The sequence below is a fragment of the Canis lupus genome, chromosome 19 (assembly GCF_048164855.1).
Source record: "Canis lupus baileyi chromosome 19, mCanLup2.hap1, whole genome shotgun sequence".
NCBI lineage: Eukaryota > Metazoa > Chordata > Mammalia > Carnivora > Canidae > Canis > Canis lupus.
Window position 1 is genome coordinate 50,871,548 of NC_132856.1, and position 267,881 is coordinate 51,139,428.

Here is a 267,881-nt window from a genome sequence, read left to right on the forward strand (position 1 = left end):
CGCACTCCGGGGAGAGGGAGCGGGCGGGCGGCGCGGGCGGGAGGAGGGGCGCGGGGAGGGGCGGGCAGGGCGGGGGAGCGGCGGCCGGCGCGCACACACACACACTCACACGCACACACGCACACATGCACACACGCGCGCGCGCGGGGGCGCACACCGACACAGCCACCCCGACACGTGCTGGCCCGCGTTCCATCGCAGACACACGCTGACACACAGCGGGGTTCGGACCCCGCCACACATGTCACGTACGGAACGCATTGCCACACGTTCCACGTTCCAACAACGAAGCACACACAGACACCTACACACACGCGGCATAGACACACGCCCTGGCACACCAGCCCACGACCCACGCGTTGACAGGCACACGGGCCCACCGTCACATGATGATAACCTGTACACACGCATTCCAACAACGAACCATGTTTAGACACGTGATGCGGGCCTCGGGTGCACACACACTGATACACACCAAGACACACACACCAATGCACGCTGACACTTAACGCTGACACACTGACAGGCATGATCACACAACAACCACACTCTGATGCACTCCAGACATACAACTCCTATATATAGACACCCAAAGGCACACACAAAGCCACACCAAAACATCTTGGCAAGAGCGGCAGCACAGAGGACACAGCCCGGCACACACAGAATGACACTAATAAAAGGGAAATGTGCTAACACACTATCGTACAAGCATACACCATTAGATACCTGGATACACATGCCGAATGACACAGGGAAGGAGCACACTGACCCTGATAGAAAGAAATATAGTGTCACTGATACAAAGTGACATTGGCAGTCACAACAACATAGGGACATACATAGGACACACCTGGTGCCCAGATGTGCCCCTGGGCCTTGGGTACATGGACCAACAGTCCAGAGGATCCTTCAGCCATGCACACAGGTATGACATGTATACACCCAGGCCCCTCCCATACCCTAGCTTTATGTCACTCATGCAGATACACACACACACACACACACACACACACACACACTTCTACTTGACCCTGATCATGGACATACACAGATCTAGTAGCACCACAGAGCCCAAACCGCAGGAACAAAAATGAGCATGGAGGCCTTAGGTACATGTATACTCTTGCCCCCACCCCCTGCTGCCCATAAGACTCTAGTCTCTCATGCAGGCCCCTGACTCCTCATTTCCAGAGCAGAAAGGAATGGGGGCAGAGGTTGGTACTGAGGACCCTGGTATGGGGTCAGGGGGAGCCCTTAGGTGACCCCCAAGTGGGCGGGGAGGCAGTGCCTGCAGCCCCTGGGCAGCTCCTGCCGAGACAAAGCTCTCTCCTGCTGCCAGGTACAGTCAACACCTTCTCACCCTCCAGGGCCAAGAAGCTGTGGCAATTCTAAGCCGTGCATTGTCTGCTGGAGGGGTGTTGGTGCCCAGCTGTGTGTGTGTGTGTGCATGCATGTATGCACACATGCACTCACACACGTGCAGAACTGGCTGTGTGGGGCTGCCATGGCTGTGCCCATTGGGTCCCTGCAAGCAGACACAAGGTGGGGGGTGAGTGTGTGTGTGTGTGTGTGAGAGAGAGAGAGAGGGAGAGAGAAAGAGAGCACACCCACCAAGGTGGGGAGCTCCTGGTCACATTACATCACTGAGGCAGGGTGACTGGAACTGTGTCCTCAGATGTCTGTGTGGGACTAGGTGTTCTCTGGGGGAAAAGAGACACAGATCAGTGTACCTCCAGGAGTCTTTTTGTGTGGACCAGTGTTGTGTAGTGGTGGGTGTCGCTGTGGGCTTGGGGGGGGGTCTATGAGTCAGAGAAGGTAAGCATCTGTCAGGCCCTGGGTCAAGCACTGGGGACACAGTGAGAAAAAAGACAGAAGCCCCTGTCCTCAGAGGGCTGACATTCTAGTGGGAGTCAGGTGTAGATGGGTCTGGGTTTGACAGAAAGTACCGGTGATGTGGCTGCATGGATGAACAAGCATGCGTGTTTCAAACTGACCAGTGTGTGCAACAGCCCTGAGGGTCTTTCCGTCAGAGTGCCAGTGTGTGTGATGAGCTTGTGTATGTGTGGCAGAGATATGGGTCTGTGTGTCCCAGAGTGCAAGTGACCAAGGGGTACATAGGTAAGGGTCCCAGTGAGTCTGTGATCAGGGTCTGTGCAGCAGAAGTGTTCACGGGTGTGACTGTTACCAGGAGTGTGCTCCTGCGGGGTGGTCTCTGTGGGTCTGGGGCAGTGATGAGGATCTGAGTGTGTGTGTGTGTGTGTGTGTGTGCATGTGTCAGGGAGGGAGTCTCTGCGTGCCTGAGCAAGTGTCTGGGTACATGTGTCCATCATTCAGTGCTTCAGGGGCTCTGTCCCTAGAACCTGTGGGTCCCACAAGGCCTCCCCTGCTATGCCACAGCCGCAGCGATGCAAGGCCGTGGCAGAGGGAATCGATACGTCCTTAAAAATTCAAGGGCTTCTCGTAAACAGAAACTTTTAACACCGTTTAAAGTTTCAGGGCCGTTGCTGCTGCTCCTCGCAGCAGCACCGCTGCAGGAGGAAGGCAGGGGGGGTCGTGAGCAAGGGTTTGGAGGGAAGGGAAGGGGCCAGGCTGCAAGCTGCACAGAGAAGTGGGGGGCGGGTGGGGTGAGAGGCTGAAAGAAGGGACAGGAAAGGGATTTAGAGATGAAGGGGGACTGGGGCCTGGATGGCTCAGGGAAGAAATGGAGCGGGTTGAGATGTCTGGCACCTTTAATATAGCTGGAGGGCCTGCGGGGGATCTTGAGGGCCAAGCAGACCCTCCTGGCCTCTCTGCAAATGGCCATGAAGGGCCACGCCCCTCCGAAGTCCCCTCCCCCAACTTGGGTCCAGTCCTCCCCCACCCAATGGCCTGTCCTCCCAGCCCCATCCACCAGTCATGCCAGACCCCGGGGCTCCGTCTGCCCACTCCCTTATCACCCTCCTAGTCCTGCATCTGGCCCCAAACCTCGGCTCTGCTTGAACCAGCTTCCCATACCCACTTACACCCACACTCACACCACAATTCCATTTGCACACACATAAACCGTCCATCCTTCTTTCACATACACACTCTGCTCATACTCACACACACTCACACACAAAAAACACCTATCCTTTCATTTAGGTGTGAGCGTGCGCACACACACGTGGAAGCAACACCCATGCTTCCATTCAGGCACACACACACACACACACACACAACATCCATATACACAGGACATCTTTCTGTTGAGACACACACACACACACAGAGGACTTATCCTTTCATTCAGACAGATAGACACACACACAGGCAACACCCATCCTTCCATTCAGACACATTCACACAAAAAAAGGACGTGCATCCTTCCATTTACACATACACACAGACACACATGCACAGCATCCATATACACATACACAGGACATCCAGCCTTCCATTTACACACATACACAGACATACACAGACAACATCCAGATACACACACAACACCCCTCCTTCCATTCATAAACACACAATACCCATTCTTCCATTTACACACATTCTCAAACCACTGTGTGCATATACACACTTGTTTCCTTATATAATCACAAACTACATCCATTTATGTTCACACAAACAAAACACTTGACCCCATGTTCATGCATATATCTGCACTCAGAATTCTCCACATGCTGAGACCACCCCCCCGCCCTGTGTATACACACACACACACACACACACACACACACTCTGCTCCCCTCTCCACAGCTGCCAGCTGGGAGGATTTTTATGAGGCAAAGGGGCTGCTCTAAAAAAAGTGGGGGGGGCTGCCCTAGAGTATACCCGGGCCCCCCCACCCCCTCTCCCACAGAGCCCAGGTCTTAGGGCACACCTGGCCTTCGAGAAATCGCGGGGGAGGAGGGCGCTGCCAGGAGGCTGGGCACAGCTGGGATGCCACAGCTGGAATCCCCCGCATTCCTCCCTGCCGGGACTGCCCACCTGGCTGCAGCTGGCGGCAGGTGTGTTCTTACAATGCAGGTGTGTGGGGGGATGAGGAGGAGGGAGGATCGGGAACCAGGCCCATGGCATTACCTGGCCAGGATGCTGGGGGTTGGTAAGGGAGGGCACTGAAACATCTGGGCCCCGGCAGCCCTGTCCTGGGCCACTGAAGGTGGGGCCAGGCATTGCTGGGCTCTGGGGCAGCTGAGCAGGCCTCTCGGGGGATGTGGGTAAACATCTGGCACTCAGGATAAGTGAAGAGCCAGCCTGTGGATCCTGCCAGGATCAGGGAGACGGGTGCTCTAGGCCTGCCTGTCAGGACTAGGGATCCTCACTCTCCAAGAGAGCCTGATGCCTCCTCCCTTGCCCAGCCTGGCAGGCAGTCTGTGCCCCAGGCCTGGGGTCCTAGCTTTGTGTTTGATGCCCTCACCCCAAGCTGGGAGCCCCCTAATGGGGTCTAATCCTGAGGTGTTATGGGACCTTCTCCCAAGGCACACCTGGCCAGGCACCTGGGACTACGTCTCACACACAAGAGAATCACAAAGACACACAGGCGTCTTCATACACACAAAGATACAGACCCTCCTCCTCTGGAGGAGGTCATACTAGGCACCATAATCCCACACAGTCACAGGATCACCCAGAGATACTGTTGTGCTCCCTTCCAGAATAGCACACAGACACACAAACACACACATAGCCACATAGACACTCCCACACAGACCTTCCCAGATCCATCCACAGAATAACACCAGTAACACCCCAGTGACACACAAAGACCGGCACCGTCACATAGACCCCCATGGAGACTCCAATATACACCAACTTACAAAGACACACTCAGACATATGGAGACAGATACAGACTCCCAGATTCACACTGAGCCTAGTTACCCAGATACACACAAGGCCACCCAAAGTCGCAGGTACACAAAAATCTCATACAGGACAAATCCATTTGGTCACACATACGGATGCTCTCAAAATCATCCATAGATGGGGCACACACAAAGTCACACAAAGATACACAGATCACACACACACACACACACACACACACACGCAGACACATAGATCCACAAGATCACCTGTGATCGGAAATGGTCATACACAAGCTAGTTGGTCACACCAACACCCCAAGATACACACAAACATTCCCAAATCCCAAATGGGAATATGCAAACCAGCCCACAGCTGCACACAAGGCCAACAGGCACACATTCACATGTGCCACTGGTGGCGCGGCCTGGCCAGGGCCGAGGGGAGGCAGGCAGCAAGGCCTCCCGTGGCCAGCACTCATCTGGCAGCGAAGGGAAGGCATTGGGGAAATGTTTCATTTGCAGCCGGCAGGAGACCCACCCCACCCGCCCTGGAAACCCAGCCCGGGCTCCTGAATGGGGCCTCTGTATGCTGCCACCGCCCAGCTGACCCAGGGAGTAGGTATCAGGGGGGGTGAGGCTGGCTGCGCCATGTCCCTAGCCAAGCCTCAGGGGCCACCCAACCACACACCAGGGCCCAGGCGGGAGCCCCACAGACTGGAGGAGCCCTCCCCACACCCATCCCCGCTGCATCTGGAGGCCACTCCCCAAACCCAGCCTGCGGAAGACAGATCCGCTAGAGGTTGGTCTCCAGGTGTCCCTGCCTCAGGCCCACGTGTGTCCCCGGACTGGGCAGCCACCAGTCTCATGCCATGAGGCCCCTTGCTCCAGCATGAAGGTATGACGGCAAGGCTGTATGTGACAGCATGGCTGAGGATGTGACAGTGTAGTTGTGTGTGACAGTGTAGCTAGGCTCCCTGTGCAGCCTGGGGATGGGGGTGGGGCAGTCGTAGCCCCTTGGCTCATGTCATCACACACACTGTCACACACATAGTGTCACTGTCACACCTTCGATCACACAGCCACGCACATAGCCACACTATCTCATCCTCAGTCACACTGTCACACACAACCACACTGTCACACATGCTGTCACACATAGTTATGCTGTCACACCTTCAACCACACACAGAGCCACACTGTCACACCTTCAACCAGCGACACTGTCTGTCACACCCTCAGCCACGCTGTTACACACAGAAATACCATCACACCCTCAACAATTCTGGTCACACACGCCTTCAGCCACATGGTCTCATGTGTCCTCACAGTTAGCCTGACACGCTGACCCTCACAATGCCTCAGCGTGACGCTGACCAGCAGAGGCACCCTGACATATTCGGTCCGGGGGCCCTGGCAGCTGCGGGAGCCACGTGGCCACACGGAGTCACCGCCCCCCTTGGTCACAAGGAAGGGAAGCAGATCTGATCACTTCATCCCCAGGCTGTGGCACACAGCTGTCCCTCAGTCAATGTTTGAGCCGAACCAGTCACTCCAACAACACAACAACAATCCCCTCACTGTCATGGTGTCACAGAGCAGGCAGCCAGCAGGTATGGGCCACGGCAAAAGTGTTCAAAGACACTCTGAAGACATACACTCAAGGCTGCACCATTGCAGGTGACAGGCACACATCTCACACCGCCACACAACACCCAGAATCCCTGGACAGAGCTACAAAGAAACCGTGGATGACAGCCGCCACCACTGTTACAAGAACATCCTGTCACACAACAGTCGCTCTCCCCAGTGCCTGTCACAACATTGAGACAGCCCCTTAGCTGTCCCAACAAGCAGCCAAGCGTTCTGCATGGCCCCCACAATAGTCACTAGGATACCCCCCAGCCTCCCAAGTCGTGGAGACAGGGACAGGCCCACTCTGACACCACCCCCCCGCCGCCCGCTGCAGTCAGTGTGCAGAGAGCCAGGGGGCTAATGGACTCGCAGCTGTAGGCAGTGGGTGCCAGCCCCCCCAACTCATGAATATTCATCAGCTGGGGCTCTCTTGAACCTGTGGGGAGCCGCAGGTCCCAGGCAGCTGGGCACCCCCTTCTGTGCCAGGAGGCCTTCAGGTGAGGAGGGGCTCAGCCCAGCCCCAGCAGTCCTCAGAGCCCACCCCGGGTTCTGCACACAAACACACGCGAATCTGTGAACATGGACCCCCAGACACACAAACGACAGTCCTACAAACTTAAAACCACACCCAACAACACAGCCATCCACCACCATCACATGCAAAGACAGGCACACGATCACATGAACTCACAACCACAAACACATAATCACACCCAAACCACAGACGCAACACACACACACACACACACAACATGGAAAGAGAGGTACACAAACACTGTCACATAACCACAAACACAGATCTACCATCACACACAAACTACATAGTATCACACACAGGCATGAAAACACACACACACACACACACACACGCGCGTGTACGAATACCTCCAAACTACAAGCTACTTCCCATCAAATACCTACATAAGGGTGCAAACATGGACCCACACGTTCGCACATAGAGCTCCACCGACTCTCAAATGCAAACTCACCGACACACAACCACCCCCAAAGAGCGACTTCATGAACGTCTCTGTCTCTCTCACTTTCTCTTGCGCTCTCTCTCCTCTCTCTGTCTCTCTCTCACACACACATACACACACACACACACGCTCGCACGCTCCCACCACAATCTCACTCTGCCCATCCCTGCCGGTTTACAGAACGGGAAACTGAGGCACCGAGTCCCTGAAGGCCCGGGGAAGGACGGTCCCACCGGACTCCAGGCAGAGGCTGCGGCCGGGCGCCCCCTGCTGGCCCGGCCCCCTCAGGAGCGCGCGGGGCGGCGGCGCGCGGGGCGGGCACGCGCCTGACGTAACCATGGCATCCTCTTGGCACGCGCGGCCCGCGCGCGGGGAGGGCGGGGCGGGCGCGTTGCCATGGCGCCGACGGGCCGCGTGAATGGGGCATTGTTCGTCGCGGCGCCCGGGCCAGGCTGTCCGGGACCCACCCGGACCCACCCGGGCCGGCAGAGACCGGGGACGGGGCGGAGAAAGACAGAGATGGGGAGAGATGGGAGGCAGGGAGAGACAAGAGGTGGGGAGACGCACAGAGCTGCAGGTGGGAGAGAGGAGGCTTCGAAGACAAGGGGGAGAGACAGCTCTGGAGACGGAGATGGCAGAGACCTGCGAGATGGAGAGAAATGCACAAGCGAGGAAAGACGGACAGAGGAGGAGGCCCAAGGAGAGGCAGAGCCGGGGGTCGAGATGGAAGACGGAGGCTGGGAACAGAGCCCCGCGGTGCCCGGCCCGCGCCTGGCAACGGGAGGAGGCAGAGGAGCAGGACCCCAGACAAAGTTGGAGACGCTGAGAGGTGGGAGCAGACCCAGCCAGACGGAGGGCCAGGAGACCCAGGATGGAAATGAAGGGAGTGCTCCCAGGGTCTCGGGGCCCACCCACCTCAGTCCCTTCTCCACTCCCCTTTGCTTATTTTTCTTTCCATGCCTTGCCTCCCCCTGCTTGACACTCTCAGCACCAAACCTCTGCCCTACACATCTTCACACCCGGGTTACAAGACACCATCGATACAGAGATCCAGTCCTTGGGGACACTGTCCAGGCACTCTGAGACAACTTCAGGGACACTGTGATATCTACGGATACACATCCACAGACATCCGGAGACAGTCGTGGTTACAGTCAGGCACACCCATGACAGGGACTCCTACCCCACAGCATCACGACAGTTACAGATAGAGCCCCACAGATGCACCATCTCGGAAGGACTCTGCCAGACATGTGGTCCTGGTCACACATGGACACACATCACCACACAGGCTCACGCTCCAGGGAACAGTGTCATATGTACCCACCCCAAACACAGAATTCTCTGTCTCATCCACACATGTCTCCCTACATTCAGTGACATCTTCTCTGACCCACATGTGCCTTTCCCCTGGTCTGTTCCATTGACCGCTTCCTGCCCCCCTGGTCCAGATTGGGGGTCCCTGGGCTGCAGGGTCCACTTCTCCATGTATGACATACAGACATCTGTCATCAGTAGACTTTGGGAAGGGAAGGGAACCAAGTGAAGCCCAACCTCGCTCTGCCTCAAAGGGCTGGGTCAAGCCAGGCCAGGGTGTTCCCCTACCTCCTGGATGTCTGGGTCAATTTGGCCCAAACCTGGACCAAGGGTGTCCCCTGGTGGCCATGTGTGGTCTCTGCACCCATCACGTGGCGAGATGGTGGGAGGCCCCTTGGCCCAGCCTGAATAGAAGGGCAGAGAGGACAGGCCCAGCTTAGCAGGAGCTTGGAGAGACCCAAAGCCAAGGTCCAGAAGCGAGAACCCGGACCCAGAATTCAGACCTTGAAATTCAGATCCCAGAATTTAGAATCAGCTCTCGGAAGCCAGAATCTGAATCTAGAATCCCAGATACCAAGATCTAGAATCCAGATCCCAGAACTCCGGTTTCAGAATTTAAAATTCAAATGCCAGGACCTAGACATCCTATCTTCCAGAATCTAAAAACAACGATGTAGAATTCAGATCAAGAACCTAGAGCCCAGCGCCTTCCTCAGAGTCAGCCCCCTATCTTCTGGAAGCCTCCCACATTCGACCCCGGGGAGCAAGGGTTGGTGAGGGCAGGAACAAGCTGAAGGACAGAAGATGAGCCCTTCAGTGACCACACAGAGCCTCGCCCAGCCACTGCCCCTGTGTGTTTACATGTACACACTTCAAAAGGATCTTACAGACCCACACCCCAAAACATATAGCCTGTGACCATCACATGAACAGCGCCACACACTGCAGATGCACAAGTACAATCACACGCACGCACACATGCACACACTTACAACCCGGCAACACAACATCACCTAAAGAAACCTGGAACTGCCGTACTGTCCTCTCCCAGCACACGGACCCATGTTCCTTTCTGCACCCATGCAGTCTCAGAGCCACCCCCTCTCCCACCAAGCTCAGACACACAGCCACCATACCCAGAGACACACAAAAACCCAGGACACCCTGGGTTCTGTGCCCTGCATCCAGACACACTCACAGAATTGTGGAGGCTGGCACAGGCGTACACACATGCGCACACACGCACACATACACACACAAACTCCCCCAAGCATGGAGAAGCCCCGTGCCTTGGCAGCTATGCAGCCCCTGGGAACAGGACCCCCGGGACAGGGCTTGCCGTGCACCCCCGTGCCCACCCCAGCCCTCCCCTGCCTGGCCGGCTGGCGGGCTTTAATACAGATGCCAAACTCATAATTGTAACTGAGGGTGACAGGGTCACCTTGAGCCCCAGATGCTCGCGCGGTGACAGATGGCGTTGGCAAACCTGATTAGCGGCCCCCGTGCCAGAGCCTGTGGCACCTGCATCCCTTGCCCCTCCCCCGCTCCCCCAGCACTCATTACCCACCCATTACTGGGCCTGGGGGGCGGGGGTGGGGGCCGGCTGGCACTGCCCAGGAGGGGGCAGGGACTCCGGGGGCCCCCTGGCACCAAGGTTCCCAGCTGGCTCCCCGGCTGGCAGGAGGTGGGCACAGCTGAACGGGGGGGGGGGGGGGGCACGGGGAGAAACAGGCTCCTCGTGCCTGCCAGAGAGAGGGGTGCCCATGGTGCCAGGTCTGAGCTGCCCACTCGGACTCTGCCTGGGGTTTGGCACAGAACCCTGGAGGGAGGAGGGAGAGTGCGCCCCCTGTGGGCCTCTCATGACCCTCCCCCACCCAGGGCCCTTGGAGCGGGGCCTTGGGAGCTGGCTGCCTGGCCTGTTCCCACCCCTCTGTGCAGGCCTGTAGGGTCAGAGGTCATAGGCTCCCACGCCCTGCTGGCCCATCTGTTTCCTCGGGTCCCCTCCTTCTGCTCCCCTCACCTGGGGCCTTCCTTCCTGAGGCAGGAAGAAGGCTGAGAGGGGCCTGGCCACCCCCCACCCCGCCCCGCGCTCCGGGGGGCATTTGGAGGCAACCCTGACAGCGCCACATGTCCCTGCGTCTGTGCCAGACGGGCCCATCTGCTAGGGCCCTGCTTCCAGCCGCCCAAAGCCAGGCTGCCCTCATGTGCTGCAGACCCTGTGCCCAGCTAAGGAAGGAACACCCCTGATGCCCACACCCCAAAACAGGCACCCGCTCCCAGGGAACCCCAGTTGGAGGAACATACACACACACACATACACCACTGGGTTTGGCCAACCTTTATGGTTCCTGTTTAATGCCACACTGTGTGGAGACTTAAGGGTGCAAGGCAGGAGGGGCCGCTGAGATCACACGGGTCCTGCCCCTGATTTGGGGAGCCCACGTTTTCCCCAGCAGCTATGTGGGCCTCCCTGCCTTGGTTCCTTGGGGTCCCTAGGACGGAGATCATCACTGTGTCTCCTGGTCTGTGTGTGACGATCTGTCCTCCCTGCATCTAGGAGTGTGTCTTTCATTCTATGAGAGGGGGTCCAGCCTGGTGGTTAAAATCAGTTGCCACATTGCCTAAGATTCAAGTGCCAGATCGCTGTGTGACCTGAGCGAGTGACTTTGCCTCTTAGAGCCTCAGTTTCCTTCTCTGCGAAATGGGATGATACTAACATCTATCTCACTGAGCCACTCTGAGGGTGACATGAGATAGTGCGTGTCAGATGCTTAGTACAGGGCCTGGCAAACTGAGCGCTCCATAAGTGTGTGCTATGATTATGAGTGGTCCACCCTCACAGCTAGGCATGCGTGTGCTGTCCCCGGGAGCAGGGCAAGGACTCTGGAGCCCTGTCTGGCTGTCCCTGTGTCCCTGGTCTCTTGACCCAGTGCTCGTGATCCAGGCTGGTGTCTTTCTGGGCACATGTCCCCCCGCCCCACATCTCTCCAAGATGTGTCCATCCATCAAGCTCAGATCATGCCTTCGGGCTGCACTGACACCCTTCAACCAGCACAGTAGACATCTTCATCCTTCGACGGGAGGCTGGGCTGCTCGCCCGACACCACAGGACCACAGGTGTCCAGCGCTGGCGAGTGGGCACACAGCTGTTGCAGAGGACGAGTGGGGCAGGGTCCAAGCTGGGGATGTAGAGGGAGGAGCAGTGGCCAAAGCAGAGGTGATTGCGGAGGTGAACTGCCGTGCAGCCGGGCTGAGATAGCACCTGCGGCAGGAAGATGGGTCAAGGGCAGTGGATTATGGGACCAGAATGGTGAGAATCATCTCCCATCTACTTCCACCCTGGGGTTCAAATCCCAACTGCCATCTGCTGGCTGTGTGACTCGGAGCAAGCTACTCAACCTCTCTGGTCCTGTTTCCTCAGCTGTAAAATCATGCAAGTTCAACCAGGAAGAAGAGAAACCAATCTAGCCCTTTCAACAGAGAGGATTAATATAGGGAAGGGCTGCTTCTCCCAAGCAGGAGACAATGATGAGGTCGCCCGGGGACTGGAATCGATAGGAATCTGCTACCACCTCTAGGGATGAGGGATTGCAGGAAGGGGCGGTATTACAGGGGCCTGGGGGCATTAAACAGAAAACCCTTAGCCCCTTGCCTAGCACACAGTTAGTGTTCAATAAAAGTTCCTCCTATGATCCCTTCCAACTAAGTGGCTCTATCAACTCACCCCTAGATCATGGCCCTTCTCTGTTTAAACCCTGCATTCCTGCAGCCCTGTCCTGCCCCGATTGTCAACCCTCCTCCCCTCGGTCACCCTGCCCTAACCACCCCACTCTCTTCCTTGCTCCTCCAAGGCACCAAACTTGCAAGCCCACCTCTGACCTGTTGCCCCTGCTGAGCCCTGGACCTGGACCACTCCTCCCTCTACCTTTCCCTGAGCTCATCCCAACTCATCCTTTCTCAGAAGCACCCCCAAGGGATATGTCACCCCCTGGTGGTCTCTATCTCAGCCAGCCAATCCCTTTCTTCACGGACTCCTAGTAATTTCTAGTTCTGTCTCTTTTCTGTTGTTATCTCCTAGAATACAAGCTACTTGGAGACGGGGACTCTCTCTGCCTTGTTTATGGCCATAACCTCTGAGGCACATCAGAACAAAAGCCAACACTTGCTGAGCTCTAACACCATGCTGGGCCCGTGCTGCTCACCTTAGATGAACTCACTCCTCCCACAATGCTACAAGCTGAAACATTATGATCCTTATTTACAGATGAGGAAACGGAGGCTCAGAGCCACCCCTCACCTAAAGCCACACAGCTGCTGAAGGGGCTGCTAACCCTTAGAATGTCTTTCTGTCACCCCAGGGCATACAGCTGGACCCCAGGCCAGGGTTTCCCTCTGCTGTGTGCAGTGTGCATGGCTGTACAGGCCAATGGGGGCAGGATTCAGGGCCAGGGAACTGGTCCAAGGCCATGCAATCACCACCGCATCACCTGGACTCAGCAAAAATTTGCTGAATGAATAATAAGCCAGGAGGCCTGGGGAGCTGACGCCTTGAAGGGCATGGTTCCAAACACTGTGCATGAAATCACATCTATCGTTAAGTCTGTTTTTCAAAGATAGGAAGTGAGGCTCAGAGAAGGGAATCCATTTCCCCTGGATCACACAGAAATCATCAGGTAAGGCTGATTTTGAAGCTAGGTACACCTGGCACCAAAGCCGGGGCTCTAAACACACGCCATGAGTTCGCACGGCTCTTATGGGGCACTGACTGAATGCCCATAAACATACCTGTCTCATTTGACTGCCCAATAACCCTTAGGAGGCAGATACTATTATTTATACATTCATTTATTCATTCAAGAAACCCTGAGTGTAGGCCTAGCTCTGCTCACAGGCCTGGGGATGGATGGGGCTATAGAAGTGAATAAGGCATAAAAATCCCTGCCCTGGTGGAGAAGAGATCCTAGTGAGGGAGACATGATAAATGCAATCACAAAATCAGTTTTATATGTTAGGTGATGATGTGTTCTACAGCGAGAAATAAAGCAGAAAAGGGGAACAGGGTGAAAGGTGCTGCATTTCTAAGTGATATTTGAGTAAAAACCTTAAGGAGGTGAGAGAAGGAGCCACAGAATGCTGGGGAGTCAGAGGGAATGGTAGAGGCAAAAGGGAACAGCCAGTGCAGAGGCCCTGAGGTAAATGTGACATTGGTGTATCTGGATAAAAAGCCAGGTGTCTGGTGTGGCAGGAGTGAAATGGGTGAGGGGGAAAGGAGGAGGAGGCGAGGCCAGGGAGGTGACAAGTAGAGAGTGCAGGGCCTTGTGGGCCTCGGGAAAGACATGGCTTTCGCTGAGTGCAGTGGGCACCATGGAGGGTTCTGAGGGGAAGAGGGAGGGAATGTGACTCAGGTATTCACAGGTGCCTTCTGGCCATTAAATGGGAAAATAGACTTGGGTGAGAGACCAGGATGGAAGTAACTGTATGGTCAGGTAGGAGAAGCTTATGCCCCATTTTATAAGACAGGAAACCGAGAATAGGAGTTATTTAGATGGAAGATAGGAGACTGACCCCAGATCTGTGCAGGACCACAGTCTGGGCTCTCTGCCCATGCTGGAACTCCACCCCCCTTCCCCCACCCCTCACCTGAGTGAAGGGCACAGCCCTGCACATCTCCTGGACCACTTCCTGCAGGTCCAGCGGCAGAGACACGGTGGGTGCCACCTCCTGCCCTCGGTGCAGGCGACCTCTCCCCAGCCACCTGGTTTTCTGCAGTCCCAAGAAGGCCTTCCAGCTGCTGAGGGCAGAGGATTGTACCTGGGAGCCTGGGAGCCCTGGACCCAGAGCCTGGGTCTGATTGGTGGCAGCCCAGAGCTGAGATGGGGGACCCAGGAGTCCCAGTGTCCCAGAGCCTGCGTGCAGCTGGGCCCCACAGAGCAGGCTCAGGAGAGCGGTCAGCTGGCCGAGGAACATCCGTCCGCCTGTCATTCAGTCCGGGGCTGGGCTCAGGGTCCTGGGCAGTCAACCCTGCTGTCTGGTGAGTGGAGTCTCAGCCCTTCGGACCCACTTTTAATGACTTGCCCCCAACCTGGGCAGCTGGGGAGGCACTTCTGCAAACCCACCACAGTGGGGAGGAAAATAAACTGAGGCCTGCTGGGTTCCCACCCCTCCCCCCAGCCTGGCAGGGATCAGGGGCTGGGTCTGTGGGTGTGTGGGCTGCGGGGACCGGGAAAGGCACATCTGGAAACAGGGGCTCAGGGGCACAATGCCTGGAGGCTCCGAGGGGCTTCTTTCCAGGTCTGGGGCACCATCCATCCAGTTGGCAAGACCAGATGTTGCAGCCAGGATGGTAGGGTTTCAGCTGCAAGGGTGGGACTCTCTAGCTGTGCAACCTCTGGCAACTCCCGTAACCACTCTGGGCCTCAGCTTCCTCTTCTGTTATGGGGATATATGTGATGCGTTAACACCCCCTACCTGGTGGGGTGGCTCTGAGGGCCCCAGAGATGATTCATGTAAGCAGCTTGGAATAGAGGCTGATACCCAGTGGAACCACGAGTAAACTACCATAAACATCATTGTAGCTGTTTTTTCCTTTAGTGCATATTAGAGGCCGGGCATTCTGATCCCTGGAGACACGGGAGAGGGGGGCGGCAAGACAGACACGGGCCTCGCCGGATTTGACATCGTGGTGCCGAAAGCAGGCAAGATGATTTCAGAGCCTTCAGTGTTAAGAAGTTATTTAAGTAGTTTGTGCCCTACAGGTGTCAGGGCGGGGGCTTCTGGCCCCGGGGTGGTCAGAGAAGGCCTCCCTGAGGAGGTGACATTTTTGCAGACCCCTGAGGGTGGTGGTGGAGGTGGTGGGAACAGCCTAGTGGGGGGTGGAGGCTGGAGTGCCAGAAACACATAAAGCAGGTGGGAGCCGCATCCCAGGCTTTGGAGCCCCAGGACGCATGGGGGGGTCCGGGCCGGGCCCTGGCACCTCCGTGGGCCCCATTTCGCACCCAGGCGAGGAGCTGCCGGCCGCGGGGCCGTGAGAAGCGGCAGGCCGGGTCCTTCCCGCGCCCCGCGGAGCTGGGACGGCGACGGGACGCCCTCGCCCTCTGGCGGCGGCTCTCGGGACTGCGCGGCGGCGGCGCCCAGAACACCCGACTTCTGGACGCCCCACCTGGAGGTACTAGGGTGCTTGCCTCCCACCCGGCTACCTCCGAGACCCTGAGCGTCCCGCAACCCGCCCCCTCGCTGTCTTCTAGACCCACCTGATGGCAGGTCCTGCCAGGTGCTAAGGCCCCCAACTTTGGAGCACCGCTGACCCCTCTCTTTCTCTGACTGGCCCCCCTCCCAGATCTGATATGACAGCAAATCCGGCTGCTTCAGAATCTACCTAGCGGGGCACCTGAGTGGCTCAGTGATTGAGCGTCTTTGGCTCAGGTCGTGATCCTAGGATCCTAGGATCTTGGGATCCTGGGATCGAGTCCGGCAAGGAGCCTGCTTCTCCCTCTGCCTGTGTCTCTGCCTGTCTGTGTGTGTCTCATGAATAAATAAAATCAGAAAAGAAGGGATCCCCGGGTGGCGCAGCGGTTTGGCGCCTGCCTTTGACCCAGGGCGGGATCCTGGAGACCCGAGATCAAATCCCATGTTGGGCTCCCGATGCATGGAGCCTGCTTCTCCCTCTGCCTGTCTCTGCCTCTCTCTCTCTCTCTCTCTCTCTCTCTCTCTGTGTGTGTGTGTGTGTGTGTGACTATCATAAATAAATAAAAATTTGAAAAAAAATCAGAAAAGAAAAAAAAGAAAAGAAAAAAAGAAGAGAAAAGAAGAGAAAAGAAAAGAAAAGAAAGAAAAGAAAATCTATCTAGAATCCTTCCACTTCTCACTCCTCTCTCGATCCCTTACCCAGACACAGCCATTATGTCCCACTTGAACCAACACGGTCCCTCCACCCTGGTGTTCCAGTTCCTGCTGCCTCCTCCCAAGTCTGTTCCCTGTTCTACAGCAGCCAGAAGGCGCCCATGGACACTGGTGTCCAGGCACTTCTTTCCTCTGCTCAGAACCTTCCAGGGCTCCCACCTCATTCGCGGTAACAGCCAAGGTCCTCACTGCAGCCCACAGGTATCCACTCCTATCACCACTACCCCACTGTCTGCTTCCCCACCCTCTCCCCCTTTCTCCAGCCACCCGGAGCTGCCTCGTTGTTCTCCAGACTCACAAGGCATAATCCCATAATACTACACAGTGGTACAGGGCTAAGGAAGCCGTTTTTATGTGGAAAGATATCCAAGAAAAACTAAATTTTCCTTTCTTTTTTTTTTTTTTTTTTTTAAGATTTATTGATTTATTCAGGAGAGACACAGGCAGGGAGCCCAGTGCAAAACTCCCATCTCAGGACCCTGGGAATCATGACTTGAGCCAAAGGCAGATGCTCAACCACTGAGCCACCCAGGTGCCCCTTTAGGCTTCCACTCCTGATCTCAGCTCAGGTCTTGATCTCAGGGTCTTCAGTTCAAGACCCATGTGTGGTTCCATGCTGGGTGTGGAGTCTACTTAAAAAAAATTGTTTTAAGCATCAAAACAAAAGAAAACAAGTACCAGTGAAAGCAATCTATACCATTGGTCTTGCCCCTGCTTTTTAAGCAAACTATTTCAGGCATTTAAATAAGTACAGATATGGGGCGCCTGGGTGGCTCAGTGGTTGAGCATGGGGTGTGATCCCGGAGTCCTGGGATCGAGTCCCACATTGGGCTTCCAGAATGGAGCCTGCTTCTCCCTCTGTATATGTCTCTGCCTCTCTGTGTCTCTTATGAATAAATAGTATTCCACTGCACATGTATACCTCAAATTTATTTCTCCATCATCCATTTTTTAAAAAGATTTTATCCATTTATTCATGAGAGCCACACAGAGAGGCAGAGACACAGGCAGAGGGAGAAGCAGGCTCCATGCAGGTAGCCCGACGTGGGACTCGATCCCGGGTCTCCAGGATTATACCCTGGGCTGAAGGCGGCACTAAACCGCTGAGCCACCGGGGCTGCCCCATCACCCAATTTTTTATCATCACAATCAATACTGCAAGGAACAATCTGGATCGTGACTCTTCTCCATCTGAATGTTTGCACTTCCTCTTTCTGAGAGTTAGCTCCGAATCAGCCGTTCACATTCCTGGCTGCCGATCAGAGTTATTTCTAATCGGGTAATCCATTCCCAGACCCTGCTCTAGATCAATTACAGTGGAATCTCTGGAAATGGGATCTAGACCTTGGTGTTTTTAAAAACCACCTTGGGGCTGCTGTAAACCCCTAGGATGGTCTATACAACGGTGGCTCTCACACTTCAGCAATGCATCAGTGTCTCCTGGAAAGCTCACTGTAGATAGAGTATCTGATTTTCGGGACAGAGCCTCAGAACCTGCATTTTTTTTTAATTTTTATTTATTTATGATAGTCATAGAGAGAGAGAGAGGCGCAGAGACACAGGCAGAGGGAGAAGCAGGCTCCATGCACCGGGAGCCCGATGTGGGACTCGATCCCGGGTCTCCAGGATCGCGCCCTGGGCCAAAGGCAGGCGCCAAACCGCTGCGCCACCCAGGGATCCCAGAACCTGCATTTTTTGAACAGATTTTATTTATTTATTCATGAGAGCCACACAGAGAGGCAGAGACACAGGCAGAGGGAGAAGCAGGCTCCATGCAGGAAGCCTGACGTGGGACTTGATCCCGGGTCTCCAGGATCACGCCCTGGAATGAAGGCGGCACTAAACCACCGTGCCACTGGGCTGCCCAGAACCTGCATTTCTAACAAGTTCCCAGGTGGTGATGATGCTGAGAACCATAATCTGAGAACCACAATCTTGAGAACCAAACTTTGAGAACCATAATCTATAGAGTACCTTTATTCTTTTTTTTTTTTAAGAGAGAGAGAGAGAGGGATCCCTGGGTGGCGCAGCGGTTTGGCGCCTGCCTTTGGCCCAGGGCGCGATCCTGGAGACGCGGGATCGAATCCCACGTCAGGCTCCCGGTGCATGGAGCCTGCTTCTCCCTCTGCCTGTGTCTCTGCCTCTCTCTCTCTCTCTCTCTCTCTCTCTCTCTGTGACTATCATAAATAAATAAAATCTTTAAAAAAAAAAAAAGAGAGAGAGAGAGAGAGAGAAAGCACATGCAGAAGAGGAAAGATCAGAGGGAGAGGGAGACGCCTCGATGAGCAGGGAGCCCAATGTGGGGCTCAGTCGGAGGACCCTAAAATCATGAGCTAAGCCGAAGGCAGACACTTAACCAACTGAGCTACCCAGGTGCCCCAAGAACACTTTTATTCTTTTTTTTTTTTTTTTACTTTTATTCTTTTTTAACACCCGCATAGTATTCCATCATGTAGGTATTCAGTACTTTAAATAACCAGCCCTCTATTTGAGGGCATTTTTTTTTCCATCTTGTTACTACAAAAAAAAAAATCCACAATGGAAAATCATTCAGCTGTAAAAAATAATTAATTACATATTAATTTGCTTGGGCTGCCATAACAGAGACCCCAGACTAGGAGGCTTAACAGAAATTAATTTTCTTACAGTTCTGGAAGCTAGGAATCTGAGATCAAGGGGTCACTCTTGTTAGTGTTGTTTTTTTCTGTCTTTTTTTTTTTTTTCCTGAGGACTCTCTCCTTTGCTTGTGGAAGACCATCTTCTCCCTGTATCTTCACATGATCCTCCTCCCATGTGAGTCTGTATCCGAATTTCTTCCTTTTATAAGGACACCGGCATACTAGATTAGGGCCCACCCTACTGACCTCATTTTAATTACTTTTTTAGAGACCTTATTTCTAAATATGGCCCCATTCTGAGATACTGGGAGTTTGCACTCTAACGTATGAATTTTGAGGAGCCACAACTCAGTCCAACAAGGACTGAGATATCTTACAATATGGATGAACCTCGAAAATATGCTAAGTAAAAGAATTCAAACACAAATGGTCACAAATGACTCCATTTATATGAAATGTCCATATTTAGGCAAATCCATATAGAGACAGAAAGTAGATTACTGGTTGCCAGGAACTGATGGGAGGGGGAGAAAGAGGGTGACTGTTCATGGGTATGGAATTTCCTTTTAGGGTGATGGAAATGCTCTGAAGCTAGATAGAGGTGCTGGTTACACAACACTGTAAATGTTCTAAATGCCACTGGATTGTTCACTTTATTTTTTAAAGATTTATTTATTTGAGAGAGAGAGAGAGGAAGCATGGGGTGGGGTGCAGAAGGGGTGGGAGAGGGAGAAAGAATCCCAAGCAGACTCCCCACTGAACATAGAGCCCAACTCGTGTCTCTCTCTTTTTTTTTTAAGATTTTATTTATTTATTCATGAGAGACACAGAGAGAGGGAGAGGCAGAGACACAGGCAGAGGGAGAAGCAGGCTCCATGCAGGGAGCCTGAGGTGGGACTCAATCCAGGACTCCAGGATCACACCCTGGGCTGAAGGCAGGTGCTAAACTGCTGAGCCACCCAGGGATTCCCCCACCCACCTTTTTTTTTTTTAGATTTTATTTATTTATTCATGAGACACACACACACAGAGACAGAGAGGCAGAGACACAGGCAGAGGGAGAAACCAACTCGTGTGTCTCTCTCACAACCCTAAGATCACGAAACCAAGAATCACATGCTTAACAGACTCTGCTACTCAGGCATCCGCGGATTGTTCACTTTATTTATTTGGGGGAGGGGGGAGAATGAGTGAGAGAGGCAGAGGGAGAGAGAAAGAATCTCAAGCCAACTCCACCCTGAACACAGAGCCCGAGGTGGGAGAGGGGGCTCCATCTCACGACCCTGAGATCAGACCTCAGCCAAAACCAAGAGTCAGATGCTCACTGAACCACTCAGGCGCCCCGCGATTGTTCCCTTTAAAATGATTAATGTGGGGCTCCTGGGTGGCTCAGTGGTTGAGCATCTGCCTTTGCTTCTGATCATGATCCTAGGATCCTGACCCGATCCCACATCAGGGTCCCCCCAGGGAGCCTGCTTCTCCCTCTGCCTATGTCTCTGCCTCTCTCTGCATCTCTCATGAATAAATACAATCTTTGAAAAAAAAAGATTAATTTTATGCTGTGGAAATTTTACTTAAAATTTACCTACCCGGGGGATCCCTGGGTGGCTCAGCGGTTTAGCACCTGCCTTTGGCCCAGGGCGCGATCCTGGAGTCCCGGGATCGAGTCCCGCGTCGGGCTCCTGGCATGGAGCCTGCTTCTCCCTCCTCCTGTGTCTCTGCCTCTCTCTCTCTCTATGTCTATCATAAATAAATAAATCTTAATAAAAAAAATTTACCTACCCTCAGAAGTCTCCCCCTCTGCACCCCCCCACCCCCCACCCCCACCCCACCCCAGTTCCATTTGGCCCTGCTATGTGCAGAGCCCTGGCCAGTGGCTGAAACTTTGACATCAAAGTTCTAACTTCTAAACTGGTGTTTCTTAGAGTGGATCCCAAATTTCCTGGCCTGGTAGGAAACGGTGGCTCAGATATCCCACATCTGGCTGTGCATCAGCCCCAGTGCGGGAACTTACTTCTTTCACCTCCATTAAAATTATCTGTGTGTCTCACCCAAAAGACTGTGAGCTGTTTGAGGTCAAGGACCAGCTCTACTTCATTACCAATCTCTTCAAAGTTTCAAAAAGTAGAGGAGGTGACTGCAGAGTTAAACATGAGTGACAAGAAAGAGCCTGCCATATAAAGATCCTGGAAGAGGGATCCCTGGGTGGCGCAGCGGTTTGGCGCCTGCCTTTGGCCCAGGGCGCGATCCTGGAGACCCGGGATCGAATCCCACGTCGGGCTCCCGGTGCATGGAGCCTGCTTCTCCCTCTGCCTGTGTCTCTGCCTCATTCTCTCTCTCTCTCTCTGTGACTATCACAAATAAATAAAAATTAAAAAAAAAAAGATCCTGGAAGATAGTTTTAGGCATCATAACAGCAAAGGTAATGCAAAAGCCCTGAGGCCAGGGCAGATCAGGGACCATGTGCCTCCTTCTACCTCCTAATGGTTCTTCCTGTTTCCACATGTTGCCCCACTCAATGTCTTGTCCTCTCAGCAGCCAGAGGAGAACCATAAATCATATCCATCTCTTCTCTGCTCAAAGACGTCCCATGGCTCCCCATTGCCCTTGGAATAAAACCCAACGCCTCACCATGCCTATAAAGCATACATGGCTGGCCTCTCTGCCTATCACTCTTCAATGCACCTCCTCCCTCATCCCTTCATTCACTTAGACTTCAACCACACTGGCCATGTGTCTCTCAGCAAACTTTGGGGAAAGATTTGTATTTGGGGGGCACACCAGGGAAACCTTCCCATGGGCACATGGGGACACCAATAGGAAGGCTCACTACAGCATTATTTCTGCAATCAAAAATTGGAACCAAATGTTCATCAAAACAGCCTGCTGGGGGCGCCTGGGTGGCCAGGTGGTTGAGCATCTGTCTTCACCTCAGGGTGTGATACTGGGGTTCTAAGATCAAGTCCCGCATCAGGCTCCCTGCATGGAGAAGGCCTGCTTATCCCCCTGCTTATGTCTCTGTCTCTCTCTGTGTGTCTCTGATGAATAAATAAATAAAATCTTTTTTAAAAAGCAGCCTGCTGGAATAATTATAGCCTATTCATACCACGAACAATACTGAGCAGAGATTTTCTGAAAACTGTTTTTAACTATTTTTTTACAACAAAATGCAGTGAGAAATACACTTTTTATTGTGAACTAGAGGTACTTTCCAAAGACACCTCCACAATAGGCCCAAGCCCACATGTTCTACATACAATTCTTTGTACATGACCTGGAAAATCCTTTGCTTGCCTGACAATCTTTGACCCCTCCCCCTTGAACCTAGACAATTTTATGATTGGCTCCACCAATAGAATAGAGCAGAAATGATGTCATGTGACTCCTGAGATTCCATCATAAAAACATCATGCACTTTAGCCCCCTGCAGGTGGGACCCAGCTACCATGTTGTGAGGAAGCTCAAATTGGCTCACACCGAAAAAGCACTTGGTAGAGGATATTCGGCCAATAGCCCAGCTGAGACTTCAGCCAGCATCAATGATGAGACATGAATGAAGGGAGAGGCCTTCTGATGATTCTGGTAGCCAGGCATCAATTCATTCAACTTCAAATTCTTCCCAGCTGAGGCTGCAGAAAGCATGAAGCAGAGACAAGCCATCTCCACCATGCCCTACTCAAAATCTTTTTTTTTTTTTTTTTGCAAAATTTTGTGTAAATTCTAGTTAGCATACAGTGCAATATTGGCTCAGGAGTAGAATTCAGTGGTTCATCACTTACATACAACACCCAGAGCTCATCACAAGTGCCCTCCTTAATACCCACCACCCATCTGGCTCATCGACCCTCCATTGACCTTCAATTTGTTCTCTATAGTCAAGAGTCTCTTATGGTTTGTTTCCCTCTCTCTCTTTTCCCCCTTCCCATATGTTCATCTGTTTTGTTTCTTCAATTCCACATATGAGTGAAATCATATATTTGTCTTTCTCGAACTTATTTTGCTTAGCATAATAGCCTCTAGCTCTATCCACATCATTGCAAATGTCAAGATTTCACTCTTTTTGGTGACTAAGTAATATTCTATCGTATATACATACACCACATCTTCTTTATCCATTCATCTGTCCATGGACATTTGGGCTCTTTCCAGAGTTTGGCTATTGTTGATAACCAAAATCTTTTTTTTTTTTTTAAGATTTTATTTATTTATTCATGAGACACACACACACACACACACACACAGAGGCAGAGACATAGGCAGAGGGAGAAGCAGGCTCTCTGTGGGGAGGGCCCAATGTGGGACTCAATCCCAGAACCCCAGGATCACAACCTGAGCCAAAGGCAGACGCTCAACCACTGAGCCACCCAGGTGCCTGATAATCAAATTCTTGATTTACACACTCTATGAGCATAATCAAAGTGGTTGTTTGGGCAAGGTTTGTTGCATCATTTGCAACTGGAACACCAGTATATACGTCCATGTATATGTGATAGAAATAAAGGTTTTACCAAAAGATACTTATCCTTACTACATGTGATGCAACCTGATATATTTTTTAAAGATTTTATTTTATTTATTTATTCATGAGATAAACACAGACAGAGGCAGAGACATAGGCAGAGAGAGAAGCAGGATCCATGCCGGGAGCCCGATGCAGGACTCAATCCCGGGACCCCGGGATCATGACCTGAGCCAAAGGCAGACGCTCAACCACTGAGTCACCCAGGTGCCCCTGTCACAAGTTTTTAAATAAACAATTTTTGAAATAAAAAGTTTTCTATGAACGATTCTTCCCTTCTTGTAAACCTGAAAATAAATAAATGCTAGTTGTAACCCACCTCATTGACTTCCTGAGTCAATAATGGGTCCCATGACCCATAGTGTGAAAAACAGCTACCCAACATGTACAGTAAATCTCCAGGGATGCACGTGGAAACACCTGGAAAGTGTGAAGTTGAGGGAGAAAAGTTGCAAACCAATACTTTCCAAATACCATTAAACCGTTTAAAAATATATGTTGCAGGACGCCTGGGTGGCTCAGCGGTTGAACATCTGCCTTTGGCTCAGGGCGTGATCCCAGATCCTGGGATCGGGTCCCACATCGGGCTCCCAGCATGGAGCCTACTTCTCCCTCTGCCTGTGTCTCTGTCTCTCTCTCTGTGTCTCTCATGAATAAATAAATAAAATCTTTTAAAAAAATAAAAATATATGTTGCATATTGTTTTCAAGACTCCAGGTAAGCAGCAAATACATCAAGTTTGGTCCTGGAAGAATAAGTTAATTTCCAAATAATTGTTACTCCTGAGAAGGGTGGGGAGGGAAGGGGTGGCATTTGTACGTGGAGGCCTTACTCATCATTGGAGGCTTTCATAGTAGAGGGCAAGTCTTATTAAAAGGAGTTAAAAAAGGGGGATCCCTGGGTGGCTCAGCAGTTCAGGACCTGCCTTTGGCCCAGGGCCTGATCCTGGAGTCCCGGGGTTCGAGTCCCACATCAGGCCCCTGCATGGGGCCTGCCTCTCCCTCTGCCTGTGTCTCTGCCTCTCTCTCTCTCTCTGTGTGTGTGTCTCTCATTAATAAATAAATAAAATCTTTAACAAATAAATAAATAAAAGGAGTTTAAAAAATAAATAAAATAAAAGATCTGAAGGTGGGTACCTGAGGGGAGGGGGAGTGGAAGGATGGGTAAAATAGGTGAAGGGGGTTAAGATGTACAAACTTTATAAAATAAAGTTAGAGGGATGACAAGTAACAGCATAGGGAACATAGTCAATAATATTGTAACAACATTGTATGGTGACAGATGGTGACTACACTTATAGTGGTGAGCATTTTGCAATGTATGTAATTGTTAAATCACTACGTTGAACACCTGAAACTAATAGAATATTGTTATGTCAACTATACTTCCATTTAAAGAAACGATCTGAAGCAATCTAGTCAACGTGTTAATATCTGTTAACTCTGGGTGATGACATATGTGACTGTACTCATCTGCCCTTGCAAAATAATTCATTAACACTGTAAATGACAATGTCTAAAGCAATGCTCTAGGATACATAAGAACCTAACACAAGTGGGGGGAGGAGCTCTGGCGGGGGTGGAGGGCATGGGAGACAGGTGGTTGTACGACTGCTCACTGTAGTCTTTTTTGTTGCTTGTATTTTTATTTTTTTCACTTACAAAATATAATAAATCTACAGGGAAGTATGCAGCCCACACATACACAGCTTACAGAATAATTTTAACTCAGGCACCACCGTAGCCCAGATCAAGAAATAACATTAAATACAGTCCACTTGGAGAAGAGCAAACAGAACGGGAATGTCCAGCTCAGTGACCTGTTACCGAGTGACCCTCTTCCCCCCCGCCACATCTGGACGCGCCCTCATCCCCACCAGAAGTGTCCCATCTTGGTTTCCAGAATGATGGCTGCCTTGCTTTTACCGTTTACCCCTAAAGGTGTGCATCCATAATGACACCAGGATTTTTCTACTTTACATAAAAAGAACAATTTGTGTAAACTTTACACAATGAAAAACATTCCCTTATGCACAGGAACCACTTGGGTCCTGCTTCCTTTCTTGCAAATGATGTCCCTGAGAATCACCCATGTTGAGGTCACACCCAGCTGTAATTTCTGCCCTTGCATTCCTGTGTAGCATTCTGTTTGTTGAAACATCAAAACAGGTCTCCATTCTGCTGTGAATGGACTTGGGGTGCCAGCTGTTTCCAGTTTGGGATGGACATAAATGATATATATATGGTGCGACTATAAATTATAAACATTTTTCTCCAGGCTTCCTAGTTCACAATTCATCTGTGGGTGTGAGATAAAATATACAGAACATAAAACATATCGTTTTGGTAATTTTCAAGTGTATTGCTCAGTGCTATTAAGCACATTCACATTGTTATCCGACCATTATCACCATCCATCTCCAGAACTTTTTCATCTTCTCACACAGATACTCTGTCCCCATTAAACACTAACTCCCATTCTTTGTCTCTTCTGTCCCTGCCAACCACCATTCTACTCTCTGTCTCTATGAATTTGGCTATTCCAAAGACCTCATATAAGCAGAATCACATAAAATACGTCCTCTTGTGACTGGCTTATTTCACTCATCGTAATGTCTTCCAGGTTCATCCGTGTTGTATCATGAGACAGAACTTCCTTCCTTCCCTTTTTTTTTTTTTTTTAAGATTTTATTTATTTATTAATGAGAGACACAGAGACATAGGCAGAGGGAGAAGCAGGCTCCACGCAGGGAGCCCGATATGGGACTTGATCCCAGGACCCTGGGATCATGTCCTGAGCCAAAGGCAGGTGCTCAACCGCTGAGCCACCCAGGTGTCCCCGAATTTCCTTTCTTTTTAAGGCAGAAATCCTGTTTTCAAAAAACACTGTTTAATTGCTACCCCATGGTTAAATATTTTAAATATTTTTAAATATGAATAATTAAATTAGGGGCGCCTGGGTGGCTCAGTGGGTGAGCATCTGCCTTTGGCTCAGGTTATGATCTGGAGGTCCTGGGATTGAGCCCTGCTTTCAGGGAACCTACTTCTCCCTTGCCCTCTGCCACTCCCCCTGCTTGTGTTCTTTCACTCTCTCAAATAAATGTTTAAAAATTAAAAGGCACAAAGTAACAAGATGTTTACAATAAAATTTAAAATAAAACTTCTACAGAAATATCTTAATCATACAACTTTAAATATTTTAAAGTATAAATTTAAATATTTAAAATAATTGTCTTGGTGAGGCTTTAAATAATTCTTTAAAATGAAAATCTTGAGATCTTAAAAAAAATTTTTTTTAATATTTTATTTATTCATGAGACAGAGACGCAGAGACACAGGCAGAGGGAGAAGCAGGTTCCAGGTAGGGAGAGTGATGTGAGACTCGATCCCTGAGCCACCCAGGCGTCCCTTCAAAATCAAATTTAAAAGCACAAAATAAAGCATAAAAATAAATATCTAATGTTATGTATGAACAATATTCGAGTATTTAAAATGGAATTTAAATATTTTAACGAACATCTTAAAAAGACTCTAGTTAAAATATAAAGTAATATGTAGATTGAAATTCAAACTGAAGCAATATTTAAATTTTTAAGTAGTTTGAAATTTAGACATTTAAATTTTGAAAGAAATCAAATGCTACTTTAAATGTATAAAAGTAAAATTTGGTATAATTTTAAGAAATAGCTACTAAAATAAAATTTTAAATTTTATTTAAAATAAATAAGAGATGAGATGTATAAAAAAATGTATGTTTGAGATGTATAAAAATATATTACCCCCTTCTCTCCCCTGCCTGGGGCTGGGGCACAGGACGCCCCTCGCTCCGCCCCGGCGGCCATCGGACCTCGCGCGCAGGCAGTGCGGTGGCCAGCCCGGCCGGCCCGCGAGGACCCCGCACAGCCAAGATGGCGGCGCCCGTGCGGCGAGCGCGCTGCCTGCTAGGGCTGCCGGCGAACCTGGGCCGCGGCTCCCGTGATTACCGGGCGCCGCCGCCCCCACGCCGCTTGCCAGGGCCCTGGTGGCCAGACCCGGACGACCCGCTGACCCCGCGCTGGCAGCTGGGGCCGCGCTATGCGGCCAAGCAGTTCGCGCGGCACGGCGCCGCCTCCGGGGTGGCCCCCGGTTCTCTGTGGCCGTCGCGGGAGCAGCTGCGCGAGCTGGAAGCTGAGGAGCGCGAATGGTGCCCGAGCCTCGCGGCCATGCAGGAGTCGCTGCGGGTGCAGCAGCTGGCGGCGGAGCAGAAGCGTCAGGCCAGGTGTGTGCGGTCGGGCAGGCGCGGGGCTGTGGGCGGAGGCCCTCCTGTGTGCAAGGCTTTCCCAGGTGCTGAGCACATAGCAGAGAACAAGATAATTTCAGATGGCAACAGTGAACCATTAGGAAGATAAAATTGGGTGGAAAATATGTGTGCTGCAGAGCGACTCTGGCTTGTGAGACCTAGAAACTCTCTTAAGAACTCGATCCTTAGGGACTTGACCAGACATAGCGGTGGAGAGATCTTAGGGAGAGTGTTCCTGGTAGCAGGAACAGCTGGTGCAAAGGCCCTGAGGTAGGAATATGCTAAGGTCAGTGTGGCGGGGGACGAATGGGAAGTGATGGGGCCTGGAATCAATGCAGAGGTTGGACTTGGAGACAGGTCTTAAGCATTGGGCTTGAAAGAACTCAAGACTAGGAAAGAAAGTCGGGATGCTGCCACTTCGGGAGGGAGCAGGCCAAGTGCCCTCCTGGTTTTCATTGTTCTTGTCCTCGTAATAGCTGTAGGAGTACGAGAGCATCACCCTCATTTTAGAGATGAGAAACTGAGGCCTGGAAGTTTGGAGTCATATGTCTAGTCACCCCATCAATGAACAGTGGAGCTAGAATGTGAACCTCAGTCTCTGTCCCATCCCAGCTGGATAACCCTGCTGTGGGGCTTTAGATCTTTCAGCTTCATGTTTCTAATCCTCAAAATGGGGACTGTGACTGGCACCTACAAACTCACAGAACTGGAAGGAAAGATCCAATCCATTTCTTGCCTTTACAACTGGGCCTGGCATACAGGAGGTGCTCAGCGATGTCTGCAGGATGAGAGTGTGCTGTGGGAAAGGCCATATGGTGTGTAGCTCTGGGATGGCTCAGTAGACAGCTCAGTGAAACACTGAGTTGACTTGAGGTCTCCCCTGAGGGGTTTAGTGCTCTTGTGCTCAGGGTCATACACAAGTTAATCCACCTCTCCTGCCTGTTACTTCGCTTGTCAAGGACTTTTCCTGACAGTTTTAACGACCCCCGGAAGCCTTCCCAGTTTTTCATCTGAGTTAGAGGAATCAGAATGTGGGCAGACTAGGGGTGGGCTGTGGTTGGATGGGTGCTCCTCTTCTGGCTGGCTCTTGCTATCTTCACCACTCTACCCTCCCCTGCAGGGAGCAGCTCATTGCAGAGCGCATGGCCAAGATGCCACAGATGATTGAGAACTGGCGGCGGCAGCAGCAGGAGCGCAGGGAGAAGGAACAGGCAGACAAGGAGAGGCGGGCCCGACTGCAGGCCGAGGCCCAGGAGCGCCTGGGCTACCACGTGGACCCAAGGAGTGCCCGCTTCCAGGAGCTGCTGCAGGACCTGGAGAAGCAGCAGCGCAAACGCCTCAAGGAGGAGAAACAAAGACAGAAGAAGGAGGCACGAGCTGCGGCACTGGCCACTGCTATGGCCCAAGACTCTGCAGCACCCAGCTCCTGAGCTAGCCTTTCCCAATAAAACCTGCCACCTGATGGCCCCAGCCCTGGAGAATTCTGTGTCCTCTCTCATCATGCCCCTTCCTCAGCGCCCCAACACCTGTGGCCAGGAGCCCCCCACCCTTCTGGGCTTGGCTTCCTTGGGGACTCTAGGCCATGCTAACTGGGGCTTCAGGGGAAGAAAAGGGGTTGCGGTGGGGGAAAATAATGCAGGAGCAGATGGCAGAAGAGAAGAAGGCTTCTGTTTACCAACATTAATCTCCAGTAATTAGCCAATTACTAGGGGGGGAAGTGTAGCCAAAACAGACTGTGGTGGTGATGGCGGGGGGCAGGGAGAGGCAGCCCTTCCAAGGCTAGGCTGGGGCCCACTGCCTGGGAATGAGACAGCCTCAGAGGGGGGTGTGAGACACTGGGAGCCCCAAACTGCAGAGGCCGACGGACCACTCTGCCCCCTCTCAGCACTGCCATATCACCTGTGCCCAACTAGCCCCCAGACCCAGACGAGCTGGAACAGGAAGCCCCAGTAGGCACACACCACCGGACTGGCTTTTAAAACTTTATTCACTTCAAAACCTTTATCAGAGACACAGTTCTGTCCTAGGGTGGGGGGTGGCCTCGACCTCCAGAGCAGCTCTGTTGTTACCCCTCCCCAGGCAGAACTAAACCAGGCCGCCTCCTCCCCAGCAAAGGGATGCAGGCCAGAGCCCAAGGCCAGACTGGAGAGGGGGTCCTTGGGCCTCTGAGTGCTCACCCCAAATGGAAAGGTCAGGCCACTTCAATGGAGGATCAAAGTTTGGGGCTCCAGCTTCCCCTCACCCTGGAAGAAGGGGGGGAGGTCTCCGGGGCTCTTCAGGGGGAGGGGGAAGCAAGCAGCCGCCTCTCCATCTGGCTGCAGGGAGCTGGGACAGAGGCCAAGAGGGGCCCATCTGTCGCCTCCAGTCCTGCCAGTTTCTTAGAGCAGGCAGGGCTGGGGCGGGGGATGGGGGACAGCTGTCTGGCCTGGGTCTTCTCAGGCCAAGATGGGAATGGGGGCCACTTTAGGAGGGTGGGAAATTGGTTTTTTTTTTTAAGGTTTTTGATTTTTTTTCCACTTCTTAAATAAACATGAATATATATATATTTTTTCTTTTATAAAACTTTTGTGGAATTGAAGGGTGGGGAGATTGGGGGGGGGGGGGCGGCCTGGCCTCCCTGCATCACTCGTCATCAAAGTTCTGACTCAGGAGGAAGTTGGCAGCCAAGTTCTCGTTTTTTTCACAAGCGAAGTAGGCCTGGATCACCAGGCTCTCTGGGAAGCCCAGGGCCTTCAACTGTGGGAAGATGGGTAGGTATAAGCAGGGGCTGGGGGCCCTGCCCACCAGGGAGGACACCCCGCAGCCAGACCTCTTACCCTCTCTATAGCTTCTTTCTCCTGTGGTGTCACCTGGATGTAGTTCATCTGTGGAGCCTCCTCCCCTATGGCGCCCACCTCCCCCTCCACATCTGAGATGTCTGCCAGCTCCCCGGGGGGCTCATTCAGCATCTGGATGAACTGCTCCTGGTGCCGACTAATTTGCTGTGGGAGACAAAGGGGAGGGGACTGTGACCCACAGCCCTTGGTGCCCATCCACCCCTGCCAGGTCTGTATCCCAGCCGCTTTTTCTTTCAGCAAATATTCAGAGGGTGCCTAGTCTAACCAAACAGCAACATCATAGTGGATACAGGCCCTATCCTGGTGGAACTGAGATTCTGGCATAGGGAACACAGGCTATTATAAAGAAACAAATAGGTAATTATTTAAAATGTAAATAGTGGGCATGGCATATAGTAGGCAAAGAACTGGACTAGAAAAAACACTGCAGGCCAGGAAAAGATGGACCTGTGATCTGTAGGATAGGAAGTTTCCTCCAGATAGAACAGTAAGGGCAAAGGCCTGGAGACAGAAATGCACCTGACAAATCCCAGAAACAGAAGATCTGTGTGTCAGGAACAAAGTAAACAAGCAACAGAAGGGGAACAAAAAGGAAAGGAAGGCCAAGACCACACCTTTCTCTAGTGCCTTCTAGTATAATGGGACACCACGGTGATGGTTAAATAGAGAAAGACGAGATCCACGTACATTTTAAAAAGACTAACTCGTGGGTGTTGCGTACCTGGGGCTTCTAAAACTCTCTACAACTCTATTTTTATGTACATCTGACTTTAACTTCACAGCAAAACATGTTTTTTCAGGAATCTGGCTCCTGGTGGAAAATGGACCATGGCAGGTGTGCAGAAGCCAAGGCCTGGGTACTGGCTGCCAGGGAACCGGGTGGGAGAAGAGGTGGCAGCCACGGAGGTTGAATGCAGGGCTGGGCTGAGAGGTTCTGGCAAGATAGGTGATGGATGACCCCAGCAGGGGCATAGGGCCTGTGGCTCAAGCAACCCCAGGCTGGTCTTTGTAGGCATGGGGAGGCCTGGGAAGAGGATCAGCTCTGAAATCTTAGACCTCTAGAAAGCATTTTCACAGGTCCGTCAAGTCAGCCATGGATTTGGAGGTTTGGGTCAGTTACGTCAATCTGGGGGGAACATCATCACTCAAGATGATATGCAGGGAACACTAAAAAGAAATGAAAAATAAAGGTGTTCAGCCTGTGTGCTGTCACACCTGAGAACGTAAGGAGGAGGAGCCAACAAGAGACTGAGAAGTGAAGAACAGCGGCAGACGACAGGCCCTAAAGCAGGAGAGTCATGCCTTTACAGAGGATCTAATAAACCCTGTCACACGGAAGGGCCACTGCCCCTCTGCACAGGAACCTTCAGGGGCAGGATGATGCCTTGCTGAGCACAGGAGTCCCAGAGCCAACTGGGACACAATGATCTTGGGTAGTGCTTATGGGTAATCCCATGGAGGCTAAGACAGGGCAAAAAGACCCAGAAGGTAGAGCAAAGGACCCAGAAGCTGAAAGCAGACACACACTATGCCAACTGCCAGAATGCTCCAGACCTCTGGCAACTTCCTCTGTGAGAGATGATGACAACAGCACCCATTCCTCACAAGGTGTTTGAGAAAATTACATGAAACAGGGCAGATCATTAGATTGTATGGAGCATCAGGGAGTTGTTAGTCTGTTTTCCAAATACAGTGGGGCTCCTACATACCACGCTAGGCCAGACTAGCTCTCTGAGGCTGTGGTACCCAGAGGGGAGTAGAGGTGGTGCCCGCCCTGGCTTCCTCTACCCCCAGGGCCGCACCTGCAAAAGCTGAGGATTCTCTTGGCCCAGCTGCTGGAGCAGGGCAGGCAGTAGTGCCGGGTTCTGCTGAATCACCTGCCGCATATTCTGGAACTGGGGCTGGTCCCGCAGGAACTCCAGGGGGTTCTCTCCTGCTGGCAGGAGAAAGGTGTGTAGTCAGACACCACACTGGACTCCCAGAAGCTTGGGGGCAGGGAGTCAGATGCCTTGACAGCAGACACCCCACATGTACATCTCCCAATTCACTCACCTCCTTCTGTGGCTGGCTGCTCCGACACCTGGCTCTCCTGGACAGAACCATGTTCTGGCTCGGGACTCCCAGGAATTCCCTGTCAGGGGTCCTATTTAGTTCTAACGCATAGACTGCCCACTGCCTCCCTTCTGCATGTTCAGCCCTGGCAGAAGACAGGTGAAGCCTTGGCCCTGCCCTCCACAGGCCCACCCCACCATTCATGCCCAGGCTCTTGCAGGAAGACTTTCCCGGTGGGAATCACAACCCAAAGTCTTCTGAGGACAAAGTTTTGCCTCTCTGACCACCCATTACAGCATGTAAGCCCATGTACTCCCTTGAGGCCTCCCCAGGAGGCAGCAGCCCCACCTCACCGTGAGTAGATACTCCACGGCTCGGTGGGGGTTGTTGTAGCTGGCTCTCAGGGCGGCCACGACCCGCTCCCTCTCATAGCCCATGGACATGATCTCTGTCAGCATCGTCTCATACTCAGAACCAGTCACTGTGGAGGGAGCAGCAAGGTCTGGGTCACCAAGGAGGGAGAAGGGCAGTTCCCAGGCCCCCCACACCCACACAAGGCCCCACAGCTGGCGGGCACCCAACTGCTTCTGCCCCAGGGACCACCCACCCACCTAGTGTGGATGCCGCATCTTCCTCTCGCCCGCTGCTACCTGAAGAAGGAACAGAGCTGCAAATTCAAGAGAGAGAAATCGGACCCTGGCTTCTGGCGGCTTGCCCTCCCCCAGGTATGTGGAAACATGTATGTGTCAAAATGTGCTGGGAAGACAGGGCCCAAGCTGGGGCTTCTGCTCCCTGGCCTTACCCTGACACGGACTCCGGGGATGTCGTGGGGACTGATTCCTCCGATGGGCTCTTGTCCTCTCTGGCAGTAGGTGGGGGATGGGACATGCCTGAGGCAGGGGCCGGAGGGAAGGATGTGGAGGACTCCGGGGCAGCAGTGGGTGAGGCCTCTGGGGGTACTGAGGTGCCTGGGCTAGTTTTGGCCTGTGACACCCAGAAAAAGGAGCAGGCATCAATATCCCTATCTAGCCCCAACATCCCATCCCGTCTCAGCCCCGCCCTATTCATAGCTAATCTCTCCTGGGCACACAGGCTCTTTGTCAGATCCCCAGCTAATTCTCTCACCCTCCCAGCCAGCACACTTTACCCACCTTGGTCACCATAACGACCACGAAATTCTTCTCATCAATGCGATAGTCCCTGATGGGAACGTCATCGCTCAGGATCTTGCCAGCATAGATGAGTTTCTGTCCAGCCACAGGGAAGGCATCACGACCCTTCTCAGCTTCTATTTTCTCCTTTAGCACCTTCACCTGGAAGGAGAGGAACACTCATTGCAAACCTCAAGACTCTTTCTTGATGGGGGGACGGGCAGGGGAAGGGACTGCAGACCTCAATGGCAGAGAAGCTAAGCTTCATAGTAAAGCATGCCAGATCCCACTATTCAACGAAGTATTTACCTAACACTTATTACACGCCAGGTGCTGTTCTAGGAATTGAGCACATAACATAGAAAGGAACAAAACTCAACATAATTCCCTGCGTCTGTGAAGATAACACTAATGCGAGGAAAAGTGAAAAAAAATATAACCTCAGATAACGTAAAATGTGATGAAAAGTAAAACAAAGAGGAAACGAGATTCCTCATTCCACACTGCTGACAGTGCTGTGTTTGCCAAAAACATCTTATACGGACAGCACTAACATAAGTGTGTACATACCGCTTTTAAAGCTTCACTACTGCATGAAGTAGATATCATTACCCCAGTTTTATATTTGAGGAAACAGGCACAGGGAGATTAAGTAGCTTGCCCAAAGTCAAACAGTTGGCGTGATCAAAAAATATGAGTGTTTCCTTTTCTACAAAACGTAGAGTTCAATGTCTCCATGAGGTAGTTGTGCAAAGCGCCAAACACACATTCAATGTCTGATGCGTCCTAAACCTCTTTTCAGCTAAAAACGCAGTGCAATGTTTAGACCACGGGCTCTCACATGAGACAAAACCAAATTTGAAACCCGTCTGCCATTACTTGCTTTATGTGACCGTAGCAAAATCCTCTTATTTCTAAATTCCCACATCTGTAAAACGGAGTGAGTCAAGAGTGCTCAAATGATGTCTGTTTTGCAACTTTAGTAAGATAACACAAAATTGCTCCGCTGCTGGTAAAGAACCGCCAACACAGACCACTGAAAAGTCAGGCCGTTTATTATCATTATCATCGTCACTGGCGTCACCACTCCCAAATGTGGCCACCAACGTCCCGAGGAGACGCCTGCAAAGCTGGGAACTCGGAGGCCCGGTCCCGGAGAGCGTGGCCGGGCCGGGAATCTGAGCCTTCGGCTCCCGCGACCCGCGAGGGCGCTGACATTGGAGCCGGGCCTGATGGGTGCCCCGGGGGTGGGGCCTAGTCTGGAGACCGGCCCTTGAGCGCCATCAGCACAAGTCGCCGGGGGCTGGGCCCAGAACCACAGGGAGGTTCGGGAAAGACAGGCAGGCTGGGACGGGTGGGCAGAGCCCTGCCCGCGCTGTCCTCCCCGCCCCTCCAGTCGGGATCCCGTCCTCCCCGCCCCCACCCCATCCCCCGGCACCCGTCGTTCCCGCCCCCGGGCTCCGGTCCAGCTCCCACCGTCTCGTCAGGCTCCATGCGGATTTTGAAGGTCTGCTGCTGCAGCGTTTTGAGCGTGATGGTGACGGCCATGGCGGGGCCCGAGCGACGCGGCGGCCCCGGGATCCTCACACAACATGCAACTCACGCCGCCGCCATCTTAGCGCCCAGCCGCGCCGCGAGCCGACCGCTTCCGGGGCAGGAGGTGCGCGCGCCGACCACCAGAGCACGTGACCTCCGCCCCCCCTTAGCTTTGGTGGGCATGCGCGAGAGGCTTTTGGCCAGGCATGCGCAGAGTAAACTCGGCTTCCGGAGGCAGCTTCTCATTCAGCACGCATATACGTCACGTGGCTCCCTGAGAGTGACGCCATGCCCGCTAGCGGTGACGTCAGACGGCCACAAAATGGCTCCAACGTCCCCCACTTTCATGATCTTGAGTTTGTTGATTACATCGAACAAAATTTTTCATCTACTTGTTGTAGACACTTGTATTTCTTGTACAAAGGCTTTTTTTGTCTCCCAAATGACTTTTGTTCTAGTGTGGCTACCCTCAAAGGAACCCTTACTCGGGACTGGGAAAAAACACTCAAAAGGTCACCAACAATTAGTTTAAAAAATGAAGGATTAGTTGGCTGAAGGTGATGATGGTGCTTTGGGGGACTGGATGGTGGCAAGGCAGAGTTCTCTCCCAGTTACTGGGTGGAGGCCCTTCCATCCTGAACTGACCATTACCTGCCTCCAAAACTCTTTAGTTTCTCACTCAACGTACGCCCTGCACCAGGGAGTTACCGGACACCTCACCCATTGCCCAACTGTAACCAGGTCCTGCTGTTTTTCCCTTCACAGCAGGCAGGGCCTGGAAGTTCCCACCATAGTAGGCCAGGCTGTTGAGGGCTTCTTGTCTCTCTCCTGCAACAAGGGACATAAGCTCCAGGCCACCTGCTGGACTTCAGTGGCAGCCATAGTAGACCCCAAAAGAGATGGGCTCTAGAGAACCTAGACCTTGTTGGCCTGTCATCTCTGCACCTTCCTTGAGGCCATCTCTTTCCAAGAATTCAAGGATTACCAACATGCTAGATCTACCATATCTGAACCTATATTCTTGATTATAAAAGGAGTAACTTAATTAACCCTGACTGGTATTAAGAATACTTGTTTAAAATAGTCCAATCATCCTAGTCTTGCTCTTTTAACAGTCAAGAAGTATATACGGTTGAGTGTAAAATAGATCTCATGAAATGGTGCTATGGTGTGAGTTCATAGCCCTGCCCTACCCCTTACATTTTGGAGCTTAGCCTCATCAAACTGAATGGGGCAAACTAAAAACAAAGCTCAGTTTGGCATGAAGACTCAATGAGTAATATCTGGAGTCTTTGTAAAGGCGCTTAGAACACACTCTTCTCCCACTGGTTTGAGGTTGTGGGGGTAAACAACAGACCCTGTAGCCTTAGGGGGACATTCAACCAACACTTTAGCCACTGGAAAATGAGCCTTACTCGAGAGTCACCTCCCCCAGAAGGAGACACAGGAGGAAGACACAAAACTTAATTTAATAGAAATTTTGTTTGTAGTTCTTACATTCTCAGTGTGAGCCGAGCTGGAACCCGCTGCCCCACCCAGAAGTGGCCCAGTCCTGGGAGCAGGGAAGAAAGGGAGGTGGTAGGTGGGGATCAGAGCTCAGGCCCTAGGAGCCCTGTTCTTCCTCAGTGCTGGGGATGCCACCCTCTTCTCCTGCCCCCCCCTCTGGGATCCAGGAAGGTGAGTGGATGGAATCTTAGGCCTGGGGCTTCTCTTCCACACTCCCCCTGCCCCCTCAGGTTGGAGGAGAACTAAGGGATTGGAGGAAAGAAGGGGACAGAGGAAGGCAAAGATGTCAATCAAGAAAGATGAGGATCAGGAACAAGGACTAAAGGAGAATCAAAGACAAAACACGTTTTTTTTTTTTAAAAAAAAAAAAAAAAAAAAAAAGGGAGGAAACAAAACCAAAATCCACCCCAAATCAGAACCCGCCTGGAAAAAAATGAAAGTTCTCCAGTCTCATAGAGACATTATTTGGCGCAGCCGGCTCTGCGGCGGGAGCGCTCAGGCCTCAGTCCAGCCCTAGAGGCAGCAGTGTAGCCCCTACAGCTCGTCCTTGGCCTGGCCAGCGGCAGCATCATCCTCTTCCTCTTCCTCCTTGTCATCCTCGTCCTCCTCATCCTCGTCCTTGTCTTCCTCATCTTCCTTGTCTGCCTCCTCTTCTTCCTTGCGCTTCTTGTCCTCCTCCTCCTCCTTTAGCCTCTGCTCCTCATCCTGCTTGTCCTTCATCTGCTTCTCTGCCGCCTGCACAGAAACCACACAGCTCAGGGCCCGGCCCCCCGCCACCAGACCTGCCCACTCCCAAGCCCAGGACCAGACCCTGGTCCCACCTTCGTGACACCCCAGGTCTCATTTCCAAACTCCTCTGCATACGCCTCGTCGTTGGTGATGAGGAAGTTGTCAAAGATAGTGCCAGACTTGACCTGGAGGACAGGAGAGTGGATGGAGGGTGGTCAGGGTGGACACTAATGTCCCTGGCCTTGGACAAGCCCCACCCCCTCCATGTTCCCATGACAACTACACAATGCCCTTTGATTTCTACATCTGTAAAACAGGATCTCTCAATATCTTGTTCAAATGTTTTTCTGGTACCTACTACATGCCAGACACCATTCCAGACACAGATTGTTTACTAGTGAATAAAACTGACAAAATTTTAAAACATTTCATTTCAGAGGAACCATTTTTTTCTAGTAGTCACATTTATTATTTACTTTTTTTTTTTTTCCAGTAAGCTCTACTCCCAACGTGGGGCTTGAACTCATGCCTGTGAGATCAAGTGTTGCATGTTCTACCAACTAAGTCAGACAGATAATCTCATTAGAAAAATAGTGCCAGGGGTATCTAACCAACTTCTAACTGTTGAAGGCAGTTAAAAAGTTTGTTTGCATAAAGGAACTTAGAAAGGTATCTGGCACGTAAGCTGAACCTCAAATTGGGTGCCGTGAGAACTCCATAAAGACAGACCAGAATATTATTCAAGAAAAGCACCAGTTTTGGCTCAGAGCTGCCTGGGGTTGAACATTTATCATCCCTTTCCTCCTTAGTGACTCTCAACATTTGAAGTGCTCCATGAATCCCTTCTGTGTCTCACCTGCCAGAGATCTAAGCCCAGAACAGCAAAGTTTTCATAGGCATAGATGTTGCTATCAGGAGAGTACTCAGGGTTGTCGATCTCTGGGTGGATCCAAGTGCCCTTGTAATCTGGGTTGTCAATCTGCCGGGGCTTCCACTCGCCCTGCAGAAGGGGAAGGGAACCAGTGGTTGAGTGGAGGTCAGTGTGCTCCCCACTGTGCGCTCCCACCCTGCTCAGAGCTCCAAGCTCACCTTGTACTCAGGGTTCTGAATTACAGGTGGTTCCCACTCTCCATCCATCTCTTCATCCCAGTCCTCTGGCTTTTTAGCATCAGGGTCAGGAATGTGCTCAGGCTTGTCCCAGTCCTGAGGGAACACAAAAAGGTCAGTCAACCCAGCTGTCCTCTACACCTTCCACATGGGGAGCTTCTGCCCAAGCACCAACCTCAGGCTTGGAGTCTGTGGGGTCATCAATCTTGGCCCGCTCGTCCCAGTCTTCAGGCTTTGAAGCATCAGGATCCTTTATCTTCTTGGGAGGCAGGAAGTCCCAATCATCCTCCAAGGAGCCTGACTCCACCTGGCTGTTGTCAATCTTCACCTCATAGGTGTTATCCGGCCGCACAATCAGCGTATACAGGTGTGTGAATTCATCATCCTGAAGAGGGTGGGAGATGAATGGCCCCGCCCATCAGGCTTGGCCTCTGAGGCTTCCCTATCAGCCACTTGTCACCACCCCCAGTCACACCTTGCAACGAATGTCCTTGTTGATCAGGACGTTCTTGCCCTTGTAGTTGAAGATGACATGAACCTTCTTGGTGCCGGGGCCACAGATATCCGGGCCTAGGTAAAAAGTGGGTTTAGTTAGAGCAAGAAACTGCCCACCACTGTAAAGCTCCCAACCTTTACAAAAGAAGGCTTGGTTCTTAAATGCAGATCTGTAAAGGGTTACAGGACAAGAATCATACCCTGACTGGTTCTAAGGAGCTGAAAGTGGAGCCTTTTAAAAAGGAAAAACAGAAAGAACAAAATACCACCTCTGGAATTTAATGCCCTCACTGGAAATAGCTACAGAAAATCCCGTGAACTGCAAGTTTCAGACCAATAGTAACAATGCAATGTCCTCAGCCTTCCTCGCAAAGACAAGCCTTAACTACACAAGTATCTTCCCATGTTCTCAACACTACCTGTGGTGGCCCTTAAGGAACCCAGATTTAGGTCTCCTTCCAACTAATCAAAGGTCAGCGCCAGGGCGGGGTCCCTCACCAAACATGATGTTGTACTCAGAGTCTCCGTGCATGTCCGTCTGGTCCAAACCATCTGGAAATAGCTTCACGTAGCCGCCCCCACAGTCGATGTTTTGCTCATGTTTTACGGTGAACTGCACCACCAGTGTCTGGCCTTTGTTGCTGAAGGGCTCAAATCTGGCCGACAAAGCGTAAAAGCGGGCATCCTGGCTTGTCTGCAGCCCTAGCAGGAGACCATAGTGAGGTCATGGCTCAGCCCCAAGCTCCAAGGACCCTAAGCACTGGAGTCAAAGAAGACTGCCCCTTCCTCCTGCTCATGGGGATACCCACGCTGTGTGACATGCACGGCTTCCTCCAGGAAGTCCTCCTGAATCCCAACATCCACCCGTCCCAGGCTCTTACCTTTATCCTTCTCCTGGTCACCGTAGAACTTGCCGGAACTGAGAACAAATTTACCAAAATCTGACTTGTGTTTGGATTCGATCCAGCGGTCGGTCCACCCGTCTAGGGGATCAAAGGGGCAGGTCAGTGCGGCCGTACTGACCTCTCCCCACGAATAGCTATCTGCCAATGGCCTCAAGTTGCTGAAGACTGGAAAGGAGATATCCCCTGACTGACCCCACCCCAACCTCTAGTTTGACATCTTCGATGACTTAAGGGCTCCTCCGGCGAACCCTAACTCCCGCCGCGGGAGTCCGCTGTACCCTCGACGCTCCCCAGGGACATGGAAGGAAGGATCGCCTGCGGCTCTGGTCCCTGGAGGCCACCGTATTGGTCCTCTAAGCAGTAATTACAGGGGACAACGCAGATCTAGGCTGAGGGGCCGCCCTCGTCGTCGGGGCGGCCTCGAGACCGGACCAGGCCTTACCTCCGTCCAGAAACTGCTCCTTGAAGTAGATGGCGGGTTCGGCAGCGGCCAGGCCGACGAGGCCGAGCAGCAGCGGTACGGGTAGCAGCATGGCGGGGCGAGGGGGCGGCGGCGCGCGGGCCCTTTAAACCTCTCCTCCGGCGGCGGCTCTGCAGTAGGGACGGACGCTACCGCCGGCCGCGCGTTTTTATACCCTACCGCCCCTCAAACCAACCTGGCCCGGCCTCTTGTCCCGCCCTCCGCACCTTATCATTGGTCTGCGGCCACGACCCTGACTTTCCATTGGACCGCTGTCGTCTGAGCAAGTTAGGCTGTGCCTCGGAACGCAGGGTTCCCAGATGGCCGATTTCTATTGGCTACACAGCTGGCCAATGAAGGTCGACCACGCGTTGTGGGGGCCGCCCACCGGTGTGGTGGGGGCCTCGAGCCCCTCTGCCCAGGTCATGTGACCAGACCTCGACCCAACCCCGCCCTTGCCCGCGCGCTTAGCTCCTGGTCTGGGCGTTTAAAGAACGCGCGCCAGTGCCCGTGTCACCTCGCAGGACCTGGACCCCGCTCCAGCTCGCCCTCTTTTATCCCCTCTGCGAGGAGGTGTGGGCCAGGTTTTCCTAACCACTTTCTACTCTGCAGCTGGGGAGCCCCTATTCCCACACGCTCGCTCTCGATCTCGCCCTCCCCCGCCCCAGGCCAGGATGGGACAGAAGGCACCAGAATTCAGGGGCTGGGGCTCTGGATCTTCATTTCACTCCAGAGCCACAGCCTTGCAGGCCAGAGAGTTCAGTGCCAGCTCTCTCCTCTCTGGCCCCTAGTGGTCCCTAGTGCCCTGACAGCCTGTCAGACTGCTGTTGAGTGACTGGGACGAGTCACTTAGCCTCTGAAATCACAGGAGCCCCGAAGAGGCTAGGAGGAGCATCCTTGGCTAGGTGCCGTTCTACAGAGCCGCTTTCAAAACTGTTAGGGTTGTCCTGGGACAGAAGAAAGGAAACCTAGAAGACAAAGATGTGACTATAGGCTGTGGCTCCTAGAGTTTGGTAGCGTTGTTTGTCTGATTGCAGCCTCTCCTTTAAACCTTCCCTCAGCCGGTAAAGGGGTCGCTGCCTGTGGTCTCCCACAAACGGCCTGACTTTTGCAATTAAACGGCTAAAGAGGAGAGGAGGGGGGTTCCGTTAAAAAAGAAAAAAATGAGACAGATGGTGGGGAAGATAAGGTCCGAGGGAGATGGGCAGGACCCCTGAGTCTAGACGCTCAGAAGCCAGAGGCACGTGACTGACACCATGTCCCTCCCCCCAAGCTGCAGGAAGCAGGAAGGCGCTCTGGGGGTTTCCCAAACTCTAAGCAAACAGGCCCTGGACCTGGGAACTTGGAAGTGGACTGGGGAAGGGGGTGGAATCCTGGCAAAAAAGCAGGGAAGGCGTGCTTCCCTGATAGTGGTGGAGACTCAGAAAAGAGAAGAATGAGGAGTCTTGGAGAAGTTGGGGTTCTGCCCCAGGCAGTATCCAGTATCACTCAACCTGCATGAGGAGCCAATCTGGGGTGATCACTCCAAGCCTGCCACTGACCCTCCCACCTTCCCTCCCTTCCACCATATGTCATGCATGCATGAGCTTGGTGCTTCCTGCTTGAGGGTAGACCCTGTGACTACCTTATTCACTTCATCCCTCAGTGTCTCTTGAAGCACTTGGCACAGAACAGGCTTAAAACCTGCTGTGTGAGAGAAAGAAGGAAATTGGAGCAATTAAACAAAAAACGAGGAAAGTGCTTCAAAGCTAAGAAGGGACTTTGAGGGACACATCCTGAATTTTTGTTAGGACCTCACTATGGGGTCAGGATTGGGTGATGTTAGTAACCCCATTTTCCAGCCTCACATAATAATTATGATGGTTAAATGAGTAAAGATGTTCTGCTTACAATAGTGCTTGTCACATGGTCCATACTCAATTTAGTATTAGCAAGTACACATACATGTGTGGGCAGTATTTCGCTTAAATCTCACAATAACCTGAATTTATATCATCTCTATCCAGGCAAGGAAACAGGCACAGAAAGCTTAAGCGACTTGGCTGAGTAGCATAAATGGGATTAGAATCTACTTGCACTGTTTCCTCTAATCTCCACTGGCCACCTGTGACTATTGACCAAAGGTAGCTGGTCTCAATTGAGATGTGCCATAAGTGTAAAACACAACAGATTTTGAGAGTTACTATGAAAAAAGAACAAAGTATTCCATTAGCAATTTTTTTAATGATCTTTTACATTTTTTTTTCCATTTATTTATGATAGTCACACACAGAGAGAGAGAGAGAGGCAGAGACATAGGCAGAGGGAGAAGCAGGCTCCATGCACCGGGAGCCCGACGTGGGATTCGATCCCGGGTCTCCAGGATCGCACCCTGGGCCAAAGGCAGGTGCTAAACCGCTGCGCCACCCAGGGATCCCTCCATTAGCAATTTTATAATAAGTATTGAAATAGGGATGCCAGCAGTTGAGCATCCGCCTTCTGCTCAGGGTGTGATCCTAGAGTTCCAGGATGGGGTCCCACGTTGGGTTTCCTGCATGGAGCCTCTGCGTATGTCTCTCCCTCTGCATATGTCTCTGCCTCTCTCTCTGTGTCTCTCATGAATAAATAAAATCTTAAAAAAAAAAAGTACTGAAATGATAATTTGGACATACTAGGTTTGGCAATTTTTTTTTTTAAGATTTTATTTATTCATGATAGACATAGAGAGAGACAGAGGCAGAGACACAGGCAGACGGAGACACAGGCTCCATGTGGGGAGCCCAGTGTGGGACTCGATCCTGGGACTCCAGGACCATGCCTTGGGCCAAAGGCAGGCGCTAAACCGCTGAGCCACCCAGGGATCCCCAAATTCTTCGAATTAATTTCATCCATTTTGTTTTTCACATTGCCACTAGAACACTTGAAATTAGATTTGTGTCTTCCATTATATTTCTATAGGCCAGAACTGATTAGGGCATTCATTACTACCCTGACATTGACCTTCTCAGAAAAACATGCAGGGATTGGGGTGGGATTTAGGGTGTTTGTAGTTTCTAACACCATCTCTACCCACTGTGAGGAAGTCATATCACCCTCTAAGTCTCCATTTTCACATCTGTGAAAGAGGGATTATATTAATATCTACATCAAAGTATGGGAACATGAAATAACACACCTGAAGTACCTGGGTGGAAAATGTGAGATGTCCATACAGGTTAGCTATCTTGCCTATAACTACTATTAAATGAGTTCCTCTCCCCTTTATAAATAGGGATGGTCCCTACCTAGCCTCCCTTTAAAAACTTGAAAGTCGTTTTTTTGTTTTTTTAATTAAAAGTCGTCTTGATCTCAGCGGAATGACTATCTCTGGAGCCCACCACCTACAGCCCTCCCGCAGGCCAAGAGCGAATCCTAGGGCAGAGGGCTCTGAGGCTCAAAGAGAGAGAAGTCCAAGGTCACACCACCTGCTGGAAGTGGGGTTGTATGAAACCTAAAACAACGCTGTGATTCTGTCCTTGAGGTCTTCAGTTAGGGTTCTCTGGTCAACCAGACACCACTAGTTTAGCTGGGGCGGAGGCGGGCGCTGAGCTTCTCCTACCCTCTAAGTTTCAATCGCCACACTGAATATGGCGGCGCCCTGAGCCTGGCCACAGGTCGGCCACGCTCAAGATGGCGGCGCACCCCCGGCGCCGGTTCCGGTTCCGGTTGTTCAGGCCCCAGGCGGGATAAGGCGCACACGCTCGGAGGAGCCATGGCGGATGGGCGGGTGGCAGAGGTGCTGCTTCGGCAGCTGGAGGCGGCGGATGGCGGCTTGGACAGCGCAGAGCTGGCGGCTGAGCTGGGCGTGGACCACCAGGCGGTGGTGGGCGCCGTGAAGAGCCTGCAAGCGCTGGGCGAGGTGAGTCGGGCCCCGTGATGCTGGGCCTCCTCGCTCTTGAGCTTGCCGTCCCCTTGCCCAGAAGGCCCTGCCTGCTGAAGAATCCTTCGGTAGTCCAGCCTAGGGTGGGCAGGCAGGGAGTCTAGAACAAGTAAGAGCCCAGGAGCACTGACGTTCTGCACTCAGTAGATGTCCATTGAGATATAGTAGGCATGGGGGAAGGCACGATGGTGGACAAGGAAGACGGTGGTCACCGTCCTCACAGAGGTTAGGGTCTAACGAGGGAGATACTCAGGTGACCCTTAGAGTGATGAAGGAAATACAGGGAATCCAGAGGTGACAGCTGGCCCAGGCATGGGAATCAAGGAGAACGTCCTGGAGGAGGTGACAGCTGAGTCGGGCCTCTGCATTGAGGAAGAAAGCTTCAGGGATCAATGGCAGAAAGGGGAAACAGGTGTTGAAAGGCATTAGTAGAGGCAAAATTTGCAAGGCCTCGTAGGTCTCGATCTCATGGAAAGTCATGGCAGGAGCTGGAGCCAGTCAGATATGTGTCCTGTCTGTGTCCCTCTGGCAAAGGATTGACAGGGACAGGACTGGTGGTGAGGTAGGCACATGCCCAAGGTAGAGGGCATGGTGTCTGGTTGTAGGGAGGCAGGTGGAATGGAGAAGATTCAAGAGAGGGAATGAAAGGAGATTCATGGCAAGTCAGGGGAAGCAAGAATGAAGCGCAGCCTTTTTGACTTAGACGAGTGAAAGGTGATGGAGCCATAGAAGAATGATTATCAGAGGCCTGTGGGCGACCCAGGAGGCTGGATTCTCAAGGCTACGAATCAGAAAACCTAACTGGGCTGCATATTCATCAGCTCATGTTCCGTGCCCCATTTTGGTCTCAGCTTTATGTAGCATTTAGTCTTTGTCATTATCCCACGATGGTAGCACTGATATCTCCATTTTGCAGACAGGACATCTTCTGAGCACTGGTCAGTAACTGGATCAGTGTCACTGGAAGGAGCAGGCAAACCTGGATTTTAAATTAAGCTTTCAGGCTGCAGAGCCTGAGGTCATCAATGCAGAGAGGGGATCCTATGTGGCGTGATAGCACCTGGATTCCTGTGAAATTGACTTGGGTTGGTCACAGTAGGTTTAACAGTGGCTGTTTATTGTGGTTCAGTCTAATGACAGTGATAGTAATAATGACGATGATGGTAATAGTTGGTAGAATGCACACAGTATTTGGTAGGTACTGCTAAACATCCTACGTCTTTTCCATATGTTAATTTAATAATTATTCATGAAAGCTTCCTGGGGGTAGAGCCCATCGCAGCTTTCTCTCTGGGATAAGAAAACTTGCTCAAGGAAGTTAAGCAACTTTCCTGAGGTCATACAGGGACTGAAGAGCAGAGCTGGGAATTAGAATGAATAGGGAGCTAAGCCCTGTGGGCCCCACCCAGCCTTGCTCCTCTGTGCATGGCCTAAACCCATCCTCATCATGGAACTTTGTGTTCCTGTGTGTAATGTGGACCCGGGGGCCCTTTTCTGACACTCTGGGCACTAAGATGCAAACACATTAAAGGTGGAGATGAATCAGTTCACCTGGGATCTCAAAAATCTTTCTCAGATTCAAAAGCAATAGGAAGAACTTATTTTCTGTTAGGAACCATTCTTAGTACCTTACCTCACCCTGGGAGATGTGAGCCATCTGTGTTGTTATCCTGGTGTCACAGAAGGGAAACTGAGATTCAGCAGGGGGTGCTCACTCAGCTGGGAAGTGGTGCAGCTCAGATGTGAAGCTGGCTTCAGGTACCGTGCAACCGGAGTGCTGTAGAGAGGGCATTCCTGGCTCTGAACCCTGTCTCTGTGGGTCTTCCCTTCCCCATTTCCCTGCAGATCATTGAGGCTGAGCTGCGTTCCACCAAGCGCTGGGAGCTTACCGCCGAGGGCGAGGAGATAGCCCGGGAGGGCAGCCATGAGGCGCGGGTGTTTCACAGCATCCCCCGGGAGGGCCTGGCCCAGAGCGAGCTCATGGTAAGGTCCTAAGGGCAAGGCATGGGAAGTGACGGGTTGAGGTGGCCCTCATGCTCTGCTCACTGTGGTCTTGCTCCCCCAGCGACTTCCCAGCGGCAAGGTGGGCTTCAGCAAGGCCATGTCCAACAAGTGGATCCGCGTGGACAAGAGTGCAGCTGATGGGCCCCGGGTGTTCCGAGTGGTGAGTCCCTGCCTGCAGGGGGGCAGGCAAGCAGGTGGGCCATTGGCCCTCACAGCCTATTACACCCTTCATCACGGCAGGTGGACAGTGTGGAGGACGAGGTGCAACGGCGGCTCCAGCTGGTCCAAGGTGGGCAGGCTGAGAAGCTGGGTGAGAAGGAAAGGAGTGAGCTCAGGAAGAGGAAGCTGCTAACTGAAGTGTGAGTGGATGCCCCGCCCCCATTCCATCCCGCATCACCCAAGTGGTCCTAGGGTGTGGTGGACGGAGTCATCCTGCCCATACTGGGCCACAATGCTATCAGTGTTCCCCCAGCACTGCTTTACCATGTACTCATGCCAGGCTCATGCCACTGCAGGGCCTTTGCTCATGCCATGACTTCTGCCGAGAGCTGTCTTCCCTTAAGCCAGGCTTGGGCATCAAACCTCTGCCTGTGTCTATTTATTTATTTATTACGATTTTATTTATTTGAGAGGGAGAGCAAGTACACATGAGAGAGAGCATAAGCTGAGGGAGAGGCAGACAGAGAGGGAAAGGCTGACTCCCTGTTGAGCAGGGAGCCCAAAGTGGGGCTCGATCTCATGACTCTGGGATCATGACCTGAGTGGAAGGTGGATGCTTCACCGACTAAGCCACCCAGACATCCCTGTGTGTCACCTTAAAGAGGCCATCCTCGCACCCCTTTCTCCCTTTGAGTTCCATAAAAGCTGCTCACTTATTTTTTTAAGATTTATTTATTTCAGAGAGAGCAAGCGAGCAAACTTGAGTAGGGGAAGGGCAGAGGGAGAAGCACACTCCCCGCTGAGCAGAGAGCCTGACATAGGGCTCAATACCAGAGCACTGGGATCATGACCCAAGCCAAAGGCAGACATTCAACCAACTGAGCCACCCAGGCGCCCCAAAAGCTCCTTACTTATACTCTGCATATCGGATGCCATGTTTGTTTCCTTTATGGCTCTGATGTCAGTGTCTGAAATTGATTGAATGCTGGGACCTGGACAAGCCAGGGGCTTTGCTCTCACAGGGCTGATATACCCTTTGACTGATAACTTAGTGGCATAGCAGTTTTGAGGATACAGACTGGAGGAAGGCTGCCCTGTCCAGGTCATGGCTTTGGTCCTTATTAGTTTTGTGACCTTGGCCAAGTCACCTGATCTTTCTGGGCCTCAGTTTCCTTATCTGTAAAACGACCTCTTTTTCATAAGACAGTGGGATGATTTCAGTGGAATAGAGCCCAGCACGGAATAAACCCTCAAGAGTTTACCTGTTATTCTTAGTATGTATGTATGTATATATGTTTAGTACTTTGAACAGACCCTGGCACATAGTAGATTCTTATTAGGTACTTGTTGAATGAGTAAGTGAGCGACAGAAGGATGTAGGTGTGGGCTAAATAAGAGGATTTCAGGTGATGATGAATGTCAGGAAGAAAATAAAGCAGAGGGACTTGGTGGCTGGTATTGGGGTCGGCATCAGATATATTGCAGGAAACTTCTTGAAGGAAGTGACAGTGCCCTTCTCCTCTCTGACCACAGGACCCTGAAGACCTACTGGGTGAGCAAAGGCAGTACTTTTAGCACCAACATCTCCAAGCAGGAGACAGAGCTGAGCCCAGAGATGATCTCCAGGTAGGGGGTGGCCCCAGGAACTGGGTCAGGTCAGGGAGGGAGGGGAGCCTTCACCGGGCCCATGCACCCTGCATCCCCCAACAGCGGCTCCTGGCGGGACCGGCCCTTCAAGCCATACAACTTCTTGGCCCGTGGCGTCCTCCCAGACAGCGGCCACCTGCATCCTCTGCTCAAGGTCCGCACGCAGTTCCGGCAGATCTTTCTGGAGATGGGGTGAGCACAGGGCCAGGGGGTGGGGCCGACCCAGCCACTGGGCACAGGCAGAACAGTCAGGCTGCATCTCCCTCCAGATTCACAGAGATGCCGACTGACAACTTCATTGAGAGCTCCTTCTGGAACTTTGATGCACTTTTCCAGCCCCAGCAGCACCCGGCCCGTGATCAACACGACACCTTCTTCCTCCGAGGTGGGTGGAACTGGCCGCGCCACCAGAGGTGCCAGGCCTGGGCAGAACTTTTTGGAGAGGCTTATTCGTTTTACGGAATAAATTCTATCCTAGGTGTGGCTGACTGGGCTGGTGTGAACAGGTCCTCTTGACCTCTGTCACCTCCTCCCACATCCTGCCTGCCCACTTCATGGCCCTTGCCCGAGCTTCCAGGCAGTTCTCTGCTGAGAACCGCCTTCTCCCAGATCTTCAAGGCTGGCTCCAGCATCAAACCTTGGCTGACGGGGGTCACCTCACAGAGGCCACTTTGACATGCCCTTGTCAGGGCAGCCTGGGTGGCTCAGCGGTTTAGCTCTGCCTTCAGCCCAGGGTGTGATCCTGGAGACCCCGGATCGAGTCCCACATCAGGCTCCCTGCATGGAGCCTGCTTCTCCCTCTGCCTGTGTCTCTGCCTGCCTCTCTCTCTCTCTCTCTCTCTCTCTCTCTCTCTCTCTGTGTGTGTTTCTCATGAATAAATAAATTAAAAAATCTTTAAAAAAAAAGAAGATGACATGCCCTTGTCACCTTGAGTTCTAAAAGTCCCTCATCCCTAGTCTTGAAGCTTGTTTCCCAATTTTTTTCTTTCTTAATTTCACAATGTTTAGTTCTGTCTGAAACTGAATGATTTTCCACAGTCGTTTTCTCCCCACCCCCAACTGCATCCAGTCCCCCAATTCTCCACTGCAGGAAGGCAGGGGAGGCCAGTGGGTGCCTGTTACCTGGCTAGGAGCAACAATGGCATTGCTGTCGTCATTGTCACAGCGCCCAAAACTTAATAAGTACTCACTGTATACTCTGTTCTTTTTTTGTTTCTTTTAAGATTTTATTTATTCATGAGAGACAGAGAGAGAGGGGCAGAGACATAGGCAGAGGGACAAGCAGGCTCCCCAAAGGGAACCCAATGCGGACTCGATCCCAGGACTCCAGGATCATGCTCTGGGCTATAGGCAGACATTTAACCACTGAGCCACCCAGGTGCCTCCCATACACTCTAATCTCTGTTCTAATTCTGCAAACTGTAGGAAGTAGTGCTGTTAGCTCTCTTTTACAGTGGATGAAACTGAGGCTCAGAGTCACACAGCTTATACATAGTAGAGCTGGGATTTGATGTCAAGCTTTTCAGGTGCACCAAAATTATGTTTCTGGAAAGGGATCCTAAAAACTTGCCCATTCTAAGGGATGCCTGGGTGGCTCAGCAGTTGAGCGTCTGCCTTCAGCCCAGGGCATGATTCTGGAATCCTGGGATCAAGTCCCATATCGGGCTCCCTGCAGGGAGCCCGCTTCTCCCTCTGCCTATGTCTCTGCCTCTCTTTCTGTGTCTCTCATGAATAAATCTTAAAAAATAAAATCTTAAAAAAAAAAAAAAATTTTGCACGTTCTCACAACAAATGGTTGCTAATGCCCTCCTGTGGGCCAAGGTCTTTGTTAAACATCTAGGTTACAGCCATGAATGAAACATGAAGTCTTTGCCCTGGTGAGACCTGTGTCCTGGTGGATAGATGTATATTAAATCCTGAGTGCTAGACAAATGCAGTAATGCAAGGTGGCAGTAGACACAGTAGAAACTGGTGTGAAGGGGGAAGGGCCTGTGGATTTAAAACCAAGCCTTTGTTTAAAGGCCAAAGGAGGTGAGGGAGAAAACCTTATCTGAGAATGAAAGTTCCAGGAGAGAATGGCCAGTGCAAAGGCCCTGAGGCTGGAATGTGCCTGGTATTGCTCACAGATCAGGTGGGAGGCCCTGTGACTGGAGGGAGTGATCAGTTAGGAATGAGAGGCGACAGGACAGTGTAGCCAAAGGGAGGGCTTTGTTCCCACCCCTGGGACATGGATGGAGGGTTGTGATGGACTTGGGTGTTCCTAGGCACCCTCTGGCTGCTGTGGGTGTTAAGAGTGGGAGCGACACATGTAGCTGTTTGTCCTCTGTACAGTGGCTGTTTGAGAAATGCTCCTTGACTGACACGATTATACTCTGTCCTGCCCAGATCCAGCGGAGGCCCTGCAGCTCCCAATGGACTACGTCCATCGGGTCAAGCGGACTCACTCTCAGGGTGGCTACGGCTCACAGGGGTGAGGCAGGACCAGGACTTTTTGGGGTATCAGGGGAAAGAAGTTTGGGGGTCTGAAGGCGACAATGCGGACTTCCCATGTGTCCTTCTAAAGGTACAAATACAACTGGAAGCTGGAAGAGGCCCGGAAAAACATACTGCGCACGCACACCACGTCTGCCAGCGCCCGTGCTCTCTACCGCTTGGCCCAGAAGGTGCAGCTCAGCCTGGGCGGTGGGGGAGGCAGGGGGCTGTCCCAACGACCTTCTGACCTCCCAGGCCTGGCCTACCTGTCACCCCCAGAAGCCCTTCACACCAGCCAAGTACTTCTCCATTGATCGCGTGTTCCGAAATGAGACCCTAGACGCCACACACCTGGCTGAGTTCCACCAGATTGAGGGCGTTGTGGCCGACCATGGCCTCACCCTGGGCCACCTCATGGGCATCCTGCGGGAGTTCTTCACCAAGCTGGGTAGGCAGGCAGGCTGCGGTGGACGGTCTAGTGGAGCCACGGCAAGAGGCCCTGCTGCCAGGCTTATCCTCCACTCCTCTGCTTGCCCCCCTGCCTCCCCTGCCCAGGTATCACCCAGCTGCGCTTCAAGCCGGCCTACAACCCCTACACGGAGCCCAGCATGGAGGTGTTCAGCTACCACCAAGGTCAGGGTGGAACCTGGTAATGGGGTGGGGAGGGGTGTGTCAGCCTTCCCACAGCTCAGCCTGGGTCCCTGTCACTGCCAGGCCCACCCCCCCAGATCACTGCCAGACCCAGCATCATCCACACATCTCTGTCCTACCTTCTACCACCCCTATAGGTCTGAAGAAGTGGGTAGAAGTCGGGAATTCTGGGCTCTTCCGCCCCGAGATGCTGTTGCCCATGGGGCTCCCTGAAAATGTGTCAGTCATTGCTTGGGGCCTCTCCCTGGAGCGGTGAGTGCCCAAACTTAGAGTGTCTGGCTGCCACTCAGGTGACTTGCTGGGCACGGGGGCCTACAGACCTTCACACCATTCCATCTGTTCTTCATTTGAAAAGCCTTTAGTGAGCGTCTGCTATGTGTCATGCTAGGAGTATGACAGCACACATCTGTGCCTCTGCGAAGCTAGGGTTATAGCGCAGTGAGAAAGATGGTAATTAGCAAGATAAATAAGTAAATTGGACAAGTAAAATTTAGAGTGTGTCTGAAGCCAGTAGGTGCTATAGAAACACAGCAGGGAGGGCTGAGACAGGATTGTCCGGGAAAGCTTCCAGGAGGATGTAGCATCTGAGCAAAGACTGGAGGTAGATGAAGGGGTAAGCTGGGGGCCTATCTGGGGAAGGGTGTTCCAGGCAGCAGGAATAGCCAGTGCAAAGGCCCTGAGGCAGGAATGTGTGTGCTATATTTGGAGAACATTGAGGGGGCCAGCGTGGCTGGAGAGAGTGAATAAGTAGAATGGGAGGAGAATGAGGGTGGGGAAGTGACAGGATAGATCATTCGGGGCCTTCTGAGCCCTTTGAATAACTTGGGCTTTTAAGGAGGTGGGAACCATCAGAGATGGCTTGGTTGATCAGAGGAGACCGTGACCTGACATAGCATCAAAACTATTTTCTTCCCTCCCCACTGCAAGCCCGACAATGATCAAATATGGCATCAACAATATCCGGGAGCTTGTGGGCCACAAGGTGAACCTCCAGATGGTGTACGACAGTCCCCTGTGCCGCCTGGATGCTGAACCGGGGCCCCCACGGACACAGGGCGCTGCATGACATGGGCCACTCTGGATACCTGCCTTCCCTGGGCCCCAGCTGTCCAGCCCCCTTACATCCCTACCAGTGACCCCCTTGTATTTATAAGGCCTCCGTGAGGCCATCCCCCCACCCCTGTTCCTGGTATCTCCTCTTCCCCACCTGCCCCAAGGTCCCAGGGGCAAGGGAGCAGGTAGCAGGCTTGATCTATGAAGGTGGGAGCCCTGCAGGCCAGCTGCTGGCTAATAAAGTGGGCATTTGTCCTCATATGGTGCCTTTCCTTAGGGGTGGAGGAGTGCTAGAGCCCTGGGTGTGAGGAATGGTGGGTTGGGAGACTTGGGTCCTCGGAAGCACGTGGCTTGCCTGAGCCAGATCCACCTGGGGAAGGCTAGCTCCATTAAGCATTTACCCATCACCTGGTGGTGCCAGGCTCTCCTCTAGGTGAATAGAACAGAAGTCCCCCACCCCTGTGGAAGGGGCATATAGGAGGGGAAGGCCAAGACAAGTGCCATGATTCACCCTGGGAGCCAGGCATGGTGGGGTGACTGGGGGGCTGCTTTAGATAGGTGTTTGTACTTTTTTAAAGCGTTTCTTTAAAGCTGCCCCTTCCCCCCCCCCCCCCTTTTTTAAGCAGTTTCTGGTTCACAGCAAAATTGAGTGGAAAGTAGAGGACTTTTTCATCTACCTTCTGCCCCCACACACGCACAGCCTCCTCACTACCAACAGCCCCACCAAAGGGGTGCATTTCTTACAATGAATGAAGTACATAGACACATCCTGATCACCCACGATTCATGGTTTGTGTTGTGGTTCATGCTCCATGTTCATCCCCTGGGTTCGGACAGCATTTTCACTCCCAGAAAAGTCCTTGGTACTCCACCAATTCATCTCTCCATCCTCCCCCTAAAAAGCTGCTTTTTTTTTTTTTTTTTTTTTTTTTTTTTAATGATCTCCTAAGGATTTCACAGGAGCTCAGAGGAGGGAGATGAGTAGGATAGAGCTTCATGAACCCACATTGAACAGTGTGAGCAAGATCCCTGTGTCTGTGGAAATATTTTAAAGTAAATCTCAGTCTCCGTGTTGCTCCCCTCACGTCTTCAAGGTCAGCGCGCTCTTGGAAACGTGAACAGTTTTCTGGAACCACGAGGCCACCGTTAACAGCCAGCACAGTTGGCAGCTGAGGCTGTAGGCTTTTCTGGTCCCAGGGTGTATGGTCACCAATCTCCCAAGGGCTACCCGGTCAGCTTTTTTTTTTTTCCTTTGTTTCAAATTAAATAATTAAGACATACAGAAAAATACTCATGCAACAACAGTGCACCTCCTGAGTGCCAGTAGTATCATGAGCTAAATAAAGACTCAGCAATAGGCAAAGCTGACTCAGGTCCCTGCCCTTGGGAGCTCCCAGGGGGAAGGGAGTGCATGGGGGCCATAAACAGGTAAGTTCCAGAAATGGAAGGAGGGATAAAACCCCAGAAAAGTGAAGGTGGGTGGGTAAGAAGAGTGTATAGCATAAAATATAAAGCCTAATACATCAAGCGCCTAGGAGTCTGCCCCCAGTTTGATCAAATCTGAACGTTGACTATATTTGTTTTGGATCTTATGCATTTTAGATCTGTGACTAATGTTCTGAAGACCCTATGGGCTTGTCCTAGTTCCTTTTGCCAGCACCTTGCTAAGATTGCTCCCTCATGAATTTGGTGTTTCTCTTTCTCCTGTGTTTTTAAATTTTTGCTGCTATATATGTTCCTTTAACAAGACAGGCTTGATTTTGCTTATTTTCAGAAGTTCTACAAACCCTGCACTATAAAAAAAAACGTCCTGCATATTGTGTTGCTTTTGTTTCTTTTCAGTGTGTGTGTGCATGTGTGTGTCCTTAACAGTAAATCTTTTGAAATTTTTGATTGGAGATTGGAGTTATCTACTCCAATCTCCAAACCTGGTACTGCAGGAAGGTACATTTTGCTTACGTTGTGGCTTTGCCACAAGATACTAATGTTAGCTGCTGTTTACTAAACTCATTGTGTTCCAGTTTAGATTTTATTGCCTCAGTTACAGGCAATAAATTTTACAGGCAAAAATGGATTTTGAGACTGAGTGGAAGTTTTATGCCCTGCCCCCAGGTCTCTGGTTGGTAAGAGACCAGATTCCTTTTTTTTTTTTTTTTTAAGATTTTATTTATTTATTCATGAGAGGCAGAGGCACAGGCAGAGGGAGAAGTAGGCTTCCTGCAAGGAGCCCGATGTGGGACCGATCCCAGATCCTGGCATCACACCCTGAGCCGAATGCAGACGTTCAACCGCTGAGCCACCCAGGCATCCCAAGCGACCAGATTTCAAACCACGTTCTCCAGAATGTAGGTGTCAAGATGTGTGTGCCCTAGTCATTGTGACAGGTGACAAGAGTCCTGCACAGGCTTCCTGCTGCCTCTCCCACATAGACATTGACACGTGTCCCAGAGAGCAGCTCTACCTCCTTACCAGTGAATCGGAGCAAAAGCCAAACCCCCTTGCTTTGGCTCCCAGCCCAGTCCCTGCCCAACATTGATCCTTCACCCATAGCCTCCCCCAATCCTTGTTCTCCCTCCCTCCCAGGCCTGGCTGCTCCTCAAGTACACGGAGTTTGCACCCACCTCAGGACCTTTGCACATGCCTATTCAAATCTTTTGCCAATTTTTAAGTTGGGTTGTCTTATTGCGTTCTTTGCAGATGCTGGCTAGAAGTGCTCAGAAATATGTTTAGCAGTATTTTCTCCCACTCTGGCTCCTCGGGTGCCAATTGTTATAGTTGTCACCATTAAGGTAATATTGCTATTAGTAGTAGTAGTAAGGGACATGGGCCCAACTCCGTAAAGGCCAAACCCATCATGTTTTTAAGGAGATTCCAGTGCTAGAGTGCACAGGTAACTGATTCAAGATGATACTGCAAAAACTTTTTCACTGAGGACAATAGGTCATAATCAAGAACAGGAACGGTCAGGATTTTTCTTTGCAAAGATTTCTTGGGGCAGCGAAGATAATCTAAACCTAAGAATAAACGCAGCGGCCAATCGCTTCCCTCCACCTGAGTAGGGCCGGGAATCCTCCCACAAGGGGGACGCACGCACACAGACCACCCCCTCCTCCGGGCGGCGCTGGCTGCGCGCGCAGCCCCTGGGACAGCCCAACCGCCGGTTAACGGTCGACTCCGCCACGCGGCGCGCGCAAGTTCTCAAAAAGAGGCGGAACCAAGAGCGCGTGATGCCGCACGTGCGCGGGGGCGGGGCGAGCCAGGGGGCGGGGTCGGCGCGTGCGCAGAGGGCTCGAAGGAGAAGGCGGGAAAAGACAGAATGGAGCGACAGGGAGTACGCGGCGCTGGTTTCCCTTCGCGCGGGCGGCGGGCGGACTGACGGGGAACTGCCGCGATCTCGGACTTCCCTGGCGGACCCGAACCGGGCCGCTTGTCTCCTGCCATCAGGGCCACCCCTCGCTAGGCCGGGCCCCGATTTCCTGACTGACTGACCAGGCCCTGACTGACGGGACTGTGTGACTGACACGCTGACAGCCCAGGCCGGAAGGACAGACCCTGACGCATGGCGCGTGGCAGGCGCAGGGTAGAGAAAGACTCAGATACCCACGCGCCGCACTCTTTCCTTTCCTTCTTTTTCTCCTACCTCTTCCCCTTCCTGGAAGGACTCGAGCCGAGGCACACACCAGTTAGCCCAGCGCCACTCCCCTCACTCCATCCCCTCCAGGTCTCCCGGCCAATGTCCTCGGGCGCTCCAGGCGCAGGGCCGCCCCACGCACGCCCCCGACCTCGTGGTGCCCATCCCAGCCCCGCGAACCTCTCCTGGGGGTCCCCAGCCATCCGCAGGGGCAAACGGAGGTGCCCGGGGTCGAAGAGGCAGGAGGAGGGACCCCTTCTCGCCCTCCCTCCTCTGGCCTCTCAAGCGCTGGTTGTGCTCACAGGTGGACATGCCTCACGTAGAGTGCAAGGACCAGGAGCCACAGCTGCTGGGGGAGAGCAAGGAGCAGCCGCAGGGCGAGGAGAGCCGCGAAGAAGAAGCTGGTCGAGGGCCAGCTAGGTGAGGAAGCACTCGGGCCCACGGTGCACACAGACCCCCAGTCCTTGTTCACCCGATTCTTCCACGAGACCCTGCCAGCGTCCACTCTGCGTGCATTTGCTCCGCCAACTGGTCGGGCGTCTACCACATGCCTGGCATGGTTCCAAGTGTTGGGACGGAGTAGTGAGAGGACAAGACAGCTGGTAAACTTGGGAGCATCTAGTAGTCCGGAGATGATAATACTGTGGGGGTGGGGGGCCGAATAAGGAGAGAGTGCCAGTTTCTTTATTTTTAAAGATTTGAGGTTTATTTTTAAGGTTTTGTTTTTTTATTCACGAGAGACAGAGGCAGAGGGAGAATCAGGCTCCCTGTGGAGAGCCTGATGTGAGACTCAATCCCAGGACCACAGGATTGTGACCTGAGTCCAAGGCAGCCGCCAATCGCTGAGCCACCCAGGTGCCCCAAGAGAGTGCCAGTTTAGAGCAGAGGGTCAGGAAAGCCTTCATGGAGGAGGTGACGAGGGAACCATGAGGGTAGGCAGAACTATGCTCTAGGCAGAGGAACAGTACCTGCAGAGGCTGTGAGGAGGACTGTGTTGGAGGAGCCTAAGAGGGAGATAGGAAGAGATGCAGTCAGACAGGTTAATGGGACTTTGGGTGTTAATTACCCATGGACAGGTTTGGAATAGAGTGACATGGCAAGGACTATTGTTAATAAAGTTTTGTTGGAACACAGCCATGCTTGTCTATGGCTGCTTCTGCAGAGTCAAGTTTTTTGCAGCAGAGACAACAGAACCTTACAAAGCTGAAAATTTACTCTCTGGCCCTTTATAGAAGTTTGAAGTCCTCTGGGCTAAGGTATTAAAAGCCTCTCTCTGGCTTTCATGTAGAGTATAGATTATTGAGGGCAAGAGTAGAAGCTGGGAGACCAGTGAGGAGGCAATTGGAATCATCCAGGTGCAAGATGACTCCAGTTTGGCCTATGATGGATCTGTTGAGATCATGAGAAGTCAGATTCTGGGTATGTTTAAGAAGATAGAACTGACATAAATTGCTTATGGATTAGTTTTTGGAGTTGAAAGAGCAGCATCAAGGGTGACAAAAAATGTTTTTGTCTTGAACATGTATTTATTCAGCAAATATTTTTTGAGGATCTGCTTTGGCCAGACACTGATGCTGAGCATGCAGAAGTGAACAAATCAGAAGTTCTACTCTCTTGAAGCTTTCTTTCACTTAGCAGCAGTATGCACTTAAGGTTCCTCTGTATCTTTTCATGGCTTGATTGCTCCTTTCTTTTTAGTGCTGAATTATACATCATTGACTGGATGTCCCACAGTTTATCTATTCACCTACTTAAGGATATCTTGATTGCTTCCAAGTTTTGGGAATTCTGAATAAAGCCGCTATAAACATTCATGTGCAGGTCTTTGTGTGGAGTTAAGTTTTCAATTCCCTTTGGCTAAATTCCAAGGAGTGCTATGGCTTGACGAATATGATAAAAATATATTTTGTTTTGTAAGAGACTGCCAAACTGTCTTCCAAGGTGGCTATGCCATTTTACATTCCCATCATCAAGGAAAGGGTGTTTCTGTTGCTCCACATCCTTGCCAGCACTTGGTGTTGTCAGTTTTTGGATTTTCACCATTTAAATAAGTGTGTGGTCGTATCTCATTGTTGTGTTCATTTGCATTTTCCTAAAGAGATATGAAGTTAAACATCTTTTCATATGCTTGTCATTCATAAGTCTTTTGCGGGGAGGTGCAGATCTTTTGCCTCTTCTTTAATCAGGTCGATTGTTCCCTTATTGTTTTTAAGAGTTCTTTGTATATTTTAGATACTTGTCCTTTATCAGGCATGTGTTTCACAAAGATTTCCTCCCAGTTTGTAGCTTATCTTTTCATTCTATTAACAGTTCCTTTTGCAGAGCAGAAGTTTTTAATTTTAATGAAGTCCAACTTACCGATTTTTTTCTGCTGATATTATATCTAAAACGTTCCTCTAGATTTTTTTCCCTGTGATATCTTCCAGGAGTTTGATAGCTTTGTGTTTGACATTTAGGTATGTGCTGTATTTTGTGTGAAAATATGAGGTCCATGTCTCGTTTTTTGCTCATGGCTGTCCAGTCATTTAAGTGTCACTTGTTGAAAAGACTACTTTCTCCATTGAATTTTCTTTGGTCTTTTGTCAGAGATCTGTTGACTACATATGTGTGGCTCTATTTCTAGGCTCTCTATTCTGTTCCACTTATCTATTATCTATTCTTTTACCAGGGCCACACTATTTAGATCACTGCAGCTTAATAGTAAGTCTTGAGGCTAAGGCTCATCAGTCCTCCAACTTTGTTCTTCTACTTCAATATTGTATTGGTTATTCTGGGTCTGTTGCCCAGCTGATTTTCTAAAAAAAAAAAAAAAAAAAAAAAAAAAGAGGAAGAGAGAGAGAGAGACAATAATCATAACAATAAAATAATGTTATTTCAACTGGTGGTAATTGCTGTTAAAAAAAAAAACAGAGTAAGAAGCATCTAGAGTGATAGGGAGTTTAGAGAAAATTTCTTTTTTTTTTTTTAAGATTTTATTTATTTATTCGTGAGAGACACAGAGAGGGAGAGAGGCAGAGGGAGAAGCAGACTCCATGCACGGAGCCCAATGAGGGACTCGATCCCAGGTCTCCAGGATCAGGCCCTGGGCCGAAGGCGGCACTAAACCTCTGAGCCACCAGGGCTGCCCTAGAGAAAATTTCTAAGGAGATCACACATGAAAAGTACCAACCAGGAGGCCTCAGGGGAGGGGGACCCAGATTTTCCAGGAAGAGTGGAAGTCTCTGAGGTATGAATAAGCTTGGTATGCCCACAAAACAGTAATAAGGTCAGCATATCAAGCACTGTGATTGGCAGCAGGGGGAGGTCCTGAGTCCACCAGACACATGCTCTCATACATACCCTCCCGGTGGTTCCATCAGACCGAGAGGCAAGTACTGAACAAGTACTGACACAGAAGAATTTGGGGTGTTGGGAAAACACCCCAAGGCAGCCAGCCCTGAATGGGGTGCCAGAGACAGCAGCCTTGAAGAAGCAATGCTGAATCAAAAGGTAAGGGAGAATGGATGTTGAGTGGCCATGGGGGTGGGAGAAGGAGCTGAGAAGAAGTTATGCGAAGCCCCTGTGGTGTTCAGGGAGCTGAAGGCAGACCAGTGTGGCTGGGTATGGGTATGAGCACAAGAGGAGCACTGGATGGCTGGGCAGAGGCGAGATCATGGTCATTTTGTCAGCCGCAGACTTTATTCGGAGGATTTTTTGAAAATAGCTTGAAATATAATTCACATACTATCTAGTTCACCAACCAAAATGTACAATTATTTTTTTTAATATTTTATTTATTTATTCATGAGAGACACACAGAGAAAGAGGCAGAGACACAGGCAGAGAGAGAAGCAGGCTCCATGCAGGGAGCCCGATGTGGGACCCGATCCAGGGACTCCAGGATCATGCCCTGGGCCCAGGGCAGGTGCTCAACCACTGAGCCACCCAGGCATCCCTAAAATGTACAATTCAATTGTTTTTAGTACATGCACACAGCCATGCAGCCATCAATGCTATCGGCCTTATAACACTTTGATCTCCCTGAAAAGAAACCTTATATCTCTAACCATTATCCACCGGGTTCTGCAACTTCCTCAGACCCTAGTAACCACTACTTTCTGTCTCTATGGATTTGTTTCTGCTGGACATTTCATATAAGCAGAATCATACACTTCCATGGTCCTTTGTTTATTCATGAGAGACACAGAGACAGGCAGAGATACAGGCAGAGGCAGAAGCAGGCTCCATGCAGGGAGCCCGACACGGGACTCGATCCCAGGTCTCCAGGATCACACCCCGAGCAGAAGGCAGCACTAAACCGCTGAGCCACCTGGGCTGCCCCACTTACATGGTACTTTGTGACTGGCTTCGTCCACGGAATAATGTCTTCACAATTTATCCATGCTGTAATGTATCAGAACTCCATTTCTCTATGTGGCTGAGTAATATTCTATATTATGGACCCATCATGTTTTACTTATCCATTCATTGGTTGATGGACATTTGAGTTGTTTCTGCTTTTTGGTTCTTGTGAATAATGCTGCTGTGAATATCCATGTATGCATTTTGGTGTGGATATATATTTTCATTTCTCTTGTGTAGATACATAGGAGGGGAATCACTGTGTCAGTGAAGTGCCATGTTCTGGTTTCTGTTTTTAAAAGACACTGGCTGCTTTGTGGAGAATGGAAGGGAGGGGGCATGAGTGGATTTGGGGGATCGGGTGGGAGGTTTCTGTGGGGGTCGCATCTAGCAGGGCAGATGGAGGGAAACTCTTATGGGGGTTAGGGGGGAGTGTTTAGTGAGGCTGAGAAAGGGGATGAACTGAGGATCTCTCCCTGCTAGTGTGCTACCAAACAGTGAAAAGGCCAGTGTATCAGGCATTGTGATTGGCAGCAGGGATACCCATGCTGTGTTGTACTGGGGCCAGCTCCTCCCAGCTCCCACATCTCTTCCCAACATAGCATTTAGCGATTTTATGTTAGTAGCTTGAAATTGCCCATAGTGAGAGTCGGCACTATGGAAATTGGCAAACACTACAAATCAGGCCTTTTTTTTTCCTCCCCCACGGAGAGCCACTTGCTAAATGTTTACTAGCACACCTCTTTCTCCCCACTTTGGACTGGTTTCCAGCAGATAGTGGTTTCCGTGGCAGAGGCAAGAACACAAGTTCCATTTTGCCCTTATTGAGCTTGAGGTAACTGGGGACATGCGCATGAACACATCCAGAATACAGTTGGACTTGCTGATCTGGAACTCTGGGTGGGACAAGGGGCTGGAGATGGTACTGTAGGAGTCACTGATTCAGTGACAACTGTGGGGTGAATGAGCTCACCTGCGGAAGGAGTGAGACAAGGCCACGCTCAGGACAAGGCCCTAAGGACTCTACATATAAAGCCAGCTTCTCCTTACCTCCGGATTCCTCAGTTATAAAGCAGGCTACAAGGTGGAGTGGTTTCTAGGTGTGTGCTATCAATTGGAGACCAGAAAAAAGAAGGAAATGACTGGAGCCATTTGTTTGATAACATCTTCCTACAAATAGCATGTTTAGACCTGGACCTAAGTGGCAAAGAGACATAGACAATTGCGTATCAAAGACTTCAAGGAGTTCCACAAGAGCTTTGGGCTGAAAAAAACAGATGGATTAGAACCAGTGCAAGGGCCAATTAATAGATCCAGCAGCAGACACTCAGTGACATGATTAAAATGTGAACACATTTCAGGAAAGAAAAGCAGAGGGTGAAGAACAGGCTCGGTAGCTTTGATTCAGACCTTCCCCCTTCCTGGCTGTACTTCAGCAAAACCTCATTTTGCCCAAGCACCAGCGATTCTGTTGTGTTCCTTCTTGAATGTTTGATTAGCTTGTCTCCCCTCCTGGGACTGCCGCCTGCGGTGGTCATAAGTGGCTGGCGGATTGTTTACTTGTATATCTGTTAGAGGCCATGGAGGGAGGGCCCCACCAGCGGGGGGCTCTGGCTCATACGCCTGCCAATCACAGCTTTACCTGGAGCGAACAGATGGTCTCTTCACTTAGACCCATTTCCTCACCGTTCCCGGGCCCCCTGCCAGCGTGGGCCCTGCTCAGAAACTATGTCCTAATCCTTGCAGCTGAATTAGGGACTTCTTAGAAGGACAGACTATAATAGATGAGCCGGGTGAAGTGTTCACAGCCCCCACCCCAGATCCCCCCTGTCCGACCCCTCTGTGAGGCCATGCACACCCAGCCTGCTTTGTTGGGCCCACTTCCATTCGCTGGCCTCCATCCAGGGTTGGGCAATAGAAGCAGGCCTGGGAATGGGGGAAACCAGTGAAGAGGACACCATGCATTTTGTTTATTAAAGTTAATTGGTGAATGCAGGCCCAGGGAAGCCTATGATTCATTAGCATCCTGATGAATATGCAGCTGCTGAGTATTAAGAAAAATGAAATGGAAAGAAGTAAATCCCCAAAGGAGAGGTTGGAAAAAATCAAGAAGCTCTCTGCAGACATCTGATGCAGGCCTTTGTCCCACAACAAAATTTGAATGAGATGAATTCAAGTGATTTTTCACTATTTGCATAGCTGCCATGAAGACCATTCCAGCCTCATCCCTGGAGCCTGAGAAAGGAGCAACTTAGAATTGTTAGCAGCTCAAGCAGGTTGTGAGCAATTACATAAAAAGAAGCACCTGTTTTTATCATTGATTTTAATCTCAGACCCTTACACTGTCGGGACAAGGCAACTGTGGGGACAAGGTTTGTGAGCGGGGATGTTACACGCAGCTCTGGAAGAAGTTCGTTCCTTTAGGTATTCATTTATTTTTTAATTTGTTTTAAAGATTTTATTTATTCATGAGAGACAGAGAGAGAGGCAGAGACATAGGCAGAGAAAGAAGCAGGCTTCATGCTGGAAGCCTGTTGTGGGACTCGATCCCGGGACTCCAGGATCACGCCCTGAGCCAGAGGCAGACGCTCAACTGCTGAGCCACCCCGGTGTCTCCCTTTAGGTATTCAGTGAATATTTATGCTGCCTTTGGGTTGTGCAGACTGCCATCCGTAACTACCCCCCTCTACCCCAAGCAGGCGCCATGTCTTGGAAGGAACCAATGCGTGTAAACCTGGGCAGTGTTGTGATTAGTAAGCGCAGGTGCTGTGGGCCTGCACCAGCATACACTCCGAATGGTGAAGTTGCAGGAAGGGAAAGCCATTTCAGGCAAAGGCTGATGGGTTTGGTGAAGTTGTGGAAGGTTCCAAATTGCTCGGAGTAGGAGATGGAAAGGGAAGGTAGCAGCCAGGACCCTGGAAGGCCTTGTGCTCAGTGCTAGGGAATTTTCTCGATCCTGTGGTAGGTGGGGGCTCTCAAGCTGTCAAGCAGGAGTAGGACATCAGATTGCAATTTAGAAAGTCCCTAGAGACCAGGTGAGAAATGATAGGTGGAGAGTTAGAAATGATTAGATGGAGAGAAGATGATAGGTTTGGGAGAGATCAAGGAGGTGGAAGGGAGGATTTTTTTTGACAGGATGTGGAGTTGCAGAGAAAAGCTGACTCTAGGCTGACTTAAGTTTCTGGCACGGAAACCAGGTGGCTTTTGGTGTCATTCACAGAAGGAGAAGGAGGATGGCAATGTCGGTATGCAAATTTGTAGTTTGAGATGGCCTCTGGGACAGCCAAGTGGAGAGGGCCTGGAAAATAGATACATTGTTGGGAGCTCAGGAGACAGGTGTGGGTTGAGGATAAACCTGGGGGGTTGTAGAAGGTGGATGGTAATGAATGCCCTCGCTAGTCATCCATCCATTTATCCCACACCCCTTTATTACTCCTGTCATGAGGCATAGGTATTACGGACATGAAGATGAGTGACACACGGTCCAGTCCTCCCAGAGACTACAGGGGGAGGCTGAGGTGCAGACACTGACGCTGTAGGTACCATGTGCAAATAATGCAGCCAGGGAAGACTTTCTAGAAGAGGCAGTATATAGGAAGGGAAAAGGATTGCTGGGGCATTCTGGCTACAAGGATTCCTTTAGGGAATAACGGGTTGTCCATTGTGAGGTGGTGGGTGGGGGGTTAGCAGGAAAGGGCAGCAGGGAGGAGGCTTGGGGGTCCTGGCTTCAGAGCAAGGTTCTGAACGGATGGTGTGAAGAGAAGAGAATGAGGCCGACAACAGGGCCTGGGGACACCAAGTGTTGAGAATGGCAGGGAAGGATGGTCAGTAACACCACAGCCAGCTCAAGGGAATTACAGTATGAGGTATCTGCTGGGTGCCATTTGGGACCCTGGCAGGAGACACTTCATTTGAGAACTGGGATAGGAACTGGGGGGCTGAGAAGAGTGAGAGGTGGGAAAATATCTCAGAAAGTGTCAGCAACTCTTTCTAGAAGAGCTACATGGCTGTGAAGGGGAGGAAAGAAGGAGGCTGACTGAAGGGTGTATGAGGGGAGGGATGTATATGTGTGTTGTTTTAAAATGTAAAACTGGGGGGCAGCCTGGGTGGCTCAGTGGTTTGGCACCACCTTCAGCCCAGGGCGTGATCCTGGAGACCCCGGATCAAGTCCCACATCGGGCTCTCTGCATGGAGCCTGCTTCTCCCTCTGTCTGTGTCTCTGCCCCTCTCTCTGTGTGTCTTTCATGAATAAATAAATAAAATCTTAAAAAAAAAAAAAAAGTAAAACTGGGGATGACATGCCCCAGAAAGGGCTAGCCCAAGGGAAAGGTCAAAAGTATAAGAAGAGGGCGAGGTACAGGCGGGGAGGATTGGGAGCCCTGTAGAGGCATGGGACCTTTTTCCTGCCTGCCAAGCTGGGAATTTGGAAAGAGGAATGATGGTTGTGGATCCATTTATGAGGAACAGTAGTCAGGGGAATTGGTCTGCTCTTTCTGTATATGCTCAGGGTGAGGGGAGGCAAGTGTGGGGTCAGGGACAGGAGAATTATGAAGGTTTGGAATGGCTGATAGGCATGTGAGAGGGAGGTGACCAGAGCACAGATAGGATGCCCAGTGACCCTGAGGACTCCCCAGAGGCTAGAGAGCAAGACTCTGCAGTGACCCTGTTCACAGGTTATTTCCTCCAGTATCATTCAAACTCCTGAGTTTGAGAAAAGATACACCACTTGGTTATGGAGAGCCAGGGTAGGGTTTTGGTGTGAGTATGATACAGTGGTGAAGGGAAGAGCGGCTGATGCTCTTAGATGGAGACTGAAGTAATAGAACCCCAGTTTAGGCTGAACATGAGGGCTGTCAGTGCTTGCAATCTCAGGGAAGTGAAACACCAGGTTTTCTTGAACCTCTGCAAGTTTCATTATCATCATGAAGCATGGCTATCTTTTTAAGAGCTATCCACTTTGTGTTTTTCGCTTGCATCCAAACATTACAAAAGTCTGAGTGTTAAACTGTCAGTCTGTGGGGGTCTGGCTGGCTCAGTCAGTACAGCATGTAACTCTTGATCTTGGGGTTGTGAGTTCAAGCTTCACATTGCATTTAGAGATTATTTAAAAATAAAATCTTAAGAAAAAAAAAGGAAAAAATAAAACATCAGTGTGTCCCAGGTCTGAATTAATCTCCTTCTGCCTCACTTCCCTGTAGGAAAGCAGTAATTGCAAGCTTAAGAGGCCATAAACTCCTTAGTAAACCATTGTCCTGCAGTAAAATGTCTTTTTACAAGAATACTCAGGAAGACTTTAGTTGGTCTATTCTTTTCTAGCTGATGTAAGTCTTTGCTATAGATTATCTGCCTCAGAGAATACTTTCCCAACTTGATAAATGCATTGACCTCACGTATCTTGCCTTGGAGACTGATGGACTTGCATACTTTGTATGAAGCCAGAGGAGGGAGGGATAGATCAGATAGAAGGTGTCCTTCATTCATTCAACGAACAATAGAAAATTTACTATGTGGTGAGTGCTGTGAATTCGGAGATAAATAGGACACAGCCCTCTGGGGAGATAGGGATGTGAGCTGTGACAAGCACATACAGTGATAGGCACAGGATCGTGGACAGCTTCTCAAAGGAGGCATTGGTCTGGGCTAGGTCTCACAGGTCAAGTCAGAGAGCAGGCACAGAGCCACAGAGCCAAAAAGCAATCTGGCAAGGAATAGTTAAGGACCAGGACACAGTTGAAGTCTTGGGCCTGAGAGCTTTCGTGCTGGTGAGAGCTCTGGCCACCCAGGCTCTTGTGCTCAGGGGTTTTACTGTGCTTGTATCCTGAGCCAAAGGGAAGAACTTGGGCAGTCAGGAAACCACCAAGAAAAATAGTTTTATGGAAAAAGCATCCAAAAATCAAAATGTAATTTTCTAAGTAATCAGTGCCTGGCTTGTGTGGTCTTGGCCAACTTTATGGTTGCTTGTGAACTGGTGAGTTCAGGAACCACGCTGTTGGCACCTCTGAGTCTCAGCCATTAAGAGCTAGAAGGAGCTCAGAGGGGAAGAAACAGGACCCAGGGGCAGCAGGACATGGGTTGGGGAGTCAGGCCAGCTGGGTGCCACACCCAGCTCTGCTGGACCCCAGCCAGTGACCCTCAGAGTGACACACTGATCCTGCATCCTCAGCTACAAGGTAGGTAAAGATGATGAGTGGACCAACCCCAAAACATGGTCAAGAGGTTGCAGCAAGACAACCTGTGAAGTTAGCATGGAGCCTGACAGATGGAAAGTGTTTACAGATCAGATAAAGCAAGATACAGAAAAGAAAGAAAGAGGGATCCCTGGGTGGCGCAGCGGTTTGGCGCCTGCCTTTGGCCCAGGGCGCGATCCTGGAGACCCGGGATCGAATCCCACATCGGGCTCCCGATGCATGGAGCCTGCTTCTCCCTCTGCCTATGTCTCTGCCTCTCTCTGTGACTATCATAAATAAATAAAAATTAAAAAAAAAAAAAAGAGAGAAAGAAGGAAGGAAGGAAGGAAGAAAAAAAAAACATACCTTAAACATTTTATCTTAATTTTAAACACCAAAGGGTCTGCTAATCAGATTGCAACTTTTTCTTTGCATAAACTTCATTCATAACGCATTATGCATAATTTCTACTTCTTTGTTTTCAAATATTTTATTTATTTATTTATTTATTTATTTATTTATTTATTTATTTAAAGTAGTCTCTACACCTAATGTGTGTTTTGAACTCAAGACCCCAAGATCAAGAGTCACATGCTCTACCAACTGAGGCAGCCAGGCACCCCTCCACTTGTTTTTTTTGAAAAATTTTTAAAGTTTTTATTTATTCAGGAGAGACACAGAGAGAGAGAGAGTCAGAGACACAGGCAGAGGGAGAAGCAGGCTCCACGCAGGGAACCCAATGCAGAACTCGATCTCAGGACTCCAGGATCACACCCAGGGCCAAAGGCAGGCGCTAAACAGCTGAGCCACCCAGCGATCTCCTTCCACTTGTTTTTAAACCAGAGTGAAAACTTACAGGTCTCGACAAAGGAATCTCTATGCAGAATCCCTCTAGTTGTTTACAATCTTTGCCCCAATCTATAGTTGTTGATAAACTAAATAGTATAACTGACATTCATTTCAAGGTAGCAACTTGGTGTAATAAAAGTGACAGTGGGCTTTGGAGTCCAGCAGATCCCCCTGTTCTGGAACCTTAGGTGGATTTTGTTTGCACTCCTGGATCTGTTTCCCCAGTTGCAAAATGGGGTTGCTGTCCCTGCCTCTCAGTGTGTGAATGAAATAAGCAAGCATCACCCACAGGAGACACACAACACTGGCTCCCCTCCCACCATAGAGCTAATTCAGGTCAGCACTCTCAGGAGAGTTTGGTGTTGACCTCAGTTTCCTGTACTTTCAGAAGTCAGGTTTCTAGCCCCTCTATCGCCACCTCCAGTGCCAACCGCCAGCTGATGATGCTAGAAGGGAAGTCAGGATCCTGCTTTTCCTCTCTGGACTCAAGCATCGACATCCTGAAGAAGAGGGCCCAGGAACTGATTGAAAACATCAACGAGAGCAGGCAGAAAGACCACGCACTCATGACCAACTTCAGGGACAGCCTCAAGATCAAGGTGACAGATTCTCCCATACACTGCAAAGGCAGGGGAAGGAGTCCTGTGTAAAGGGTGAGAGGGGAAGGAATGAAGCTGCTGCTGAGTGTCTTTCAGATTCTAGGCCTGATGCTAAGCAACCTGCAAGCAGTACCTCATTTCCCCCTTACAGCAATCCTGCCCAGAGATCAGGCCCATTTTATAGATGGTAGAGTAAGGTTTGGAAATGATTTGCCCAAATGAAGGAGCCAGGAGGAGGAACGAAGGTCCATCTGCACCTGCAGCCTAGCCCTCTTATTTCATGCCAAGGCTAATGGCCAATGGAGTAGGGGCCAAGGCACAGCCTACATTGTCACACCCATTTGTCCTTCAGAAGTTGAATTGTTTTGGGGGCGCCTGGCTGGCTCACCTAGTAGAGCATGCAACTCTTGATCTCAGGGTTGTAAGTTTGAGCCTCGTGTGGGGTGTAGAGATTACTTAAAAATCTTGAAAAAAAAAAAGTGGAATGGTTTGTGATGGGAGATTAGGGTTCCCTTGACATGGCTGGGCCTTAAGAGTCTAACAAAGTCTGATGTGATGTTCAGGTCCAACACTAATGATCATCCTTGATGCTTCTTCAGAATGCACCGAGTCCTGTGAGTGGGACAGCTTGTTGGTCACATGGGAGACACATGTCATGCATCTCTCAATGACAGGCTGACTTTTTTTTCCCTTTTCCCTCCTCCCATCCCTACCAGCACATACCCTGGTACATAATAGAAAATTTAGAAAGTAGAGAAGAATATAACATAGCAGAAAAAATAGAAAACATTCCTATGATCTCACTATCCAGCAGCTACTTTGTCACATGTTTTCTTAGTTTCCATTGCATATTTTCTTCCTGTTTGAGCCTGTACCACATACATAATTTTGCATCTTCCTTTAAAAAAAACTGAATATATAGGCAGTTTCACTTCCAGTCACTGGCATTGTTCTTACCATTTTTATAAAATAAATTGCAGAAATATTAGCCACTTAAAACAAATATCTTATGATACCTCTTGTTTGATTTTCTAAGAACTTGCTTTATTCTTTAAAAGGTTTCAGACCTGACAGAGAAGCTAGAGGAGAGGATGTATCAGATTTATAATCACCATAACAAGATCATTCAAGACAAGCTCCAAGAGTTCACTCAGAAAATGGCAAAGATCAGCCATTTGGAAACAGAGCTCAAACAAGTGTGCCACACCGTAGAGACAGTGTACAAAGATCTGTGCATCCAGCCAGAGGTATGACTAAACTCATGCATGCAGGTGCCACCTGAGGAAGGTGAGGCATGGTGGCTAAGATGAAAGTAAATGTCCACACAAACCAAGGATGTTAGCACCGTGCCCAGCCTAAACCCCATAGGGGCCACTATCACTGCAAAACCCTTGATGCTCTTGACATCTCACCCGTGGTCCTGGGCTCCCTCTGAGGTGGTGTGTCTGAGCTGAGGAGCTAGATAGTTGTTATTTCCTACCACTGTGTGGTCAGCCCTGTGGTGACAGAAAGGACAAGGGCCCCTCTGTCTACAGGCCTGAGCCCTGGTCAGTGTCTGACCAGGGTTATTGGAGCAGAGCCCAAGACTCCAACCCAGGCCAGACCACTTGTGGGGAAATCCCTGCCATACGCCCAATCACCTCACAGTCCCCACATTTTTCCTGTGACGGAAATGACCTTTTGGGTGGTTACAATTAAATGTGCCCCAACACCTTGAGGTCAGACATACAGACTTTATTCTCTCTTTCACTCTCATTTTGCTCTAACATCCAGCATAAGGCACTTACCCTCGGGATGGAAGGGTCAGAGGGCACACAGTGAACTCTTGGTGTCGGGGGGATTTGCTCAGACACCAGAGGTTGCTTCCACGTCACTCTCCTTCCCTCTTCCTGCCCCCCCCCTCCATCAAGAGAAGCTTCTGTTCCAAGATAAGTGGAATCCATTCCCGTCCATGGTTAAAAGTGGGTTGAGGAACTTGGTACAGAGAGTCCCATCTTCTTTTTAAGGAACACATTTGAATGACTTCAAAGGGAAAATTTTGATAATTAAGAATCAGTGTCTCTCACTTCCCACTATAAAAATTGGCTCCATCTGCCACCTCCCTGAGTAAGCTCAGAGCACAGCATTTCCCTGGGAATGAGCTTGAGACCATCTGGGCTCCTGGGTGAAGTATGCTCACTTGCTGGCCGTGAACGCCTGGATCCCTGTGATTGCCCTTCCAAGGATCAGAGCATGAATGTCATGAGTGCCTGGACAAGATAAATACAGAGATGGTCTGAAGTCAGAACAGCTCACAACTTCCCTTTAAAGTCAATTTTCATGTCCCTCTTCCCCCTAGGCTACTACTTTGGAAGATCAGACCCACAAAGATGGCGACTGCTGACAGCTACTGGGAGAGGCCCCTCTTAGTAACAGCAACCAAGAGAAGGCTCAGAGGCCACCGTTCAGGCCACACTGAGAAAATTGTTTTTCACAGTTCTATAATGCATCTCGGGGGGAAAAAAAAGTCCTTGTGCTAGACCCAAAACTTCAGCAAGTCCAGCCCTGGCCATGGGCCCAGCTTTGGTGTTCCCCATACTTGGCAAATTCACTCCACCCCACCCTGCACAGTTGGTTAAATGTTTAATTTTCAACCCGTTCATGCTTCTTTCACACAGAGGCTGAGAAAGCTGATGAGCTCTGTGGAGATATGTCAGGCCCTTTCTTACCTAAGAGAGGGAATGGGAACACAGACATCAGATAAATTGCTTGTCCCAGCTGATCTCCCCATCCTAAAGCCACCACCCCACATACCACATCCCATGCTGTCAAGTCTGGGTAACATTTTAGAGCCATCAGTGTTCTCATTTGCTCTTCCTAAGCTTAACAGGGTGGAAGGCAAAGGTTACTGCTTCCCTTTTATGGAGAATTACATAACAATTACGTTTACTTCCTAAAGTGCAAATCTGACCCCATCCCTCCCCTGCATAAAACTCCCTAAAGGCTCTGCTTGTCCTCAGGGTCATCCCCACACCTGTAGGATCACCCCAACCCCAACCTTCCCTTTTGCTGTTTCTGGAATGTCCATCTAGAATAGCACACAGAAGCTACTTCACTGTCTTTGCCCAGGGAGCTACACTTGCCTTCAGGCCCAACCTGGTCCCACTTTCTTCTCAAGATGAGCACTTGTACCTTTATACATCTCTGCCTGGCTGATACTAGATTGTACTTTTTTTCAAATAATCTTTTTCCATGTCTCTTCCCACAGGGAAAGGTGTTCTAGGTCCAATGCGATTATATCCAGTTGCCAGATGTAGGCACTACAGCCTGACAATGATTTGTCTTTTTTCTCTTAACATAAAATGGAGTGGTGATTCCTGTGTGTAGCTGCGCTCTTGCTTCCTAGCATCCACCAGCTCACTAGGCATTGTGCCCCATTCTGGGGATGCCCGAGGAGGTCATAAAACAGTCTAGGAAGTACCCCTCCACCTGAGCACCATGGGGGAAAGGGCTGAGAGCATTTCACTTCCACAGTCCCTGTGTGAGCCACTCCAGATGAAGAACACAGGGTAGGACTTGCCCCAGGTCACCAGTGATGACAGCTGGGAGGATTCAGTCCTGCTGTCCCCACCCTTCTTCTTTAGACAGTGAGGCCACTGTGACACTCCTCCCCCCAGAGACCCAGCCCCTACCTTCATAGGTGTTCACAGCCTCCAGGTTCATGGCGTGCCGGATCACATGATACTCATCAGAAATCCCATTCCCCCCCAGTATGTCTCGGGCCTGGCGGGCGATATCCAGGGCCTTCCCACAGTTATTCCTCTTCAGCAGGGAGACCATTTCTGGAGTGGCCCTGGGAGTGGCACAGGCATGTAACAAGTATGGGCTCACACAAAGAACTGACCCCAGGCATCCCTAAGCCCCGGGCAAACCCAGCCAGGAGAGATGATTCCCCAAGTTCTAGTCCTAGCAGCAGACACTGAGCTCCCAGTAAGGGATAAGCAAGCAGTCCTGTCCCATCGAGGCCAAGAGGGAAAGAAGGCATAGGTCCCCAGGGCCCACCAGGCACAAAAGACCCTCCTCTCCTGGTCCCCAGGGACAGCCACCACCATGTCCTTGCTGCCTATGTCCTGCTCCCCCAACACACAACCCTTACTTGTCTTGATCCTTTAAGCGGCCAAGCTGTAGGCAGGCATGAAGGCCCAGTGTGATCTCAGTGAGCATGTCTGCCAGCTTCTTCTGAATCAGCTGGTTCCTGGCCAGTGGGGCACCAAACTGGATCCTAGGTGGGCAAGTTCAGGGTAAGTGTGGGGATGTTCACTCCCCAGTCCTGGAGGCCTTCCTAGGCTGACTGGGCCCTCACCGAGTTCACCCTGGCCCTGTTACTGCTCAGTGTTACCAATGTCACTGAGCACTCAGGCCCTCAGTGTTCAGAAGAACTTCCCAGGCCATTTCACCCAGTGTGGAATTTAAGTCTGGTAGACAGGGGATGAGGAGTCACTGGTAGGGGTAAGGGATGGAGCCCATGCTGCCCCCACACCTCCAAATCTCATGGCAGCCCCACATACCTATCCAGACTGTACTGCCGGGCCGTGTGCAAGCAGAATTCAGCAGCTCCAAGCACACCCCAAGCGATGCCAAACCGGGCATTGTTCAGGCAGCCAAAGGGCCCCTGTAAAGTTGAGAGAGAGGCCTCAGCCCCAGCTGGAAGCTGAGAGGCCCCATGCAGAACTAACCTACATAAAGGAAACCCCCTTCCCCAGACATGAAGTCAGTTTAAACAGAGGGATTCGGGGCAGCCGTTTCAACCACACACAGTCCTGGCACCAAAGCTCATGCATATACAGTTTTACCCAGCCCAGGATCTGAGCTAGATGCTAAGATCTAGGGGATGATGTAAGGAGACAAAGATGTACATGCATCAAAGAATTAAATTGGCTCAGGCCCGTATGTGTCCTTGGCAGAGCCAGTATGAGCAAAATGGTCACCAAAAAGGGGCAATTTCCAAACATCAGTGAGCCAAACAGGACCTCTCAGAATCATTCGTGTGTGGGCTCTGCAAGCACAGGGACTGTGTCTGTTTCCCAGCTGGGCCCCCAGCATGGTCCCTGCCCTAGAAAGTTGAACCAGCTGGTGAGTGATACCAGTTCCCAAGGTGGCTGCTGCTCACCGCCAGACCAGATACGTCAGGCAGCACATTCTCCTCCGGCACCTCCACACCGTCCATGACAATCATCCCTGTGGATGAGGCGCGCAAGGAGAACTTGCCCTCAATCTTGGGGGCTGAGAGGCCCCGCATCCCCTTCTCCAGCAAGAAGCCCCGAATGGAGCGATCTTCACACCGGGCCCATACTACAAACAGGTCGGCCACAGGTGCATTGGTGATCCTGGGGGAGGGACAGACAGTGAGGGTCTGGCCACCTCCCCCTTGCCCCTGCCCACCTGCTTGAGACACCAGGCCCCTCACCAAGTCTTGGTCCCATTGAGGGTGTAGCTCCTGTTGGATGGGTTGTGGCGGGCTCTGGTCTCCATGCTGCCAGGGTCACTCCCATGGTTGGGCTCTGTGAGCCCGAAGCAGCCCAGGAGCTCCCCTTTGGCTGCAGGAACAATACAGGGTCACAAGACTGCCTGTCCCTCACCCATCCCCTCAAAATTGTCAGCTTCTCCACTGAGCCAGGCCAAAGGCAGACCCAACTCTGCCCTCATGTCACTCTCAGGTGATGGTGGTATGTGGGAACAGCCACCCCCCCCCCCCAGGCCACAGTAACAATGCCACAATGGGGAGAGTAGGAGTCAGGAAAGAGATAATCTGTCTTGAAGGCAGTGAAAAGGAGCTAAGCAGGAGGAGGAAGAGTGGAGAAGAGTGCTCCCAGCGAGGTAGAGATGTGCAAAGGCACAGTGGTACTTTCGGAGAATTCTTGATTGCTAAGGAGGAGCAGTCAAGAGAATGGCCATAGATGAGGTGGAATGGTCAGCAGAGGCCAGGCTACTCATGTGGGGTCTTGTGGACCATCAGGAAATTAAGACTTTAAACTTTGGGCTAGGAAGGGGCAGCACAGAAAGCAACTCAGGAGTGAGATGATGGTGGTAAGAAGTGGGCAGAGTCTAGGCAGACCTAGGAGGGGACAGTCAGGATCAGATGCAGGGGTGAGGCCCATGGTCTGGCAGGGGATCTGGGTAGCCATTGGGTATCTTTCAGGTAGGGACAGAAGGTCTGCAGGCACTGGGGACAGTCCCATTCCTAAGTTCCAGACCCCTGACACGATCTTCCTTCCACCAGACTCCGTGGCAACTGCTCACCCAGCCGGGGCAGATACTTCTGCTGCTGCTCCTTGCTGCCATAGGCGTAGATGGGGTGCATGACGAGGGAAGACTGGACGCTCATTGCTGACCTATAGCCGCTATCCACTCGCTCCAGCTCTCGGGCTAGGAGCCCATAGGCCACAGATGAGACTCCAGCACAGCCATACCCTGGTGATGGGGAGGGAGAAGGAAGATGGAGAAATGGGAGACAAAGCCCTGCCCAGCTTGGACCAGTGTGATTCCTGGGGCCCAAGAGACAAAGCTACGTAGGGGTGCCCAGGGAGGGGACACCAAGCTGGCCCTAGTTTGTGGGTTTATGAATTTGTCCTCACAGCCACTCTCAGATGGAGGAATAACAGCCTCGCTTTGCAGACTGGGAAACTCAAGCTCAGGGATGAGAGGGGGCTTTCCAGGCCACAGTGGGGGCTGCAGAGTGTGGAGACAAACCTGTCCCTACCTTTGATGGTGGGGCCCAGCACACCAAGCTCCCCCATCTCTGAGATGATCTCCCGGTGAAAAACTGCAAAAGATGGATGCCCAAACTCAGGCCCAGCCCTGCCCCCCCTGGAACCCCACCCCAGGGACAGAGGGGGCCAGGGGCTCAGCTAAAGCAGGCAGAGCTGGTGCGCAGGGTGGGAGCATCCGCCCACTGGCATGAGCACCTTCGTTGCGATTAGCCAGCAGGATTCGGGGCATGAGGCGCTCCTGGCAGTAGGTGCGGAAGGTGTCCCTGATGAGGATCTCATCCGCTGTCAGCTGCTCCTCCAGTACCAGCGGGTCCCTCCAGTCAAATTCAGGACGCGAGGCTGGGACGCAGAGCAGAGAGCGGGAGGAGGCTTAACTGGGCCCGGCCACCCTACCACCGCACCCTCCTCTTCTGGAATCCTCAGCCCCGCTCCCGGCTCCACCTGGCTCCTGGTGGATGTGAGCTTATCTCCGGGAAACTCACCGCCTCGGCCCTAGCCACGCCCTGCCTCCCTCCAGGGCAGCCCTCGGATTCCGGGACAGAGCCCACCCCGGGGAGACAGACAGTTGGACAAGGGCCGCAGACACCCGACGCAAGGAGGGTCCTTACCCTTAGTCGCTCGGTTCAGTGTCTTCCCGCCCTTTTCTGCAAACACAGGATGGGAAAGTCATCCCGGAAAAGCCCCCGAACCTCCAATTCCACCCTCCCCACCCTGCCCCCGACCGGGCACTAACCAGTCTGCGCCGCCGCCGAGCCCCACCCGCGCAGGAAGCTCAGGCCTGGTCCACGGCTCAGCAGCCGCTCGGGGACTCTTCTCAGGGCCATGTGGGCAGCGGGCGGGCAAGCGGAGCAACCACGGCCAACCTGGAGGAGCAGGGGCGTCAGCGGAGTGGCTGCCACCGCCCGGCCCCCGACCCCACTCGCCCCTCTCGCAGGTGCTAACCTGGCGCCTCCAGGCTCACCGTACAGTCCACGGTGCAACTGGCAAAATCTTTTGACCTCTGGGGGTGGGAGGGGCGGATGCCGAATGGGGCTTCTCATTGGCGTGTGCTAGGACCGACTCCTCCACGGCTCTGCCTTTTAAAAGGGCCACGGCAGCCTCGCCGATGGAGACGGCAGCGCCCGGGCCAAGGCCTGTTAGCTGCTTTAAGAAGCAGAACAGGGAAGGGGCGGAAGGCGAGTGCGCCAAGCCAATTGGCCGGCTGTGTTCCCATTCGGATTGGCCCTAGCAGGGGGCTCGGCCCACTCTTGATTGGTCCGTTGCAGGGGGCGTGTGCAAGGGGGGGAATTCTGCAGTAAAATGAGGAAACTGAGGCACAAGAAAAATGAGTCCTGGAAGCCAGGAGTCCAGACCTTGATGTCTCCCCTACTGGGTGCTGTGAGGGGCCGGGAGGTAGGGGGCAGGCGGGCTCCTGGGGGCGATCTCAGCCCCACCTCTGCCAGCCTGTCCCAGGAAGCACGTGTAGCCACGGTGTGTGTGACTTGGGGGTGATTTGCTTGGGCTGTGCTTCTTGCATCTATGTGTGTGATTGTATCTGACTATGTATCTGTATGTGGGTGTGCCTATGACTTTGTGGGGCGGTTGACTGTGGGTGGTCGTGTGCCACTGCAACTGTGGCAGTGGCTGTGTGCCTGAATGTCTTTGTGGTTTCTTGTCCGTGTGGTTGTAAGCCTGTGTAATGGTATTCCGTGTGATCGTGTGTCTGTATGTATGATTCTGTGTTCTTTTTTGTTTCTTTGTTTTTTTTTTTTTTAAGATTTATTAATTTATTCACGAGAGACACACAGAGAGAAGCAGAGACATAGGCAGAGGGAGAAGCAGGCTCCCTGCGGGGAGCCTGATGTGGGACTCCATCCCAGGATCCTGGGCTCACGACCTGAGCCAGAGGCAGAGGCTCAACCACTGAGCCACCAAGGTGCCCCTAATTCTGTGTTCTGATAGTTTTCTCCCTAGGTGTGCCTATTATTTTTGTGACAACTTGACCAATATTTGTGTGTATGTCTGTGAGATTGTGTGCCTACACGTGTCAGTGTGATTTGATCTATGTGAACCTGTGGTGACTGTGAATGTGACATGAACATATGCCTGAGTGAGTGGCTAGGCTCACCTAGGTCACTTTGATGAGCGTTTGTGTGATGTGCATTTGAATCTGGGTGCACTGTGCCTGACCATCTCTGTATCTAAAAGGCCTATTTCTGCCATGACATGGCCTTTTTCCAGGTGGGGTAAGTAAGGCCCAGAAAGCAGAATGATCTCGCTCAAGGTTACAGTAGGCCAAGTGCAGAGCGGGGATCTGTATTAGGATCCAGGCCTCCTGGTTCCCAAGCCAGACCCTCCCTGCCCACCAGGAACACGTCTTCCCACATCAACATTCTGGCTAATTGTATGTGTGTCATGCTCTACCTCACACCATCTCTGAATGAGTATGATGGGAGTAACAGTGGGATTGTGTCTAAAGGTGATCACTGGCCTGCATACCCTCAAGTGCCTGAGGACTGGGTGTCTCTAGACCTTCCTACTTTCTGGGCCGTTCTTGCCCGTAATGTCCAAATAAAACAGTTTGAACCCTCCTCCTCACACATCAGGGAGCCCATTACCTCCCTGAAATGTCCCTGATTATGCGTGGCTCTCATTCTTTTTTTTTTTTTTTAAATATTTAATTTATTTATTCATGAGAGACACAGAGAGAGAGAGGCAGAGACACAGGCAGAGGGAGAAGCAGGCTCCATGCAGGGAGCCCAACGTGGGACTCGATCCCAGGTCTCCAGGATCACAACCTGGGCTGAAGGCCGTGCGTGCTAAACCGCTGAGCCACCCAGGCTGCCCCGTGGCTCTCATTCTTCTGGTCGCCTCCCTCCTCCTGCAGCCAGTGGGCTCTCCCCTCCCCTCTCCTCTTCCTTTCCCCAAAGTTCCCTACCCTGAAGCTGCTGTGGGTGTCAGAGGGTGATGTCCATCAGGAAACCCAAACTGAGGTTCAGGCCTTGCCTCCCTGGGAAGTCTATCATCCCTCCTGGCCACATGCTCTTAGGGGGCACGTGTCCCAGCCGCATGCCCTGCCTCTGTCCGGACCTTTATCTTCGTGCCTCACATTTTAGAGCCACAAATGCCTGTTTAATGCCTCATCCTAAACCAAGGAGATCTCTTCCCAAGGGAGACTCTGCTTTCCTCTCCAGGAACCCACTAATTCCAGCCTATTGTTTTATTGAGGCAAAATTCACATAACATAAATGAACCATTTTAAAGTGAACAATTCAGTGGCATTTAGCACATACACAATGTTGTGCCACCACTTCCTCTATCTAGTTCCAGAACATTTCCATCACCCAAAAAGGAGACCTTGTACCAATTAGCAGTCACTCCTCATTCTTCCTCCCACTGCTCCTGGAAACCACTAATCCTTTCGTCTGGTGGATTTGCCTGGATATTAACTAGAATCATATGTATGATGTCTTATGATTGGCTTATTTCACATAGCATGTTTTTGAGGTTCACCCACGTGATTATGTATTTAAAGCTTCATTCCTTTTCCTGGCTGAATAATATTTCACTGTATGGATGGACCACATTTTGTTTATCCATTCATTTGTTCATGGACATTTGGATTGTTTCTACCTCTTGACTACTGTAACTAATGCTGCTGTGAACTCAGCATACAAGTATTTGTTTGAATACCTGTTTTCTTTTTTTTTTTTTTAATTTTTTTTCTTTTTAAATTTATTTATTCATGATAGTCACACGGAGAGAGAGAGAGAGGCAGAGACACAGGCAGAGGGAGAAGCAGGCTCCAAGCACCGGGAGCCCGACGTGGGACTCGATCCCCGGTCTCCAGGATCGCGCCCTGGGCCAAAGGCAGGCGCCAAACCGCTGCGCCACCCAGGGATCCCTTTCTTTTCTTTTTTTAAGAGAGTTTATTTGTCTATTCATGAGAGAGAGAGGCAGAGGCTCCCTGCATGGAGCCTGCCGTGGGACTCGATCCTGGGTCTCCAGGATCACGCCCGGGCTGAAGGTGGCACTAAACCACTAAGCCACCAGGGCTGCCCTGAGTACCTGTTTTCAATTCTTTAGGGTATATACCTAGGAGTGGGTGGGAGGGGTCATATGGTAACTCTTGTCCAAATTTTTTGTTTAACTTTTTGAAGAATCATCAAACTTTTCCACAGTAGCTGCATTTTACATTCCCACCAGGAGCTTACAGCGTTCCAATTTCTCTACATATGGCCATCTTAGTGGGTGCATTGAGCTGGCTTTTATATTACTTGCTACCCCCTCCCTTTGTGGCACATGATAATATTTTGCCTTTTTTTGTGTGATGCATTTGTGAGGCACCAATTCTGATTGTGCATCTGTGGTGATGTGTCTATGTCTGGGCAGCATTGTGTGCTTTTCACTATTGGAGTGTTTGATTCCATGTTGGCAATGGTTGTCTGTCTTTAACTGGATGTGGTCCCAATGATTGGGCATTGGTAGCTGTGCAGTCATGACTAATTACAAACTGTGACAGTAACAGGTGGTGTGAATATGTAGGGTTGTAGGTTTTATGTGGTGCCATATATGGTTGAGTCTGATGTATATGTATAGCTGTGTGCATTACTACATCATTGTGCGTTTGTGAGCAGCTGTGTGCTGCTGTGTTTCATGCTTTTGTGTGTGGTGGCAACATCTGTGTTTCATGGGAGTTGTGTAACTGCATCTTCTATAGTTTAGTGACAACATATCCAAGTGTCTCTGTGTGTCTGTTCGGTTGTGGCTAAATCACGTCAATGTGATTGTGTGCGTTTATGTGACAGTGTGTGATGCTGTCAGTACCTGTCTGTGTGATTATGAATTCTATGTCTGAGAGATTGTGTGACTATGTCATTGTGTAACCAATGTAGTGGATAGCTGTGTCTTTGTGCCTGGAAGTTGTGTGTCTGTGCGTGGTCTATATTATATAGATACACAATTTCATGTGCAGGGACTATATGGTCTGTGTGACTCAGGGGTCAGGAATCCGTGTTACTATGTAACTGCCTGTTGTGTGTGGATATGACTGTGAACTATGTATGTATGATATGTGTCCGTATCATCCACCCAGGCTCCCACGGTAAAACAATGGTCCCTGGTGTAGAACCTTGGATTCCTCCCCCATGGGGAACAGAAGTCAAACAGCAGCCAGGCCCAGAGCAGGGGTTGGGGAGGGTCTCCTGCACATCATCATGTACTTCCTGTGGCCTGATCCAACCATGCAATTTCACCCAGGAGAGGGGGTCACTTCCCCTGCTCCAGCCCCATCACACCAGAGCAACTGTGGTCACGGCAGCCTCCAGCTCCACACAAGCCTCACCCAGAGGGGCCGTGGCAGACAGCAGTGCCTGATTGGGAGGGGCTCCTCCCGGCGCTAAGCTCAGACCCTGAGAACTCACAACCCAGGCAATTTCAAACCAACCTAACATGAAGCCCCAGCCCCCAACCCTCCCACTCATCGGGAACAGAGCTTTGGCTGTTCTGGGCCTCCACCTGATAGCAGCTTACAACATCTGGGGTGTCTGATAATGCTTGGCTTGGCAGGGACTTCATGCCAAGCCCCGCCATCAGCATGGTTGCTGCTGTTTATTGGGGAGGGGGAGAGCTACAGGGCCCCGGTCACAGGAAAGGGGGTATCAAAACCCCTTCCCAGGACCCCCATTCTGTCTGTCGCCCCTTCTACAGAAAGGTAACTAAGAGTAGGCCCCAAGTTTCTCTTTCTGTGGGGACTCAGTACCTCACTTTACCCAACACCTGAACCCTCAACCTCTGAACCCCCAGCCCCTGAACATCTGACTTGGCTTTAGATACAGGGTCAGTCCTTAAAGCCCAGCCCCTAAACAGGCTGAGATGAGGTCTCTTCCCCAAAAATGGTGACCCCCCGCCTTGCCTGCCTCTTATCAGGGGCTGCAGCCAATCAGCTGAGAGCAGAGAGGAGCCCTCTGAGGGGCCATTGGTGTCTCAGAGCCCACGAGGCCACGGAGGGAGAGGAGGTCTGAGGCCCAGGGTGGGCACCAGCCAGCCATGGCCACAGCTGAGACCGCCTTGCCCTCCATCAGCACGCTGACCACCCTGGGCCCCTTCCCGGACACACAGGAAGACTTTCTCAAGGTGGGGCCAGGCGGGGTGTAGGTGGGCTGGCTGGGGTCCTGGGCTGTGGGTAGAGCTTGGGGGGGGGTCTAGTCCTCATCTTACTCTGCATCTTAAGGCTGGGGGTCCTCAGGCCAGGCCAGGGGTCTGAACCTGGTCTAAGGACCTACTTCTGTCATATAAAACTGAGGCTTGGAGGGGCACCTGGCTGGTTCAGTGGGTAGGACATGCAACTCTTGATCTTAGGGTCGTGAGTTCAAGCCCCATTTGGGCCATAGAGCCTACTTTAAAAAAGAAAAGAAAAATTAAAAACCTGAGGTTTGAAGCTGAACCCTGCAGCAGTCCACAGTGAGACAACCCCGGTTACCAGGGGAAACAGCAAATCCAGGAATCACTCTTGGGAATTAATTTTTGGGGGTGACAGGGAAGAAGAGGGAGAGTCTGGAGGGAAACTGAGGCAAAGCTGAGCCCCCCCCCCCCCCCAGCCTTCCATGCCTAGCTCTGCCACCCCTTCCCCCATGCCTGAGTGTGGCTCCAGATAATGTTAGTCTTATCTTGGGTCTCCAGCCAGACCCATCGGCCTCTGGCCCTGGACTTGGGGGTGCTGGGGGGAGTGTGCATTGTAAGGCAAGGGGACAGACAAGCAAGCAGGACCCCTTTCCAGAGCCTCTGGCCAGCCTGCCCCCATCAGGGCATCCAGCACCCCCCAACTCTGGACGGGGTACCTCGGTGTCCACCGAAGCCTCACGCCACCGCTCCTTCCCCAGTGGTGGCGCTCTGAGGAGGTGCAGGACTTGGGTCCGGGTCCCCCTGATCCCACCGGGCTGCCCCTCCACGTGAGGCCAGAGTCGCAGGACGCGCCCGGGGAGGACGAAGACGACGAGAGGGACTCGGCCACCGCCTGGGATCTGGATCTCCTGCTCACCAACTTCCCGTGTCCCGAGCCGGGCGGCGCGCCCCAAACCTGCGCTTTGGCGCCAGGCGAGTGCTCGGGGGTGCAGTTCCCGCCGCCGCCGCTGCCGCCGCCACAAGCGCCCGAGACTCCCTGCCCGTACGTGGGCGGCCCGGGGCTGGTGGCTGGGCTCTTAGGTCCCGAGGAGCACCCGGGCTGGGCGCGGCCGGCCCCTAGAGCCCCGGTCCCGGACGCCTTCGTGGGCTCAGCCCTGGGCCCAGCCCCCGAGCCCAAGCCATTGCCGCTGCAGCCCGTGTACCCGGGGCCAGGTGCGGGGTCCTCCGGCAGCTACTTCTCGCGGACCGGGCTTTCGGTGCCCACGGCGCCGGGCGCCCCCTACGGGCTGCTGCCCGGGTACCCACCGCTGTACCCGGTGCCGCAGTACCAAGGGCACTTCCAGCTCTTCCGCGGGCTCCCAGCGCCTGCGCCCGGCCCCACATCACCCCCCTCTTTCCTGAGTTGTCTGGGACCCGGGACGGCGGGTTCGGGACTCCGGGGGACCGCAGGAGACCCAGGAGGGGTCGCGGACGCCGCACCGTCTAAACGCAGCCGGCGATCGTGGGCGCGCAAGAGGCAGGCGGCACACACTTGCACGCACCCGGGCTGTGGGAAGAGCTACACCAAGAGCTCACACCTGAAGGCTCATCTGCGCACGCACACAGGTGAGGGCGCGAGGACCGGGCCGGGGAATGGGCCTCAGGAGCAGAAAAACCCGAGCAAGTGGGCGGGGCAGAGGATGCTCGGAGCCGGCCTGGGACCTCGGCAGCAGGCAGCATTGAGGGAGGCGGGGCGGGGGTAGCACGGAGACAACCTGGGGAATCTGAGGAGCGTCTCCGGGAGCCGACGGGTGAGATCTGGGCAGGGCAAGGGCCAAAGAGCAGAAAGCCTGGCAAGTGACAAAGGGGACGGGCCGCGGAGAGGGGAAAGGCTTGGAATGCCAGAGGTGGAGCCAAAGACAGAGGGTTCGGGTCCTGGGCTTGCAGAGACGGAGTTAGGAGCCTGGAGTGTAAAGCGTTGAGTTGCTTGCCGGGGAGGCGGAGCCAGGCCGTAGGGGGCGTGGCAGCACTCAAGAGGGGAGGCGGGGCCAGAGCCAGTTTCTGGAGCCCAGATAGGGCGGCGGGTCCAAGAGGATAGAGGGAATAGCTGGGAAAGGAGGGTGGGCCTAGGAGAAGCCGGGTCCCAAGGATCCTGTGGAATAGAGGCGAGGAGGAGGAGGAAGGGTCAGGCCTAAGTTTAGGAGTCCCCACGGAGGGTAGGCCCAGCACAGATGGCAAGGGCCATGTGTACACTCCAGTGCAGAAGCGCAGGGGGAGAGGCCAGGAGTAGCCGGGAGAGAGAACAATCACCGGGGACAGGGCCAAGGGGGGGTGGGAGGCAGAATTGGGCAGCAGCTGGAGGGTCCTCTGGTACAAGGCAGGCGCTGGAACACAGGGAGCCAGAGTCAAAGGATGAAGGTGGGGATGGCTTTAGGACTCAGGGGCAGGGTAATAGGGCACAGAAAATGAGGCCAGTGGTGTAGGGGACAGGACTTGGGTCCAGGAACTGAGAACGGGTTTGGCGCCAAATGCAGGTACAGAAGGGTTGGGATCGCAGAGGCCGGAGTGGGTGCGAATCAGAGCCCTCCCCTGAGAGTGAGCGCCTCCCTACATTTTGAGCGCTAGGTGCCTCACTTGCCTCATCCTAGTACAGACCAAGGCTGAGTAAAGCAGTGTGGCCAGATGCAGAGGCAGCACAGGGGAGGGGTGGGGCGGACAGTGGCTCACAGCTTGTTTGTCACCCCCCAACCCACAGGGGAGAAGCCCTATGCCTGCACATGGGACGGCTGTGGCTGGAGGTTCGCACGCTCAGACGAACTGACCCGCCACTACAGGAAGCACACAGGACAGCGCCCCTTCCGCTGCCAGCTCTGCCCGCGCGCTTTTTCACGCTCCGATCACCTGGCCTTGCACATGAAGCGTCATCTTTGAGCGCTGCCCCAACACTTGGACTCTTCCTGGGGATTGGGGATGGAACAAAAGCAGATCCACACAGGGTGGTGTTCCCTTGGATGGACCCTCTCCCGGATTCATGGTCCCATAGATCCACCCAAAGATCAAGGACTGGCCCATAGAGACACTTGAAGCTCCCACACGTCTTCAGCCACGGGGAGCTACACAGAGACATCCAGTGGCCACACAGACACAGCGAGACAGACCTCCAAATAAACGGAGTCATTTGGACACTCAGACATTTTGGACAGAGGGACAGACTCTCAGAGAGCTGGACCCTCAGACCAGCTTACAAGAGGCCCTGGGCAGTGGGAGTGGTTGTGGGGTGAGGTTTCCCAGAGACCCTTGGCCTAGAAAGGGGTTTTCACACCGTGATTAATGAAGTTCTGCATAGTGGCTGGATCTGTTGTGAATGGTTATGGGTCCTATACCAATGCCTCTCCCAGATAAAGGTTCAGCGTTGGCCTGATTTTGTGGGTTTTGGGTGCTGGAAGATGGGAGGAAGCTTTACCCTCGGGGGTAAGGTTGGGAGCCGTACACACCTTCACACCCTCATCTAAACTTCAGCTACTCCTCTTAGCACTGCAGGCTTTGATGCCCCTCCCCATCACACCTAGCCCTTGTCTCCTGTCTTGAACCCCAGGTGCATTCACCGGAACCATCTCCCCCGGTGTAAGAGTCCTCACCCGGGGCCCTCAGAGCCCTAGCACCCTCCACCCTGACGTGGGATCCAAAATGCTCCCTTGATTAGCTCAGGAGGCCTCAGGAAAACATGCGGCATGAAAAGCAAAGAGCACAAGAGTTGAGCCTCAGGCTGTAAGGCAGGAAAGGAAAAAATCCAAATTCACATTTGACCCACGAGCCCGAGGAGAGGAGCTCTGGCGGAAGAGTGGTTTGACTATAGCCGAGCGAGCGGAGCGAGACGGAGGCGGGGCCTAGCGGAGGGATGTGAAATGTGATTGGCTGAGAAAGGAGTCGGAGGCGGGACAGGGGAAAGCAACGAGACCGCAGTGGGCGTGGTCAAGTGGGCGTGGCCAGGGCCGGCCCGGTCGGTGGGGTATATCGACGCAAGCGGGAGGCGTTCCCTGAGGGGAGTGACGGTCAGAAAGGAAGCCCCGCCCCGGGGGGGCGCCCCAAATTAACTTTCAAATCTCAACTTTCTAGTCTCGCGGGCGGACTCTGCATCCTCGTGAGGTCCCGGCTCGGGTTCCCATGCCCGTTTAGGGAAGTGAAAGTCGCCTAGGGACCGGCCCGGCCCAGCTCGTGACCTGGCGCCCCAGGGTCCCAACACGGATTCCTCGACCCAAGCGCCATGGCCACGCTGAGCCCGCTGCTCCTGGCCGCGCTGCTGTGGGTCCCTGTAAGGACCCTGACCTGCTACGGGGACTCGGGGCAGCCTGTGGACTGGTGAGTGCGCATGCGGCCACCATCCCCCGGGGTCGGCCTGGGGATGCTGCGCGACTGGGTGAAGCCTGGGGTTCCCTCTGTTCCCCTCCCTCCATTTCTTCCAGGTTCGTCGTCTACAAACTGCCAGCCCAGAGCGGGCCCGGGGATGCGGCGCAGAGAGGACTGCGATACAAGTACATGGATAAGGACTCAGGGGGCTGGCGGGACGGCGCGGGGTCCATCAACAGCTCGGCGGGGGCGGTCGGCCGCAGCCTGCTGCCACTGTACCAGAACGCCAGCCAGGTGAAGGGGCGCCAGGGCTGAACCCGGGATGAGACTCTAGGGCCCAGCCCGGGGGGGGGGGGGATTTCAAGTTGCCCCGTCCATCTCCCCCCAGCTCGCCTTCCTGCTATACAATGACCAGCCACCTAAATCCAGTGGGTCCCAGGACTTCGTCGCCATCCGGGGGCACACAAAGGGTGAGTTCTGGATTGGGGCTCCGGGGTTCCTATGCATCTTTCCCAGCTAACCCCTGACCTGCCCGGGGATGGAGTGCTGGGTGGTCTGTCGGACTCTGGACGTCTGCTTCCTCATTTTATATTAACATTGCTTTTCAAAACAAACAAACAAAAACATTTTCTTCTTGACTGTGAGAATTGACAGCTGCAGAAACTGAGCTCAACAGTGGTTTTAACACTGCTCATGCCTCCTCCAGCCCCCCACCCCCACCCCCAGCCCCGGGGCAAAGGAAGGGTGTTCTTGGTGGCGTGTGTGCCTGTCGGAATGCTTTGATCAGCCCTCCTGATCCTTGTCTTCTGGTTCAGGCGTGCTGCTCCTGGACCAAGAAGGGGGCTTCTGGCTGGTCCACAGCGTTCCACAGTTCCCTGCACCCGCCTCCTCTGGGGCATACAGCTGGCCTTCTAACGCCCACACCTATGGGCAAACCCTGCTCTGTGTATCTTTTCCTCTTGCTCAGTTCTGGAAGATTGGTGAGTGTGGACAGGGAGGCAAAGTGAATCCCTGATTCCCTGGGGCCAGAATGTGGAATAGTCGCTGATTTTCTCCACCCTTGCCCTCTAGGCCGGCAGCTGACCTACACCTACCCCCTAGTGTATGACCACAAGCTAGATGCAGACTTCGCCCAGAAAGTCCCCTACCTGAAGGACGTGGTCAAGGGCCATCATGTTCTCCACAGCCCTTGGAACAGCAGTGTAACCCTCACATCCAAGGCAGGGGACACCTTCCAGAGCTTTGCCAAATATGGAAAATTTGGAGATGGTGAGTCTGGAAATTGACGGTTGCAAAGTTCTTTTTCTGCAGAGGGGATGTCTGGTGTGTCCATGGCTAATGGCAGGTCAGGAATAGGGACTAGGATTTTTTTGAAAGCTACAGTCAAATGACAGGTAGACAACCAACAGACCTGGGTTCACATATTAGTTTCTGGCTCTATGATGTGTGATTTAACCAGAGCCTCAGTTTAACCCATCTGAGAAATGGGGATACTGATATCTACATTAAAGAATTGTTATGAATGAAGTGAGGCATATAAAGCATTTGGTAAGGGTTATTCATGTTGTCATTCCCTGTGTTTTTAGGAATTGACAACTGAGGAAACTGAACTCAGAAAGGGGGAAATGGCCCTAGCAATGACCCTGACCCTGCTCATGCCCTTTTTCCATCCTCCACAGACCTGTACTCTGGCTGGTTGGCAGAAGCCCTTGGCAGTAACCTGCAGGTCCAATTCTGGCAAAACTCTCATGGCATCCTACCCTCCAACTGCTCCAGGGTCCAGCATGTGCTGGACGTGACCCAGATAGCCTTCCCTGGGCCAGCTGGGCCAGCCTTCAGTGCCAGAGAAGACCACTCCAAGTGGTGTGTAGCCCCAGAAGGGCCCTGGGCCTGTGTGGGTGACATGAATCGGAACCTTGGAGAGGAGCACCGGGGTGGGGGCACATTATGTGCCCAGCTGCCAGCTCTCTGGAAGGCCTTCCAGCCTCTGGTGAAGGCCTGGAAGCCCTGTGGGGAGAACAGAACTTCTCTCCAGGAAATCCAGCAGAGCATATAAGAGCTAAGGCTCAGACACCATTTGGGACTTCAGCTTGAACCCCAGTTTAACGTCTGTGTGACCCTAATTATGTGCCTTAACCTGTGACTCAGTCTACTCACCTGCAAAATGAGAATCATGACACCTGACTCAGGACTGTTGAGAAATAAAAGGAAATTGGTGGATGGGGCTGTTAACCTTTTTTCTTCAAGTGGACACTGGGACTCCAGACAACACTGCAGCCCTTCTTCTCTCTCTGAAGCTCTGGGGACAGCTGGTGTGTAAGCAAGACCCAAAGTGGGACCACAAGGAATGGTCCACCCAAGACCCACCTCCTCTCTCTATGGTAATCAGGCCTGGAGCTTCACCCTTCAAGACGCACACAGGCAAGGGGGCAGAAACAGGATGTCTTGCCCCGCCAGGGGAGGTGGGGTGAGCCCCAGAAAGCTCACACAGCACAGACACACTTTATTTATATGTGTACATATGTATACAGGTGGCTGTACAGAGCAGGGCCAGCGGCCCCCTTGGCTATGGGCCTGGAGGTGTGGGGCAGGGTGCACCTTTTTTGGTCAGGCCTGCTGGGGGTATAGCTTCAGCAGGGCACCGGGAGGTCGGCCCCACCTCAGCCTTGGTAGCTGGGACCAAGAGGGAAGTAGGTGGGGTTGGGAGCCCTGCAGTGCTGGGCGCATTCCTTGTGGGGGCTAGGGAGGGGGTCTGGGGTTCTGGAGAGAGTTTGGGGGAGGTGGGCTTGGAGCGAGGCCCGCTCAGCGTGGTCCGCTCCTCTACCACCTCCAGCACCCAGCACTCCCGACCCCGGGGAACCTCAGGTACAGGAGGCGCCAGAGATGTGGATTCCTGCAACCCTTTGGAGTCTGCACCAAGAGGCTGGGGGGTCCCGGCCTTGGCCCCGGGACGCACAGGCTCTACGACAATTGGCACCGGGGGTGTGCCTGCCTCACCCGAGCTGCTGCGCCTGCCGGTCTCGTGTTCCTGCACTGGGCTCAGCGCAGCCTTTGCCACGGCCCTGGCCACCCCACCCGCTCCATCCTCTGTCTGCACGCTCTGGTGCCTTATGCCGCTGGCGTCCCGCTCCAGGGTCCGGCCCCCGGGGGTCGTCACACGGGGTGGGGTGCAGGCATCGGCCCCACCCGGAGACTCCTTCTCTTTACTGGACACCGACGGCCTGGGGGAGCCCTCGGGCAGCAGCGGATCGGCACCCAAGCTCAGGGGTGACTCTTGGCGGCCCAGGCGACGGACGGCAACCTGCCTAGGTGTGCCAGGACCCTCGATGGGAGGCGTCTCGCCGTCAGACTCGGCGAGGCTATGCAGCGCCAGCTCGCCGTGGAAGTCCTTGCGGAAATCCGGGTGGCCCACCTCGAGGCTGTGTTTGCGCAGTGCGCCCTTCTTGTCGGCGCCCAGCGAGGCTCCCAGCTTCTCTGCCGACTGCACGCGTTTGAGGAGAGGCGAGCGCGGGGGCTCGGCACTCTTGGGGCGCGGGCGCACCACGGGCGGTGACGAGTGCAGCTTCGCAGGGAAGCTCTGCGTCGTATGTGAGCTGCCCACCGTGTGGCCTGGCAGCGGCGGTGGCGACGCCTGTGTCGGGGACGGCGTGTGTGCCAGTGGCGACAGGGGGATGTTGCCGGCCGACTTGCAGCGCGCAGAGCGGTACTGGCGGTGCAATTTCGGCGACAGGCCGTGCAGCGTGCTGGGCCGGATGTGGTGCGACGCCGACGACGCTGGCGAGTTGGGCGTGCTGGAGGCCGGCGAGCTGCTCTGGGAGGAGGCGCCTGCGGGTGAGCGAGAGGGGCTGTCGCGCGCTGCGGGCACAGCCAGGGCACAGCCCCGCCACCCTGCGCCGCTCGGCCCGCCGCGCGCAGGCGCAGAGCGTACCTAGGTAGGCGGAGTCGGGCGTGGAGCGGTAGCTGTGGGTAGGCGAGCGTGCAGGCAGCCCGTGCGTGGGCGAGCCCGGGAGGCTGTCGCTGGACGACAGCGACCGGTTCAGCGACGACAGCGAGCGGCTAGTGTGCAGCAGGTTTGACTGCTTTGTGATCTTGCGGAAGAGGGAGCTGCGCTTCTTGCTGGGGGACAAAGAGGGGGCCACCTACCCTTCACCAAGTTCCAGAACTCCTGGCTTCTCCCACTTTAGGGCCGCAGGTCGCCCCTGGGGGCCGCCCACCCCACCTGGCCCCTCCCTCTCCAGCTGCAACCCTCAGATCAAAACTGAAAGAATTCTCCTAAACTCTGGTCCCATCTGGCTCCTCCCACATCAGGCCCCCAGTTCCCTTCTGGCCTCTCCCACCCGAAGCCAGAAAAACACCCATTGGCACCAACCCAACCACTTCTGGCCCCGCCCACCCGTCTAGCCCCGCCCTCCCCAGCTGCAACGGGCCTAACAGAGCTGGAAGAAATTCACATGACTCAGTCTTGTCTGGCTCCTCTCACTCAAATCCCCACTCAACGACTTATCCAGGCCAAACCGCCAAACCCTCTGAACAAAACACCACACACTCGTGGCCCCACCCATCTCTCCTAGCTCCTCCTACTTCTAAGGGAAGAAATTATTTCAATTGGCCCAGTCTTGTCTAGCGTGCTCATTTCACGTAGGAATCACTTCTCGTAGCCCTCCCAGACATCTAAATATATCCAACAGGTCAGAACCAGCTCTCCTGGACAGCACCCTCTTTAATTGACAAATGCTGGCCCTGGCCACCTCCCAAGACACCCCTACAAGGTTTTTCTCCCTGCCTAGAAACCTGGCAGTTTCCTTTCTGGGCTTCGCCCGCTTTCCCAGCCCTTCTCTCCCTGTCCTCTTGTTTTTGCTCGATGGTCCGGCCGGCCACTCTTCCTGGGCGCTTCCCTTCTCAGGTCCTCACCACCTCCCACCTTAGCCCCGCCCACTGCTCAAACAACAACACGAAAACGCAAATGTTCCCTCAGCCTGCTATTGATAGACCTGCCAGCTGCATTTGGCCCCACTCACCTCTCCTGACCCTCCTTGGCAGAGGGCCGCTTGTTCCTCCTGGCCATTTTGGCTTTGTAGCTGCTGCGCCGGGCGGGGCCAATGCGAATGGAGGTATTTTCAAAGGGCGTTGTAGTCACCGCTACCTTATTGCCACTCTAGGGGAAGATAGGGGAGAAATGCTCTGCTGAAGGCTGCTCCAGCTGTTTCAGTTCCCCAGAATCTCTCCAGCCCTCCCTGGCTCTCCCTGCAGGATGCTGCCTCCCTTGCACTCACCTTAAGGATCAGCTCCACGACCTCAGGATGCACCATGCCATGCACAGGCTCCCCGTTCACGTGGGTGATGAGGTCACCAGCACACAGCCCAGCCTCCTGAGCTGGGCCCCCCTCTTCCACGTGCTGGGGACAAGACACCCCACAGGGGTAGGGTCACAGGATTGGTAACAAAGAAAGCTCCTTGAGCTTATGTGCCAGATGCCTAGCTTTGCATGCACAGCAATCCTCATAGCACCTTATGAAATAATGATCATTCTCCCCATTTTACAAATGAAGAAACTGCGGCTCAGAAAGGGAAGTGAGAAAAAAAAAAAAAAAAAGAAAGGGAAGTGAGCACACAGGTCACAGAGGACTCTTATCCAGGTCCTGGTTCTACAGTTTGAGCAGTCCCTCATCACTGGGGTGTGTGTGTGGGGGCATGCGTCTGTGTGTGTGTGTTTCTTTCTCCCCACCCACCCCTCACCTTGGGACAGAGACTCCAAGCATGTGTACTCACCCAGACAATGTGATGAACACTGTAGACGTCCGAGTCACCCATGTAGACCCGAATGGCACGCAATGTGAAGCCATACTTCTTGCCAGAGCGTTGAATGGTAATGGGGGAGCGGAGCCCACTGACAGCCGGTGAGTAGTCCCGGCTGGGCGAGGAGTCCCGTGAGGATGGGTTAGAGGAGAGAGATCGTGGGGACATGGGGCTGGCCAGAGGTGAGCTTCCATGGGGGTCCACTGCAGACACAGAATCATGGTCAGAGATAGGCGCCAGAGACCCATCTCTCCCTGTATCTGCTCCTGATTCCCGCAGAGATGGAGACAGCCCCTCCCCTGCTATGTGGAACCCAGCATCACCTGCAGGAATCATGACAGACAAAGCAGTGGCGGAAGCCGACTTGATGACTTTGCCCCCCGTTCTAGAAGGTCTCTTCTCTACAGCAGGGTCTCCTGACAGCTGCTGGTGCCGCGCCCGGCGCAAAACCAGGTCATTGGTGGCCCTCGGGCCTGATGAGTCCCCGTCCTTCGAGGGTGGACAGAGGTCACCTGGGCGTGGGCGGTCAGCTGCAACAGAGAAAGTGGGTTAGGAGTCAGTCCAAGGTCACAGAATTCCTGCATGCTGTTCCCTCTACCTGGAATGCTCTTCCCACTTCTCTCTTGTGAGTTTCACGAAAGCAGGTAACATATCCATCTAGCACAGCCCCTGATACAGAGGCGTCCTCATATACATTTGTTGACTGAGCATGGAATATGGGGTGTTCCTCATGTTGATGAGAATCCCCAGGCTGGAGTGCGAAGAATGGGTGAGAGCTTGCACAAATAACACGAGGCTCACTGAAACAAATGCTCACTATCCGGCCACTGGGTAATTGGGGAAGGCGGCAGGAGAGGGCACTCACCGGCCTCAGCGTCCCCAGCGCTGGGGGTGCCATCCCCTTGAGCTGCCTCTTTGGAGCCCCGCGCTTCCAGGGAGCCTGGGGGGTCAGAGCTGGGCCGGGGAGGCCGGCGCAACCGGGCCTCGTCCTCATCCTCTTGGGGGGCGCTGAAGCGGCTCGGTTCCAGCAGCGCAGAGAAACGGCGGCGCGCGCCCAGCGGGGGACTGGCCTCCCCCTCCAGGAAGCTGGCTTCGGAAGCCGAGAAACGCTTGCTGCACGAAGGGGTAGTGGTCAGAGACACGCCCTTTCGGGTCCCGCCCCCAAACCCAGTCCAGTCCCCCGCTCACATCTCCGGGGAGCCCCCTCTCCAGGTCTTCTCCCGCAGGGTCAGGCCGCCCAGGCCCTCCCGCTTGCCAGCCGCCTTCTCGTCTGGGCCCTTAGCGCTCGGCTCCCGCTTGCTGGCCCCCGCTGCCGCCACCGCCACCGGGGTCTTGGGCTCGTGCTGCGACAGTTGCTCCATGCTGCTGTACACCTGAACCGGCGGGCGGTGGGAGGCAAGCCCGGCCCAGTTCCCGCCTTCGCTCCCGAACCAATCCGCTTCCCGCTGCTGGACCCGCCCACACTACGCCCCGCCCCCAAGGCCGGGCCCCGCCCGATTCTGAGAAGCACCCCGACCACCTACATTCTTCAACTCCCGCCCCACTCCAGTGAGGCCCTGCCCTGCCCAGGCCCTCGAGAATATGCTCTCCTTGCTTCACCCACTTACGTCTATTCTCGCCCAGACTAGGCTCTGAACCCCCTTACGCGCTGTTCCTCAAAGCGAGATCTTGCCCAGCCTTCCAAGCTCGCCCCGGCCCCGCTGCTCTTTCCCGCCAGGACCGGCCCCGCCCCACCGCGGGCCTCCTTGGCACATCCGTCCAGGTTCCCGTCAGATGCAACTCCTTGCCACGGCCAGTCCCAAGACCCCCATGCTGCCTCCCCAGCAGGGCTTCTCACGCCCAGATCTCTTGCCCCCTCGGTAATTCCCCGGCTTGACACCTCGGGCCTGGGACCCGGCTCCCCTGTCTCCTCAGCCCCGCCTCCGCCCAGGCCCCGCCCCCCGGTCTCACCGCACCCCTGGCCCAGCCTTGGCCCACCTTGCTGAAGCGCGGGGAGCAAGAGGAGAACTGGCGGATTTCCACGGGCTCCTCTTCCGTCGTGTCATCCTCATCATAGGAGTTCACGTGATGATACCTGTCCGAGCGGGCTGAGGATTGGAGGGAGGGCCATAACCGCAGGCAAGGGTCCGCTCCTCAGATCACACCCCCACCGGACCCGCGTTCCAGCCCGGCTGCAGGCCCCCGCCAGGCCCCTGGCCCATCCTCGGTCCGATTCCGCCCCTCCCCCAGGCTGGGTCGCAGCTCCACCCTCCGAGGCTCCCGGAGAAGCCTCCCCTCTAGATCCCACCTGTGGCAGTGGCAACCCGGACTCTGCCCCCCGCAGCCCCGCCCCACCGCGTGCTGGCGCTCGTTCTGGGTCCTAGCACCCTGCGGCCCAACCTAAGGACTCACCCCAGTCCAGGCGGGGTGCCTACCCCAACCCGGTTTCTTCCCGGCTTCTCAGGCTGAGCCCCGCCTCTATCCCAGCCACGCCTCCGAGCAGTCACGCCCCCTCCAGGAGGTCCCCTGACCAGCTGGGGTCCCAGGGCCCCTCTCACCGGATCCCACCCCCCGGCCCTGCTCACTGTCGAAGTAGCTCGTGTCATCCTCGGACTCCAGGTGGGGGATGAACTCGGCCTTCTGCCTCAGCAGTCCTGTCCAGTCCAGGTCTCGAAAGAAACTGTGCTGCTTCACCTCAAAGGCACCACCTGGGGAGGGAGGGGGGGAGGGGCCAGGGGAGAGAATTCCAGAGACCGCCCAGTCCAGCAGAGAGAGCCCCAGACCACTTGGGCTTGGAGTCCTACTCTCCAGCCATGACCCCCAGTTCCTTAGTTTCTCTGAAAGGCAGACCCCTTACCTGCCCCCAGCCGGACCAGGGGGTTGGTCTGCAGGAGGCTGGATATCAGGAGCTGGGCGTCCGTGGGCAGGGCCTCGTCCCCTTCTGGCCACAGGATGTCATCTGCAGAAAAGGCAGAGCTGGGGGTCGCTTTTGGAGTCCACAGGCCTTGGCCTGGCCCATGTACCCATGCCACCCGCCTGCCCCCCACAGAGGCACGCACCGCTGATGACCTGTCCAAAGAGTTCTTCGGGCGTGTCTCCAAAGAAGGGTACGCAGCCCACCAGGAACTCATAAAGAATGATGCCCATGGCCCACCAGTCCACCGGCTTGCCGTATCCCTGGCGCAGGATGACCTCGGGTGCGATGTACTCTGGGGTCCCACACACCTGGGGGCAGGCCGTCAGCCTGCGCCCTGGCCGCGGGAGGGGCCTCGAGGGAGAGCCGAGCCCCCCACCAGGCCCTGGGCCCCGCAGTTCTGTGGGGTCACTCCACCCACGGTGAACCCCATGCCCGCACACACACCTGTTTGTCCAGGAATTCCCGGGCGTCCTTCTCAATGTGGCCCTCGTACAGGTTGGTCGTGAGGCTCATAAGCCCCATCTTGGAGAGGCCAAAATCCGTGAGCTTGATGTGCCCCATAGAGGTGATGAGTAGGCTGCAATGGGGAGGGGGCGGGTCTCAGAAGTGATGCCTGTGTCCACTTCACTCCTGGTCCTTTCATGCCAGGGCTTCCCGAGGGGCAGGAAGGAAGTGATGGGAAAGGCTCACTTGTCAGGCTTGAGGTCCCGGTGCACGATGCCATAGTTGTGCAAGTACTCCAGTGCCAGCACGGTCTCAGCGAAGTACATGCGGGCCATCTCCACAGGCAGTGCCCCGATGTTCTTCAGCAGGGTGGCACAGTCCCCCCCTGTGGGGGAAGGAGTTGGCCCACGTGAAGACGGAGGCACCCTCAGCCTGGAGCTGAGCACTCAACACGCACCAGGTCCTCACCTCACGTTGTTTCCATTTTACAGCTAAGGAAAACTGAGGCTCAGAGAGGCGCCCCCCCTCCCCAGGTCACATGCAGAGTGCTCTCTACCAGGCTTCTCTCTTCCTCTTAGTCAGCTCCAAAGTTAATCTGATCAGCCAATTTCATACATGAGGAGACTGAGGCTCAGAGAGAGGTTGAGTCAGATGGTGAGGAGTTGATGGTGGAGGTGAGATCTGGTCAGAATAAAAGCCTGGAGGTGTGTGGGTGGCTCAGTAGGTTAAGTGTCTGCCTGTGGGTTAGGTCATGATCTCGGAGGTCCTGGGAATGCACCCCATGTCGTCAGGCTCCCTACTCAGTGGGGAGTCTGCTTCTCCCTCTTCCTCCACCCCTCCCCTGCCCCCATCAGGTTCTCTCTCAAATAAATACAATCTTTTTAAAAAAGAAGAGAATAAAAAGCCTGCCTGCTTATTGACTGAGTCTAGGAGCATGAGTCTTGATCTCCTGGAGTGTGACTCTTGAGGGCCTCGGGCCTTAAAATGTAGACTCCTGGCCCCTACTAAGTTTACTGTAAACAGCATTCCTATTTTAGTCTCCTAAGTCTATTCCTAACTTCTCTTACAAGGGCCAGATTTTCTTCCAGGCGCAGACTCTAGGTTAGCGTGTAACCCAAGTCGCTTCAGTGAACCAGCCCTCAGACTGTCCCTTCTATTTTCACAAATATTGCTAAACTCATAGGACATAAACTGGGATTCCTGGGTGGCAACTCTGCTATACCAGGGCCTGTCTAGAAGGAAGTCCACACATGCAAGAGCAGAGTCAAGAGATGAAGAGATTCCTGGTGACATGGTTTGAGCACCCAGATACAGCCATTCCTGAAAGTGACATGATTTTTTTTAAATCAAATCTTTCAAATAAATAAATTCTTTCTTTCTTTCTTTCTTTCTTTCTTTCTTTCTTTCTTTCTTTCTTTCTTTCTTCCTTCCTGCCTGAGCCAGACTTAACTCTGTGTCAGGAACTGACAAATCAGACTCCACAAGGGTGGGGCTCAGGAATCTGCATTTGGTCACAACCCTAGGGAATCCTGACACACACTTATGATGAGAACCAAGCTGAATTCACTTCCAAATGAGACTTTAGGGCTGGGCCACACTCAGAAAGTATATGACTTAAAACTTGCACCATCACCTCCATATTGGTCTCCTTGCTTCTGCCCTCACTGCAGCAGCTAAATGGATATTCTCAAACATAAACCAGATCATATCAGCTCTGCTTAAAATCTTATAGATGATGTCTGTTGCACCTGGAGTGAAATCCAATGCCATTCAGGGTTCTGCAAGGCTCTGCATGCTCAACCCCATCACCTCTTCATCCTTATCTCCCCCTACTCTCCCTTTGGCTTGTTCACTTGGCTCCAGCTTTCTTGGCCTCTTCATTGCTCCTCCAAATCCAGACACCTTCTCACTTAAGAGACTTTGTGCTTGGATTTCCTCTTCCTTATGGTCCCCGATGCCATCCTTATATGTGAAATCACCTGGTCTCCTCTGGCTTGTTTATTGTCTGGCTACACAGACCACAATGTAACCTCCACGAGGGAGAGGAGTGTCTGTCTGGGTCCCAACTGTGTCACCAGGGCCTAGCACAGCATGTGGCATGAGGAAAACCACAAGGGGACATCTGTTGAGTGAACAGGTGGTTGACTAAAGGCTTGGGGCAGCATAGTGTGACTCCATAAGACAATGCATCTCTTAATAACCACAATATGTGTAACTGGAGCAATAGATAGAATTAGTATTTAGGTGATTATAAGCATGGATGAGTGGATAAACAGATGAAAAAAATATACATTGGTGGCTGCATGGATAGATAGTAAATAGCTACATGGATAAACTGATGGATAAATTGTGGACAAATGGAAGGAGGTAGCCAGTGAGTCATGATCCCAGAGTCCTAAAATGGAGCCCCTGTTGGGCTCCCTGCTCAGTGGAGAGCCTGCTTCTCCCTCTCCTCTCTACCTGTACTATTGCAGTTGCTATCTCTGTCTCTGTCTCTCTCAAATAAATAAAATATTTTTTTAAAAAATAAAGAGATAGCAAAATAGGATGAGAGGCTGCTAGAATAGTTGTAGATGGAGGAATAAAAATATGGATAGTAAATAGATGGATAGATGATGAGTTAATAAATAGATACATAGATACTGATGGATGGATAAGTGACGAGTAAATGGGTGAATAAATGGATGGGTAACTGCATGGCTAGATATATAAAAAGATGAATAGATGAAAATAGATGTGCAAGGTAAACAACTAACCCTACTATAGGGACTTCAGTTAATAATTATGTATTCAGGGGATCCCTGGGTGGCTCAGTGGTTTAACGCCTGCCTTCAGCCCAGGGTGTGATGCTAGAGTCCCGGGATCAGGTCCCACGTCGAGCTCCCTGCATGGAGACTGCTTCTCCCTTTGCCTATGTCTCTGCCTCTCTCTCTTTGTTTCTCATGAATAAATAAATAAAATCTTAAAAAATAATAATATTCATGTATCCAGGGATACCTGGGTGGCTCAGCAGTTGAGCGTCTGCCTTCAGCCCAGGGTGTGATCCTGGAGTACTGGGATCGAGTCCCACATCGGGCTCCCTGCATGGAGCCTGCTTCTCCCTATGCCTGTGTCTCTGCCTCTCTCTCTGTGTGTCTCTCATGAATAAATAAATAAAATATTTAAAAAATAATAATAATCATGTATCCATATTGGTTCAATTATAACAAATGTGCCACATGAACACAACATGTAAAGAATAAACTGTGAGGGGATCCCTGGGTGGCGCAGCGGTTTAGCGCCTGCCTTTGGCCCAGGGCGTGATCCTGGAGACCCGGGATCAAATCCCACGTCGGGCTCCCCGTGCATGGAGCCTGCTTCTCCCTCTGCCTGTGTCTCTGCCTCTCTCTCTGTGTGTCTCTCATGAATAAATAAATAAATTAATTAATTAATTAAAAAAAAAAAAGAATAAACTGTGAGGAAAGAGCATCTGTGGGAACTCAATGTGTCCAGTCAATTTTTCAGTAAATCTAAAATACTCTAAAAAATGAAGTCTAGGGCAGCCCCAGTGGCGCAGGGGTTTAGTGCCGCCTGCAGCCCGGGGTGTGATCCTGGAGACCCAGGATCGAGTCCCACATCAGGCTCGCTGCATGGAGCCTGCTTCTCCCTCTGCCTGTGTCTCTGCCTCTCTCTCTCTCTCTGTGTCTCTATGAATAAATAAATAAAATCTTTAAAAAATGAAGTCTATTAATGTTTTAAGATGGATAACAGAGGGCAGCCCCGGTGGCGCAGCGGTTTAACACCGCCTGCAGCCCAGGGCATGATCCTGGAGTCCCGGGATCGAGTCCCACATCCGGCTCCCTGCATGGAGCCTGCTTCTCCCTCTGCCTGTGTCTCTGCCTCTCTCTCTCTCTCTCTGCATCTCTATGAGTAAATAAATATTAAAAAAAGATGGATAACAGATATGTAGATCGACAAAGAGATGGATAATTAAATTATTGGATGGATGGATAGATGGAAGGATGGATGATGGTTGGGTGGAGAGTGGGTGGATAGGTGAGTGGATGGGTAGATGGGTGGGTGGATGAATGGATAGGATGGGTGAGTGGATGGATGGATAGATGAGTGGATGGATGGATGGATGGATGGATGGATGGATGGATGGATGGATGGATGAATGGATAGATGAGTGGGTGGGTGGATGGATGGATGGATGGATGGATGGATGGATAGATGGGTGGGTGGATGGATGGACGGAAAGAGTGGATGAATGGAGAGATGGTACATGGATGGATGGATGGATGGATGGAAAAACTGATAGATTAGCAAATGAACAGATGGAGGGAAGATGTACCTACATTAAATGAAATGAAAATAGATAAACCAACAGATGGGTAGATTATAAACAAATGTGATAGATAATCAATGACTGGATTATTAAATAGGCAGATAAACATACAGGTGGATAGGCAATATGGTGACTAGGGCTCAGGCCACTGAGCAACCATGACCTGCATGCATCCCCCATCTTCCCTGCAGTCCTGCAGGCAGCCACACCTTCCACGTATTCCATGACCATGCAGAGGTGGCGCCGGGTCTCAAAGGAGCAGAACATGCCAACCACAAAGGGGTTCTCAGCAAAAGTGAGTATATCACGCTCCACAAAGGCCTGCTGGATCTGGTTCCGCAATATCAGGTTCTGTTTGTTGATCTTCTTCATTGCAAAGCGCTGTCTTGTATCGCGGTGCCGCACAAGGTAGACAGCACTGCAGGGGGAGAGAGCGAGGACCGGCCATCACCTCCGAGACACCCGGCCTCCGCCACCCTCCCCCCGCCAGAGCCCCGGGTGGCTCACCCGTAGGCACCATTGCTTATGAGCTTGATGGTCTCAAAGTCATTCTCTCCAGGTGGTTTTTTAGCCTTGGTGCTGCGGCCCTATAGGGAAAAATGGAGACCACCACCACCATCATCATAAGATTGCTATTCTTCTTATTCCATTTACATAGGAGGAATCAGAAGGACAGGGAGCGGGGGGGGGATGGAACCTTCATCCAAGTGCCACAGTGAGGGAGTACCAAAGTCAGGACTTGAACCCATACTGTCTGACTCTGAAGCCATATTCCTAACTTTTTTCCATTAGGAAAGAAGCCTACAAAATAATCACCTTAATGTATAAAGAGCTTCCAGAAATCAATAACAAAATGCCTAACAAACGAAGAAAAGATATAGGCAAGATATTTGGATTACAATTAGAGCTCTTAACCATATGAAAAGATGCTGAAACTTATATATAGTGGCAGAAGGGCAAATTAAGACTACCTCAAGATACAATTTTTCACCTAGCAAATTGGCAAAAAAATCCAAAAGGGTAAACCTGTGGAGGAACAGGTACTTCTATATCCCGCTATTGGTACAATCCTCATGGAAGGTACTTTGGCATATAAAATAATTACAAATGCATGTTCCCTTTGATCCAGTAATTGCATTTTTAATTGATGCCATAGATATGCATGTGAAAAATGATGCATGCATATCTTGCTTATTGCAAGATTGGAAACAATCCATATGTTCATCTATAGGAAATTGGTTTAATAAACACATGAGCAGCATCTGTATGAAGGGATATCGTGTCACTGTTAAAAAGAATGAGGCATTTCTCAGTACATTGATTCAAAAGGGCCTCCAAAATATTTTATTAAGGAGGGGGGAGCAAGGAACAATATGTACTGTATGTTTTTGTGGCAAAATGGAGCTATCTAATCATATCTGGGGAGGTGCTCAGTAGTACATAGACTAATAATATTTGGGGGGATATAGGCCAGTGGGGGACAAAATGGGGATAGGATATTTCACTGTATACCTTTTTTGAAAATTATGTTTCTTTTTCTTTAGGATGAAGAGATTCATTCCATAAATATCACACAAAAATGTGTGATATACTAAATTTGTATGCTCCTCTGAATGTAGCCTAAAAACATCTGGCACAAAAAATGATAGAACTACAGGAAGAAACTGCTCGAAACAAGGATTTTACACATATTTCTCAGAAACTATCAGATTAATCAGGCAAAAAAAATAGAAAAAAGAATAGGGAGATGGAAGATTTGAATCACTCAATTAACAAGTTTGATTGAATGGCATACGTAGAATCCTATAAATAACAATTAAAGATAAATACCTTTTTAGAGTTTTTAGAGTTTTGAGTGATGTCATTCCATTACCTATTCAAAAAATTAAACAAATGGCATGGGTAGTGAGATTCTTTTAAAAAAAATATATATATATATATATACAGAGAGAGAGAGAGAGAGAGAGGAAAGATGTGTGTGTATAGGTGTGAGAATTCATAGATACAATTTGAAACAAAGGTTACAAATTCAAATGCCTTCAGGGGCCAGGCAGGCCAGGTGGGGGCATGGATGACTGGGAGGCAGGTACCCCTTATCATAGAGCAGCCCCCACTTACTGCCAGCTGGTTCTATGATGGTGTTAACAGAACCTCTGGTTTTTCAAGAGAAGGCTCAAACCCAGATTTTGAGTCAAAATCTTCTCTGTAATCTTCTCTGTTCTATATTTTGCTTCAAATTTAAAAAAAAAAAACACGTGAGTGGCCAGTACTAGACATGGGGAACATCTGTCAAAGTGTGGCTGGCCTAAGAGGTGGGATTACGGCAATTTTCACTGTGCTGAGTTATTAACACAGAGAGACATCCAACCTACTCAAAACCCATGCAGGGCTCCCCACAATTACCATACGACCAGCAATTTTGCTCCTGAGTATATACTCAAAAGAACTGGAACAGCTGTCCAAACACTTGTACACAAATGTTCAAAGCAGCACTATTCATACAATGGCCAAAAGGTAAAAACAACCCAAATGTCTATCAATGGACAATGCACAAATATGGTGGATGCCTACAGTGGAATATTATTATTCAGCCATAAAAATGAACAAAGTACTGATCTGTGTTACAACATGGATGTACCTTTTTTTTTTTAACATGGATGAACCTTGAAAATGTTATGCCAGACAAAAAAGGCCACAGAGTAAAAGTGAATTTATATGAAATACCCAGAAATGTATATAAAATATACATTTACGTGAAATATGAAATTTATATAAAATAACCAGAATTGACAGATCTATAGAGTCAGAATGCAGATTAGTGGTTGCCAGGGGCTGGGGAGGGGAGGGTGAGTGAGGAGTACCTGCCTAATGGGTACATGGTTTTTTGGGGGGGTAATGAAAATGTTCCAGAACTAGATAGAGGTGATAGCCGCCCAACACTGTAAATGTATTAAAACCCAGTGAGTTTTTTAATTTTAAAATGGTTAAAATGGGGACACCTGCGTGGCTCAGTGGTTGAGCATCTGCCCTCTGCTCAGGGTGTGATCCTGGGTCTGGGGATCCAGTCCCACGTCGGGATCCCTGCATGGAGCCTGCTTCTCCCTCTGCCTGTGTCTCTGCCTCTCTCTCTCTCTCTCTCTGTCTCTCTGTCTCTCTCATGAATAAATAAATAAAATCTTTTTAAAAAAATTTTAATGGTATGTTTTCTGTACCATGTGTGCATGGGTGTGTCTTATGCGTATTTCACCATGAAAAAAAAAAGCCGATGGAGGAACAGCTGTTATTATCGACCCATTTCACAGATGGGGAAACTGAGGCTTGGAGCAGGGACCAAGAGATCCACCCAAACTGAGGGCAGAGAGCCCTCAGGAGGTGAGCCCTCGGCGGGACCCGGGGGCCTTACCTCGGAGAGGTCGTCCTGTTCGGGCGTGTTGGAGCCCCCGCTGTCCTGCTCTTCCAGGTGCACCACGTCTAGGAAGGGACGGAGAGTGAGCAGAGGCTGGGGACCCGGCGGGTGCAGCCACAGCCCCCGGCGCCCACCGGCCAGCACCTGGGAAGGGGTCCCGGGTGAGGCCCAGCTGGCGGATGATGTAGCGCGGGATGTCGGTCTTGACAAGGTGACCTTCCTTGGCGTGGCCCTCCGCCGCCTCCAGCAAGTGGTAAAACTCCTCGGGGTTGAATTCCTGAGGCAGGGCAGGGGCGGGCTGGCAGCGGGCTCCAACACCCCCACACCCCCACCCCCACCACCCCCCCCCACCCCCGCCCAGGCCCGGGCCCTCACCAGGCACTCCAGCAGCCTCGCGGGGCGCGAGATGATGATGAGCAGCTTCTTGACCAGCTGGGTGACGAAGGCTACCTCCATGCTCTCGGAGCGCTCATAGGCCTGGGGGGGCGGACGCAGTGAGGGGGGTTCACCCGGCCTGCTTCAGCCAGGCCCCTCTCCCGACCCACCGGGTGCACACTGCTGCTGCTGTTGCATTTTACAGGTGAGAAAACTGAGGCCCCAGCAACGTGGTAAAAATAATGATAATGGGGGCGCCTGGGAGGCTCAGTCAGTTGAGCTTGGGACTCTTGGTTTGGGCTTTTGGGCTCAGGTCCCAATCTCATGGGTCTTGAGATAGAGCCCCATGTCCTGCTACACCCTCACTGGGAGTCTGCTTGAGGATTCTCTCCCTTTGCCCCTCTGCCCCCGCATGCTCGTGGTCTCTCTGTCTCTAGACAGAGAATAAATAATGAATAAATATTCATTATAAATGAATAATGAATAAATAATAAATGAATCTAAAAAATAATAAATATATAAATAAATAATATGAATCTAAATAACAAATAAATGAATAAATAAATGAATAAATGAATGAATTAAATAAATAATAAAAATTTATTAATTAATAAATAATGAGTCTAAAAATAAATAATAAATAAATAAATGAATAATAATAAATAAATGAATCTAAAAAAAAAACCATGATGCAGTATTTGAAAAAATAATGCAAAAGATCTATGATAAGCAAAATAACAAATTTTATTTTTTTTAAATATTTTTTTCTTTATTTATTTATGATAGTCACACAGAGAGAGAGAGAGAGGCAGAGACACAGGCAGAGGGAGAAGCAGGCTCCATGCACCGGGAGCCCGACGTGGGATTCGATCCCGGGTCTCCAGGATCGCGCCCTGGGCCAAAGGCAGGCGCCAAACCACTGTGCCACCCAGGGATCCCCAAAATAACAAATTTTAAATAAAAATAGGATCCAGGGCAGCCCGGGTGGCTCAGCAGATTACTGGGATCAAGTGCCGCATCTGGCTCCCTGCATGGAGCCTGCTTCTCCTTCTGTCTGTGTCTCTGCCTCTCTGTGTCTCTCATGAATAAATGAATAAAATCTTAAAAAAAAACACAAAGCTTTCCTTCCTCTTAAAAAAATAAAATATTTGAAATAATGTTAAGTTTTAATATACCTACTTTTCAAATTTTCAATAATTAATGTTCTGAGGGGAGAAAAAAATCACTTGCCTCCTCCTAGTGCCAAACTGATGCCTACTATTTATCTTCTGACTCTTCCTATTAGAATGTCAGCTTCCTGAGGGCAGAGATTTTGTTTGTTTTATTTCCAGGTAATTCTCCAGCTTCTAGATCAGCCCCAGAATAGGTGCTTAAGTAATATTTGTGGAATTAATGAATGAGCACATTCCCTTTTTATAGCAGAAAGAATGAGGCACAGAGAGGTTAAGTGACTTGGCAAAGGCTGCAGAGGAAATAAGTGATGAGCTAAATATGAATCTAGGCCATTTGAAGTCTGTGCCCTCAACTCCTATGAACCTCGGGAAAGAATCCAGACTCAAACCAGATTTGATGCTAAAACCCATAATGACACCAATGTACTGCCCTTCAGGTCTGAGTGGAAGCCCATAGACCAAAGCTCCATTTCTGGTCCTTGTGCCCATATCTGATTTCATTTCCTCATGACAGCAGTCACTTGGCTTCCGTGCTCCTGGAATTTCCCAGACTCCCTTCTCACCTCAGGCTGTGCACCCTGCTCGGCACACATTCCCCCCAGCGTTTCTCATACCTTTCACTTCCTCATTATTTTTGTCCCAATTTTAATGTCACCTCTTCCGGGGAGGCCTCCTGGGCATTACAGGGAAGCCCCTGACCCTCGGTCTGATTGCCCTGTTCTATTTGCTTCACAGCCCTAAGCATCAGATGAAATCATGGAATTCTTTGATTTGTCTGTTTCCCTGTTTCCTATCCAACTCCCACATTGAAATATCAGCCCCAGGGGCACCTGGATGACTCAGTTAGTTCAGCATCTGTCTTCAGCTCAGATTATGATCTCAGGGTTCTGGGATGGAGCCCCATGTTGGGAGGGTCCCTGCTCAGCAGGAGTCTGCTTATCCCTCTGCCCTTCTCCCAGTTCATGCTCTCTCTCTAATAAATAAATAAAATCTTTGGGATGTCTGGGTGGTTCAGTGGTTGAGTGTCTGCCTTCAGCCCAGGGTGTGATCCTGGAGTCCCAGGATCGAGTCCCACATTGGGCTCCCTGCATGGAGCCTGCTTCTCTCACTGCCTATGTCTCTGCCTCTCTCTCTGTCTGTGTCTCTCGTGAATAAATAAATAAATAAAATATAAAATCTAAAATAAATAAATAAAATCTAAAATCTAAAATCTAAAATAAATAAATAAATAAATAAAATCTTTTTTTAAGATTTATTTATTTATTTATTTATTTATTTATTCATGAGAGAATGAGAGAGAGAGAGAGAGAGAGAGAGGCAGAGACACAGGCAGAGGGAGAAGCAGGCTCCATGCCGGAGCCCAACGTGGGCCTTGATCCGGGGACTCCAGGATAACGCCCTGGGCCAAAGGCAGGCGCCAAACCGTTGAGCCACCCAGAGATCCCCAATAAAATCTTTTTTTTTTAAAGGAATATCAGCCCCAAGGGGGCACCTCAATGGCTTAGTCAGTTAAGCATTGGACTCTTGATTTCATTTTGGTTCATGTCATGATCTCCCTGCGAAGAGCCTGCTTCTCCTTGGCCTATGTCTCTGCATCTCTGTGTCTCTCATGAATAAATAAATTAAATCTTAAAAAAAAAAGAGAGAGAGAGAGACCGTCAAGGAGGACTGTGCAGCTGGAGCAGAGTAAATGATGGGGAGAGTGAAGAGTTGGCTTGTCCCTCTCCCTCTGCTCCTCCCCCTACTCTCTCCCTAAAATAGATAAATATAATTTATTTTTATTTTTTAAAAATAGTTTATTTATTTATTCATGAGGCACACACACAGAGAGAGGCAGAGACATAGGCAGAGGCAGAAGCAGGCTCCATGGGGAGCCCGACGTGGGACTCGATCCCAGATCTCCAGGATCAGGCCCTGAGCAGAAGACAGATGCTACAGGGGCTGCCCAATAAATGCAATTAAAAAAAAAAAAAAAAGAGGGGCACCTGAGTGACTCAGTTGGTTAAGCCGTGGACTCTTGATTTCGGTTCAGGGCACGATCTATCTCTGAGTCCTGAGATGGAGCCCAGCTTGGGGCTCCCTTCTCAGCTGGGAGTCTGCTTCAGATTCTCTCTTGCCCTCTCCCTGTGCCCTTCCCTCCACTCTCTCCCTTGTGCTCTCTCTCTCTTTCTCTCTCTTTTTTTCTCTCTCTTTCTCAAATAAATAAATAAAATATTTAAAAAAGAGAGAGAGAGTGTGAGAAAAAAAAAAAATCAGCCCCAAGAGAGCAGGAATATTTCTCTGGTTTGTTCACTGCTAGGTTGTCAGTGCCCCAGCACACAGTAGTGGGTTAATAAATGCTGTCCAATACTCTGGTTTCTCTTCAGATCGTATAAATCTTTCGCCCCTTAATAAATGCTGTCCATTATCATTGAATTGAATGGGAACATTATCTTGTTTACTTTCATTCACTCATCCATTTAACCAAAATTTATTGATCACCTACTGTGTGCTGGACACCGTGCCAGACACCAGCGATGCAACAGTGAGCAAACAGACAACCTCATCATCCACCTGTGGGGCTGACATTTGAGCAAGTGACACAAGAAATAAGATAAACAAAAATATACCACGTGAGGGATGGTGTGAAGGGTGGGGAGTTTGAGCAGAGGTTGACATTTTAAATAAGGAATTCTAGAGGCCCCCCTGAGAAGGTGACATTGGAGGAAAGGCCTGAAGGAGGGGAGGGTGGTTAAATCCCTGCCGCCCCCATCAGACCTAGACGAGGACCACGGCCTTCTCTTGGGGACCACGTCTTTCTTGCCCACCCCTGAAATCCCAGCTCCGCACCAGCGCCTGGCACGCGGCAGGCGCCGTCTACACGGAGGTGGGGTGGGTGAGGCCAGCCTCCCCGTGCACTCACGTCCTGCAGCAGCTTCTCCAGGTTCTCCTGCAGTTCGTAGAAGTAGACGGTGGTGATGAGCCCATCGCGGGACTTGGTCAGGCAGTCCCGGGCCAGCTCGATGATCTGGTGGTGGATGAAGCTGAGCACGCCGTCGGCCAGCGGCAGCACGCTGTCAGGTTCGTAGGCGCGGGCGAAGTCGCGCAGCTTCTCCTCCATCTGCGCGGTGGCCTGCGGGAGGGACAGAGGCGGGGCGGGGGTGCCGGCGCGGGGCTGCGCCCGGGGGCTGTGGCCGCCAGGAGCCTGCGCTGCGCACGCCGGCCACCAGGGGGCGCGCGGAGCTAAGGCGAGCGAGGGCTCCCGCCGCCCGGCCTCCCAGCGGCCGCCCCCCGCCCCGCCTCACCTTCGGGAACCTCTCCTTGTAGACATGGTTCATCATCACGATCTCGTTGTCGTAGGAAGAGGGGGAGCGCCCGGGGCTGCGGGGAGAGAAGCCCATCCCGTCCGGCCCCCTGCCTCCGAAAGCAGCCAGGCATCGCATCTCCTCATCCCCCCCAACCCCGGTAAAACCTCACCCAACGTGTTGCAACCCATTTAATCCCGCGGACAGGGGTCTCGCAGTACACAGCCCCCCCCCCCATCATCAGCTTGGGTTTCTGCCCACCTGAGGCTCCGCGAGCGAGGCCGCACGGCGGGAGAGCGGCGGCCACCATCCTCGTCAGTGATGCTCTCGGTGCTGCCGAAGTGTTTGGAGAGGAAGTGGAGCTCATCCACGGTGGGCTGGTAGGGCAGCTGGTGCAGGCGCTCCTGGGAGGAGCAGGAAGACTGGGGGGAGGAGCGGGGCCGGGGTCAGAGCCACCGCGGTCCCCCCACATGTCGCGACCCTGGGCTGGGACTCCTGGGGCGGATGGGCCACTGGGCATGGTCGGGATCAGGACCTGGTCTATGATCCTTGGATCCCAGGGTCCAGGTTGGGACTCCTGGAGACAGACAGGGGGACAGGGACAGACACGGATGAGAACTGTGACGCTCACAGATGTGGCCAGTGGGAACCTGTTAAAACCTGAGTCGAGTCACATCCCTCCTCTGTTCAGAACCCTCCATGGCTTCCACCTTACTCGGGGTGGACACTGAAGTCCTTCCCAAGACCCACAACATCCTGCAACATCTGGTCCTGTCTCCCTGCCATCACCTCCTCTCACTCTCCCTATCACTTACTCTGCTCCAGCTGCACAGTTCTCCTTGATGGTCTTTTTTTTTTTTTTTAAGATTTTATTTATTTATTCATGAGAGACACAGAGATGCAGAGACATAGGCCAAGGGAGAAGCAGGCTCCTCGCAGGGAGCCCAATGCAGGACTCGATCCTAAGTCTTGAGGCAAAGGCAAATACTCAACCTTTGAGCCACCCAGGCATCCCTCCTTGATGGTCTTTGAACAAGCCTGTTCAAGGCAAGGCACACCCTGCCTCAGGGCCTTTGCACTGACTGCTTCCTCTGTCCAGAGCATATCTAGCACAGATCACTCCTTCACACTTTTGCTTAAATGCCACCCCTCTGGGTGACCCTCATCCCTCTGAACACACATCCATCACTCCCTATCCCTGCCCTATCTTATGTCTTCTTGCTGTATTTATCTCCTGAATTACTGTATCTTTATTACTAATTTTTATTGCTGTCTGCTCCTGAGGGAAGTATCTGGACTCTGCTGGGTCCCTAGTCGGGGCCTGGCATGCATAAACACAGACCTACAGATATCGGAGGGGGGAAACAAGGATATCCACTTGATTCTTCAAGCAGAAGGACCTTTTGAAACATTACATCACTCATTCCCCACCCCATCAGTATCTATTAAACTGATTTTTTCAATGCACATAACCTATGATCTACAGAACCACAATTTCAAATAGTTCAAACTGGAATTTTTAACTTAATTTGATATAAAGCAAAAAAGCTTCTGTATGGCTTCCCACCACATTTAGAATAAGATCCACTTTCCTGTCCTGGCTGAGAAGCCCCAGTATGAGCAAAGGCACTGCCTGCCTCACCCTCGTTCCTCCACTTCCAACTCAAAGCTCCAGCCACTCAAAGCTATTTAAAAAAGAGAGAGAGAGAGAGCTATTTTCAACTTCCCAAATTCAACAAGTTCTCTATTGCCTCTGGGAGTTTGCACATGCTGTTCCCTCATCCCCTTTCTAAAACACCCTTCTTTTCCTTCTTCCACCAAACTCCTGCTGATCTTTTGTCATGGCTTCAATTCCACCTCTTCCAGGTAGCCTTCCTTGACCACCCACCCCCAAACTGAATCAGGTCCTGCCTATACTACTATCACCTCACCTGGTGCTATTCCCATAACAGCTCCACCTGCCCTATGTTATAAATGTATTCTTACTGGTCTGTATCCCCTCATGAGAGCCTCATCAATCCTTGGATTCTGGCCCAGCTGATAGAGCCCACCCACCATATGACAGTCACATAAATATCTGCTGAGCATCATACCAATGGATGGGTGATGAGTGAACCAGAGACACAGGTAGAAAAAGGGCAGGTGGAGAGAGAGAGACTTTGGGTATTGCAGTGGTGGAGTAAATGTGCCCTGGATGAAGGGCATGCTGACCTTGGCCAGCTGAGACCCTTGGGCAAGTAGCTCAACACATGAGCCTTCATATCTTTATCTGTAAAATAAGTCGCTGATGAGAAGCACCCCCAAGAAGATATGTTGAGGGTGGAGAACAGGGCTTTTGAGGGGACCTGTAATGCCAATAGATGGATGAGTGACACCTTGGAAAACAAGAGAAACCCCAAACTCTCCTTAAGGCCAGCTCAACTACTGGCCTGGGTTGTGGGCCTTCAGGTGGGAGGGCCCCCCTGCAGCTCCCACCCACTCGCCCACCTGCCAACTCACCGAGACGGTGGAGCTGGGTGTGTTCGTGCCATAGCCAGATGAAGGAAGCGAAGCCAGAGACCAACGGCGTCCATCCGCCCTGGAACCCAGCCAAGATGCTCAGAGGCTGCTAGGCCCCACTGGTCCTCCCACTCCTCAGGGTGTGATACAACCCACTGGCCACCACAAGGGTAGGGGATGGGGGATATATCTGTGCTCTTAGATTCCAAAAAGCTCTCAGAGCCAAGGGGGTAAAAAGGAAGTCTTCCAGCCAGGCACCAGGGACCTAGAGCAAAGATCAGTCTCCTCTGCTCCTTGTGATGATCCTCCTCTCCTGTCATCCCCACACCAAACAAGCCTCCAAAGTGAACCCCAAGGTGGACCAGAGAAAGCCCACTCAGGGAAGTCAGTCCAGAGGAATCCCAATAGTTGCCCCCCATGAGAAAGCTCTCAGAGTGATACTACTTGAGTCTTCTCAGAGGAGAAAGGCCCCTCCCTCAAACACACACATACACACATGCTGACACACATTCCAGGTTGGCACATTCACACTCACATAGACATGATCACTCTCAAGGCCACACCCACTAGTGTTATTGAGACTAGTATAGTCAAGTTCACAAACTGGCAGTCACACACATTCACACACGACTCCTCAACACAAACACACATTCACTGTCACATACATGGACCTAAATATCACACTTCCCTACACTAACACCCAATCACACATGCAAAACCAGATGTGCACTCACGTATAAACATACACTTAGAGACTCAGTACTCACACTCTGACACAAAGACACACACTCCCTCACACACATTCTACACTTCTGCATTCACACAGACACATTCAAGAACCCTCATGCATGCAGTCACACATTCGAACTCCCACACAGCCACACATTCATTCACACTCCCACCAGATTGCACACTCACATGGAGACATTTGTGGGAGGGCACGCTCCCTCACATACTCACACACATTTACAAATGTGCAGGTACACACACACGGTCACACTTGCACACTGATGCACACCCCCATGGACACGAGTGTAGGCACAGGCTGCCTCATCTTTTCACAGTCTCACAAACTCACACATCCACATTAGCACACGGGTTGCACATCACAGGGATACACACTTCCGTGCACTAGACTCGTCCCTCATCCCTCCCTCCAGGGAGTGCCTCCCACCCCAGGTGACCGCATCAGGTCCCATCTCAGAGCCATTTTCTAGCTCTCTATTGTCCTCAGCTGAATTCCACAGCCAAAGGGGTCTTTCCCCCACCCACTCCAGGGAGTCATCCTCTGTCCCCACAGTCCTGTGTGAGTCCCACACGACAGCCTTCACCAGCCTTTGCGGTGATCCAGGGTTTTTTTTTTTTTTTTTGGCGTGCCACCCCAATTCAACTCCGAAGACAGAGACAGGGTGTCATTCACCCCCTTATACTCAGCTCCCAGATCAAAGCACGTGTTCAGGCAACGTTTTTAGAATGAGTAAAGTTCAAAGAAAAAGAAACCCGCCCAAACATCTTGGTGACTCCCAGAAGTTTCTCCAAAACACACTGGAGGAATCTCTCTGTCTTCCCCAATTTCGCCAAAGGCCCCAAGAAAATTCATTAACGACACCCCCAGACACCCCCAAAGACCCCCGTAGGTAAACCTGAGATTCCTCCACTTGGGCCCTCGAGAAACAGCCCTAGGTGCCCTTCCCCTTGGAGACCAAGAGTCCCTCGGTGGGCATCGTGCAGGCTGCGCTTGCGCACCCCATCTCCGCTCCCAGAACTGTTGCTATGGAAACGCCCGGCCTGGAACTAGAGGCTAGGGAGACTGAGACCCTGGGCTCAGCGCGCAGGCGCTTTCGCTCCACCGCAAAGGAAGTCCCACTCCTCCGATTCCGGACGGGCGGTGGCCGCGCCTTCCCACAGACCCGCCCCCGAGGCCCGGCGCTTATTCCCGCTACGGCGTCGGGGCACTCTGCGGGTCCCTCCGGCCCGGCTCAGGTGCAATTAGGAGGGGAGCAGATGGCGGCCAAGACGGCGGGTGGGCACCGGCCAGCCAGGGTTCTAGGGCCCTGGGGAGAGGGACTCACCTTCGGGAGGAGGCAAACGAGAAGTGGGCGGGGGTGTTGGGGGAGAAGTTGCGGGGGCTGTCCAGGGGACTGCTACCTGTGGCAGAAAGAGGGGCATCTTAAGGCTTGGGGTGGGGGCAATCCCACCTGGCCTTCCAATCCTCAAAGCAGGTGGCGAACAGCAACTCCTCCCCTCTTTAGTCTAGTCACACCCACGTAGGAGTGGACCACGCCCCCGTAGCTGTGCACACCGCCCCTCCCCCAAGATGTTTTGGTTACCGCGTCAGCCCAGCCCCCATCCAGGCCGATTCTGTCCTCATCAGAGACGGCCCCGCTTCTCAGGTATGGTTCCTCCCTTCGGCCTTATCCTCTTTTCAATCTAGCTCCCCTGGGCCTCCGCCCACCGATGCCAGTCCCTCAGCCGACTGACCACCGCCACACAAGGATGGTCCAGCCCTTTGCCCAATCCAGGTCCTCCTCTGTCCAGGCTCCTGCGGCATGGACACACCCCTCGCCTTGGCCCCGCCCCTCACCTGTGGTCACGCCCCCGACCCGTGGCCACACCTCCTCTAGTCTGGGCCACACCCACCACCTGTCTCACCCAGGTGTCCAGGCAGTGGGGAGTGGGGTCGCGGCAGCGTGGGCGAAGTGCTGGTCAGGATGAGGCTTTTCCGGTTACTGGTGCGGCAGCTGCGGGGAAGGCGAGGCAAGGGGACCAGGCCAGGCCACAGTCCAGTGAGTTTGTGAACCCAACCAGCCACCTTCCCGTCTCAGATCTCCACCTGTCTCCTATCTGTGTGTGCTTGGAGGTGCCCCCAGAGGATTGCTCGGAGGAGGAGGTGATAGAGATCTCAGCATGTGTGACCATGTGGGCACAGTTTCAGTCATAAAATAATAGACATGCTGTCTATGTGACACTACTGAGATACTGAATGTATGTGTGTGTTTGGGGGGCTCTGCATGACATTCTGTGTGTATCCACATGTGGCACACACTGGGATGTGTGTGAGCTCAGCCCTGAGTTGGATTTATCTTATGATACAACCTTTACTTCTGTGTGTCTGTGTGACACAGTGTGTAATGTCACTTGTCCATGACTAGATATGCCACTGTGTGCTGTACCATGTGCGTGCATGATTTCTGCTACGGGTGTCCATGTCTTTGTGTGGCATTCTAAGTCTATGCGATATACTGCCCTTGTGCGTGTGTGTGTGTGACATTCACCATGTGTATCCACGTGTGTCATCTACTGTGTATGAGTTTCACACCCTGTGATACTGAGCATGTTTGAACCTGCCACCATGTGTGACATTCCCTAGATGAGTCTTCCATGTGATAACGTGGGATAGTGTGTCTCTCCATCTCTGCAAGATTTCCTGTGTCATTTATTCTGTCATCCATGTAACACCGCATGTGAAACGCTTAGATGCTATCATGTGCTGTGACATTGTTAGGTGGATGGATGTCATTGCCATACATGTGTCTGTGTGCATCTTGGATGCCAGAATCGTGTGTGTGTGTGTGTGTGTGTGTATCACCATGCATGTGACATCTTACTGGAGGCACACAATACTGTACCTGTCTGTGTGTGTCGCTGGCGGTGCCCCTGTGTGTCTGGGCATGACTCGGACCTATGGCCACTGTATGCGTGATGGCTTCAGGGTGTATCTGGGCCACTGGGGCTGTAGTGTGTGTATGTGTGTGACATCATGTCCTACGTGACGCTGTGTGTCACTATTTTCCGTATGAGGCTGTGTGCTTGGTGGGGGTAGTTTGTGCTATGATAAAGCCCCCCTATCCTTCTGCCCCTCAGGATCCCAGCTTCTGAAGAGGGAGCCCCCAGCCCCTCCATTCCCCTCACCCCCCACCACAGTGACTGAGCATATTAGCGAGGCCAGAAACACGCGGCATGGGGGCGGGGGGAGGCCAGGCTGCGGCTATTGTTCCGAGGGTGCAAAGTCCCCCACCCTCCCCTTCTTCCCCTACCCCCACTGGGTTGCCGGAGCCCGCAGCGCCAGCAGACAAAGACGCCGCAACCCCCCACCCGGCGCAGCCTCCTCCCCCCCTCCCTGTGGCGGTCCTCTCCGGCGTCCAGTGCCCCCAGTCTCGGCCCACACGGTCCCCAGTGCAACCCCATCCCCCGCAGAAGGGCTCAGCACGGACACCTCTGGCGCAGCTGGACCGGGTGCAGCATCCCGGGCCCCGCCCTGCGGCAGCCGCCAGAGGGGCGGCTTAAGTGGGGAGGGCCGGGTCAGGGTCTCAGGGATGGGGTTCTACCTCTTGGTGCGGCGGAACATACTGCCGCCAGGGAAGGAGGGCATCGAGAAATTGGAAAGCGCGGTCCAGAGAGAGTCAGACATGACCCGGCGGCGGCGACATGGTGGCAGGTGCGGCAGTGGCGGCGGCAGCGCGGGGAGCGAGCGCGCGGGGCGGAGGCTGGAGCCGCAGCGGGCAGGGGAGGGCGGGGGAAGGGAGGGCCGTGCCACTGCCGCCCGCCGGGAGGGGGCGCTGCTGTGCACCAGCGCGCCAGGCCCCGCCCGCGCGTGCCCCTGGCGCCCCTACCCTGGCTCGAGAAGGGACGGCCAGCCCTGCGCATCTCTCCCCCAAGGCTCACCTGCTGCTTTTCCGGGGCAGAGGCAAATCCTTCTGGAAGGCAAAGGGGCGAAAGGATAGAGGTCAGCGTGGACCAACAGCTGCTGTCTGCAAGCCCTCTCACCCCTGGAGGAGCAAAAGTTGGGTGGGACAAACCCGTCATAAGCATCCTCAGCTGCACCCTTCTCGTTATGCCGGGAGGGCTGGGATCTTTGAGAGAGAGGGTACCAGGGTGATTTCTCTCCCAACCCCAGACCCGTACAGAGTCCCCTATAGGACTCCTGAGTTGACATTTCAATGTGCATTTGTACAAATGAAACAAGAGCCTCTTTGAAACAATGTTTCTTGAGCACCTCTTGTATGCCAGGCCCTGTGCTAGGCACTGGGGATACAGCAGTGAATGAGAGAAAAATTCCTTCCCTTTTGGGACTAACATTTAGAGAAGGGAAGCAGACAATAAACAAGATTAATATAGAAGTGAACGAGATAATTTTAGGCATTCATAAGTGTCATTAATAAAATTAAGGTGATGTGATGGAAAATGGGTAAGAGAAGGACAGGATGCTCAGAGGACTGCTCCCGGGAAGGTGACTTTTAAGACAGTCGTTGAAAAAATAAGAGCCCACCATGGAAGGATCTGTAGAGGGAACTGCAAAGGTCTGGAGACAGGAATCAACGTGCTATGCTCAAGCATGAGAGGTTGAATGAATGAATGAATGAATGACTCCACATCGCAAGGATTCTACCCAAACCCCAACCAGATTCGGTGTTGGGGGCAGGGTAGTTAGGGTGGCTCAAAACCAAAATTGGAAATGGGAATTAGACGATGGCCAAGTGGTCTTTTTGACCATGGTAATGATAATAATTGATAAATATCAACATTATATGTCCACACCAGAAGAAGGTTATGTTCTGTTTGTCAAGCATTCAGGAAGCCACTAAGGGGATCAGAAGTTATGGAAGTCGTGAGAACAGTGGGGAGAGGAAGTACCACCTCCCAGTCAGTTCTGTGTCCACAGACCAAAGTGAATAAAGGAGTTTGGGTGGGGCTGCAGAGGGAAAGATTCTAGTGAGGGTTTCAAAAGCCTTTTGGTGGGGACTCCAACCAGGGGAAAATGCGGAGCGTTTAAGATCCTTTCTAGGATCTCTGAAAGCAGAAAGCCCTCGGTTCAAATCCCAGCGTTGCCTCTTATAACCTTGGCCAATAACCTTACAACAGTCCATTACTCCTAAAGGATTCTGTGAGATGATTCAGGTGCCTAGCACCTTAGCATGATGCCTGGTACATAGTCAACACTCAATAAATATTAGGCCATAGGAACAGGAGTTGTTGTAAATGGACACGCTGCATGACAGAGGATGGGCCAAAGGGAACTCCCACTCCCATGTACACTATGGTTGGGGTGAAAGAGAACACAGTCCAGACCGCAGCCCTGCCCTCCTGAGCCGCAGGTGACCGGGAATCCATTCCAGGTTTTCTCACTGTTTTTGCAGGATCAGTTTGAATGAGCATCAGCTGGAACCAGCCGACTGGGCTGGACGACCGCAACGGCCCAAGCGAAATCCAGACCTGGATTTCCCGCCCACGGAGCCCAGGATTCCAGATCCGGGTATACTCAGCCTTCGAGGGTGAGCCCTTTGGAGACCTTTAAACACCTCCCGGAGAAGTCTTCAAACCTAGCCCCATTCGCTAGCGCCCCTAAACATTCTAGAGTCTAAGAAAAGGACAGACTGGAGCAGTAGAGGACTTGGATCCTCGGCGTCAGAGTAAACAGACGCCACCTCCGTCACTAACTGCAGAGCGGCTCCAGGATTGATGGACGGCGCTGTGGACAGGGCTTTCGGACTCGGGATGCTGTTCATATATACGATCCCAGCTGCCACACAGTTGGGGGCCCTCGGGCGCTCCACGGCTGTGGGATAGCTCCCTAAGGGGTTGCATCAGTGTGTGACTACATCCAAGGCAGCGAAGTGGTTAACTCTGCCAGAAGGGAAGAGGTAGGGGGCAGGACTCTGGCGGGGTAGCCTGGCCCAGAGGACGCCTCAGGAAGGAAGGGTGGGTGAGTGGGAGGATCCCAGGCTGGGGCGGGGTCTTGAGCAAGAGACGGAAGGCCCGCGTGGCGCTGAGCCAATGGGAATCGGCGCCGTCCCGGAGGGCGGGAACACACCCCCTTGTAGGCCCCGCCCCTTCCCACCCTTTTCTCGGGGACCCGACGGCGCGGACCCAGTCTGGCTGCTTCAGCACCTGCTCAGGCTTTGCCGCTGCTCCTTCCCTTTTCTCAGAACCCCTTGTCCCACCCCAGCACTAAGATGGGGTGGAACTTTGGGGAAGATTTCGAGAGCCCAAGGCACTTAGATGGAGCCATCTGTGTTGTGTCTGAAAGCAAATTAGCTTTCCAGCCCAGGTCTGGCTCCAACATCATCCAGATTACCTGGGAAGTCCTTTCTATCATCTGACTCCAATATTTCCTGCTGCAATGACTGATCAGCTCACCTTGGTCTCCAACCTCAGGGATAGTGTGGGTTAGAGGAGTCCTGAAATGAACGAGGCCCTGAGTGAGGGTTTGAATCCTCCCCTTCTTTTTCCAAATACCAGGCTAGGTATGTAGCCTGAGTCTGGGGCCATCTAGGCTTTATCTAAACTCCTCCAGATTGTGTATGGTGGGCCTGGGCTCCAAGTAGCCTCACAAAGACCAGACCCCAGGCAGGCCTTGGGGTGAAGCTTTGACTAGTTTCCTGGGACCAGTTTAGGAGCAACATGGGACCTTCACCTTAACCCTTAGAAGCGCACGAGGAAGATAGTAGAAGAGGACCCTTCTCAGCTTCAGAATCCCCACCCATATTGAAAGCGGGAGTTCCTGATGCCTGGATTTCCCCACACTCCACAATCCTCAGTGTCCCACTCTGTGCAGTGGACTCACTCCCGCGCCTGCGCAGCCTGGAGACCAGTATCTTCTAAGGCTGCAAGGAGCTAAAAATCGCTCCCGCCCACCCACAAGCTGGGCTGGACTTGAGGATCTGGCGGGGGGGGGAGGGGGGGGGCGGGTAGTGAAAGGAGGGGGAACGAAGAGTGAGGAGGGAGGCTGTCTAGGGTGTCTGTCCAATTAGGGCAGTAGGAAGAATCCTGGTGGCCGGGCAGAAGCCTGGAGGTCGCAGGGGCTGCTCACGCCTCAGAAAGGGGTTCCTGGGGTGGTGAGGGGCGAGGCTGCAGCATAAACATGTTTACGGCCTCTGCGGCGCCGGCGGCCCCGAGGGGCGCGAGCCCTGGGGCAATAACTTTGCTCTGCGCCCCCTCACCCCCAGCCTGGCTCCGCGCCAGGGCGATGACTTCGGTCCCAGCCCCCTCCCCCTCCGGCGGGCCAGGTGCCCCTCGGCGATCCTCGAGGGAGAGCGCTAGGCGGCACCCCCTCCGTCAGCTCCCTGGATCCCCGGGCGGCGCCTGAGGGGCGGGGTCGCCAGCGCGGCGGGACGCGCGGCTACCGCGTTCCCCTCCGGTAGCGTCCCGAGGCCGTGGGAGGGGGCGCCCTGGCCGGCCCGGGCGCAAGTTCTCCCGCCCCCTGCCGGGCCCCTCCTCAGGGCGCCGACCCCTTCCCCGCCACCCGGGACCGGGGCCGCCGCGTACCTGCAGCCTCCGGCGGCGGATCAGGCCCGAATCGTCCATGGCGGCGGCGGCTTCGGCCCCGGGGAGGGAGGAGGGAGGTGGCGGCGGCGGCGGCGGCGGGAGGAGGGAAGAGGGAGGGAGTGAGAAGCCGCGGGGACCGCGGCGGCGGCGGCGGCGGCGGCGGCGGCGGCGGGTGGGGGGGTGGGGGGTGGCGGGGGCGGAGCAAAGTGGGGCGGACCCGGCGCCGTCACTGCGTCGGGGCGCCCAAGCCCTGCCTCGGCCAAGGCTGCCCTAGCCGCGGGGTGGGAGGGGGCAAGCCGGGGAGGAGCTTCCCTCTGCCCCCGTGGGAGCCACGCTACGGAGAGACCCCTGTAAGGAGAGACACCCCAGGGGAGAAGAGACATGCCCATAGGTAGACCTCCAACCCCAGAAACACCCAAGGGAGACATTCTTGCTAAGATAAATTCCTTATGCGGATATCCCCCCCCTTCCTGCAGCGACACCCCTCAGGGAGACACATTCCCACGGGTTGGATAGTCTCCACCGGGAGGCCCTCTGCAATCAGAAACTCCCCCTTCACCCTGAAAATCATTCCTAAAACAGATGATCTCTGAGAGGTAACGCTTCCTCTCAAAAGCCCCCTGCCACCCCCAAGAAGAGACACTTCCGAAGAGAAAAACCTCCACGGGTGACATTTCACGTGGGAAGCCTGGTGAAGATGCCCCCAGTGGAAGACCCCCCTAAAATATTCTCTGTGGGAAATTGTTTCCACCCATGAGACCCCCACATCCTAAGGAGATGCATTCTTACATACTGACATTTGCATTACGGACACCCATCCTCACGGGAGATGCTCCCACAGAAAAACATTTTCCATGCATATACCGCCCCCCTTCCCAACCAGAGCCTCTTCGGAGAACCCTGCAACCCCTCTAACGACCCCCCCCCCATCAGGATTAAGTAGCCAGGCCAGGCCAGACTGTATTTATAGGAGAGATTAGCTGGTAGTTTGGGAGGGGGGCAGCTGAAGCGATTTTCACACATACCCCCCTGCAGTGTTCCTACAGCTGAGACCAAGCCGACCATGCTTCCCAGAGTTGGTGTGGAAAGCATCGGCGACCTCCCTACTCCAAGTCTAGGCGACGGAGGACAGGGTGGGGAGAGGGCTTCCCAAGGGTCTCTGCCTCCAGCTGGCCAGGAAAGCCCTGGAGGGCGCGGTCACTGGGCTGGAGCGACCCCTGCTGGCCAATGAGGGCGACGGCGAGGTCTAGGTCCAGGTGTTCCCCAGACACTTGTTTCCTCGTCTCCGCGGCTTTGCCTGCGCTATCTCACTGTTTCTCTCTGTCTCTGTTTATCGGCATGTTTGTTTGCCATCCCTCTGAGTCTGTTCTTCCAACTTCTCTGCCAAAGGCCCGGACTCCGCTCTTGTCGCCCCTTCTAAAACCGGCGGTCGCGGGAGCTCTCCGTGGTGCTGATCTTACGCGCTCCTGTCCGCGGTGCTGAATTCCGAGGGCAGGGTTGGGGGCTGAGGTCAGGGGAGGGGAAGGGTTGGCGGAAGGCACAGCCCAAAAACCGGACAGATCTGACACACGAGCACCCTGGACTACCTCGAAATGGACTAGGGGAAGGCTAGGTACACTAAGTCTTGGTTGTTGAAGCCAATAGGACATCAGTGGGTGTCCCCCAAGGGGCCAGGACACAGGGCCTCCTGATTTTGTTAATTTACTCAACACGCACAGAGCACCTGCTGTGTACTAAGTTGTGTTTTGAGATCTGGGAGTTCCGTAGTGAAAATGGCAGACAAAAACTCTTCATCAGTCTGAGTAGGGAGGGATATTTGTGGTAGTTGCCACTGCTCACAAAAACACATATGCACACACTACAAGCACAGGCACACACACTGCAAATATACAAACACAACATACCAATACATCCTCAGGAAACGGACTCACAGGGGATCCCTGTGTGGCTCAGCGATTTGGCGCCTGCCTTCGGCCCAGGGCGTGGACCTGGAGTCACGGGATTGAGTCCCACTTCGGGCTCTCAGCATGGAGCCTGCTTCTCCCTCTGCCTGTGTCTCTGCCTCTCTCTCTGTGTGTCTCTCATGAATGAATAAATAAAATCTTTAAAAAAGGAAACAAACTCACATACACATAGTCACGCATTCTGCAAATATGTACTCCTCTAAAATACACACAAATACACATCCTCAGCAAACAGACTCACACACAAACACATATACACGTTTGCAAATATACACTTAGCAAACACACACTGAATCCTATAAAAACACATAATACAAACACGAAATCAGCAAACACAGACACACACACACATATACACATAAACTCACATTCTGCAAACACATACATATGCAAACACAAAATTAGAAAACATAGACATACACTCAGCAAATGAAGACACACACAAAACAACATGTACAAACACTCAACAGACATAATCACACACACACATAATACCAAAACCAAGGGAAATTCAGCTACATACAAACTCTTTTTTTAAGATTTTATTTATTTATTAATGAGAGACACAGAGAGAGAGAGAGAGAGAGGCAGAGACACAGGTAGAGGGAGAAGCAGGCTCCATGCAGGAAGCCTGATGTGGGATCCCAGGACCCCAGAATCCCGCCCTGAGCCAAAGGTAGATGCTCAACTGCTGAACCACCCAGGCATCCCTACATACAAACTCTTACCCAACATACAAACACAATATTCTCCCAACACAACACGTGGACACACACATACACTCACATACCTACTGCAGCACTGTTCTTCTCACCAGACTCTCCCACTAGAATGTCCACTCTGTGTGGTTGAGATTTTCATTTTTTGATCACTACTGCATCCCCAGAACCTAGAGCACTATAGGTGCCCCATAAATGTTTGTTGAATGAATGGACGAATTGAGGAAATGCTTGCAAGAAACTCACATTCACGGAAACTGCAGAAGAACACACACACATTTCAGATGCAGACATGCACCCTCCCCACACATGTGAACACCCTCTTGTTCATTAATGGTCGCCTATCATGGTCAACAGCCTATATCCCCTGACTTTATCCACAGCATTCTCACAGGACAGCATCCTGATTCTACATCCCCCTCCTTCAAATTTATTATATCTTAATCAATTGGATACATGGGGATTGGGACATATACACCCAGATTTTGAACACACACACACACACACACACACTCGACCAAGAGACACACATACTATACCTTCACACAACAAACATACACTACACACACACACACAGCCATACACACTCTCAACTAACACACACACAGAGAGTTTAAGCCATAATCTCAACATAAAGGCCAAACAAGTATATATATACACAGCAGTCCCAGGTCCATTGGCCTTTGGTCAGCTGGAGCAGGGCGTGTGACGGAAGGAAACTCCTCCTCTGCATCAAACCACACCCCCTTTGGCTGCCGCTCTTTCCTGGACTTGACTCTGAGGTGTCTCAGCAGCTCCCTAGACCCCGGTCCAGTTAAAGGTGAGAGGTGATCAGAGGGGGCAGAGGAGGGGAGGGAATTGTCTTGTCTCCACAGACCCTCAGCTTCTCCTAGCCTGTGGTTTTTGGACCACAGCGGCAAAACTGGAGTCCTGCCACCGCCAAGCTTGGCTCCAAAGGCCCAGCCCTGGTGGCAGCCCCTAAGCCGATTGTGGGCCGAGAGAAGGTGACCATGAGAGGGGCCAGCAGGGATCAAGAAGGAGGGAGGAGACTGGGCAGAAGAGAGGGAGGAATTACTGGACAGAAGACGGAGATTGAGAGAGCTGGGGAGTCCCTTTAGTTCTGAAGACAGAGGGGATCACCTGAGCCAACCAGGTGGGAGATCCTCCTGGGCATGAGGGGGAGGGGAACCATGGTCCAGCTAGAGGAGGGGGCCCTTGGGCCTAAAGAGATGGAGGGGACATGAGTCTGATGGGGGAGAAGGGGCCCCTGGGTCAGAGGCAGGACTTGATGGTTCCCTGCAATTTGAAGATCCTTGGTCATTGCCTCCCCCATCAACTGCTCGATCTCTGCTCTCCCTGGCACTGTCTCCTGGGTAGGCATTAGGAGGGTACTACCCTTAGCTCTCAGAAAGGGACAGCCAAAACTCACCCCATTCCCAATCTAACTCTTGTCTCAGGTGGACATGGCCAACAGGGGCCACACTCAACCCAGGGCCCTGGCCTGGGCCCTGGGACTGACCCTGGTATGGATCCTGCTGGGTGCCTGTGGAGGGAGCCGCCCACTCCCAGCTTTGTCCCGAAGACACCATAGGCTGGCGGCAGATCTTGGCACAGGCCAGCTGCACCTTGCAGGTGAGCACTCCAGACCCTACCTAACCCCCAACACCCAAGAAACTCCACTTCATCATAGCAATACTAGGATTTCCTTATGAGAGCGGCTTAGGGTGAGGCATAGGCGGGGAAGGTGAGCAGGCAGGACTAGTGCTAAAGAATGGTAGAGTGCGCAGAGTCTGGAGTCAGACTACCTGGGTTCAAATTCCAACTCTGCCACTTCATAGCTGTGTGACTCTGAGCAAGTCACTTAACCTCTCTGGGCTTCATGTAGACCATTAAAAAGGGAGAAAAATAATAGACCTACCTCATAGGGGTATTGTAGAGGGGTGTATGTAAGCATATGAAAACTTATACCATTATTAGGGATATAAACAATAAGCTGATTATGATTTATTATTATTATTATTACTAGAAATTGCATTTGTGTCCCAAGAGAAGTATTTTTATTTAAGTTTTATGTTTGGGTGGCACTGATGTAGCCGGGGACTCCCCTGTTTAGGGGGCTCAGGCCTTGGTTCCCCAATCCTACCTGAGGATCCAAGACCCCCAACTCACAGGAGTCCCCTTCCCCATGGTCCTGTTGTCCCCCAGAGATGGACACACCAGAGGCATCGGGCCCTGGGATGGTCTCAGAACACTGTGGGAAGCCGAGCCCCGGGTGAGTACAGTACCCGCCAGGGTTTCCTTGTGTCCTTTGCTCCAGTTGCCCCTGCCAGGGGCCACAGCCCCGGCGCATCCTGACTCAAACGAGTTATTTTTCCCAATGTTCAGGTGCGAATCCTTTCTGGGACACCTCCAAGTCGCCCTCCACAATCGCTTCCGCCTGTTGTTACTGGGGATACGCCAGGCGCAGCCGCTCTGTTCAGAGCTCTGCGACATCTGGTAGGGAAGGCGGGGCAAAAGGGGGTGTGTCCTATGGTTTGCGCGGGACCAAAAGCGAGATGGGCAGCTCGCTCGTCTTGGTGTGTGAAGGGGCCAGGCCTGCCTCCAACAAGGCCAAAATCTGAAGATGAGGCCCAGTGTTTGGAGGCCAGGTGGGAAGGGGCGGGGCCTGTAGTGGACCAGGCTTTTAAGGGGCGGGGCCTCCTGTTTGAAAAGAGAAGCTAAAAGGATGGGGAATGTAAGGGGCTGGCCTGAATTAGATGGTCTGAAGTCTGCAGGGATGAGGCCAGCTGTGACAGGGCCCTGGATATGTGTGGAGAATATAGGGCAGGGTGAGATCTGGAGGATGGCGTCCGTGGGGGGCGTGGTCCTAAGAGGCGAGACCTGGATCAGGGGGCGGGACGTACACGGAGGGAAGACTGGAAGGCAGGAAACCCACTAGAATGCGACCGCGGAGACTTTACCCCCTCCTCTCTACACACCATCCGCAGGTTTGCCACGTGTGAAAGTGATATTACCTGCGGTCCGACTTGGCTCCCACTCCTAGAAAAGAGGGGCTGTGAGCCTCGCTGCACTACCTACGAGCAGGTGAGCTTGAGACAAGAAGGTGCAGGTCAGAGACTGGGACCTCCCCTTATTATGTCCTGCCTTAACCCGCCTAGGCCCCAGAGTCCGGACTGGCACTCCCAAGGCCCCTGCTCCCACCCTTCCCCCTTCCGCAGCCCAAACTCCGTAATGGGATACGTGTGGACACTCCCTAGGGCCCATTGAGGCTGGATTTGTCCTCCCCAAGGGACCGTCTCTGCTCTAGGCTCGTCCACAGTCCCACACCCCCACCCCGGAAGACCCAGAAGCCCGAATCACCTCACCTAAAACCCCAGCCTTAATCTAGCCCTCCCCCATCCCAACCCTGGGACCTAGTAAAAAAACTCGCCCTCTCAGGACTCTTCTGTTATGCTCTCGCCCTCACACTCCCAGGAGGACCCAAAGAGGGTCACTGCCCACCCCTCGACAGCGGCTCTACACTCGCCCCTACTTGCAAACCAAGCCAAGATTTTCCTTTTCCAAGGCCACGCCCCTGGACACTCCCCCGCCTACACCGCCCGAAGGCCACGCCCTCCCCCCCCCCCCCCCCCCCCCATCAGGACTCTATCCACTCCGGCCCTAACTCCACTCCCTCTCCCAGACCTTCGCTGACGGGGCGGACCTTTGCCGCTCGGTTCTGGGCTACGCCCTACCAGTGGCCGCTCCTGGCGCCGATCACTGCCTCAACATTTCCATCTCGGTACTGCCGGGGTCCAGACAGGAACTGAAGGCCCAGGAAGTCACCTTCCCGCGTTCCCGCCGCTCACGCACCTGGATCCTGGATGCTCCCGGCAGCGGGAGCGGCAGTGGAAGCGGCAGCGGCCCTTAGGGGGCGCCAGGTCTTGAGTGGGAGATTCATCCCTTCCCCAGACCCCGTCCCTCTAGACACCCGGAGCTTCACCATTCTCCCGCTCTGCCTTCTAGTTTCCAGAGTCCTGTCCCTCCTCCCTGGAGTCCCAGGGACTAGCTCTTCTCCAGGTGATTAGAGAAATAATCCAACTCTAGCTCATCTCTCCCTCTCCCCCTCTGAATAAAGTCGCCAACTAGAGCACTGTGATGTACCTGCTTCTTGGGGCAATAGGGGGCAAAGATAGCTGCCAGAAAGAGATCAGTGTGTCACTTCAAATCGTCAGGTCCCAGAGTTAGCAAATGATGCACACTAGCATGTAAATGACAGCCTATATTCTGAGCACTTTCACAACTTGGAGTATCCAGGTGTCAGAACTGAAAAGGGGTCCAGAAGAGGGGTTGACAAAGGGAAGAGGTATGCCCCCCCTACTATGTCCACCAGGCCCACCAGGAAGCCCCTTCACTTGTACAGACTTCAAGACAACCTTCATGGCCCTCCCCTCTGATTAAGCACCCAACAGTGGCTGGCATAACTCACACTTCATTCCTTCCTCCCTTTCTTCCAAATCCCAGTCCTCCACCTAAGACAAAGGACTTGACTCAGATTTAAAATTTGGGATGTTAAGTGCTACTCCTGATCCTCCTCCTATCCAAAAGCCTTAGGACAGCCTGTTTCCTCACCAATAACAAAGAGCAATATGCCTTTTAGTTTTGTTCAATAGAACAAGATTGATGGATGTGTCCTGTGCCCAGACTGCTGAGATAGATCAGGCCCATTCTCTGCCCTCAGGGAAGATGGAATAGTATGAGAGGTGCCTCTCTGGGGAAGTGGCAGATAGACCTCTTTCAGCTTCAAGAGACAAACTCGGTTCTTTTTTTTTTAAGATTTTATTTATTCATGAGACACAGAGACAGAGAGGGGCAGAGACACAGGCAGAGGGAGAAGCAGGCTCCATGCAGGGAGCCTGATGTGGGACTCGATCCCAGGATTCCAAGATCATGCCCTGGGCTGAAGGCAGGTGCTAAACCACTGAACCACCCAGGGATCCCCGAGACAAACTCAGTTCAAAGTATGTTTAGCCAACAGTGATAAGCTTCAGGAATGGCTATATCTAGTTCCTTAAGTGATGTTAGGAATCTATCTGTATCTTTTTCTTGGCTATTTTCAGCCAGGATCTCCTCACAACAGGAAAGATGGACCAGCAACTACATGATTCCAGTAGTTAAAATGGTCCTATTTCTCTGTCAAAGTTTTCCAGTGCTGGCACTCAATGATCCTGTCTCCTCATGAAAGCCCATCACCAAACCAATCACTGTGCCCAGAGGGATGCTACACTCTCAATGGCCTGACATGGGTTATGGGCTTGTGCCTGAAGGCTCAGGATGGGGTCAGTTCCATCCGAACCACAAGGACTGGGGATGTTTCCCAGTCATTCTTTTTTTTTTTTTTTTTTTAAAGATGATGGCATTTATTTTATTTTTTTTTAATTTTTATTTATTTATGATAGTCAGAGAGAGACGGAGAGAGGCAGAGACACAGGCAGAGGGAGAAGCAGGCTCCATGCACCGGGAACCCGACGTGGGATTCGATCCCGGGTCTCCAGGATCGTGCCCTGGGCCAAAGGCAGGCGCTAAACCACTGCGCCACCCAGGGATCCCTGTTTCCCAGTCATTCTGAGTCTCTTTATCTATAAAATGGGGATAAGTGTTCCTCTCCTAGGATTGTTGGGAGAATTAAATGAGCGAATGCAAGTTGTTCTGATTATACATAGCTTGTAGCAACTCCAAACTTAATGCTATAAAACAACAATCATTATTCTTTCTGGGTTCGGTTACAAAAACTGGCTGGGTCTGGAATCACCCTAAAGTCTTCTTCATTCATACATCTGGTGGTTGGCACTGACTCTTGCCTGGCTGCTGACAGAATTGCTACACATGGCATGTCCCTCTGGCTTGGGCTTCCTCACAGGATGGCATCTGGGCTCCAAGGGCAAGTGTTCCAAGACAGTCAGGTTAAAGCAGTCTCCTCTCTTTCTCTCTGGTGTTAGAAAGCAGTGTTGCCTCCACTCTCTATTCACTGATGTTGTGTCACTAGAGCCAGCTCATATTCAAGGAGAAGCATTAGACTCCAACTCCTAATGAGAGGGATGCCAAATAAAATACTTAGAAAATGCCTGGGACATAATTAACCCTCAATAAACATAGACATTATCCATTATCATTGTCACAGTTATATATACTGTTACACATAAGGCCTTGAACACAAGGCCCTGATGATAAGGTGAAAGCCACGGAAGGTTTACACACAAGAAGACCCATCAGACTAAGACTCTTGTCTGACGCTGCCAGTAGGACAGGGAGAGGGTGAGACTGGAGATAAGGAAGACCAGTGAGGACATCAGGACAGGAAGCAGAAGGTGGGCAGAGATGGGTGAAAGAGAACCAGAAGAATAACCCACATGGTAATCTTCCAGAAATGGGTTATTGTTAATTTCATTTTATTTATTTTTAAGTCTTTAAAAAAGATCTATTTAGAGAGAGAGCGTGAACAGGGAGGAGCAGAAGGAGAGGGAGAGAAAGAATCCCAAACAGACTCCATGCTCAGGGTGGAGCCCAACGCAGGCAGGACTCAATCTCACTATCCTTACATAATGACCTGAGTCGAAATCAAGAGTCAGGAATCCCTGGGTGGCTCAGCGGTTGAGTGTCTGCCTTTGACTCAGGGCCTGATCCCAGGGTCCGGGATAGAGTCTCACATTGGGCTCCTGCAGAGAGCCTGCTTCTCCCTCTGCCTATGTCTCTGCCTCTCTGTCTTGAAAGAGAAAGAAAAGAAAGAAAAGGAAGGAAGGAAGGAAGGAAGGAAGGAAGGAAGGAAGGAAGGAAGGAAGGAAGGAAGGAAGGAAGGAAGGAAGGAAGGAAGGAAGGAAGGAAGGAAGGAAGGAAGGAAGGAAGGAAGGAAGAAAGAAAGAAAGAAAGAAAGAAAGAAAGAAAGAAAGAAAGAAAGAAAGAAAGAAAGAAAGAAAGAAAGAAAGAAAGAAAGAAAGATCCCTGGGTGGCTCAGCGGTTTGGCGCCTACCTTTGGCCCAGGGCATGATCCTGGAATCCTGGGATCAAGTCCCACGTCAGGCTCCCGGTGCATGGAGCCTGCTTCTCCCTCTGTCTGTGTCTCTGCCTCTCTCTCTCTCTCTCTCTCTCTCTCTGTGTGTGTGACTATCATAAATAAATAAAAATTTAAAAAAAAGAAAGAAAGAAAGAAAGAAAGAAAGAAAGAAAGAAAGAAAGAAAGAAAGAAAGAAAGAAAGAAAAGAAATGAAGAGTCAGACACTTAACAACTGAGCCGCTCAGGTGCCCCCAGACCCTACATTTCTAACAGATGAGCTTGATGCTGCTGATCTGGGGATCTCTATTTGAAAAACTGGGGATTCAAAGATCTATTTTTTAAAGATGTTATTTCTTTATTCATGAGAGACATAGAGAGAGACACACACACACAGGCAGAGGGAGAAGCAGGCTCCACGCAGGGAGCCCGATATGGGACTCGATCCCAGGACTCCAGGATCACGCCCTTGGCCAAAGGCAGACCGAAGCTTAACTGCTGAGCCACTCAGACGTCCCAATAAAAAAAAAAAAAAAAAAAAAAAAAATCTTAAAAAAAAAAGTAACATTTGCAAATTACACCCTTAGGGTGCCCACTAACTTCTACTTACGGGGGATAGTTTCTCTTTATCTTGTCCAGGCAAATTCCATGAGCAGTCAAAGGGGCCTATACATTCAAGATAAACTATAATTCTAGTTCGAGAGAAAAAAATAAATCCAAAATTTATAACATAAATTTACAAATTTATAGCAGAGAAAAGGACAGGGCAAGATTACTAATGGAATCTGGATGTGTAAACGTTTCGTAACTACAATGATAACCAGAGGCTGAGGCTTGAAAAGAAGGTACCCCAAGGGTGGAAAAATGGGGAGGCCCCAGCTCCTCCCCAAGGTCTGCCTTCACCATCCCTACTCTCCAGCCTTCTCAAAGCAGATCTTCCGGGACGCCTGGTGGCTCAGCGGTTGAGCATTTGTCTTCAGCTCAGGACCTGATTCCGGAATCCCAGGATCGAGTCCCACATCGAGCTCCCTATATGGAGCCTGCTTCTCCCTCTGCCTGTGTCTCTGCCTCTCTCTGTGTCTCTCATGAATAAATAAATAAAATCTTTAAAAAACCAAACACCAAAGCAGATATTCTCATCTCTGGGTATCCGCACTAAATGCTCCCACTGCCAGGAACCCTCTTCTCCCTCCTGTTCTGTCCCACCCCTCAGATCTCAGCCATTGAGCTTCTCAGGCTCTGTGAGCCCCAGAGCAGAGCTGGGATCCCCATGGTGCACTCCTGAGGTCCCCTGGACCTCAGTGGGTACTCAGAGACCTTTTGTAGCTGGGTCAGCACTGGCTTCCTGGTCCCCAGCACAGAACCTATGTGGAGGTATTCGGTTATGCACTAAATTGTATTCCACTCCCCAAATACATGTTTTTTTTTTTTTAATTTTTTTTTCATTTATTTATGATAGTCACACAGAGAGAGAGAGAGAGGGGCAGAGACACAGGCAGAGGGAGAAGCAGGCTCCATGCACCGGGAGCCCGACGTGGGACTCGATTCCGGGTCTCCAGGATCGCGCCCTGGGCCAAAGGCAGGCGCTAAACCGCTGCGCCACCCAGGGATCCCCCCAAATACATGTTGAAGTCCTAACCCCAGTGCCCCAGGCTGTGACTACATTTGGATAGGGTCTTCCAAGAGGTAATTAAAGTAAACTAAGGTCATATGGGTGAGTCATAATCCAATGACTGGAATCCTTAAGAGATTAGGGGTGCCTGTGTGGCTCAGTCAGTTAAGCATCTGCCTTCGGCTCACGTCATGATCCCGGAGCCCTGGGATCGAGCCCTGCGCGGGGCTCCCTGCTTGGTGGGGAGCTTGCTTCTCCCTGTCCCTTTACCCCTCCCCACTGCTCATGGATGCTCTTTCTCTTTAATAAATTTTAAAAAGAGAGAGATTGGGATCCCTGGGTGGCGCAGCGGTTTGGCGCCTGCCTTTGGCCCAGGGCGCGATCCTGGAGATCCGGGATCGAATCCCACGTCAGGCTCCCGGTGCATGGAGCCTGCTTCTCCCTCTGCTTGTGTCTCTGCCTCTCTCTCTCTCTCTCACTGTGTGCCTATCATGAATAAATAAAAATTAAAAAAAAAATAAAATAAAAAAAAAATAAAAAGAGAGAGATTAGGACAGACACACACAAAGGGACTACCTGGTAAAACACAAGAAGAAGATGGCCATCTGCAAACTAAGGAGAAATCAACACTGCCAACACCTTCATTTTGGACTTCTAGCTTCCAGAACTGAGAAAATAAACTTGTTGTCTAAGCCACCCAGTCTGTGGTACTTTGTTATGTAGCCCTAACCAATACATGCTCCATAAATAATATTCCCATAATGTCCTGGGCTTTTCCCATCAGAACATTTACTAAGAAGTTAAAAACCATCCCCTTTCTTCTTTCCATGAAATTGCCACTGCTCAAGTCAAGGAAGAGTCAGGGTGAGGGAATGAGGTGGGAGGGCTGGGTACTGGATGTCTTCCTACCCCCAGGTACCAGTTCTTAACTTTTTATCCCAGATATTCCATTCCCCTACTAAGGAATTGCTTTGGGCATAGACTTGTCCTACTTTCAGCCAGGAAGTGACAGGGCAGCTGCTGGGGGATGAGGCCTTTGGAGATTGAGATGTGATATCTGTAACTGTGGCAGCCATAGTAGGACCATGAGAGGCAGAAAAACCCCACCAAAATGGCAAAATAGATGAATTTTTAAAATGGTGTCTTTGGGGCACCTGGGAGGCTCGGGTGGTTAAGCATCCAACTCTATTTTGGCTCAGGTGATGATCTCAGGGTCATGGGATCAAGCCCCACGTAAGTCAGGCACTGTGCTCAGTGAGGCATCTGCTTGAGATTCTTTCTCTTGTCTTTCTGTCCCTCCCCTCCACGTGTGATCTCTCTCAAATAAAACAAGAAAAATCTTAGGAAAAAAAAAAAAAGAGTGTCCTTGATGTTGTTGAGCCACAGTGTAGGTTGAGTGTAAGCTTCCAAACTTCTCACGGACTGAAATAAACCTGTCCTGCTACTGGCAAGGCTGTGCGGGAAATAAGTGCTTACTTACACCGCTGGTGGGACGAGTTCATGTCTTCACAGAGAGGATTTTGAAAATATCTCTCCAAATTACAAGCCACATAGATCCTCTCACCCAGCAAGCTCACCTCTGGGGATTTATCCTACAGACAAAACTGCATGAGAAATGATGGCATACCCCGGTCATTTTCCGCTGTACACGTTTAATATTTATTTTTAAAAACATTTTATTTATTCATGAGAGACACAGAGAGAGAGGGGCAGAGACACGGGTAGAGGGAGAAACAGGCTCCATGCAGGGAGCCCAATGTGGGACTCGATCCCGGGTCTCCAGGATCATGTCCTGATCCAAAGGCAGATGCTCAACCACTGAGGTACCCAGGCATCCTACACGTTTAATATTTAATGGCAAGCCGGGCAATAACTCAATGCCTCTTAAGAAGCATTAAGTAGGGGCATCTGGGTGGCTCAGTGGTTGAGCATCTGCCTTCGGCTCAGGTCGTGATCCCAGAGTCCTAGGATCGAGTCCTGCATTGGGCTCCCCGCAGAAAGCCTGCTTCTTCCTCTGCCTATGTCTCTGCCTCTCTCTGTGTGTCTCTCATGAATAAATAAAAATCTTAAAAAAAAAAAAAAAAGCAGCATTAAATAAACCACAGGACATTTGCACTGAGGACTCTGAAGCTAGAATGGGAATGAGGAAGGTCTTTAGGCATTCATTGGGAATTACCTCCAAGATGTGGTGAAGAGTAAGAATGTGCACTGTCTAGGGTAGTCTGTTTCCATTTGTTTTTTTTTTGTTTCCATTTGTAAAACAAAAACAAACCTCAGGAAAGCATCCACATGTATATTTGTAACATGCCAGGCAATTCCCAGAAGGATCTAAAAGGTACCTGCTGTGGCCTGAATGTCTGTGTTCCCCCAAAATTCATGTTGATATCCTAATTCCCACAGATAATGGTGTTAAGGGGTGATTAGGTCAAGAAGGGGATTAGTGCTCTTATAAAAGCGACCTCACACAGGTTCCTTGCCCCTTATGCCGTGGGAGGACACAGTGAGAAGTTGGCAGTCCACAACCTGGAAAACGGTCCTCACCAGAATCTGACCACCGTGATCTTGGACTTCTGGCCTCCAGAATGGTAATAAATGTCTGTTGTTTATAAACCACCCTGTCTGTGGTATTTTGTTAGGGCAGCCTGAACAGACTGAGACACCTTGGTAAGCCCACCAGCAATCTGGAGGCAGGGTGCTCCCTCCTAATTCTGCATCCTACAAGTATATTATGCATTGAAAAAAATAAAATAAAATAGGGGCACCTGGGTGTCACAGTTGGCTAAACGTCTGATTCTTGGTTTTTGGCTCAGGTTGGGATCTCAGAGTTGTGACCTCGAGCCCCGGTTGGGCTCCATGCTCAGAGCAGAAGTCTCCTTCAGATTCTCTCTGCCCTTATTTTGAACCTGCATGTGTGCTCTCTCTCTCTCTCTAAAACAAACAAATCTTTATTTGTTAAAAGATTATCTATTTATTCGTGAGGCACAGAGAGAGAGAGAGAGAGAGAGAGAGAGAGAGAGGCAGAGACACAGGCAGAGGGAGAAGCAGGCTCCACGCAGGGAGCCTGATGCGGGACCCGATCCCAGGTCTCCAGGATCACACCCCCCCAAAGGCAGCACCAAACCACTGGGCTACTGGGGCTGCCCAACAAATCTTTAAAGAATAAATTAAATAAAATGAAAATAAAAATAAAAAAGGACACCTGAGTGGCTCAGTGGTTGAGCATCTGCCTTTGGCTCAGGTTATGATCCTGGGGTCCTGGGATAGAGTCCTGTAGCAGGTTCCCCATGGGGGTGCCTGCTCCATCTATCTAGGTCTCTGCCTGTCTCTCATGAATACATAAAATCTTTTAAAAAAAAATAAATAAAAATTTAAAAATAAAATAAATCAGCCAGGGAGGGCCCATCTTGTTTAGGTTCCAAAAGTCTGTAGCTGGGTAGAGCTACAGAGCACACTCCCAACGAGCTTCCACCCCAAAGTACAACCAAATGCTTAGCTTTCCTTAAACAATTTTAATCACAAATTGGGGGGTGGGGGAGAAGCAGTGCAGGGTGAGGGAGGCACATAAAGGGAGAACAGGCTGGCTCCTAGAGAATGGTGGCTGACTCCAGGCCTCGCTCTTGGAAGTACCGGTGGGGGAGGCGGGGGTGGGTTCGAGGGCCTTTGCTGAAATAGGACATGATCCTCCCAGGTCCCTCCTGATCCCCTGTCAGCGAGTCCTCCCTGTGGGAGAGAGAGAGGTGGGGATACTGATCACTTCGGAGTGTCGGGAGGAGGCCAGGGGCTGGGGGGGAGTCCCAGGGAGGACTGAGCCCCGGCCTCCGTCTCTCATTCTTCATGGCACCCCCAGGACACCCACCATATAACACCTTCTGCCTCCTTCTCCAGGATGCTCTGGGCCGTGCGCCAGCTGAAACGGACAAACTGGGGGAAGCCAAACACAGGCTCCACGTGCTTCCTCAACCACGCTTTTGTCTTGGGATCTGAGGGACAGGAAAGGTGGGGTGGGCAGTGGTGATGGCCCCTGAGCCCTGCCACACGGTCCAAGTTCCTTGGCCTGGCATCGGAGGCACCACTACCTCATCTTGGCCTCCAGAGTACCCCTGAGGCACCTCCCACTGTCTGGGACCCATTCCTGCCTCAGAACCCTTGTGCAGGCAGCTTCCCAACTCCACCTGATGTGCTCAAGGTAGTTTGGGGAGACTGTCCCTGAGACATCCTTTCACCCCCTCAAGGACAACAGTCATTAAATGAGCATCTGTGAATCATGGTGGTAATACCCGCCATCTCCACAAAACTAGGAGCTCAGCAGGGACAAGGAGGTCCATCTTTGTCTTGCTCATGGCTATATCCCCAGGGCACAGACTTGCATGGCACATACCAGGCCCTCAATAAGCACGGAATGCGACCCAAACTGTCTTTGGCTTGGACCTGGTTTCCTTACTTTGGCCTCACCTAAGTTCCAATCACAGACTTGCTGTGTCTCCCTACCCAACTGCCCATCCCTCCCTTGGGCCTCAGAAGGACCACAGGGCTCCTTGAACCCAGCCACTGAATTTTGAAATAGACTCATGGCAGGGGGCGGGCACACGATCATCTACCACACAGACAAAGAGAGTGAGCCTCATAAATGGGAAGAAAACAATAGATTCGGGGCGCCTGGGTGGCTCAGTTGGTTAAGCAACTGCCTTCAACTCAGGTCATGATCTCAGGTTCCTAGGATCGAGCCCCACATGGTAGCCTACTTCTCCCTCTCCCTCTGCTACCCCCCACCCCCGGCTTGTGCTCTCTCTCTTCCTGTCAAATAAATGATAAAATCTTAAAAAAAAAAAAAAAAAAAGAAAAAGAAAAAGAAAAAGAAAAACAACAGATTTAAGCTGGAGCTACTGGACATGAGCGGACACCCCTCACCACCACCCCTTTCCCCTTAATAGACAGATGCCCACCAAGGATGTCAGGCCCTCAATGGGGCACAGCAGAGATGGAGAGAGAAGGGAGGAGAGAGCCTGCCCACTGGAATCCAGCTTTGCCACATGCTGACCATAAACAAGTGGCTCCCCCGTCTGAGCCTCAGGCTCTTCCATCGCGGAGCAGGATGAGCACAATGAAGAAAACTGTAGAAGTGCACTCAGGCCTCCCTTGTTGGCGTTATTGCCAATATCACTGTCTCAAGGAGGCTCCAGTCTGCTCACCATTGGGGTAACCGGAGCCATAATCGGCATCCAGGTCCTGCAGCTTTTCCACAAAGTGCCAGCTCTTTACAGCCTGGTCACGGGCCACCTGTGGGCAAGATAAAAACTTAGGATCTCCCTCCCCTGAAGCAGGCACGCCTGCCACATGTGCAGGGGGATGCGAGGAGCTGGCCATGGCCAGAAGGAGCCTAACCTTGGCACAGATACTGGCAGCGCTGACCACAGGGTAGAGGGCATCCGCCTTGGCCTTGACCGTCACCTCAATGCCAGGAAAGCGCTGCTGCAACCGCTCTTGGTAGGTCTCTGGCAGCCCCACAGTGTCCACAAATACCTGCCGTGGTGACAGAAAGGTATTCATTCAACAAATGTCTGGGAAAATAACTGTCAGTGATCCAGCCTTACCGCATTTACACCTGCTGCTCCTGTGTCTGGAATACTCTTCTCAGCTCAAGGCCAGACTGAACCTTTCCCAGGCATCTCAGTTTATTTTATTATTTTTTTAAAGACTTATCTATTTATTTATGAGAGACACAGAGAGACAGAGACATAGGCAGAGGGAGAAGCAGGCTCCCCATAGGGAGCCCAATGTGGGACTCAGGACTCGATCCTGGATCCCGGGATCACACCTGGAGCCAAAGGCAGATGCTCAACTGCTAAGCTACTCAGGCATCCCGGGCAATCTCAGTTTAAAAGTCCCCTCCAGGGGCACCTGGCTGGCTCAGTCGGCAGAGTGTGCAACTCTTGATCTTCACGTCATGAATTTGAGCCCCACACTGGGTGCAGAGATTACTTAAAAAAAAGGAAAAGAAAAGTCCCCTCCAAAAGAGGCTGTCCCTGATCAAGCTGAAGCTATTCCACACTTACTGAGCACCTACTGCATACCACAGCTACAGCAGATGCCAGGAATTATAGAAGCAAATGCAAGACAAAAAAACCTCTGTCTTCATGGAGTGGATACCCTGGTAAGTGCCACAGACAAGAAACAGGATAAATAATAAAGGACAGGGGAGAGTTGGGAGAGATTATCATTTTATTTCTTATCTACTTTTTTTTTTAAGATTTTATTTATTTATTCATGAGAGACACAGGCAGAGGGAGAAGCAGGCTCCAGGCAGGGAGCCTGATGTGGGACTCGATCCCGGGACTCCAGGATCACAACCTGGGCCAAAGGTGGCACTAAACCGCTGAGCCACGCAGGCTGCCCTACTTATTTTTTTAAGTATGCTCTATGTCCAATGTGGTGCTTAAACTCTTGACCCTGAGATCAAGAGTACCATGCTCTAACGACTGAGCCAGCCAGGCATGCTGGGGGGGTATCATTTTATATAGTGGTAGGAGAGATTCGGGGATGGTCACTTCAAGGTGGTAACATTTGAATAAAGGCCTGAAAAAGGTAAGAGAAGGAGCCATGTGAAGATGCCATGTGAAGAGGATTCTAGCCAGAAAGAACAGCTAGTGCAAAGGCCCTGAGGTGGGACCATGTCAAGTATGCTAGACAGTAACAGGGAGGCCTCATAGCTGGAATAGAGAGATCAAGTCAGTGATCTCCATTGCTGTTACCCTCAGAAATCACCTTTATTATCTGCTTACCAGCTACCATCTGTGCCTCCTGACTTGGTCACCAAACCCTAGAGGGCAGGGCCCTTGTCTGTCTGTCCTAATACTGCATTGTGGGCTCCATATTCCAGTCCTGGACTTCAGCCATCTCCTCAACAAGGTCTCCCTTGTTATGTTCCCTATCTCAAGCGTATTTATCCTTGTTATTCTCTCAAAACGGCCTGTTCTTGGCCGCAGAGTACTGGATACAATGCCAACTTTTATTTCCTTCTGGTATTTCAATCTCACTCTCTTCCACTTGACACTGAACTTTCCAGATTTGTTACTGGGATCAAAAAATTAAATGTTGAGATCTATGTTTCAAAACGTGACTATCTGCTTCACAGGAGCAGACTATAAAGGACAGGCCTCAAAGTGGGAGGAGGATGGGGGGGAATCCAGGAGAGAAGAGTACCCTGGGCTAGGACAGAGGCTGCAGACAGGGGAACAGATATAGATTTGTTCTGGATTCCGAGCCTTTAAGATACAGAGAGATAAATCAGGTCACCTGGGTGGCTCAGTGGTTGAGTGTCTGCCTTTGGCTCAGGTTGTGATCCAAGGGTCCTGGGATCGAGTCCTACATCAGGCTTCTCACAGGAAGCCTGCTTCTCCCTCTGCCTATGTTTCTCCCTCTCTCTCTCTGTGTCTCTCATGAATAAATAAATGAAATCCTAAAAAAAAAAAAAAAAAAAAAAAAGATACAGAGGTAAATTAAAAGAGAGTGGAGCTGGGGGCTCCTCCTTGATCCTATATGGGGCACACATTTTGGGTAGGAAAAATAGTAGAAAGTCAAAAGACAGCAATATATATTCCTGAGATAACTCAGTTATGTCTGACTCTGAATCACCCACTGTACTTATATACTCCCATTTTATCCTGAAGTGATCAAATGTGGACAATCCAACAGCTCACCTGTGCAACTTTCACACCCTGGTCCAAGGCATACTGCACCAGCCCAGTGGCTGTATCATGGGATAGGGAGTTCAGGTTGTACTTGACCCTGCAATGGGAGACAAAACCTAGTCAGTTCCGGTCCCTACACCGATCCCTTCCAGGCCACGCTGGCTGCCCCTCCACCCGGCCCCTCCCAGAGGCCCCTCACCGCCCAAGCATGCTCGTAGAGATGAGGTTTGGAGACAGCACGTCCAATGCCCAGCCCACAAAGTCCCTGTCCTTCTCCATTTTCACAAAGAGCCTGTCCCGCTCGCTCTCCGATAGGGTCTTTGAGTCTGGGAGGAGGGTTGGGAGAGAAGGGGTGCGACTGGTTCTCCCAGCTGTTCTCCCCCTCCAGTTTGCACCCGCTCCTGCACACACCCAGGAACCACCTCCCCAGGGTCACACCTCGGGCTCACCTGCCACTTTCAGGGCTTCCAGATCTCCCAGGCGGGACAGGGGGCAATAACAGATGGCGTAGACCATGGGGCCTGGAGAAGCGAGTGTCCAACCAGTGAGCCCGTGAAAACCGCTATCCTTATTCCATCATCACCGCTTTTTTCGGTGCCATTACCACCATCACCCCCCTCCCCGGGTAGGGTACAATCCCGGCTTGCGTTCCAGTGCAACGTGCATTCCCCTAATCACGCCCCTCCCCCAGCCCAGCCCTGGGGGCGCACCCAGCACCGGGCCCCGGCCCGCTTCATCGACGCCCAGGACGCAGGGCTCCTGGCGGCACACCGCGGGCACAGGCGAGCTCAGGCGACAGCGGCCCGTGTTGTCTCTGTCCAGCTCGCTGAAATCCATGCCGTCTCTGCCGCCGCCACCGACCGCAAGAACCAGGTCTACAGGAGCGGTTCTAGGCGCGCGTTTTCCGCCAGCCCCGAAGCGGCTCTGGCTCCCGACCAATCGGTGCCCGGGACACGCCCCCGACGCTCCGGCCACCGTTGACGTTTCCGCAGCCGCCACCGAAACTCCTGCCGCGCGGCTTCCTGGGAATTGTAGTTCCCAAGGCCGACCGCCGAGCTCCTTCGGGGGAACGGGGTGGGCGGGGTCGCCTTCCAGGCTCCGCCCCGGAGTCCCTGACGCCCCGCCCGTCGGGGCTGCTAGGAGATAGGGAAATAAAAGTGGGAAACTGACGCAGGCCTTGGAGGCCGAGGCCCAGCCAGGGCCTAGAAGGTCAAATATCACTATACTGCCAGACTACCGCCAGTGCCCACATCACTGGGTCCCGGTCCCCGATCTGGATGCTGGCTCTGGTCCCTGTCCCTGCCATTCCACACAGGCTAAGCCCTCCGGACCAGGTATTCCTACTTCCACTAGGCTCAGGCCTTCAGATTTGCTGTCCAGCTCCCTCTCTCTCGGTACCTCACCCAGACTCTCGCCCTCCCTTTCCCGGCTTCCTAACCTCTCTCTAACTGGGGCTAGGCCTCCTCCACCCACCCCCTCCCAACTGTGATCCCAGATCTCAATAGGCTTCTGCTGAGAGTCTGAGCCCACAAGGCAGGGCCATTACCCCCAGTTGAGGGTTCATGTCCCCCAGTTCTCGAGTCTCAAAGGGGCTCACATCGTCACCCTATAGGTCCTTGACCCTCCTCAGGCTCATGTCCCTTCCTCAGGGTCACAGTTCCTCCATCTCTGATTCCCCCCTCCCGGCCCATGACTAGCTTTCTTCCTTTCTCCCCGGGTATCAGTGGGGCTCACGGCTCCTGACTCAGCTCACCTTTCCCCACCATCTTTAAGCCTCATCCCTAAAGGCTCTCCTGCCCGCCCCCCCCACGCCCCGCCTTTTCTCTCGCCTCATCCCAGGCCCTGAGGACTCCCAACCCCGGACTAGACCACCTGCCCTGGCCCCGCCTCCTCTGCGCTAGTCTCTCACCCGGGTTCAGGGCCTCCAGTCGCAATCCGTTGGTTTGCAGGATGAACAATCCCGTTGCCTGCAGGGCCGCACCTGCACCAGATTCTCGCGGTCCATGAACACCGGACCCGGCGCCGTGCCCAGGACCTCGCGGCTGCGCTCCTGCTTGCCCAGGTCGCAGAAACAGCGCCACTTCCCCCAGGGGCCAAGGATCGAGTCCTCCACGTCTAGGGATAGAGGGCCAGGTAGGGGGGAACCTACCCCCGCCATGCCCTCCTCTAGGAAGAGAGGCAGATAAATACACTAACAACAACATCTCCTGTTTGCTGGGCTCTGCGTCTGTGCCAAGCACTCCACCATAGATGATCTAATTTAATTTTCCCATTATTCCCAGGTGGGGAAACTGAGACCTATAGAAAGCAAGCCACCCCTTGAGCTGATACATCTGGTGTGTTGCCCAGAGGAATTGCAAACTGACACTTCCCACCTGTGCCAGCCTGTCCAGTTGGGAGTGTGATACAACACCTTTGGTGCCCACCATCTGAAGCTGACTCCTGTCTTGGGGGAGTGGTGATAATGGGCCTGTTCAGTAGGCATAGTGCCACCTAACCAGCAGGGATGCCAGGTGGTAAATTAAGTGACATAATTGGCATAATATAATGAAGGTACTGAAAGTCTCTGGTGATGTGCTAGCAGGTAATACAAAAACAACTATAATGACCACTTTTCAAGCAGCTCCAACCTTCTGAGTGCTTATCAGAGGCTCTTTTACAATGTTCTTTTATGGACTCCTCCCTATGCCCCTAGGAAACTGGTCTTATCCCAACTCTGCAGCTCACAAAGTCCTAACACTTCATGCCTTCCCAAGACAACACTGGCCTCTTTCTTTCCCTCCGCCTGGCCTCTTGGCTTTGGCACTTGCTGTTCCCATTCCCTGGCACACTCTTCTCCCTCAATCTTTGTATTTTTCGCTTTTGCTGGATTCCTGCTGCATTGGTTACCGATCTGCTCCGTCAGACCTTTTCCGACTTGAGACATTTACCCGCCCCTTTCTTCCTCTATCCCTATACTTCCTAGCGCTCATCCATGAGTTTATGGATGTGTCTGGTTCTGGATTTATTGTCTACCCATATCCCCCTCTGCCCCTGTAAGCGGTGTAAAGTCAGTCTCTATTTCAACTTACAGGTAAGAAAACTGAGCCTCGGAGAAAAGTAACCAGCCCAAGGGGGCCAGCCAGTGTGCAGACGGGGAGAGATCTGAAGTCCCTGGAGGAGGGTCTGTTTGCAGCCAGCTGGCAAAGTGGGGCAATAGGGCACCTTTCCGCACCATCACCCCCGCAGCGTGCGGTTACCTTTCTCCTGATGCTGCAGCCGCAGCTCCTCCCAGAGGTCGCCTTCGCTCTTCTCGCCGAAGTAATTGTAGTTGGGGGAGACCCTAGCAGGGGTCCCCAGAAGCAGGAGAATCAGAGGCGGCAGCAGTAAGTCCGCCGGGCTCCGGGCCATGCCGGACTCCAACCGACCCGGGCGCGCTCCGAGGAGGAGCTCCTCGCGGGGGATGCGGTGGCCGCGTCACCCCCCGCCAGCGGTGGTAGTGGTCGGGGCCCGCGTTCCCCGACTCCTCCCGCCGCTTGCGGGCGCGTGGACCCGGCCGGCCTCGTTCCCCACCCCCCCGCGGTTGCAGTGGACCCGACCGCTCCGCTCGTCCGCCCACCCCCCCTCGCCCTCTGCGTCATGGTTCGGGCCGCGCATAAAAGACACCCAGGCCCAGGGCGCGCTCGGCGCTGAGAACGTGTGTTCGCGCGTCTGCCAGCCCGTGCGCGCCGCCCTTGCCCACGCAGGTATGGACACCTAGAGGGCACCGGGCTCTGGGAAGCCCCCCCCGCCCCGGAGCGGCTCCGGCCGGGTCCAGACCTTAGCGCTGCAGCCTTTGTTTCCGCCCGCCGGAGTGGCCGCCTTTGTCCTTGCAGGGGAAACCGAGGCCTCGGCCTTGCAACACAGGCCGCATCGGCGAGCTCCCCACCCCCGGCTCGCGGGGGCTCCTCCCGGAGCGGTGGGCTGGTGCCAGGGAGCTCAAGCCGAGACGCTAATGGGGGGCCCCGGCGCCTGCGGCCCGGCCGCTAGTGCTGGTCAGGGGGGCGGGTCTCCTGCAGTGTCCAGGCCGCGCAGCCCGGTACCCGGGAGGGTGCGGGGTAGTGCTGCGGCCTCTGCCTCTCAGTAACCGGGCCCAGCACGCAGCATGACCTTGGGAAGGGACGACAGAGGGTCTTCCCGGGCGCGCTGACCAAGCGGGGGGCGGGGGGGTGTCTCAGCTTGCAGTCATGACCTCTGGCAAGGCGCACATCGGAAAGCCCGCCCCGCCCTTCCAGGCCACCGCCGTGGTGGATGGCGCCTTCAAGGAGGTGAAGCTTTGCGACTACAAAGGTGAGGGGCAGCCGAGAGTGGGCCCAGGTGGGGGTGGGACCCAGGCGTTAGAGGCCTAATTCCTTGTCTATCCCCGCTTCCTTCCCCAGGGAAATACTTGGTCCTCTTTTTCTACCCGCTGGACTTCACCTTCGTCTGCCCCACGGAGATCATCGCCTTCAGCGAGCATGCCGAGGACTTCCGCAAGCTGGGCTGTGAGGTCCTGGGGGTCTCCGTGGACTCTCAGTTCACCCACCTGGCTTGGTATGAGCGGGACCCGCAGGGAGGGAGGATGTCACCGGGCCTACATTCTCCTCAAGGATCCTTCTTGGGGCTGTTGCTCAACGTCTGTGCCTTCCTTCCGCCCCCCCCCCCCCCCCCCCCCCCCGCCGTCTTGAAAATAATAGCATTCAGAACGCCCAAGTCCTTAATGATGATGGCCTAATTAGCATTTGAAAACTAGTTGCTTGGCCCAGGGAGTTGGAGATGCTTTACCTCACTTAGGGCTACACAGCTTCCCTTCCAATAGCTATTTCAAGAAGGTGGAAACTCCAGTTCTAGTTGGTGAAGGGCTGGGCCCCAACACACAGAACTAGAGAGGAGGATGGGGGGCTGTAAGGCAGGCTTTCTGCCCTGAGCTGTGGGAGGTCACCAGCACATGTGAACACCCTTGACTGGAGCTAGAGCCTTGGCTTAGTGTTCGCAGCTGTGGGAAACAGCCCCTGCAGCCTCTTGAGGGTGGAGTGGGTGGGGATCCTAGAGCCTTGCTCTAAAGCCCCTTATCGCTCAGCTCCAGTACCTCTCCTCCAGTCTTTATCATACCTAAGCCCCCGGGGTGAGGATCCAGCGCTGTCTCTTACACCCCTAGGATCAACACTCCCAGGAAGGAAGGAGGGTTGGGCCCCCTGAACATCCCCCTGGTGGCTGATGTAACCAGAAGTTTATCTGAAGATTATGGTGTGCTGAAGGAAGATGAAGGCATTGCCTACAGGTACTGTGGGGGCCCTTGAGAAGCCCCCGGTCCTCAGGGGCAGGGGACAATGCTTGGGTAGTGTCTTCCCTGCCCCCCAGCCCTGTGGCTGGCTGGTAGGGAGGTGTTATTCCCTCCCCTGGCCCTGGCAGCGGGAACTCCCAGTTCCTCACCATGAACCCTGATATCTTCAGGGGCCTCTTTATCATCGATGGCAAGGGTGTCCTTCGCCAGATCACTGTCAATGATTTGCCTGTGGGGCGCTCCGTGGATGAAGTTCTGCGGCTGGTTCAGGCCTTCCAGTACACGGATGAGCACGGGGAAGGTGAGCACACACATTCACCTGTGTTCACCTGTGGGTACATACTCAGCCCTCATGCAGACACTCACTGCTCTATCACTTGTGTGGGATGGATATGAGGGCCCCAAAGAAGACTCAGTTCGGGGCCTTGTCTGCAGGACCTTTCTAGTCTGGTGGGGGAGATACCCTAATATGAGGGTGGGGAGCCAGGAGTTAACAGATTTACAGAAGGTATTTGAGAAAGCATGTACCAAGGCAAGCTCGGATATTATTTGGATCAGGGCAGCCCCGGTGGCGCAGCGGTGTGGCGCCGCCTGTAGCCTGGGGTGTGATCCTGGAGACCCAGGATCGAGTCCCACATCAGGCTTTCTGCATGGAGCCTGCTTCTCCCTCTGCCTGTGTCTCTGCCTCTCTCTCTCTCTGAATGAATAAATAAATAAATCTTTAAAAAAATATTAGTTGGATCAGAGTACTCTCGTGGGAGGACACAGCCTGGTCACAGGCCCTCGAAGTCCAGTGGATCTATGGCTGAAGGAGAAATAGGATCCAAAGGGGTCAGAGAGAAGGGTGCCAAGGTGGCTCCATCAGTTAAGCATCTGACGCTTGGTTTTGGCTCAGGTCATGGTCTCAGGTCCTGGGATCCAGCCCCTTGTCAGGCTCCACACTTAGCAGGGAGCCTGCTCAGAGGATTCTCTGTCCTTCTCCCCCTGCTCGAGCTCTCTCTCTCTCTCTCTCAAATAAATAAATCTTTATAAAACAATGGGGAGGCTGTCCAAAAAGAAATAAAAATGTCAGCCAGAACATCCTATAGCTTGAAGGACTTCTCTCAATATGCTGTATGGTCATGGGCCTGTACCACTTGGCTCTGGGCTTTTGCTTCTGCTACTCAGGCTCATGCTTTGCCTCTGTTCATCCCCTTGTACTGCCCTACCTTGAAGATGTGGCTCTAGCCTCACATGTGCATCCCTGTGTCTCCCCACAGTATGCCCTGCTGGCTGGAAGCCAGGCAGTGACACAATCAAGCCTAACGTGGACGACAGCAAGGAATACTTCTCCAAACACAACTAGACTGCAGACATGCGGAAAGCTTGGGCTGTTGGCCCCCACCTACACCCCTACGTGGATACCCCATGCTGACCCAGGAAAGGCCGGACCTGCCCCTTTAAACTCCATGACCCTGGAGGGCTTGTCCAAGGCCTTCTCATTCTCCCAGCTGGGAGCTGGTGAATGGTGAGCCCCTCCCTGGAGCCCATCTAGCTGGGCCCAGGCCAAAAGGTGACCAATAAAGTACTAGGACAGACAGGAGTCTGAGTCCTCGTGTCTTTTGCACCTTGGCCCCTTCTCCCTGGGAAATTGACTGTAGTTACTTATCTCCACCACAAGGTGGGAGCATTACCTCATACTCACTGCTTCCTCTTTCTCCTTGGCCTGAGGGTGGTTTCCAAGGGGAGGGGGGTGAGGTAGGCTGTGGGTCCCTTGCAGGGAGCAAGCCCCAAGATGCCCTAGGCCTGAAACCTGGCCACACAGTGCAGCACCCACACTTTGCCATCAGCCAGCCTGGGTTCAAAGGCCATTCAAGACCTGTGATTTTCCGTGGGTTTCTTCAACAGTAAGATGCGAATAAAGACAACCAACTCACATCACTGTGTAATACAGTATGTGATACATACTGTGAAGCAATACAGTATGTGAAGCTTGGGGTCCAGTTAATGGTTATTAGGACAGGTCCCCGGGGCTGGAAGAAGAGGGCGGGGTGCCAGCCCTAAGACCAGAACCACGAATGGGAGCTGGAGCTACATGCACCGTCCCTGTTGCAAGCTCTGCCCCACACTAGGTTGGAAGGATGGCCCACCTGGGGTGGAAGGGTGAGGGTCACTTCTGAACCAGAGTGTGTTCCCAGGAGTGCAGTTTGATGCTGTGTATCTTCAGGCAAGTGGTTTTGCCACTGAGCCCCCATTTCCTTCCACAGGACAAACCTCATTTAATCCATAGACCCATTATTAATATTGCTATCCAGCCTAACAATCCTCCAAAATCACTCATTTGGGCCTTGGAATTTTATCTACACTCCTTCCCCAAGGCCCTCCGTGGTTTCCCTGACCTCCTCTCCGCACTCTTGGTTCACTCAAATCCAGGAACACAGTTTTTGTTTTTTTTGTTTTTGTTTTTGTTTTGTTTTGCTTTTTTGCTGTTCTTTAATAGGCTGGTCTTGTTCTGGCCACAGGAACTTTGCATGTGCTGTTTGTTCCCTCTTGCCCAGAACGTTGTTTTCTCAGAGCCTGGCTTTAAAGCTGAAAACTCGCATCATTAAAGGTCCACGTTTCCAATCCATTCTCCAAAGCCCTCCCCTGCCCCATCACTACCACTTTGACCGGTTTTGTTTTGTTTTCTCTTGCTAGCACTTACCACAATCTCCGAATCCTGTCTGCTTGTTTATTGTCTGTCTGCCACGGTCCGGGCAGTGTCTCCAGGGCTAGGTTGTTGAGCATTTCGTAAATGAATTAATGAAGCGTCTGCTCTGCCCACCCCACCCCTGCGGCTTCTCAGCCTGTGTTTTTCTCTGCCGCTCTGGGGGGCTTCAAGATCCGAAGCCAGCTAGACCCCCTCCGGGCGCACCAGCCGCCCTCCCACCCGTCCCAGCTGCGGGGGAGGGCGTCCCGCGAGAGGGCGGCGGCGCCCGGCAGCCCGAGCAGCCGCCCCGGCAGGACCAGACCTGGCAGTCGCCCTGCGCCCTGCTCCCAACCTGGCACCCGGGAGGGGAAATTGGCAGGCGGGCGCCGCCCTTCCTGGCGGGGGTGGGGGGGGTACCGCGGCGGCGGCGGCGCGAAGGCTGCAGCAACCCCCCGCCCGGGTCAGGTCAGACGGAGCGCGCGTGGGCGCGGCGGGGCCCCGACGCCGACCCGATGGGGCGGGCTCGGGGCTGGCTCCGGGACCCAGGAGCTTGGCCCTCCCACCGCGGACGCTCTGGACCCAGGCCTGGGGCTTTCCGGGCCCCGGCAGCCGCCTGCCTGGGAAAATCCCGGCCCCCTTCCCGGCGCCGCAGCCCTGCCCGGCAGAGCGGGGGAGGGGATTCCCGGAATCTGCCCGGAGACCGCCGGCGCGTCACTGGACAGAATCGGCCCATGTAGGGGCAGCGCTTCCGCTGCGTCAGCGGGGAAAGCCCCAGCGCGCGCAGCTGGGCGGGGCTGCGCCCGCGCACTGCGCGTCTCGCCCCAGGCCTCCTGCCCCCTGGTGATGGGCGGCTGGACCGCGTACCCGCCCTGGCCCTTCCAACCCCGGGGAGGAGGGGGCCAGAGAAGGGTCCGCCGCCCGCACTAGGGCTGCAAGATGCTTAGGTAGAGCTGGCGAGGAGGACACGGACACTGGCGCGAGTCACAAGCAGGAGTGGGGTGGGGGCAGCCCACTATTCTCCTCCCTCCTCCCGCCCGGCTTGGAAAAAAAGACAACAAATTAATAAAGAACCATTTTTTTTTTACTTAAATAGATTCAATAAAAAGTCGGAACAACAAACACACACACACACAAACACATCTTAAAATAAACTCTTTAGGGACCGAGTGCGTGTTTCTTATCCACAGTACGATGCAGAGGGGGGAGGGCAGGGGGCGGGGGTCCCTTCCCCAGTGTCCCCGCGGGCTTGAGTACCGGGCGGCGGGGCCAGCTCCGCCGCGATCGCCCCCTCCTCCCCTCCCTGTTAAATACACAAATATATTATATTCAATATGAATCGAGTCTGTTTCCAGCAGAAAAAAAAAACATACAAAAAAACGCGAAAGGGGGGCTTGTAAACGTCGAAGTGGAAGGACTGGACGCAGAGCGGGCGGGCAGGAGTCCAGTGTGGTTTGCGGTGCCCCGGGGGCCGGTGCCCACCGCCTGCCCCCTCGCCCCTTGGGAGGCGTGCGCCCAGTCGTCCAGACTGGGGGAATGTCCGTATGGGGGGGCGTTCAGAAGGCGTGTCCCTTGACCCCGAGCAGCAGCTGGCAGCCGTTGCTGACGTGGGTCATGACCTTCTGTTTGAGCTGGGCCACCTGCTCCCGGAGGAGCCCAGCAGTGCTCGACAGCCCCGCGTTCTCGGCCTTGAGTGTCTTCACCTTGTCCTCCAGGCGCGCGATGCGCTCCAGCTTCCGCTTCCGGCACTTGGTGGCCGCCAGCCGGTTCCGCAGCCTCTTGCGCTCCACTTTGATGCGCTCCTGGTCTTCCATATTGATGGGGGACACCGGTGGCGTGGCGTCGCGGCTGCGCGCCTCAGGCACGGTCTGCGGTTCCTCCTTGAAGGTGGAGGCTCCTCGGCCCAGGCCCAGTTGCGCCGGGTGGCCGCCAGCGAAGGGTGGCGCGTGTGGGAGGTAGCTGATGGTGGCCGTCGGGTACGAGCTCCCAGTCCCGACGGCGGCCCCGGCGCCTCCAGAGGGCGCAGAGGCTGGGGAATAGCTGTTGAGGTTGGTGTAGACTGGAGGTGGCTCCGGGCCGGCGTAGACGCCCCCGGGCCCAGCCGGGGGCCCCGAGCTGGCGCCCAGGGACACGTTGGGGGGCGTCACGTGGTTCATCTTGTGCAGGTCGTCCAGCGCTTTGACAAAGCCGTCTGCGAAGCCCTCCTGCTCCTCGGTGACACCGCCCCCGGCGCCCCCCGCACCTCCGCCGCTGCCTCCCCCGCGGGGGTAAAAGTACTGTCCCGGGGGCGTGGGTGTCGTCGTGATCACTCCGTTGCTGTTGGGGACGATCAGGCGCTCCAGCTCCGATGAGGCAAGCTTGAGCGACGCGCCTGTGTCCGAACCCTGGCCGGAAAAGTAGCTGCTGCCACCGCTGCCCTCTGGTCCCGGGCCCCGCGCCCCGGGGGCTTTGAGACTTCGGTAGGGGTCGGCCAGGTTGAGCGCCAGGCTGGGTTTCAGGAGTTTGTAGTCGTGTAGAGAAAGGCCGCCCGGAGCCCGGCCGTATCCCGCCGCTGCGTATGAGTCGTCGTGGTAGAAGGGCTGTTCCATTTTAGTGCACATCCGGGCGGCCCAGGCGGTCTGGGGGGGTCCCTGCGGGGCCGCCCCGGGCCTCGCTGCGGCGAGCGGCGCCCTGTCCGCGACGGTGGCTGGACTGGGTATCTGGACGCGCGTTCCCAGGAGCTGGCACCGGCCGGGAGAGGCCAGCCGGCGGCGGTGCGCGGAAGCTCCGTGCGGCTTCTCGAGCCCTTCGGCCCCTGTCCGGCGCGCTCGCTTTCCTGGTGTCGCTTCCCCCTGCTCCCCGCTCCCTGCTGACTCCGGTGCTGGCCTGGCCGCGCTCAAGGTCCCGGCAGCTCAGGCTGAGCCACACGCCTTTATACGGCTATTGTCAGCTACGGAAGTGCGCTCCGATTGGCCGTCGCGCGAGCCGGGCCCCCGCGCCCCCCTCCTCCAGCGTGGGGAAGGGGAGGAGGCGGCTCGCGTCACTGTCAGGAAGCGCGTGTCCTTGTAAACAGCGGCCACGGGCTGGGTGGCTCGGCGCGGCTGCAGGGGGAGGGGCTCAGGGGACCCCGGGGTGCGCGAAGGAAGGGGTGCTGGTCCGAGATACACGGGGAGGGACTCCAGGGAAGGCACTGATTCCCCTGGATGCGAGGAACTGTTACAAAGCAAGTGTGTGTGTGTGTGTGTGCGTGCGTGCTCGTGTGCGTGTTGGGGCGGAGGGCGGGGGTGGTCTCCAGGGTGTACACAAAAGGCCTGAGGGACTCGGAGTATTCGAGGGGGGTTGAAGGGCTGATTATATACACAGGGAGACCCCACAAAGGTGAGACAGGAGGATCAACCAGAGTAAATGAGAGAGGGGTAAGGTAATGTGTGGGGGTCCTGAGTACAGAGGGGTTAAAGGACTTGAATTTTAATAGAGGGACTGAACCCAGGAAAAGTGAGGGGGGATCAAAAGGGCAAAAGGAGGGGATGGAGGATCCATTATGCAAAAAATGAGTAGGGGTCCTGAAGTCCATGGGAGAGACTGAGGGCCTCCATAAGGGGAATCTAGTTATGTAGAAAGTGAGGGCTCCGGGGTATACCGAGTCTGGGAAATTATGGGGGGGGGGGGACCCTGTCAGAGGTTGGGAGTCACTGGGGTCATCATCTGCAAAGCCCTGATGAAGGAGAGTTAAGAGTCCGGACACACTTTCAGAGCCGAGATGATAATGACACAGGGTCTCCAGCTGAGACATGAGAGGAGGGGTTTTTGAGGATCCTGGGGATTTGGACTGCTGGATCTTCCATGACTGGCCACCCCTTCTTGTGGGTGCTTTCTAGGCGCCAGTATACTTTGCTCCCATCTCCAAGCCCTCCCCCCGTGACCCGGGGCTTGACCGACACCGTGCCGACTCAGGGTGCTGAACCTACCCCGACGGCCCGGGCGCGGTCGCCCAACCCCACTCCTTCCTTAGAAACAGGCTGGGGAAAGAGCGCCGCGGCAGGAAGTGTGGCAACAGCCCCGGGGGAAGGAGCCCGGCCCTGCCTCCGTCACTCGGATCCTACGGGACCGTGCGCCCCGCCCTGGGTCCGGTTGGGTTCTGCGCCTCAGAAGAGGAACGTGGACGTGCGACCCCGGCGGAGGCCAGGGTGCGCAGAACACGCCCAGCCGCATAGGCCTCTAGTCTCCCTCTCCCAGCAATGGTTCAGCCCGCAGCACCCGCAGGCGACCGCGGAGGCAGGCGGTCCGGGGACGATTCCATTAGCCCGACGGAGGGGGACGAGCCCGGGAGCGGGCTTGGTCGCCATGGCAACAGGCCGGAGTCCGCGGGCAGAACTGGGGGCGGGGCGGCCCCGGGAGGCTCTCCCCCGCGCCCATATAAGGACACAGGAAGGGGTGGGGCCAGCGCCGTCCCGGGGCCCGGAGCCAGGACCCGGGAGCCCGGGTATCTGCCAGGTCCCAGGGCGCGCCCGGGCCCCCGGACGGCTAGTCCCGACCAGCCCCGCCGCCGCCCCCGAGGCCCCCACGGCCGCCTCGCTGGGCCCCACCCAGCTGCTCTGGGGCTGCGTCCTGCCGGGCCCGGCCCGGCCTGGCAGGTCCCCGCCTGCCCGCGGGCCTGGGTCGGACTTCGCCCCCGGCCCGATTGGGCGCGGAGGGGCGGGCCAATGCCTCGAGGCGCCCCCGGCGCCTGGGCGGGCTGGCACGACTGCCTCCTTCCTCGGGTGGGGTACCTTTCCACCAGGAGGTCTGGGCCTCTCCTCCCACATCCCGAGGGGCTAGGATGCCCCTTCCCTCCCTCACACCAGTGGGCAAAGGGCCTTATTCCCGTTTTAATCTGGGGGTCCTTCAACCATCCAGAATACCTAAAAGAGGGGTGGACAGTCTCTTCCTCTCCAGGGTATCTCCTTCATCCCGTCAGAGGAGACCAGAAAATCCAAGGGGAGAGAATCTAAGGGAACTCTGTGCCCCTTTCCCAGCACTATACTGAGGTTTAGATAGCGAGGCTCCTAGTTAGACTTAAGGCGGGACTTCCAAGCAGAATGTGAGCCACTAGAACTGGTGGAAGCTCAGTGTCTCTCTCTCTCTCTCAGAGAGAGATGCCTCTGTCTTCTGGGAGGATGAAAGTTTCTTTAGCGTAGAGAGAGGCTGAGAGACAGGGGCTAGCCTGCCTTTGTGGGACAGGCAGAGAGCACACTTAAGTGCCAGGAAGAGAAGGAAAATGAAAGAGGCAAAAAAGAAACTGAGCCATGTGGGGGCTGGGGAAGTCCAGCAGAGCAGTGAAGTTAGGGAGGAAGGTCCCATGAGAAGCTGGGGGTATCCCCATCTTTGGAGGGTCCTTGTGACCCCTGGGTGCTCCCTCCCCTCCTCCTCTTGCTTGAACTGCTCCCCTAACCCCACCCCAGGCTCAAGGGAGATTCCAGCGGCTGGCCGCTGAGTCTGGCGGGCGAGCTGCCAGGCCTGTGTCTCCCGCCCATGCTAATAACTGCAGCTGACATCTGGCCGGGCCCTGCGGGGGCGCAGCGGGCAGCGTTGGGGGGCTGGGCAGGTCTAGCCTGAGGGCAGCATCTTGGGAAGCCAACCTGCAGGTCCCACAGGCCAGGAGGGCACAGTGAATCAGCCCTGGCCAGGGCTGAGGTTAGCCAGGCCAGGGGAGCCCTGGACAGACGTGAGGCTGGCCCAGAGAGGGTCGAGATGGACGACAAAGATGGAACAAGGAAAAGTGGATGTATGGGGGCGGGGGTCAGGGCAGGGAGAGATGCCCAGAGCGACAGACCGGGGGCAGTGTTAGCGTCATGCAGGCTAACAGTGAGACTCAGAGACACTTAAGATAGGCAGACAGACTGAGAAATAATAATTATTATTTTAATAGCTAACACTTAGATGGCTCTTAGCATGGGCCAGGCAGTCTCCTAAGCGGTTTACATAGAGTAACTCATTCCTGCTTCCAACAACCCAGCGAAATGCATGCTCTATGTGTCCTCATTTAACAGACAGGAAAACTGAGACTCAGGAAGGTAAGGAACTTGCCTGATATCCCAAAGCTACAAGGACTGGAGTCAGAATATAACCTGAGCTGTCTGGCTCCAGAGCATTAGCCACTGCCCCGTGGATTCACAACCAGAGAGGCATTTATGCTGCACCAAGTGTATATCAAGCTCTGCAGGCCCTTTCATGAAGGGTCTCTGTTTCATCCCCAGAGAAATGGAGTTGGGCACAGGGCAGGGAGGTGGGGGTGGGGATGGGAGCAGGCTAGCCTGTTGAAGTGGGGTCTGGTTGCTCCATGTACTCTGCATGGGTGTTTGAGCAGGGGGTGGGGATTGGGCCGGCAAAGGAGGGCGGGGGCCCAGCCAAGCTGGTACAGCCGGTTCCAGGCCCCTGCCAGTCTCACCCTTGTGGCCTGGGCACCACCCCCTCACGCCGCCCCACTGGCGCCAAGGCCGGCTGTGAGGAGGGTGTAAGGATGGCCCCCTCCCCCACCCAGCCTGGGTGCCCAAACTGGCAGCTGGGAACTGCCCAGCCCCTGGGCTTCAAATCAGCATCTGGCTGAGGAGTCTGTGCCCAGACTTCTCCAACGCCCAGGGGACTGGGGCCTGGGGAGTGGAATAAGGAGGAAGTTCACCCACCCCCACCCACAGGTCTCTCTGGGGCTTTTAGCCTTGAGGGACTTCTCCTTCTTATAAATAGCCTGGTGACCCCCTTGCCCCAGCCCCACTGACCGACTGGGCCTTCACCAGGAAACTGGGCTGGGGGCTGCCCGTGAGTCAGCCAGTGGGCAGGCCAGGGCGAGAACCCACAAGTCATAGCACCCAGCCTCCTGCGTCCCTGCCCCTGGGTGTGGACAGACAGCTGGGCAGGAAGAGGCTGAGAATCACGGAGGCCCTCCCCCAGGAACCCCTAGCCTGCCAGCCACCTCCCTCCCCCACCTCTGTGGTTTGGGGGTCCCTCACCCCCTCTCCTGGAGAGGAAGCTTCTGGGTTTCCTTGGAAGCAGGAAGGAGAGGCTGTCTCCTCAGGCTGACTCAGCTGGGCATGAGGGGAGTTTCCTACAAAGCTACTTCTGTTCCCCCCCCGCTCCTGGAGAGGTCTTGGGGGGCCTAAACATGGCTGACAATCCTGGGTGCCCCCTTTCCAGGGGATGTGGTGAAAACTATAAGCCCACACCCCACCAAGGACTGAGGCTGATGAGCTGGGCCTCCTAGGGGAAGTGACAAACAGCAGGGAGGGAAGTGGGGGGGGGTGATGTTTGGAGAGAGGAAGCACCAGGATGGGGGGGCAGTGCGCAGACACAGGCCTGGAAGCACAGAGCCCCACAGCACTTCAGCATGGTCCAGGAACGTGTGTGTATGTGTGTCTGGTTGACTGTGGGTTTGCATGTGGCTGGCCTGTCAGGGCGTGTGAGAGTGCGTGTGAGGCCTGTCTCCTCAGTGCAGGGGTGTGTGTGTGCGCGCGCGTGTCTTGCCCCAGCCCTCCAGGGGTGTGTAGGGCCTGTCTGCTTTGGGGGGCAGGAGGTGGGTAAGTGTGTGCGTGGTCTGTGGAACAGGTTGCACGTGGCTGACCCACATGTGTTTGTTGTTTTGGAGTTCATATGGCTCACCTATTTGTGTTTGGTGTGTACGTGTGTTTGTGTGTGTGAGGTCCACAGCTTGCCTGTGTGAGGTCTGTGTGTGAGGTCTGTGGCTGGTCTGTGTGTGTGTGTCTGTGTGGCTGGTCTGTACGTCTATGTAAGCCCCGTGGCTCTGTGTGTGTGTGTGTGTGTGTGTGTGTGTGTGCGTGCGCGCACGTGCACTAGCCGACAGGTTCTGTCAGGGTGTCTCCGAGCCAATGTGTTTATGAATGTCCGACTATGGCTTGTTCATGCCTCTCTGTGCTGGGTGTGACTGTCTGGCCAGACCATGTCTGTAAATATGTCCGTTTGTCTGTTTGCATCCGTCTAGTCTGTAGGTGGCTCTGGGCTGTGTTACTGCTGAGCTGTTGTGTGTCTGTAAGCCCGAGTCTCGGCGTCTCTTGGAGCCTTGGAGTGTGTGTGCCATGTGTGTGGGAAGCTGGGGTCCTCCTCATCCACCTCTCTGTAGGTTTAGGATGGTCTCCATTGAGTACCTTTCTGAGTGGGTGCACTTGTTAGTGTGTGCGCATGCGCATGTATCTGAACACCTGTGCATCAGGATCTGAGGGTGCGTGCGTGCATCTGAATATCTCCTGTGCAACACTAGATGTACCTATGTTGAAAGCAACCGTCCCTTCTCTCTGAGTCTATGAACATGTGTGTGTTGCCTGCCTGTGTCTGACACCGGGTTTGGCCTCTCCTGCCTGCCTGTTTCTGGCCTATCCTATCTGTCTCAGTGTGAGTGTGAGCACGGCACTACGCGAGGCTGTGTGCTTCTCACCTGAACGTCAGTGTGTCCATCTTGCCCGTGTGCCCAATTGATTTATCTGTGTCACACACACCCTACCTGCATGCTTCGGAATGGCCAAGATCTTCATGAGTTTGGCAGCGTTTCGATCTTGCTCCGGAGTCTGCTCTGTCACTGCCCTATGTGTGACAGCTGCCACTGGGTCAGCTTGCCCAGATGTGTGTCTGACCCTGTCTGTGTGTGCCTGGTTGGCAGTCTCTGTGGCCAAGGTGACAGGAGTTTGTGTGTCTGGACTGGGTCTCTTTTGGGGTGACTGTGTGTGTATACACTCCTTGCCGCCCCCTCCCCCAAGTCTAGCCACCCTGGGCCATGTTTACTCTGCCCCCAGCCGATTTCTGCCCTGCCCGGGGAGGGGCTGACCCTCCAGTCTGTCCAGCCAGCAGTCCACAGGATGTTCCCCAGACGCTGTCTCCGCCGACATCCCCTCCCTCTGGCCACCCTTGGGTCAGGACCCAGGCGTCCAGGGCAGCGGGGGTGGGGCTGCAGCGTGGGGGGGGGGGTGGCCTGTCAGGGCCCCGGAATGAGGGTGGGAGGTGGGGAGGCAACGGGCCCAACAGGTTCCGCCTCATTCCTGCCCCGCCTCTCACTTCCTGGGTGCCCGCCTGGGGCAGGGGGTGGATGGGATGAACCCCATGGCCTCAGAGCTCCTGGGTGGGGCTCGGCCCGCCCCGCAAGGACTGGCTTCTGCTGGGCACCTTGACACTCAGGCCTGAGAGACAGGAGGAACCTGGGTCCTTCTGCCTGCCAGGCCTCCTCCTACTCCTGTGCCCAGCTCAGGATGCAAAGCGTCCCCTCTATTATTCACCTAATTCCCACAACAACACAATGGGCCGGGTATAATTATCCCCTATATTCAGATGGGGAAACTGAGACCGAGACAGCAGTGAGGGCAGAGGCAGGATTTGAACTCAGCTCTGAATGCTACCCAAGACCCTCAGCCCGCTCACCAACCGCCTTCCTTCCCTTCTCTAAAAATGGTACATGTAGGGTGGAGTGTAAACCCAGGCCCCCATGAGGCCTGGCTCAAGGGGGCGCCCAGCTCGCTCTGAGTCAAAAGGGGCCCCTGTTTGAAATGAATAAGAAAACGGCTTTAACCGTTTCATCGCCACGATGGGCTCTGCCAAAACTTCCTGTGGGCTGGGGGGGAGGGGCGGGAGCTGGGTTCCCGGAGGCCCGGGCTGTGGCGGGGAGGCCCTGCCAGTTCTGGGGTGGGGGGGAAACACCAGCGAGGGCTGGCTAAGGGAAGGCACCGGCAGCCCCCGGAAGGGGCGCCCCTCCCCACCGGACCGGGAGGTCCCTAGAACTTGGTTCTCAGCCCCCCCTTGCCCGGAGGGGGGGTCTCAGAGTCCGCAGCCCCCTCCCCAGGGGCCTGACTCACACTCGGGGAAAGCCGCGAACGGTGAGTCACGGGGGCGGAGAAGGGGGAGCAAGGTCGGCTGCGGCCGAGGGACCCCCGCGCTGGCCTGAGTCACGCGTGCTCCAGCCTCGCTGACCCCAGCCCCCCGCCCCAGAGGCCGGGAGCGGGAAGCGCACTGCCGGAGGACCAGGGAGCCGAAGGACCCAGTGCTGGGGGGAAGCACGCGTCAGGCCGCGCGGGAAGCTCCGGTTCCTATGGTAACTGGGGGGTCTCTCGGCTCCACGCGGCGCGGGGGAGTTCCTCTCTCGGCAGGGACGGCCCCCGCGCCCCGGGGAAGCCCCCGCGCGCTCCATCGAGGGGCCACAAGTTTCAGGTCGGGCAGGAAGGGGTTAACGGCGGCCCCCTCCCGGGTTTCACCCGCGCTCCGAGCCCGGGAGGGGGCGGGGCTATGCCCTGCGCGCCCCCGCGCGCCCAACCCCCGCGGCCGCCCACGCACACGCGCACGCACTAGCCCATCCCCCCCGCGCGCTCGCACGCACGACCGCGTCGGGCTCCACGCATGCAGCGACCCCCGTCGTGTCTCACGTCACGCACGACGCACGCGCCCCCGCAGCGCGGGGAGGGGCCCCTCCGGGCGGCAGCGGCTTAGAGCCGTGGTACGTGGGGCGTCTGGTGCCCACTGCGCACATCTCCGCCTCGGCGGAGCGCCGTGTCCGGTATGACTTTGACACCCCCATACACAAGGTCACAGACTCTGCGATGACCCACAGTGTCACACGGACACAGGATACACCTGCCATAGGTTCGCTCAAACCTTCACTAGTCCAGCCAGCCCCGCAGCAGACACGGACAGGGTCACGCGGACACACCCGGAGCCCCAGATGGTTCACAGGCACACTTGTCATTCCTTGTGTATGGAGACCGGGCCATGTCCATACACAGAGAGGTGGTATGTGTAGGTACCCGGATAAGGCCACACCATCACCATGGAGACAAAGTAAGACGCAGATACAAAGTCTTGGACACCAGGACTCCAACCTTGGAGGGTGGAGGGACACTAGGACAGCACAGCCGTGCTTGTCACAGAGACATATGATGGGGACAGAAGGTCATCACAAATAGGGTGCATGAAAGAGTCACAGACAAACCCACAAGGGCACACACAGGGACACTAAGATTGTCATGGGGATGTGAACAAATCAAGGACATACTTGTCAGGGTCATGCTATCACGGAAAGCCACATGGAGAAAAAAGACATGGTCGCACAAAAACAACCTAAAGCCACATTGAGGTACTGATTGTTACACACTTCTCATACAAAAAGTGACACAGGGGTGTAGACAGCAAGGTTGCATATAGAGAAGCACTGTGCCCCAGTCGCCATCAGAAACCACCCCCCCCCACGGCCAAATCACAGTTTGTTGCATAAATTTCCAGGGCCCCAAGACACGGGCAGATGCAGACACAATGCCTGTGCACCCACAATCACAGACCCACTATCTCACACCTACAATGTGAGCACACTTTACAAGGACTCAGACACACACAGAGACACGGGGAGGAGGACAGGATGAAAAAGTTCCCAGTGGGATATTAGTGTCTTTAGTGCAAAAGGCCTGCCAGAGTCCCTCCTGGTATGGAGCATGGTGTCCACCCTGTGGCTGTGGTCATCCCTGAGGAAAGGGCATCATCCTCCAATTGTGTGCACCCAGGGTCCCCATCCTAGCCCTCATGACTGGGTCTTTGCCCAGATGTGAAGGCCGGAGGGGACGGGCCGGGGTCCAGCTGTGGCCGCAGGGAGGGGCTGAGTCACCAGCTTCCCAGCAGTACAACCCAGGCTGGGCCCAGCTGTTCCTGGAAAAAGGCAGGAGGGGGTGGGGTCTCCAAACCAGCTGGGGGCTGCTGGCCCTCACCCACACTCTCAGTCCCTACTAATGGTGGCCTCAGGAGCATCCCCCAAACTTTGGAGCTCCCTCCACAAAAAATTAAGGTTTGCATCTTTCCCCCAATTATAGGGTTCCTGCCCCCAAATGAGGGCTTGTGACCCTTTCCTCGAATTGAAGGTACCTAGATCCCTGTGGGACTCCCTGCATCCCTTAACAGATTGCCACTTTCCCCTACCAACATGGAAGCTTCCTTTCTCCACAAACATAAGAATCCCTGCCACCCCAAATGGAGGGTTATGGCTCCTCTCCCAAACTGAAGGTACTCAGACTTCTCCTTAAATCTGAGGACTCAGGTCACTGAACATCTAATCTAGAAAGCCCTAACATCACACTGGAACAATTTAAGTCCATGCTCCAAATATTTGGATTCCCTTATTCTTCCTACACAGCAAGATCCCTGCAGTTTTTGCAAATACTGGGGATCCCAACCCAAATATGTGACGGTCCCCCCAACACTGGGCAAACAGGCCCTCCCACAAATATTCCAGCAACCCCTGCTTGTAACAGCCGTAAGTTCCGGTCCGTCTTTCCACTTTTACCTGGGGGTAGGGTGGCCCCATTTCCCCCTATTGGCAGCACCCTGTCCTCCGGTGGGTGCGGGAAAGGGGAGCCAGCGGCAGTTGTTCCCACGCCCGCCGGAAGGCAGCCCAGTCCGGAAGCCCGCACTGCCGGCCCCAGTCGCCTTCCCTCCTCCTCCCTCTCACCCCGCTCCCAGGAGTTGGAGGCCGAAAACAACGCGGGGAGGGGGTGTGGGGGTGTAGCCGAGCCTGGGAGGCCTCCGCGTGCGTGCGGCTGCGCGTCTGAGTGGGCTGTTACTGGGTTTCTGATGGTAGCGTGACTGTGCTCCTGCGATGCGGCGTGGGGGCTGCTGTCATCTCGCTCAACCCGCTCCGGGGCAGGGTCTTCCGAGCCAGACTCGGGGTTGGAGAGCAGCACCCCTCCCCTCAGATCTAGACCCACCCCCAAAGCAGAGCCCGCCCCTCCCTCCAGGTACAGCTAATAACCTCTAATTACTGCTCATTAGCTTGCCCGCCTCGTGGGAGAGGAGCTGCTGGGGTACTCTGGCGCCAAAGGGTGCGGGCCGGGGCTTTACCCCTTCCCCTAAAGCCAACTAGAATCTCTGTTTCCTCTCTTGCGACCGGGAATTTAAAACAGCACCTGCCACCCAGAGTCGTGGGGAGATTTCTTTTTTTTTTTTTTCCGTGGGGAGATTTCTATATAATTTCAATCGCTTAGCGCAGAAGCTGCATACTGTAGACACTCAATAAATGGGGACTGCAAATTTATTAACTACTATTGTTACCACTTTCCTTTGAGCCCCCTCCAGAGCCTGGGCGGGGTCTCAGAAAGGGCACATTGCTTCCCCGCAGGCTACGCTGCAGCAGTGTGCGCGCCCCCTGGTGGGCCTTGGGGGCACGGCGGCCTGGTCCCGGGGTCTGAGGCGGGAGGACGTCGCGGCCCTGGGCCGGGGGGTGGGGGATGGGGGGAGTGGGGCGGAGTGGGCACCGCGCAGGAGAAGCTTAGTGGTACTGCGTCCGTACTGGGCAAGTGTGTCTGTCCCTCACCCAAGACCCGAGCCTGGCTGATTCATCCTGCCCTCGACCTGGGACCACGCTCGTCCCCTCTTGTTTACTCCTGAGTCAAGCCTCCCAAGTCACCTCTACCGGGGAGACCCTTTTAGGATGTCTCTTCCAAGTGCACAGAACGTGTAAGGGCCTGCCCTTTCCCCGCGCAGATTATGGCTCCGATCAGAAGGTGGATGGGCAGCCGAATTTCTTCCAGCTGAAGGGGAAGGACGTGAATAAGCCTGTAAAACAGGGTGGGATGGCTCCTCCTCACGAGATGAGGAATAATCGTGAGGTCTCGGCTACCCCCAAAAGAGCCAAGGAGCAAGGGGTAGCGGGTCCACACTTGGGATGTGCAAGCTTGGCCCAGACTGACCCCTAGCGGCAGGGCGGGCGCCCGAACGCTGCCCGCATCCAAAATGGCGGAACTGGAAGGCCGATCGGGCGCCGGGCGATCACGTGTCCGGGGCGGGGCCTGCGCCTAGGGGGCGGGGCGGGGCGGCGCTCTAGGCCGAGCGGGAGGTCGGGGCTGCGGGCGCTCGCTGGTGGCGGATCAGGAGGTGGCTGCGGTGGCGGGGCTCCGCGGTCGGGGTCGAATCCGATTGGGAGCCATGAGCGTGGACAAGGCCGAGCTATGCGGGTCTCTGCTCACCTGGGTAGGTCGGGGGCGGGGCCAGGGACAGGTGTGCGCCCGCTCTTCTCGCCCGGGAGCCCTGGCCTTGGCTTAATCTATCCCTCTGTTCTGGGGCTGGGAGGAGGAAAGGTTGGTGGGCTTGCAGGGCAGTTGGACTCCGGCCTGAGCACCCGCCCCCGTCACGTGGCAGGTCTGCGTGGAAAGAACAGGTGAGGCCCCGCCCCTTCGCGGCTGGGTCACTTAGGGCGAGGGCACAGGTGAGCTGGCCTGGTCACGTGGGGCCTGTGGGGACCAGGTGACATGTGGTTCCGCCCTGGCCCGGTCGCGCGGGGTTTGTTGAGCTGGAGTGAAGTGAGGCCACGCCCCCTCCAGTCCCAGGTGAGCAGAGGCCACTCCCCCGCGGAGCTGGAGTGCGGGAGTGCGAAAGCGATAGGCCAGTCCCCGCCAACCGTGTGAGGTTCCTGCTGACCGGGAAAGTCTGCAAAGGGGGAATGGTTCTGTTCTCCCAGGCCCTGACTGCCCGTTGCCCTTTCCTCTCCCTCTGCAGTTGCAGACGTTCCACGTCCCATCCCCTTGTACCAGCCCCCAGGACCTGAGCAGTGGCCTCGCCATAGCCTATGTGCTGAACCAGATGTGAGTGGGGCTGAGGGGGAGGGTCCCGAAAGGGTCCCCCCGCAGCTCATCCCGCCTTCTCGCCCCCAGAGACCCTTCCTGGTTCAACGAGGCGTGGCTCCAGGGCATCTCAGATGACCCAGGTCGCAACTGGAGGCTGAAGGTGACAGGTGGACTCATGACTGGGGGACAGCTTGGTGAAGAGATAATCAGGGAAGGCTAAGCTAGACATATCCTGGGTGATGGGTCAGCTAGACACATGTCCTGGGTGATGCACAGATTTGGCTAGGAAGAGAGACAGATGTCTGGTTACCAGCCAACTCTGTTCTTTCATTCTCCTGTGGAGCAGGCCTGGGTGTGCAGCAAGGGATAACACAGACACCCCCGCCCCACACACATACACATAAACACTAACATCCAATGGCAGTAAGTTCTATGAAGACAATAATAGCTGGGCCACGAGACAGGGCAACTAGGGGAGGTGGTTACTCCAGATGGGCTGACCTCTGTGTGAAATTTGGAGAGAGGATTCCAGGCACAGGGAACAGCAAATGCAAAGTGGGGAATAAGGTTGGTGTATCAAGGAAAAGCAGGGAGATTAGATCAGAAAACAAGGGGGCAGGAATGGTGGATGAGGTCATTAGGAGCAGGGCAGGCTGGGGCAGGGAGATGGATTCTATTTTAGGGGCTGTGCAAAGTCAAGGGAAGGTTTTAGCAAAGAGGAAAGATACAAACTGCCTTGGACTTTAAAAAGCTCCCTCTGGCCGCTTGGAGAGGAATGGGGGTGTAAGAGTGGAAATTGAGACCAGGTTGACATAATCCAGGTGAGAGATGAAGGTGGCTAGGGCCGAAGGGTGGCAGGGCAGGTGATGAGAAGTGATTGAAATTCTGGGGACCTGTAAATAATATGGGCATGTGGGCAAGGACAGGCAACTAGACAGGTTGCCCTGAGACAAGACATTAAGATAGAGAATGGTGCTGGACAGGATGATGTGACCAGGGATTGGGAAATGAGGCAGAGAAAAGGCTGGGTTAGGCAGATTCAGAGTGGGGGCTGTTTGGCTCCAGGGACCCTGGACACAACTCTTTGACCTTCCCCAGGTCAGCAATCTGAAGACAATCTTACAGAGCTTGGTGGAGTACTCCCAGGATGTGAGTAACCATACCAGGATTTAGGGGATGGGGTTGGGAGAAGGTGAGTGTCCATGAGCCCCAACATCCCCCAATCCCACCCCACCCCCCATCTTCAGGTCTTGGGGCATCCCATTTTGGAGCAACACCTTCCAGATGTGAGCCTCATTGGCGAGTTTTCGGACCCAGAAGAGCTTGGCAAGCTGCTTCAGCTGGTGCTTGGCTGTGCCATCAGCTGCGAGAAAAAGCAGGGTATGGGGGTCAGGGGGTCCCCAGGGGAAATCCTGAGCAAATCCTCCTCACCCCCTACCTTCACATTTCAGTCTTCCTCACCTTGATCCCCAGAACACATCCAGAGAATCATGACGCTGGAGGAATCAGTTCAGCATGTGGTGATGGAAGCCATCCAGGAGGTAGGTGGGGGTGCCCAATGTGGCAAGGAGCTTCGGGGGAGGGGACATCAGAGCAGAGGCAACTGGGCACAGCTCTGCCCTGGTAAGTTCTGGGCTCTTCCTGGAACTCAGCTGGCCAGATTTCCCTGTCTCATGTGTCTGCCAACTCTTCCCAGCTCTCAGTCACAATTTAGCATCCTCAAAGGACCCAGCCTCCCTGCGGGACACATGGCAGGAGGGCAGCCTCTAGACTGGGGTGACTGGGGAGAACTGCCTTTGGGGACAGGAGGATGGAGAGAGGTCCTTGGGCTAGATCGTGGGAGCTTTAATGGCCACCCTCAGAGGGCACAGCTCATCTCAGTGCCTTCCCACCCTGCTTCAGCTCATGACCAAAGACACCCCTGACTCCCTGTCACCAGAAACGTATGGGAACTTTGATAACCAGGTAAGAGGTGTGGGGCATTACTGATTCTCCCGGTTGCCTAAGGAGGAGGGACGTGTCCTTAAATGTATAAACTACCTCCATTCCTCAGGGTCCTAGCAACTTCCCTTGCCAGATCCCCGGTGTTCCCACATCACTGTTCTGCCTGTCCCCTGGGGTCCTAGCCCTCTGTTAGATCTTTCGGGCTTCTTGGCTCCTCCTCTCTGCCACTCGAGATGCCAGACTCCCCCCCAGTCTCCCTGTGGCTCCCTGATCTCCTTGCCCCCACCCCCTCATCAGTCCCGAAGGTACTACTTCCTGAGTGAGGAGGCTGATGAAGGGGATGAGTTGCGGCAGCGCTGTCTGGACCTGGAGCGGCAGGTGAGGTTGAGGGTGGCAGGGAGGGAGCATAGGTGCTCCTGGTGCAGAATTGCTTGCTGCTGCGCCCCCCCCTCCCAGCGCCCCCACTCCCATTCCCCCTCCAAACTCCAGCTCCTCTGCACCTCCTGCTGGCAGCTGGTGCTCCTGGCGGAGGAGAAGCAGAGCCTGGCCCAGGAAAATGCGGTGCTGCGGGAGCGGGTGGGCCGGCCAGAGGGTGAGGGTGCCGCCGGCCTCACCACCAAGAAGCTGTTGCTGCTGCAGTCTCAGCTGGAGCAGCTGCAGGAGGAGAACTTCAGGTGCGGTCATCTCGGGATGGGGCCAGTCAGCCAGGGGGGCTAGCATGGGTACGGTCTCCTCAAGCACCCCCTTTCTTCCCTACCACCCCCCCAGGCTGGAGAATGGCAGGGAAGATGAGCGCCTGCACTGTGCTGAGCTGGAGCGAGAGGTCTCTGAGCTGCAACAGCGGAACCAGGCACTGACCAGTCTGGCCCAGGAGGCACAGGCGCTGAAGGATGAGATGGACGAGCTGCGGTGAGTACCTGGTCCCTGGGTCCCCGCTGTGCACTCTCATTGCCACAGTGTCCCTCTGAGGCCATGGTACCTCGAAAACTCCAAAATGCCCAGGGAACCCCCACAGTGTCTCCTGGACTCCACAGTAAGATCCTCAATCGCACTGTACTCTCCTGGATTCCATCATGTCTCTGGACACCTCCAAGATTCCTGGATCCGTGGTGCCCCCAGGAGCCCACAGTGCCCCCTTGTCATTCCACATTATATTCCCCAGACCTTGTAGCATCCCCATGACCCCAGCTACCAGCCCCCTCCCCTGCTCCAGTGCTGCCCAGGTGCCATCATGCCCCAGGATCCTCTTGTGCCCTCCAGGACTCAAAATGCAATAATTTTGCACCCCACCCCCACCCCCCATGACCCCTCTGTGCCCTTCATGATAGGACTATACCTTCTTATGACTCCACAGCACTCCTGCAGCCCCAAAGCACTTGGTGGGCCTCCACAGCACCCATTTCCTAAACCTCACTGTTACTTCTTTAACCTCAAAAGGCACCCCTGTGATCCCACAGTACCCCTGTAATGTTAAAGTGTCTAGTGAATCCCTACTGTACCTTAAAGGATCACATAGTGCTCTGCCCTCAAGCCCCCCGTGACCCCACCATGCCCTTGTTGATTCCATAGCCACCTTATTACCTCGAAGTGTCCTTGGAGGCTCTTTAGAGCCTCTGGATTATATCATTCCCCCTGTAACCCCTCAGTCATTCTATATCCCCACAATTTACCCCATCCTTGATCATGACCCTGGACTAACCATTGGTGCTGAGGACTCCCTCTATGCCCCTCAATGACCTCCCAACAACACCAGGCCCTGGTTGACCCTCCCAATCTACCACCTTGAACCCACACATCCCCAGGTAACATGACATCTTCCCCTGCCCGGAAGGGAAGACCCCAAATCCAAGCTGAACCCTGATCCCAGACCCAAGTGTCCTCTCCTGACTTGCCTCCTCCCCCAGGCAGTCCTCTGAGCGTGCTGGGCAGCTGGAGGCCACGCTGAGCAGCTGCCGGCGCCGGCTGGGTGAGCTGCGGGAGCTGAGGCGGCAGGTGCGGCAGCTGGAGGAGCGCAACGCTGGCCATGCCGAGCGCACTCGGCAGCTGGAGGATGAGCTACGTCGGGCCGGCTCGCTGCGTGCTCAGCTTGAGGCTCAGCGACGACAGGTGTGGCAAGGACCAAGGCAGAGTCCAGAGGGCTGGGTGCTCTAAGCCACTGGATCCCACCCTGCCTCCTCATCTTAAGCATGGTGCTTAGCCCTTCCACCTAGAGCCCTCTCACCCTCATTTATATATAGGTAGCACCCTTGAGGTGGCCCAGCTCCTCCATGTTCTTTGTGTCTGGTCTCTCTGGCCCCACGCCTTCACTTTCCAACCCTGCATCCTCATACCTCTCTGTTCAGGTTCAGGAACTACAGGGCCAGAGGCAGGAGGAGGCCATGAAGGCCGAGAAATGGTTATTTGAGTGTCGAAACCTGGAGGAGAAGTATGAGCTGGTGACAAAGGAGAAGGAGGTGAGACTGAAGTCCTGCATCCAAGCCCCATCCTGTCCGTCCCAGCTCAGCCCAGTCTCTAGGAGGACAACTGTGCCTCACATGGTGTCTTGCACCCCATCCCTCCAGCGGCTGCTGGCGGAGAGGGACTCCTTGCGGGAGGCCAATGAGGAACTGCGCTGTGCCCAGCTGCAGCCTCGGGGGCTGACCCAGGCTGGTGAGTTGGAGGCCTATTGGCCCAAGGGCCTGGGGCTGGGGTGGCCTAAGGTATTATTAGGGCAGTGTCCCAGGGCTTGTCTAGCGTGGGGGCAGAGCCAGGTGACCTTGGAGACAGGCTAGAATGGAAAGAGGTGACAAGGGCTAACAGAAGGCAGGGGCTGACCTCCCAGAATACCAAAGTCCCCAAAGATGATTCTTAGAAAGAGAACCCTAGCGATGGGGGCAGGAGCTGTGCAACAACCTGAAGACATTTCTTACCTTCTCCAGACCCCTCACTGGATCCCACCTCACCAGCTGTGGAAAACTTAGCAGCAGAGATCCTACCTGCGGAGCTGAGGTATCCTGGGGTCGCTCAGAGAGAGCTGTAGCCGCACCCAGAGCCCATCCTCAGCCCTGCTCCCAGTGCAGGCACCTCCTGCTAGGCTGGCCTGTTGTGTTGGGCTCCCAGTTCCTAGCCTGGGTCCTAGGCCCATGCACTCCTGATTCTGCCCTTACCTGCCCAGGGCTCTAGCTCTTGTTGGTTGCTTGCCTCCTCCAGGATCCATCCTCAGTGCACTAATTGGGTTCAACCCATCCGGCTCCTCTCACCGAGCAAAAATCCTACCCCCAGCCCCGCTCACATCGGACTCTGCCCCCCAGGGCGTAGCCCTGCCCTCCGTGTAGCCCCTGCTGGGTTCAGTGCCCCGTGTCTTGCCCAGATGAACTCTCCCAGCCCAGGTCTTCCCAGTTCTGCGTCTTGCTCTCCTGCAGTCAGGCCTTCTGGCAGCCGCTCCCGTAGCCCCGCCCTTGCCTGGCGCCGCCCTTAGCCCAGCTCAAGGCCCCGCCCATTTTGGGTCCCCCTGCGCTGGGTCCCCAGGACTCCAAGCCCGCTCCAGGGTCCGGCCAGGCCCTTCCCCGGGGCGCTGTCCCTCTGCAGGCCCGTCCGCCCAGTCTCCCTGCCAGAGCCCGGGCAGGCCTGCAGGGGGACCGGTCTCCAGCCCTGCTCTCGGCCCCGATCGGCAGGGAGACGCTCCTGCGGCTTCAGCTGGAGAACAAGCAGCTGTGCCAGCAGGAGGCGGCCTACCGGGAGCGGCAGGAGGAGCTGCAGCGCCACCTGGAGGAGGCCAACCGCGCGCGCCACGGGCTGGAGACGCAGCTGCGGTGAGGACCCACCCGGCGGAGGGGGCCCCCCCGAGCGGGCGCGTGGAGGGGGCGTGAGATGCGGGTGCAGAGGGCGGGCGCGGGCACTGAGTGGCCCCGCACTCCTGCAGGCTGAACCAGCAGCAGCTGTTGGAGCTGCGGGCCCAGGTGGAGGACTTGCAGAAAGCCTTGCAAGAGCAGGGGGGCAAGGCTGAGGATGTGAGTGCCCACCTCCTCCCTGCCTGGCCCTCCCTCGTGCCCCTCCCCCCGTAACCCTTCTCTCTCTCCCCCCTGCTGCTCGATGCCCCCTGCAGTCCATTGTAAGTACGGCGCGGCCCAGGGTGGCACCGCCCCCTACCCTCACCCCGGGAAGGAGTTGGGAACCTCTGGATCCCCATTCACCCAGTGCCTGTTTTCTCTCCCAGTCCGCCCTGCTGAAGAGGAAGCTAGAGGAACATCTGTGAGTCTCAGAGGAGGGCACACCTGGGGGTGGGGAGGGGAAAGGCTGCGGCACAGGTGTGGGGGATATTTGCTGTCTGCGGATTTATTTATGAGAAGAACCAGTTAGCCAGAACCTAGAAGGCTCAGATCTTATGGGATCTTATGGGCCAAGGGAAGGAGTATGAACTGTTTGGGGGGAACCATGGGGAGCCATGGAGGGATTTCAGTAAGGTACTGTGACAAAGTGACAGTCACCTTTTACTCTACTTTTTTTTTTCAAGATTTTATTTTAAAAATTTTAAAAATATTTTATTTATTTATTCATGAGAGACCCAGAGAGAGAGAGAGAGAGAGGCAGAGACACTGGCAGAGGGAGAAGCAGGCTCTATGCAAGGAGCCTGATGTGGGACTCGATCCCTACACTCCAGGATCACACCCTGGGCCAAAGGCAGGCGCTAAACCACTGAGCAGCCACCCAGGGATCCCCTAATTTTTTTTTTAAGATTTTATTTATTTATTCATGAAAGACACAGAGAAAGGCAGAGACATAGGCAGAGAGAGAAGCAGGCTCCATGCAGAGATCCCGATGTAGAACTCAGATCCCAGGTCTCCAGGATCACGCCTTGGGCCAAAGGCAGGTGCTTATCCGCTGAGCCAGCCAGGCATCCCAGGATTTTATTTATTTATTCACGAGAGACACACACAGAGAGAGAGGCAGAGACACAGGCAGAGGGAGAAGCAGGCTCCATGCAGGGAGCCCGACGTGGGACTCGATCCTGGGACTCCAGGATCACGCCCTGAGCCAAAGGCAGGTGCTCAACCACTGAGCCACCCAGGCATCCCAGAAGCTATTTTAAATAGCTGCGCTATTTATAGTTTAAAAAACAAAATATATACTAATCAATACATAGAGAAGGGGTACACCTCTTAGTCCCCCCCATTGGCTCAGTTTCCACCCCATCCCTATTCATATTATTATAAAAATCCTTACATGGGGCGCCTGGGTAGCACAGTGTTTGAGCATTTGCCTTCAGCTCAGGTCGTGATCCCAGGGTGCTGGGATCGGATTCCGCATCAGGCTTCCTGCAGGGAGCCTGCTTCTCCCTCTGCCTGTGTCCCTGCCTCTCTGTGTCTCTCATGAATAAATAAATAAAATCTCTAAAAAAAAAAAGAAAAAAATCCTTACAAAGTTTTTTTTTTAATTTTTTAGATTTTTATTTATTTATGATGGTCACACACAGAGAGAGAGAGAGAGGCAGAGACATAGGCAGAGGGAGAAGCAGGCTCCACGCACCGGGAGCCCAACGTGGGATTTGATCCCGGGTCTCCAGGATCGTGCCCTGGGCCAAAGGCAGGCGGTAAACCGCTGCGCCACCCAGGGTTCCCCTTACAAACTTTTTTAAGCAAATGCAAATGAATATAAATTTTTCTTCTGAGTCCTTATTTACATGAAAGGTAGCATAATATGTGTTAGTCTGTACTTTGCTTCTCCTACTTAAGAAGATGGTTAGGGGGGTGCCTGGGTGGCTCAGTTGGATAAGCATCTGCCTTCAGCTCAGGCCATGATCCCAGAGCGGGATCTAATCTGGCGTTTGGCATTCGGCTCCCTGCTCAGAGGGGAGTCTGTTTCTCCCTCCGCCTCTACCCCACTCATGCTCGCTCTCACTCTAATAAATAAATAAAATCTTTAAAAGATGGCTGGAGGGGATCCCTGGGTGGCTCAGTGGTTTAGCGCCTGCCTTCGGCCCAGGGCATGATCCTGGAGTCCCGGGATCGAGTCCCATGTCGGGCTCCCTGCATGGAGCCTGCTTCTCCCTCTGCTTGTGTCTCTGCTTCTCTTTATATATATCTCTCATGAATAAATAAATAAAAATCTTAAAAAAATAAATAAAAGATGGCTGGGAAATTTTGCCATATGAATAGTTATATTTTTTATAAGTACAGTGGCTTTTGTCAACTGGGGTTTTACAGGGAAAGTGGCCCTTACAGAACACGACTTGTTTGACTCTCCTCATTTCCACTAAGGATGGAGTGTAGCCATGACTATCCCAGAGTGCAGAAAAAGTTATTTCCTTAGAGAGGATGGATATATGGAAATATCAGGGCCTTAATCCTCCTGTAAAATTCCGGTCCAGAAGGGCTGACCCTTTGTGAATATCATAATGTATTTAAGTCATTCTCTCTAGGTATTTGCAATTTCAAAGAGTGCAACAAAGTAAAAGCTTATATATACATCATTTTGCTTATGTGCGGATAAGTCACCAAAGTGGAATTGGTGGCTTCAGAGGGCACATGCCTCTATAACCTTAGCAGACCTAGCCCACGCTTCACAGTTAGGTGTTATACCATGTTCCATACCCACTGCATGGTAATGATCTCACCTCCAGGGAGTGTCCTCAGATCTTTGGGGTTTTGCTGCAGGTGGCAGAACTAAAGTTTCACCTTGTGTTTCTTTTTGTTATAAGGGGTTTGTATGCTAGAAAGATCTCTGGCTGCTGGCTGGACAAAGGAGCTGAGATTGAGTGTAGAAGGGGCTGGCAGGGGGTGATGGTACCAGTGTGTGGGCTGTGGAATGGAGAGAAGTGCACACACGGGGGGCGGTGGGGGGGCACTAGGCAAGGAGCCAGCTGACGAAGGGCGTGGCAGGTTGTGGCTCCGATGCCTAAGGAGATGGTGGGACCAAGGCATACAGCTTCTGTGCCGTGGAGGGGGCGGGCACACAGAGGTCTCTGCAGCTGGGCAGGCGCACGTTGGCCGAGATGACCAGGGATGACCACCAGTGGGAGGGAGGGAGATGGGCGCAGAGTCAGCCCGCTGCTGCCCATCCTCTGTCCACAGGCAGAAGCTGCATGAAGCAGATCTGGAGCTGCAGCGGAAGCGAGAGTACATTGAGGAGCTGGAGCCGCCCGCTGACAGCGGCAGTGAGTGGGACGCAGCAGCTGGGCAGGGAGGAAGGGCCCCAAGCTTGGCGGGAAGCTGAGGGGTCCCTTCGTTCCCCCAGCCGCCCGGCGTATCGAGGAGCTGCAGCACAGCCTGCAGAAGAAGGATGCGGACTTGCGGGCCATGGAAGAGCGGTACCGCCGCTATGTGGACAAGGCGCGCACGGTGAGAACACTGGGTGCTCCGCAGGCCTCCTGCTGAGGCTGCTGCCTCCCGGTGACTCGTGCCTCCCACCGGCATGCCCCTGTTTTCCCCCCACTTCTTTTTGTTTTTTTCTTTTTTTAAAGATTTTATTTATTTATTCATGAGAGACACACAGAGAGAGGCAGAGACACAGGCAGAGGGAGAAGCAGGCTGCATGCAGGGAGCCTGACGTGGGACTTGATCCCGAGTCTCCAGGATCACACCCCAGGCTGCAGGCAACACTAAACTGCTGCACCACCAGGGCTGCCCTTCCCCCCACTTCTGCCTCTGTTGTACCCCACCCCATCACATACTTTTATACCACACTTAACATAGTCCAACACGTCCGAGGGCCTACAAGGCCAAGGTCACCCCATCTGTGTCTTTCCCAAACCCTAGGTCATACAGACCCTGGAACCCAAACAACGGCCACCCGGAGGGGCGCCCCCAGAACTTCACACCCTGAGGACACAGCTCCGGGAGCGTGACGTCCGCATCCGGCACCTAGAGGTGGGTGTCCTCATCACTTCCCGCTGTCCCCAGCATATCCAGGCCCTTGACTGTTCTTTCCTTGGCAGATGGATTTTGAGAAGAGTCGAAGTCAGCGGGAGCAGGAAGAGAAGCTGCTCATCAGTGCCTGGTATAATATGGTGAGTGCGTGTCACCGTGGCTGGAGTCCTGGGGTGCGCCATGGGCTCACCTGAACCCAACCCTGCCCCCTTCCTCCCTCCAGGGCATGGCTCTGCAGCAGCGAGCTGGGGAGGAGCGGGCACCAGCCCATGCCCAGTCATTCCTGGCACAGCAGCGGCTGGCCACCAACACACGCCGTGGGCCCCTGGGACGCCTAGCATCCCTGAACCTGCGCCCCACTGACAAGCCCTGATGGACCTTAGGATCCTGCCACCTGTCCAGCCCTGGGGGGCTCAATCCACCCTGGATTCCGCCCCCACTCACTTGGGGCCCAGCATCAGGAAGGCCTCAGTCTGCTGCCTGAGAGCCTCAACGTCATGACTTCTGCCCTTTGTTCTCTTGGATGGGACAAGAGCGCAGGATAGGGCAGGAGGCAGGAAGGGCCTATTCTTTCTAGCAATGTGATTCTTATCCTTGATTTTCAACCTCGGGTTAATGAGATGCCAGGAAAGAGAGTGATTTTATATTTGAGAAGAAAAATAATAAAGATTTTCAATCTGCCCTGGCTGGACTCTGGGCACTGAGGGGAGGGAGAGAAGATCCCTCAGGGGATCTTCTGATCATTGCTTTTAGAAAGCTTGTGTTCTTATTGAAGCATGAGTGAGTGAGAGCACCCACCAGGAGACAAGAAACACGTTTGTGTCTGTAACTGTATGTGCGTGTGGTCATTTTTGAAGAAGCTTCAGGCAAAAATCCCTGCCCCATGAAGCTATCATTTCTAATGAGACAGACAATAAACAAAATAGATAAAGTAAAAGTTTGATGTGGGAAGTGCTACACAGAAAAATAAAGCAGACAGAAGTCATGGGGATGCAAAAGGTGCATTTGGGATGTGGTGATTTTGAATAAAAGGCCAGCAGAAGGGACGCCTGGGTGGCTCAGCGGTTGAGTGTCTGCCTTTGGCTCAGGGCATGATCCCCGTCCCGGGATCGAGTCCCACATCAGGCTCCCTGCCAGGAGCCTGCTTCTCTCTCTCTGTGTCTCTCATGAATAAATAAAATCTTAAAAAAAAAAAAAAAAAAAAAAAGGCCAGCAGAAGAGGCCTCACGAGGGAAGTGACATAAGCAGAGACATGAAAAAGGTCAGGGAGGGGCCGTGGAGGTATTTGGGAAAGTGTGATCCAGGCAGAGGAAATAGCATATGCATGAGGCCCTGAGATGGGTTTTTGCTGGGTGGGTTAGAGGGACAGTGAGGAGGCCAGCGTGGAGTGAGTGAAGGAAGGAGGGAAGAGATGAGGGCAGGGAGATTGTGAACTGTAGGGAGTACTTTAGCTTTTATTTTAAGGAACGTGGTCATCACGTTCCTTAAATCTTTTATAAGATTTTATTATTTATTCATGAGAGACACAGAGAGAGGCAGAGACATAGAGGAAGAAGCAGGCTCCTCGCAGGGATCCTGATATGGGACTTAATCCCTGGACCGGGATCATGCCCTGAACTGAAGGCAGATACCCAACTGCTGAGCCACCAGGCATCCCGTCACATAGGGTTCTAAGGAAAGGAGGGACGTTACCTGACTCAGGTGTTCATAGGGTCTCTTTGGCTGCTGTGGAAGGAACAGACTGGGGGTGGTTATGGCCAGAGCTGGGACACCAGGGAAGTGTCCTTGGTCCAGATGGGTGGGTGACATAGGGGACTCTAAGGTGTGGGCCCTAGAGGAATGGGAAATGGTTGGATTCTGGATACAATTTGAAGACCGAGCTGACGGGATTTGCTGCTGGGTTGACATACAGAGGTAAGAGAAACAGTTGGAGAGGACTCCCAGATTTGGGCCTATCAACTGTTAGGACAAAAGCTAACAGGTTGGGGCAGGTTGGGGAGCCAATAGGGACCTGGTTTGGTGGCATGTTCTGTTCAATGTGCCATGTGGAGATAATTGAGGAGACAGGTGGCTCTCTGGGTCTAGAATCTGGAGAGGGATCCTGGCTGGACTTCTAAATTCAGGAGTCAGCAGCATATGATTGAATTAAGACCTAGAGCTCTGAAGCAGTAGGGGAGAATGCAGGGACTTGGGCAGGGCAGCCATTTGCAGAATCATAAAACAAGACTGACAGGAGGAGGCTGTGGTCTGGGGACTGGCATGTACATTAATGAATGATAAAGCCAAGGACACTGAAGGGGTCACTTCAGAGGGCAGAGTTTGGGAAGAAGGGAGCAGGCTTCGACCAACGAATCTGGAAGAATTCTCGAATCTTATTTAGCCGGATTCCATGGCAGGAAAAGTTAGCCTAATAATGTTTGGATAAAAACCACTAACATTTTATTGAGCACCTATTAGGTATCAACACTTTCAAGACCGTCACTTCATCCCCACAACTCACTGAGGTAGGCACTCGCATCTCCATTTTAAGGAAAGAATCAAGGCAGCTGAGGGAGGGAAGTGGAGCTGGTGGGGAGGACGGGCTGTTAAAGAAACTGAAAGACTCCCCCCCACCCTTAGCCCTGTGCCCGTCCCACGGGGGGCGCTCCAAGCCCCAGTGCCAGACGTGAAGGCTGGTGCGCAGGAAGTGGGAACCGGTGGAGTCCACACGCGGCTTATGCAGACCCGTACTGCTGCCTGCGTGCCCTGTCCGAGTTAGTGTCCCTGTCCTTGGGGGTCCTGGGCCTGAGGGCCTCAGGCTAGACTCTCCTCCTCCTCGCCAATGGGGCTGGGCAGCCAGGGTGGAGCCGGCCCCCGGGGCGCGGGCATAGGCACAGTGGTGAAGGGCTCGGCGGCGGCGGGCCCCAGGACGGGCAGCTCGGGGCCAGCTGGGAGCTCCGGCTCTGGCTCCCGCAGGCCGGCGTCCACCAGCGGGTCCCCGCACCCGCACTCCGGGGCCGCGCCGTCGGGGGCGCCTGCGCACGCGCAGCTGGTGGCTGTGGACGTCTCGGACACGCAGCTGTTCTTGCGGCGCATTAAGGACAGGCGCCGGCCCAGGAGGCCTCCTGCGGTCACGCCCGCCCCCACCGGCAGGAGGCGCTGCAAAAAGTCGCCGTGCGCGTCGCCCAGCGGCCCGTCCACGCCGTCCAGCCGCTGGAACTGCATGTCCTCTTTGGCCAGCCTGTCGGACAGACAGTAGTTCAGCGTTGCGACCTCGCCCGTCTCCTTGACTGACAAGAGTGGGACCGAGACACGCTGATTTTCCTGGTTCCACCCACCCCTTTGTCCCATTTATCCCCAAAGACCTTGGCTCTTCTCCAGAGAGCCTGCTTTTATCCTCTGGCTTTGGCTAAGCTCAAACTTAGGCTGCAAGCCTCAGTGGTGACTCCGTCTCCGGCACTGCCTCTGGCCGCCCATTCAATCCTCAGAGACCTTAGCCCTTAGCTTGGCCCCCAATTAGTGGCCCGGTCCCAGACCTTGACCCGGATCCCTGCCCCCTACCCCCATTCTAGGCCTCTCAGATTTTAGGTCTTTGCTCCAAGTCGCCAAAGTTAGCTTTTAGCCCGTCCTAGCATCCCCATAGCCCCTCCCATCGGATAATCCCCCGCAGGACCATAAACCCCTCCTCCAGGAGCCCCCCCATCCTGGCTCACGTGATATCGAAGGTGGAGCCCTGGAAGGAGGGCTGCTGCAGCAGGAACGCAGTGGCCGCGGTGTAGGGGGCGCGAGCCTCGGTTGCATCCCAGTACAGATCCTTCTCCAGCATGGCCAGGTCGTCGTACATCTCGTCCACGGCCAGCATCGACACCTGCAGGCGTGGACGTGCGGTGCAGGGTGGACCTTGGCAAAGCTCGGGCACCGCGGGGTGGACCCCTCAGGCTGGGTTAGGAGTATGGTGACCAAAGGAAGAAGGATGGTTCAGGGTCCAGGCCTGGGCACGTGCTGGTGGGGGTAGGGCCAAGGCTGATTTGGGAGCCCGGGGTGGTCGCCACCGAGCCTCACCTGGAAGTTGCGGTCGATCAGAAAGTTGGTCTCAAAGTCATCGTCGTCCTCTCCGAAGGGATTGATGAGCTGCTCCGCTACCTGAAGGAGGAGGGGGGAATAGTTAGGTAGAGGCCTATCCTCCCGCCCCCGGCCTGGAGTCCCTACTCCTGGGGCCCCACCCACCTTGAGCCAGCCTGCATAGAAAAAGAACTGCAGCAGGGTGAAGATGGGCACGCACAGGTCCAGGCTGTGACCTTGGTAGCCCTGAGCTGGGTCCAGGAACTGGCGACCGATCAGGCAGGCCAGGAAGTAGCTGTACACAGCTATGGTCACCACCTGGGGGATGGGTCACCAGGTCAGAGTTCTCCCGGTCTCAGGAGGCCTTGGAGAGACCAGGACTGGGATGGGACATCATTGATATGGGGTCTTAGCTGGCCCTCAGTCTCCCTTTGAGACCAGCACCACAGGGCCTTTGAAGCCAGATTTAAACGGAGGCACGGCAGGGTTACCTGGGTATAGACAAGGGGTACGCTGATCCAGTCGTAGTGAAAGAGCATTCCACACTTGCCCCGAAACACATTCAGCTCCTGGGTGCAGATGCAAGTCATGAGAGTGCCTGAATGGTGAGCTTTCACAGGGGTATGAGGTGTGGGAACTTGGGATGGAGGTGTGTGGTTACCTGGTGGGCTGTGGGTGTGTGCTTCTGGGTCTCCAGGGAGAGTATTTAGTGGTGAGTGTACATCTGGGCTAGGGGGCACTAGGCGCCTGGGAGTCGGCCCCCTAGAGATAGGTGTGCACCTGGGGCTGCTTGGTAGGGGTGTTGGGAATCTGCCCCATGGGAGGCGTGTGGCAGGTCACCATCTGACACGATTCCAGGGACGTGTAATTTCCCTGAAATTTTGTATGAATGACCTGGCGGGCCCACCTCGAGCAGCAGTTTAAGGGCACTGTTGTCGCGAATGCGGCCCTCGCGCCGGGCCTGCGCAGCCAGGTTGGAGAACCAGACGCAGGGCACCCAATACTTGTTGTAGGAAGAATTCAGGTTTTCGAACTTCTTGCGCTCCTCGCGGGTCATAAACCCTGTTGGGGTGGGGTGGCGGGAGATGGGTGGGTTACTCGCCCCCCCTCCCGCGCCCCCCCACTCCGCCTCACCCCGCCCTGCTTCGGGCCGAACCTCACCCGCCTCCACTACGTGGTCTACGGTGGGGAAGCGCTTGAAGACCGCGGTGCTGACGGAGCGCAGGATCAGCACAGCTGACAGCCCCGCGTAGCGCATGAGCGTGCGCCGGTAGAGGCGGCCTCGCTCGTCGCGTCCGTGCACCGTGCCTGCCACCACGCACATGAGCGCGTCGGGCAGCGGCATGCACAGGTACTGATTCCACCAGCGATGCACCACTAGCGTCACATAGAAACCTGCGGCAGAGTCGGGAATGCGGGACTAAGTGCGGATACTAGGGCCAGGTCGTGGGAAGAGGGAGGATAAGAGGGTCTGCATCAGAGACACCAGGAAGGCTTCTCACCCACCCCCCTGGCGGGGCCAACTGGGCTGGGAACTTGCAGGTCCAGCCTCAGGGAGGCTGGAGCAGGCTGGGTCACCCCGGCTATTTGTCACCTGGGATGTGGGATTGGGATCTCAGTATGGAGGTGGAGACACGGCCTATGTTAGGGACACATCGGCAGGTTGTCACCCTGGCCACAGGGAGCCACCCCGTCGGGAGCCTGGGGACCTGAAACAGCAGGCTGGGGGTCACTGACTTGTCAGAAATGTCCTCTGGGCTGGACTTGAGAGGATGGAGTCATATGGGGTCACTGGAGGGCTCCTTGGGGGCCCAGGGCATGTAGGGAGCCATTAGTAGTCTCATGCAGACACAGGTGGGAGACCCTGAGATGACCAGGGATAAGCCTATGGGTGGCACGGAGCTCTCATGGCTTACTGTAACCAGGTGATATCCAAGGTCTCTGGAAATTGGGGCCACACCTGGCATGAAAGATGCAGAAATGGGGGTCTGTTGGGGTTGGATTTGGTTGGGGGGCTCTTTTGAGGAATGGGGTCTCCAAAAAACCTGGGAATGGGTTTCTCAGCATTAGGGGAATGGAGAACTCAGGAGCGAACGCACCCAGCACGAAAGAGACCGGGATGAGACTGGCATACTGGTCACAGTAAATGACGAGCTTCTCGAAGTAGCGCTTCTGCTCTTCGGTCAGCACGAAGCTGCGAGGGAGGGGGTACGGGGTTACAGGAGAGCCTCTCTCTCCCCTGGACGCACCCCCCCCAGGTCCCCCCTAGCCCCCCCCCCCCGCTGGCATGCCCCGCCCCAGGCCGCCTCACCGGTAGGCGGCACTCAGCGCCATGTAGAGCCCGAGGAAACAGACCAGCTCGCGCCACAGAAGTTTGTAGATGCTCCCGCGCCACAGCAGCAGCAGCTGCGAGAAGCCGCCGAAGCGCGCATTGGCCACGCGGGCCGTGTACGTGACGGTCATCGCGGCGCCGGGCGGGGTGCGCTGGGGAGGGGGCTGAGCCGGACCCCAGCCTGCGGGCAGAGGAACGGGTCCCCCGGGCTGCGGGCAGAGGCGGAGAGGTGCCCGCCGACTCAGCTTGGCGTCGCCTCCCGCGCCCGGGCCTCCGGGGTCGCGTCCCTAGCCCAGGTTCTGGTCTCCTCCCAGGCCCGCCCAGCCCGCCCTAGGCCCCTCTCCCGGCCTCCCTCTTCCCAGGACTCCTGGTTTCAGCGCCTCGCGTCTACCTCTCCAGGTCCTCTCCCTCCATCCTCCACCCCCAAGACCTTTGGGTCCCCCGATCAGCCCCAGTTGCCCTCTCTGCGATTCCATCCTCCTTAGGTGGGCTCCATCTACAGCCTTCCCCACTCCCCGAGGCCCCAGTGCCTCAGTTTCTAGAGTCTTAGGACTCCAGCTCTTCCCCAGCCCGGATGCCCTTCTTCAGGTCCCATCTCTGCCCGCCGCCACCCCCCACTCCTACAGCTCCCAGTCTCAGTCCTTCCACCACCCCTGCACTCCCTTCCAAAGCCCTGGGAAGCCCAACCCCCAAGCTTCCAGTTCCCCAGGCCCTATCCCCCAGGCCCTCTGCCTCAGGCTGGTCTCTCCCCTGCACAGTTCCCCCACCCTATCTACCCCTGACTTAATTGTCCTGCTTCTGCCCCTACCACCTTCTCCTGGACCTGCCTTGACCTTTCATCTGTCCATTCCCCTCCAGCCTTCAGAGCCCTCAACTCCCCCCCCTGAAGAATTTGATGGTTTCCTGCCTGAGGACCCATCTGTCTTCAGGATTCTCTGTTCCCCCAGGCCTGGGCCCTTCTCACCTGGTGGAGGGTGCAGAGACAAATCGTGCCAGGGACAGAATGCGCTGGTGACTTCAGCGTTAGGTGGGGCTGAGGCCGGACCCTGGGGGGAGGGGGCTGGGGAGTGGGCGTGGGCAGCCCCTCCCTGGCCCGCCCCCCCTTGGCTGCAGCCTCAGAACTTTGTTTGGAGAAGTCTTGCCAGTTTGTTACCTGGGGCAGGGGGGGCGATCCGCCCTGTCCTCCCTTGCTCCTCCCTCTCTCCCAGTTAGTCACTGGCAGGTCCAAGGTATCTTGGACCTAAGTTGGGGGAGGGGGCAGTGACTGTCTCCTTCTCAGTTCCAGAGACAAACACACACTGCTCAGTGAGGCTGTGTCGCTCCACAGCCACCTGTAACCAACCACACACTTGTCACAAGGATGCACATAGAAACACACACGGTAGACCCAGACACAAATTTGGCTTCTTTTAACACAGTCTCCCGCCACCACAGTAACCCAGAGGGCAGTGTACACTGTCACAAAGACTTACAAAGTCATACAAGACACACTTAGCTCTACCCACCCCCCAATTCAAATATAGACAGATGGGCCCTACCCCACCAGGCTCTCAGCTCTCAGGTATCCATATGGTACTCCAAACAGCCACTCAGGAGCACACGGGCAGGGACCCGGGACCCTGCATTCCCTCAGATCACACCATGTAACAAAGACACATGCAGGGTCACACAGTCGCTAAGCACAGACCCCAGGATGCCTTTACACACACAATCACACACGGTCACACAGGAGGTATTGTGCATTTATTCCCGATCTCTTCTGCACAAAGACTGACCTGTGGTCACACACCAGAGGCAAGTACACCTGTCCTCAACACAGCAGCACATGGTCTTGGGGTCAGAGCAGAGTCCTCAACACACTCATACAACAGAGATTCCTCCCCAACAGGCCCATAGACCCTTCTAATGGGATGGGGTCCTGCCCATAATCCCCCATGAAATTTACCTGCATAGGCACATCAGTGCCTATGACTCCCACCCCCCCAGTGCTCCCTCACTGCAGTGTGCAAGCATGCACACCCATACATACACCTCAGGTCCCAGATACTCTCAGTATTGCCACGAACACACCAGCTTGGGGACACAAAACCTTGTCCCCCAATTTGGCAGGGATGCAGACAGATGCTCCCCCTTCACAAGGGGCACTCCAAGCCTGACATAAATAGTGCCCTTATCCCCAACATCAAACTCATAGCCCCATGTGGAAGGTGCGGAGGCTGAATTCCAACCCCAAGAGGGGTACCCTAGAAGAATGGTACCCTTGCATTCACCGTGTGCACTACAAGTGCGGATGGCCCGTTGCAGCCCCACCCTGAAGCCCTGCCTGCCAGGACACTATGTTCCCAAGTCTGGCAGATGTCTGCCCTGCCCGGGGTAATTAGGAACTGGCCTGGGCTGGCCACCCTCAGACCCAAATCCCCGCTGTCCAGCTGCCGGACAGCCCATAAAAGGGGGTGAGGGAGTGGTGCTACAATCCTCAGGGCCTGGGGGAGGGCACAGGCTTTAAGCTGATGGTCTCCGTTCCTGACCAGAGGCCCCCACTTCCTAGGATGCATCCTTCCACACACTGCAGCTAGCCTTCACCCTGTGCTCAACCACCCTCCCCCAACTCACTCGTGTCCCCACACACTTCTGACTGCTGGACCCCTGCTGGACCCGGGGCAGGTTGCCCGGGCTACTTCACATGCTTAATAATTGTTACAGTGAATAACAACAGACACTCTGGCGGCTACGTGGCGGGTGCTGTCGTAAAGGCGCTGCTTATTTCATCTCAAGTCCTCACAAGCAGGCCTAAGAAATTGGTGCTTTTGTTATTCCTACTATCCAGGTAGGGAAACTGAGGCTCAGATGACACATGGTTTGTGACACAGCTGGTTTTTGGGCCCAGGGGGTTTGGCTTGGAGCCTGGGGTCTTTGTCACAGGTCATATCATTATGTTTGCTTACAAGGGCTCCCTCAACTTGTCTGCACCTGCCTGCACACACCCAGTGGAAGTGTGTAGGGGGGACACGTCTAGGCCTGTGGCTGGGTTTCCCTTACACGCACCCCCTGGCACACCTGTGTGCAGCCTGAATACCACTTCTTGCCTCATGCATATCCTCAGGCATGCTCTTTCTGTGCCCTCTAACCAGCTCTGGCTTGGAACTTGCAAATGCTCAACATCATGCTCCAGGCTTGGGTCTCTCAAGTGGGGATGACATTGGCTATCCAGGCAGTAGCAGAGGGAGAAGGGAGAAGGGAGCCCAGGCTGGTGTGCTAAACGCTTCCAGGGTCCCGTGAATTTTGCCACGACTCTGAACGGCCACACTTTATGGTTCCATTTTAGGGATAAAGGGATTGGAGCTCACATGGCTGGAAGCATGCTGCCTATCACTCAGTGAGGCCATGCTGGAAGCAAGCAGGACTTCAGGGGCTCATCTGACCTGCGTCCTCTGCTGTCCTGCCTCCAAATTAGCCCCCCTGTTGCAGCCCTGTGCTGGGAAGGGTTGAGGCCATCCCATGGGAACAGGAATTGGGGGGTGGAGACTGCTAATCCTCAGTCTGGCAGGCCCAACCTCTGCCCAGGGCGCCCACTAATTCCCAAACCAAACAGCAGGCAGTGCTGGGCCCGCTGCCGGCCTAATCCGTTCCCCACCAGCCTAGGGCCGGCCAAGGGGCCTCCCAGTTCCCACGCTCTGAACCTCAAAGTAGGCAGATGCTCCTCTTCTATTATAGGCTTTATAGCCCCAGCAGGGACACCGCTACCCACAGAGTTAGGAAAGGACATCCCCTTACTGAAGATACCCTCTTTCCAAAATTACCATAATGAACATATATCTCTATTAGACCTCTGTTGTGGGATGCCCAGGTAGCTTAGCGGTTGGGCGTCTACCTTTGGCTTGGGGTATGATCTGGGGTCCAGGAGGAGTCCCACATTGGGCTCCCTGTGGGGGGGCCTGCTTCTCCCTTTGCCTATGTCTCTGCCTTTCTCTGTGTCTCTCATGCATAAATTAAAAAAAAAAAAAAGGATCTGTTGTGACTTAATCCCTCTAGATATGCCATCTTTGTGCAGTGTACAACCTGTGCAACTGTACACAAAGGCGCTGACCCCTAGCCCCCCTATATCAACATCCACAGTGGTTTAAGATCATTTTATTGAGGGGCGAGAGGCAGGGAGAGGTGGGGGGCAGCTACAGCCCCCCCAGCCCCACCAGGGGGAACAGACCTCCTCCCCGCCCCCCGCCCCCCACTTGGCTCCCCCTATACTATGGGGGGACTTTGTGCAAACTCTGCCCCGGGGGAGGGGTGGAGGGTGGGTGTGAAATGGCAGCGACTGGGGCTGGCAGCAGTGCTACTGGGCACTGGGGGGCTTGTAGGGCTCCAAGAGGAGGGCAGAGAAGGTGTTGACCTTGTCCGCCCCCCGCACCTCGTGGGGCAGCAGCGGCAGCTTCACAATGTGGAAGTCTTCATACAGGTCCTCCATCTGTGGCCAGGGCATAGCGTATATGGCAGTGATCAGGGGGGTCACAGGGCAGGGACAGAATGTGGGTCAACGGGAGGGTCGGGCCAGGCATCTCCCAGGATCAGGGGAGAATGTGGGGCAGGGGCTTCATTCACATGGTGATAAGTGGAGAGAGACCAGTGAAGTCAGAGATCACTGGGCTGGACCCCCCACCTTCCCGCCCGGGGTCAGAGGAACCCAGGCCAGGTCAGCTAGTCTTCAAGAGCCAGAATTAGGGTAGTAGCAGGAGGCTGGGGTAGAGGATCAGAACACGGGATGGAGTAAAAGGTGAGAAAATACAGTAAACGATCCATGGTGCCTTGGTTGGGCTGGGCCAGGCCCCAATTTCCAGGGTCTAAGGTGTGAGGGCTGGGCAGGCAGTTGGGCATGCCCACCTGGTCCAGGTACTTGGCCTGAATCTTGTGGCGGGCCTCACACATCTTGCAGGGCTTCTCGGGGTCAGGAAAGACAAGCTGGTTGACGATGATGTTGTGGGTATCGATCTTACATTTGGCTAGCTCCTGGATCAGCCGCTCTGTCTCGTACAGGGACAGGAACTCAGCGATGCACACGCAGATGAAAGTGGTCTGCTCCTGCAGGGCGTGAGAGAGGACAGCGAGGGGCAAGTTCTAGCCCTGTCCCCATCCCAAGCCTCTCACCACCTGCCTGGGCCGTGACTCACAGGGTCCTTGAACTGTTCACTGACGGAGCGGATGACGGGCAGTGTCTCCTCCAGCTTGGAAGCTAGCTGGTCTGCGTTCATGTCCCCCAGGCCCAGCATGTTGCACATCTGTGGGGAGGACGTGGGAGGCTCACAGCTTACCTGGGGTGCCTTATAGCACTCAGGCTGGGGACTCAATATTAACACCAGGGGGACCACCTCTGACACCTCTTGTGGTTAAAAGTCCTTGAGCAGGGGACCTCGAGACAGGGCTCAACCCAGCTCTGCCATTTCTGGGGTACTTGACCTGTGGCCAGGGGGCTTGACCTCCCAGAGCCTCAGTTTCTCCATGTGTAGACCTTACCTCCAACAACTGTTTTACTGAGGTACAGGTCCCAGGGCGGGGGAGGAGGGGTGGCACACACCACCAGGGAGAGGGTGGTGGTGGTGGTATGTGTACCTGTGGGGGTATTGAGGTGATCATGTTGTCATGCAAATAACAACTCTTGGGACACTTGTATAGCCTTTGTTTGACAGACAAGGAAGGTGAGGCCCAGAGAAGTGAGGTAACTTGCTTGAGGTCAGAGAGATGCCACACTTAAGTGTAAATTGTTTGAGCCTGGGCCACCTGGCTCTGGAACGTGTGTTTTCAAGCTCTGTGTGGGTCTTATGGAGTAGACGGCCAGGACCCCCCCCCAACCCCGTGGTGAAGATCCATCCCATGGGCTGGGAACACGGACTGAGAGGGCGGGCGGTGATGGGGAAAGCCTTTGTTACTACACGCCTGCCCACTCTGACAACAGGGGGTGCCTGGCCACCCTGGGGCCTGCCTGCCTGGGAGATGAAGGGGCTGATCTGGTTCTTGATCTGCATGAGGCGGCCTAGGCCCCGCTCCACGATGGTGGGGAAGTTGAGCAGCCTCAGCGTGTGGCCTGTGGGCGCCGTGTCAAACACCACCACTGAGAAGTTCATGCCCTTCACCAGCCTGCAGGGAGAGGAGCGTCAGGCCTGTTTGCCCTCTCCCGCCCCGCCCCAGGCACACCTGCCCCTGTTGGCAGGGCCTGACCTCATGACCTCTGCGTAGCTCATGGCCTCGTCAATGCCGGGGAAGGCGCTCATGGCCTCCTGCATCATCTTCTTGCCCATGCTTAGCATGTTGTCCTCTTCGAAGAACTCGTCGGGCAGTTCAGCCACACCAAGGCTGGGGTCAATCTCCTGAGGGCCGAGAGGTCAAGACTCAGGCTGCTGCTACTGCCAGGCCTTCCCACCCAGGCGCCAGGCCAGAGAGAACCCACGAAGGGCTCTGAATACCAACCTTCATCAGGTTGTGGCTGGGCATACCCCTGGGGTGCCATGGCCCTCCCCTAAGCTCGTCAGGTCTCGTGTGGTCACACGAGTGGTCAAACCATTTCACAAATATAACGGAAAACTGTAAACTGTGATCAGTGCCCCGGAGGGAAGTCAAAGCCTGTGGCTGGGCCTTTGCATTGGCTATTCCCCAACTGGGGCCCTGACCTCCTCCAGACCATTTCTCTAACAGGAGCCCTCCCTGACCATCCCATCTAACAATGCAGCTCCAGCTCTCCCTGCCCGGCCCTGCCTTCATGTCTCCTGCATACCTAGCTAGCTCCTCCTCATGTGCCTTACTCATCATGTCCCTCACCTGTCTCCCTGTTCATCACCTTTATCACCTGTCAGCATCATGAAGACAGGGACTTTTCTGTCATGTTTATTGCTGTGTCTCCAGCACCTGGAAGTGTCTGGCACCCAGTAGGTCCTCAACATGTATGTGGAATCTAGGAAGGGAGGACTGTCCCTGGGGCGTCTGGTCTGCCCTGGATTCAGTGCCTCTCTCTCCATTCTCCTCCCACGTCACTCTCAGTGACTTCACGGGTCCCATGGGAAGCCCCCAACTCGCTGGGCTCCAGAGGTCATTTCCCTGCAGGAAGCGGGTCTACCCTTTCCCCCCGCAGTCATACTCTTGATGGGTTATTGCTAGTAACTGGGCCACCTCTAAACTTCCACACTCACTCTCTGACCTGGGCCTCCTTGCCCCCTATATCAGTTATTTAAGCCTCTTAGGGCCATCTTGTCCCCACGCGCCCGCCCCATTGTTCACTATCAGTGTTCCTCATGGCCGGCACCCTTATCCAGCCTGGGCTCCATAGGGTGCCTCTACAAACACTCCTTTTTCCCTCTGTGGTTGGCAACATCCTGACTCTGGTCATTTCCCACTCTCTGCTATGGCTGCAGTAAGGTGAACACCACGGGAACACACTTGACAAATAATTCCCACATTGCTCCCCATTCCTGAACACAAATCTCCAACAGGCACTCAAGCCAGACAAATCCTTGAGAGTTTCTTCTTTTTCCTCAAACTCTGTCTGACCCATTTACCCCTTGCTCCCTGCTGAGACCAGTGCTGTGCCTGATTAGAAAAAGAAGCCACCAGCTGCCAACACCCTCATCTCCCCCTAGGAAATGCTCCTGCGCCTCCCATCCCACCCCACCCTGCCTCCATGTCCTAGGTCTGTGAGCTGAATGGAACTCACACCCACCTACCTGCATGAGGACTGTCCTCTGCCAGCATCCTTGCTCCCTCCCGCAGCATCACTGTCCCTCCCTGTTGGGTCATTTGCATCGGCAAACAAACATGCTCTGGCATCTCCTTCCTCAAAAAAAACCCACCTCCTTAACATCCCCCCCCAACTCCCTCCAGCAATGGTGTGATTTCTCCCCATTTTGGCGATCATTGTCCCCACTCCTCAGCTCACCCACTCTGGGCAGGCTTCTGCCCCCACTCCCAGAGCGCTCTCTCTAAATCTGATGTGCCTGCTGGAGCCCACGACTTTTTCCTGCCAAGTCCCTTTGTCCTCCTGGGGCTCAGGAGCTCACAATTCCTGGCTTTCCTCCCACTGCACTCATGGCTCCTTCTTAGCCTCCCTCACTGGTCCCCGCACCCCCCCCCCACTGGTCCCCGCACCTCCCTCACTGGTCCCCGCACCTCCCCCCCAGCTGGACCCTAAATGTCAACGTGACCTCAGTTTGTTTCTGGGCTTCTCTGTTCTCATTCTCCTCTACTCACACAGCTTTGAATACTACCCTTGGGACAATGACTTCCAAATCAACACCAACCTCTTCCAAGGTCACATAACTCACGGAACTCAGCCGCTGTCCTGCTGTCTCCACTTGGATGTCCAGTGGGCATGGAATTCCTGATGTGTCCCTTCAAAACCTGCTTCTCTCCTACCCACCCCGATCCCAGTTGCCCAGGGAACCAATGCTGAGATGTACTCGATTCACTTTTTTCCCTTGCCCATGACAACCAAGCATTTGCGTTGCTTTAATTTCAAAATACATCCCACTGACCACTTTTCCCAATGTTCTGACCCCCTCTGAGTTTAGGCTGCTATCATCTCTTGCCTGATCACTGCCCCTGGTTTCCTTGCTTCCATTCTCGACTTACCATCTATTCTCTGCATGGCAGCCACAGGGAACTTTTTTGCCAAATGAATTTGGCCATGACACTGCCCCGCTTAAAATGAACAGCTTCCTATCAAACTTGGAATTAAACTGCTCCCAGTGGCCTGTAAGGTCCTCTGCCACATAGAGGTGGTTCACCACATAGAGGTGATTGACCTCTCTGATATCACCTTCCCTCCCCTCGTTCACTCAACTCTGGTCACTCCGGCCTCCTTGCTGCTCTGCAAACATTCCTCGCTCATTCTCCTGTGTAAATGTTAAGGGATGATGCAGAATGGGCAAGGCATAGTGGTTGACAGTGTTCACAGAGGGCCTGAAGGGCCTTTGCCAGAGTGGGGAGCTGAGCCCGGCTCCACTCACCATGGCGAAGAGGTTGTCATAGCCTTTGACCTTGGTAGGCACCTTGGAGAACTTCTGGTCAAATGCATCGGAGATGTTGTGGGCTGGGTCGGTGGAGATGATCAGAACACTCTCCCGCCCCTTGGATAGCTGGACGGCTAGGCTGCAGCTGGGCAAGGGAAAGGTCAAAAGGCAGGGAGTCAGGTTCTTCTCCCTAGGTCTACAGGGCCCAGGAGCAGAGGACCGGCGTCAACAGGGGCCTTGAGAGAATATGGGTAATTATGGAATCAAGACTTAATCCCTGTATAGGAACCCTCTCAGACTTCACCTGCTGACCCCTCTGGGTGGCCGCAGTGGTAAGGTTCAGCGGTCTGAGTCAGTCTGGCCTGCCTCCTGCTGCTTCTTTGGGGCACAGATGTGCACGGTCCAGCTCTCCAGCCATCCTAGTTTGACCCTAAACGCTAATCTAAGGGGTCCCTTGCATTGCCCGCTAAATTCAGGATGGTTCAGTCCACTTGTTCAGGATAATTGTCCCCGGGACCCCTCCCCCTCCTTTCAGCTGACTGGAATAGTCTAATCACGTGCCTCCCCTCCCGCCTACCACCGCTACCCCCACGTGGCCAGAGAATGGCAAGGTTCGCCAGCCTAGGAGAGTTTGCCTCGGTGCCCCTCCCCCTACTCCGAGCTCACTCTGGTACGGTCCAGCTGACTGGGACATCTAAGTGCTGTCCTGCTCCCGTGCGCTGGGTTCAATGTGGTTCTGCCCTTGAGCCCCAACGGGGGCGGTCCAACTCAGAGGGTCTCGGGCCTGCATTCAGGCAGTCTCTTCCATTTGCCCCAGGTAACTCCTGGGAGTACAATCCGGAAGACCTCGGCCCAGCCTCCTCGCTCGGCTTGGGCTGGAAGAGCCAGTCCCGAGCCTCCCCTTCGCCCAGTGGTACATCCCACCCGTCTTCTCGGCCCCCGCCGCAGCTTCCTTACCTGCAGGTGGTCTTGCCGACGCCACCCTTGCCCCCGACGAAGATCCACTTAAGGCTGCGCTGCTCGATGATGTTGCTAAGCGTGGGCTCCAGCGGCTCCACATCAGGTGCATCCTCGAACTCCTCTGCCTCAACCCCCCACCCGGCCACCCCTGCCGCCATCTTGGAACCGGCTCACGTGACCCAGCGGAGCGCACCATGTAAAGCACCTACAGGGGAAACTGCCTAGCGCATCCCCATCAAGTCTAGGAGCTTGCATTAATTTCCTCATGGACTGACTTTTACGCGATAATAGAAGCTATATTTCCAACGTCTTTCGCTTCTAACGTTCACTTAGTCGCCCTCTTGTCTATGTTTTCTCGGAGACCCCCCCTGCCGAATTAACATATTGGTACTTTTCAGACTACTCCCCTTCACTGATTGGATGCCAAGTCTCGCAGCTCTCCTTTCATTGGCTACCTTTTTTCTCACTTTCGCCAATCACTCTCACGTCCCTGTAGCCGCCAACCTCTCCTTAGCAACCAGCCAAACACCCAGTCCATGCCCTTTCCACGAAGTTAGATACGAGGTCCGCCCTGGGCTGACTTCATAGGTTCAACTTCATGTCGATCATTGTCTTTATTCTTTAAATTGGGTCCCAACATCGCCTCAGGTCCGTGTCTTCTGTTATCCAATTGGCGGTGAGCCATCTGGCTCTTGACACAAGCCAATCACAGAGGAACCTATTAGTTGGCTGGAGACAGGTTCCCTGGACTGCTAGGCGGTTAGAGGGAGCACAACCGCAGTTGTGGGCAAGGTTCGCGCATCTTCGTCCAGGGCGCCCTGAAGCCCCATGCTGGGCAGGCGAGGGCAGGAACCGCACCTGCAACTGCCCTCCTTGTCGCAGAAGGGACCCTCTATTCCCGGAAACCTTCTTGCACTTTGCAAGAGTTTGAGGGGGGACTCCAGCGAATTCCCTCTTTGAATCTCTGCCCTGGGCAGGAATACAAGCTGGGTCCGACACTCTTACTTAACCTTAGATAGACCATAGCCTAGGGATGCCTGCGACTTCATTTGAGAACTCCAGCCTGTAAATGACGCCCTTATTCTCGGGTGGGGATCCCAGCTCAACGGAGCCAGCTGTGTTCCCTTTCCCAAATGAGAGCTCCATCCCAGGGACGGGTACCCAACCAAACCAGAGATATCCCCATTTCTAGTCGGGGGTGGGGTCCTTTGGCTAGATATGCCCTCTAGATCGTGTTCGGGACCTCGGTTCCGAGATGTCAGGTGAGCACACAGTCTCAGAGGGGGCCTTTCCCTCACAGAGATTATCCCTGGTGTCACAAGGGGATCCTAGCCCCAGAAAGGTAATGTGCCCCCAGTTTCAAGCGAGAACCTCATTCCGGAGAGCCAGCGGCAGCCCTAGTCCCAGACAATGGTTCCATTCCCGGGGAGACTGCGCGTAAACCTGCCCAAATCTAGCCGGATTATAAAAATCCGTGTGGCCGGCTGGGCGGGCCCGTGCAGTCAGGTCTCACCCCTTATTCGCCCCGCCCCTTATACTCCGCCCCTACTGCGGACGCTTGAGGTCTAGACCGCTCTTCCCGGCATGCATTGCCCGGGACGGGGCAAGTCGGGCGCCAAGCGCCGGGCCGGAGCCGCCTTCCCGGAGTCCTTTGCGCGGCACCTGGCGACAAAATGGCTGCCCGAGGGAGACGGGCGGAGCCTCCGGGCCGGGAGGCGCCGGGCCCCGCGGGCGGCGGCGGCGTTGGGAGCCGATGGGCTGAGTCGGGGCCCGGGACGTCGCCCGAGAGTGGGGACGAGGAAGCGTCGGGCGCGGGTTCTAGCCCGGTGTCGGGCGGTGTGAACTTGTTCGCCAACGATGGCAGCTTCCTGGAGCTGTTCAAGCGGAAGATGGAGGAGGAGCAGCGGCAGCGGCAGGAGGAGCCGCCCCCGGGCCCGCAGCGACCCGACCAGCCTGCCGCCGCCGCCGCCGCCGCGGGCCCTGGGGATCTGAAGAGGAAGGGCGGCCCGGGCCCCACGCTCAGCTTCGTAAGGAGCCGCGGGGGTGGGGGCGGGCGCCAGGGCCTGCCTTGGCAGAGGGAATCGGGGCCCGAGAAAGGGGATCGGGATCCAGGTCCATCCTCCGGCCCCGATGAGGGGGTCGTCCAGTCGCCCGCTGAGGATCTGCAAGCTGGATTCTCAACGAGAGGTCAGGGGGCGGAGGGCGGGGGACACCCCCGCTGGAGCCCGCCCGCAGGGACCGGGAGCCAGAGAATTGCATTCGGAACAGCGCTCCGGGGATGGGGAAATCAGAATTCCCGGATTCCAATTTGAGTGGTACTTATTAAACTTGGGTACTGGGACCATCTCCCACCATGGGGAAGGGGGGCAAATTCAAATCTGGAATCTGAGTTGTGTGGATTAGAGACTCAGCGCGCTTACTGTGTGACCTTAAGAAATTTGCTCTATTTCCCTAAGTCTCATTCGTCCAGTATCCATTTATTGAGCACCTTACCTTATGCTGAGCATTGTGCTGCGTGCTGGATGTGCCATGTTGAACATGACAAAATCGTTGCTTTCTTGGAGTGTCTGGGCTAGCCTGCTCTCAATTTTCCCATTTGCAAAAATTGTTATCACATCTTCTGAAGTGATGAGGGTTAGTGAGACCATCCGGGAGGTTACTACCAGGTTAGTCTTATAGGAAGGACTAAACCACCAGTGATTTTCTGTTGGGAATGAACACCCCCCCCAAACCCCCTCAATTTGGCAGACTGGAGAAATTTGTGGTGGTCAGAACTGGGGGAGGGGTGCTGCTTGACATCCGTGAGTAAAGGCTAGAGATACTTCTCAACATCCTACAAGGCACAGGAGAGCCCCACTCACCCCCACCCCCTGCAAAAATAATCCAGCTCAAAATATCACTAGTAGAAGTTCAAGAAACTCCAGGCTAAATAAATGGCAACTATACTGATGGTCAGCTCTGAGCTTGCCTTGTTTCTGGTATTGAGATCAGGTCCCTGGAGGCTCCTGGCTGGCTCAGTCGTTAGAACATGGGACTCTTGATTTCAGGGTCTAGAGTTCAAGCCCCAGATGGGGTGTAGAGCTTGCTTAAAAACAAACAAACAAAAACAACAACAACAAAAACAGTAAGATTCTTTAAAAAAACAAAAATTAAAAAAAAGGAAAAGAAGTAGCTAATTCACAGCGTAGATATCAATTTATTCAGAGATCAAGTCCCTGTGGTGTGGAGAAAAGTGTTGAATTGAGAGTAACAGACTGGTGGTCAAGTTTTAGACCTAGTAGTGTGATTTGGGGCAAGTGATCTAAGCTCTCCAATCCTCATTTTCTTCATTTGTTAAAAGTGAGTGGGGATAATCCCAGCAGCACAGGTTCCTTGATGCCTGGCTGAGGAGCAGAGATGAAATGATGTCTAAAGCCTGTTGCAGCCCATGGGCACAGAAAGTGCTCAGTCAGTAGGAGAAGGTGGAGGAGCAGGGGGAGGTCTGGAGCGATACTTATGTTGGAGGAAGGAAGAGTATCAGGACCTGGGTTCCTGGCTTGGTGTAAGAACCAGAAGTGGAGGCTGAGTGATTCTTTGTGAGTGGGAGTTCAGTACTTGTCACTTTTTTTTTTTCATTCTTCATTGAGGGGCACCCTTAAAGAGGCCAGGTTAGGTATAGGGGAGACCGTGTCCTTTGGTGGGCAAGGATGCTGCTCTGTGACTTGGATCCATATATATGATCTTGTTCCATTGTTTGCTGCCAACCGAGGCGTTCCCTCAACTATAAAATGGGGATGGCTGTGACTTTCCTCTTGGGCAACTGTAAAGTGAAGGATAATACATCCAAAGTACTTGGCACAGTGCTTAGCATACAGTGAGTGCTCAGTAAAGGGAGCTGTTGCTGCCTGTGTGGTCCCTGCTAGGGGAGGGTGAGGCTTTGGCTGGGAGAGTGAGGACAGCCTGTCCCCACTGATGTGGGGGTTCTTCTCACTTTTGGGGAGGGCAGCCCAGGGGCCCAGGACTGCCAGGGTATCATGGGCCCAGGGCAGGCGCTAAGAGTCGCGTGTGCTCCTCTCTGATTGCTGCGCAGGTCGGCCGGCTGGCGGAGCTGGGCGCGGCGTCGGGACGGGCCACCGGGCCGGGCTAGGAAGGTGTAGTGGGCCTCAGCGCCGCCAAGGGCGGGCCCGGCTCCTGTAACCGTTGCAGTCTTCTGTCCCTTCACCCAGGTGGGCAAGCGCAGAGGCGGAAACAAACTAGCCCTCAAGACGGGAATAGTAGCCAAGAAGCAGAAGACGGAGGATGAGGTGAGCAGGCTGGGTGTGGGGGACCACCCGCAGTGCCTTTCCCTTCTAACCTCAGTGCCTGGCTGCAGAGCCCTTTCCCCTTGTCCAGCACCCGGGGCCTTGGATGGGGGGCTGGGTGGGGGAGGAGGGCTTTCAGCAGGATCCTCAGATAAATTGGGTCTGCATATCTTTACCTCAAACCCAGGACCTTAAGGGTGACATGGGCTGTGGGGGGGAGTGTGGGGGGGTGTCAGCTGTCTCAGGACAGTCCTGACCCCAGTTCCTGGCCTCCTTGGTATCCCCTTGCAACCCCTCTGTGCCCCCACCCACAGGTATTAACAAGTAAAGGTGACGCATGGGCCAAGTACATGGCAGAGGTGAAAAAGTACAAAGCCCATCAGTGTGGCGATGACGATAAAACTCGGCCCCTGGTGAAATGACCCCCTTCCCCGCCTGCCTACGGCCTGGGACTCTCTGCGATGTACATAACTATTTAATGCAGCGGCAGCGGCGGCAGCCTTTCCCCCCCAAGGACTTCTACACAGAAGGAAATCGAGATGCTTCCCGCAGCCGCGGACGATTCTCCAGGACTCTTTTTTACCTTGAGCACTTGCCTCCTGAGACTTCATAGAACAGTGGTTTACTGTCCCCTCTTCTCCCACCTCCTTGCTCTCTCTGGCTCTTTCTGTCTTCCTCCCACCCCCACCCCCCCACCCCTCCTTAGCCATCACTTCTGGGAAGTAAAGAACTTGACTTAGTGCCGAAAGCTGTTTGCCTTCTTTGTTCTCCACCTTAAGTACCCCCCATTGCCTGGTCCTGTACCTGGTCCTGGGTCTGGCTCAGTGAGGGGGTTATTTGTGGGCATGGGGAGGACAGGGGTGCCTCTCCTCCTGTCATCCTGGACTCTCCTCAGGACCCATTTCCCCCTACCCCTGATGGAGCCTCAGGATTGCTCCTCATGTTCAGCATTCCATCACAGCCCCATTTGGCTGGGCCAGAACTGTCAGTTTGTTCGTTCAGCAGACACTTGACCGGTGCTTGCAGTGTGCTGTTCTGGGCCCTGGGGCCAACAGTGAACAGAACAGACCATGTACACTCCCAGCCCTTCTAGAAGGAAGGTGGAGGGAACAGCCAGTGTAAAAACAGGTGGAGGAACATATGGCCTTTGTGGGGAGCTTTGAGGTGGCCCACATGATTGGACCTGAAAAGTGACGACGGTGTGTAGATTATATGCTAGGGTATTGTATGCTAGGGTTTGGATTTGGGACTTCATTCTTAGAAGAAGCCTTGAGGGGGCAGTATGATCTGAGGAGCAACAGGTTATGTGTTTTCTATCTTAACAGCCCCCCTCTGGCTCCTGGGGCAGAACCTGGAGATGAGGCTGGGCCATGATTAGAGGAGGGGAGGTGGTGGAGTGTTGGCAGTTGAAGAGGGCTGGGATCTGGATTCCAGTGGGGCTCCTCTGTCCTGCCAGCTACTTGCCCCTCCAGTGAGGCTGGGTTGACTCCACCCTTATGTATATACGATCAGAAGTAGCACAAATGCCACCTTGCAGAACATGATTGTTGACATGTCTGGGGACTGGGTGTCCTAAAGGAAGCCTGACTCCTTTAGTATTCCTTGTACTTTTGTGCCTTCCTGGAAACTGCCTGGCTGCCTGTTCCTCACTGAGCCCGCAAATGTTTTAAGATGTCCCTGCCTCCCAAACCTCCCTTCTCAAACCTGCTAGACCTAGGAGCAGCATCTGGGTCCCCCAGCCAAGGGCCTACCTCTCAGGCTTTCCCATGCAGGAATGCTGAGCTGCTCGGCACCCCTGCCCATCCCAGAGTTCTGGTTCCCATTTCTTTACCAGGACCATGGTGGCCGCCTGGGACCTGTGTAGGAAGAGGGAAGAGGGCTGAGGTGTATAGTACCAACCTGGCCTCAGCCAGATCCACCCTGTGGGGGATGGGGTAGGCATTCCAAATACGGAGACTGAAACAGGCAAAACTCCTTGTTCTAGTGAGACTAACATTCTAGTTGAGGAAACAAACGGGAAACGAAATGGAACACAGAACACATCAGATGCTTATACATTCTATGGGGGAAAATTTATGAAAGGGGAACGGAGATGAGTGGGAGAGATGGCAATTTTAAGTTATCAGGGATGGCCTCCCTGAGAAGGTAACATTTGTCTTAAGTTCTGAAAGCAGTAAAGATGATCCTTGGAGGTGTTCAAGGCCAAAGAAAGCAGGTACAAAGACACTGAGCTGAAAGTTGGACTGGCTTGTCAAAGAAAGGCCTAAGCAGGCTTTGGAACAGGAGACTTGCATCTCACTTCTGGCTAACACACTAAGGCTTGTCTGATTTATTTTCCACATTGGCTCAAAGCTATCTCCCTCCTACTTTGGGGATGATGAGCTGGCCCAGGTGTAACTTTAGCCTTGGGGATGTGGTGTTGGGGGAGGGGACATAGGCAGCCAATGGTGCCAACCTTACCTCCTCCCTCAAAGGCACCAGCAGCCGCTGGATCTTTAAAAAGAAACACAAGTGGGAGAAGTAGGTCGCCCCTGCAGCAGCTCAGCCTCTTTTCTGGAGTGTCAGGAGGCAGGAGGAGCTGATGGAGTCCCAGCATCCCCCTTCACTGCATTCACCAGTCCTGACCTGGGGAAAGTCTGAAGGGGGAGAATCAAAATCAGGGTTTGGTGAGTCACATAGCCGTGGCTTCAAACTATTCTGGTGCATGTTAGTTGTGTGATCTTGGGTAAGTCACTTAGTCTTTCTGTGTTTCAAGTTCTTTGTGTATACAATAGGGATAAAATATGGAAGCATTTCCAGAATCAAATTCTAAAGTAAGGGCAATATTGAAGTCAAAACAGCCGTCATTGTTTCTCTGGGTGAAGTAATTGGCTTGAGTTGGGGGGGATGTGTTTGAGAAATGGTGGCCTTTAAAAGGGGGTGCTGTGTGAGGAGATGCTCAAGCAGGGAGGCTGTTGTAAAGGGAGAGGCCTTTGTCTCCCATCTCAGATTCATGGTTGGGCACCAGTTCCTTGAATTTTTTTCTGCACTGGGTGCTTCTAGTTGGGAGTAACTTTGCTGTATACAGGGCTGTTATGAGAACTACATTTGGAAACTGCCTGACAGGCTGTAAAGTAGGTCCTTAAGAAATAGGAAAATGGGGTGCCTGGTTGTCTCAGTCCGTAAAGAGTGTGACTCTTGATCTTAGGGCCGTGAGTTCAAGTCTCACACTGGACATGGAGTCTACTTTAAAAAAGAAAAAGAAATAGGGAAAAAGCTTGGATTCAGTACTCAAATCCAGTGGCTGGGGCCAGGAAGAAAGACTTCCATAATCACGAGGGCCAGTACCGTGGATCACAAAGACAGCAGGGGTCACTCTCTTCTGGCTGACTCCTCTCCCCGGAGGCTTGCGAAGGACCGCTGGAAACGACATATTAAAAGGAGAGGGTGAGCATTAAATTCTTCGCGCATCTCCAGCTCTCTCCCCACCTGACCCTTATCTGGGGCAACTCCCAAGCCTGAGAAGAAAACTTCTACTGTTAGCACCCCCTCCCGAAACTTCCAGTCCAGTCCTTCAATGTCACTCTTCCTTCAGCTCAATGCTCACCTCTGGGGGTCTCCAGACCCCCGGGTTTTGAGTCACAGCCTGAGTCTGTGAGCGCGGTGACGCGGGCGCACGGTGAGATGGGATTTGTAGTTCTAGGGCCTCAGGGTGTGTGAGGGGAGGCCATTGCGCATGCGCAGGCGGCGGCTTTCTGCACGTGTCTCTCTAACCGGGTTCGGTCTGGTAAAGGAGGAAAACCCGGTTATTCCTTTAGCGAGTCTTCCCTGACTCTCCGAGTGGCCTTAGGCGCCAGCCGACCCTTCCCGAGTCTGGAAGGCCCCGGTGCTGGGAGCAGAGGTCTTAGGTACCTGTTTTTCATGAATGAACGGAGGGGGACGGACCGCTAACGGCGAAAGTAGGCTGAGAAACCTGTCCCCTTCTTCCAGGCTGGAGCAAAAATTGACCTGTCACAACTGGAGCCAAAAAGTCCCTCAGGGCGGGGCTGGGATGTCCTTGGGGATTAGAGGCCTCGTTGATTAAATTCAGTAAATATTGGCTTAGGGTGTGGCTGAATACAGTGAAAGGATGGCCTTGAGCCTCTGCCGGTAAAAGCCAAGTTTTTAAAGAACAATTTAAGGCAGGCCTGGTAATGCTTAACTTGATGATCTCTAACCTAGCAAACTATTTTTATACTCATTTGGCAAGTGGGGAAACTAAGACTCCCAAGTGGTGGGAGGTTGTCCACCTGTTTATCAGCCTGGCCAGGAAGTGGGGAACCGAGGTCTTCAGCTCCTCCCTCCTCCGCTGCTCCACTCTTAAAAGAGGTGCCCTACTTTGTCCTCAGATGGCGCAAGGATTACGGAGATGTCTTTCATCATGACCCTGCCCTTGCCTAGATTTCCTGGGCTGTTTCACCTCACTCAGCTTCAGGTAGGGAAAGAGATTAGGCCTTTCGTTTCAGCGTTTATTCATCTCGTTTAGAATTTTATGTCCTTGTGGGTTTCTCTCATATCCTTGTAAAAAGTATCAAACTGTACTGGAAAATAAAACAAAATGTGGCAGAGGCTTCTGCAGGCACGCAGCCTATCTTAGGCACTCCCTTTGTCTGGCTCGGCCCTTCCTTTGTCTGGGGTCTAAAATCCACGCTAGGCTCAGTCCCCTCCGATCTTTCCTTGAGGACACCTCCTGTACTCTTCCAGGTACCTTCCGGATGCGAGGGAAAAGGCAGAGTTGTATTCGTAGAGAAGGGGGTGAGAGGCACAACTGGCTGTGGCCGAGAGGTCCCCGGGCCTACCACATACCGAAAGTCCCCCCACGCGCCACTAAACTCAGCTCCCAGCAAAGAGCTACTGTCAGGCGGGCGTGAGAGACGCTGAGAAAACGAGACGCCGGGAAGACCAAACGGCCAGAGAGCCCAGGCGAGCCGCCAACACTTCGGTCACGTGACCCGGTCTCGGCGGGGCCTGGGTCTCCCCGGAGCCGGGCCACGTGTTACGGCTGCGCCTTCCGATTGGCTCTGCTGGGCCGATTTGAACGGCGTACGGAAGCCGCCGCGGCTCATCCACGGCCGCGTTTTTTTTTTTCTCTCTCTTTTTTTTATTCCCTCTCTTTGGCTCCCTCCTTCCGCGCGAGTCTCAGGAGAAGCCGCAGCGCACGGCGCCGCTGCTGCCACCCGGGGCCCGGTAAGTGGGCCTTTCCCGAAGCCCGACCGGCTCGGCCCGGGCTTGTGTTGACCCCCGCCGGGCTCCGGGTCAGCGCCGCGCGCGGCCCGGCCGTCGGGGCCGCGCCTGACCGGGAAAGGCCGAGAACCTGGTTTGGGCCCCATTCGCGAGGCAACGAGAACGGGCCGGGGCGGGGGAAGGGGAAACCGAGCCGGGCTTAGGGGGTGGGGCCTCGGAGCCGGGCCAGACCCCGGTGCCTCGAGAATCGGGCCAGTGGGGCGGCTGGGATCGGGCCGGAGGGGATCTGGGGGAAGCGTCTGGGGACTCCTTAGGGCCTGATTGGGGAACGTCGCGAGGATCGGGTGTGTGTGTGGGGATATTTCGGCGGGGTTTTGGTTGGGTCTGGTTGGGGGAGGCCGCATTTAAAAGTTGGGGGTCTTCTTGGACCCTGACCGGGAGGGGCGTCAGACTTCGTTCTAGAGGGCTTTGCTGGGTCTGACTTCGAGGTGTCGCTAGGATCCGTTGGGGGGAATGCTCCGTGGGGTGTTCGTCCAGGCCTAACTGGGGGAAGCTGCAGACATCGGACGAAGTGGGTTGCCGGCTCGAGGTGGTGGGGGGCTTGGCCGAACTTGATTGCGGGAAACAGCAGAGATCCGCCAGCAGGAGTTAATGCTGACTGGGGCTGGAGGCAGAAGGTGGGGGGTGGGGGGAGACTTGGCCAGACCTGATTGGGGAAAGGGACGGGGACCTGTCCAGGGGTCAGATTTAGCAGGGTGGGCGGGCTTGGCTGGCTAGCCTTTGGAGAGGCAGCTCGGACCTGTCTGGGGATTGCTTCGGACCGATGAAGAGGAATCTCGGATGGGGTCTGGCTAGGCCAAAAAGGAGGAGCGTCTGGCATCCGGCTCAGTTTGGAGGGATGGATTAGGGGAGGTGGCAGGGATCCGGACGATTGGAGCACCTTGGGACTGTGCACCTGGGAGGCTCGGGGACCAGACGGAGGAGGAGGAGGCAGCTGGGATCTGGCAGGGCTTGAGGGCTGGATTTCGGAAGAGCGGTCTCTGGGGTTGGGAACTGTGCCTGGACCAGGGAGACCACGGGGGCCGGGGCGCTATCGTGGTCTGGGGCAGGGCCCCTGGGTGGAGAGGTGGCTGGCGCCTTGCCTAGCGGGTGTGAGGCTGGCGGAAGTTGTAACGCCTGCAGCCGGGGGAGGCGGCATGGGCCGCCCTGGGATGAAAGCTCCGTGCGGGGCCCAGTGAGGACCCGCCGAGCCCTGCCACTGCCTCCCGTGGCCTTCCATATCCCCCATATCTCCTCACCTGTGTTTCCGAGACTGCGCCGACGTGGATGGCGCAGCTGGCGGGGACCCCGCACTTGGGCTGGTGTGGATCGGCGGCCCCCGCCTGTCCGCCGAGGGCGCTCCCGCCGTGCGGCCGCTGCAGGCACCTCCACCGGGGCTCAGCCCGGATCTCACATGGGGCCCTCGGGACCCAGCGCTGACCCTGGCCCCTACCCCGCAGCTCACCCTGCGCCATGGACTGGCAGCCAGATGAGCAGGGCCTGCAGCAGGTCCTGCAGCTGCTCAAAGACTCGCAGTCACCCAACACAGCCACGCAGCGCATCGTGCAGGACGTATCCTTCCTTCCTTCCTTCCGGGCCTAGGGGGAACAGGGCAGACGTCTGCAGAAGGGGCTGACACCCTAATTCCCAGATTCTCTTACGGCAGGAGCTAGCTTTGGCAGAGAATTAGGGATTAGAATTTTTGAGTCCCATTTCCAGAGGAAATGTGGCCCTGTGGGGGAGGGGGGAACACTAGCTGGCACGTGGTTTTTGTTTAGGTTCATGGTTAAAATGTCTCTTTCCCAATTGATGCTTAAAACTCTGTAAGTTAAAGTTGAAGATATTTAAACTATCAGCAAGTTTTACTTAAAAATGTAGATTCTCTTTTCTTTCTTTTTCTTTCTTTCTTTTCTTTCTTTTCTTTTCTTTTCTTTTTAAAAGGGCAACATGGGACTTATGAGCAGGACTGAGTAGCAGTGGTTCTCACTGCTGTGGCCAGGCCTCTCAAGAGTGCATGGAAAGCTCAGGCGTGCTCTCCCACCCACTGGGTGACTTTGATGTGCCTGCAGCGCTGTGTTTCCTGGCATGGGGGTTGACAGGTGGCATCTCAGGAGCTGTCCCCCTGGTCCCGGTGGTCAGAGGGACTTTTAGCTACACGGCAGTGAAGGGACCCACCGGGGGAGGGGAAGGCCCTTGTCTCCCAAGTCCCTTAACAACCCGGCAGAAACTCAAACAACTGAACCAGTTTCCGGACTTCAACAATTACCTGATCTTTGTCCTGACCAGACTCAAGTCGGAAGGTATGCTCCCGGTGCCCCTCTACGCACGGGCTAGATCCCGCTTTCTCCCCTGTGCTCCCCTGACCCTCAGCCCTCCTCCCCCAGATGAGCCAACTCGTTCCCTCAGCGGTCTCATCCTCAAGAACAATGTGAAGGCACATTACCAGAGCTTTCCGCCCCCTGTGGCCGACTTCATCAAACAGGAGTGTCTCAACAACATTGGCGATGCCTCCTCACTCATCCGAGCTACCATAGGTGAGAGCGGGAGTCGGCTGGTGATGACTCCCTGAGTTCTTCCTCTCAGCCAAGGAGCTTTTTGACACATTAAAGGTGTCAGTCACTGACTGCTCCGGTATCGTGGATGGTAGGACTGTCAGTGTTGCCATTTTACAGATGAGGACACTGAGACGCAGAGATGTTAAGGGACCCGCTTGGTAAGTAGCAGAGTTCAGAAGCCACCAGTGCAGGTCTGTGCTCTGAACCACTCCCTCGTGACATAGCTCTTGCCACTCTGGAGGCAGTCACTCAACATCCAGACCTCTGCTTCGGTCCTGACGGTGCAGCACATTAGAAGGCCACGGCCCCCTGTCCTCTGGAGTTTGTTGTCCTCAGCTAACTCACCAATAACGATGAGGTGAAATGGGAGTGTGTTTTGTGTATGGAGCCTTCCTGACTCCCGACGGGCTGCCTGAGTAGTTAAAGGAAACACCAACTCAGTTCTTTGTTACTGACTTGCCCCCCCCCTTTTTTTAAAGATTTTATTTATTCATGAGAGACACAGAGAGAGACAGAGGCAGAGACATAGGCAGAGGGAGAAGCAGGCTCCCTGCAGGGAGCCCAATGTGGGACTCAATCCCAGAACTCCAGGACCACGCCCTGAGCGAAAGGCAGACGCTCAACCATTGAGCCACCCAGGCGTCCCTCGACTTGCTTTTTTGCCCACCTTGACTGAGATGTAGTTGACATGTAACTGATTTATGTTTTTATTCTTTAACATCAACTCTTAAAAGTTGCATTTAGAAGGAAAATGTACATGACTTTTTAAAATTTGCTTGCTGTAAAGGGAAGGTAACCATAAAACCATGCAATAAAGAAAAATGTAGTATGAAATTTGAGCTAGATACGGGGCTTGCTAGAAGTGCTGGTCTTGGGGCGTGTTATCCTGAGCCCCAACAGTGCCCCCTGTGAGCCCAGCAGAAGGATCTGGACTTCCCGAGTTTGCTAGGTAGCCAGGTTCAGCTCTGACTGTCTGAATTAAGATACTGAAACTTCCAGTCGCCCAAGGGGCCCATGCTCCTCCCCCCTCCTCCCGTGGAACTACAGAGAGGTTAGGCCACGTGGCCAAGGTTGCACAGACTGGGATGGGACTGGGACTGCACTCCCAAGTCCCCACAGTCTCCCTAGTGCAGGTGACACCTTTCCCAGCAGCAGGAGCCAGGGTCATCTGGAGTGATGGCAGTGGCAACATTTCCCCAGCAGGGGGGAATGGCTTTGAATATCCTCCCTGGCTGCCCTCACCTGAATTTGGCTCAGCTGCCACACCGCCTCTGTCCTCCACACTGCCCATGCCTATTGCAGGCTGCTCTTGGGCTTCTGCGCAGCAGTACAAGTCTCCCCAGGGCTGTATGGCCCACCTCAACCTGCACTTGTCACCTCTCGGCCCTCGTCTCCCACTCATCTCCCCCACCCCCGGTCCCCGCTCTGCTCAGTCCCTGGCTCCTCATCTATCTTGGAGCACACCTGGCTTTCTCTTGCCCAGGCCTTTGCACCTGCCATTCCCTCTGCCTGGGATGCTCTTGCCCCAGAGAGTTGGATAGCTTCTCCTTCATCTTCTTCAGGTCTTTGCTCAGATAGCAAGGTATCACCTGGGTAAGCCTGCTCTGGCCACCCATTTTATTTTTACTTTTAAAGATTTTATTTATTCATGAGAGACCGAGAGAGAGGGAGGCAGAGACACAGGCAGAAGGGAGAAGCAGGCTTCATGTAGGGAGCCTGATGTGGGACTCGATCCCAGGACCGCAGGGTCATGCCCTAAGCCAAAGGCAGACATTTAACCACTGAGCCACCCAGGTGTCCCATGGCCACCCATTTAAAAATGGGGCAACTGGCTGGCTCCATCAGAAGAGCATGTGACTCATGATTTCGAGGTCGTAAGTCCAAGCCCCACATTGAGTGTAGAGATGACTAATAAAAAAAAAAAAAAAACAGGGATCCCTGGGTGGCGCAGCGGTTTGGCGCCTGCCTTTGGCCCAGGGCGCGATCCTGGAGACCCGGGATCGAATCCCACATCGGGCTCCCGGTGCATGGAGCCTGCTTCTCCCTCTGCCTGTGTCTCTGCCTCTCTCTCTCTCTGTGACTATCATAAATAAATAAATTCAAAAAAAAAAAAAAAAACAAACTTAAAAATATATGAAATTGCTGCCCTCAACCTCCGCTCTTCCAGCTCTCTTCTCTGCTTTTTTTCCCCCTTAGCTTTTGGCATCTAGCCTCCTGGGTCTTTTGCTGATTTATTTTTACCTCGAAGCCTCTCTCACTAGACAGCTCCCAAGGGCATCGATTTTGTGCTTAGTTCTGTGCTGCATCCCAGGGCCTACCACAGAGCTGGCTTACAGTAAGGCTCAGAGGATCTCAAAAGGAGTGTGTAGGGCTTCTAGGGGACTGCGCATGGGCAGCCTGCAAGTCAGTGGAGTGAGTGCGAGGCAGGCCCGCACCTAGTACCCAGCCTGAGGCAGCGTCCTTTCCCGGCTGCCCCAGGCATTCTCATCACCACCATCGCTTCCAAGGGTGAGCTGCAGATGTGGCCTGAGCTGCTGCCCCAGCTGTGTAACCTGCTCAACTCAGAGGATTACAACACCTGTGAGGTAGGTGACTAGCTGTGGCCTACCTGGGTGGGAGTTGGGACTGGACTGGGGTTCACAGCTGTCTATCTACTCCTCTCCACTCAGGGAGCCTTTGGAGCCCTGCAGAAGATCTGCGAAGACTCGTCTGAGCTCCTAGACAGTGATGCCCTCAACAGGCCTCTCAACATCATGATCCCCAAGTTCTTACAGTTCTTCAAGCACTGTAGCCCAAAGATCCGGTGGGTGTGGCTCCCTGGGGGTCTGCAGGGGGCCTGGAGGGGGCGGGATAGGTGGGTCAGGGTTGACCGAGGTGCCCACTCCTTGCCAGGTCCCATGCCATTGCCTGCGTGAACCAGTTCATCATGGACCGGGCCCAGGCGCTGATGGACAACATTGACACCTTCATCGAGGTGGGCTGCCGGCCTAGGGGTGAGCAGGGCAAGGGCTGAGGGCCCTGCTGCAGCTGATCCCACCTTCCCCGCAGCACTTGTTCGCCCTGGCCGTGGATGATGACCCTGAGGTGCGGAAGAACGTGTGCCGTGCCCTGGTGATGCTGCTGGAAGTGCGGATCGACAGGCTCATCCCCCACATGCACAGCATTATCCAGGTGTGCACAGCCAAGGCAGGCCCAGGCATGCTGTGGGTGGGGGACAGGTGGCGAGCTACCCCTAGCTGGGCTGGGCCTTAGCCTTCTCCCACCCTGCCCTAGTACATGCTGCAGAGGACTCAGGACCATGATGAGAACGTGGCCCTGGAGGCCTGTGAGTTCTGGCTGACGCTGGCCGAGCAGCCCATCTGCAAGGAAGTCCTGGCCTCCCACCTGGTCCAGTGAGTGCCACTCCTGCCTCCTGCCTCCTGCCTTCTGCCCTCTGCCCTACCTCAGCCTCCACCCTTCACTGTGCTCTAGTTTTCCTGTTTATTTTCTGTATTAGCCATAGTATGTGTTCTATATCTCGGTTTACTTTCTGTTCCTGTGTATGTTTATTTAGCAAGCGATAAAAAAATAGTTTTTAATGACTTAATAATTAGGTAAGTCATAGGTGAATAAAATGAAAAGTTGACAAAGCCTTCAGGCATAGCTGGATGCAGGTGCTCAAAGGACGTAAAAGACTTTTGTGAGGTCGCAGATCTATTCCCTCTGTGTTGGGCTTTACTGTCAGGCACGACCTTCCCTCTTGGTACTGCTGTGGCTTTCTGCTACCTTCAAGCTTAGGCACCCCTGAGTAAAGAAATTTTCTATTAAATCAGTATGTCTAGCAAAAGGGCTAAGGCTGACTGACCCTCCTTGGCCAGCTTGGGTCACTTGCCTATCCCTGAATCATGAATCAAAGTTCCCAATCCCGAGGTGCATTGACTGCAGCTGGGGGGAGGGTGGGGGACTGGCTGCCTTGCCTATTTGTTCCTTTGACCCGGCTCATCCCAGAAAAGGGCCACATGTCCTCCTTGACTTATAGTATGCTGGGGATCAGCCATTGTTCAAACAGAGGCCTGGAATCCACTGAGTGGCCAGGTCTGGTTCAGGAGCTCTCTCGTGGAGCCAGAGAACTGTCCCCTTTGTCCTGGTCACAGTGGCTACGACTAAGTTGGGATAATACCCCTCAGGGCCATACGCTGCCCCTTGGCTCCTTGCAGGCTGGCTTCTGTATTACCCAGGCTGTGAGCCCACTGGGGGCCCCTGCATCCGATGAACAGCCTCTCTCTCCACAGGTTGATCCCCATCCTGGTAAATGGGATGAAATACTCAGAAATTGACATCATTTTGCTCAAGGTCAGTCAGGGCCCACTGCTGGGCACAAACGGACAGATGAGGGCTGGGGCCTTGAGGCTGGGGGGCCCTGGTGGTGCTTAGTGATCTGCTCGGCCCCACAGGGGGACGTGGAGGAAGATGAGGCAGTCCCGGACAGTGAGCAAGACATCAAGCCACGATTCCATAAGTCACGCACAGTGACGCTGCCCCATGAGGCTGAGCGGCCTGATGGCTCGGAGGACGCAGAGGATGATGATGATGACGATGCTCTGTCCGACTGGAACCTGAGTGCGTGGCCTGGCCTGTGGGGGCTGGGAGGTGGGGGCGGCAAGCCTAGGGGCTGCCTCTCAGGAGGTGATGAGACAGCCTACTCAGAGCAGATCATGAAGATTCGAATCATGATCTCTGATCCTGGGGGTAGAGTCTTGGTAAAGCCCCTCAGGAGCTTGGCAGCCTGTCCTAAGGGCCTCCCTGAGCCTGCCCCCACATTTCCCCTCCCGTCCCAGGGAAGTGCTCGGCAGCTGCGCTGGACGTCTTGGCCAACGTCTTCCGGGAGGAACTGCTGCCTCACCTACTCCCCCTGCTCAAGGGCCTCCTCTTCCACCCTGAGTGGGTGGTCAAAGAGTCAGGCATCCTTGTGCTGGGCGCCATCGCTGAGGGTGAGTGGCCCCACTGGCCTGGTAAGGCCCGACCTCAGCGTCCCGTGCTGGTGTGAGACTGTATGGAGCTGGCCCAGGCAGGGCTGTGTTGTGTAGCTGTACGGCATGGGTGATGTCATCTGCAGGCTCTCTCTCAGAGGTCTGCTCAGTCTCTGGGCCTGAATGGAACCTCCAGACCCCAAAATGTGAGCCCTCCCTTTAATTCTCAGAGATCGCAATTCTCTGAGGTGGTCAGTGCAGTGATGACTACAACAATGATAGGGGCAGCCTGGTCCCGCAGGCTCAGCACAGCCCGATGAGGTGGGGTGTGTAGATGGGGAAATGAGTAGGGTTGGGGCAGAGAGATTGACACCACTTGCGCTGTCACCCTGGGGTGCAGCTGGGCTGGCTCCCAGCTACAGGGCTGGCCTGTGAGATCAGTGATGTGCAGTGAGGTGTGTACACAAACTTCACATGATGCTCTGTCCTGGGCACGGCTTTCGAGCTCCCTTCGTCCTGATGGGATGTACAGCTTGAATACCTGAGGGCTTTGTGAGTGTGTTACATGTGTCACTCGTGACCGCCTCAGCATCCAGGCCTGTCATAAAAAGTTCAGACACGGTAGCAGGAGCCTTCGCCCTGGAGAGCTTTTAAAATTTATCCAAGGAAAGACTTCCTTATATAATAAGTGCAGTGTGTGTTATGGTAATATGTGTGTATATGTTCACAAGCTTCATTAGGTGTTCTGGGGAAACATAATGGGAAAAGATTTGGAGGAATTGACCCACAACTGGTAAAAATAGATCTTGGGTTTTGGATTATTAGGTGGCGTGCTACTATCTGCGTTCTCTAAACAAGAAATATGTTCATGGTTTTTTAAAAAGGAGATGAAGGACACCTGGGTGGCTCAGCGGTTTAAGCGTCTACCTTCGGGTCAGGGCATGATCCTGGAGTCCTGGGATCGAGTCCCACATCGGGCTCCCTGCATGGAGCCTGCTTCTCCCTCTGCTTCTGTCTCTATCTCTCTGTCTTTTATGAATAAATAAATAAAATCTTTTTTTTTTTCTAAGATTTTATTTATCCATTCACGAGAGAAACAGAGAGAGAGAGAGAGAGAGAGAGAGAGAGGCAGAAACAGGCAGAGGGAGAAGCAGGCTCCACACAGGGAGCCCAATGCGGGACTTGATCCTGGGTCTCCAGGATCACGCCTGGGCTGAAGGTGGCACCAAACCGCTGAGCCACCCAGGTTGCCCTAAATAAATAAAATCTTAGAAATAAAAAGAAGATGAAAAATAGAAAACTCAAAAACATCCAAGAAATGTTTCAGAAAAGTAGTTGGAGCAGCTAGCTGGCTCAGTCGGTGGAATGTGTGATTCTTGATCTTGGGGTTGTGAGTTTGAGCTCCACATTAGGCATAGAGCTTAAGTTTAATTTTTTAAAATTTTATTTATTTATTTATTTATTTATTTATTTATTTATTTATTAATTATAGTCACAGAGAGAGAGAGAGAGACACAGGCAGAGGGAGAAGCAGGCTCCATGCACCGGGAGCCCGATGTGGGATTCAATCCCGGGTCTCCAGGATCGCGCCCTGGGCCAAAGGCAGGCGCCAAACCACTGCGCCACAAGGGATCCCTGAGCTTAAGTTTAAAAAGAAAAGAAAAGAGGGGCGCCCAGGTAGCTCAGTTGGTTGAGTGTCTGACTCTTGATCTTAGCTCAGGCCTTAACCTCGGGGTTGTGAGTTTAAGCCCCACACTGAACGTGCAGCCTACTTAAAAAATAAAAATAGAGAAAATTTTAAAAAGAAAAAAGTACTTTCCATCCATTTTGGTCACTTGTGTTGCCTGGCCATTTGTGAATTAATGAGTGACCAGGATGGGGTGGACCCGATGGAGGGGAAAGGCTTGTTCTGATGCTGCTTCCTGTCCTGGCCCAACCTTTCACCTTTTCTGTACTGAGCTTTTGTGATTTTGCCTCCCGGCCTCAGTGTCCCGCATGTTAGGTGGGTGATCTCTCTCCAGGAGGGTGGGTGTGGCCAGGCCCAGCCGGGCTCAGGCTTGCCCTTGTCCTGGTCCTTGCAGGCTGCATGCAGGGCATGGTGCCCTATCTGCCCGAGCTGATCCCGCACCTCATCCAGTGCCTGTCGGACAAGAAGGCCCTGGTCCGCTCCATTGCCTGCTGGACACTGAGCCGCTATGCCCACTGGGTGGTTAGCCAACCACCTGACATGCACCTCAAGCCTCTGATGACAGAGCTGCTCAAGCGCATCCTGGATGGCAACAAGAGGGTGCAGGAAGCAGCCTGCAGGTGACTCTCGACCCCTGCCCCCACAGCCCCCACCCCTGCCCCCACTGGCTGCCTTCTGGGAAGTGATGACACTCATGACCCTTGACATCCTGCTGATTTCTGACGTATTCGTACTGGCTGATCCCAAGTGCATGTCCTCCCCGCACCCCTCAACCCCCCACCCCAGGGCCCAGCCCCACTTGTGACCACCCACTAAACCCCTTCCCCACTCCAGTGCCTTCGCCACCCTGGAGGAGGAGGCCTGCACAGAGCTAGTGCCCTACCTCAGCTATATCCTGGACACCCTTGTCTTTGCCTTCGGCAAGTACCAGCACAAGAACCTGCTCATCCTCTACGATGCCATCGGCACCTTGGCTGACTCTGTGGGCCACCACCTCAACCAGCCGGTGAGACCCCACAGCATCTCCCTCTCTTGATCCCCCTGCCCCTCTGCATCCAGTGACCTGGCGGCGACGCCGTGTCGCACGCCAGGGACATGGCCGTGACCTCAACAGGCAGACAGACAGACCTGGCCCCCGCCCTCGCCCTGCTCCCAGTCTAGCGGGGGAGACAAACAGTTATGAAACAGCGTGGTAAGTGCTGTGCTGGGGAAGCTCAGGGGCCTGCGGGAACCAGGAGTGCTGACCCCCAGGCTCTGAGGGGGTGGAGCAGGGTGGGGCGGGGCTAGGGACTGGTGAGAAGGGAATGGACCAGAAGGGCCTGGAGGTCCGGCTGGATGGCAAGGCCTTGTAGGGCCCCATGAGCCACTGAGATGCTCAGACCTCATCACTCAGGCAGTAGGCGCCTCTGTGTCATGGGGAGCCCTGCTGGTGCCAAGCTGCCACCCCCCACCCAGGGAGCCCCAACTTCTTGCTCCCTCTCTAGGAATACATCCAGAAGCTGATGCCTCCGCTGATCCAGAAGTGGAATGAGCTCAAGGATGAAGACAAGGACCTTTTCCCTCTGCTGGAGGTGGGTGGGCTCCAGGCCCTTTCCCAGAGCCCTGCCCCGTCCTTCCTGAGTTCACCTCTCCTGCCCTCCTCCCAACCAGTGCCTGTCATCGGTGGCCACTGCCCTGCAGAGCGGCTTCCTGCCCTACTGCGAGCCGGTCTACCAACGCTGTGTCACTCTGGTGCAGAAGACTCTGGCCCAGGCCATGGTGAGCATCCCACCACCAATACCCACCCCTGCTGCCCCGCTCCTCTGTAGCTGCCCGTAACCTGGGTCCCCTCGCCTTAACCTGCTTGCCTGCCCCATCTGTGCCCAGATGTACACCCAGCACCCTGAGCAGTATGAGGCCCCTGACAAGGACTTCATGATCGTGGCCCTGGACCTGCTCAGCGGCCTGGCTGAGGGCCTGGGCGGCCATGTGGAACAGCTGGTGGCCCGTAGCAACATCATGACGCTGCTCTTCCAGTGCATGCAGGTGGGTGGGCCCCTCGCAAGCTCTCTCGTTGCAGTGAAGACATAGCAGCCTGTGCAGATCACCCTGGGATGACTCAGGGCCCTGGTTGTGACTGAAGGAAATCAGGAGAAAGGGACCCATGGGGGGAGGAGGGGAGCCTATATTTATTTTAAAAAGTGATTCCAGTAAGATATGAATAAAGTCTCATTAAATGAGCTAACGACGTAGAAAATTAAACAGAGAAACAAGGGGCGCCTAGCTGGCTCGGTGGAGCATGGGACTCTTGATCTCAGGGTGGTGAGTTCTAACCCCATGCTGGGTATAGAGATTACTTAAAAAATGTGGGGGGGGGGGATATGAAAGCATAAGCTCCTCCAACTTTACACACACCCATGCACCCAGTGTATCGGGATGGGCCGCAGTTAGGCCTGCTCCCTGCTGTGGTGGTACCCTGACCAAGGCCCTGTGGTTCACTGTGTCCCAGGTTTATAGATGGGCCCCATGACAGGAAGTGTGCCAGGGTCAGGCTGTGCTCTGGGGCCCGCACCCCTAGCTGCCCTGCCTGAGGGATTACTCAGGATCCCAGCTGGTTGGGGGGCGGGGAGCCTTGCCACACTGACCCTGCTCTGACCCCTCAGGACTCCATGCCAGAGGTTCGGCAGAGCTCCTTTGCCCTCCTGGGAGATCTCACCAAAGCCTGCTTCATCCATGTCAAGCCCTGTATCGGTATGGAACCGTCTTCTCCTCACCCCGCGACCCCAGCTCTGGCCTCAAATGATGGAAAAAGATGACTTTGGGAGGATAATGACCAAACTGGATTGTATTCGTACTGTCTGATGGGGTCTGCCCGGCCAGGTCCAGGAGCTCACCCTGGCTTGCCCTCCTGCTCAGCACTCCTTTTTCTCCCCACCAGCCGAGTTTATGCCCATCCTGGGCACCAACCTGAACCCTGAGTTCATCTCTGTGTGCAACAATGCCACCTGGGCCATCGGCGAGATCTGCATGCAGATGGGTGAGTGCCCTGCAAGCTGACAGGCCCTACACCCACCCCCCCCCACCCCCACCCCCCCTCCTGTTCCTTCCTGGGGGCAAGACCCTGGCTGTGACTGACCGGTCCCCTTAAGAGAGCCCTGGTGCTGCTTGAGTATTGCAGCAGTTGGTGATGCAAAGAAGCCATTTCTGAGTACTTTCGCGGGGATGCTGCCAAATGCTTGGAAAAGGCATCTAGGATAGGGGTTTCTAAAGAGGCGGAATCAGGAGGCCTGTTCAGATTGGATTGTTCCTGACCTACTCCCCTCCCTGCCATGCACTTGGCTGAAAGGTCCGCTGGGATTGGTTGGGAGAATTTGGCCGCCTCCCTCCCCATCTACCCCCCCCCCCCCCCCCCCGGGCCCCATGGAATCTGGGTAATGTGGTCTAACCCTGCTGTTGAGCATGACTCCAAGGAAGCTTCTGGTGTCTGGAAGGTGTGGGCCTGTCCCTGGTTGGCCATGGGTCCAGAGCTGGGCACCAGCCGGAGAATGAGTTTTGTTCTCTCACTGGTTTCAGTTGGCCAGTGTCTGGGTGCAACTGGGGTCAGCATGGATGGTATGGGCCCTGCGGGGCTCTAACTAACTGGTCCCCCAGGGGCAGAGATGCAGCCCTACGTGCAGATGGTCCTCAACAACCTGGTGGAGATCATCAACCGGCCCAACACACCCAAGACGCTGCTGGAAAACACAGGTGGGCACCAGGCCTGAGCAGCTGCTGTCCCCTTACCTGGAATTGGGGTTCCCAGCTGGGAGGGGGGTGGTGAAGAGACCTCGGGAAAGAACAAGGGAAGGTGTCTGGGAAGAGCACCAGGGAAGCTGCTGGCCTCAGGGGAGTCCCTGGTAGGGCCTATTCCCTTGGGGCCCACGGGGCGGGGCTGGTGCCTCATGCCAGAGGCCCCGCCACGTACCGTCCCGGGGCCGCTCGGGGTTGCAGGTCGCCTGACGAGTCCCTCTGCCATTCCAGCCATCACCATTGGCCGCCTGGGCTATGTGTGCCCTCAGGAGGTGGCCCCCATGCTGCAGCAGTTCATCCGGCCTTGGTGTGTGCTCCCCTGTGTGGGGCCTGCGTATGGTGGGCTGGGCAGCTGGGGGGGTGGGGCAGGCCCGACCCGTTCCTTGCCTGTGTCCACCCCTAGATGCATGTCCCAGCTTGTCACCTGCTGAACCGCTGCCCCCCCCGCTCCCTCCCCCCCACATAGCTACATGCCCCACCCCAGCCCCGCTGCCCGCTGACCTGCTGCTCCCCACTGCCCCCCACAGATGCCCATCCTGCCCCAGCCCCGCCAGCTGACTGCCTGCCGCTCACCTCCCCCACAGGTGCACGTCCCTCAGGAATATCAGGGACAACGAGGAGAAGGATTCAGCCTTCCGAGGCATCTGCATGATGATAGGCGTCAACCCCGGGGGCGTCGTGCAGGTTGGGGCAGCCGGGCTTGGAGGGAAGGCACGGGGGCTGGGCTTGTGCAGCCCCTCACACAGGCCCTGTCATGTTTCAGGACTTTATTTTCTTCTGCGACGCTGTAGCCTCCTGGGTGAGCCCGAAGGATGACCTTCGGGACATGTTTTATAAGGTGAGCTCGTGAGCAGCAGGGTGGGGGTGGGCCTCTGGGGAGAGAGGCTGCACTCGGATGGCTCTGCCCCGGGGCCGCCCCTCACCCCCTGCCTCATCACAGATTCTCCATGGCTTCAAAGACCAAGTTGGGGAGGAGAACTGGCAGCAGTTCTCAGAGCAGTTCCCGCCTCTGCTCAAGGAGAGGCTGGCTGCCTTCTATGGGGTCTAGATGAGCATCACGACTGTCAGGTGAGGAGGCTGCATGCAAGGGGGGCCTTTGATTTGGGACGGGTTGGGGAGGGGTACAGGCCCTGACCCCTGCCTTTCCCCACAGGTTTCTGTCTGCGTCGTTGGAGGGGTTGCTGGGGAGCGCGCTGCGTCCAGAAGTCGCCGTGCCCTGGTCGAGGGGGGTTAGGGAGGAGTGAGCGGGACCCAAATCCAGACGCCTTCCCCGTCCACCTACCTGCCATGGGTGTGTGTGGTCTGCCGGCCAGCGGGCAGGTGGGTGGGGTCTCCACACTCATCCTACAAACAGGGGAGGGGGGGTGGGACTTCTTGGCAGCAAGGGCCCTTTGCTCTCAGTCGGGGTCACCTCAGGCAGCCCATTTGGGCCAGCCTCGTGGGAGGGAAGATTCAACACGGCCGACCAAATCCGGCTTAGGGTGAGGCAAGGGGAAAGCAGGCGGGGAGGGGGGTCCTTGTAGAGACACGTACACTCACATGTACACACGTGGACACACGCATGTGCGGCGCTGCAGCCAGCCAGGCTGGGCCAGCCGCCCCACCATTTCCCCGACTGCATGGAGACAGTAGAATTAGTGAACCCCTGAGTTAACCCGTAAGGCCTTCCGTGTAACCTGCATCTAGAGTTTAAGAAGCTTCTGCTGTTTTGCCGGAATTGGTGATTGGGGAGGGCTGGGTGGGTTGGGGGCCTCCGCCGGGACCCTGGGGCGGGGGAAGAGGACGGCTATCTCCGGGCCGCCCGAGTCAGCACGCGCACGCTTCGGACCTGCTCCGCACACTTCCTGCCAGCTCTGTGGCAGCCACAGCCTGTGTGTCCCCCTCCTTGCTCTGTCCCAGCCAGAAGAGTGGGGACTGCCAGAGTGGCTGGGTCTGGCCAGAGGTTGCCCATTCTTCACCCCCACCCCAACTGTGCTCCAGTGACTTTTGAAGACATTGGGCCAGGGTCTTTTTCCTGAAGAGAGCTGGGGGCAGCCAGAGCTGCTGACCCCCTACCCCCCTGCATCTCTTCATAAGCAAGTCTGTTTCAAGGGCAGTCTGTGTCTGTGCTGCTTAGAGCTCTCCTCTTAGGTTCCAGCCTGAATTTTAACTTGAGGGCTGGGGCCGGGGCATTTAATTGACGGGGCACAGAGGATGAAAGCTTCTGCTTTGCCAGCAAGAAGGAAATCAAGTGCTTTGGAGAAGTTGGTAACGCTCCCTGACCCCACTCTGTCCCTGGGGCTTCCTGTTCATCACTGCTCCCAGTGAGCTACAAGGCCCCACCAGATAGGGGCAGTGTTCTAGGGAACCTTCTGGGATTGGTTGGGGATACAGTCAGTGTGGGAGGCACCCCTAGAGGGGGGGCATGGTTATTTCCCAGTTGGCCTCAAAACTGAATCGGGCCCTGCAGCCCCCTTAATGTTTCCCTTTTTTTCCCCTTCTCTACTTTTACTTTTCTGGGGGCCCTTTTGGGGGATTTATGGGGCTTTGACTGGATTCCTACATCCTGGGGCTTGTTCCATTCATCCCTGCAGGGCCCTGGACCCAACCCCATCATAGCCCTGTGTCTTCCCCAGACAGGGTCAAGCCCTGCCTCTATTCCAAGGGACACTTGGTGCACATTCCATAAACTCAGCAGGCTTCCCTACCCTGTGAAACTCCAGCAGGTCTCTGGAAGCCATTTGTTAGAAAAGAAAAAAAAAAAAAAGAAAAAAATTAGGTACCATTTAATTTTCTGGTAATCCAGTTCTTTGGAGCATCCTCTGCTGGGTCTTGGGGTGTGTGGATGGATTGGGTGTCTGATGGGATTTGTAACCCCTTCTCCACCCAGGATGGGGGGCTCTGGCCACCTTCAGGGAAGGGGAGCCTGGTTCTAGTTTTTTCTTTTCTTCTTCTTCTTTTTTTTTTTTAAGAAAACTATTTAATTTTTTAATTTATTTTTGGTTGATTTTTGCACAACGAAGTTTCAGCTTCTCAACCCTCTCCCCTGCCCAGGGCTGCAGACCCTGACTGGCCTGGATCTGCAGTCCCTCTTTGTCCCACATCCCTCTCTCCCCCTCCCCCTCTTCCTCCTACGGGCTCCAGGGTCTGTCCATTTGTTACTGTGCTGTGCTGGGGATTGGCGCCGAGGTGGCGTGAGATTCCACTTGTGTAGAACTTTGTTGAGTAAAGATCAGTTTCTTGTGAAACCCTTGGCTTCCTGTATCCTTGGCTTTGGCAGTAGAGAAAAGATGTGTGTGTGTTGGGACGCCTTAGAAATGGAGGTGCACAGGATTCAAGAAATAATTCTGGGAGCAGGGAAGTAAGCAAGCATTAACCAGGCACATTTCTTGCGACCCCAAGCCTCATTTTGATTCCCCGTAAAATGGGAAGGTGAATGTGAATGACAAAAGATTAAATGTGATAATATACACGTGTCGGGTGTCCCCCTGAACCTAATTACAGCTCCTTGAACATCAAGGTCAATTTAAAAGGGAGCCATTAGTGTTACAGCCCAGGTTCAAGATCCCATCTGCCTTAGACTAAACTAAGGGGCAAAGCCTTGCAGCACTCTCATCTTTAACCTCAAAACTCTGGGTCACTGGGCAGGTTAGACATTTTCGAGAAAGCTTAGCTGAGCACTGGCCTGTGGGAGGTGCAATAAGGAAGGGTGAAGCAAATGAGAAATTGCTAAATTCTTGGGGGGACACAGCCTCAGAATAAAACCTTGTTGCAACCTCAACATGGCCGAAGGTCGCCTGCCTCGACTTGGGAAGACAAAAAGCTGACACGTGTACCCACCCAGCTTCCCTTCAACAAACGAGTGCATTTTAGAGAACAGGAGATAATGAGCGAAACAGCGACATGTCCCACAGAGAAAAAGCCGGCGCGGAGGGGAGAGCGAACGCTGGGACAACGGTCGGCTTTACAGGAGGGTACTGTGAGGTCTCGGCGGAGGGACCCGAGCAAGGAGCCACTGGCTGCCCGAAGCGAGGCCGCACAGCCAGCGCTGGGGCGTTTATATGGATCGGTTAACACGGCCTGGCTCAAAAAGAGGCTTTCAGGAAATAAGGGATAAATACGATTTTAGGTAAGAGAACTTGAGGCCTCTGCGGTCCAGCTGCACGTGCCGGCTCCGGAAGCAGAGGAGCTGGAATCCCCGTACGGCCCAGGCGGCGAGCTCGGGGGCGGCGCTTCTAAGCTCAGCGGCGCCGAGAGTGCCTTGGCCAGCGCCGCGCCGCAGCCAGCCGCCCTCGCATCAGCCCCGGCGCGGACTCCTGCTTTAACAGGCGCTGGAAGCAGGAATCTGCGTTTTCCAGCCCAGGGCCGCCGCAGCTGCACCGCGGGAAGCCTCAACACTGCAGGATTCCAGGGTCCGGCCGGTTTCCGCGCGTGCCGCTCGCTTCCGGCCGGCGCCAGCGCGTCATCACGCGGCGCCGGAAGTGCCTTCGCGCTGCCTTGGAGACGGGACGCGGGGCCCTCGGCTGACACTGCCCGGCTGGCCGCGCCCACCCGGTCGCCATGGAGCTGCCCCCTGGGCCACGAGACGATCCCCGCGCCTGGGACGATGACTCGGAGCCGGAGCCGGAGCCGGACCCCGACGCGCAGGCCGAGGCTTACGTGGCCCGAGTGCTTAGTCCGCCGAAAGCGGGGCAGGCGCCCCTGCGCGCCCCTTTGCTGTCCGCGCCAGTCGCGTCCCCTGGCGCCCTGGAGCCGCGGGCGGCGTCCAAGGGTCCGCCCGTGGGGGTCCCGGGACTGCTCAGCCTTCCTCCGGAGCTGCTGCTCGAAATCTGCGCCTACCTAGACGCGCGCCTGGTGCTCCACGTCCTCCCGCGCGTGTGCCACGCGCTGCGCGACCTCGTGCGTGACCATGTCACCTGGAGGCTACGCGCGCAGCGCCGCGTACGCGCGCCCTACCCAGTTGTGGAAGGTGCGCGCGCCTGGGGGCCGGGGTCGGCTGCCCAAGTTAGGCTGGGGTGCTGTGAGCACAGCCTGGAGCAGGCTTCCTGGTTGTCCTGGCTTGGGTGGACGCTGAGGTAGTCATCGATGGCGACAAAGCCCCTGACCTCTGGGTGCACCATGAGCCAGACGCTTGGGGTCCTGGGTCTGTGGAAATCTACCCTGGAGGGCTGGGGTCCCTGAACTCAGAATCCAGCGATGCTCAGGATTGGGGTCTGGTGGTACCAGGGCCTTCACTGCTGGCTGGGGGTTGACACAGGGACTTGAAGTCTCAGCTGTTGGACTCTCTTGGGGCTCAGAATAAGGCCAAGAATCCTCTGGGTATAGATGCTGAACTAGAACCTGGTGATGCCAAAGCTCCTCATCCTTACAGTCTTGACCTAGGTAGGGGCGAAGCATGGGCCAAAGGCTCAAGCCTCCAACCTTTGATCCAAACCTAGAGGTTTGGATCCCTGGCACCAGCAATCACACCCTAGCCCAGGGTCTAGCCTAGTCTAGAGGCTGGTGGTAATTTCTCCTCTCCCTGAGGTCAGATCCCTGGGGAATAAGACAGCTTGGGGACCTTGAATTGATGGGGCTGTCCTGAACAGCATGACAAACAGTTGCTTGAGCCTCATTATACCACTGAATCTCTGCACCTAGGCCTTGAGTTCTACATCTTGACAAGGCCCCCAGGTTTACAGATACTAATTTGAGAACACTTCCCTGGGTTTGGTTAAGATTATGGAGGCAAAACATCCTAGTTCCGATGTCTAGCCTGAGGGTTGAGGCTGGACCTTAACACCCTGAGGCTATTATCCTCCACATTTGCGTTGGGGTTTGAGGCCTGCAAAGGTGATCCCGAGGCTCCAGTTACCCAATCTTTGGAAACTGGGGTGAGTAGTCCTACCTCCTTGGAAGGTGGGTGGCTGATGGTCCCAAAGCTAGATCCTGGGCCTTCTTGGGTGGGGTGAGGGATCCAAGTGAGGTTTTCTCCAAGTCTGGGGAAGGCTGGGCTTCCTGGAAGCCAAGGGTGGGCTTGGACAGCTGGTGTCGATGTCAGGATTCCTGCCCACTGGGGACCCCACTCCTGATGCCCCACAGAGGAGGACTTTGACTGGCCAACAGCGTGCATTGAGTTGGAGCAACACCTGTCGCGCTGGGCAGAGGATGGGCGCTGGACTGAGTACTTCTGCTTGGCTGATGGGCACTTTGCTTCCATTGACTCGGTCCTGCTGCTCCAGGTGAGGTGGGGGATCGGCGGGGGGGGGGCAGCCAGGGGGGGCCTGGGTGACTCTGACAATACTACCTCTCTTCTCAGGGTGGTGCGCTTTGTTTGTCGGGCTCCCGGGATCGCAATGTCAACCTGTGGGACATGCGGCAGTTGGGGGTAGAGCCCAGCCAGGTTCTAGTCAAGGCCCTGGGAACCGAGAAGAACAGCACCCACAAGGTGAGGGCTTAGGGGGCCAGGTGAGGGCAGGAGGGGGTGAGGCCTGGGGAGGATGCCATGATTAAGGGCATGGGTTTTGGCATCAGATGTAATGGAATTAAACCCTGCTCTGCCATTGTTAGTGTGGCATCGGGTGAGATGTAGGACTTTTGTGGGCCCCTATTTCTCTGTCTAGGGGTCAGTTAGGAGGAGGATGAATGAGATGAATATGCCCTGAGAGCTTCCCTTAGGCTGGAGTACACAGCAGGCACGCTGTAGATGTCAGGTGTACCTTGAGAGGCACAGGGCAGAGCAATGGTGAGGCTGCCCGCCGTGGGGATCACAAAGCTCTGAGCATGGCTGTCATCTCACGAGAAGTGGCCATGGAGGAACACCACCACCACCACCAATCATTGAGGTGGTCTAGGTCGGTGGCCAAGAGCTTGGTCTCAGAGCTAGGCCACTGGGTTCAGATCCCCACTCTGCTACTCCCTGGCTGTGTGACCTTGGGCAAGGGACTCAACCTCTCTGTGCTCCACTGTCCTCATTACAGTACTCTCTCCACAGAGTCTGGGGAAGAATAAGTTAGTCATCAGCCAGTGCTTTGTGCCTATTAGCTCCTGAGGCAGGGGCTGTTTTTTGTGCCCATTTTCCCAATGAAGAACTTGAGGAAGGGCACTTCCCTTGCCCAGGTCATGGAGGGGAGGACCCATCCGTAATCACACTGTTAGGTGGCCTCAGACCACCACTGGTGCTGAGCCTCGCAGGGACCTGACATAGGAATATTATTCTGTGTGGATGTGCACGTCCTGCACTCTGAAGTCAGACAGACCCATAGACCTAAGTCCTAACCTCTACTTGGAGCTGACTTGCTCTGGATTCTTAGGTCAGTTGTCTCCCTCCTCTGACCCTCAATTTTGTTACCTCTGAAATGAGGGATGATGACATGGGTCCGGTCTGCAGGGCTGGGTGTGGTCGCTGGCAGCGCTGGACCACCGCGTGTGCTCTGGTTCCTGGGACAGCACGGTGAAGCTCTGGGACATGGCAGCAGATGGGCAGCAGTTCGGCGAGATAAAGTGTGTGGGGTCCTGGGCAGGGAGGCGGGGCAGGGCTGGGTCCTGCCTACTAACAGCCTGAGCCTTGTGCTCCTTGTGTTCCCAGGGGCAAGGCAGCTGTGCTGTGCTTGTCCTACCGGCCTGACATCCTGGTGACTGGCACCTATGACAAGAAGGTGACCGTCTACGACCCCAGAGGTGGGCTGGGGGCCCTGGAGCCTAGGTGGGGAGAGGAGGGCTGCCTGGAGTCTCCAGGGTCATGCCGGGGAAGGGGACACTTGGACCTCATCCCCGCCTGGCTGGGGTGACGGAGTCATAACAGTTCCTGACCACTCCAAGTGGCCTGTGCTGGGGCAACAAAGACAGCTGGTGGGGAATGGGTGTTGGGGCAGAGGCAGCCTCCTCCACCTGGGTGTTGCAAGGGATGGGAGGGCTCCCAGAGGAGGGTCCTCTGAGTGTCAATACTGTGGGAGGTGGAGCAGCCCCTAAGAACCTTGGTTCCCCACTTCCTAGCTGTCAAGCTTGAACCTCAGTTTCCCCATCTGTAAAATCTGGATAATAACTCTGGCCCCGTAGGGTTAATAGGAGATGACAGAAAGAACCTCAGTGGATTAAACATTAGTTTACATAAGAAGCCTAGGATAAACAGTGCCCAGCATACATGCCTTTTCTGTTGCTTCTTTCTTTATCCATTTGTACTGTAACTGAAGGGCTGGGGGTCTTCACCCAGGTGGAGCCAGAGGGGGTGGGGGGTCACGGTGGAGGCTTGTCTCAGACCCGCCTGCAGGCGGAAGCATTTTATGCTGGGACCTGCTGAGGCCTGCACTGTACTGAGAGCAGATGGGGTTGGGACGGCAGGCGGGAGAGGGTGCTGAGGGCTGGGGGTCCTGGGCGGCCCACCTCCTGCAGGGACAGGACAGGAGAGAGACAGGATCACATGCGGGAAGGGATGCGGGCGGGAAGAGCAGACCAAGGGTTGTACCAGGTGGGATAGGGGCCCTGGGGCCCAGTGGAGGCCGGGCAGCCTCTGAGGGGCTCTGATGTCTCCCTCCTCCCCGCCTCACTCGCGAAGTCGGCCCGGCCCTGCTGAAGAGCAGGCGGCTGCACTCAAGTGCGGTGCTGGCGCTGCTGGCGGACGACCGGCACATCATCTCGGGCAGCGAGGACCACACGCTCGTGGTGTTTGACCGCCGAGCCAACAGCGTCCTGCAGCGACTGCAGGTGGGCCCTCCCCTGGGGCCCAGAGGGACCAGGCTGGGGCTGGGCCTGGCCTCAGCTGCTCTGTCCCGCATCCCTCCCACAGCTGGACTCCTACCTGCTCTGCATGTCCTACCGGGAGCCCCAGCTCTGGGCTGGTGACAACCAGGGCCTGCTGCACGTCTTCGCCAACCACAGTGGCCGCTTCCAGCTTGTCCGGGTCTGCCAGGGTTCCTGCCCATGCCCGACCATCCCCGGGCCTCCTCCCTACCTCGTGACCCCTGGGTGGGCTGACCGTGGGAGAGCCCTTACCTGAGTGTCACCTGTCCCTCCTTTCTGCAGTCTTTTGACGTGGGCCACAGGTCTCAGATCACAGGGATCAAACACTCACTGGGGGCCTTGTACACCACGTCCACTGACAAGACCATCCGGGTGAGGCCCCTAAGACAGGCGCCTCCCTACCCTACCCTACCCCTGGCAGCTGAGGTACACTCATGACCTTTGCCTGTTGGCCCTTGCCAGGTGCACGTGCCCACGGATCCACCAAGGACCATCTGCATGCGAAGCCACAACAATGTGCTGAATGGGGTAAGACCCTGCCTTATGCCCCCTGCCCGGCTGCCCAGAACGCCCCTGACTACCTATGTCCCTGCCCTCCCCAGATCTGCGCTGAGGGCAACCTGGTGGTGGCTGCCTCCGGGGGCCTATCGCTGGAGGTCTGGAGGCTGCAGGCCTGAGCTGCCAGACGTGGAAGTGGCGGTGGATCTGCCGGCCCACAGGCTGGGCCGCAGCCTCTGTTCTCGGGGGACCTTCCCCCGTGTTGGTGCTGTCTTTGCCTTCTCCCAAAGCCCTGAGGCACATGGGGTCCGGGCCATGGTGAGGCAGGGTCCTTGGGCTGTGCCCCACGCCAGGGAAGGTGAGGTTGTTCAGGCCCACCCAGGGGACGGCTCCCTCCCCTGGGCCCTGTTTTTGTTAAGGTTTGGATACCTGCTTTCCCTTGAGAGCGAAAGAGAAATAAACCTGATGTACTGGTGTCACCTGAGGACTCCGCCTGTGCTTGCTTGGGACTGGGATGTGCGGGGCATGTGTCCGTGGAACAGTCATAAAAACCTTGGTGGCAGCCGCTGTTTTATCCAGGTGTAATGTACCTGTTCGAGGGCCTTTCTGCTATCATGGTCACGTGTGTGTGTCACTGGGGAGGGGATGTGGCTGTGTGTTACAGTAACCCTGTGTGCTGGTGGATGGGGGTGTGTGTGAGGAAGAAGGAGACTCTTGAGGATGTGTGCACATTTGTACAATGGCACCTGCGTGTGACATGGAGGGGTGTGTGATGTGTGGTGGCACTCTACCCTAGAGTAGACTGGGACTCTGACCCTAGCTGTGTTTGTGCAGTGGGCCAGGAGATCTACTAACCTACCCCATTGGTGTGGGAGGAAGAGGGGTGGGGAAGGTGCATGCTCTTCCCTCCAGGGGGGCCAGGATGTGTGTGCTGCTGGGGCCACAACCCTAGAGTAGGCAGGGGAGGGAGGCTGTCTGCAGGCCCCCCTCTGCCCCCACTGAAGCCTGGCTAAGCCACGTCCTGAGGATCATTCACTTCATTTTTATTGAGGCCATCTGGGTAGTCAGGGCCATGAAGGTCACAGGATGGTGCAGGGCTTCTTCTCCTTGAAGGGGTTGGTGGCAGCTGGGATGCCCACAAGGAAGGGGTCACTCTTGGCCTGCTCCGTGCAGAACTGCAGCAGGTCGGCAGCCGCCTTGGACACCTGCAGGCCAGCCTGGTCAGTCGGGCCTGGGCTGTCCACCTGCCCCCTCACCCAGACCTGCCCATGCCACCCTGGTCCTCACCTTCACGCGGTCGATGCCTGCCTCCATCCGCAGCTGCTCCACAGCCCGGCGGGCCTGCCCGATGTCGCTGCCAATGGCCACCTTGCTGGACATCTGTGGGGAGAGTGAGCAGGGTCAGAGGCATGAGGTTCAATTCCAGACCCTGAGCCATACAGCTGAGAGTCCCTTAACTGCCTCCTGTGTCCCCCGGGGACTGTGGGAAAGGGGTGGTGGTTCCCCAACCCATCAGGACCACATACTTCAGCTAAGGACTCCGGCTGATTCCTGACTGCTCAGTCCTTCAGCAGCCCGGCTCTGGCTCCCTCCCCTGCCAGCCTGGCCTCTCCTGCCCCCTCCTCCCCTCCCCCCGCAGAGACTTTGAAGCCAGGACACTCATGGAGTGAAATGTCACCACGAGCAGCAGCTGCCTCAGCTGAGGGGGTCCCTGCCCCAGGGGGCCCAGTGGCTGCCCTGGTGTCACATGTCACCTTGGCTGGGGGAGTGGAGGGGGCCCCAGCCTCTTACTGCCCTGGTTAAACCTCAACTAATGGGCCCCAATAAGCCTCTTTTGGCAGCCTCTGCACCACCCACCCCCCCCCCCGCCAATACAGAGTATACCCTGGCTCAGGTGCAGCCCTGCCTCTCCACTCCATCTACACTTATCCACAGATAACTCTGTCCACTTGCTTATGCTGATGGCTTCCTCTGTCCCCATCCTAGTACCTTCCCTGATTTCAGATCCATCCAAAGAACTTCCTGCCTGCTCAGTCTGTCATCCTGGTGTCTCAGGTGTTTGCTGGTAGCTCAGCTGAACTCAGGACTATCTACCCCCTCCAGCCCCGCCCCCAAACTCATCACCATCCACTCAAATGCCCTGGGGCCCAAATCTTGGAACTCCTTCAATCCTCCCTTTCTGGAGTCCCGACATCTGATTCTTTCTCAGGACCCATCAGATCGACTTCAAATTAGGTTCTCAGTCTGGTCACTCCATGTCTGTTGGCATGTCCCAGGTCCTGCTCCCACCTCTGTGGCCGGGACCAGTGCAGTCGCCTCTGCCCTCGTCCCCCCTGCCCTGCCCTTCCCCACTGCCTCCATTCTCAAGGCAGCCAGTGGGGTCTGGTAAAAAAGAAATCACTTTACAACATGGATAAACCTTGAGGTCAGGTCATATATTAAGTAAAACAAGCCAGCCACAAAATGACCAATAACCTATGATCCTATGTGCGGTCCCTAGAGGAGTCAAATTGAGAGACAGAAAGTAGATGGTGGGGTGGTCAGCACTGGGAGAGGGAGGGGAGGGAGATTTAGTGTTTAATGGGGACAGTTTCAGTTTCGGATGATGAAAACACTTCAGAGATGGATGGCGGTAACGTTTGTACAACAACATGAGTGTGCTTAATGCCATAGAACTATACACTTTATTATTTTTTTAATTTTTTATTTATTTATGATAGTCAGAGAGAGAGAGAGAGAGAGGCAGAGACACAGGCAGAGGGAGAAGCAGGCTCCATGCACCAGGAGCCCGACGTGGGATTCGATCCCGGGTCTGCAGGATTGCGCCCTGGGCCAAAGGCAGGCGCTAAACCGCTGCGCCACCCAGGGATCCCAGAACTGTACACTTTAAAATGGTTATGATGGGGCAGCCCGGGTGGCTCAGTGGTTTAGTGCCACCTTCAGCCCAGGGCCTGATCCTGGAGGCCCGGGATCAAGTCCCACGTCAGGGTCCCTGCATGGAGCCTGCTTCTCCCTCTGCCTGTGTCTCTCTCTCTCTCATGAATAAATAAATAAAATCTTTAAAACAATAAATAAATAAAATGGTTACACGTTTTATGTTTTATATAAATATAAATACACATACGTATACATATTGTGTATATATGTATACGTAAATAAAATTTTTATTTTTAAATATTTTTTATTTTTAAAAAATAAAAAAAATGACTTAATACAAGTTTTAAAAATTGGAAAAAAAAATCGGAGTGTTTCAGTCCTTTTTAAAACTCTCCAATGGTTTCCCAGCCTCTTAGAATAAACCATCTTCCTTACTACAGCTGAGGGCACTCTGCTCTAGTACCTTCTATCTGCTCTGAATTCACTTTTTTTACAGGTTTTATTTTTAAGTCACCTCTACATCCAATGTGGGGCTTGAAGTCACAACCTCGAGATCAAGAATCACATGCTTCACTGACTGGGCCAGCCAGGCACCCCCGAATTCACTGATCAACCTCTTTCCCTCCTTCATTCCTCATGGATCACCCTCATGCCCTCGTGTGGGCTCATTCATTTGTTCAGCCTATGTGCTGAGATCACAGTATGTGCTTGCCACTGCATAGAGTAAGAGAAACAGGAGTGAAACCAGACAATCCTGCTCACAAGGAGCAGCCGTTCTAATTAGGGAGGGACACGCAAAAGCAAACAAAATGTATCAAGTGCTTTGAAAGACAATGACAAGGGATGCATGCGTGGCTCAAAGGTTTAGAGCCTGCCTTTGGCCCAGGGCATGATCCTGGAGACCCAGGATCCAGTCCGACATCAGACTCCCTGCATAGAGTCTGCTTCTCCCTCTGCCTGTGTCTCTGTCTCTCTCTGTGTCTCATGAATAAATAAATAAAATCTTAAAAAAAAAAAAAAAAAGAAAGACAATGACAAGCAAGGTAAGGGTGGAAACAGGTGATAGGAGCAGGCCTCTTGGATGAGGTAGTATTTAGACAGAGGCTCAGAGGACAAGGAGCTTGAGAAGAGGGTTTCCAGGCAGAGGGAATAGCAGGTGCATCATCCCTTGGTCAGGAGATGAGCTTGGCGGGTTCTAGGAGAGCGAGGAGGCCAGTGTGGCTGGAGAGGAGGAAGTGAGGGCCAGTGGAGAGAGATGAGGGAATGGAGGGAATTGAGCAGGCATCTTCACAGGCCAGGGTGAAGACCTTAGGTTTTACTCCGAGGGAGAAGCCACCATAAGAGAGTTTTAAAAGGAATGATGTATCTGGCTTCTGTTTAATGAGCTCTCTGGCCACAGCTGGGAGATGGATTGGAGGGAAGGTAGCCCAGCGTGGAGGCTGAGAGAATGGAGAGAAGCATCTGGATACAAATACCCAATCAGAATGTTGTACATCTAAAACTAATAGAATATGTTAATTTTATCTCAATAATAATAAAAAGGCACCTGGAATTGGGACCTATTTTGTGGGCAGAACTTGGCGGAGGTGCTGAGGGATGGGTGAGAACAAAGGAGAGAGGTCAAGCTCAGTTCTCCAGTGTTGGGTCTACTAGGTGCATGGAGGGCTTATTTGCTGAGTTGAGGGCTTTTTGATGAGATGTGGAAGACTGCAGGGAGATCAGCGTTAAGTGGAGTGGGAGCTGAGGTGGTGAGTTTGAGATCCAAGTGGGGACTGTCAAAAATGTCAGGGAGGATGTTCTCTTCCTCCAGTTAAGTGGGCTAATCTCTGACCTCAGAACTTTTGCACTGGCAGTTCTCTTTCCCATTGGGGGATGGTGGGGGAAAGGCCTCCCCAAATCTGCACATATGGGGCCTTTCTTGGCTTTCTGGCCTTGGCTCAAATGTCACCTCCTTGGTGTCCTTCCCTAACCACCTGTCCCTGCAAATAAGGCCATCAACCCCTTCAACCACCCCTACCTCAAAAACACATCATGTTTGAATCCTCAATAGCACTAATCACTATTGTGGTTAGCTTTACTAGCTCCCCAATCAAACTATGGACTCCAGGAGGGCAGGGTCTGCATCTTGTTCACTGATAAATCTGAGTCGCCAAACACAGAGCCCAACGTATGATATAGACTCCATAAATTATAAAGTGCCTGGTTAAAAGATTCCCCCTGGACCAAACCCTATGCAGGGCTAGGAGGACCCATGAGATACAGACCTCACCTTCGAGGGTCTCACAGTCTTGCTGGAGGGAAAGAGAGGTCAGCCCTGGATCCCAGAGGAGGTCCCTTACCCAGAGGACGGTCAGGGAAGGCTTCCCAGAAGTGACGGCCGCAACTACCAGGGGAAGACCAGAGGGTTACGCAGCATGTGGAGGCTCTGGTACGGACAGCGATCACTACACCATTTGATGAGAGACGCTCAGGGCCAGAAATTATCTGACATTTCCTGATGACTCGAATCCTGTCCTAGGGCGACGTCTAAGAAGCCATCCTCCTTCCCAAAGGGACAGAAACGAATGGGAAAGCGCCGCGCAACGCGGTGGGTCTCCAGCAGGCGGCAGTGAAAGCAGGACTCTTCATTCATCTCGGGCTGACAAGACGCGAAACAGGCAATAACGGCTCCTCGCGGCTTCCATATTACGGAAACGCATGCGCAAACATGGCCGCGCCCTGGATTGTGGGGCTCAAAGAGTCACGTGACTGAGCAACTTCCCGTCCCCTTCTGCAGGTTTTCCAGAGCCCTACTTCCTGCACTGTCATATAGAAGCGCGTGCCGGGGCTTAGTGCGTTTCGAGGCCGCTGGAGGCCTGGTCTGGGCGGCTGTGATCTGAGAGTGCGGCCGCGGGAGCATGGAGGGTCTTCCGGAAGGGAAGGCACCCGCGGCGGCGCTGGCCGCTGTGCTGAAGCATAGCTCGGCGCTGCCCTCCGAGAGCTCCCAAGTCCGAGGCTACGACTTCAGCCGCGGCGTGGACTACCGTGCGCTACTGGAGGCCTTCGGCACCACTGGCTTCCAGGCCACCAACTTCGGGCGCGCAGTGCAGCAAGTCAACGCCATGGTGAAGCCTGGGGCGGAACTTCCTGGGTTGAGGGGGTGTGGCCTCCAGTAGCGGCAATGCGGTACTGGGGGGCGGGGCTCCCTTGAGAAGGAGGCGTGCCCTTTGTCGGGCGGCCCAATAGGTGGAGAGAGGCAGGGTCCATTCTGGGCAGCGGTTTCCGTGCTGGGGAGAGGACCTTGTGCCTCCCCATCTCCATAGCATCCTACCATCAGGATGAGGTTGGGACTGATGCTAGATAGGAGGCGGGTTGTAGGTAAGGAGTGAAGTGTTCTGAACGGTGCGGTTGAGGAGGAGCCTCAGTCAGGGCGGGGTCTGGGCTCAGATTTGCTTTTTCCAAAGGGGAAAGTGACCAGGCCTGCAGAGGTAGTGCTCTCCAGTTCCTTGAAAGGGGAATAAAACCTGAGCGCGTGCCTTGAGATTTGGGCGGTGAATGGGGCCGAGCCTGCGCAGGGGGCGTTCGTTCCTTGGCTTCAGGTATTCCAAGTAGAAGTGTTTCCTTATTCCTGAGTGGGCAGGCCCCGGGGCTGGAGTCTGATCCTGAAACCCACTTGGAGCCCTCGGGCTAGAGTTTGGGGCCAGAGGGTAACTTGACTCTGCCCTTACACCTAGATAGAGAAGAAACTAGAGCCGCTGTCGCAGGATGAAGACCAGCATGCAGACCTGACCCAGAGCCGCCGCCCACTTACTGGCTGCACCATTTTTCTGGGCTACACATCCAATCTCATCAGTTCAGGCATCCGTGAGACCATCCGTTACCTCGTGCAGCACAACATGGTGGGTACCTGGCGGGGTTGTGGACTTGGCCTCTCTAGGTCTTATGGGCAATAAAAATTATTGGCCACTTAAATGACAGGGAGACAGGATTGTTTTAAGCGGAGGAACAGGATCTTTTATTTTGCAGTAGAGATTTTCCCAAGGGTCACTGGATTAGTGTTGGGAATGAGGAGCCCTACCTGGCATGACGGCAGGGCCCCTCTTCCTGGGCTAACCTGATTTGTGGCTGCAGGTGGACGTCTTAGTGACCACAGCTGGCGGTGTGGAGGAAGATTTTATCAAGTGCCTGGCACCCACGTACCTGGGCGATTTCAGTCTCAGGGGGAAGGAGCTACGTGAGAACGGGATCAACAGGTTCGGGGCCCTGAGTGATGCTGGGCAAGGGAGCTGGGCTGAGGATCCTGGGGCCCGATGCCCACATGCCTCATGTTCCGCAGGATTGGAAACCTACTGGTGCCCAATGACAATTACTGCAAGTTTGAGGACTGGTTGATGCCCATTCTGGACCAAATGGTGCTGGAGCAGAACACAGAGGTGGGGCAGGAGCACCCTGGGGGTCGGTGTGGAACTGAGGCGGCCCTGCTGGCTGAAGTCAATGTCTCCTCCTAGGGTGTGAAGTGGACACCTTCCAAGATGATTGCCCGACTGGGCAAGGAGATCAACAACCCAGAATCAGTGTATTACTGGGCCCAGAAGGTGAGGGACTAGGTAGGGCAAGGGTACCAGGCCTTGGCACATGTTAGCTTGTTTCACCTTCATAGCCACCTGGAGAACCATTTCATCATCTCCACTCTTAGGTGAGGAAGCCAACACAGATGTTAGTTTGTCTGAGGCTGCGGTCCAGCAGTGGGAGTAATGAGAGCTACCATTCTCCACTGGTTTTGTCTGGTTTCATCACATATGCTTCATCTGTGATGGAGATGCTGTTGCAGTCTCCATTTTACAGTTGAAGAAGCTAAGGCCTAGAGAACTTAGTAAGCATCCTGCCTAGAATCAGGCAGAGAGGAGGGGATGCCACTGGGATGGGGGCCAGTCTGCCTCTGCTGGGCTCTGAGCTTGTTGCTCTCATCTTGCTGTTCCCTAGAACCACATCCCCGTGTTGAGCCCAGCGCTCACAGATGGCTCCTTGGGCGACATGATCTTCTTCCATTCCTACAAGAACCCAGGCCTGGTCCTGGACATTGTTGAGGGTGAGGTGCTAGGGCCACAGAGGAGCAGGGGAGGTGGGGTGGCTGTGTCCACTGCCTGACCACAATGCTCTTCTCCCAGACCTGCGACTCATCAACACACAGGCCATCTTTGCCAAGCGCACTGGGATGATCATCCTGGGCGGGGGTGTGGTCAAGCACCACATCGCCAATGCCAACCTCATGGTGAGTGGGGACACAGTAGCCGGTTCCTAGTGAGGGTGGCACTCGGGCTTGCCATACAGACCTGTGCTAAGCCTACGCCATGTGCCAGGGCAACAACTGTAGACTAGATAGGCCAGGATCCCTGTCCTCCTGGACTGATGTTCTAGTCAGGGAGATAGGTGGCAAGCAAGTGATGTGCATGTCACGGGGCAGTTAGCTGCTGTGGGAAAAAAAATGAGGGATGACAAGTGCAAGAGAAAGAGAAAGGAGTGCTGTTCAGAAAAGGGAAGTTCTGGGAAAGACAGCCTGTAAACAGAAAACAGCCAGTGCAAAGGCTCTGAGGTGCCTGAATTAAATCAAGGGACAGTTAGCAGGCCAGTGAAGGGGACCGAGACAATTAGCAGCAGGAGCCTGGCCTCTAGGGCTGCCAGTTGAGTGCTTATAGGTGCACCCTGGCCTCTATAGGGGGAACAAATGGCAGGTCTTGGTAAGGAACGATGGGGCCAGGATAGGAATCTTCTTTGTATTTGGTGGCAGCCCCTGCAGATGTGGGAGAGTTGTTGCTACATGGTTGGTGCTTTTGGGGCAGCTTTGCCCATTGACCCTATCAACCTCCAGCCTCACACTGCTCTTGCATTGGCGTGGGGCCCCCCTTCCTACAGAGTGAGGGGCCACTATGAGCTTTGTTCATGCAGGACACGTCCCCCAGCCTCTCTAGCTAGTGCTGTCCCCTTTCCTGTCTCCAGTGACTGGCTGACCAGCTCACCATGCCTCTCCCCACAGCGGAATGGGGCTGACTATGCTGTCTACATCAACACGGCCCAGGAGTTTGATGGCTCGGACTCTGGTGCCAGGCCTGACGAAGCTGTCTCTTGGGGCAAGATCCGGGTGGATGCACAGCCGGTCAAGGTGAGGGCCAGTCAACTGGCCAGGGTGCGGTCTCCCAGAGTGTAACCACAGATCCTGTGGTTCACCCAGGTCCCCTCTGCAGGTCTATGCTGATGCCACCCTGGTCTTCCCCCTGCTTGTGGCTGAAACCTTTGCCCAGAAAAGAGATGCCTTCATGCCTGAGAAGAATGAAGACTGAATGGCTACAGCTCCAGGAAGTCTCCCCCTCCTCTATTTATTAGCTTGCACACCTGGTCCCTCCCTCACTCCTTGGTCAGCTGCGTGTCTAGAATAAATGGTCTCAGTCATCCTTCTGAGTCTGCGTCTGTGTCCTTGGTAACAACAGGTCCTCCACCTTCAGCCTGTGCCACCCTCAGCCTCATAAGCCTCCTCCCGCCAGCAATGGACGCTGCCCCCCATGGCAGTCAGCAGGCAGGGCTCCGTGGGGTGGTAGGCCAGTGACTGTACCACGCCGGGACCCACAGGAAGGGCCAGTGCCAGGGCACCCTGTGGAGTGAAGGGGTGGGGGGTGGTTATAGTGTGTCTCTCCCCTGACCTTTAGCCACCCACCTCTAATTGCTTCCCAGGCACTACAAACTTGATCTGCCCCCAAATGAACCCCGCAGTTATTCCACCCTCCCTGGTGCTCAGGCCAATCATCTTGGGAGTCTTCCTCTTTTATACCTCCTACCCCTTTATCAGTAAGTGCCCCCTGGCCCTGCCTTTAGACCATATCCAGACTCCACATTCAAAGCCACAACTTGCTCCAATCCTGTGGTGTCTGTTCCCAGCTTCTCTCTACACCTGCTGCCATCCGGGCTCTACAGGCCACTGGGCTGCCTCCGTGCTCACTTCTTTCATCACCTTGCAGTCACCACTCAGCACATATGGTCTGTCCCACAAGCAGGCCCCAGATTTCTCTTCCCACTTCAAAATGTCCCTTCATGTGCCCTCTCCTCCAGGGTAGATTCTAGTCTAGTAGACTCTTGAGAAGCATGCAGGGCTCTGGCATGTTCTTAGTTGCCAGAGAGAGCCAGCCCCTCAGGTCTCCAAGGCCACCTCCCCCCCCCCCCCCCCCCCCCCCCCCCCCGATTCCTCCATCCTCTTAGGAGGATTACTTTCCCTGGCCAAGCCCTGGCCCTACCCCATTAGGCTAGAAGTGTCTATTCCCAGCCTGACATCCCCACCAGGCTTGAGACACATCAGGACAGGGCTCACAGGACTTGGGATTAGAAACCACGGGGATGCTCAGAGGCAGCTTAGGTTTCTTGAACCACAGCCCCATCTCAGCTGGGGTCCAATGTGGCTATTGGCCTTGTTCCACCAGGGTCAGTCCCAGCGTCTTTCTGTCTCCTGATCAAAGTGTACCACACCTCCAGGCCTTAGTATGCACTGTTCCCTCTGCCAGGCATGCCCTTCCTGTTTGTCCTCTCACTCACTCCTCTAAGCCTCTGGCGCTAATAGCATTCCCTTTTGCAGGTGTGGGAGTGGTGAAGGTAAAGACAGGGCAGGCACCCTGGTGAGGAGTTGGGATGAGGAGGCTCACCTCTACCAGGTCCCAGAAGTACACCTTTCCATCCTCGGAGCAGCTGACCACGTGTGTGTCACGCTCACTCAGGCAGCAGTCCAGCTTGTACTCCTGGTTCTTGTGGCCTGTGTACCTGTGGGTAGGTGGAGTTAGGAGGGCTTGGGTCTTAGCAGGGGTTGGGGAGGGACCCCACGACCCTGAGAACTCACTCGCCCAGCAGCTCCCCTGTGTCCTTGTCTAGAAGCCGCAACGTGGAGTCCAAGCTGGACACCAGGGTGCACTGCCCATCCCGACTAAAGCAGGTACAAGTGATAGGACCTGAGGGGTGGGGAGGGGTGCAGGTGGGTGAGGCTGGGGCCCCCTTTGTTGCCCCCCTCCCAGCCCTGTCTGCCCCACAATCCTGCCATACTCACTGCTCACATAGTCTGAGAAGAGCTGCCCCATCCTCAGGTCATAGCGCCTCACCCGGCCGTCAACGGAGCTGCAAGAGGATGGATCCACCTGAAGCATCAACTCGGGGCAGTAGGTCCATGGCTCCCCGTACTCTCCCTGACCCTGCCAGGACCCTTAGGGTGGGGAGGTGCTGGGCTTGCCCTTCATGTGCACTCTTCACTGTCAGGCTCACACTCAAGACTTCGCCGTGGAAAATAAGCATTGGTAGTAATTCATGAGTGGAATTCCAGGGCACTAGCTTTGAGACTTATACCCAGGGCCAATCAGGACCTACTCCATCTGTTTTTGATATGTACTAAGTATCCTCTCTGTGCTAGTCCTTGGGACACAGCTGCAACAAAGCTAGGAACACTTTCTTCCATCAAAGAGCCTTGCTGACTGAGAGTCATCTACGAAGGTCACCCCAAGGAGGTGACCTCTAAACTGGGACTTGATAAGGAGACAAACACGTGTGGTCCAGGAGGAGATGTGTGGGAACAGATGAGGCAATAGACTGGGCAGCCCAAACTAGTGGGAATGGCACTCCTTTGCATTGTGGCAGCAAAAGGGCAGCCTTTTTTGGGAATTTTAATTATTTGCCTCTTGCAACCAGAATATTAACCCTATGTGGGCAGAGATTTTTTTCCTATTTTATCCACTGCTGAGTGTTCACTGACTAAAAAAGTGGTATGCAAGAGATGCTCAAAAACACTTTCAGTAGAAAGGGAGTCCAGGTAGAGGAAGAGCAATTGCAAAGGTCCTGAGATGAGAGCATGATTAGTATATTAAGAGAAATGAGACCTGGATTGAATAAAAGCTAAAAGATCGGCAGAGACCAGACTGTGCAGGGCCTTGTAAGCTAAGGTGAGAAGAGTTGCTTTTATTTTTTTTTTTTATTTTTTTTTTAATTTTTATTTATTTATGATAGTCACAGAGAGAGAAAGAGAGAGGGGCAGAGACACAGGCAGAGGGAGAAGCAGGCTCCATGCACCGGGAGCCCGATGTGGGATTCGATCCTGGGTCTCCAGGATCGCGCCCTGGGCCAAAGGCAGGCGCCAAACCGCTGCGCCACCCAGGGATCCCGAAGAGTTGCTTTTAATCTGAGTAGAGAGGCAGCAGTGATCCCCGGGGGCACCAGCAGAGGGGTGAGGTCCTGGCTCCACTCACCCTGACAGGACCTCATGGTCTGACACTTTCACACTGGATATGCCATCCCTGGCTTCGTCCAGTGTCTGCACCGGCTCAGGCCTCCGAGATCGGCAGTCCCAGCATCGTATGCTGGAATCAATAGAGCCTGTGAGGACCAGCATGAGGTAGAAGTCAGGTTTGGGCAGCAGGGGCAGTACCCTGCCTAGGCCCCAGACTCACCAGACAGGATGACCGTAGCCTCTTCATTAAACTGGACCGTGTTCACCTTCTGAGAAACAGGAATTGCCACTCAGAGGAAGCTGGACTTTGGAAAACTGAGATTAAGGCAGGGTTCCTGATGCAAGTTAAAGCAAGGGAATGGGGGGGTGGGGGAGGCGTTGGATATAAAAATGCCAAAACTTAAAAAATAAATAAATAAATAAAGCAAGGGCAAAGGAGGGGTGCCTGGGTGGCTCAGTTGGTTAAGTGTCTGCCTTCGGCTCACTTTCTAGGGTCCTGGCTCAGGTTCTGGGTTCTCAGGGTTCTGGGATCGAGTCCCCTGTTGGGCTCCCTGCTCAGTGGGGAGCCTGCTTCTCCCTTTACCTCTGTTGTTCCCCCTTGCTCATGTTCTCTCTCAAATAAAAAAAAAAAAAAAAAAAAAGAGGGGGGGTGGGGAGGTGAAAGGTTTTGGGGAAATTGCATGCTGGGCCACTGGGAAAGGATCCTCACTCTGTAATAGGTGGGGGTGGAAGGAGTCTTTGTCATCACCTACACGATAATGCGGGCCTTCTCTGACATCAAGGCTCTAATGAGGGCTCTTCTTGTTTGTACTCACCCCCGCGTGGCCCCGGAATTTGCGAACGACCTGCCCCGATGCCACATCCCACAGCACCACCGCCTTGTCCCCGCCGCCGGAGCAGAGACTACTGTTGTCAAACGAGCTAGAGGACAGAGGAAGGAAGGTCAGTGCTGACCTCAGATCCCGACCTCTGCACCGGATCACGCGGCCTGGCCGCCCACCCACCGCCCCAACTGCTCACCCGGCCGCGTCCAGCACCTCGTAGCCGTGGCCACTGTACGTCCTCAGCAGCGTCCCTCGCAACGGATTCCACAGCTTCAGGGTCTTGTCGCTGCCGCACGTCAGACAGTAATTGCCATCCACTGGGGAACAGCAGGAAGGGATCAGAGGGCTGCGGACCTCAGAAGGCAGGAGAACCCGGAATGAAGAGCGAGCTCACCATTAAATCGTACAGCTCGCACTGCCCCCTGCCCGCAGTCCAGGGTCTTCACCCGTTTTTGCGGCAGCTCCGGGCCCCGTGGTTTTGGCTCAGGGAAAGCCATCGTTTTTGGGACCCCTTCGTCGCCGCCTTACATCGGTTTGCCCCGGAGCTTCCGAACCCTCGGAACCCACGCTTGGATGTAACCTTATTGTCTTCCGTAGTCTACTTCCTATTTCTCACTTCCGGTTCAAAGGTTTGGCTTTTTCGGGATAATATTGGGAATACCGAAGTCTGATTCCAGCTCCCAGGTTTCTTTCCCCACTTCTTGTTTTCAAGGAACATTTTTGGTCTCTTCTAATTCTGTCCCCCGGCTTGGAGGAGTCCTGGCCCCCGCCGCCAGGAACGGAAGCTCGAAGACCGAGGGTGTCACTCCAAAAGCCACCCTCCGTTTCTGCGCCGGAAGCTGCAACTCCCGCAGCGGAAGAGGCACGACCTCCGACCTGCCATGTCCACTAACAACATGTCGGACCCGCGAAGGCCGAACAAAGTGCTCAGGTGAGGACCCCGACGTCATGGGAACAGGGCTCGGGCTGTGGGGCGAGGCCCAGGGAAGCGCTTGTCCATTTCGGGGGCGGGACTCGAGTGCCTCTGACCCTTGAGCCTGCCGCAGGTACAAGCCCCCGCCGAGCGAGTGTAACCCGGCCTTGGACGACCCGACGCCGGACTACATGAACCTGCTCGGCATGATCTTCAGCATGTGCGGCCTCATGCTCAAGGTGGGCGGCACCGGGTTTCCTCCGGCATCGCTTCGCCTGACAGCGAAGCCCGTGGGGGCAGCGGATTCGGAACCGGGCGGGGCCCGCGCTAGGGGGCGGGGCTTGGGCCTGGCCGGGGGCGGGGCTTAGGTGCTGCTGGGCGGAGAAAGCCGGAGCGCGGGAGGGAAGGAAGGTAGGGGTGGGTACCCGAGAGGTCAGTTTGAAGGCGGGGCCAGGTTTTAAAGCAATTTGGAGGGGCCTCCTGGAGAAAGGATGGGGTTCTTAGCATCACAAGTTATGTCACAGGCCAGTCTTAGGCCTGAGGTTATGTGCTGGGGTCAGAGACGCAGGCCAAGAGAGTAGGACGAGAAACTGGGTACCTGGAGTAGGCTACGGGATTCTTGGGAATGAGGGCCAGGCTGTATCCGGCGGAATCAGTGGGTTGGAACCTGTGCCTGGGGTTGGAACCCCTCTGGAGGCTCATTAGTGTGCCTGTCACTGACCAAATACCCCCATCCACCTTCCTTTCCCCAGCTGAAGTGGTGCGCGTGGGTGGCCGTCTACTGCTCCTTCATCAGCTTTGCCAACTCCCGGAGCTCTGAGGACACTAAACAAATGATGAGTAGCTTCATGTGAGTCTAGGCCTAGAGACGGAGGACTCCTGAGTAGTTGGAGAGGGGGACCCAAGCCTGCCTGGACTGACACCTCTTTCCCTTTTCAGGCTGTCCATCTCTGCTGTGGTCATGTCATATCTGCAGAACCCGCAGCCCATGACACCCCCCTGGTGATGTCAGCCTAGGACTTCTCTCTACACATTCCCCCAGGCCTGGCCCCTGGCTGCTCAGCCTCTGCCCTCAGCTGCTGTCCTGGGCTCCCCTGAATGAGGTAGTCTCCGGGCTTGCAGCTGAATGGAGGGAACCTGACCCTTTCCCTGGGATTCTACTTCTGCTGGGCAGAGGGGAATACCTTAGGCCTACCCTCCTGCCTGCCTTCCCCACCCTGCCTGCTGCTGGGGGAGATGCTGTCCATGTTTCTACGTGTATCTACTCGTCTTTTTTGTTGTTGTTTAAACCAGTTAATAATAAAATTTTGCATTCTGGCTGTTCTTTGCGACCTCTCTCTTCTGTGCATTTGTGGGTGCTCTTCCTGGTGGGGGAAGGGCTTCAGATCCTCCAACTCAGTCAGGCCTATGGTGGGCCTCTAGCCTGGAGCCTTCTGGTCGTTCACTTGCTTATTTCACAAGCCTTGTGACTTAAGTCAGCTGCCAGAGACAGGACAGTGATCCCTGTCCTCTGGCAACTCAGCAGATGAGCTCTGCTAACCTGAGGAATGTGGGCTTTGATTTTCTTATCAGACTAATCGTGTAATATCTGAACTGGATGGACTAATAGGGGTTGGGAAAAGCCTGGAAGGCTGAGTCCTCCCCCATGTGTCACTCCTCACCTGAGTACCCAGGGGTATTTTTTCCAATCAAGCTGGGCACTTCCCATTCTCAGTACCCCAAAGACAGTTCTTCTATGCATAATCCTCACAGGACAGAACAGGACCACCATCAGCCCCTGCCTCTAGCCAAGCCAGGTCCCTCCAAGACCCTAGCCCTGAAGATCAACGGGACATGCTTGGATCCCACGCACACACTCCCACCTCCCAAGCAAACTTACACCCATAGGAAAATCTGAAGCCTCCGCGTCCGCGGGGACAAAGGGACACTCCGAGTCCATTCGGAGGCGGTGAGACACTAAAGGCTCCCCCGAGGGTGGGACACGCCCAACGCCTCCCTACACCCCTAGTGTCCCCTGGGGCTAGCGGGAGCGGAGGCCTCGGTCCCGTGACTCGCCAGGCCGTCCTAGCCCCGCCCCCGCCAGCACCCATTGGCTAGGTCGGGCTCTGGGGGCGGGGCCTCTGTCCTGCCTTTCCCTGCCCCGGGAAGCCCCTGGAGGCTGCTGCGGTGGCGGCGGCGGCGGAGCCATGGGCGCCGACGCGCGGCCTTCGGGGGTCCGCGCTGGCGGTGGCGGCCGGGGCTCGGCAGGGCCCGGGACGAGCTCCCGCGCGCTGCAGCCACCGCTCCCGCCTCTCTCCTTCCTCTTTTTGTTGTTGGTGGCGGCGCCCGGCGCTCGGGCAGCGGGATACGAGGTGAGAGCGGCCCGCGAGCGGAAATGTCCACAAGCTGGAGGAAAGCCCCGAGTAGGGTCCAGAGGCATGGGTGGGTTTGTTCTGCGGCGCCCAGGGAATGGTTGGTAATAGGACAGTGTGATCCGAAGGCATGCTTTGCGTCGTTGAAAGGTCTGGCTGTGTAAATCTGAGAATAGGGCTCTGTACCTGCCTCCGTGCTTCTGTGCGTCGGCTTGCCTGGACTTTGCATGCACTGAACTGTGTGATTGGACATAGGTGTGTGTGTGAGGGCGGGGGGAGCGGGGATTGCTTGAGAGTTGGGACTCGAGTCAGCCTGCCCGGACTTCCAGTCTGTCTGGAGTTCCAGTCTGACTCCCTGGCTGCATGACTTGGGGCAAGTCACTTAATTACTTTCTGATCCTCAGTGCTCTCATCCGAAAATGAGATAATATTGCCCAACCCCTTTTCCCCCAGGGTGGCTGCTTGCTATTGGCAAATGCTTAATAAAAATTAGCTACTACTATTACCATTTTCCCAGTGAGAGCTGCCCTGACGGGTTGTGTCAAGTGGGAGTTGTATCTGTATGCTCAACTCTGTGTGTGTCCTCTCTGGAAGGGCCTGGCCCCATTTGTCTGTCATTCACCTCTAGATTTACCTTGTGCTCCCAGCCCCACCCCTACCCCCAACTGCCTCTTAACCTTGGGGTAACTGACAGGACGGGTGTGTTTGGGGTCCCTGTGCAGACATGCCCTGTAGTACAACCGGATATGCTCAACGTGCACCTGGTGGCCCACACACATGATGATGTGGGCTGGCTCAAGACTGTGGACCAGTACTTTTATGGCAGTGAGTAGAGCATGGGGATTTGCCCCCGGGACTCCGTGGCCCCTTTGAGCCCTTCAGATCTTTTCTGGGTCCTGGACATTAGGGTGGGGACATTGCCCAGCTTAAACTCCTGTGTCTGAGAATGTTGCTCCTTGGCTCGTTTGTCTCTGACTACCAACCCCCGTGCCCACAGTCCAGAATGATGTCCAGCATGCAGGTGTGCAGTACATCCTAGATTCAGTCATCTTGTCCCTGCTGATGGAGCCCACCCGCCGATTCATCTATGTGGAGATTGCCTTCTTCTCCCGTTGGTGGCAGCAGCAGACAAATGCAACACAGGAAGTCGTGCGGAACCTGGTGCGCCAGGGTGAGCCTGTCCTAAGGAAGTGAAAAGAGGAAGCCTAGCTCAACTGTTTCTGACACTCTAGCTTCTAAGATTTTTATCATGTCCTGTGCATCCTTTATGTGCATGTGGCTCCACCTGCCTGGAATTTCCCTTTATGTGTAGAACTCCTATGCATCCTACAAGGCCCCACCTCCAGGGGATCCTCAGGGGGCCCTCTGTTCCATGTCTGGCTACATTGGCCCGGGAGTGACCCCTCTTCCCCCCTCGAGGCCTAGGTTTGCAGGCGTGTCTTCTTATCCCTTGCATTGCCACTCCTGGCCCCAGTCCTGGCCCTTCCAATGGACCTAGACTTTGCCCTTCCCGGCACAGGACGCCTGGAGTTTGCCAATGGTGGCTGGGTGATGAACGATGAGGCAGCCACCCACTACGGAGCCATCATAGACCAGATGACGCTCGGGTTGCGCTTTCTGGAAGACACCTTTGGCAAAGATGGGCGCCCCCGTGTGGCTTGGCACATTGACCCCTTCGGTCACTCTCGGGAGCAGGCCTCGCTGTTTGCACAGGTGATTTCCCAACCTTACTCCGTTAGCTCTGACTCCTCCCTTGGCCACTCATGCCCCGCCCTTCCCTTCAAGCTCACCTGGATGGGGCCGTGTCCCCTGGCCCTCTGGCCCTCTGGCCCCTTGAGGCCCTGCCCCTTGGGTAAGCTGTGAATCCCATTTACTGCCCCCACCCCCCACCCCCCAGCCTCTCTGCTCTGCCTCAGCCCAGGCTGACCCGCTCCAGCTGGCTCCTCCTGGGCCTCAATTCATTTGCTATGATCCTGGCTCCTCTCCAAGCCAGGTGTCAGGTAGAGGCCTGCCCTGATTTTCCCCTGGCTTCAAAATCTTTGCCATGACCCTGTCCCCTTTCCATTCCCCGATCCCTTCCATTCTGAGGGTGCTTAAGTGGGAAAGTCTTAGTCAGGCCCCTCTCCGAGCTGGGGAAGGTGAACGTCTGTTCTCCCGTTGGACCCGCTCCTCCTGGCTCTCCCACCATGTGATCTGACCCTTCCCCAAGTTTCAAAATGAACTAGAACACTTCTTGATTTCAGACCTGGTTTTCCTACCCGTGCTCTGACCCACCACTCCCATGCTGAGGGGGCTGTGGTTTGTGGTGAGAGGACTGGACACGCTCTCCTGCCCTCTGATCCCAGTCCTCATCCCTCCCCACCTCCAGATGGGCTTTGATGGCTTCTTCTTCGGGCGGCTGGATTATCAAGATAAGAGTGTGCGGCAGGAGAAGCTACAAATGGAGCAGGTTTGGCGGGCTAGCGCCAGCCTGAAGCCCCCAGTGGCCGACCTCTTTACCAGTAAGGGGGGTGGGGTGGGGGCAGGGCTGGCCCCAGGGGCACGGGACCTGGGACCTCTCTGACAGGGCCCTGGGTTTGGTTTTATACTTTATTGTCATTGTCCTGAAACTCTTAATAATTTACAAACAAGGACCCAGCATTTGCACTTTGGACTGGTCCCTGCAAATTCTGAGGTCTCTTCTCCGGGGGGTGGGCATGGGAGGCTTTGACCCCAGAGCAGGTCTGGGGCACTGAGCCTGGTGTGGCATGCAGGTGTGCTCCCCAATATGTACAACCCACCGGAGAAACTGTGCTGGGACACGCTGTGTGCTGACAAGCCCTTTGTGGAGGACCCACGCAGTCCCGAGTACAATGCCAAGGAGCTGGTCAATTACTTCCTGCAGTTGGCCACTGCCCAGGTAACCCTACTGTGAAGAGCCCCCGAGACTGGTGTTCATAATGCACTGGGCCCTTTGCACGGCCCGGGCATTCCTTAAGACCTCCTCAGGACCCTCAGAGGAAGGTAGCATTCTATTCACCACCAAGCTCCCCTCCCAGATTTGTGTGCATTTCTAATTAAAAGATTGCAGACACCTTTGCTGCCCCAGATGCTCACGAAGGTCATGAGACATGGCACAGTGCCTCAGTGCCCTCATCTGTGTGGTGGGCCCAAGAGAAGTTACTCAACAGCTTGTGGCTATTTTCACCCGTGTCCCTATGCTCCCACATGACCCACTTTCACTTCCCCCTCTGCTCCTCTATGTGTACCCATACTTTTTTCTAAAAGATTTTATTTATTTATTTTATTATTATCTTTTAAAGATTTTATTTATTTATTTGAGAGACAGTGAGTGCACACGAGCAGGGAGAGAGAGAATCCTCAAGCTGACTCCCAGCTGGCTGCAGAGCCCAATGTGGGGCTTGATCCCAGGACCTGAGATCATGACCTGAGCCAAAACCAAGAGTCAGATGCTTAACTGACCGAGCCACTCAGGTGCCCCACACCCACGGGTATACCAAGACACAGCTGTACACAGCTGTACAGGACACCCTGGCCCAAGGAAGTCTTCATTTTACCTGCAGAGCGAGCATTACCGCACAAACCACACCATAATGACCATGGGCTCAGACTTCCAATACGAGAATGCCAACATGTGGTTCAAGAACCTTGACCGGCTCATCCAGCTGGTCAACGCTCAGGTAAACGTAACATCTCGTGTGTATGAGTGTGCTTATGTCCCTGGCCTTGGGTCCTATGCACAGCAGTGGGTGCTCTCATAGTTTTCTCTTGCCACTATAACAAATTACCAACAAATGCGGTGGCTGAAAACAACAGAAATATATTCTCTTACAGTTTTTTGTTTATTTAAATATTTTATTTTTATTCATTAGAGACACACAGAGAGAGGCAGAGACACAGACCGAGGGATAAGCAGGCTCCCCGTGGGGAGCCTGATGTGGGATTCAATCCTAGGACCCCAGGATCATGGGATTAAAAAATTTCACTGGGTTAAAAATCAAGATGTCAGCAGGCCTGGGTTCCTTCTGGAAGCTCTTGAGGAGAGTTCTCTTGCCTTCTCCAACTTCTAGAAGCTGCCCACATTCCTTGGCTCATGCCCCTCTCCCCCATTTTTGCCAGTCACACAGCAGCTTTCTGCCCCTGCATCTGTCATCACATCTCTTTCTTTTTTTTTTTTTAATTTTATTTATTTGTGATAGTCACAGAGAGAGAGAGAGGCAGAGACATAGGCAGAGGGATAAGCAGGCTCCATGCACTGGGAGCCCGACGTGGTACTCGATCCCAGGTCTCCAGGATCGCGCCCTGGGCCAAAGGCAGGCGCTAAACCGCTGCACCACCCAGGGATCCCTCACATCTCTTTCTTTCTTTCACTCTCTCTCCCAGTTTTTTTTTTTTTTTTTAAGATTTTATTTATTTATTCATGAGAGAGACAGAGAGAGGCAGAGACCAGGCAGAGGGAGAAGAAGCAGGCTCCATGCAGGGAGCCCAACGTGGGACTCGATCCCGGGTCTCCAGGATCACGCCCTTGGCTGAAGGCAGGTGCTAAGCCACTGAGCCACCCACGGATCCCCCTCGGGTTTTTTTTTTTTTTTTTTTTTATTCATAAGACACAGAGACAGAGAGAGGCAGAGACATAGGCAGAGGGGGAAGCAGGTTCCATGCAGGGAGCCCGATGCGGGACTCAATCCCAGGTCTCCAAGATCACGCCCTGGACTGAAGGCAGCGCTAAACCTCAGAGCCACCCCGGCTGCCCAGTTGTTTGTTTTTTTTTTAATTATTGATTAATTTAGAGAGTGTGCATGTGAGCAGAGTGGGGAGGGGCAGAGGGAGAGAGAGAATCTCAAGCAGGCTCCACGCTTAGCTTAGATGTGGGGCTCAATCTCAAAACCCTGAAATCATGACCTGAGCTGAAATCAAGAGTCGGATGCTTAATCGACTGAGCCACCCAGGAGCCTTCTCCCTCTTCCACTTTTAAAGACCTATGATGCCATTGGGCCCTAACCATCATCCAGGATAATCCATTTTAGGGTCAGCTGATCAGCAACCTTAGCTCCATTTGCAACCTTAATTTCCATTTGCCATGTAACCTGACAGGTTCTGGGAATCAGGACTCAGGCATCCTTGGAGCTCACGTATGAAATGTTCCTTCCCATCAGTCCATCCTCAGGGTTGTCTACTGGCAGTCTCCATGGTCTCATCTTCCACTTGCTCCCTGCCCTGCTGTTTCATCAAAAACACTCTCAGGAACATCACCAAGGGCCTTCCAAAAGACATTTCCCAGTCCTTCCCATGCCCCTGAGGGGCCCTGGAGGCCTTGATCACTCCTGTAAAGATCATGTTCCTGGGCTGCCATTGGCTTTTTTCCTGCCCCTGACCTCTCCTCGGCCCACTCCATTCTATTGGAAATGGACCCCTTACTTCAAATCTGTAGCTTGCCACTTACTGGCTCTGTGACCTTGAGACATCTTAAGCATTCTACCTTAGTTTTCTTGTCTAGAAAATGGGCATAGTGGTGGCTCCCAACTGATGAGGCTTTTAGGGTTTAATGAGTTCGTTTATACAGATCGATAGAACAGGGCCAGGTAAATAACACGCATTACGGTTGTTGCTTATTACTATTATTTGGTGCTGAAAACCTTCTGCTTTTCCTGTAACACATAAGCTGCAATGTTGCCTCCTCCAGGAAGGCTTCACCAAACGCAGGTGGAGCTCTTGGCCTTTCCTCTGTGTACACAAGTTCCCCACAAATATCTGTGAGGCCACATCCAGGATGATTGTAACAAACTATCTGTTCAATAACTTTCCCCCACTTGGCTGTGGATTCTACAAGAGTGGAGCTGGCCTCTGCTTCTAGATTGTCCGAAATCCTGAGTATATTGAAGAATCAAGTGATTGTTTGCTGAGTGAATCCTCTGTGTGTGTGTTTAACTGTATGTGATTGTGTGTGCAGGGGTAGACATGTGTATGCACATAAGGGCATATAGTCCTACTCACTTCCCTTCATTCACTCAACTGTTTAATGAGCACCTACTGCATAACTACTTGGCCCTTGGTTTGCACTCAAAACGTGTACGAAGAGAATGAACACACTGCATGTGTGAAGGTGTGCACGTGTGTGAGGATGTCTGTGCACACCTGTGGGCCCCCTGGGAAGGTGTGGACTCCCGAGGGCTCACAAGGACACCTCCCCCCAGCAGCAGGCCAATGGGAGCCGCATCAATGTTCTCTACTCTACTCCAGCCTGTTACCTCTGGGAGCTGAACAAGGCCAACCTCACCTGGTATTTGGGGGGCGGGGGGGGAAACGGGAGCTTGGGGGTGTTGGCATGCCCTTTGGGTCATGACCCTGGCCTCAAGGACTCTGCCGCTGCAGGTCTGTAAAACAGGACGACTTCTTTCCCTACGCTGACGGCCCTCACAAGTTCTGGACTGGTTACTTCTCCAGCCGGCCGGCCCTCAAACGCTACGAGCGCCTCAGCTACAACTTTCTGCAGGTGAGTGGGCGCTGGGCTCAAGGGGGCACCCAGGGGTCCCAACAGATGCAGGGCCCCACCACACCCCTTCTGTCCCCCAGGTGTGCAACCAGCTGGAGGCACTGGCGGGTCCGGCGGCCAACGTGGGACCCTATGGCTCAGGAGACAGTGCACCCCTCAGTAGGTGTTGGAGTCGGTGAGGGAACGGGAGCGTCTGAAGCCCGACACCACACCCTCGGGCACCTGTCCCTTCATAAAGCTCCTGGGGACCCTGCCCTTCCCCATGTGACCTTTCCCGTCTCCTTGGGGTCTGGGCTGAGAGTCCTGCAGAGCCCCCACCGGGTTCACCGTCTGCCTGCAGATGAGGCGATGGCCGTGCTCCAGCACCACGACGCGGTCAGCGGCACCTCCCGGCAGCACGTGGCCAACGACTACGCGCGCCAGCTCGCGGCCGGCTGGGGGCCCTGCGAGGTGCGCGGCGTGGGGCGGAGGGGCGGGGCCTGGGAGAGGCGGGTATAGGACCAAGGGGAGGAGACCGGGAGAGGCGTGGCCAAGGACTTGGGGTGGGGTCTAGAGTTGCCTTACTGGGCGGGGCCTGGTGCGAGGGGCGGGGCCATGCAAGGGGCGGGGCCCGAGAAGGGACCCAGAGGAGACCTGGGCGGCCCCCAGCGCTGGCCCGCCAACCTGCACGCTCCCTGCCACAGGTTCTCCTGAGCAATTCGCTGGCGCGGCTCAGCGGCTCCAAGGAGGACTTCACGTACTGCCGCGACCTCAACATCAGTGTCTGTCCGCTCACCCAGACGGCAAAGAGTGTGAGCTGGCCTCCGGGCGGGGGGGCGGGGCCGGGATGCTGGGGGGTGAGGTTGGGGTGGGGAGGAGGGGGGTCTGGAGGAGGCGGAGCTCCGGGTGAGGGGCTCTCGAGGTACCTGCCGGGTGTGGAATTGGCTTGGAGGATCCGTCTGCGGCGCGATCACTTGGAGGGCAGTGAGGCTGTGGTAGGACAGAGACCACAGCACTCCATGGGGGCTTGGGTCACCCAAGGACATTGCTGCGTGTGGGGGGTGGGTTTCGCGAAGGCCTACTGTGACCCATCCCCAATCTGACCCTCCCACACCAGTTCCAAGTAACCATTTATAACCCCTTGGGGCGGAAAGTGGATTGGATGGTGCGGCTGCCGGTCAGCGAACGCGTTTTTGACGTGAGGGACCCGAATGGCACGATTGTGCCCAGCGATGTAAGCTCTTTCGACAAATACTTCTATGAATACCCCCCCCCCCCATGATTATCTCCTGCCTTGGACACCTCCCCCTGGGCATTTCTCCGCTGCCCCACCCGACCCCACCTTGTAGATACATCTCCCTCTACGGATACCTCCTCCCATAGATACCTCCCTCTTTTGGGTAATTCTTTTTCATAAGTATTTCGCACTCCATCAATACCTTGTGCCCAGTACCTTTTCTTTTTCTGTCCCTTAACATTATATATTCTTGGAAACATCCCCTATCCCCACCCCCCACCCCCCAGCCTCTCGGGCAATCACTCCCTTTTTAATGTCTCCTCAGGAATTTTTTTTAGGATTTTATTTTATTTTTTAAAGATTTTATTTATTTTAGAGAGAAAGAGAGAAAGCACGAGCAGGGGGAGAGACAGAGAAGCAGGCTCCCTGCTGAGCAGGAAGCCAGATATGGGGCTTGATCCTAGGGCCCTGAGATCATGGCCTGAGTGGAATGCAGATGCTTAACCAACTGAGCCACCCAGGTGCTCCGAAAGATTGTATTTTTAAAGAGTTTATTTTTGGGATCCCTGGGTGGCGCAGCGGTTTGGCGCCTGCCTTTGGCCCAGGGCGCGATCCTGGAGACCCGGGATCGAATCCCACGTCGGGCTCCCGGTGCATGGAGCCTGCTTCTCCCTCTGCCTGTGTCTCTGCCTCTCTCTCTCTCTCTCTCTCTGTATGACTATCATAAATAAATTTAAAAAAAAAATAAAAAAAAAATAAAGAGTTTATTTTTTAAAGTAATCTCCAATGTCCAATGTGGGGTTTCCACGTACAACACCGAGTTTGAGTCACATGCTCTACCAACTGATCCAACTGATCCAACCAGTTGCCCCCAATTTAAAAAATTTGTTTACCTTATTTCCCTCATCCTAGAAGACTTCTACCTATGAATCTCCTCCTCCCCCGAGAATCTGCCTTTCCCTCATTCCTCTGCTTCAAGGATCTCCTTCCTCACTTACTCCCTCACTTCCCCTTCTCCCATAGCCTCTGCACTCTCCAAGTGATTTCCACCACCCCGCTCCACTTCATGAATCTTCTCTGTAATATTTATTTATTTATTTATTTATTTATTTATTTATTTATTTTCTCTGTAATTTTTAACTCAGAATTTGACACCCCATCCTTCCTGGGCAACACCTACATTTCTCCTCCCCATCCGGGGCTCCTTTCCCTCCTGGAGTTTGACCTGTCCCCTTAGATACAGCTCACTATGTGTGCTCACAGCCTCTTGACTCAGTTTTACCCCCCTTTTCCCCGAGGTGGTGATACTTCCTAGCTCAGACGGTTTGGAGCTGCTTTTCTCAGCTTCAGTGCCTGCCCTGGGCTTCAGCATCTACTCAGTAACCCAGGTGCCTGGCCGGAGACCCCATGCCCACAGCCGCCAGCCGAGATCCCAGAAGTCCTGGTCCCGTGTCTTGGACATCCAAAATGAGGTGAGACTCCGTTCAGATCCCCTTCCCTTCCCCCGTGACAAATTTGAGGTGTGGTGAGCTGCATGGACTCTGGATCAGGGGGTCTTGGGTTTGTGGCCTAGTCACCAGTCTCCTGTTAATGTGTCTTCTGGTGAGTGACCACCTCCCTTTGGGCCTCACTGTCTTTTCCTGGACTGTGAGGACAGTGGGTGACATTGGACAGTTATGTAAGGGCTGATGGTGGTAGGGGTTTGCAAATTAAATGAAGCAGGTCAGAGACTTGAGGGAGGGAGCCAGGTGGCCACTTGGGTGAAGAAGAATCCAGGCAGGCATGGAGCAGCAGAGACAAAAGCCCTCAGGCAGAAGGGTGTTGAATGTTCCAGGAGCCCACCGGGGCTGAAAGGGCAGGTGTTAGGTGACAGGTCAGACTCTGCAGGACTTGAGGACCAAGGGAAAGACGTCAGCTGTTACTTCGAAGGAGCCATGTCAGGAACAGGGCTGCATTAAGACTGTAATGGGCCCTAGCACTTTTGCCTTTGTAGGTCCCTTTTTTCCACTTAAAAAAAAAGTTAAAAATTGTATTTCATGAGCAGGTGAGTGTAAAAGACGAGAATTAACCAGGCAGTCTTCATTATAATATATTCATTATTATTACATTTAAGTTTTCTTCTGATTCTAAAATAAATTAAAATTTACGTGTTTCCGTGGGCCCGTAGAAGTCTCCCGGGTTACGGGTTAAGGCACTAGGATTCTTCAAACCGGCACTAGGATTCTTCAAACCGGCAAGCGGACAGTTTAGGGTGGTACTTAGGGTGTCACTGGCACCCTCTGGTGGCCGTGGGGGGTGGAATTGACTGGAGGAGCGAGCCTGGAAGGGGTGGGCTGTGCTTGTCCCAGAAGGCGGTGGAAATGGTGAGAAGTGATCAGATTGAGAAGGTGGAAGGTAGAGCTATTATGATTTGTCAGTAGGGCCAGGTGTGAGGAGAGAGAGAGAGGGAGAGAGAGAGAGGAGGGGAGGTAGCTTCTGGGTTTTCTCCTGAGCCCCAGGAAGGATGAAGCTATCCTTGGCTGAGATGATGGTTATTAACATGTCTGCCTTTTTCTACCCAGTACATCCGGGCTAGGTTTGACCCTGACACAGGATTCCTGGTGGAGTTGGAAAACCTGGAACAGAACCTCCTGTTGCCGGTTCGCCAAGCCTTTTACTGGTGAGTGGGGGACTGTCAGGCCAGGGAGGGGGTGTAAGTAGAGCTTACCTGACTCTCACCTGTTCCGGCCCCAGGTACAATGCCAGTGTAGGCAACAACCTAAGTACCCAGGTCTCAGGTGCCTACATCTTCAGACCCAACCGCCAGGAACCACTGATCGTGAGCCACTGGGCTCAAACCCGCGTGGTGAAGGTCTGGAGCCTTGTATGATGAGTGGGTGTGGGGGGAGTTGTGGGAGAGGTGTGGAGCCTAGGAGGGTGGTGAGTCATGTCCAGTCAGGTTTACATCTCCATCAGATAAGAGGGCTAAGATCTGAGGAGAATATTAAGGATTTTCACACTGGGCTGGTATTCATGGCTGCTTGAGTAACAGGCCTTGGGAGCAAGTATGAAGGCTTTTCACATCTGCTGTGGGTGTCAGGATTATACTTAGCTTTTGAAACTGGGGGTGAGGTGTTCCCACATGGTCCATGAATGGGGAGAACCAGGTATAGCTGCTTGAAGAGTTCACCAAGGATCTGTGGGAGGAGGGGATTATATCTGAGGTGGATACTTGAGAGTTCATACTTGGATAGGACTTGGGTGATTCTCATTTACAATATCTGAGGGTACATCTGGCTGGGAATAGGAGCTCACCCTTTTGGGGTTTCTTGGGACCTCTCATTGACATTTCCTCTTAGGGTCGGGGTGGGGCAGGTAATGGCAAGTTTCACATCTTTTTTTTTTTTTTTGCAAGTTTCACATCTGACATGATTCCCCTTGAGGTGAACTTCTGCATATGTGGGTCATTGCATTAAGATAGTTTTGCCTGAAAAGAAAAAAAAAAAAAAAAAAAAGATAGTTTTGCCTGCAGTAACAGCTGTGAAAATTAATCATGCCTAAGACAAGATAGACATTGCTTTCCATCTAACAGAAAGTCTGGCTGGGCCATCCAGGGCAGGTGGAGTGATTTCAGAGTCTCTTCTATTTCATTGTTTTGCCTTCCTCAACATTCAGCTTCTCTCAGTCTCTCTTTTTTTTTTTTTTTAACATTCAGCTTCTAACTCATGGCCCAAGATGGCTGTGCAAGCTCCAGCCATCATGTTTGGATCTGAGTCAGGGGGAGAGGGAAAGAGGTGGGGAACGTTTTTTTTTTTTTTTTTTCCCAAAACAATGAGTTTCTTTTTTTTTTTTTAATTTTTATTTATTTATGATAGTCACAGAGAGAGAGAGAGAGAGGCAGAGACACAGGCAGAGGGAGAAGCAGGCTCCATGCACCGGGAGCCTGATGTGGGATTCGATCCCGGGTCTCCAGGATCACGCCCTGGGCCAAAGGCAGGCGCCAAACCGCTGCGCCACCCAGGGATCCCTGGGGAACGTTTTGTACACCTTTTTGATCATTTTCCATTGAGCAAACCATGCTCACACAGCTATTGATCTAGCCTCGGGGAAGACAGGACAATATAGTCTTTATTCCAGGTAGCCACTTGCCAAGCTAGAATCCTCTTCTCAGAAGGGAAGTTAGGGTAATGGTGGGCAGCAAGCATAGATGCTACAGTCAAGAATTATGTGGCAACATTTGACATGGCAAGTGTGGGCATCACACGTAGGCAGGTGGGGGAGCAGCTTCCCATGCCATTGGTCGGGTTGACCTGGATGTAGGCCTGTGTGAGGTTTATAGCAGAGATGGGTATCTGCAGGGGTGCTCAGGTGTGGGCTTAGACTTGTGCTCCACCCCCATGTGCCCACAGACACCCTTGGTGCAGGAAGTGCACCAGAACTTCTCAGCCTGGTGTTCCCAGGTGGTCCGTCTGTATCCAGGGCAGCGGCACCTGGAGCTGGAGTGGACGGTGGGACCAATACCTGTGGGGTGAGCAGCACCAGCTGGGATTTGGGGGCGTGAGGGCAAGGGCAGAGTTGGTAGATAAAGCTCACCATCTTGCCATCCCCTTGGGTATAGTGACGGCTGGGGGAAGGAGGTCATCAGCCGCTTTGACACTGTGCTGGAGACAAAAGGACTTTTCTACACGGACAGCAATGGCCGGGAGATCCTGGAAAGGAGGTGGGGGCACCTAGGGGCAGCCAAGGGTGGTCTGCGGTGTGTAAGGAGCATCTGCTGCTCCTCGCAGCATGGGAGGGAGGGGGTGAAGGGGGCGTGAGGAATGGATAAGTCAGGGAAGGAGGACTGGAGCCCAGGCCTGACCAAAGCCTACCCCTCCCCAGGCGGGACTATCGCCCCACCTGGAAGCTGAACCAGACTGAGCCAGTGGCAGGAAACTACTATCCGGTCAACAGCCGCATTTACATCAGGGTAACCAACAACACCCCCCCCCCCCCCCGTGTCCTGCTCCCCATTTCCTAGCATCCCTCCACAGAGTGGGGGGTCACACTCATTCCTAGCATCTCTCAGCTGCCCTCCGTGGGCTCCACCATGCCCTGTGGTGCCCTGCTGGCTGTGGGGCCCCTCACTCTCCCCTTGCCACCCCCCCCAGGATGGCCACGTGCAGCTGACGGTGCTGACCGATCGCTCCCAGGGGGGCAGCAGCCTGAGGGACGGCTCCGTGGAGCTCATGGTGAGTGGCCAGAGCTCCAAGTCAGTTCCCACCCGGGGCCTCCTATTGGACCTTGAAAGCCGGCTTCTGTTCCCTGCTGGTAGTCCCCACAAAGCTGAGACCTTCATTCCTATGTGGAAAGTTTACTCCAGGCTTTTCTCCAGTCCCTCCCCAGCTCCCCAGCTCGTCCAGGGCCTGCCCTGCCCTATCCCGTTAGATCCCTCCTTCCCTCTGTCCTAGACCCTTGCTAGGCTGGACCCGGCTTCCTGGGGCAGTCCCCTGCAGGTCTTTCTCCGCATCTCTTCTTCTCACTCTTTAGTTTCTTCCTGGAAATGTTCACAAGTCCGTACCCAATTTCTGGCCCAGACATCGGCCAGAGGGACCACTTACCCTCTCCTGGCCACTCCCCACAGGTGCACCGGAGGCTTCTGAAAGACGATGGACGTGGCGTGGGGGAGCCGCTGCTGGAGGAGGGGTCGGGGCTGTGGGTGCGAGGGCGCCACCTCGTGCTGCTGGACAAGGCTCAGACCGCGGCCACCGGGCACCGGCTGCAAGCAGAGAAGGAGGTGCTGGCCCCGCAGGTGGTGCTGGCCCCCGGTGGCGGCGCCCCCTACCACCTGGGAGTCGCCCCGCGCAAGCAGGTGAGGGGGGTGGGGCCACCAGCTAGGACCCCGGCGAACCGCGGAGCGTTTTCCTGGTCCCAGGGAGACCCACTCCGCCCGCCCCTAACGCGTCCTGGGGAGGCCATAAGCTCGTCCCACCCCCTCAGCACAGCCCCGATGTCGCCTCGCCTGGCTCAGTCCCATCGCGCCGCGCCGGACCAGGTCTCGGCACTTCCTCCTCCCCTGGAGGCGGGCTCACTGGGCCGCACCCTCCCTCCACCTCCAGTCCCCACGCTCGGGCCCGCCCCGCCCCGCCCCCTGAGCCTCATCCCCGCCCTCCGTCGGTGGGTCTCGGGCCGGATCAGTCCTGCCCCTTCCGGGCTCGGGCCCGCCCCCAGCCTGGCTCCGCCCCGCCCCGGCCAAGCCACGCCCCTGCGCCTGAGCCACGCCCCCGCCGCGCCTGAGCCCCGCCCCCTTCCTGCAGTTCTCGGGGCTCCGCCGGGAGCTGCCTCCCTCCGTACACCTGCTCACACTGGCCCGCTGGGACCGGACGAGGCTGCTGCTGCGCTTGGAGCACCAGTTCGCTGTAGGGGAGGGTTCTGGCAACCTGAGCTCCCCGGTGACCTTGGATTTGAAGGTGAGGAGGGGAGGAGACGGAGGCAAAGAGAGAAGGGAGAGGGGGAAACCCTGCTTTGTCCCCACTCAGCCAGGCCTATCCCCTGCCTACAGGACCTGTTCTCCGCCTTCACCATCACGTACCTGCAGGAGACCACGCTGGCAGCCAACCAGCCCCGGGCCAGCGCCTCCAGGCTCAAGTGGACACCAAACACGGGTGCGGGCCTGCCCTGGGAGCCAGGCGCAGGGGGCTGTGTGGGAGGCGTGGGAATGTTGGCCAGGACCCAGGGATAGAGCTCTAGAGTCTGAGGTAGTGTTCCGATCCAGGCTAGGGGATTAAGGGTCTTTTTTTTTTTTAAATTTTTATTTATTTATGATAGTCACAGAGAGAGAGAGAGAGGCAGAGACATAGGCAGAGGGAGAAGCAGGCTCCATGCACCGGGAGCCCGACGTGGGATTCGATCCCGGGTCTCCAGATCGCGCCCTGGGCCAAAGGCAGGCGCCAAACCGCTGTGCCACCCAGGGATCCCTGGGATTAAGGGTCTTAAGTGGGTCTAAGCAAACTAGCGGTGGTCTTGGGAGTTTGAGGTGGAATTCCATGGTATCTAGTTCTGTGGAGACCAGTGTGCCCATCACCCCTGGGATTGGCATGATGGCCTTTAAGGCTTGAGACCGTAAGGGAGATGGCCAGACACTGGGGACAGATTTGGGGACCTGGGGATGGTATTCAGGGCCTGGGAGGCAGTTTAAAATGCGTGTGGGAATAAGGCCCTGGGTACAGGTTTGAGGATGTATGGCTTTGTGGAGGCCGAGGGGAAGGAAGGAGCATGAGGAGGCTATGAAGCAGAGGAAGTTTGCACCCCTCCTCACTTCTCTCATGCACCTCCCTAGGCCCTACAGCCCAGCCCTCTCCCCCTCGGCTGGACCCCACCACCATCACGCTGGAGCCCATGGAAATCCGCACTTTCCTGGCCTCGGTCCAGTGGAAAGAGCATGGCTAGACATGCTGGGGGCAGGAAGACTCTCCCTCTCCTCCTCCTGCTGCTGTTGCCACCAATGGAAGCCATTAAAATGCCACTACCAAGACTTGAGTCAAGGTGTGAGTGGGGTTTTGTTTTTTTTTGGGGGGGGGGTATTTAACTTATGACCTAGCAAACGCTATCTTACTGCTGACCTGAGGCCTTTCACGGAAGTCACTTACCAGCCTGAATCTTCAGAGGAGACCACGACATTTCACACCCCACCTCACCCACCACCCTGCCTTCCACTCCTACTTCACTCCTTCATCGACTCAGGCTGTGGCACAGCTGTCTCTAGAAGCTACTAGGGGTGGGCCTGCATTGGATATGGACCCAGAGAACCAGACATACCCCAGGCCTTTCCAGACCTGGTTTTGGGGGAGAGCCAGGCCCTGAGGGCAAGGAAACTAGGACATCCTGGATGTCCACTGGGGAGTGGAATTGGAGCCAGGTTCCGAAGTGAGGCCTTGGACAAGTCGGCTAGAGCTGCTGGGCTCCCAGGAAACAGGCAGAAAGCTTAGCGTGCCCTGGTGTGCTCTGGGGTCTCTTATGGAGGAAGGACACTTTGGGATGAAACTGGTGGTTTAGACTTGAAAGTAAGTGACTTCCCTTCTGGTCAGGACAGCCATATGCAGGTCCCTTAAAGGAGTATGATGGCCAAGAAGGCATCCTAGGCTGATCTGCAGCCCATATTTGGATGCATGCACCCCCTGATTGTCAGATACACCTCGAGAAAAAATGTTTAAGTCCAGCTTAGGGTGGCAGGCATGACCCTGGGAAGCTGGAAACCCCCAGGAGGGCACTAGGAGCCTAGATAAGGTCCCAGAGGGGGCCTGGGTGCTTGATGTGCCTCTTGAAATTTTCTCTAAGTCTCCCCATTAAGAGATGGACCAGAGAGGCCCAAGGAGGGAACCCCAGGCTAGTTGTCATCCTGCTTGGGGTCTCTTCACTGGATGTACCTCTCAGAAATGTTTAAGTTTCCCTCCAGAGGCACTTGGGTGGCTTAGTTGGTTAAGCATCTGCCTTCGGCTCAGGTCATGATCCCAGAGTTCTGGGATCAAGCCCCAAGTCAGGCTCCTTGTTCAGCAGGGAATCTGTTTTTCCCTCTGCCCTTACCCCTCCTTGTGTGATCTCTCTTTATCTCTCAAATAAATAAAATCTTAGAAAATAAAGTTTCCCTTCAGAAGGGAAAGGCAGCAAAGCCAGGGAGGGTAGTCTAGGGGCTGTGCCTCAGGGGTGTCTGCTGTCCTATATAGGGTCCTATCTTAGGAGGTGCCCACCAAATTGGCTTATAAAGGATTCCTCCAGTGGCAGGGAAAAGTCTGGCCAGGTAGTGAGTGCACCCTGGGGATGACATCTTTAGCTTGGTAGTCCGTGGAATCTCCTGAAAACATCCAAATCCCCCTCTAAAGGCTGGCATGGTCCTGGCTGGCCAGGGAGACCCATGGAAACTGCCCTGGGTCCTCCTGCAGTCCCACATGGTGCCCGATTGTTGGATATACCCCTGTAAGCCTCTGTAGCTCTTCTCTGGTGATGGAGACAAGCACATACTAGCCAGAGAGACTCCGATGGGTGCCCAGGACCAGGCTGTGGTTCTGCATCTGCCCAGATATTGGAGCCCCCTGGTTGTGTCTCCTGAAAACGTATTCACATCCCCATCCAAACAATGGTCACAGTGAATGGCCTGGGCTGGACAATACACCCGTGAAGGATGCCGGGGACTCAGGTGTTGTCACCCTTGGGTCCCAGTCATTGGGAGCACCTCCCGAAGTTTCTGTGTCCTTTTGTGGGAGGTCAGGACTGAACTCTAGCTGTTGGATGCACTCCTCCTCCTCCCCCTCCTTGTTCTGTCTCCATCTGGAGGAGGTGAGCAGCCCCAGTTGCCCAGGGAGAGTGTTCCAAGCCCAGCCTTGGTCACATGTAAGCACTATGTATCACATATGCCACTGGAAGATGTTTCTAACTCGTAAAGGCAGGCAGCAGCCAGCTGAGCCATGGACCAGCCTTCCTGTGTTGGGTTGCGATGCTACATGTGTTTCTCAAAAATATTTTTAAGTCCTCTTGGGGAGACTGAGCAAAGACGGCCCGGGAGGCCCGTGGAGGGCCAGTCTCACATAGGGTGTAGTCACTGGGACTATCTACTGAAAGCATCTAAATTGTACTCTGCAGTCAGATGCTCCACTCCTGAGCTATATACCCCCCAGTGCACTAAATGGGAGCAGCCCGGGCCACCCCGGGAGTTCTGACGACGGTGCCCTGGGCCCACCAGCCTACTCCTTGGCCGCTCTGGGCCAAGATACACAATTGGAGTGAGATCCAGGCAAGGTGGCACCTGGCGGGGTGAGGGTGGAGGTGGGGGTGGCGGTTCAGGTTCATCCATGATGGTAGAACTGCGCCACCTGGCGGCTACTTTTTTTTACTTTTTAAATTTTTATTTATTTATGATAGTCACACACAGAGAGAGGCAGAGACACAGGCAGAGGGAGAAGCAGGCTCCATGCACCGGGAGCCTGACGTGGGATTCGATCCCGGGTCTCCAGGATCGCGCCCTGGGCCAAAGGCAGGCGCTAAACCGCTGCGCCACCCAGGGATCCCCTGGCGGCTACTTTTATGCAGCTGCTTTTACGTTGTCCCCGGAGCTCGGCTGTGCGGGCCTGGGACGGGATCCAACCTTCAAAACCAAAGCAGAGTTCCAGCAGGCTGGCAGAGATGTCGTCCCAACCACACCCCCTCCCGATGGGCTCCCCTGTAGAAGAGTGTGACATCTAGGAACTGTCCGGATAGGCTGGCTGACTGGCACACGGCGGTCTCCTCCCCACATGGGAACTCCTTTGAGACCTTGCAGGTAACTGGGTAAGAGTGCCCTGGGTTTGGCTGCGTTCTCAGCTGGTGCCTGGTTGTTGGGGGTGCCTCCTGAGAATTCTTCTAGGTTCTCCCTCCTGAGGCTGGGATCACGGCCAGGAAAGCCTGGGAGCATTCCCCTCAACTGGCTGCAATCCTGCGTGGGGTAGGGTCATGGGATGGGCATTCTGAAATTACCCCTTCTGAAGAGGGGGGCAGGGAGGACCAGGGAGGGCACCCTGTGCCCAACTGCAGTTCCAGTGGGGCCCATTCTTGGGACACTTTCCCCAAATCTTTGGATGTCTCCCTGTGGTGGCAGGGTCCATCCTGGGTCAAATAGAGGGATCCAAGGGTGGGCTCGCTAGGCCTGGTGGTGGTCCCCAGTGGCCACTTGATAATCTGAGCCACTCGCTGGAGGGGTGCCTGGTGATTCATTCAGTTAAGCATCTACCTTTAGCTCAGGTCATGATCCCGGGGTCCTGGGATCAAGTTCCACATCAGACTCCCTGCTCAGGTGGGAGCCTGCTTCTCCTTCTGCCTCTGTCTCTGCTTCTGTGTCTCGCATGAATAAATAAATAAAATCTTAAAAAAAAAAAAAAAGGCGAGAGCTGGACAGGTAGTACTAGATAGCTGTTGCTAACTGTGAGCCTGTCTGTTGTAACAAGGCTATGTTGTTCTGATGTTGAACATAAACTATCTTAACAGAAAACCAAAATTACACAGGTTCACTCTCTGTGATGGAACAAGACCAACATGAGGCCACTATCTTGTCTGTAATTGGATTATACAAGGAAATTGCCGAAGCCACAAATATTACCAAATGTTTCACTCTTCTGGCACAAATGATTTTCATTTTTTCATCATTAGTTTTAGCCCCATTTTTAGATCTAATGATATCATTAGTCAAAATCCTAATTTCTTAAACTCCCTCCACCTGCCAACCAACTAAGTAAGCCCATATCACAGAGTAAGTCCACCTTCCTATTACCCTCTACTGGGATGCATCATGGTTCCTCGTGGTGTTTGATCTCCATTATAAGGAGGCAGTAACTCAACTATGTTCTACTATAACTGTGTTCCTGGTGATCTCTGGCTGCACAGCACTGATGAAAACAAGATAGAAGTTTCTACCAAAATAGTAAGTGATTTTCATGGAAAAGATGTTAACTATGTGGAAGGAAAAGAACTTAACCCTAAAAACTTGCTTTGGATCCTAGAAGAAATCAAATAATTCAAACCACACACGCACAGAAAGGAATTAAAATCAAAGAATAGGGCAGCCCGGGTGGCTCAGTGGTTTAGCACCGCCTTCAGCCCAGGGTGTGATCCTGGAGACCTGGGATTGAGTCCCATGTCGGGCTCCCTGCATGGAGTCTGCTGCTCTCTCTGCCTGAGTCTCTGCCTCTTCTCTCTGTCTCTCATGAATACATACATAAACCTTTAAAAAATGCATGCAAAAATTTTAGGGTCAAAATTATAGTTTTAAATACATTAGAAAGGAAGAAAGATCAAACATCAATGATCTAAGTTTCAACTTCAGTACACTAGAAAAAAGCTCATTAAAAGTAAAATTTTCAAAAAATGAAATATTAAGAAGCAAAAAAATATAGAAGAAAAAATATAGAAGCAGACATCAATGAAAAGCAATACCAGAATACCAATAGAGAAAATCAACAAAAAATTGGTTCTCTGAGAAGATCAAGAAAACTGATAAAATTAAAGCCACACTAGGGCAGCCCCAATGGCCCAGGGGTTTGGCGCCGCCTTCAGCCCGGGGTATGATCCTGGAGACCCAGAATTGAGTCCCATGTCAGGCTCCCTGCATGGAGCCTGCTTCTCCCTCTGCCTGTCTCTGCCTCTCCCTTTCTCTGTGTCTGTCACAAATAAATAAAATCTTTAAAAAAAATTAAAAAAAATTAAAGCCACACTAACCAAGAAAAAGGCATAAATTATAAATATAGAAAAACAAACAAGTATACCCACTCCAAAAACAAAAAAACCCCACATAAACCCCACAAAAATCACAAACCCTACAAACATACCTGAGATTTTTAAAGCTATAAAGGAATCATATGAACTATTTTATGCCAAAAGATTGGAAAATTTATTTGAAATGGACAATTCCTAGCTATATTCACACCTATTAATCAACTCAAGAAGAAATAAAGACAGAAAATATGAATAGGTTTATCAAGTTAAGAAATTGAAGTAGTAGGTAAAAATCTTCACACACACACAGAACACAAAAAAAAATCTTCACACCAAGAAGAGCCATGGGCCAGATAGCCTCACTGTGGAATTCGAACATACTTTCATGAAGAAATACCAGTACTGCACTAATAAAAGAGGAGGAACTACATTAAAAATCATTTTATCAAATCTAGACGAAGATATTACAAGAAAAAAATGGCAGGAATCCTTTCACACTGTACACTGTATACTTGTATCAAATCACTGATGTACATTTAAAATACATTTTGTCAATTATACCTCAATAAACCTGGAGGGGAAAAAAGAACACTGAAACAGAAGTGATTTTGGGTAGACTGAAAAAGAGCAGAAAGAACCAACAATTAGATGAATGACCTTCACAAACATAAAACCTTTTAACAGAACATTGGGAAATGAAATATGGCAATGCATATAAAGGTTTACACACTGTGGCAAAGTGGAGTTTGTCCAAGAAGGGAAGAGTGGATTTAACATCTGAAAACCAATGAAAGATAATAAAAGACTAAAGAAAAAGTAATGACACTCTCCACAGAGGAAAAAGAAAAACAGAAAAATCCAAAATACATTCACTATACAAATTCTCATCGAATGTTATCTAGAAGGAAACTTCAATCTGATGAAATATATGACAAATTTACAGATAATATCCTACTTAAAGGTGTAATACTGAATGCATTCCCCCTCAGACTGGAAACAAAACAAGTGCCCTCTTCCACTACTTCTATTTAAAATTGTCCTGGAACACCTAGCTAATGCAAGGCAAGGAGGAAAACTCAAAGGAACAAAGATTAGAAAGAAAGAAGCAAAACTTATTTTCAGATGACACAATCTTGATTATAAAAATAACTACTAAATCTAAGGGGGAAAAAGACTTAGAATAGCAAGGCCATAGGATAGAAGAATATCTAAGAATTGACTTATTGCTATTTACTAGTAATGGAAAACCCAAAACTGAAATTAAGAAAATTCCATTCACCATAGTATCAAAAGCAAAAATCACTACTCTGGAATGGCAGCATGATCTAGCTCTTGGACTCTCTCCCCAGAAAAACAAATATAAATGTCAAGAGTCACTTTAAAATTTCAATTATTTTAAGGCTCTGGAAAGTAGAATAGGATATAACAAACATTTTTTCAATAAAACCTAAGTAAGAGGAGTGAGAGTCTGTGGTATTGAAACCACAACTTGCTTTCTGCCCCTCTCATTTCAATGATGGAAACACCAGTCCAGACAGAGGCAGCCAAGAACACAAGACTTCCCCTAACCCTGCTCCTAGTCCAGGGATCTATCTTCCTGGGAGGGCAGGCACCAGCATTTGCCATCCTCTCCCAGCTACATATTGCAGAGGCTCATTTCCACCTGGCTGATGATAGGGGTGGAGACTCCACTTCAGACATGGCATGTTAAGAATACTAGAGTTCCAAAAAAAAAAAAAAAAAGAATACTAGAGTTCCAATTGCCCTCTCCTAGCTCATTTATAGGGTAGAAGTTCTATGCCAAGAGGCAAGTCAAGAGGCTGCCAGCCACACCTAGTGTCTTTCTTATAAAAGGGAGTTATTCAGGGGGATCTGGGTGGCTCAGGTAATCAGTTTAGTGTCTGACTTCAGCTCAGGTCATGATCTTGGGGTCTTAGGTTCCGGCCCTTCACTGGGCTACCTGTCCCACTCAGCATGGAGTCTGCTTGTCCGTCTGCCCCTCCCCTTGCTCATGTGCTGTCTCTTAAATGAATGAATGAATGAATGAATGAATAAAATATCTTTCAAAGGAGGGGGGATTATTCAGAGAAAGACAGGCCAACATTCCCACCCATTATTCCACAGCTGTGGCTCAAGGATTTTTTTTTTTTAAGATTTTTTTGACAGAGAGCAAACATGAGTGGGGGAAGGGACAGAGGGAGAGGGAGAAGCAGGCTCCTCACTGAGCATGTAGCAGAGACCTTGGGATCATGACCTGAGCCAAAGCCAGATGCTTAACCAACTGAGCCACCCAAGCCCTGGCTCAAAGATTTTGTTCACAGGCAGAAGCGGGCCCTAAGAGCATATAGCTCCAAAGCTCTTTCCAAAGGGGTTAAACTTATTTTAAACAAATGTGTGGAAGTTCAAGACTAAGGGTACTCAAAGATGATGAAAGTTTTGATGGCAAGCCACTTAGAGGAGGCAGGAGATCAATATATGAAACAAGTGGGCCAGTTAGTTTACCAAAGAACCAGGGAAAGAGACAGATAAGGAAAGCCCTCTTGGGATTAGAACAGACCTCAAACTCTGACCTCAAAAACTACTTCTACAAAGGGGTAGGGATGAAATTGGGTCAGGCTCTGGAGCAATTTATGTCCCAGGGAACTGTTAATAAAGCAAGCAGCCCACCCTCAGTGTGATCAGAGAAAGAGACAGTCAATGAGAGCCCTGTCGAAAACAGTCAAGCCATTGTGACTGTAAGCAAGCCCAAGGCTGTGCCCTCTGAAGAGCAACAGGGCAGGGGCTCACATGCAGAAAAAAAGATGTCATCGAAATGTCATTCAGCTAATCACTAAACAAACAAAACAACAGTCCTGAAAAGTATATGATCTAGAATGTCAAATTTTCAACCAAAAATGTACAATACATGTAAATAAATGGGCAGGATTAACTTACAAAAGGCAAACAATTGTCTGTGAGATGGTCTAGATGACAGATTTAACAAAGACTTCAGGGCAGCCATTTTAAATATGTTCAAAGAACTAAGGGAAACCATATTTAAAGAAGGAGGGTATGATAATATTTACATTAAAGAGTATCAGCGGGATCCCTGGGTGGCGCAGCGGTTTAGCGCCTGCCTTTGGCCCAGGGAGTGATCCTGGAGACCTGGGATCGAATCCCACGTCGGCCTCCCGGTGCATGGAGCCTGCTTCTTCCTCTGCCTGTGTCTCTGCCTCTCTCTCTCTCTGTGTGGGTGACTATCATAAATAAATAAAAATTTTAAAAAAAGAGTATCAGCAACAAGAAGTTATAGATGGATAGAGATTATGCAATCTAAAGAACAGATTAAGAATGAAGAAAAAAGAAAAGAGCCTTTGGAAAATGTGGAACACATATGCATAATAGGAATAACAGAGAAGAGAGAGAATGGAGGTTATTCCACCATTGTTGTTTCTCTGCCCCTTTATCTCCCTTTTCACCCTCTGGGATTCTCATTATGTGCACATTAATTGGCTTAATGGTATTCCAGACGTTCCTTGGCTTACTTTATTTTTTTTTTCTCTGCTCTTCAGACTTATAATTTCAAATGACCTGTTTTTGAGTTCAGAGATTGTTTCTTCTGCATGTTCAAATCTGCTCTTGATCCCCCTAGTGACTTTTTTCAATTTTTAAAAAATATTTTATTTATTTATTCGTGAGAGACACATACAGAGAGAGGCAGAGACATAGGCAGAGGGGGAAGCAGGCTTCTTGCAGGGAGCCTGCTGTGGGACTCAATTCCAGGACTCCGGGATCACGCCCTGAGCAGAAGACAGATGCTCAACCGCTGAGCCACCCAGGCATCCCTCAATTTTTATTTTAAAAATCATTTCTCTTTGATATTCTCAAAATTTTTCATCTATTCTCTTCTTAACATTATTTTCCTTTTAAACCCTTAGGAGTATTTTTAATTTTACTTAAAGTGTGCGCATGTATGAGTGGGGGCAGGGGCAGAGGGGGAGAGCGTATCTTAAGCAGACTCCATGCCTGATATAGGGCTTGATCTCATGACCCTGAGCCAAAATCAAGAGTTGGGACACTTAACCAACTGAGGCCTGCAGGTGCCCCATGAGTATTATTTTAAATTCTTTGTCTACTAATTCTGAAGCCTGTTTCCTTGGCGTTGATTTCTGAAGATTTATGATTTGTTTGGGTGATGTTTCCAACTTTCTTTATATGCCTTGTGATTTTTTTTTTAAGATTTTATTTATTCATGGACGCAGAGAGAGGCAGAGACATAGGCAGAGGTAGAAGCAGGCTCCATGCAGGAAGCTCAATGTGGGACTTGATCCTGGGACTCCTAAGGCAAAGGCAGATGCTCATCTGCTGAACGAACCAGGCGTCCCCTTTGTGATCTTTTGTTGAAACTTGGGCATTTGAAATGCAGCCATGTCACCTACTCTTTGCATGCTGGATCAATGCACAGAAAGACTTCCACTAACAGCCTAGCATGAAGTCCTAAGGTATTCTCAAGACTTTTCTGGGCATGGGTCTTCCTTGGGTGTACTTTCCCAATTCGCCTGTATACACATCTGCTTTTTTTTTTTTAAATACATGTCTGCTTTTAAATGTATTAATTTCCATAGGAGTCTCACAAGTCCAAATCCTGGGCCTTTTGAACACCTTCACATTCATATAATCCATTTTAAAAAGATTTTACTTATTTTCGGGGGCACCTGGGTGGTTCAGTTAAGTGTCTCACACCTGGTTTTGGTTCAGGTCATGATCTCATGGGTTACGGGATCAACCCTGGGTCCAGCTCTGCACTCAGCAGGGAGTCTGACTGAAGATTCTCTTCCTCTGTCCCTCACCCTACTTGAATGATCTCTAAAATAAGATAAATATATACATTTTTAAAAGTTTTTACTCATTTTTAAAAAGTAATCTCTGCATCCAATATGGGGCTCAAACTCACAACCCCAAGATCAAGAATCCCATGGTCCACCAACTGAGCCAGCCAGGTATCCAATATCCATTGTTGTTTATGGTTTTTGGTCATATTTATTAACTACAATTCATTCTATTTCTTTCTTTTTGACTACAGATGTCATACTGGTAGTCTTTAGCAAGAAGGCACTGATAAAACCATGATCTAAGTTTTTGGAATTAAAAATAATGAGAAATTTAATTACAAAAATCATAACTATAGAATAAAAATTTGAGGAAACATACTTTAGCTTGTATGCACATGATGATACTCAGAATGTATAATGATGACAAAATTACAAGTTGATTTGAAAATCCACAATTGCAATGGGATGTTTTAATATACTCTTATCAGAAAATGAAGAATGTTAATATACAACTGCTAATAAAACACTTTGAAAGAACACATACAGAAACATTGGTTCGATTTAAAAAATTGTAAATCACATACAAACATAACTGAAAATATATTGAAGAATTAAGTCCAGTTGTGAGTCATTAGAAACACAATCTGCCTGACAAGAGGAAGGTGCTTATTCTCACAAGAAAGGGCTGGGTCACAGAAGTCACTGTACAATGCAGTAGAGGAAAAAACTATCACATGGTTCCTTTTGACTACATCACTGTAGCTGTGTTGGTAGAATCAGGAACACACATTCATTAGGAGTATTAACAGAACAAGATGTTTACTACATATATTAGACCTTATACAAATGCAATCCAGAGAAAAGGGAAGTCAGTGCTTTAAAAAACATTCTCAACCGTGATAGTCTAAATTTGTTGCCTGGTGGACACATGGTATCAGGCTTGCAAGGAAATACAACCGGTATTAATCTTTGCTGTGGAACTTGTGGAGGCATCTGTAGAAACCTACAACTCTGAGAAAATGAAGTTAAGTAGTTGGTGGTGGTATTGAAGATACTCTTGAATGGCAGGGCAAAGAATCAGCAAATGGGCTTGAAGATGTATGCAAAACTCCTATGGTATCTATCACTGCTTGTACTGTGACTCCAAAAAGTAAGGCCTTCTTCCCTTCTGCCTTCCAAATCTCATGCAAGTAAAGCTATTGGTGAATTCTAACATGAAACTATAAAGAGAACAGATTCTAGAAAATTAGGCCACAGTATTACCCACATTGACCTAACTTAACACATTCCAGGAGAGCCATCTCCAATTCTATCTTTCTTGTCTGAAGACAGGTTTCTTAAAGTGTAATATCCAAATCACAGAAGGAATGACAAAGAGTAAAGGGAAAATATGTAAATAGCAATTCTAATGAGATTATACTCTATGATAAACTCTGCATACTTACAAATTTATGCCAACTATTTATTAGCCAGGAAAATAAGGCTTTTTTTTGATGAAAGAAAAAAGAAAGAATCCTTTTCTCATATGAAAGGAGGAATATTTATAATGAGTAAGGAATATCCAGTACCTGTGACATGAGGTCATAGGAAAATCACAACAAATCCCAAAATATCATTTTTCCATGGCCTCTTCACTTACTGAACAATTAAAAAATATATAAAAATTAACCCTCCTTACATATTAGAAATACACTTTAACTCACCCATAGATCCAATTAACTTCAAAATGGAAAGACAAAAATTTTATAAGCTGATTTAAGGAAAAAACACTATCCACTAAGGTTACATACTATTGCTTAAACAGTGCTTACAGAATTGTCTCAACTTCATGTTCAGCTAAAAAGCAACAATTGGAAGCCGCAGTCCAGAGACTGAGTTTCAGAATCAAATTCATTATTTTTTAACTTTTGAAGCATTTCTTTCATGTAGTGAACTGTCTGGCGTATTATACTTGAATTAATTTGTATCAGACTTTTCCCTATTACTTACATTTATAGCATTTCTCTTCAGTGGTGTTTTTACATGACTTTGTTAAGACTGAATACTCTCCTGTATTTTTCAGTTATAATTTACCTATCTAGTGTGCATTCTCATCACATGTTTATGTAAGGATGTGGGCCAGTTGAAGGCTTTCCCACAATGTTTACATTCAAGAAGTTTCTCTCCAGTGTGAATTCTTTCATGGCTTCTAAACGAACTGGGGCGACTAAAGGCCTTCCCACATTCTTTACATTTATATGGTTTCTCTCCAGTGTGCACTCTCATGTGTCCTCGAAAGGTTGTACGATAAATAAAAGCTTTCCCACATTCCTTACATTCATAGGGCTTCTCTCCAGTATGAGTTCTTTCGTGTACTTGAACATAACTTGAACAACTGAAGGCTTTACCACATATTTTACATTCATAGGGTTTCTCTCCTGTGTGAGTTCTCTCATGTATTCGAAATGAACTGGGACAATTGAAGGCTTTCCCACATTCCTTACATTTATAAGGTCCATCTCCAGTATGTGTCATCATATGTCTCCGAAAACTTGTGAGAGAAACAAATGCTTTCCCACATTCCTCACATTTATAGGGTTTTTCTCCAGTGTGAGTTCTTCCATGTATTTGAAGACCTAGAGGAGAACTAAAGGTTTTTCCACATTGTTTGCACTCATAGGGTTTCTCTGCAGTGTGAGTCCTTTCATGTCTTCGAAAGGAAGTGGGACAACTGAGGGCTTTCCCACACTGCTTACATATATAGGGTTTTTCTCCAGTGTGAGTTCTCACATGCACTTGGAAAGTGGTGAGCCAATGGAAGGCTTTTCCACATTCTTTACATTGGTAGGGTTTCTCTCCAGTGTGAGTTCTTTCATGTGTTCGAAAGGAGCTAGAACAACTAAAGGCTCTACCACATTGCTTACATTCATAGGGTTTTTCTCCAGTGTGGGATCGTTCATGTATCCGATATGAACTGGGACAACTGAATGCTTTCCCGCATTCCTTACATTTATAAGGTCCAACTCCAGTATGTGTTATCATGTGTCTTTGAAAGCTTCCAAGAGAAATGAAGGCTTTCCCACATTCCTTACAGTCATAGGGTTTCTCTCCAGTGTGAGTTCTTTCATGTTTTCGAAGAGAACTGGGACAACTAAAGGCTTTACCACACTTTTTACATTCATAGGGCTTCTCCCCTGTGTGAGTTCTTTCATGACTTCGAAAGGAACTGGGACAACTGAGGGCTTTTCCACATTGCTTACACTGATATGGTTTCTCTCCAGTATGAGTTCTTTCATGTGTCTGAAAGGTTTGATGATATCTAAAGGCTTTTCCACATTGTTTACACTGATAGGGTTTCTCTCCAGTGTGAGTCCTTTCATGTTTTCGAACAGACTGGCGATATCTAAAAGATTTCCCACATTCCTTACATTTGTAAGATTTCTCTACACTGTGATTTCTTTCATGTTTTTGAAAAGGTTGGAGATAACTGAAAGCTTTTCCACATTCTTTACATTTATAAGGCTTTTTTCCATATTCCTGATACTTGTATGGTTTAGGTGAAGTGTGAGATCTCTTATGCCTATTAAGGGAAGAATGGCGCATGAAGACTTTTCCACACACATTGCATTCCCATGGTTTTACTTCAGTATAAGTTTTCTTGTTCAGATTAAGATTTGGAATAGGGCTGAAGTTTCCTCCACACTGACTACCTTCTTTACTTTGATTGAGCCTCTCTACCATATGACTTCTGTAAGAAAAAACAAAAACACAACAGAATTTATTATTGATTTGTTTCCTATCTATTACTAAATACTAAACTTACGTTGTTTTTATTTTATTTATTTATTTTAAAGAAAGAGAGAGGGTGAGTGCAGAGGGATGGGGGGAGGGGAAAGAATCTGAGGCAGACTCTGTACTGAGATGGAGCCCCATGCCATGACCCAGGAGGGAGATCATGATCTGAGCTGAAACCAAGAGCTAGATGCTTAACCGACTAGAGTCACCCAGGCGCCCCTAGAATTACGTTGCTACCATTTATATACAGGGGAAGGGCAGGTTTTTCTGACCTGTCTGAATTGTTTGAAAATGAATATTCTGCAAAAGGGCTTACCCATAACTATTATATGAAAATAGTGAAAAAAAATAGTGGTAGTCACATATGGAGTTTCTTTTAAATTTTTATTTATTTTTAAATATTTTATTTATTCATGAGAGACAGAGAGAGAGAGAGAGGCAGAGACACAGGGAGAGGGAGAAGCAGGCTCTATGCAGGGAGCCCAACATGGGACTTGATGCCGGGTCTCCAGAATCATGGCCTGGGCTGAAGGAGGTGCTAAACTGCTGAGCCACCCAGGCTGCCCTCTTTTTTTTTTTTTTTTTAAAGATTTTATTTATTTAATCATGAGAGACAGAGAGAGAGAGGGAGGCAGAGACATAGGCAGAGGGAGAAAAGCAGACTCCATTCAGGGAGCCTGACGTGGGACTCCATCCCGGGACTCCAGGATCATGCCCTGAGCCAAAGGCAGATGCTTAACTACTGAGCCACCCAGGTATCCAACATAGGGAGTTTCTGAATAATATTTCCAAATGAACTATTTTGCAAATGTTGAAGATATGTCACATTTAAGAATACACTTTTGGTGAACATTTTCTAGAAAAAAAAATACATTCGATGCTGGGCCATCTTGTGTCTGCTTGTTTTTAAATTTTCATAATATACAAAGATTCCCTTGGACACTGCCTTCCACTGTGAATGCAACTCACCTTAGTTTTCTTCCCTGGTTTTTGTACTGATCTTCACTGTTATAGTCTTTCCATGTTTTCCCTATAATGAAAACCCAGAAGAACAATAAAGTATAGAATTATTACAAGTCTATGGTGAGCTCTGACCATACCTGATTTACCAAAGTATTCCCTTTCCCCATTCCCTTTTTTTTTTAAAGATTTATTTATTTATTTATTCAGAGAGAGCAAGAGAGAGGCAGAGACAGGCAGAGGGAGAAGCAGACTCCATGCAGGAAGCCCGACGTGGGACCCGATCCCGGGTCTCCAGGACCACACCCGGGTAGAGAAAAACTTGTCCTCTAATTGACAAGGCGAAAGTAAGTTGTCATCCTTACCTATTGAGGCCAGGTTCCTCAAGGTTTCCCGCATTACATCTCTGTAGAGTTTCTTCTGTGAAGGCTCCAGCAGAGCCCATTCCTCCAAGGTAAAGTTTACAGCCACATCCTCAAAGGCCACTGAGTCCTAAAACATCCCACATACATGTAGAGGAGGTTGGATGAGACAGCACGAGGAATCTACAGTCAATGCATTTCATAGTGAAACTTGCAAATTCCAAAGATAAAGAGAAGATCCTTAATACAGTCAATTCATAAGAAGTTAACATGATTCTGTGATCTCAAAATATTCTATGGCTTAGTCATCAGAATTCTCACTTTTTATACACAATCATTTCCTCATAAATTTAGTAGCATCATGAACACAACAAAAACTATTTCTACCTTTTTACTCTGTTCACTTCAAGTCTCCCTGCTCTCTAATGGTAGAATCCCTAGCATGTTGGAGAATGAGAGAAATGATATACAAATGAAAGAAACATTTCCATTTTAAGACCATCAATTCCTTGTGAGAAAAAACAAACAAACTCATCTCCTTCCTTATTACCCACCATATCACATAGTACTCTATGAAGCACAGGGTCACATCCACAGGAATGAAGTTTTGTTTTTTGTTTTTTTTAAGATTTTACTTCTTTGTCAGAGAAAGTGCATGTGAACAAATGGGGAGCGGCAGGCAGAGGGAGAAGCAGGTTCTCTGCTGAGCCCCTGATGTGGGGCTTGATCCTAGGACTCCAGGATCATGACCTGAGCTGAAGGCAGACACTTAACTGACTGAGCCACCCAGGTGCCCCACATGAGTAAAGTTTTAATGAATAAAAACACAGTGAAGCATTGGGAGCTTTTCCTTCTATTTCCTTTTTTTCCCTTTTTAAGAAAAATACTTTATTTATTTATTCATGAGAATACACAGAGAGGAGAGAGAGAGAGGCAGAGACACAGGCAGAGGGAGAAGGAAGCTCCATGCAGGGAGCCTGATGTGGGACTCGATCCCGGGTCTCCAGGATCACGCCCTGGGCTGAAGGCAGCGCTAAACTGCTGAGCCGCCCGGGCTGCCCTTTTCCTTCTATTTCCAATGCCAAACATGTAAGGTCAGAAGGCCAGTGGGAATCCAATTTATAACTAGGGCCAGCTAGCTATACTGTCCTGAAGTATTCCAGGACATTAGCAGTCATCAGATGTAGCTGGCTGAATGAAAACATCTGGTAGACAATATTAATTTCAACTTGTCTATACAAATATTTGTCGGAGATTCAGTTACTCCTTTCTATTTGTCCCATTTCATGGGGCTAGAAAGTTATTCAGACATTATGGCTCAGGTATAAAATAAGAAGGCATCATAACTCAGAACTCTACCAAATCCCTACACTCAGGCCTCAGAGCTGCTTCTTGCCAATTTTTAGCATATATATGCACATATACTGAGAGGATAAGATGCTAGAAGAGCTTTTCCTGGCAGAACCATAACAGTGTACCTCAGGCCCTGCTGAGCTTGAGGAACTGAATAAAAGCTGCAATGTGCAAGGAAGTTCATTTGAAAGTCACAATCATTTCATGAGGAATGCACCTTGTTATAAAACACACAAAGAGGGGCACCTGGGGGGCTCAGTGGTTGAGCATCTGCCTTTGGCTCAGGTCGTGATCCCAGGACCCTGTGATCAAGTCCTGCATCAGGCTCCCAAGAGGGCACCTGCTTCTCCCTCTGCCTGTGTCTCTGCCTTTCTCTCTCTGTCTCTCATGAATAAATAAAATCTTCAAAAAAGATTTTCTCTAAAAGAAGACAAAACTGGATGCTTCTCACTTCTGTGCCTTCATGTAGGGCACAGGAGCATGACTGCCTAACGTCTGGGCATAGGTATCCCTCAGCTAATTCATTCTCCTAAATGTTGATCTCTGAAAAAGATCATTAACCCCCTGACAGTCTACATGCAGGTGATAAGAGAAAAGGCTTCCACAAAATAATATGGATGGCAGAAATCATCCATTTGGTTAAGAAAACAGAATGAGTAGTCCATACTTCTTGGTAGATCCAAGGAGTAAAATGAGCTACCTGGGTTGGCTCTAAATACTCTTTATATTTTATTTGCCTGCAGTTCTTGTTCATTATAATATCCCACTACCTAGTGTGCAGAAGAGAATGACTATTACCAGCAGGCTTGAGACCGCTGATCCTTATGAATACCTGCTCACAGTATTTGTCCTTCATTGCTATCTGGGAGCCAAGATTTAGAGGGACCACACCAACTTGATGAGAGTTGAGTCACACTGAGTCGTGTGCTAAAACTGTTTATGCAAAGAATATGATGTATCCCAAACTCTTGTTTTCATTCTAAGAGTATGAACTTCTGTTATGCATAGCCACAGCCTATGTGAGGGTGCCTATGTGACCTATGCACTGGGTCTATAATGAGCTTTCCTGGAAGACAATATTTTGTATGTGTTGTCACAGCTTGTTGCTTGGGCAATTGATCCCTTACAATGGATTACAATAGGAGATAACATCTTGAAGCTTGCATCTGGTTTCCTCTAGAAGAAGTTTATTTACATATCTTTAAAGTTTATGTATTTATTTTTTAAGTTATGTATTTATGTATTTTTATTTATTTATTATTTATTTTTTTACTTTATTCATGAGAGAGAGAGGGGGGCAGAGACACAGGCAGAGGGAGAACAAGCTCCATGCAGGGAGCCTGATGTGGGACTCGATCTCGGGACTCCAGGATTATGTCCCTAGGCCAAAGGCAGGCGCTAAACCACTGAGCCACTCAGGGATCCCCATAAAGTTTATTTTTAAGTAATCTCTACACTCAATGTGGGGCTCAAATTCACACCCCACAATTTGTGAATTCACAAATTCACAAATTCACACATTCACAATATCAAGAGGTGCATGCTCTTCCAAATGCTCTTCCCCTCTAGAATAAATCTAACTACATACAAAACAAGACTAATGAATATTTAATAATTCTAATAGAAAAAGATTTAAATTTTTAATGAATATCAAAGAAGAATGAAAAACATGAAAATACGGCACGTATTCTTAGAAATAACTCTACTTCCCAAAGTGTTTCCTCTCCCAAAATATATCTTTATAAGATCCCATCAATCCCAAAAGAGACTTTTTAGGGGTCAATAAATACTATTCCTCCAAACCTAACACAAGGAAAAAATGTCAAAAATGGTCAAGGTTGGGCAGCCCGGGTGGCTCAGCAGTTTAGTGCCACCTTCAGCCTGGGGCATGATCCTGGAGACCCAGGATCGAGTCCCGCATCGGGCTCCGTGTGGAGCCTACTTCTCTCTCTGCCTGTGTCTCTACCTCTCTCTCTATAAACAAACAAACAAACAAACAAACAAACAAAAATCTTTAAAAAGGTCAAGGTCTTCCAAAGAACAAAGGAGTGGCTTGCCTAATATATACCAAAAATTTTCAAACTATACTATTCCAGATAGCATAGTATTAACAGAGAGAAAAACAGACCAAGGGAAAGGAAAAGTATCTTACATGGGCCAGCATTAAATACTGAAAGCTGATCAAGGACCCATCAGGCACTGTAGAACAGTGGCAGACATCACAAATCCTTTTAATATATGGGGCAAAGACAAACCGTTATCTAAGTGGGAAAATGCATTGCATTCACTTCTATATCATGGAAAATCGCCAATTCATTGTACTTTTAAATGTGAAAGATACAACTAGAACACTTGTAGAAGTCACAGATAAATGCTTCACTGATTAAAAAATACAGAGAATTTTCTCACATAAGGGAAAAAGATCTGGAACAAGAGATTGAACAGTTCATATACAAATTAAAGAAATTTAAAAATAAGATATTAGAAACTATCTGTAATACATGCAATACTAAAAGTGAGTAGAGTAAGACTTAACATACAGTTTTTTTAAAAATTAGAAAATAGTCAAAACATATTTAACAGAAGATGAAAGACCACATATGAAAAAATGTCCCTGTGGGGGCACCTGAGTGGCACAGTTGGCTACGTGTCCAACTCTTGGTTTCGGCTCAGATCATGATTTCAAGGTTGTGAGACTGAGCCCAGGGTTGGGTGCAGAGTCTGCTTGGGATTCTCTCTCCCTCACCCTCTGTCCTTCCTGCTGTGCTCTCTCTAAAATAAATAAATAAATCTTTTTTTAAAATTTATTTATGATAGTCACACACACAGAGAGAGAGAGAGAGGCAGAGACATAGGCAGAGGGAGAAGCAGGCTCCATGCACCGGGAGCCCGATGTGGGATTCGATCCCGGGTCTCCAGGATCGCGCCCTGGGCCAAAGGCAGGCGCTAAACAGCTGCCCACCCAGGGATCCCAAATAAATAAATCTTTAAAAAAGTCCATCTGCTAAGTAATAGGGAAAAAAAGGCCAAGCAAATATTATAATTCATACTGATTAGGACAAAAATTACTTAATTTAATAATGTCATGTGTTTATGACCAGTCAAAAAATACATAAATCATGCATGAATAGAGGAAATGTCAACTGAGATGCTCCACTGCCATTTCTTGTCAATTTGAACTTGATCATGATCTACAATTTTTCTCCAATGTTCAGGGAATTTATTGTGTATATGCACTTGGTAGACTGATACAAGAATGAAAGGAGCTACATTTTTTTAATTCTGATTTTATTTTTTTTAAGATTTAATTTATTTATTCACAGAG

General features: G+C 53.3%; 27 protein-coding genes, 4 long non-coding RNA genes and 2 other non-coding genes across 82 annotated transcripts in view; 17 read left to right on the top strand and 16 right to left on the bottom strand.

The window, feature by feature from the left end:
* Nucleotides 1-7,827: 7,827 nt before the first annotated feature.
* On the top strand, nt 7,828-24,387 carry LOC140610719 (uncharacterized). Of its 8 annotated transcripts, none has more exons than XR_012012274.1 (7): nt 7,829-8,224; nt 12,791-13,385; nt 14,401-14,743; nt 15,304-15,877; nt 16,601-16,812; nt 19,341-19,404; nt 24,253-24,387. It is a non-coding gene; the product is annotated as an uncharacterized lncRNA (long non-coding RNA). The 8 variants fall into 8 exon arrangements; XR_012012271.1 differs by lacking the exon at nt 24,253-24,387 and adding an exon at nt 19,498-19,941; XR_012012277.1 differs by lacking the exon at nt 24,253-24,387 and having other exon boundaries at nt 7,828-8,224; nt 15,288-15,877; nt 19,341-20,860.
* On the bottom strand, nt 10,975-14,679 carry DAND5 (DAN domain BMP antagonist family member 5). The gene is made up of 2 exons (XM_072787081.1): nt 14,353-14,679; nt 10,975-11,974 (listed from the first exon to the last, which is right to left on the bottom strand). The coding sequence occupies exons 1-2, from the start codon at nt 14,677-14,679 to the stop codon at nt 11,729-11,731; spliced, it is 573 nt and encodes a 190-aa protein (XP_072643182.1). The 3' UTR covers nt 10,975-11,728.
* A 3,237-nt stretch (nt 24,388-27,624) lies between the features above and the next one.
* Nucleotides 27,625-29,507, top strand: GADD45GIP1 (GADD45G interacting protein 1). The gene is made up of 2 exons (XM_072787087.1): nt 27,625-28,005; nt 29,147-29,507. The coding sequence occupies exons 1-2, from the start codon at nt 27,656-27,658 to the stop codon at nt 29,454-29,456; spliced, it is 660 nt and encodes a 219-aa protein (XP_072643188.1). The 5' UTR covers nt 27,625-27,655; the 3' UTR covers nt 29,457-29,507.
* A 488-nt stretch (nt 29,508-29,995) lies between these two features.
* Nucleotides 29,996-35,792, bottom strand: RAD23A (RAD23 homolog A, nucleotide excision repair protein). 2 transcript variants are annotated; one of them, XM_072787086.1, is made up of 9 exons: nt 35,543-35,792; nt 34,067-34,228; nt 33,718-33,899; nt 33,527-33,582; nt 33,269-33,396; nt 32,916-32,994; nt 32,666-32,796; nt 30,843-31,007; nt 29,996-30,762 (listed from the first exon to the last, which is right to left on the bottom strand). In XM_072787086.1, exons 1-9 carry the CDS (start codon nt 35,612-35,614, stop codon nt 30,649-30,651), a joined length of 1,089 nt encoding a protein of 362 aa, XP_072643187.1. In that variant the 5' UTR covers nt 35,615-35,792; the 3' UTR covers nt 29,996-30,648. The 2 variants fall into 2 exon arrangements, with proteins under 2 accessions (XP_072643187.1, XP_072643186.1); XM_072787085.1 differs by having other exon boundaries at nt 32,666-32,799.
* A 1,260-nt stretch (nt 35,793-37,052) lies between these two features.
* CALR (calreticulin) lies at nt 37,053-40,962 on the bottom strand. The gene is made up of 9 exons (XM_072787084.1): nt 40,787-40,962; nt 40,321-40,422; nt 39,938-40,141; nt 39,420-39,514; nt 39,120-39,329; nt 38,927-39,040; nt 38,694-38,837; nt 37,930-38,022; nt 37,053-37,843 (listed from the first exon to the last, which is right to left on the bottom strand). The coding sequence occupies exons 1-9, from the start codon at nt 40,875-40,877 to the stop codon at nt 37,643-37,645; spliced, it is 1,254 nt and encodes a 417-aa protein (XP_072643185.1). The 5' UTR covers nt 40,878-40,962; the 3' UTR covers nt 37,053-37,642.
* Nucleotides 40,963-44,490: 3,528 nt separating this feature from the next.
* FARSA (phenylalanyl-tRNA synthetase subunit alpha) lies at nt 44,491-52,947 on the top strand. The gene is made up of 13 exons (XM_072787082.1): nt 44,491-44,681; nt 46,548-46,685; nt 46,768-46,866; nt 46,947-47,065; nt 48,399-48,491; nt 48,576-48,704; nt 48,782-48,897; nt 50,898-50,982; nt 51,076-51,175; nt 51,264-51,432; nt 51,540-51,617; nt 51,773-51,887; nt 52,563-52,947. Exons 1-13 carry the CDS (start codon nt 44,535-44,537, stop codon nt 52,699-52,701), a joined length of 1,527 nt encoding a protein of 508 aa, XP_072643183.1. The 5' UTR covers nt 44,491-44,534; the 3' UTR covers nt 52,702-52,947.
* A 918-nt stretch (nt 52,948-53,865) lies between these two features.
* SYCE2 (synaptonemal complex central element protein 2) lies at nt 53,866-71,628 on the top strand. 6 transcript variants are annotated; one of them, XM_072787090.1, is made up of 5 exons: nt 53,866-54,116; nt 56,624-56,739; nt 68,065-68,275; nt 69,334-69,522; nt 70,614-71,628. In XM_072787090.1, the coding sequence occupies exons 2-5, from the start codon at nt 56,630-56,632 to the stop codon at nt 70,656-70,658; spliced, it is 555 nt and encodes a 184-aa protein (XP_072643191.1). In that variant the 5' UTR covers nt 53,866-54,116; nt 56,624-56,629; the 3' UTR covers nt 70,659-71,628. The 6 variants fall into 6 exon arrangements, with proteins under 6 accessions (XP_072643191.1, XP_072643194.1, XP_072643190.1 ...); XM_072787093.1 differs by having other exon boundaries at nt 53,876-54,116; nt 68,101-68,275; XM_072787089.1 differs by lacking the exon at nt 53,866-54,116 and adding an exon at nt 55,944-56,019.
* Nucleotides 69,995-76,101, bottom strand: GCDH (glutaryl-CoA dehydrogenase). The gene is made up of 12 exons (XM_072787083.1): nt 75,967-76,101; nt 75,758-75,887; nt 75,633-75,668; nt 75,220-75,363; nt 75,015-75,077; nt 74,555-74,725; nt 73,722-73,851; nt 73,425-73,641; nt 72,823-72,926; nt 72,411-72,536; nt 71,947-72,107; nt 69,995-70,524 (listed from the first exon to the last, which is right to left on the bottom strand). The coding sequence occupies exons 2-12, from the start codon at nt 75,846-75,848 to the stop codon at nt 70,451-70,453; spliced, it is 1,317 nt and encodes a 438-aa protein (XP_072643184.1). The 5' UTR covers nt 75,849-75,887; nt 75,967-76,101; the 3' UTR covers nt 69,995-70,450.
* Nucleotides 76,102-80,929: 4,828 nt separating this feature from the next.
* Nucleotides 80,930-84,459, top strand: KLF1 (KLF transcription factor 1). Its single transcript, XM_072787097.1, has 3 exons — nt 80,930-81,138; nt 81,885-82,731; nt 83,861-84,459. Exons 1-3 carry the CDS (start codon nt 81,052-81,054, stop codon nt 84,034-84,036), a joined length of 1,110 nt encoding a protein of 369 aa, XP_072643198.1. The 5' UTR covers nt 80,930-81,051; the 3' UTR covers nt 84,037-84,459.
* A 647-nt stretch (nt 84,460-85,106) lies between these two features.
* On the top strand, nt 85,107-87,672 carry DNASE2 (deoxyribonuclease 2, lysosomal). Its single transcript, XM_072787098.1, is given in 7 exon segments — nt 85,107-85,464; nt 85,569-85,746; nt 85,841-85,922; nt 86,268-86,432; nt 86,524-86,721; nt 87,132-87,469; nt 87,471-87,672. Coding segments are annotated over 7 exon segments (1,101 nt in total). The 5' UTR covers nt 85,107-85,369; the 3' UTR covers nt 87,516-87,672.
* Nucleotides 87,673-87,935: 263 nt separating this feature from the next.
* Nucleotides 87,936-118,035, bottom strand: MAST1 (microtubule associated serine/threonine kinase 1). 3 transcript variants are annotated; one of them, XM_072787095.1, is made up of 27 exons: nt 117,917-118,035; nt 114,317-114,348; nt 112,304-112,392; nt 111,724-111,799; nt 109,652-109,730; nt 107,414-107,574; nt 107,153-107,228; nt 106,771-106,980; nt 102,697-102,798; nt 102,466-102,598; nt 102,319-102,386; nt 99,423-99,502; nt 99,125-99,333; nt 94,835-94,973; nt 94,589-94,721; nt 94,287-94,452; nt 94,085-94,186; nt 93,813-93,935; nt 93,226-93,335; nt 92,437-92,621; nt 92,114-92,361; nt 91,572-91,778; nt 91,222-91,451; nt 90,726-90,848; nt 90,471-90,607; nt 89,381-89,568; nt 87,936-89,277 (listed from the first exon to the last, which is right to left on the bottom strand). In XM_072787095.1, exons 1-27 carry the CDS (start codon nt 117,953-117,955, stop codon nt 88,019-88,021), a joined length of 4,704 nt encoding a protein of 1,567 aa, XP_072643196.1. In that variant the 5' UTR covers nt 117,956-118,035; the 3' UTR covers nt 87,936-88,018. The 3 variants fall into 3 exon arrangements, with proteins under 3 accessions (XP_072643196.1, XP_072643197.1, XP_072643195.1); XM_072787096.1 differs by having other exon boundaries at nt 114,317-114,345; nt 117,917-117,970; XM_072787094.1 differs by lacking the exons at nt 114,317-114,348; nt 117,917-118,035 and adding an exon at nt 113,980-114,139.
* On the top strand, nt 111,468-124,728 carry RTBDN (retbindin). 4 transcript variants are annotated; one of them, XM_072787101.1, is made up of 8 exons: nt 111,468-111,634; nt 111,904-112,044; nt 115,789-115,923; nt 122,057-122,231; nt 122,805-122,871; nt 122,985-123,095; nt 123,587-123,683; nt 124,282-124,728. In XM_072787101.1, exons 4-8 carry the CDS (start codon nt 122,063-122,065, stop codon nt 124,507-124,509), a joined length of 672 nt encoding a protein of 223 aa, XP_072643202.1. In that variant the 5' UTR covers nt 111,468-111,634; nt 111,904-112,044; nt 115,789-115,923; nt 122,057-122,062; the 3' UTR covers nt 124,510-124,728. The 4 variants fall into 4 exon arrangements, with proteins under 4 accessions (XP_072643202.1, XP_072643200.1, XP_072643203.1 ...); XM_072787099.1 differs by lacking the exons at nt 111,468-111,634; nt 111,904-112,044; nt 115,789-115,923 and adding an exon at nt 112,311-112,437; XM_072787102.1 differs by lacking the exons at nt 111,468-111,634; nt 111,904-112,044; nt 115,789-115,923 and adding an exon at nt 115,934-116,292.
* Nucleotides 124,729-132,727: 7,999 nt separating this feature from the next.
* On the bottom strand, nt 132,728-137,932 carry RNASEH2A (ribonuclease H2 subunit A). The gene is made up of 8 exons (XM_072787103.1): nt 137,637-137,932; nt 137,376-137,447; nt 137,126-137,252; nt 136,936-137,023; nt 134,621-134,758; nt 134,428-134,515; nt 133,095-133,218; nt 132,728-132,958 (listed from the first exon to the last, which is right to left on the bottom strand). Exons 1-8 carry the CDS (start codon nt 137,761-137,763, stop codon nt 132,823-132,825), a joined length of 900 nt encoding a protein of 299 aa, XP_072643204.1. The 5' UTR covers nt 137,764-137,932; the 3' UTR covers nt 132,728-132,822.
* A 909-nt stretch (nt 137,933-138,841) lies between these two features.
* On the bottom strand, nt 138,842-140,483 carry THSD8 (thrombospondin type 1 domain containing 8). Its single transcript, XM_072787106.1, has 2 exons — nt 140,166-140,483; nt 138,842-139,041 (listed from the first exon to the last, which is right to left on the bottom strand). The coding sequence occupies exons 1-2, from the start codon at nt 140,314-140,316 to the stop codon at nt 138,842-138,844; spliced, it is 351 nt and encodes a 116-aa protein (XP_072643207.1). The 5' UTR covers nt 140,317-140,483.
* PRDX2 (peroxiredoxin 2) lies at nt 139,862-143,789 on the top strand. 2 transcript variants are annotated; one of them, XM_072787104.1, is made up of 6 exons: nt 139,862-139,999; nt 141,123-141,234; nt 141,324-141,477; nt 142,082-142,204; nt 142,378-142,508; nt 143,467-143,789. In XM_072787104.1, the coding sequence occupies exons 1-6, from the start codon at nt 139,901-139,903 to the stop codon at nt 143,550-143,552; spliced, it is 705 nt and encodes a 234-aa protein (XP_072643205.1). In that variant the 5' UTR covers nt 139,862-139,900; the 3' UTR covers nt 143,553-143,789. The 2 variants fall into 2 exon arrangements, with proteins under 2 accessions (XP_072643205.1, XP_072643206.1); XM_072787105.1 differs by lacking the exon at nt 139,862-139,999 and adding an exon at nt 140,381-140,651.
* Nucleotides 143,790-145,934: 2,145 nt separating this feature from the next.
* On the bottom strand, nt 145,935-147,771 carry JUNB (JunB proto-oncogene, AP-1 transcription factor subunit). The gene has a single exon (XM_072787107.1). The coding sequence runs from the start codon at nt 147,470-147,472 to the stop codon at nt 146,429-146,431; it is 1,044 nt and encodes a 347-aa protein (XP_072643208.1). The 5' UTR covers nt 147,473-147,771; the 3' UTR covers nt 145,935-146,428.
* Nucleotides 147,772-158,657: 10,886 nt separating this feature from the next.
* HOOK2 (hook microtubule tethering protein 2) lies at nt 158,658-170,035 on the top strand. 4 transcript variants are annotated; one of them, XM_072787108.1, is made up of 22 exons: nt 158,658-158,825; nt 159,351-159,436; nt 159,506-159,578; nt 160,517-160,567; nt 160,666-160,798; nt 160,892-160,959; nt 161,321-161,383; nt 161,660-161,740; nt 161,852-162,036; nt 162,131-162,271; nt 163,267-163,468; nt 163,705-163,815; nt 163,924-164,011; nt 164,281-164,350; nt 165,016-165,153; nt 165,264-165,351; nt 165,447-165,592; nt 168,412-168,494; nt 168,575-168,678; nt 169,096-169,206; nt 169,275-169,346; nt 169,430-170,035. In XM_072787108.1, the coding sequence occupies exons 1-22, from the start codon at nt 158,781-158,783 to the stop codon at nt 169,577-169,579; spliced, it is 2,289 nt and encodes a 762-aa protein (XP_072643209.1). In that variant the 5' UTR covers nt 158,658-158,780; the 3' UTR covers nt 169,580-170,035. The 4 variants fall into 4 exon arrangements, with proteins under 4 accessions (XP_072643209.1, XP_072643210.1, XP_072643211.1 ...); XM_072787109.1 differs by having other exon boundaries at nt 161,876-162,036; XM_072787110.1 differs by having other exon boundaries at nt 158,659-158,825; nt 165,558-165,592.
* On the bottom strand, nt 161,092-165,047 carry LOC140610740 (uncharacterized). The gene is made up of 2 exons (XR_012012281.1): nt 164,509-165,047; nt 161,092-161,155 (listed from the first exon to the last, which is right to left on the bottom strand). It is a non-coding gene; the product is annotated as an uncharacterized lncRNA (long non-coding RNA).
* A 1,593-nt stretch (nt 170,036-171,628) lies between the features above and the next one.
* BEST2 (bestrophin 2) lies at nt 171,629-175,868 on the bottom strand. Of its 4 annotated transcripts, XM_072787112.1 has the most exons (11): nt 175,559-175,868; nt 175,347-175,441; nt 175,164-175,207; nt 174,842-174,956; nt 174,409-174,642; nt 174,155-174,309; nt 173,739-173,816; nt 173,413-173,565; nt 173,248-173,328; nt 172,899-173,053; nt 171,629-172,426 (listed from the first exon to the last, which is right to left on the bottom strand). In XM_072787112.1, exons 1-11 carry the CDS (start codon nt 175,708-175,710, stop codon nt 172,000-172,002), a joined length of 1,689 nt encoding a protein of 562 aa, XP_072643213.1. In that variant the 5' UTR covers nt 175,711-175,868; the 3' UTR covers nt 171,629-171,999. The 4 variants fall into 4 exon arrangements, with proteins under 4 accessions (XP_072643213.1, XP_072643214.1, XP_072643215.1 ...); XM_072787113.1 differs by lacking the exon at nt 173,739-173,816 and having other exon boundaries at nt 175,559-175,867; XM_072787114.1 differs by lacking the exons at nt 174,842-174,956; nt 175,164-175,207 and having other exon boundaries at nt 175,559-175,864.
* A 3,826-nt stretch (nt 175,869-179,694) lies between these two features.
* Nucleotides 179,695-185,714, bottom strand: GET3 (guided entry of tail-anchored proteins factor 3, ATPase). Its single transcript, XM_072787153.1, has 7 exons — nt 185,524-185,714; nt 184,564-184,711; nt 181,787-181,935; nt 181,555-181,705; nt 180,742-180,849; nt 180,455-180,652; nt 179,695-180,041 (listed from the first exon to the last, which is right to left on the bottom strand). The coding sequence occupies exons 1-7, from the start codon at nt 185,682-185,684 to the stop codon at nt 179,910-179,912; spliced, it is 1,047 nt and encodes a 348-aa protein (XP_072643254.1). The 5' UTR covers nt 185,685-185,714; the 3' UTR covers nt 179,695-179,909.
* Nucleotides 185,715-187,117: 1,403 nt separating this feature from the next.
* Nucleotides 187,118-190,554, top strand: TRIR (telomerase RNA component interacting RNase). Its single transcript, XM_072787155.1, has 3 exons — nt 187,118-187,553; nt 189,732-189,809; nt 190,121-190,554. The coding sequence occupies exons 1-3, from the start codon at nt 187,200-187,202 to the stop codon at nt 190,226-190,228; spliced, it is 540 nt and encodes a 179-aa protein (XP_072643256.1). The 5' UTR covers nt 187,118-187,199; the 3' UTR covers nt 190,229-190,554.
* Nucleotides 190,555-191,763: 1,209 nt separating this feature from the next.
* Nucleotides 191,764-194,815, bottom strand: LOC140610755 (uncharacterized). Its single transcript, XR_012012285.1, has 4 exons — nt 194,631-194,815; nt 193,393-193,569; nt 193,134-193,205; nt 191,764-192,442 (listed from the first exon to the last, which is right to left on the bottom strand). It is a non-coding gene; the product is annotated as an uncharacterized lncRNA (long non-coding RNA).
* Nucleotides 194,816-194,850: 35 nt separating this feature from the next.
* On the top strand, nt 194,851-211,233 carry TNPO2 (transportin 2). 6 transcript variants are annotated; one of them, XM_072787118.1, is made up of 25 exons: nt 194,851-195,011; nt 196,508-196,619; nt 197,272-197,347; nt 197,432-197,581; nt 200,081-200,187; nt 200,272-200,405; nt 200,495-200,576; nt 200,651-200,773; nt 200,876-200,994; nt 201,874-201,934; nt 202,036-202,201; nt 202,420-202,572; nt 204,633-204,858; nt 205,073-205,244; nt 205,723-205,809; nt 205,889-205,996; nt 206,105-206,263; nt 206,881-206,968; nt 207,156-207,254; nt 207,869-207,964; nt 208,208-208,313; nt 208,591-208,690; nt 208,770-208,844; nt 208,947-209,074; nt 209,160-211,233. In XM_072787118.1, exons 2-24 carry the CDS (start codon nt 196,521-196,523, stop codon nt 209,052-209,054), a joined length of 2,694 nt encoding a protein of 897 aa, XP_072643219.1. In that variant the 5' UTR covers nt 194,851-195,011; nt 196,508-196,520; the 3' UTR covers nt 209,055-209,074; nt 209,160-211,233. The 6 variants fall into 6 exon arrangements, with proteins under 6 accessions (XP_072643219.1, XP_072643221.1, XP_072643224.1 ...); XM_072787120.1 differs by having other exon boundaries at nt 208,238-208,313; XM_072787123.1 differs by having other exon boundaries at nt 208,238-208,313; nt 208,947-209,048.
* LOC140611482 (small nucleolar RNA SNORD41) lies at nt 204,915-204,984 on the top strand. Its single transcript, XR_012012636.1, has one exon. It is a non-coding gene; the product is annotated as a small nucleolar RNA SNORD41 (small nucleolar RNA).
* Nucleotides 207,009-207,086, top strand: LOC140611489 (small nucleolar RNA ZL2). Its single transcript, XR_012012643.1, has one exon. It is a non-coding gene; the product is annotated as a small nucleolar RNA ZL2 (small nucleolar RNA).
* A 1,219-nt stretch (nt 211,234-212,452) lies between the features above and the next one.
* FBXW9 (F-box and WD repeat domain containing 9) lies at nt 212,453-217,680 on the top strand. Of its 2 annotated transcripts, XM_072787145.1 has the most exons (10): nt 212,461-212,954; nt 214,067-214,206; nt 214,284-214,412; nt 215,355-215,467; nt 215,553-215,644; nt 216,519-216,667; nt 216,750-216,863; nt 216,986-217,075; nt 217,166-217,231; nt 217,306-217,680. In XM_072787145.1, exons 1-10 carry the CDS (start codon nt 212,546-212,548, stop codon nt 217,378-217,380), a joined length of 1,377 nt encoding a protein of 458 aa, XP_072643246.1. In that variant the 5' UTR covers nt 212,461-212,545; the 3' UTR covers nt 217,381-217,680. The 2 variants fall into 2 exon arrangements, with proteins under 2 accessions (XP_072643247.1, XP_072643246.1); XM_072787146.1 differs by lacking the exon at nt 216,986-217,075 and having other exon boundaries at nt 212,453-212,954.
* Nucleotides 217,681-218,223: 543 nt separating this feature from the next.
* GNG14 (G protein subunit gamma 14) lies at nt 218,224-223,219 on the bottom strand. Of its 3 annotated transcripts, none has more exons than XM_072787159.1 (3): nt 222,348-223,219; nt 218,489-218,581; nt 218,224-218,406 (listed from the first exon to the last, which is right to left on the bottom strand). In XM_072787159.1, exons 2-3 carry the CDS (start codon nt 218,579-218,581, stop codon nt 218,281-218,283), a joined length of 219 nt encoding a protein of 72 aa, XP_072643260.1. In that variant the 5' UTR covers nt 222,348-223,219; the 3' UTR covers nt 218,224-218,280. The 3 variants fall into 3 exon arrangements, with proteins under 3 accessions (XP_072643260.1, XP_072643259.1, XP_072643258.1); XM_072787158.1 differs by having other exon boundaries at nt 222,343-223,219; XM_072787157.1 differs by having other exon boundaries at nt 222,418-223,215.
* DHPS (deoxyhypusine synthase) lies at nt 222,773-226,506 on the top strand. Of its 6 annotated transcripts, XM_072787150.1 has the most exons (10): nt 223,418-223,435; nt 223,522-223,656; nt 223,792-223,956; nt 224,189-224,310; nt 224,394-224,490; nt 224,566-224,652; nt 225,041-225,146; nt 225,226-225,329; nt 226,092-226,217; nt 226,300-226,506. In XM_072787150.1, the coding sequence occupies exons 3-10, from the start codon at nt 223,954-223,956 to the stop codon at nt 226,393-226,395; spliced, it is 741 nt and encodes a 246-aa protein (XP_072643251.1). In that variant the 5' UTR covers nt 223,418-223,435; nt 223,522-223,656; nt 223,792-223,953; the 3' UTR covers nt 226,396-226,506. The 6 variants fall into 6 exon arrangements, with proteins under 6 accessions (XP_072643248.1, XP_072643253.1, XP_072643252.1 ...); XM_072787147.1 differs by lacking the exons at nt 223,418-223,435; nt 223,522-223,656 and adding an exon at nt 222,773-223,182; XM_072787152.1 differs by lacking the exons at nt 223,418-223,435; nt 223,522-223,656 and adding an exon at nt 222,785-223,182 and having other exon boundaries at nt 225,226-225,347; nt 226,174-226,217.
* WDR83 (WD repeat domain 83) lies at nt 226,401-231,344 on the bottom strand. The gene is made up of 9 exons (XM_072787154.1): nt 230,523-231,344; nt 230,325-230,445; nt 230,120-230,225; nt 229,525-229,573; nt 229,324-229,450; nt 228,138-228,205; nt 227,934-228,042; nt 227,743-227,857; nt 226,401-226,703 (listed from the first exon to the last, which is right to left on the bottom strand). The coding sequence occupies exons 1-9, from the start codon at nt 230,623-230,625 to the stop codon at nt 226,554-226,556; spliced, it is 948 nt and encodes a 315-aa protein (XP_072643255.1). The 5' UTR covers nt 230,626-231,344; the 3' UTR covers nt 226,401-226,553.
* On the top strand, nt 230,308-232,365 carry WDR83OS (WD repeat domain 83 opposite strand). Its single transcript, XM_072787156.1, has 4 exons — nt 230,308-231,059; nt 231,175-231,280; nt 231,794-231,891; nt 231,981-232,365. Exons 1-4 carry the CDS (start codon nt 231,010-231,012, stop codon nt 232,045-232,047), a joined length of 321 nt encoding a protein of 106 aa, XP_072643257.1. The 5' UTR covers nt 230,308-231,009; the 3' UTR covers nt 232,048-232,365.
* An 847-nt stretch (nt 232,366-233,212) lies between these two features.
* Nucleotides 233,213-248,598, top strand: MAN2B1 (mannosidase alpha class 2B member 1). 2 transcript variants are annotated; one of them, XM_072787116.1, is made up of 24 exons: nt 233,213-233,392; nt 234,115-234,217; nt 234,390-234,563; nt 234,912-235,105; nt 235,761-235,893; nt 236,146-236,291; nt 236,956-237,072; nt 239,587-239,672; nt 239,765-239,885; nt 239,966-240,044; nt 240,226-240,335; nt 240,569-240,676; nt 240,982-241,098; nt 242,400-242,573; nt 243,663-243,760; nt 243,835-243,952; nt 245,490-245,608; nt 245,699-245,800; nt 245,962-246,049; nt 246,231-246,311; nt 246,704-246,931; nt 247,377-247,529; nt 247,622-247,724; nt 248,399-248,598. In XM_072787116.1, the coding sequence occupies exons 1-24, from the start codon at nt 233,228-233,230 to the stop codon at nt 248,506-248,508; spliced, it is 3,027 nt and encodes a 1,008-aa protein (XP_072643217.1). In that variant the 5' UTR covers nt 233,213-233,227; the 3' UTR covers nt 248,509-248,598. The 2 variants fall into 2 exon arrangements, with proteins under 2 accessions (XP_072643217.1, XP_072643218.1); XM_072787117.1 differs by having other exon boundaries at nt 239,590-239,672.
* Nucleotides 243,180-247,180, bottom strand: LOC140610757 (uncharacterized). Its single transcript, XR_012012287.1, has 2 exons — nt 246,681-247,180; nt 243,180-244,567 (listed from the first exon to the last, which is right to left on the bottom strand). It is a non-coding gene; the product is annotated as an uncharacterized lncRNA (long non-coding RNA).
* A 9,945-nt stretch (nt 248,599-258,543) lies between the features above and the next one.
* The window catches only part of LOC140610744 (uncharacterized), a 47,263-nt gene continuing 37,925 nt past the window's right edge, over nt 258,544-267,881 (bottom strand). For 7 of the 11 annotated variants that reach the window (XM_072787131.1, XM_072787135.1, XM_072787124.1 and 4 more), the window contains 3 exons: nt 263,207-263,333; nt 262,851-262,911; nt 258,544-261,834 (listed from right to left, as the gene is read on the bottom strand). In XM_072787131.1, the coding sequence (XP_072643232.1) occupies nt 260,181-261,834; nt 262,851-262,911; nt 263,207-263,240 (1,749 nt within the window). In that variant the 5' untranslated portion in view covers nt 263,241-263,333 and the 3' untranslated portion in view covers nt 258,544-260,180. Of the gene's footprint in view, nt 261,835-262,850; nt 262,912-263,206; nt 263,414-267,881 lie in introns of all 11 variants that reach the window. The other 4 variants (XM_072787134.1, XM_072787130.1, XM_072787132.1 and 1 more) reach the window with 2 other exon arrangements.

Coding starts and splice junctions, on each gene's coding strand:
- DAND5 (XM_072787081.1), bottom strand. CDS start 14,679: ATGTTCCTCGGCCAGCTGACCGCTCTCCTGAGCCTGCTCTGTGGGGCC. Junction 11,975..14,352: donor GGGCTGTGCCCTTCACTCAG/GTGAGGGGTGGG, acceptor TTCCTGCCGCAG/GTGCTATCTCAGCCCGGCTG.
- GADD45GIP1 (XM_072787087.1), top strand. CDS start 27,656: ATGGCGGCGCCCGTGCGGCGAGCGCGCTGCCTGCTAGGGCTGCCGGCG. Junction 28,006..29,146: donor GAGCAGAAGCGTCAGGCCAG/GTGTGTGCGGTC, acceptor CCTCCCCTGCAG/GGAGCAGCTCATTGCAGAGC.
- RAD23A (XM_072787085.1), bottom strand. CDS start 35,614: ATGGCCGTCACCATCACGCTCAAAACGCTGCAGCAGCAGACCTTCAAA. Junction 33,583..33,717: donor TCCCCGGAGTCCGTGTCAGG/GTAAGGCCAGGG, acceptor TTGAATTTGCAG/CTCTGTTCCTTCTTCAGGTA. Junction 30,763..30,842: donor AGAAAGAAGCTATAGAGAGG/GTAAGAGGTCTG, acceptor ATCTTCCCACAG/TTGAAGGCCCTGGGCTTCCC.
- CALR (XM_072787084.1), bottom strand. CDS start 40,877: ATGCTGCTACCCGTACCGCTGCTGCTCGGCCTCGTCGGCCTGGCCGCT. Junction 40,423..40,786: donor GGAGCAGTTTCTGGACGGAG/GTAAGGCCTGGT, acceptor TTGATCCCCTAG/ACGGGTGGACCGACCGCTGG. Junction 37,844..37,929: donor AGACCTGGGGTGTCACGAAG/GTGGGACCAGGG, acceptor GTTTCTGTGCAG/GCGGCAGAGAAGCAGATGAA.
- FARSA (XM_072787082.1), top strand. CDS start 44,535: ATGGCGGATGGGCGGGTGGCAGAGGTGCTGCTTCGGCAGCTGGAGGCG. Junction 47,066..48,398: donor AGGAAGCTGCTAACTGAAGT/GTGAGTGGATGC, acceptor CTCTGACCACAG/GACCCTGAAGACCTACTGGG. Junction 48,492..48,575: donor AGCCCAGAGATGATCTCCAG/GTAGGGGGTGGC, acceptor ATCCCCCAACAG/CGGCTCCTGGCGGGACCGGC.
- SYCE2 (XM_072787088.1), top strand. CDS start 56,248: ATGGCGCGTGGCAGGCGCAGG. Junction 56,269..56,623: donor TGGCGCGTGGCAGGCGCAGG/GTAGAGAAAGAC, acceptor TTGTGCTCACAG/GTGGACATGCCTCACGTAGA. Junction 56,740..68,064: donor GCTGGTCGAGGGCCAGCTAG/GTGAGGAAGCAC, acceptor CTGTACTTTCAG/AAGTCAGGTTTCTAGCCCCT.
- GCDH (XM_072787083.1), bottom strand. CDS start 75,848: ATGGCCCTGAGAAGAGTCCCCGAGCGGCTGCTGAGCCGTGGACCAGGC. Junction 72,927..73,424: donor CTGACGTATCTGGTCTGGCG/GTGAGCAGCAGC, acceptor TCAACTTTACAG/GGGCCCTTTGGCTGCCTGAA. Junction 72,537..72,822: donor CGGCAGTACAGTCTGGATAG/GTATGTGGGGCT, acceptor TTGCCCACCTAG/GATCCAGTTTGGTGCCCCAC.
- KLF1 (XM_072787097.1), top strand. CDS start 81,052: ATGGCCACAGCTGAGACCGCCTTGCCCTCCATCAGCACGCTGACCACC. Junction 81,139..81,884: donor CACAGGAAGACTTTCTCAAG/GTGGGGCCAGGC, acceptor CTCCTTCCCCAG/TGGTGGCGCTCTGAGGAGGT. Junction 82,732..83,860: donor TCATCTGCGCACGCACACAG/GTGAGGGCGCGA, acceptor CCCAACCCACAG/GGGAGAAGCCCTATGCCTGC.
- RTBDN (XM_072787099.1), top strand. CDS start 112,363: ATGAGGCTTTTCCGGTTACTGGTGCGGCAGCTGCGGGGAAGGCGAGGC. Junction 112,438..122,056: donor CCAGGCCAGGCCACAGTCCA/GTGAGTTTGTGA, acceptor CTCTTGTCTCAG/GTGGACATGGCCAACAGGGG. Junction 122,872..122,984: donor TGTGGGAAGCCGAGCCCCGG/GTGAGTACAGTA, acceptor CCCAATGTTCAG/GTGCGAATCCTTTCTGGGAC.
- MAST1 (XM_072787094.1), bottom strand. CDS start 114,062: ATGTCTGACTCTCTCTGGACCGCGCTTTCCAATTTCTCGATGCCCTCC. Junction 106,981..107,152: donor ACAAGGAGAGGTTCCCGAAG/GTGAGGCGGGGC, acceptor TCCCTCCCGCAG/GCCACCGCGCAGATGGAGGA. Junction 102,799..106,770: donor TGGAGAAGCTGCTGCAGGAC/GTGAGTGCACGG, acceptor CCGCCCCCCCAG/GCCTATGAGCGCTCCGAGAG.
- RNASEH2A (XM_072787103.1), bottom strand. CDS start 137,763: ATGGATTTCAGCGAGCTGGACAGAGACAACACGGGCCGCTGTCGCCTG. Junction 137,448..137,636: donor GGGCCGGGGCCCGGTGCTGG/GTGCGCCCCCAG, acceptor TCGCTTCTCCAG/GCCCCATGGTCTACGCCATC. Junction 132,959..133,094: donor GAGGCAGAAGGTGTTATATG/GTGGGTGTCCTG, acceptor TCTCTCCCACAG/GGAGGACTCGCTGACAGGGG.
- PRDX2 (XM_072787104.1), top strand. CDS start 139,901: ATGAGTTTATGGATGTGTCTGGTTCTGGATTTATTGTCTACCCATATC. Junction 140,000..141,122: donor GTCTCTATTTCAACTTACAG/GTAAGAAAACTG, acceptor GGGGTGTCTCAG/CTTGCAGTCATGACCTCTGG. Junction 142,205..142,377: donor GATGAAGGCATTGCCTACAG/GTACTGTGGGGG, acceptor TGATATCTTCAG/GGGCCTCTTTATCATCGATG.
- THSD8 (XM_072787106.1), bottom strand. CDS start 140,316: ATGGCCCGGAGCCCGGCGGACTTACTGCTGCCGCCTCTGATTCTCCTG. Junction 139,042..140,165: donor GCTGCAGCATCAGGAGAAAG/GTAACCGCACGC, acceptor CTCTATCCCTAG/ACGTGGAGGACTCGATCCTT.
- JUNB (XM_072787107.1), bottom strand. CDS start 147,472: ATGTGCACTAAAATGGAACAGCCCTTCTACCACGACGACTCATACGCA.
- HOOK2 (XM_072787108.1), top strand. CDS start 158,781: ATGAGCGTGGACAAGGCCGAGCTATGCGGGTCTCTGCTCACCTGG. Junction 158,826..159,350: donor GCGGGTCTCTGCTCACCTGG/GTAGGTCGGGGG, acceptor CTCCCTCTGCAG/TTGCAGACGTTCCACGTCCC. Junction 169,347..169,429: donor TCAGTGCCTGGTATAATATG/GTGAGTGCGTGT, acceptor TCCTCCCTCCAG/GGCATGGCTCTGCAGCAGCG.
- BEST2 (XM_072787112.1), bottom strand. CDS start 175,710: ATGACCGTCACGTACACGGCCCGCGTGGCCAATGCGCGCTTCGGCGGC. Junction 174,310..174,408: donor AGACCACGTAGTGGAGGCGG/GTGAGGTTCGGC, acceptor CCACCCCAACAG/GGTTTATGACCCGCGAGGAG. Junction 173,329..173,412: donor TCTATGCAGGCTGGCTCAAG/GTGGGTGGGGCC, acceptor CTCCTCCTTCAG/GTAGCGGAGCAGCTCATCAA.
- GET3 (XM_072787153.1), bottom strand. CDS start 185,684: ATGGCGGCAGGGGTGGCCGGGTGGGGGGTTGAGGCAGAGGAGTTCGAG. Junction 181,706..181,786: donor AGCTACGCAGAGGTCATGAG/GTCAGGCCCTGC, acceptor CTCTCCCTGCAG/GCTGGTGAAGGGCATGAACT. Junction 180,850..181,554: donor TCAGCCCCTTCATCTCCCAG/GCAGGCAGGCCC, acceptor TCCTCCCCACAG/ATGTGCAACATGCTGGGCCT.
- TRIR (XM_072787155.1), top strand. CDS start 187,200: ATGGCTGCCCGAGGGAGACGGGCGGAGCCTCCGGGCCGGGAGGCGCCG. Junction 187,554..189,731: donor CGGGCCCCACGCTCAGCTTC/GTAAGGAGCCGC, acceptor CCCTTCACCCAG/GTGGGCAAGCGCAGAGGCGG. Junction 189,810..190,120: donor AGCAGAAGACGGAGGATGAG/GTGAGCAGGCTG, acceptor CCCCACCCACAG/GTATTAACAAGTAAAGGTGA.
- TNPO2 (XM_072787123.1), top strand. CDS start 196,521: ATGGACTGGCAGCCAGATGAGCAGGGCCTGCAGCAGGTCCTGCAGCTG. Junction 200,995..201,873: donor CTGGCCTCCCACCTGGTCCA/GTGAGTGCCACT, acceptor CTCTCTCCACAG/GTTGATCCCCATCCTGGTAA. Junction 209,049..209,159: donor GGCTGGCTGCCTTCTATGGG/GTCTAGATGAGC, acceptor CTTTCCCCACAG/GTTTCTGTCTGCGTCGTTGG.
- FBXW9 (XM_072787145.1), top strand. CDS start 212,546: ATGGAGCTGCCCCCTGGGCCACGAGACGATCCCCGCGCCTGGGACGAT. Junction 217,076..217,165: donor CCACTGACAAGACCATCCGG/GTGAGGCCCCTA, acceptor GGCCCTTGCCAG/GTGCACGTGCCCACGGATCC. Junction 217,232..217,305: donor ACAACAATGTGCTGAATGGG/GTAAGACCCTGC, acceptor TGCCCTCCCCAG/ATCTGCGCTGAGGGCAACCT.
- GNG14 (XM_072787159.1), bottom strand. CDS start 218,581: ATGTCCAGCAAGGTGGCCATTGGCAGCGACATCGGGCAGGCCCGCCGG. Junction 218,407..218,488: donor CAGGCATCGACCGCGTGAAG/GTGAGGACCAGG, acceptor GCTGGCCTGCAG/GTGTCCAAGGCGGCTGCCGA.
- DHPS (XM_072787147.1), top strand. CDS start 222,976: ATGGAGGGTCTTCCGGAAGGGAAGGCACCCGCGGCGGCGCTGGCCGCT. Junction 223,957..224,188: donor ACCTCGTGCAGCACAACATG/GTGGGTACCTGG, acceptor TTGTGGCTGCAG/GTGGACGTCTTAGTGACCAC. Junction 226,218..226,299: donor TGGATGCACAGCCGGTCAAG/GTGAGGGCCAGT, acceptor TCCCCTCTGCAG/GTCTATGCTGATGCCACCCT.
- WDR83 (XM_072787154.1), bottom strand. CDS start 230,625: ATGGCTTTCCCTGAGCCAAAACCACGGGGCCCGGAGCTGCCGCAAAAA. Junction 230,446..230,522: donor GCGAGCTGTACGATTTAATG/GTGAGCTCGCTC, acceptor GCTGTTCCCCAG/TGGATGGCAATTACTGTCTG. Junction 227,858..227,933: donor ACAGGGGAGCTGCTGGGCGA/GTGAGTTCTCAG, acceptor ACCTACCCACAG/GTACACAGGCCACAAGAACC.
- WDR83OS (XM_072787156.1), top strand. CDS start 231,010: ATGTCCACTAACAACATGTCGGACCCGCGAAGGCCGAACAAAGTGCTC. Junction 231,281..231,793: donor TGTGCGGCCTCATGCTCAAG/GTGGGCGGCACC, acceptor TCCTTTCCCCAG/CTGAAGTGGTGCGCGTGGGT. Junction 231,892..231,980: donor CAAATGATGAGTAGCTTCAT/GTGAGTCTAGGC, acceptor TTCCCTTTTCAG/GCTGTCCATCTCTGCTGTGG.
- MAN2B1 (XM_072787116.1), top strand. CDS start 233,228: ATGGGCGCCGACGCGCGGCCTTCGGGGGTCCGCGCTGGCGGTGGCGGC. Junction 240,045..240,225: donor AGGAGACAGTGCACCCCTCA/GTAGGTGTTGGA, acceptor GTCTGCCTGCAG/ATGAGGCGATGGCCGTGCTC. Junction 246,050..246,230: donor ACAGCCGCATTTACATCAGG/GTAACCAACAAC, acceptor CACCCCCCCCAG/GATGGCCACGTGCAGCTGAC.